Here is a 258985-nt window from a genome sequence, read left to right as displayed (position 1 = left end):
ATGTGTTTATTTCTGTGCAAAAATTTTTGCAATCCATGCGTAGTTTTTTTCATAATATGCACTTTCCATGAACTTCTTGAAGACCCCTCACACTGTATCATGTATTTCAAAATAATTAGAAGAGAGGATTTTGAAGGTTCTCATCACAAGGAAATGATAAATGTTTGAGGTGACGGATATGCTTAATACCATGATTTTATCATTACAGAATGCATACATGTATTAAAACATGACACTGTACTTCATAAATAGGTACAATTATTGTGTGTCAATTAAAAATAAAATATAACAACAACAAAATGAACTACTAGATTCTAGGTTGGTCCTCATTCATTATTCCTCATAATCTTAATCTTTTCAGATTTTCTCTTAATCTTAATTCCTTTTAATCGTTTTCAGATTTTCTTTTTCTTTTTTTTTTTTTTTTTTTTTTTTTTTGAGATGGAGTCTCGCTGTGATGCCCAGGCTGAAGCGCAGTGGCGCAATCTCAGCTCACTGCAAACTTCCACCTCCCAGGTTCACACCATTCTCCTGCCTCAGTCTCCCAAGTAGCTGGGACTACAGGTGCTTGCCACCAGGCCCAGCTAATTTTTTTGTATTTTTTTAGTAGAGACAGGGTTTCACCATGTAAGCCAGGATGGTCTCAATCTCCTGAACTCGTGATCCGCCCTCCTCAGCCTCCCAAAGTGCTGGGATTACAGGCATGAGCCACTGCACCCGGCTTCTTTTTTTTTTTTTTCAACTTTTATTTTAGTTTCAGAGGTATATGTGCAGGTTGATTCTAGGGATAAATTGCATGTTGTGGGGATTTGGCGTACATATTACTTCATCACCCAGGTAATAGGCATAGTACCTGATAGGTAGTTTTTTTGGTCCTCACCCTTCTCTCATTCCTCACCCTCCAATCGGCCCCCAGTGTCTATTGTTCACTTCTTTGTGTCCATGTATACTCAATGTTTAGCTTCCACTTACAAGTGAGAATACATGATGTTTGGTGTTTTGTTCCTGCATTAATGTGCCTAGGATAATTGCCTCCAGCTCCATCCATGTTCCTGCAAAGAACAGATCTTGTTCTTTTTAATGGCTGTGTAGTATTCCATGGTGTATACGTACCACATTTTCTTTATTCAGTCTACAATTGATGGGCATTTAGGTTGATTTCTTGTCTTTGCTATTGTGAATAGTGCTGCAATGAACACATGTTTGCATGTGTCTTTATAGTAGAGTGATTTATATTCCTTTGAGTATAAACCCAATAATGGGATGGCTGGGTCAAATGGTAGTTCTGTTTTAAGTTCTTTGAGAAATCACCGAACTGCTTTTCTACTACAGTGGTTGAACTAATTTGCATTCTCATTAGCAGTGTATAAGTTTTCTCTTTTCTCTACAGCCTTGCCAGCATCTGTTATTTTTTGATTTTTTAGTAATAGCCATTCTGACTGGTTTGAGATGGTCATTTCATTGTGGTTTTGATTAGCATGTCTCTAATGATTAGTGATGTTGAATATTTTTTTGTATGCTTGTTGATTACATATATGTCTTCTTTTGAAAAGCGTCTGTTCATGTCCTTTGCCAACTTTTTAATCGGGTTGCTTGTTTTTTGCTTGTTAGTTCTTTTAAGTTCCTTATAGTGTCTGGATATTAGACCTTTGTCAGATGCATAGTTTGTAAATATTTTCTCCCATTCTGTGGGTTGTCTATTTACTCGGTTTTACAGTTTCTTTTGCTGTGCAGAAGCTCTTTAGTTGAATTAGGTCCTATTTGTCCATTTCAATTTTTGTTGCAATTGCTTTTGGCATTTTTGTCATAAAATCTTTGTCAGGGCCTATCTCTACAGTGGTATTTCCTAGGTTTTCTTCAAGGCTTTTTATAGTTTTAGGTTTTACATTTACATTTTTAATTTTGAGTTGATTTTTGTATATGGTGTAAAAAAGGGGTCCAGTTTCAATCTTCTGCATATGGATAACCACTTATCCCAGCACCATTTGTGGAACAAAGAGTCCTTTCCCCATTGCTTTTTTGTTGTTGCTGATTTTGTCCAAGATCAGATGGCTGTAGCTCTAAGGCTTTATTTCTGGGCTCTCTATTGTGTTCCATCAGTCTATGTGTCTATTTTGTACATGCTGTGGTGGTTACTGTAGACTTGTAGTATAGTTTGAAGTAGGGTAATGTGATGTTTCCAGCTTTGTTCTTTTTGCTTAGGATTGTGTTGTCTATTTGGGCTCTTTCTTTCGTTCCATATAAGTTTTAGAATAGTTTTGACTAAGTCTGTGAAGAATGTCATTGGTAGTTTGATAGGAATAGCATTAAATCTGTAAATTATTTTGGGCAATATTGCCATTTTAACAATATTGATTCTTCCTATCCATGGACATGGAATGTTTTTTCATTTGTTTGTGTCATCTTTGATTTCTTTCAGTAGGTTTTGTAATTCTGGTTGTAGAGATCTTTCACCTACCTGGTTAGCTGTATTCCTAGGTATTTCATTCCTTTTGTGGCTATTGTGAATGGGATTGTGTTCTTGATTTGGCACTCAACTTGGATGATATTGATGTACAGAAATGCTGCCAATTTTTGTACATTGGTTTTGTATCTGGAAACTTGGCTAAAGTTGTTTATCAGGTCTAGGAGCTTTTGGGCAGAGGCTGGGGTTTTCTAGGTATAAAATCATATTGTCTGCCAACAGAAAGTTTGACTTCCTCCATGGATGCTTTTTATTTCTTTCTCTTTCCTGACTGCTCTGGCTAGGACTTCTTGTACTATGTTGAAAAGGAGTGGTAAGAGTGGGCATCTTTGCCTTGTTCTGGTTCTCAAAGGGAATGCTTCCAGCTTTTGCCCATTCAGTATGATGTTGGCTGTGGGTTTGTCGAAAATGGCTCTTATTATTTTGAAACATGTTCCTTCAATGCCTACTTTGTTGAGGGTGTTTAACAGGAAGGGATGCTGAATTTTATTAAAAGCCTTTTCTGCATTTATTGAGATTACCGTGTGGTTTTTGCCTTTAGTTCAGTTTATGTGATGAATACATCTATTGATTTGTGTGTGTTGACCCAACTTTGTATGCCAGGGAAAGCCTACTTGATTGTTATGGATTGGCTTTTTGATGGGCTTTGGATTTGGTTTGCTAGTATTTTGTTGATGATTTTTGCATCTATGTTCAAGGATATTGTCCTGAAGTCTTTTTTTTGTTGTTGTTGGGTCTTTGCCAGGTTTGGTACTGGAATGATGCTGGCCTCACAGAATGAGTTAGGAAGGAGTCCCTCTTCCTCAATTTTTTGGAATAGTTTCAGTAGGAATGGTACCAGCTCTTCTTTGTATGTCTGGTAGAATTAGGCTGTGAATCCATCTAGTCCTGGGCTTTTCTGGTTGGCAGGATATTTATTACTCATTCAATTTCAGAACTCATTGTTGGTCTGTTCGAAGTTTGAATTTCTTCCTGGTTCAGTCTTGGGAAGTTGCATGTTTTCAGGAATTTATTCATTTCTTCTAGGTTTTCTAGTTTGTGTGCATAGGGATGTTCATAATAGTCTCTGATGTTTTTTAATATCTCTGTGAGGTCAGTGATAATGTCCACTTTGTCATTTCTAATTGTGTTGATTTGGATCTTCTCTCTTTTTTTCATGAGTTTAGCTAGTAGCCTGTCTATCTTACGTATTTTTTCAAAGAACAAACTTATGGCTTGTTGATCTTTTGTATGGTTTTTCATGTTTCAATTTCACTCAGTTAGCTCTTTTTCAGATTTTATACCTCTTCATATCTGCATTGTATTCTGTGAAATTCTCTTACATTTATCTCCCAGTTCACCAAATCTTCCTACTTGTCTAAACCATCAATTCTGCTATTTAAACTATTAAGTTTTTAAATGACTTTTGGGGTTCATTTTCAGTCTGAGAACTACAATTTGGCTCATGTTCAGGTCAGGCTGTTATTATTTTTTAAATAGAAGCTTATTTTTTCAACATGATTTTTATCCCTTCTTTATGTGTTTAATCATTTAAAATGTATTTGGTATATAATTTGATTTGGGCTATTCTGTCATCACAAGTGTCTGGGGGATCTAATTATGCTGTTGATTGTATCTGCTGACTTCCCTTATTGTGAATTGTTTCTTTGTGTAGTTTGTGATTTTAAAAAAATCATTGGAAGTTTTCTTCAGCTGGTGTTGCCATTGTTTTCCCCTGTGGGAGTCTCATGTGGCCTGGCATTGAAGATGTCTTTAGAAAAGGAGTTCTCTTTGCTTTAGTTTTGGAGCCAAGGGATCACTCTTCTGAAATTCATTATATATATATAAATATATTGTATATAATATAATTATATTTTATAAATATATCATATATATGTAATTATATTTTATAAAAATATCTATATAATTGATTATATTTTATTTATAATTATATTTTATATATATTTGGTTTGGGATTTCCTTACTTTGTGGGAAGTATAAATTAAAACTTTACATCTGATTGGGATGGAATGAGTTTGGAGTTTCCATTTCCAGTGGGATATTTTTCCCCTTTGCTTTTTCTGTGCAGTCAAGCTTGGTTCTGGAGATTTTGCTTGAGTTTTTCTAGTTCCTCTTATAAGAAGGGGGCAGTCTTCCAGGGTCTCAACTCTACTCAGAGTTCTTAGTTCACCTCTGCCTCATGCAGGTCAAAGTCATATTCCGTTTCTCCTAATCAGCATCAAAACCCAGCTGTGAGCCCTTAGGACATGTGTTCACATTTGATGTTTCCCTGGGCTCCTGGTGTGTTGGCTCATGGATTACCCGCTGGCTGTAGTTTCTATTTTATTTCTGTTCAAGAAGTGTCTTTTTTCCTTCCTTCAAGTTTTCCTATGAATTAAAAGGACATTGACATATATTTGGAGGCAGAGATTGCTAGCATAGCAGAAAAGGAGATTTCCTAATTAACTTTTTGTTATTAATTTCTAGATTAATTTCACAGTGGTCAGAGGGTTAATTTCACAGTTGTCAAGAGTGATTCAAATCCCTTGAAATCTGTTGAGAATTGTTTTATGACCCAGCATATGACTGATTTTATTAAATGTTATGTGTGCACTTAAAAAGAATGCATATTCTGTCATTGTAGGATACAGTGTTAATTAGGTCAGGCTAATTGTGCTATTACTGATTTTCTGTTTGCATTTCTATCATATATTGAGAGGAGTGTGTTTGTGCCTCTGAATATTATTGTGAATTTGTCTCTTTTTCTTTTTTAGTTCTGTCTGTTTTTGCTTTATGAGTGGATTGATCCTTTTATCATTGCAAAGCAACTGCTTTATGTCTAGCAATGCTTCTTACCTTCCAGTCTACTTTTCTGATATTAGAATAATGATACCAGCTTTCTTTTGTTTAGTGTTTATCTGGCATAGCTTTTTTCAACTTTGACTTTCATCCTTTTTTGCTTTTGAGGTGGGTCTCCTGTAACCAGTATATACTTGAGTTAATAAAATCAGATCTGACTATTTTGGTCTTACTTGAAGTATTTAGTCAATTTATATTTGACATAATTATTAATATATTAGAATTTATAGTTACCATTTTACTTTTTGTGTTGTACCCATTTTATGTTGCTTTTCCATGTCTTGGGTTTTTTTTTTACTTTCTTTTGGATGAATAGTTTTATTATTCTATTTTCCCTATATAAACTTGGTACTTAAGTATTTTAGTAACTACTGTAAATGTTGCAACATGTATCCTTGATTTAATATTGTCTAATATAATTTAGGACTTTTATTTCTTTTACACAATGTTGAGACCTTAGAATACTTTATTGCTCCCATTCTTTTCCTTTACTCTTGTCAATATATATTTTAAATCCCACTAGACATCATTTTTGATGTTTCGTATGGTTAATATTTATTTATATTTACATATATACTCTTTCTGTAGCTTTCAATTTCTTCATGCATTTCAGTTTTTAAATCTGGGTTCTTTTCCTTTGTCTGAAGAATTTCTATTGGCATTTATTTTACACTGGGTTTTTCTGTTTTGGTGTCTTTAAATAATATTTTCCCTTCATTTTTGAAAGATGTTTTGGAAATTGCCTTTGCAAAAATTAGAACAGTGAGAAAATTATGATAGTGAAAGATCTAATCAACTCCATCTTGCTTTTAACCTCCAAACTGCCCTTGGCCATTCCTGAGCATGGGCCAGACTAACTTTGGGAGACTAAAACATAATAGCTCTTCCCAAAACTAAGCCACCTTTGCAAAACTAATGAAAGGCAACCAGGTTAGGAAGATTAGAGGGACCTGAATTCTGCTAAGATGCAGGCATAGTTAAATGATTACCAGCCATTATTCTGGAAGTCACAAGATTTGCAACTTCTTCAATGACTCCTGTAAAGAGCATCACTATTGTAGACCCTCAGATTGCCCTTTTAAGATGTCTTTTCAGACTTTTGCATTTCTGATGACTAGATGACTCCAACTGGATCAGCAACTCCTCTCTGGCTCCCACCCAGAAGTGAACTCAGCACATGAGGACCACTTACCACACCACTATGATTGCATCACTAACTCATCAGCAGCACTCATTCCCTATCCCCCTGCTCACCAAACTATCTTTACAAAACCCTAGCCTCCAATTTTTGGAGAGGCTAATTTGAATAGTAGTAAAACTACAGTCCGTGTTTAGCTGGCTCTACATATATTGAACTCTTTCTCTATTGCAATTCCCCATCTTGATACATTGGCTGTATCTGTGTGGGCAGTGGGCAAGATTAACCTATTGAGCTGTTACACTTTCATTGAATATAGAATTTCAGGTTAGTTTTACTACCTTCCAGCTCTTTAAACATATCATTTCTGAAAAGCCAATCTTCAGTCTTACTGTTGCTCCATTGAAGGTAATCTGTCGTTCCTCTCCTGCTGTGTTCACAATTTCCTTTTTTATCTTTGTTTTTCAGCTATACTAAAGTAAAATTTATTTTATATATACTTTGCTTAGAGTATGTAAAGATTTTTAATTTGTGGACTAATGTCTTTCCTCAGTTTTGGAAAATTGTCAGGTATTAGTTCTTCAAATATTTCCTTATCCCATTATCTCTTTCCTCTCTATCTGAGGCTGCAATTACACTAATGTTAGACCTTTACACTGCTGTCTATGTCCTTTATGTTCTCTTTTGTATTTTCTATCTTCTTTTCTTCTGTGTTTCAATCTTAATTTTTTAGATTGCTGTATTTCCTAATTCACTAATCTTTTTTGCTGTTTCTAATCTATTCATAATAGATTATTAATAATAACAGATTACATTAATAATAAATCCACCTACTGAATTCTTTAGTTTTTGCAATTTTTAGTTCTTAAAATTTTCATTTAGTTCCTTTCATAGTTTTCAATTGTCTGATGAAATTCTATTTTCATCCATCTATCTTTTTCTATATTGTCTTTACCATATTAATAACAGTTCACTTAAGCCCTTATCAGCTAAGTCCAATATCTGAATCACCTGTGGGTTGATTTCCCATATCTAAATATTCCCCCTGATATTTGACCATTTAGTCTTGTCTCTTGGTATGCCTACATTTTTTATTGAATGCTGGACATTGTTCATCCTTTCCTCTGATAGGTAGATATACTGTATTAGCCTGTTCTTGCGCTGCTAATAAAGACATACCCAAGACTGGGTAATTTATAAAGGAAAGAGGTTTAATTGACTCACAATTCCACATGGCTGGGGAGGCCTCACGATCGTGGCAGAAGGCAAATGAGGAGAAAAGTCACATCTTACATGGAGGCAGTCAAAAAAAGAGCTTGTGCAGGAGTCCCATTTATAAAACCATCAGATCTCATGAGACTTATTCACTATCACAAGAACAGCATGGGAAAGACCCATCCCCATGATTCAGTTACCTCCCATCAGGTCCCTCCCACGATATGTGGGAATTGTGGGAGCTACAATTCAAGAGGAGATTTGAGTGGAGACACAGCCAAACCATATCATATACTATGGGTTAGTCAGCTTAATTCAACCAGGGACTGAGTTAACTCAGGGCTCAGTAGCAGTATTGAATCTCTACCTACTCCTGGATCATGTTTATTCTTAGAGCATGGTTTTAGGGTTTTCCATTGAGTGGCTGGGGTGTTTATCATGGCCCTTGCCCCATAAGTTCTAAATTCTAGTCCTAGTGTCCTCAGCACAGTAAGACTATTGAAAACTTCACTTAGCTTTTCAGAGGCTCTGTATTTGCCTACCTAGTTTCCATTTTGTGTAGCTCCAGAAATTTCCCAATATCTTCTGTTAAAAACTGACTGAGAGTTTGGCTCAGTTATTTGCTCCATCTTGTGGGATTCTGGATCCCCCACCCCTAAGAATTTAATTTTCCCTTTCCAGACCTGTAAGCTTCCCACATCTTTGCTAGTTTTCTTGCCCTTTCTAGTAGCCCAGGCCTGGCCTTCTGCCCAGCATTCCCAAGTTCATGAGGGAAGAGCAGCTTCAGAATATGGCTCATCTTTCCATGGGTTTTCCCTTTCAGGAATCTTGGCCCCTTAGGCCTGGTTGCCTCCACAGCTCTCCAATGCCTTCAGACAAATGTTTTTTGGTATGCCATCAGCGTTCTTGTTCTCTTTAAGAAGATTGGTCCTCTGCAAGCTCTCTAAGAAACAGAAGCCCCTTTCTATTGTGTTTGAATCATTATATATTTTGGGGTCTCTTTGTTACCGCAAGCCACCCTACCCTAAATAATACATATTCTATCAGCATTTTAATATATTTTTAGGAGAAAGTGGCCTGCAATAACTATGCTTCTAGGATGTTGAACCAAAGGTCTTACATTGATTAAAATAAAAAATATGAATGAAGTAACTCTAAAGCCAGATATTGTCATTAACCACAAGATTTAGGAACACAGTCAAATACTGTGTGAAGAAGATTTTTTTAAAAATGTTGAGTCTAATTATAAAGATAATATAAAATAATATCTATTATAATAGTCATAATTATCTTTATATAAACATAAAGATAAAAAATAAAGATAATTATAAAAATTTTTGAGTTAATATAAAAATAAAAAAAATTCAAAGTTCAGTACTCAGAGGCAACTGCTATTTACATATTGTCATATTTTTCCAGTCTTATTTCTATATATTTTGCTTTAGTTGAGATCATATTATATGGAAAATCTACATGCTGCTCAAAGAAAAACACACATAAAACAAAACTTAATGTAGGATATGCTGCGTGCCCTTGGCCCCTTCAATTAGTCTCACTGTACCTCAGCTTTCTCATCTGTAAAACAGATATTTATTACAGGGCTGTGGTGAAAGTCTAATCAGCTATACATGAAATTGTTAACATGATTTCAGACACATAATTGCCCAACGAATTGTGCCTATTAGAATTATTAAATGTCTTAGTCCATTTGTGTTGCTACAAAGGAATACCTGAAGCTGGATAATTTTTTGTTTTTTAAAAGGAGCCTTATTTGGTGCAGTTCTGCAGGCTGTACAAGAAGCATGGCACCAGCACCTGCTTCTGGTGAGGGCTTTAGGCTGCTTCCACTCATGGCAGAAGAGGAAGGGACACTGGCGTGTGCAGAGATCGCATAGAAGGAGAGGAAGAGAGCAAGAAAGAGGGGAGGGAAGTGTCAATTTCTTTTTAACAGCCAGCTCTTGTGGGAACTGATAGACGGAGATCTCACTCATTACCATAAGAACTGCACCAAGCACTTCATGAGGGATTGGCACCCATGACCCAGACACCTCTTGCTAGGCCACATCTTCAACATCAGGGATCATATTTCAACATGAGAGTTGGAGGGGTCAAATATCCAAACCATAGCATTAGGACTACTGATATCAGTAGTATCTCCATTTTAGAATGAGACAACTGAATACGAGAGGAGTTAACTAACTTGCCCAGAGTCACCCTCCTTGTAAGTGGCAGACTGCAGGTCCACACTCTGGTCTGCCTGACACCAGGCTCCTTCCACTGTCACCTTCTGCTTTGAACTGCACATAGAACCATGCTAGGTCCTGAGACATCATAGAAACTGAGCGCTCCTTCTGGCACCTGTGTGGAGCTAGAGTGAATCCACCATTAACTGCCACAATAATGCTGTGTATCAACCATACAACCTCAATAACACCCTATTATTCATGTCACACTATAAATACTGACACACAACTCTGTGGATCAGTGACTTAGGCAGGGCTCTGCTAGGCAGTTCTTCTGGTCTTGGCTGGGCTCACCCACGTGTCTGCTGGTCAGCTGCAGCTTGGCTGTTCTAGGATGAGCACACCAGGGACAACTGGGAAACTTGGCTCTGCTCCACATGACTCACCACTTGGACTGTCTTGGCAAAGGAGAAGGAGCAAGAGTGAGGGAAAAGTGCAAGTGTCCCCCACCCAACCCCTCGCTGAGTCATGTTTGCTAACAGCCCATTGGCCAAAGCAAGTCACGTGGGGTCAAGGGGCAGAATGCCACGCCCACAGTGGGAGGACACTGAAAGTCTCATGGTACAGAAAAGGTGAAGAAAAAAGCATCGATCCGTTAGGCCCATTAGAGGGAGGAGAAGACACATAAACCATCTAGTTAGCTGCAAGACAGGCAGGTCAGAGTTCACCCTGTGCCATCCCAGCAGGATGGCATGTAAAAAAATTAATTGATGGGCTCCTTCCAGCTCCGCAAAACCCTATAAATGGGTCGCTAGTTAGGTGACCACATTCCCTGGGGCTAAGTCACAAATAAAAACGTAAATGTAAATAAAACAAAATGTAAAAGTGGGGTGGGGGATGAGGTGGCAGCTCCTGGATCTTAACTTCAAGAACCCTGGTCTAGGAATAAGAAAAGATTCAGAAAAATATGCCTTGTTTCTTCTTCCTTCATCAACAGTAACTTATCTTCCTGATTAAGGCAGACCCAGATGGCAAGGGGCAGCCCTCCTCCCAGGAGTGGAGGGAGGATACTCAGTAGCAGAGCTCCAGCGGGAAACGTGGGCTCGTGAACTCAGCAGGTCAGCTTCACCCAGCGCCCAAACCAAAAGGAAACCAACAAAATCTGTGAAAGAGGACAGGGCGCGGTGCACTCAAAAGAGGCACTGTTCAGAGCCTACCACAAAGCCAGAAAGAAGGGACCAGGACCTCACTGTCCTGCACTCTCTGCAGCGACCTTGCACCTGAAGGAGCTGGATGGGGCTGGTACCCACAGCTACATTGGAGCTGCTCCCAAATCAGGAATTCATAAGCAATTCTGGGCTTACAAGAATCAAAAGCGGATTGATTGTACTGTATGCTGAATCCAGATACAGCCACACACACAGTAAAGAATACAAAATCTCTGGAGTCTCCAGGAAAGGGAAGAAACTGAAGGTGATTATTCCCCCAGGAGTCTATGCCCTGTGGGGGTTAATACAGCAGGGGTGACTGCCTTAACCACAGAAGCTGGGTTGGCCTTTGGGTGACCAACTTGCCCTGGTCTGCCCAGAACTTTTGCGATTTCAGCTTTGAAAGTTTTGCATTCCAGAAAGCCCACTCAGTCCCACTCACCCTGGCCGGCCTGGTGGGTGAGGACACAGGCTGAGCAGGAACTAGGGGAGCCCATGGCCTCCCGCCTGCGGAGTCTGCACGCGCGCAGGCCTCCCCGCAGACACCCATGGCTGGGTTCGCCCGCAAAGTCTGCTGCATAAGCCCGAGCCCTGCAAATCTCAGGGAGACAGCGCTCCCGTCGGGCTGTCCGCCAGCTATTTCCCATCCCCACACCTGGAGGAAAATCTGCTTGGCCCTGAGTGTATTCAAGGGAACAAGAACTTCAGGGAAGGCGTCCACCAGGTGCAGAGCAGCCACCCGCGGGGCGCAACGAAGAGCGGAGAGTCCCCATCACCCGCCCCGGCCTGGCGGCCGAGGGTCCCTATGATCATTGCTATGGCTTTGGTGCGTCCAGACGTGGGATCGGAGCGAACGACACCCCATCCGCTCCCCGGAGCTACTGCCCCTTCCAGGACTGGGAATCAGAGGGCGCTCATTATAGCACTTAAAAGTAGCGCACAAAGACCTGCCCACCCATTCCAGCAGAGACAGCGAGGAACAGCCCGCAACGTGCCCGCCCGGGAGAGAAGCGGCCTCGGCTCTGGCAGCGGACGCCCACCCGCCCGGGAGCCTCCTCCAGGGGCGCTCCCAGCACGGCGAGCAGCACGGCCAGGCGGGGCGTTCAGAGCGGCGGGAAATCGTTCCGCCCTCTCCGTCCCTCCGTCCCTCCATCCCCGCCCTGCCGCTCACCTTCATCCCCTCTTCGCTCCTCCACCTCTCTCCTCTCCCTGCTCCTCCCTTCTCCCCATCGCTGCCGCATCCCTCCCTCCCACCTCCTCCCCTCCCCTGCATCCTCTCCCCTCCCACCCCGTCCCTCCATCCCCTCCCCTCTCCACCCCTCCATCCCTGCCCCTCCCTTTCACCTCCTCCCCTCCCCTACATCCTCTCCCCTCCCATCCCACCCCTCCATCCCCACCCCTCTCCACCCCTCCATCCCCGCCCCTCCCTTCCATCTCCTCCCCGCCCCTCCCCACCTCTCCGTCCCGTCCCCTCCCCCGCTCGTTCTCCGTCCCGCCCCGCCCCTCCATCCCCTCCCTTCTCCACCCCTCCATCCCCGCCTCTCCCATCTCTTCCCCTCCCTACTCCTCCCCTCCCTTTCCCTCCCCTCCCCTCCTCTCCCCTCCCCTCCTCGTTCTCTGCCCCGCCCCGCCGCCACATTTCTGTGGGTTTCCACAGCTCCCCTTCTGCATCACCGTTGACAACTTGAGTTAAGTGGGATCGACTCAGGAGTCAGGATACAAGTACGTTCGCTCGTATCCCTTTTGAATGGCTCCACTGCTGAAAAAAGAAGTTTCAAAGTCATTTCTCATTCATAAATCAAATGCATAATCAATAATTAATATACTGTATTCAATTTTAAAAAATATGTACTTTTGAGGCGAGCTGGTTTTTCAGGCTTTTCCTGTCTTTTCAAATAAAACTCTCAGACCAGGAATGGGGAAGGGGGAGGAGGGGAAGAAAAGAAGTTAAACCTTGTGAGTGTGAGAATGTATATTGGGTGTGTTCGTGTGTGGGTATTTGTGATTGTGTTTGTATGTGGGTGTGTTGGGGGTGTTTGTGTGTGTGATTGTGTTTGGGTGTTTGTGGGGTGTTTGTATGTGTGGGTGTGTGTGGAGTGTTTTTTGTGTGTGTGTGTTTATGTGTTGTGTGCGTTTATGTGGTTGTGGGGTGTATGTTTTTGATTGTGTGTGGGGGAGTGTTTGTGTGTGTGTGCGTGTGTGGTGTTTGTGATTGCATGTGAGTGTGAAGTGTGTATATGTTTGCGATTGTGTTTGTGTGTCAGTGTGGAAGTGTTTGTGTGTGTTCTTGTAATTGTGTGTTTGTGTGTGGGGGGTGTGCATGTGTATGGGGAATATTTGTGTGTGTGGGCATGTGTTGGTGTTTGTGTGTGTTGGGGGTGGGTGTTTATGTGTGATTGTGTGAAATTGTTTTTGTGTGTGGAGGGTGTGTGTGTGTCTGTGTGTGGGGGGTTGTGTGTGTGTAGGGTGTTTGTGTGTGTGACTGTGTGTGGGGGTCATGTTTGTGAGTGACTGTGTGTGAGGTATTTGTGATTGTGTTTGTGTGTGAGTGTGGGATGTGTATGTTTGCAATTGTGTGTGTGACTGTGGGGGTGTTTGTGTGTGTGTGATTGTGTGTGAAGGTGTTTGTGATTGTGTGTTTGTGTGGCGTTTGTATGTATGTCAGTGTGTGGGGGGGATGTTTGTGTGTATGTGTTTGTGTGTGGGTGTGGGGTGTGTGTATGTGATTGTGTGTGTGAATGTGTGGATGTTTATGTGTGGGGTGTGTGTGTGACTGTGTGTGGGTGTGGGGTGTTTTTGTGTGTGATTGCGTGTGTGTGTTTGTGTGTGGGAGTGTGTATGTTTGTACGTGTTTGTGTATGGGCGTGGTGGTATCTTATAGGCTGAGAACCCAGGGCTGGGTCCACTGGTGCGGGAGAGATGCTCCTCTTCATCAGCGACCATCTGGGTTCCTGGGCCTCCCAGAAAAGCAGCAGGTGGCTGCAGGGGGCGGGGCAACGTAGGGCAGGGGGCAGGGCAAGGTAGGGCAGGGGGCGGGCAAGGTGGGGCAGGGAGCGGAGCAAGGTGGGGGCAGTGCAGACGCTGAGTCTTCTGGGGCTAGGCCTGTCTAGCGCTGGGAATACAGCCCAAGCAAGGAGCTGGAGTGTCTGTCCTCCACAAGTGTCCTCACACAACTGTCCTCAAGTATCCTTGGGCTCACAGTTTAAGCCGGGTGAGTAGCGATCATTCAGGGCTGCGGAGTGCGGTGGGAAGCAGAGGGCGGAACCGCGCAGTGGAGCTGGCCAGGGGACTGCTAGGATAGAGGCTAGGGCACTGAAATGAGCTGAGATGTCGTGGGTGCAAAGGGAGGTGCAAGTGGCCAGACGGAGAGAGTGGAGAGAGGAAAGGAGAGAGCAGCGGGCCAGCTTCATAGCACTTAGCTCCCGCCTCTAAAGCAACCTCTCTCCAGCACTGTGGACTCAGACCCAGCCCTTTTGCCTCTCTGCTTGGGCGTCTAGTGAACTCCTCCCGCTCCCCTTTATCGCTCCTCTTGGGTGTCCAGTGAATGCCTCCTGCTCTCCGTTTGCCCCTCTGTTTTAGTGTCCAGTGAACGCCTCCCACTCGTGTCTTCACCAGCATTGCACACCTGTCCGTCCCATCTCTCAGGAGCCAAGGAACCCAGAGCCATCCTGGGCTGCTACCCCCACTCACATCCCACCCACCTGGGATCCTCTGAACATCTCTGAACTCCTCACCACTGCCACCCAAATCCACTTCACCCTCCTCCTCCCTGCAGGTGACTCGGGGCTCTCTGCGCCCCCCTCTTAACACCCATCGTATGCCGGCAGCTGGAAGGAGCCTTTTGAATATGAGCTGGGAACTGTTGCTCAGCTCAAACCCTGCCATAACTCCCCATTGGCTCAGATGAAAGCCCACGTCCTTCCCATGACCCCAAGGACCTACCCTTTCCCTCATTTCCTCCTTCCCAGCCCCTTGGATCCCCTGGGTTTCTCAAATACCCAGGCCTGCCCACACCTTGGAGCCTCCCCGCTGGCTGATCCCCCACCTGGAAGGCTCACCTGTCACCTTGTCAACGAGGCCATCTGGTCACCCTCCCCTGGCATTCCAGGTGCCTTCAATCTGCTCTTTTTTAAATATATATATATATAGCAATTTCATCTTCTAGAAAACCATCATTTACTTACCGTTTGTTTATCGCTCCCCCCGCCCCCCTACCCCTAGACAGCTCCATGGAGGCGAGGAGTTTTGACTCTTTGCTGTTTGGCATCTTCCATCACAATTGCCTGGCACATAGTTTATGTCCAATAGATATTTGCTGATGGTTGGCTGAATGTGAAGATGTGGCGCCTGGCTGGCCACGGAAGGAACTGGCGTTTTGTTCTGTTAACCGGGATAGGCAATAAGAGAGTTTAAGCACAGGTGCGATGTCAGCTGAGTCGTGCTCAGGAAGAAGGCCCTGCTTGCCCTGGGGAAGATGGGCTGGGCCTGGGGGAGGAGACACACATGCAGGCAGGGGTCATCGTCCCTTTTGTCCCTGAGAGATCCTGGAGCAGGGCTGTCCTGCAATGGAAGTGTCCTGCATTGGCACTGCACCTGCAGCGGCCACGGGCCTACGTGTGGCCCTTGAGCACTTGGAATCTGGCTAGGTGTGGCTGAGAAGTTCGGCTTTAAAATTCACTTTATTTTAATTAAATTAGTGCAATTTACATAGCGACATGTGGCTAGTGGCTCCGTGTGGACCATGAAGTTCTGGAATCATCCGGATTAAAGACGGTGGTGCATGGACAAGGCTGGCAGCAACAGCAAAGGTGAAAGAGGTCACCTTTGGGCTTTATTTGGGAGGTAGACCCCACAGGTTGTACTGAAGGTTGGATTAGGTGTGAGGGAAAGAGGACTCAAAAAGATGCCCTGGTTTGGACCTGAGTCATGGAGACAGGGAAGGCTCAGAGGGAAGCGGTGTGGATGGAAATGGCATTTCTCTTTTAGCTGGGTGAGTCTGGAGCACAGGAGGGATCTGGTCTGTGGGGAGAAACAGGAGGCAACTGCAGGTGGATGGCACTTTAATCCTTAGGAGTGGATGATACCAAGGAAGGGGAAAGTGTACCTGGAGCTGCAAAGAGACTAAGGCATCACCAAGCCATTCCCAGAAGTGATTAGATGACATTTGTTGTTATTTGGTGAATGGGGGCTGGACTCTCATATTAAGTCCTGTTATAGAAAAATAATACCTGTTTTGTCACCTGCTTTGTTCTGCAAAATTTGTTCTTACTACAGATGCTAGCACATGGTGGGTGTGAGCCCAGGGTCCTGGCCAGGTGAAAGCAAAATTAAACTTTCTACTGCAAATACTCAAATAACAGCAACGAACTGGAAGCCAGTCTGGCTGGAGGCTGGGATTTTATGGGTGATTAAGTTTGGGTCATTAAAAGATGCAAATCAGCTGGATTTATGATCCTCTATCACTGTCCTATGGGATCAGAGAGTCTGTTTTATGATAACTGCCAAAAGGCTTTGAAAAATACTAGACTGATTTAATGAAATTAGCAGAAGGGAAATAGACTGTTTTCTTAGCAGGATTGAAACTCCCCGTTCCGATTGTTGAGTGTTTCATTGAAGCCCTGAGTCAACCATTTGAGTATACTGGGGTAGAGGTGACCTGGATTCCAGCACTTTAACCTCCAGCCCCTAAACACTCTCCTCTCTGCCCCACTTCTGACAAAAATATGCTGCACACAAATTTTACACAATTTATGCCATGGTTTCCTTGACAGGCAGAACATACATGCAATCTTCTCGGTTTAAATACGTGGTTAGAATGAATGATGACTGTATCAGCAGCACTCTATAACTGATTTTGTGACGTGTCATTCCCAGTTTATTAGCGTGGGCTTCACGGGGGTATCTGAGAACTCAGAAGTCCACCTTTGCACGATGAGGCTGACGCCTGTGTTTGGTTCCCCGACACAGCCAGCAGGGGGCAGGCTGGACCTGGGAATGCACCGGAGCGGCTCCCCGGAGACCTGCAGTTTGCCGAGATGATCCCAAGGACGCCTGAGTCCTGAGTTCCTTCAAAGCCCCGTTCCCCACTGGCCCCTACCGGGACCCAGTTTTCTTCCCATCAGTGAGAAAAGTCTCTGGAATTCTCGGCCGGGTGGTCCAGTTCTCCCTTCCCCGCCAAAAGGGCCCTGGCCTGTTCCAGTAGCTTGTCCTGGCCAAGTTGTCCCTTGAGGGCTGGGGCTCTGGCTGGGGGGTCTGGCTTCTTCCCTCACGCTGCCCTTCAGGGCCAGCTCACTTGGTCACCGCAGCGCCTGTGTTTCAAACCAGCTCCAGGCCCGCTGAGCCCACCTGGCAGCCCTGGGCCCACCCTCCACTCTGGGTCCTGGTCCTACCTAGATAGCCTGGCCTCAACTCTTGGCTCTGCCATTTAGTAGCAACGTGACCTTGGTTCTCCACTTGGTAGTTTTGTCATCTGTAAAATGGGACTGAATGAGTTAATAATTAAGAAGTGCTTAGACGAAGGCCTAGTACGTAATCTGTGCGAGATGGATATAGATATATAAAATTTTCTTTAACTGTGGAATACTCTTATTCTACTTGAAATTTGCAGTGGCCCTCAGAATACTCTTTTATTCTGCTTGAAATTTGCAGTGGCCCTCAATCGGCAGAGGTGAGGAGGAGCCGCTGGAGCTGGGGTTGACCCACTTACCAATACTGAAACCAGGTTGTCAGCCCAGAGACAGAGCCGGCAACGCCGGCCCCTCCTAGATCCACTGGCTTCTCCTCCCAGCATATTTGGGCCGCGTTTTCTTTAAAGGAGATTTTCAGCTGTGAAGCTCTCACCCTAAATGTGCTGTGGAAGGAAAGAGGATTGAGTTTTCCTGTTGTTTCTTTCAAATGCTTAGAGGATGAGTTTCAGTCTCAGACTGGAAAAGCAAGGAAACCCTGAAACTGTATACAGATCCAGACCATTCCAGAAGCCCCTGGAGATATGCAAGGCGGCTGAGAGCTCCAGGGAGCCACAGAGCCCCCCTCACTGCTATTCCTGATGGCCCCGATGCAAGCAGTGGGCGCTCAGTGGGGGGATGGGGTGGGGGGACATGGGGCGGGTAGGCAGACACGCGATCCTCCACTTGGTTCTCAGCACAAGAAACTGGACTCTGAGCCCTACACCACACAAGGCTCTTTTGTCAGACTTCATGTCTGAGGCCAGGGTTTGCTCCCCCAGGTTCTGTGCAGGCCCCCACCTCCCCACCCCACCCCACTCCCCCTCCATCCTAGGCAGTCCATTCTTTCCAACCAAGACCACTGGAAGCAGCTCAAAGCAGCATGGGTTGGCCTATGCTGCATCTGACCGTATTTTAAGAGGCTTTTAATTCTGGAATAGTTCTAGGGTGAGTTCATTGTGTAAATTCCAATGCAAACACTTTTTGTTTTCATCATCCTCATTGTTTGGTTTCCTCTAACTCATGTAATCAGTTGAAATATTAATTACAAAAAGATGGCGGGGCATATAGAGCTGGAAGCGATTTGCTTTATCCGACAACAGAGGAGGAGACGAGCCTGGAGGGGAGAGACTTGCCCTAGATTGCCAGCCCCTGGTAGGGCTCCCTGGGCCCTACCCTTGGTTCCTGGGCTTCTGTCCTATTTGCTGACTTGCATTTCCAGTGCTGATTTCCCTGGAAGTGGCAAAGCACTGGAATGACCCGTGAACTTAGGAAGTGTCTGAATAGTGTGGAAGCCACGGTGGGAGCTTGGACCCTCTTGGAAAGGAAGCTGGAGTGGTGAGAAGCCACTGTTTGGCTGTGGGTGTGGGGCATGGAGAGGGGGCAGATTTCTCTTTCCTGCTAAGGTCATTCATCAAGGGGGGACTCCAGGGCCCCTGACCTGCTGGGGTGATGGGTGACGCTGGGACTCTCTCACCGCAGGGCTGCCTTCAGATTAGAAAGGGAAAGGGTGCTGGTAACGGCAGCTCCTCTGCTTAGCTGGAGTGACAGGCAGCCATGCAGGAGGGCTGCAGCTGGGGTCAGCCCATGCAGTGATTCCCTGGTGGTCCTTGGGCAAATCAAACCTCCTTCCCCATCTACAGACAGAAGGGGGATAGGCTCAGACTTGTTTTACAGGCTTGTTGTAGTGATAAAATAAAGTCTGTGAGAGCAACATCTGACATATGCCAGCGGAGGGTGCCCAGGGGGCATGTGGCTCACCCTGAGCAGTGGCCGTGGCACAGGCTGGGGTGTCTGCCGCTGGGGAGGCGAGAGAGCAGAGCGGTGCTGCAGTGGCTGTCCCAGCTGGGGGAGTAGGAACCTCTGCTGGAGGTGGAGCTGTGTGTCCCCGTGAACTCACTGGGTGACTTTTGGTTCTTCGCCCAGAGCTCCAGCATCACCAATGAGTGGGCCTGCCCTTTCTTCCCAAACTCTGAGACTTGGGCGAACACTTGATCTTCTGGGACTCTGCTTCATCCTTTGATGGAGTTCGTGCCCATTGGGTTGGTTAGAGTGAGGAATAAAAGGATCCTGTCACTAAGTGCTTTGCACAGTGAGCCATCATCTGCCAGTCCAATGTGGGGAGAATATGCCAGGGGGAGATGAGGGCAGGAGCCTCACGTAGGGTGTGAGCCAGGCAGTGGCTCAGAGCAAACTGAGAAGGTCCTTCCAGCCCTGGATTCATGTCTCCATGGAAACCTGCTCTTGCCAGAGAGTCCGCCCAGCCCAGGCCCCCCTCCTCCAGGGCTGGTGGGTTCTTCAGCTGGAGCTCCAGCATCACCGATGAGTGGGCCTGCCCTTTCTTCCCAAACTCAGAGAACTGGAATGGGTTTCCTTACCTGGGACCTGCAGTTGACTGGGGAATGGAATCCAGGATTCTGAGTGCAGAAGTTTCCAGATTCAGGGTAAGCTGGGTGCCTGGCCGCTTCTATGTGCAGGGAGAACAGACCCTTCCCTGTCCCCCCATGGTGCTGAGGTTGTGTTTAGTGAGAATGTGACGAATTGGGCACTAGGTGTGAGCAGAAGCTTGTAAATAACCAGGGCCTTTCCAGAAGGTCTATATTGATCTCAGAGATGCAGTGTTTGGAGGTCCCGGCATGGACTCCTCAAATGCCCCCATTCCCTGCATTTTTTTCATACTAAGCTGTGAAGGTCAGACTAAGCCATGAAGGTCAGAATCTGTGATTAGTGGGTGAATGGCCTCCCTTAAATAGCCATGGCCCAGCTAGGTATGATTCTGTCTGGGTGGCAGAAAGAGCCTTGAGTCAGGAGGCCAGGGATGAGTCTGGCTTCAAAACCTCTGACCCCAGCCTCGTACCCTCACTCTGCCTGTCTGTTTCTCGGCTGTAAGCTGGTGATAGCATGGCCAAGGCTCTGAACCCAGCTTCTGCCCTACTTCTGTCTGCCTGATTCTCCCTTTTCCTTTTCCTCTCCTTGTCCCTCTCTCCATCTTCCCTGCCAGAAGCAGGGCTGGCTGCCCTCTCAGTCAGGGTGTGCAAGGCCCCCAGGGAGGCGACTGTGGGTGCATGCATGCATGCGTGTGGGGGTTTTATGTGGCAGTGTCTCTAAGATTGGGTTTGGGGTTCATGAGATTATTTTCCAAAATTAGAAAGCAAATGTATGTGGGGAGGAAGGAGGTGCTGCCAGAGGGCATGTCTAGCTGTCTCTTTTGGAAATTAAGGAAGAGGAGGTCTAGTTTGGCCCCTAAAGTCATACTTCCCCTTGGGGCTGCAGTTTTTAATCTGATATCATTAACCAAAGTCACTGCAAAGCTCCTCCCAGGGCTTTGATTTGAGGTGAGTGGGAGCCCCCTGTCTTCTTGGGGGTTGGGTGATTGTTGGATGACATCAGAGAAGCCCAGTGTTCCAGGTCAGAGCCTTACTCTCCCTGCAGGCTCCCCACCTCTGTCCACCAGAGGATTTCCTGTCGCGTCTGTTTGCTTATTGCTTCTCAGATAAGTTTTCATTTGAAACAGTGGTCTGAGGCTCTAAATCATTTGAAAGTCTTCTCTCCCAGTGTTCAGACAATTCCCCTGGTTCTAACATTTGGTGATTCTGCAAGAAGCCTTCATGCTAGGGCAAACAACTCTCCCACTTTGCCCAGCGCCGTGGGGTTTCTGGACATGGGACTTCTAGTGCTGAAAGTCCCAGGAAAACCAGGCCAATTGTTCATCCTCTCACATTCTCACTTGAGTAGCTTATATTTTGAGCCATGCTTGTTTAGAGAAGGGAAAGACACCATTTAGAAAGCCCCTTCAATGCCTAAGTGTCAAGAAAAATGGGATCCATCACCTAGTCGAATAGTAACACTGGATGAGAAGGGAGGGAAGCTGGTGCCCATATGTTTTGAAAAAGCAGCATTTACTTTAACTTTGAAATCTCAGAGCAGTCCCCAGGCAGGATGGGAAGCCAATGGGGCCAGGGCTGGTGCAGCTGATGGGATCTGAAGGGAAAGAAGAGCTTTTAAAAAGGAGAATTTCACACTGAATCTCTTAATCTGTTTTACAGACTCATAAAATCTTAATATAGCCCCGAGACTGTCATGTTTACAGACAGTGCAGCAAAGGCAGTGGCTTGGAGTGTGACCAGAGAGTTTGCAGAACAAACGCACCAGGGAGGGGCTTGGATGGAAATAACCAAGCGCTCTCCCCGCAGGGTAAGGCAGGACAGCCGGGCAGCCCCCGTCTGGTTCCCCCAACTGTGAGCAGAACGCTGGGCTACAATCTAGGCTGAAGCTTCAGTGTACTGGCTTTTAGCAAAAAGCCCCCATACTGCTCCTGGGGCAGAGGATGGTAAGATGCCAACTCCTGACACATCCATGACAGTGTGTGATGCAGGTGGAGCTCCAGTCCAGTGGACACACCTGTGATAGATTTGAGAACGCCTGGAGGTTGGAGGTTGCTGAGAACCCAGTGTTGCTAAGAGGGTCACAGGCACTCAGAAGACAGGGAGGTTCCGGTGGGCTTCCTGGAGAGGGGCCCTGGGCTGGGCTCCACAGCATCTGGGAAGGCAGAGGGCATTTCTGGGGGAGAGGGCATGAGCAAGTACGGGGAGGCTGGATGGGCACAGCACAGGTGAGGGCAGCAGAGGCAGCACCTGGAGAGAGGGCTTTTGTTGGGGGAACGGTGAGAGATAAGCTCACCCTAGTCCTGGCTTTGGAGATGAGAAGAAGAAACAAAAATGAAGCAAAATACTTGTCACTGTAGAGGAGCTTACAGTCCAGACGACCTGGGAGAAATGAATTTGAAAACAAAGGAAGATTTAGGAGCTGCGCCTGTCAATGTCAAGGTCCAGCCTGAGCCATGGAAAAAGAATAGAATTGGAGTAAGCCCTGCTGGAGGGCAGACGTCTTCTTCTCTCTGTACTCCCTGCCCATCCCAGGAATCTGGACACTGGCGTACTTCCGTGTTAACATAACGGCTTTAAAATTTTTCCCGTTATGAGCTTTAAAGAAGTAATTTCCAAATATTGGTCTTTGTGGAAAAAATGAGAAAAGAATCAAGTTTCCCTGGTCTAAGACTAAATGTGAAAAGTAAAGAAAATATAGTGAGTTTTTTTTTTTTATAAAGCCAAGCTTATTTAATTTGGAGTATCCTTTACACAGAGATGATGCTGTTCCTATATTTTTGTGTTCAGCTGGCTTTCTTTAATGGAATCATGGCCTGTGAATTAAAATTAAAAGTATTGGTTTCTGAAACCCTAAAGGCTGGGAACTACTGTTTTAATGGCTGATTGTCTCCATTTCTAAAATATATATCAATATATTTTGACATATGGACACTAGGCGTCAGGAAGACAGAAGAAGCTGGACAGAAAGAGATCAAGATTTAACTGGTTATGCTGTAGACCATGGCAGATCGTAACAGAAGACAAAGCCCTTAAAAGGTAAACCTCCTTGGCTCTGTTCCCTGGAAGAGGTGGGTTATTATGTTGATGGGAGGTGGGTACAAATTGGGAGGGATTTGGATGATGCTATAAGATTGGAAGCTACGAAATTTTTGTGAATGTTTATTTCTTTGAGCTAGGCTTGGGATGGGGAAGACTCTTCTCTCCTTTGTTCCAGACATGAGTGAGATCAGAAAGTCTCCTAGACAACAAGAGCTGGCCCCCTCTGACACTTCTGTGTCACACTCCGTCTGAGCTTTCTCTGGTCTTGCCCTTTTCCTAGGGTTAGAGTCCAAAAGCCAAGTTGACATGCCAACTTGGAGCTCATGCCTGTGTAGGGGAGGAAAATAATTTCTCTCTACTTTTCATAGTTTTTAGTTGGGACAGACCCCTGTAACAAAAGACAGATTAACAAGAGAAAAACAGAAGTTTAATAACAAGTATACCCTCATGCATAGATGGGAGGTACTCAGAAAAATGAATGAATCTCAAAGAGGTGGCTTGGAATTCAGGCTTAAAAACTATTGTCTATGGAAACTAAGAAACAAGGGCATGGGGAAGGCTGGTTATGGGAAGAAAAAGCACAGTAAACAAAGAGTAATGTTTGTATTTGCAGATCTGAGTCAGCGCCTTCTCCATTGATAAGAGTCTTTAGTGATTTGAGTCCTGGTACAGAGAGGGAGACACTCTTACAGATGGAGATTTCACCTTTTATAGATATAAATTTCCCTTACACAAAGGTAGCTGCCACTTTGTTTTCAGAGCATCTTTTGTGTCTGTAGCTTCTCAAAATAATAAGCTCAAAATAAGTCTTAAGCCAAAGAGGCATACTTTGGAGTAGCATTTTCTGGTCTCCTACACCTCTGCCTTCTAGACAATGCTCCAATTCCTGGAACATTGGAAAGCCCCATCCAAATGACCCTGTGTTAGTCTGAGTTCTCCAGAGAAACAGAACCAATAGGTTACACACCCACATATTTAAATGTATATATATTATATAAGAAGCATTTATTATAAACACTTTATTATAAGGAAGTGGCTCACGTAGTTATAGAGGTTGAGATATCCTAAGATCTTCAGTTGGCAAAGTGGAGACCCAGGAGATCCAATGGTATAGTTCCAGTTTGAGTCTGAAGGTCTGAAAATGAGGAGATCCAGTGGTGTACATTCCATCCAAGTCCAAGTCTAAATCCATAGGTGGGAGAAGACCAACTTCCCAGCTAGAAGGCAGTCAGACAGAGGAGAGAGAATTCTCCCTTACTTGGCCATTTGTTCTGTTCAGGCCTTCAATGGATTGAATGCAGCCCACTCACACTGGGGAGGGCAGTCTACTTAGTTTACTGATTCAAATGTTTATCTCATCCAGAAACACCCTGATAGACCCACCCAGAATAATGTTTAACCAAATATCTGAGCAGCCTGTGGCCAGCCAAAGTGATACATTAAAATTAACCATTACAAGCTCCAAGGCACTTCCAGGGCCTGTGCTGGCTTTCTTCCTGGGTTCCTCTTCCTCAGGTGGGCCACACAATTGGATGAGTACGTCTAGGCCCAAAGTTGGGCCAAGGGGGGATATTTGTGGGGATGGGGAGAAGAGCTTTCATATAAGGGCCTAGAGAGTGAATATAGGTGTTCACAACTGGTCCAGGGTGGGCCAGTATGAAAAAAAGGGACAGGCTAGGGGCCAACTGTTGCTGCACTGCCTGTTTCAGTGCAAAACTCCAAGCAGTCCGATAATTCTAAATTTGAACTTAAGTTTCCAGGTTGTTATGAAAGTATAATTATCATTGTAGGAGGAGGGAATGTATTTAACAGCTTGTTTGCTTGATTTATAACTTTTGAATATTTAGACATATGGTATGTGGGTGTCCATTTGTACACTTGCCCAGGCCCTCTAAGGGTCCTGTCTGTGTGGATGGGGTCCTGATATTGTAAAATTATACATTAGAGGGTATTGGGGGTTGTTCAGAGGGGCTTGTTCAGATAGGGTTGATATTTCCTTTGGGCCTTGAATACAGCAGGATTTTGAAGTTCAGTGAGGGTAGGACTAGTGTGGTAGACTCTGATTAAAGTGTACACCTTGAAAACCAGATAGAAGTGACATTCAGTTAAATATGGCAGACTGAACACGTGAATTTCCTTCTACCCCCACCCCAAATCCCACCAAAAAGACAGTAAAGGAATTAAAGGGAGCACAAACTCTTAAGGACAAATAGAAAGTGAGTGGAATAACAACAGGATGTTTTGGGAACTGGACAGTGGATGAATGAGTGTCTTAGTCTGTTCAGCTGCCATAACAACATACATTAGACTGAGTAATTTATAAACAATACAAATTTATTGTTCATAGTTCTGGAGGCTGGGAAGTCCAAGATAAAGGCACCAGCAGATTCAGTGGCTGAGGAGGGCCTGTTCCACATAGATGGCACACTCTGTGTCCTAACATGGTGAAATGGGCAAGCAGGCTTGCTCAGATCTCTTTCATGGGGCACTCAGATCTCTTTCATGAGGGCACTAATTCTTTTCAGGAGAGTGGAGCCTTTGTGACCTAATCACCTCCTAAAGGCCCCAACTCTTAGTACTATCACACTGGGTATTAGGTTCCAACATATGAATTTGCAGGAACACATACATTCAGACCATAGCAAGAGAGTAAATGATTAACTGACAAGAGAAAGTCGGCAGGATCCCTAGTGTGGTGACCAGTGGTGGTGAAAGCAGGAGGACTGTGGAATTTGGAATACAAAGTCTGTGGAGGAAATAGACCTCAAGATTCCCTGCTTCCCTTTGAGGAATGGGCACCTGACTCTTCTGCTATCCTGCAGAAGACTGGAGGTCTGCTTTCCAGAGAGACTGAGGAGAGGGACCTTGGTCTCAGGGAGCAGGCAAGAGAGGAGAGGCACACTGAAATACAGGATTAGGTGCAGGTTTTCCTAAAATGAGATGTCAGCCCCTTTTCTGCTCTGTCTTCAAATGTGTGACTCTCCTAGGCAGGAGTGTGGAGGTTACCCCATGAAGAGAGTTATCAACTCAAGAGAAAGACCCCCACCAAGTTGTCAACTGCTTCAAGTTCCCTTTAGGAAATGGTCTTAAATCCCTGCATGAATGGTAATCTTTTAGTGTATCCCTCTTGACTGTAAACCACAGTCAAAGCCCATTCGACATTTGAAGAGAATGAAAGACAGAGACCAACCATGGCCCCATAATTGTTACAGTGAAATTATTCAATACAGTAGAGGATCAGTTGATGAGTCAGACTCCTGAACAATTGCTCTGGACAAATGTCCTTGGAAGGTACACTCTATGTGTCCTAATGTGGTGAAATGGGCAAGCTGGTAAAGACAGATTTTGATTCTTAAGGTATGAGTATACTCTGTGAAGCTGGGTTAGAGTTCCAGGCTTCTTTTCAAGGGTACTTCCTTAGCTGGGACGTCTTTTTCCTGGCTCCTTGCTCTGAGTTGGAATTATTCCCTGACTCCCTGGGCTGGAAGTCTTTCTTCCTGACTCTCTGTGAGGCCTCCCCGTTCTGTTTATTCTTTCTGTTCTCTCTACTGGATCCTGCTTCTCTCACTGGAATGATTCTGTCACCAGAAGCTCCTTTCTTTGAACCCCTGCTGACTAGATGCTCTGCCAACTCTGGTTACCTTTGCCAGATCCTTTCCCTTCCCACTCCTGCCCCTGAGTCAATTGAATTTTAGCCTCTCTACCCTCCAGGGGCTCATAAGGGACACAGGGCCCCTCAAAAGCAAGCACCTGAGGCTGAAAAGAGAAAAAGAAAGGACTATTTGGAAATTGGGCAAATGAAAAAATCTTAAAATCTTCTCCACAAATATTGGTAAAAAGCCTTAACCCTTGTTGAGTAGGTAAATTCAACTTGTCTTATTTTCATCAGAAACACAATCTGGATAAAAATATAAAGTGAAGATAAACCAGTGAGTTTGTATGACTCTGTTTTACTACCTCATTACTAAAATTTTTTAAAAATGGAAAGCCATAAGATCTAGTTGCATCTCTTTGTATGTTTCTGGATGTGTACATGTATGATCTATGTTTATATGTTATATATATGTGATCTTTTTCTACCTCCAATGGCATTACCCAACCAATATGCTAAAATTGGCTTAGGGATAAATGAATGCTCAAACAAATTAAGTTTTCATAGAATTCTCAGAAAATTAGAAACTGACTCAATTTTTTTTTTAAGTTCATGTGCTCTGGAATAATCCTTGTTAAACAAAAGCTAGTTTAAAAATTACTGATCAAATAAAGATAGGACTGTCTTCAGAATTGTCAGCACTGAATATCATACAGACATAAATTTTTGCCTGGTTCTCTGGTCAGAGAGGTCTGTGTTGTCTCTGCTGGATGTTTAAGGACATAAAACTATAAATACAACCTTAGAGTAGAATGCACAGTAAAAATGAATTGCTTAATTGCTTAATGAGTATCAGTAATAGAAGTAAAAAAAAGGTTATAAAAGCATTGTGAAAATTTTATCTTGTATGGTCAAAGTTAACTAAGATTGAATAGATTCATTTATAAGGTTTATTAAAATAAGTTTCAGCACTACATTGACACAAAAGTAGATTTTGGTCTTCTCTGTTAAAATGACAGGATTTTCTCAGAGTAATGGTTTGAGAATATGAAGGGTTTTTCCTTATCTTTTAAGTAAACAAATATTTTATGTTTTATTAAGATATTTTCTTGTGTTTCATTATTGTCTTTTATTAAGTATTTGATTACTTAAGATAAGTGCATTTTCTCAATATTAAGAGTTAAGGTTTTATTGATAACTATGTAAACTTCTGTATTTACCTCTTGAAGTCTTTTAATTATTACTCTGTTTAAATGAGTGACTCTTACTTCAAAGTGACCTGTGATCCTATTTTGATGAAGCATTTTAAACTTTTTGACATTGAAAAAAATTTCCCATTATCAAATTCTAAATTAAGTCTTTTTGGCCTTGAATTAACATTGGGATTTTTTAAATTGGGCTCCTGGAAAAGCTCAAAAGATGTGTCTCTGATTTTGTAAAAGAGAGAGGCTAAACTAACTAGACTTATTTGATGTTAAGTTATATGGGAAGCATTGTCAGATAAGTGATTCGAAACTTTCTTTAAGTAATTTTTAAGAGACATAGTCTTGCTCTGTTGTCACCTGGGCTGGAGTGCAGGGATGTGATCATTGCTCACTGTAACCTCAGATGCCTGGGCTCAAGGGATCCTCCCTTGTCAGCCTTCTGAGTAGCTAGGACTGCAGGTGTGCACCACCATGACTGGCTATTTTTTTTTTTTTTTTTTTGTAGACACAGGGTCTCACTATGTTGCCCAGGCTGGTCTTGAGCTCTTGGCCTCAAGTGATCCTCCTGCCTCAGCCTCCAAAAGGTCTGGGATTATAGGCATGAGCCACTGTGCCTGGCCTATGGGTATGTTATCAATATGAATGTTTTAAAAATTGTGTGAGATGTCTAGAAATCTCATATTCTATCAGTCATAATTTTGGCTATGTTAAATTGTTGTATTCCACTGAAAGAACCAAATTTCTTTGTGAGTTGCATCATTATAATAATAATAATAATGAACTCTCATGCTATTTTTAACCATGGCCATTCTAAGTCTTTGTCATCCACAGTTGTTTTTTTTTGTTGTTTTTTTTGAGGTGGAGTTTTGCTCTTCTTGCCCAGGCTGGAGTGCAATGGCACAATCTCGGCTTACCACAACCTCCCCCTACCATGTTCAAGTGATTCTCCTGCCTCAGCCTCCCAAGTAGCTGGGATTACAGGCATGCACCACCATGCCTGGCTAATTATCTATTTTTAGTAGAGACACGGTTTTTCCATGTTGGTCAGGCTGATCTTGAACTCCCAATCTCAGGTGATCCGCCCGCCTCGGCCACCCAAAGTGCTGGGATTACAGGCATGAGCCACCGCGCCTGGCCTCACAGTTATTGTTTTTATTCTTCTCTGAAATTATTTGCAATCAGCTACAGTCCAAAATTTCTTTTTCAAGGAGTTTCATGGAAAAGACTCTGACAAGTACTCTAGAACACAGGTTTCTCAAAACTTTAAGATCATACCATTGGTCTGAGTAAGAATTTCCAGAACTCTGGTGAAGAAACTCATGGGTTCATGAAACAACCATTTCAATATCAAGCAGAACACAAAGTAATTACATGGGACTGAATAAACTGATGAGGATACTTTTTAATGACTTTTTATTTAAAACATTGCTTGCTTTAATTGTTTTGTTGTCCAGATTTAAGCAAACTTTTTAAAAAAAGCTATCTGTAGATTGCAACGATTTGATAAAGTATACTTTTGTGAACAAAAATGGGGTTTCTCCCTCCTTGATCCATCCAGAATTCAGAAACTATTTGTAAGTATTCTTATGTTTATGGAAATATAGTTATTTGCATAAGTTAAATAAGAATCTGTCCTCCTTATAACAGGACACAATTGGAAGCACTGGATATATTACAAGGCTTTGACTGGAATGCCATATTTTCAGATATGACCAGACAGCTTTAAGGAACTAAGGTTGACTTTATGGAGCCAATAAGCCATGCCCATCTTAATAAAACTGGCTTGAGGGTTCCAGCCTTACAGGCAAATAAGGAATATCCCTTCTTGGCAGGCACAGAAACCTCAGGATATTCAGGGACCTCAAGAAGAGAGGAATTCACTCAAATCTAAATGTAACAGATGAAGCATGATGGTAGGTCATTGGTTTGGCTTCATATCCTAAAGAGGCTTTCAGAAGTCTAATCTGAGGTTCCTTACCAAAAGTTCTAGCAAAGCAGACTGAACAAGAGCCTAAGTGGTCAGTCACTATTCTTGCTGCATTTGTGTAAATAATAGACTTAAACTTATTGTTTTGCAAATGAATTAGTCTTTCTTTGATTATCTTTGGTAAAAATGGGGGTGACTATAGGGAGAAAAATTGTTTCAGAAGAAAACTATAGTGTACCTAATATTTGATTCTAGCCCTGTTCATTTTTTTGAGGTTTTATTATCCACATGTAGTTTGGACTGGATCCTGAGTTCTCCCAGTTTCGCCCAATATCTGACTATGACTTTCCAAACTAATGTTTCCAATTTTCTCTCATCTTTCTGGCTTGGGATCACTGCTGTTTTCCTAATGCCCTGTAAGCTAAAGCTGAGCAACTTTCTATTAAACTTTGGAGGAACCACCAACCACAACAGCTTACGTATGGACAACCTTCATGACATCCAAACTGCAAACCTGGAAAATCCGTTAGATTGCTACTGCCCTCCCAGTGCCTTGCTACAGCTGAAGATACTTCAGGGCCAGCATCTAGAAATCTTTACTGGCTGCCCTATGGACTCAGAAAGCGAGTTTATGGTTTGTTCTTACTATTAACATTTATTTTTCTTTTATTTTTATAGAAATGAAACTATCCTCATTAAAGGCCTGATGGCTCACACCATCCAGGAGATCTCCTCTGCTACCAACTCCCAGCAGCTGATTCAGCGGTCCTTCATGAACAATAGGCAACTGAACAAGAAAATGAGTTTATATTGTTCAAAAGAAAGAAGAATGCCTCTTTTTTCCCTTGAACAAGGGAGGTGGAGACTAACAAAAGATTCTTTGCTTGACCAAACTTTAGTCAGGCTTCTAAATCTTCCCCTCGGCCCGTCTGTGCACTTCCTTGTGAAATCCAGTTTTAGCAAAGAACATTTGTAAGTCAGTTTAGCAAGAACCCACCTCCCCACCCCCATCCTCAATATCTGATCAGGTTGCTCAGTTGCCATCATCCCCCAGGTGATGTCTGATTACCCTAGCCTGTCTTCAGCAAGAATTCTGTTAGGTCAGTTCAGCCAGAATCTCCCTTAACTCTTATGTTTCCTCTCAGTAATTTTTTTATTTTTATTTTATTATTATTTTTTTGAGACAGAGCCTCCCTCTGTCACCCAGGCTGGAGTGCAGTGGCACGATCTTGGCTCACTGCAACTTCTGCCTCCTGAGTTCAAGTGATTCTTGTGCCTCAGCCTCCTAAGTGGCTGGGACCATAGGTGTGTGTTGCCATACCCAGCTAATTTTTTTTTTCCTCAAGACGGAGTCTTGCTCTGTCGCCAAGGCTGGAGTGCAATGGCGCAATCTCAGCTCACTGCAACTTCTGCCTCTTGGGTTCAAGCAATTCTCCTGCCTCAGCCTGCCGAGTAGCTGGGATTACAGGTGCTCGCCACCACGCCCATCTAATTTTTTGTATTTTTAGTAGAGACTAAAAATAGTCTCTAGACCATGTTGGCCAGGCTGGTCTTGAACTCCTGACTTTGTGATCTGCCCACCTCGGCCTCCCAAAGTGCTAGGATTACAGGCATGAGCCACTGTGCCCACCCGGTGCCCAGCTGATTTTTTATATTTTTAGTAGAGACTGGGTTTTGCCATGTTGCCCAGGCTGGTCTTGAACTCCTGAGCTCAGGGCAATCTGCCTGCCTCGGCCTCTCAGAGTGCTAGGATTACAGGTATGAGCCACCGTGCCCGGCCTTCTTCTTAGTAATTTTCTATCCACTGACCCCCACACTCTTCATGGCTATAAATTCCTATATAATTGCATAAATTCTACGCAATCTCTCTCCCCAACTCTGAGACCCCATTGCAGTGGTACCCTATAACTATGTCAATGGCCCTGAATAAAGTCTTCCTTACCATGCTTTAACAAGTATTATTGAACACATTTTCTTTAACAACAGCAAGAAAAAAGCAAAGCAGGAAAGGGATGTAAGAAAGAGTGAGATGAATAACACACTTCCAAGAGGGAGGGCTCAAAGAAGGAAAAGGAAAGATCAAATGAGTTCCTTATATCCCAAAAGAAACTGCAGACGCAACGGACCAACAAACTGAGCTCAACTGAACTCTGTAAGTTTCAAGCAGAGATTCTGTGACAACAGAGAGATGAAAGGCAAGTTGAGGAAACAAATGGAAGAAAAAGATAAAACATTACAGTGACGGGAACCACGTTCAAAGCCACACAACCCTGAAAGCACAAGTTTGACAAAATTGTGCAAAACAAACTGGCACAAAAAACATGCAAGATTGATCGTAAAGAAGATGTAAATGGCAGGCAAAGGGCAACTGGTTTTTCCAAGAAGAGAACAGAATGGATGAAACTGAAAAGGCATTCAAGGAACCATGGGAAGCTGACTTTTCAGAAGGAGGACATGGACTTCCAATTCAACTGAGCACGTTGTATCCCAGAAAGAGAAACATAGACAGAGTGACCCATGCTGAAGCATAACTATGGTTAGCTTCTGAACACAGTGACAAAGGCAGAATCCTATCAACCAAAAAGCCAAAGGAAACCAAAGCACAAATTCCCCCACAGCATTCAGCACCCGAGGATGGTGGCCACAATCTACAGTTTGGGGGAAAGGAAATGTGGATCAGCAGACCCTGGCACGTATAAAGACCACACACAGATGGCTTTACACGTGTGGGCACTCAGGGCGGACAGTTCCTAAAAGCCGTTTTTGACAGAACACTGAGGAATCAAACTGTAGATCTTAGGAACAAGGAACTGTGCTGAAAACGAATGACAGTGAACACAGAATCCATTCTATTTTGGAATTAAGACCCCAGTAACTAGTGAAATTGTGTTATAAAACAGAGAGTAACTCTTATAAACATGGCCGGTGTAAATCATGATGTCATCACCAAATCGGAAAAGGAGGTGAGGGAACGCTGGCACTTCCCTCATCTTTCAGAGCAGGAAGTAAAACTTGAAACATGCAGTCATATCAAAATCCAATAACCTTGAATAATCACTCTTTGTCTACCCTTTTCTCCCCTTGACTTTGAAGGGATCATTTGGTCCTTTTTATATTGCTTGAATTTGTTTTTTTCATTGATGCATAATATTCATACATATTTGTGAGGTACATATAATGATATGGTTTGGATCTGTGTCCTCGCCCAAATCTATTGTAATCCCCGGTGTTGGAGGTGGGTCTTGGTGGAAGTGATTTGATTATTGGGGTGGATTTCCCCCGTGTACTGCCCTCATTATAGTGAGTGAGTTCTCATGAGAGCTGGTTGTTCAAAAGTATGTGGCACTTCCCCCTTGCTCTTGGTCCTGCTCCTGTCACATAAGACGCCGGCTCTCATTCACCTTCTGCCATGACTAGAAGCTCCCTGAGGCCTCCCCAGAAGCAGATGCTGCCATGCTTCCTGTACAGCCTGCAGAACTGTGAGCCAATTAAAGCTCTTTTCCTTAAAAATTACCCCATCTCAGGTATTTCCTTATAGCAATGTGAGAACGGCTTAATACATGTAATATTTTGTTAGGTGCATGGAATGTGGAGTGACCAAGTCAGGGTATTTGGGGTATCCATCACCTCAAGTATTTATTTCTGTATTCTGGGGATATTTCAAGACCTTTCTTGTAGCTATTTTGAAATACACCCTACATTGTTGCTAACTAGTCACCCTCCTCTGCTATTGAACCTTATTCTTTCTGTCTTACTGTGTGTTTGTATCCATTAACCAACCTCTCTGTCCTTCTCCCCACTGACACACCCTTCCTAGTCTCTGGTATTTATCATTGAATTTGTTTCTAATGAGCATGATTTTTTTTAAACAATAACAAGAAAAGGTCATTATTCTTAAAACATTTCTTTTTGAGTTTTCTCCTGTCTATCTGGTTTGCTTCATTAAAAAGAGAGAGAGAAGAAAAAAAAAATTTCGTGCCTTTGAAAGCATCTCTCCTAATCCATCTTCCCCAGGGCAAAGAACCAGCTGGGAAGGGTGGGCGGGGCCTCCCTGCTTCCTGCTGAGGGGGGCTCTGTGGGCACCCAGCCCTTGGAGAAAGGCTTGACGGCAGATGGGGCCCTTTGCTTGGAGCCTTGACTTGGTTCGTGGGGTTGGCTTTGGCTGTCAGGGGTCTTAGCCCATGCAGCAGAGGAGTCTTGGTGCCCCTACTTAGGCCTGCACTGGAGGAAGGGGTGTCTGGGCTCCCCTCAGAGCCCAGGTGGCTCACACAGAATCCTGGGGGGCAACCAGAGGAGGTGATCACCCAAAGCCCCTCTGTGGGGAGATTGTTGGACCTTCTTCCCTTCCTTCCCCCCAGTTTCCACTTCAGTGGGCCCTCTCCTTGTCCAGGGCCAGGTGTGGGTTTGGGGCTCAGACTGTCCCCAAGCCACAGCCCTTAGAGCTGCCCTCCTTTTCTCCAACCTCAACCCCTCAAGCTGAGGCTTGAGCGGAGAGAAATTGGGGGTGGGCATGTGGGTAGGGAGAGACTGGAGGGCCGCCATCCAGTCATCCGTTCATTTGTGCACTGAGCAGCCCTTGTGAGCAGGCTTGTGTCTCTGGGGACACAGGCTGTGTGGGGGACCTAGGTGGAGGCAGAATGCCAAATGTAGGTGCTCAGTAAGAATTAGCTGCCACCTCCCTGCTGTCTGGCTCTAGTGAGCCATCCTGCCCCTCCCAAGATCAGTTTCTTCTGTAAATAGACTATCCCAAGATCCCTTCCAGCCTGAGGAACTGAGTCCTCTGGGATAAGTGATCATTTAGTAGACAGAATTCATAAAACATCATAATGTAAGCTTATTCAGACACTCTTCAAATTCCTGTGCAGGCCTTATTTCACTTAATTCTCACATTCTTTCTTCCATTTTATTTCATTTTGAGACGGAGTCTTGCTCTGTCGCCCAGGCTGGAGTGCAGTAGCACCATCTCGGCTCACTGCAACCTCCGCCTCCTGGGTTCAAGCGATTCTCCTGCCTTAGCCTCCTGAGTAGCTGGGATTACAGGCTCACCCGACTAATGTTTTTTTTTTTTTTTTTTTGAGACGGAGTCTTGCCTTGTCGCCCAGGCTTGAGTGCAGTGGCTTGATCTCGGCTCACTGCAAGCTCTGCCTCCCGGGTTCACACCATTCTCCTGCCTCAGCCTCCCAAGTAGCTGGGACTACAGGCGCCCTCCACCACGCCTGGCTAATTTTTTTGTATTTTTAGTAGAGATTGGGTTTCACCATGTTGGCCAGGCTGGTCTTGAAATTCAGACCTCAGGTGATCTGCTCGCCTTGGTCTCCCAAAGTGCTGGGATTACAGGCGTGAGCCACTGTGCCCAGCCGTTTCCTCCATTTTATAGATGACAAAATTGAGGCTAGAAGATGAAGTCACCTGCCCAGTAGTAAGTGGCAGAGACTCTTAGACCTGGGTATTTCTAATTCCACAACCCTTGCAGCAGTATATTTGCCTGGTTTTTTGTGACATACTTAAATATCAAATCTTTTTTTCCTCCAATTGGTGAGTAATTAAATACCAAGAGGGAAGAAGCAGTCAACTCCTACAGAAGGAGTGGGGCAGGGAGGAAAGGACCCTGTTGTAAAACCATGTTGGAGAAAAGATCGGACAGATCCATTCCCCTTTAATTGAGAAAGGGCTTCGAAAATACTCCCCTTTCTGCGTAATACAAGACGATAGAAACTGACTTCATTTAAGTAACTGAGCGAATGCACAAGCATCTGAGCACAGACGCATAAGCCTGTGTTATGTCTGCCTTTTATTTGTTTTCTCTGGAAATGTCTGCATTTAACATACATAACAAAATGCCTTCATCATGATCTGTTTGTCATTTAAAGAAAAAAGAAGCCCAAGATTTAGAAACTCAGTATAGAACAAAAAGCTTTTAACATAGCAGTTTTATTTAAAAACAAAACCAAACAAGAGCCTGGCTTCCTTGATGTGAGGTCATGTCACTGCCCTGGCCTGTTCTTCCTGTGTCCATCCCCGGACCCGCACCCCTGCGTGCTCCGAAGTTGTCATTGCCCACCCCACAGGGCCTCCCGGGCCTGAACTCTCAAATAGGTATTTGCTCTGTGGATGCAGAAGGAAAGAGCTCTCCCTTTAGAGAGAATCCAATTATCTGACCTCTTACAGCAAAGACCCATCTGGAGAATTTTAATCATTCCAGCAGAATGGAAGATTCAGTCACTCTTGGTTGATCTCTGTGACTATGCGTATTCATTTCCGTGATTATGCGGTTTTATTATCTCTTGTAGGTAAACAAGGATTCTGAGAGGTTCATTGCCAGTGCCCATGGGTCAAGCTCCCGATGGTCTAGGAGAGAATATTGTGTCTCCAGCCAAGCTGGGGATCTGCATCTTACCTCAAGGGGATTAAAGGGCACCCTTCACCTTAGTTCTTTGAGCCCCATTAACATCGTATATTATAATGATGAGCTGGATCAAACCCTAGGCCTGCACCATTCCCACAGGCCAGTGGTGCCATTTGCATTGAGCCTGCCCATCTTAACCCTTTGCCACCCAGGCCCTTCCCAGGGCATTTGTGCCAGGCTGAGTTAGCACGTGTCTTGTTGGCCCTGGGGTGAGTAGGAGTTGGTGGCTGTGGCCCAGAAAAGGCCTGGCTGGAGATGAGCAGTGTGGTGGGGGGAAGGGACGGAGACGGGTTGGGGAAGGGGTCAGTGAATATTTTCAGCAACTACCTGCCATCTTTGCTTCAGTTTTCCCATGGTGACCCTGGTTGATAGGTTTATCAGCCTCAGAGCCCTGATCCTGGCCTCAGTTTCCCTCTGGCTTCCTGCAGCTTTTCCCTCATGGCCTTCCTCTGGCTGAGGGGTAGCCATCTGTGCCTCTGCTTCTGGGCCCACCTGCTCTATGAGGGACAGTCCAAATCTCACCTCCCATCTCCCGAGACGTAGTCATCCTCCGGGAACTCATGGTGTAGGCAGAGCACAGAGTGACCTGTGCTTTGATGTGGGTATTAGAGAAACCACAGCCACCTGGTGGGTGTAGGAGGAGCAGAGAGAATTGGCAAGGGGATGGGGCAGCCTCCTGGAGGACGTGATGCTGAACTGAGCTGTGAAGGATGAATGGGAAACACCTGGAGGAAGAAGGGTGAATGGGAAACACCTGGAGGAAGAAGGGAGTGGGGAGGAGTTCCAAGCAGAAGGGACCGAGCCGCATGGACTGGGAATTCTAAGTGGCTGGATAGAAAGCGTCTGTCAAAGACGGTGACACGTTAGGCCAGAGAGATTTGGGGACCTGAAGGCCTCGAAGGTCTCTCTCTGTGTTACTTTCATGGGCGTGGAGTACAGATGTGTCTCAGAGCACCCCTACACTTGTGCAGTGCACAACTCAAATAACTGAGCAGGGTGACCCTGCCCCACTAAGGGAGATGAGCTTTATCTTGAGGGGAATGGGCAGCCTTCAGAGGGTTTGAAGCAGAAGATTGACATGGCTATAAATGTGAGTTTAAAAGATCACAGTGGCTGTGGAGCATGTGTTAGAGGAAGAAAAGGCGGAGGCAGGAAAGCAGTTGGGAGGAAGCCTTGTGAATGCAGGTGAGGCTTGTCAGGGCTGCTTTCAGGCAGTGCTGGGGAGAATGGAGGGGCGCATGCTGTGTGGGGCCCGCAGTGGCTTCTGTAGGAGCTTGAGAGTGACAGCACAAGGAATGAAGAAAATGTCCAATCCACTGTAAACATCTTCGGTGAGTAACAACGGGACTTGTAAAATCAGCTGCCATTGTTGATGCTTATGCCATAGAAACTTGCCAGGAGTTTTCTCCCCGACAGTTTCAATGATGCCTGCTGAATTATGTTGCTTGTCACTGAGAATATGAATACTTTAAGGCATTTCTTTGTTTCAGTAACTCTCCCCTGCTAATACTCAATACCTTTTCTCTGTTACGACTCAAAGAGATGTTCTTGACTCTGACCACCCACGTGCCAATTCAGTTCTGGAGAAGCAGAAAAACCTGAGTGCTGGAGATGGCGAAAGGTCTGTGTCCCTGGCGTGCCCAGGTCCACGTCTGCCTGCCCTCCTCCCTTCCCCAGTTGTTGCAGGGGGCTAAATGGTCTCAGCACTGCCCAAGCACCCACAGCAGAATCTGCTAGAGCCTGGTCCCGTAAGCTTCCCACCTAAGCTTAGTCTCCCAGTTCTAAGCTCAGCCCCCACCCTCAACCCCTCACAAAGGCAAATACCTCCCCTCTTCCCTCTCTCCCAAGACTACTCTGAAAACAAGCCCTTATACTTGGTCATCTATTGACAGCTATGCTTTGCATAAGAGAGAAGGATCTGGAATCCCTGGGCACAATTCAAGAGGCAGGGATGTGGCAGAGGGAGAAAGAGTGGAGAGGAAGAGAAGACCCAGTGAGAGGTGGGGAAGATGAAAAAGCTGGTAGCCAAGAAAGACAATTCCAAGGCTGGTGTGGCCAAAGAACCACAATGCCATTCACACTGAAATATGTGTGGTTGCCAGGGAGCCACCTGGGAGGTGGAAGCTAGCTGCTTTAACAACAAAATTCAGGCCGGGCGCGGTGGCTCACGCCTGTAATCCCAGCACTTTGGGAGGCCGAGGCGGGTGGATCATGAGGTCAGGAGATCGAGACCATCCTGGCTAACAAGGTGAAACCCCGTCTCTACTAAAAATACAAAAAATTAGCCGGGCGCAGTGGCGGGCGCCTGTAGTCCCAGCTACTCGGGAGGCTGAGGCAGGAGAATGGCGTGAACCCGGGAAGCGGAGCTTGCAGTCAGCCGAGATTGCGCCACTGCAGTCCGCAGTCCGGCCTGGGCGACATAGCGAGACTCCGTCTCAAAAAAAAAAAAAAAAAAAAAAAAAAAAAACCAAATTCAAACGAGTACTGGCTCAACACGAGGCCGCGCACCTCGTGCTTGCAGGACAGGCCTGGGGTTGACTCACCTCCATGTAGTCCCTTGGGACCCAGGGTCCCTCCTCCTGGTCTCCATCATGGTCTGGTTAACATGAAGGAAAGGGCCTAGAGAACATGCCAAAGGTTTCTCCAGATTGGGGCTGGGAATAGCTCTCTCACTCCTTTTTTTAAAACAACTTTATTGAGGTACATTTTACGTATCATGAAGTTTATCCATTTCAGATATCAGTTCACTGATTTCGGTAACTTTACCAAGTGTTGTAACCATCACCATAAAACAGTTTTAGAGCACTTTCATCCCCAGTAAGATCCCTCATGCCCATTTCCTGTCATCTCTGTTCCTATCCCCAGGGAACTGCTACTTTACCTTCTGTCTCTGTGGATTTTCCTCTTCTGGACATTTCATTGAAAGTGAGTCATACAATCTGTGGTCTCGTGTGTCTTGTTTCTTTCACTCAGCCTCATGTTTTTAAGGTTCACTCAGAGAGAGAGACAGTAGTTTGTTTCTATTTATTGTTGAAGTGTATTCCATTATATGAACAGACCATGACACTTCACTTCTGCCCTGCTTCCATTAGCTAGAATGCAAGTCACGTGGCCAAACCTAATTGCAAGGGAAGCTGGGAAATGTAGTCTCTGTACCCAAAGGAAGTAAGGCTTTTGTGAACAGACAGTGGTATATCCTGACAATTCCTCCCTGTCTCCAATTACTCCATAAAAAGCTATAAATACACAAATGACACGCATGAGTGGTGTGTGTGTGTGTGTGTGTGTGTGTGTTTGCAGAAACTGCATAGTCCAGGTCTGACTTGGCTGGATGGGCAGCAGGGCGTGTGTGTGTGAGAAGGTAGGCGGGAGAATAAACGCTAAATTGAAGGTCAGAGGTAGCCTTGAGGACATGAATGTAACCGTGGGCTTGTTGAGACCACAGAAGAAGGGTCAATGTAGAGCTTAGCCAGGTCCTTGGAGGCAGGGAGACCCTGCTGGTGCGTGGGTTACAATTGCTGGCATGATTTAAAATGCACCTGGAACAGCCCTTGAGAGGGACCCTCTGGGGCTGGCTAAAGACATCTCCTTTGTGCTTGTGATTTCCACGGCAGCAGCATATTATTGACTCTTCATGAGCATCGTCACAGCTCAAAGTCTGGAAGTATAATTTTTAGGAAGAAAATATTCCTTCTTTTTGCATTCTTGGAATAGTTGTCAAAGGGGGAAATGACCCCCAGAAAAAGTATGGTCTTTGTAGGGGAAAAAAAAACTGCACTCCTGGGCCCTTTGAGAAGTTGATGCTGCTACCAGAAGTTCAGGACAAAGAGTGATTAGACTTGCGGCCTGAGGAGTTATTTAAGGACACGCTGTGCCCCGGCTCCCTTTGAGTCTCAGCAATGTTTTTCACTTAGCATTTTAATCATTTGGTGGAAAGGAGGAGATGAGCTTTCAAGGCCAGAGAATTCCATCATTTGGAATAACAGGCCAAGCAGCCCACGTTGACCTGAGGCTGACTTCTCTGGACAGCTGAGGCCCAGCACCCGCCCTGTGGAGCCCACACTCCGGCTTTAGGATGCCTGAGAAGAGCCAGCCATCTTTATGAAGGGAAGAGGTGCTGTTGCTTCTCCTGTTTGGAAGCAGAATGCTGGCAGTGTGGTTGGGATGCTGTCTGTTGTCCAGAGGGCAGTGGAGGTTATAGAAAATTCCACACAGAACTCTGAGGAGCCACCCTCAGATTTGCTTTGCACCGTCCAGAAATTCTCATCTCAATGGTAACGCATCTGTCTAGGGAGAGTCAAGAGGGAAAGAGAGTGGGACCAGCGTTCTGCTGGAACTTTGCAGGCATTTCTTAGAAAAGCAAGTCAGTTTTCCCAGGTTCTGAAAATGGCAAGATTGAATGCTAGAATTTCATACCAGGTTCAGAACCCTTTGTTTTAAAGACCCACAGAGAAGAAGTGAATTTGTGTTGAGCCGGAAGTAGAACTTTTGACTTGTAGAGATTGGCCAAATCTTATCTGGTGCTTTGTAGAGCCTACAGAAGACCTGTTTCCTGCTCTACAAGAAGGAATGGGGGTACTGATATTTAGGATGAATCTGCTCTATATCAGATGCTTTTTCCACGTTTCCTATATTCTCAGGTAATCCCACAGCTCATCAGGTGAGTTAAACACCCCTTGTGAGGTCACACAGCAGGCAAAAGGGAGAGTTGGGACTCAAACCCAGCTCAGCCTCACACCCCAGCCCGGGGCCTTTGCAAACATCATGGACACTTTAACCTTGTAGGACATCCTATCCCAAGCTGTGGAGCTTTGCAGGATGATCCTGGCTGGAAGCAGAAGCAGGTGACCACGATGACGATGGTCTCTTTAATTAGGATGCCACAAAGGACCTGTTTAGCCTCAGCTCTGGAGATACAAATACCTTCTCAGAGCTACCCACTACACAGATCCCCCTTCTATTCCATGGGGCAGCAGGGGTTGTCTGCTCCATCTGGGAAGAGGACCAGGACAGTGGTGTCCCTCTAGGCCCAAGACGGACTGTGTTTGTCTTTGCAGGTGGCTTCATTGCGCCAGACAGCCCCACCGTAGCCTGGGCCCTGAGCTTCTGCCTACCAGGCTGTCAGCAACATCTCAGCAACAGGCTCCAGCCAGTTGGCACATACCTGGCTCAGCTCTACAGGTAGCAGTGATGCTTTTAGGACCTCGTTTGTTATTTTTCAGACCTAACCTCATTGCTCTGCACTTCAGGGGCTGAAATGCAACTCCCTGTGGGGCCCAAGGGGACTTTTGGCCTCTCTGCAGCCTGCTGGTCCCTGGAGGATCTACCTCGTGCTGCTCACCCAAACCCTGCACGGCTGGCAAATCCCTTCTGGGTTTTGTTTGAGGCACCAGAGGCTCCCCTGAGGCATTGAATTCTGATTTTATTGTTGCTGTTGCTGTTGATGTTTGTGTCCATACATTTTGCAACTTCCCACAAACTTGTACATCCAAATGCTTTGCCCTGTTGTCCTTGTTAAAAGGATAATTTTTAAAAGGCACAGTCATGATTGTCATAAAATATACAATGAACACATCAAGTTTACTTAACTTACTATTTAGTGAGGAAAGCAATAGTATGGTACGACCAGTTCAAAGGAACATTCAAAGAACACACATGAATTTAGAAATACAGTCATACGTTGCTTAACTATGGGATATGTTTTGAGAAATGCATTGTTAGGCAATTTTGTCATAGTGTGAACATCAGAGTTCGCTTACTAAAACCTGGATGGTATAGTCTACTGGTATGGCCATATGGTAGAGTCGATTGCTCCTAGGTTACACAGCTGTACAACATGTGACTGTACTGAACAGTGCAGGCAATTGTGACACAATAGTAAGTATTTGTGTAACTAAACATATCTAAATATAGAAAGGGTAAGGTAAAAATATGGTATTATAATCTTATGGGACCATCATCATATATGTGGTCCGTCAGGGGTTCCCATCCAGACCCCAAGAGAGGGTTCTTGGATCTCACACAAGAAAATTTGGGACTAGTCCGTAGGGTAAAGTGAAAGCAACTTTATAGAGAAGTAAGGAAACAAAAAGATGGCTACTCCATAGTGAGAGCCCTCCTGAGGGCTGCTGGCTGGCTATTTTTACAATTATTTCTTGATCATATGTTAAACAAGGGGTGGATTATTCACAAGTTTTCTTGGAAAGCGGTGGGGATTTTCTGGAACTGAGGGTTCCTCCCACTTTTAGGTAATCTAGGGTAACTTCCAGATGTGGCAATGGCATTTGTAAACTGTCGTGGTGCTGGTGGGAGTGTCTTTTAGCATGCGAATGCATTATAATTAGCATATAATGAGCAGTGAGGATGACCAGAGGTCATTTCTGTTGCTATCTTGATTTTCGTTGGCTTCTTTACCACATCCTGTTTTCATTAGCGGGGTCTTTGTGACCTGTATCTTGTGCTGACCTCCTATCTCATCCTGTGACATCGTAGGTTAAGAATGCCTAACCTCCTGGGAATGCAGCCCAGCAGGTCATTTTACCCTCGGTTTACCCAGTCCCTGTTCAAGATGGAGTCACTGTGGTTCAGATGCCTCTGACACATCCTTGACTGAAATGTTTTTATGCCGTGCATGACTATAGATCCAAAGCTGGTCGAAACCCACAGAGCAATAGCAGTTGCATTCTACCAGACAAAATCCATCTGCACTTCTGTGGACTAGAGCCATTTGCATTACTCTAAGTTTTCTGCAACTTACAAAATTGTCCAATTCCTCAAAGACAATGAAAGGTGCAGGCCCTTAGAGATTCAGATAACCCTGGAGGGGTGCATAGATAGGACACCCAGCAATCTTTTTAACCTATTTTAAGCTCTTTCACAATTTCTCCTGGCATGCCCATAGGGATCTAAGCACACTTGCATGTGCAAGCCATTGTGCCTACAGATTCTGGGTTTGCCTGTTTCCACTGCTTCATCCGCATCTCAGATGCGGTTCAGAGAAGGTAGGTGGCCTGCTCAAGGTGAACGAGAGAACCAGTTCTTCTGGCCTCATACTCTAGCTTTTGAGCTCTTCTTCAAAGCACCCCCAAAGGCAGAGGAGGGGGAAAGTCCTCTGGGGTCCACAGGGCAGCCGTCCGCTGCAGGTGGGAGGGTCTTACGTTCTACCTCGTGAATATCCACACTGGTTAAACATAAAAACAATGTTTTAACATTATTCACTGTTATGGGTCAGATTGTGTCCTCCAAAAATGTATGTTGCGATCCTAACCTCTAGGACCTCTGAATGTGACCTTTTATGAAATAAGGTTACAACAGATGTAATTAGTTAAATTTAGACAAAGTCATACAGGAGTGGTGGTGGGGGGCTTTTAATCCAATATGATGGTGTCCTTATAATAAGAGAAGATACAGAGACAGACACAGGAGGCGGAGGCCACGTGACAACAGAGGCAGAGATTGACCTGCTGCAGCTGTAAGCCGAGAAACACCAGGGAAGCTGGCAACCAGCAGAGGCTAGGAAGAAGCAAAGAAGGATGCTTCCCTAGGGCCTTCAAAGGGAACACGGCCCTAGCCACACCTTGATCTTAGATTCCTAGGCCCCAGAACTATGAGACAATACATTTCCATTTTATTTTATTTTTAATTTATTTATTTTTTTGTTTTGAGATGAAGTCTCGCTCTGTCACCCAGGCTGGAGTGCAGTGGCGCGATCTCGGCTCACTGCAAGCTCCGCCTCCCAGGTTCATGCCATTCTCCTGCCTCAGCCTCCCGAGTAGCTGGGACTACAGGCACCCACCAGCACGCCCTGCTAATCTTTTGTATTTTTAGTAGAGACGGGCTTTCACTGTGTTAGCCAGGATGGTCTCGATCTCCTGACCTCGTGATCCGCCCACCTCAGCCTCCCAAAGTGCTGGGATTACAGGCGTGAGCCACCGTGTCCGGCCCATTTCCATTGTTTTAAGCCACCTGTTTGTGGCACTTTTGGACGGCAGCACTAGGCAATGAGTACCCTCACCATGGAGACACAGATGCTCCAGGAAGAAGCACCAGGCTTGTCCTGTGGCTTTGAGGGCCCCACCGGTGTGGGAATCTTGAGCTAATCCATGGTCCCAGAAAGGCAAGTGCTGTTTTCCACCCACTCCAACAACTCAGCGTTGGTTTAAAATGCTGGAAGTCGAAAGAGAAAGGCTGTTGCCATCTATGGATGCTTGTTAGGTGGGTGTTGAGGCGTCCCCCAAGAACTTGGAAATGAGGGAAATAAGCCTGCTCACTGAGAGCCGGAGCCAAGGCCCACACACAGAGTGTAGATCAGAGATGGGCAAAGTTGTTGGGTAGTGATGAGTGATTCCCAGGCTTGGGCGCTCCCTTGCCAGGTGGGTTCTGGGGTGGATCTGGGACAAGGGCACAGATGTCCCGTGCACATCATCACAAGGACACAGAGTCCTGTGCCCATCATCACAATGACAGAGATGTCCTGTGCAAATGACAAGGACACAGATGTCCCATGTACATCATCACAATGACACAGATGTCCTGTGTACATCACAGCAAGGGCTCATCACCCATGGGTAGGTAAAGAAGAGGCATGGAGGTGAATGCAGGCAGCAGCTTTCAGGGAAGAAGAAGCATCAGGCTGCAGACCTTGCCTCCTCCCTGCCCTGATGGCAGGACTGAGGCCTCCCAGGGTGAGCTGGGTGCAGGCAGCAGGGGAGGGGTTGTGGTCCTGCTGCTTCGAGCTCAGGGAGCTTTACAGCCAGGATGTGTCGATGACTGTGGTTCTGGGACTGAGGGATGTCGATGGTGGGGTGGGGCCGTTAGGTATTCTCTTCTTCTAAGTCTCCTTGCTCTAATTCCATGACTTCAAGTCCTGCAGATGCCCCTACCCAGCTCTGCCTGTGTGGACAGGAAGTACGTGCTAGCTCTTCAGCAATGTGGTCTCGTGGGCCTTCTCCTGGAGAGCCAGCCATGGGGTTCCTGCACTTGGGCCTGGCTGTCAGAGAGCCCTGATCAGGCACATCTGGGGTGCGCCCAGGCTCTGGGACAGGGATTCTCATGGCAGACTGATGCCTTGGGCCTCTGTGCTCCCACTTAGCATGCGTCTACCTGTCTGGCCTGATAAAGTCACATCCAGACAGCCTCTCCTTAGGCCCGGCCTCCCCATGCCATCCCCAGGGCTGGTGCTCTACTGACTTCTGCACCAGACACCCCGCTGAGCCCTTTAGACGCAGAGTCTCATGACATTACAATCATCCCAATGACCCTGTATATTAGGGCGTGTGCCTTTCTCTCCTCCTATTTTAAGGATGAAGAAACTGAGGCTGAGGCAGTTCAACAACTTGCCCAAGGCCACGCAGCAGGTCAGTAACAGAGACAGGATGGGAATCCAGCCCCATCTAACTCCAGAGCTGGCCTCTTTCCACATCCCCTCGCTTAGAGCCACCAGCATGACCGAGAAGCCAAAACCCACCAGGATGGCAAGAGGGGACTTCCTGAACCTGCCTGCCTTCCACCTGCTGGGCCCCGCTTGGTGCCGCTTTTCTAGTTTACTTTAAATATGTGAGTCCTATTTCCAGCCTTACCCGAAGCAGGCCCAGGTAGAAAACATTGCCATGGTAACCCTGCTACCAAGGGGCAGTACTGCTTCTGGAAAAGATGATACCTTGGTTCCCAATACTACGGCTCTGTGGGTCTGAGGGACAAGTTTAATTGGCACTGCTCACAGTTGGCTCTGCAGATACACTTCTCGTGGCTTTATGTCCCTGACATGGTATCCAGGATACCAGGAACATAATGTGTCTGCTCCTCCAGAGGAGGGAGAGGGGTGAGTCTGGCTGTGTCATTTGTATCGGCTCTAGTTTGTCTGATCAGAGGGCTTGGCAGGGTGGGAGCTCTGGGTGGGCTATGGAAGTACCTGGGCTGTGATCCACCTGTGTCCCTGGGTCACCTATGTCCCCCAGTGAAAGTCACCTGGGCTGGGTCCCACCTGCATTTCCAGATAAGTGTTGCCTCCCACTGCCATCACCGACTCTACATTGAAAGCCTGGCATGACCCCTCTCTCTTTCTACTGGCTCACCATAGACCAGAGCGTATACGGGTGGCCCTGAGTATCTGCAAGATGGCTGCGGTAGACGCTGGCCAGCCGGGCAGCCAGCGGGCATTCACCATTCTTGCTTGCTAACGGCATCTGTCACAGTGACCCTGTTCCCCTTGGCCAGGTGCACAGTGTCCCAGGCTCCCTTGCAGCTCCAGGAGGTCACATGACAGAGTGCAGGCCAATGAGCTATGAAGACATCTCCTGGGAGACTATTGGGAAAATTGTTCCCTTCCTAGTAAAAAGAAAGAGACAAGGGGAAAGAGCTACTCTCCTCCTCTCTTAGGGAACAGACATGCTCTTTGAAGCCATCTCATGATCAGGAGATTTGCAGGCACTGGCCAAACCCCTTGACATGGTTGAGCTGCAGACCGCACTGCACCTATCTACCTCCAGACCACTGGCTTCATGATATAAGGAACTGTCTTTCATTGTCTGAGTGCTTGCTACTCAGTGTGATCCCAGATTGCAGCTTCAGTATCATCCAGGAGCTTGTCAGAATTGTCAGGATCTCAGGCCCCTCCTCAGGCCTGCTGAATCAGAACATACGTTTTAAAAAGACCTCCTAGTGATTGTGTGCACACAAAAGTGTTAGAAACATTGACCACTGAGAGAAAGGGAGGGAGAGTGGGAGATACATAAAGAGAGAGTCAGAAAGAGGGAGAGAAATCTCTTGTAAGAACTGGCTTTTTCTAGAAACTCATTTTCTTGGTGGTGTACCTGTATTTATGCCTCTGAGTTAGGAACAAAGGAATCTTAATTCTATTCAGAAGGAAGACAGAGCTGCTTCCACGCTTCCCACAAGGCTCTAGCACCAGAAATAGACACTGGGGTTTCTTGCACTTCCACAGTTGGTCACTGTGGGTGCAGGGGACATTGGCATTTCACTCCTGCCTTGGGTTGGGGTTGAACCTTCCCTCATCTTCTCTAAAGGCTTTGATTTTAGAAAGATCAAAACCTCCATGTTCAAAACAGGGCCCTGAAAGAAAAATAAAAGTTGCCTGGGGCTTTTTTCTTTCAAAAATCTTGTTTCCCTTCTCAGACAAGCAGTCAGGATGCTCAGAAGAGAAAGCTCATTGTGAATTTGAGCTTCAAGGAACTGTCAAGAGACTTTGTTGAAAAAAGGCATTCTTGCTTAAGAAAGGGTCTTTGGTCCCTGGAAGTGAACAAAGAGATAAAATTCCAGTGGAAACAGCTTCTCTCCATAACTCCAGAATTCTAGTGTGTGTGTGTGTGTGTGTGTGTGTGTGTGTGTGTGTGTGTGTGTGTGTTGTTTTGTTGTCTTGTTTTTCTAACAGACTGAAAGCTGGGGATGCCTGTTGGCTGATGGACATTTGGGGTGGGGGGTCCTGAGGTTGCAGAGTGTCAGGCAGATTTTTCAGCATCGCTGAGGGAAGCCCCCTGAGCTGCCGGGTCAATGCTGTCTTCTTCAGCTCTCCTGATCCTGAAGGGAACTCGAAGCTTCAAGGGGAATTGTAACTTTCCTGAGACCCCACAACTGGGGAGGGGTGGAGTCAGGGCTGGAACCCAAGTCCAGCTCCTTTCTCCACATTAGCACCTCCCCTAACCAAGCCTGAGTTACATCAGAGGAAAATTAGGGTCACCTGGACTCCCCTTTACTTGGTCAGGAAGGCTGATCCCTGGGAAGGGGAATTGCTGTGTGTTTAGAATTTGTAAAAGTCCCAACTTTGCCACCTTCTAGCTGTCGTTGGCCTCTCTGAGCCTCAGTTTCCTCATTTGATTGAGATGGGGGATGTAAGAACCCCCTACCCCGGCCTTCCAGGGAGGAGCCTTTGTTGCAGGACTTGAATGCTGGGTTCCCCCTTTGGTGAGAGAGAGGAAGCATCCTGAATGATGGAGAAAAAAGTCAAGAGGAGGGAACTCATTGCTACCCACAGAGGAAGAGGAAGATGAGGAAGGCAGGAGGGTGCAGGCCAGAGCCTGGAAGGGGCAGTGGGGCCCGAGGACTGGAGGTGGGAGTATGGGGAGAGAGAAAGTGAGAGACAAAGGGAGAGTGGAGAGGAAAGTGCCGCAGGGTGTGAGACTTGAGGAAAGAGAGAATATTGTGAAGGAATCTTGAGAGTTGTATGATGTCATTGCCCCTTGAGAAAAGACATTCGGTCAAGACCTTCATTCCTTTGCAAGGCTTCTGGGAGTTGCATTTTCCTTTGGTTTGGATGCATCATGGTGCTGAGATGGGCCTCAAAGTAGCCTCGCTTTACTTGGAAGGCATGCAAAATGTGAGTAATATCTCTTCTGTGTGGCTGTTGTCTAGAGACAGGAGCTTTGCACCAGCCAATCCACCCATGCCGTAGGAAACTGACATATAGCCGATAAGAGCTGCAGACACTTCTGGAATCTTCTGGAATCATTCAGCTCCTGACTTATCTGCCTCTATTATTACTGATTGATTTTGGGGAGACAATAAGGCATAATGGTTTACAGGATGGTCTGGAGTTCTGGACCACTCTTACTCCCTGGTGGCTTTGGAAGGTTTACAGTCTCTGAGCCTTAGTTTCCTAATCTGTAAAATGGGGATGATAGTGCTGATCTTACAGGGCTACTTTGGGGATTAAATGAAATAATAGCTGTAAAGCACAGTGCTTAAACCCCAGTAAAAGTTTAATATCAATAGATGATGATGGTGATGGTGGTGGTGATGGTAAAGATAGTGGTGATGATGGTGATGGTGATGATGGTGAAGATGCTGGTGTTGGTGGTGGTGATGATGGTAAGGATGCTGGTGATGGTGGTGGTAGTGATGATGGTGATGATGGTAAAGATGCTGGTGATGATGGTGATGATGATGGTAAATGTGGTGATGATGGTGAAGATGCTGGTGTTGGTGGTGGTGATGATGGTAAGGATGGTGGTGATGGTGGTGGTGGTGATGATGGTCAAGACGCTGGTGATGATGGCGATGAAGATGCTGCTGGTGGTGGTGGTGATGATGATGGTAAAGATGCTGGTTATGATGGTGATGGTGATGATGATGGTGATGATGCTTGTATTTCTGGCTGGATCTTTACTCAGAGTCCCTCCCTGACTGCATCCTTGTCTGGGCTATTTTTCTTCCCATCTTTCATGTCTGGGCTCCTACCCACTACACCAGCTTTTAAGTGTCAGGCACCACACTGGGGCACTTACCAACCACTATGGGAGGAGCAGGTAGAACATAAGGTGAGGTGTTAGAACTGTTGAGCCCTCTCCCTGTGAGGTCTGTCCCCAGTTTCTGGGCCATTCTGGCAAGGGCAAAGTTTGTTTTAGCAGTTTCACATCATCCAAGGTATGGTTTCATGAGACAGATGCTAAGCTGGAATGGTTGGGTGTTGTGTGGTCTCTGTGGCCCCACCCAGGGTGGGTTCCCCAATTGCCTTTTCCCAGCCACTAAGTGGGCACCTCTGCTTGACCCCCGCCGCAATTGAAAATGCTACCAGCTTAAGGTTTTATTCATTGAAAGTGCAGCTCTCCCTGAGAGAGGAGGGTTTAAGCCAGGCCTTGTCACCCTTTTTGTGAGTTGTGGCTGCTTTTTTACTCCTCTCTACAATAGCATTAACAGCTCATGGTTAACAGGATTGAGTGGGCTCCATGCAGCAGGCTCTGACAGGCCTTTGCCCTGATTGTCTCTTACAATGCACACACCTTCCCTCTGCAGAGGAGACCAAGACAGGAAGTTAAGTCACTTGCTAATCAACGCTGGAGCTGGGAGGAGGCAGAAGAATGTGGCCGAGAAGAACAACTAAGAACTTCCTGGCTAGGTCGTACCCAAAGACAGCCTTGGGTGCTTCATGTAATTTTAGATGATGAGGAGTTCACCTCACTGTGGCCTGACAGAATGAGAAGGCTGGGCATCAGTATCAAGGGGAACTTGAAACGAACTTCATCCAACACAGCTAGTGGGAGGCACAGGTCTCAGTGGCAGGCGATGGATGGCAAAAGCAGAAAGATGGCTGGAGGAAATGGGTGGGGAGAAAGGGCCCTGCACACCCTCTACGTGGGTGGGGCGGATGTGGATGAAGGGCCTCCCATGGGTGAACACAGAGCTTCCCCATCAGGCTTGTTCCTGGTGCGTGGTTCGCAGAGTGCCTTCCTTCTCTTGGGGTTTACAGTGGGTTGAAGAGGGTCCCCACCAAATTCATGTCCACTTGAGCCTCTGAATGTGATTTTATTTAGATGTAGGGTCTTTTCTGGTGGAATCAAGATGAGGTCAAACTGCATTAATTTACCACTAAATCCAGTATGATGGGTGTTCCTATAAAGAGGGAAATTTGGACACCGAGACACAGACACACAGGGAGAGGGCTGGTGAAAACAGAGGCAGGGATTGGCGAGATGCACCCACAAGCCAAGGAAAGGCAAGGGATACCAGGAGCCAGCGGAGCCTGGGAGGGGCAGGGACAGATCCCCACCTATGGTCTCCAGAGGCATGTGGTTCTGCTGACACCGCCATTTCAGACTCCTGGCTTCCAGAACTGTGAGAGAAGACCTTTCTGTTATTGTAAGTCACCAGTTTGTGGTGCTGGGCTATGGCAGCCCCGTGAAGTGCATGCAGGGCTCGGTGTCATTGGGTACAGCAGACCCTCTTGGGCATCTGCCAGCATTTCCCCTTCCCCCTTTCCTAACAGCACCTTAAACCTGTTCAGCTGTTACCTCTTCCTTGACCCCAACATTACAAAAGTGAAGAGGACTTACCCCGGCTCCAGGAGCAGCCCTAATTCCCAGGTAATCAGGTTTGGTCATGCCATCCCATGACACCTGCCTGGGACTCATTTCTGAGCAGACACAACCCAATCTGACCAACAAGAGATGAGGGGAGTTGGGTAAGGAGAGGTATTTGGGAAGACATATTTCCTCTCTCTTAAGAGGGAGATTCAGAAAAGAAGATGAGCTCCCTTCCTCCTGTGCTCCTTACATCTTATGAAGGGTATGATGGCCTCCTGTGGCCTGCCCGGGGTGGGGAAGCCTGGGTTTAGGTGTACTTCCTTTTTTTTTTTAGTTTTGTTTTGTTTTTGTTGTTGTTTTCAGAGACATGGTCTCGCTCTGTTGCCCAGGCTGGAGTGCAGTGGCGTGATCTCAGCTCACTGCAACCTCTGCCTCCCGGGTTCAAGCGAATCTCCTGCCTCAGCCTCCCAAGTAGCTGGGATTACAGGCATATGCCACCACCCCTGGCTAATTTTTGTATTTTTAGTAGAGATGGGGTTTCACCATGTTGGCAAGGCTGGTCTCAAACTCCTGACCTCAAGTGACCCGCCCACCTTGGCCTCCCAAGTGCTGAGATTATAGGCGTGAGCAACTGCACCCAGCCTGTTTTTGATTCTTAAAGTTCAAATATGGTGACATCATTTTTTTGGTTTTCTTCTTGATTCCTCTAATAGCTCATCCATCTTGAGCATCCCCACTGCCGTCAAAGGATCAGAACAGCTGGGTCTTATTTAATCAAAATGCCACTAGTCCTAGATCAATGCTAGGAAGACAGGGCTGGGAAGTTTGGTGGTCAGTGCAGGAATGATGCTGGCTCTTGCTGCAACATGGCATTGTGGTTGGAGACCAGTCCTACTTGCCCTTCCTTGCGATGGCCTCACTGTCCATTCCCTACCCAGGCCATGGTGGAGCCCCATGCTTGGTTTCCAAAATCGCATTCAAGGTAGCTTTACTTGACACCTCCTTGGTCAGTTATTGTCCCTAATGCACAATCACTGTACCAGGGTGGATTGGTCCTGAGATCTTCCTGTCTCTGCTACAGGGCCCAACTCTAGTGGACAGCAGGCACATTACCTTTTGAAGTTGTGCTCCAGGAGACCCAGTTGTTATGGCTTACAATGCTTTACAGAACCAGCTCTCCCCCATGTGAGTCCTGTGCCCTTGCACTGAGACTGGCCTACAAGCCCTGCTTCCCCTTTCTCTCCTTTGCATTCCCTGTTGGAGCCCTTGCTGTATTTTGCTATCTGCCACGCCGAGAAACTCCCACACTTCCTGCACTTGGAGCTCAGGGTGCAGGCATTGGAGTCTGAACCCTCCTTCCGCAGTAGGCTCTTGCGTTCCTTATGTAAATTGATTCACCTTGTACACAGAGCCCTGCATTCCATGGGGAGAAATGACTTTAAGTAGATGCTGTTGAGTGAGTTTGAGAATGAGATTGCAAGGAGCAGAGTGGGACAGGGAGAGCCTGTCCGTACAGAAGGATGGAGAGTCATTCAGAGATGCACTATTGAGTTGGCCACTGCAAAAGGCAGTTGACTGCCTGACTTTGCAGACTTTCTGGGAAATCTATGGAATGTGTCTTAGAACTGTCCACCCAAGGAACAAAGTGGGAAATATCATCTGCTGGCTCCAGGTCCCACTGGTCAAGAGTGTCCTATGGGGTGTTAATTTGCAAGTCTGGAGTGAGGTGCTCTTCAGTTAGCTCAAAGCCTGCACAGAGCTAGTTGCTGCAGTAAAGGCTGGCATGAGAGGTGAGGCTGAGAGGATTCTAGAGACAGGCACCAGAGCAGCCCAATACCACCCTATACACACAGAAGATGGTGCCTGGCAAGGATGCCTACTGACCCTGCATTACATAACCAACCACCAAGTCTGCACTTCACAAAGAAGATTGGCTTCAAAGTGGCCACCAGTCTTTGCTTGAAGATGTAGCTGACACCTTCCTCTTGTACAGTTTCACCTGTACCTTCGTAGACTCACATATTCCCTAACTTAATCAACACTGTCACCCTGTTTAAAAAAAACCACTCAGACTTATACTCTGTATACTGACTTAAGACCTGACTTTCTTCTTTTACTTTGCTTTTTACTTCATAGTAAAGCATCCATAGTTCTCATGTGTGTCAAACTCTTGTGAATTTCATCATCAGTCACTGCCTGACATTCCTCGCATGGCACATAGTTTGAGAAAGGCAGTGCTATTCTGAACAATATTATGATAAACACCTTTTTACATATAGTGGTTTACTCTCCCATTTTATTGGTGGACTGAGAGTCTGATATGAATATACTAATCTAAAAATGTAATAATTACTGCATCTATTCATTTAAAATGAGTGTAGTGGGAAGATTTGATAACCACAACCATCCCTTTTTGATGAAGTTCAACTTATCCATTGTTTTCAAATATTGCCCTGTATGAGTTTGGTGCTACTTTTTTTCCCAGGAGGAGGGGCAGGAAAGAAGCCAAATGTCTCTCACAATAAGAAAAGCCCATCATCTGCAAGATCATCCTCAGGTTGGACAGTTCCCTAGAAGGATTCACAGAACAAGTTATGGGCTGTTACACTCACAGTTATAGTTTATTACAGTGAAAGGATGGAGATTAGAATCAGCCAAGGGATGGGGCACATGGGGCAGAGTCCAGAAGAGTTCCAAACATGAAGCTTGCTAATGTCCTCCTCCACAAACTCATGGACAGACTAACTTTTCCTAGTAGCAATGTTCAATAATACTCATGAAATACTGTCAATCAGAGAAGGTTACCTGAGCCTCAGTGTCCAGGGTTTTTTTTACTGGGGTTCGGCCTCATAGATCTGATGTTCTCACCTCCCTTCCTCTTTTGTTAATTGCCAGACAGCTGAGGCTCACTTGGTCCCCACCCCTTCCCACCGGAAGTCTCTTTGCCAGATGATGGTAGTGGTCAGTCCCTTCCCTGAGTTTTCTAGACCCCCCTTGACTAAGGAGCCTGATTAGTTCTTACTCTCTGTTGTGGTTACACGTGGTCAAGTTGTCCCCATGAATATGGGTGTACACTCAGAAGCCTGGGGCCTAAACCAGGATATTATGGCAAACCCAGTGTGGGTAAGTTTCCCCGGCCTGCCCTCAGATCAGCTGCTGTGGGAACGAAAGATTTATTTCTCCTTGCCAAGCTCTGGAGACCTCCCGGGCTACTCATTTTCTGTAAATGTGACAGGGTTGTAATCATCTAACATTAAACTATTCAATTAAAATGAATGTCAGGAAACGCCATCATGACCTGGCTTTGGAGCATTCTTTCAGCAATTCATTGGATCGACTCACTGGATATCTTTTCCTGCTTTAACCGTAACAGGGAAATTAAAAGCACATGGCAGCTCTCAGGAGTGTTATGCAATTTCAAATCCTGATTCACTTACTGGAGGTCTGCCTAGCTCATCAACCTGCTTCTGGGCTTACTATCTTTTGGTTGTATGCACTTGGAGGTCCTGATGGAAGGGGAAGACAGGGCTGCTTTGAAGCAGGGTCCAGGAATCTGGCTGGAGTGTGCTACAGGAACCCACAAAGGTACCAGCACTCACGTGGCCTCTCCTGCAGTCCTGGTCCCTGGCACAGGGAGAACTGCGTTCCTTTGGAATGTTTCACGCCCAAGATAAACTAAGCTGGAGTCATGGGGCTGCTGGAAGCAGCACACCCCAGTATGTTTTTCTCCTGAGGACAGCACCTCTGCCTCCAGTTCAGATGGTGCTGCGGGGAGCAAACAGAAAGTCTCAAAGAGTAACTTTGAAGCAGGGCTGTGGGATGGAGGTTTGAGCAAAAGCCCAGGAGAGGGGTCTGGGATTGCCTTACAGGGCCCACGTGTACTCAGGCATGAATTTTCCCAGGAGAGCTGAGAACTCAAGCTATCAAAGTGTGTCACTGTGAGGTGGCCTTTTCAGTGTGCTTCGTGTATCAGGTGTGAGAAAAGGACCAGGCTGGTGGCTGCGTGGAAGACAGGGGTGGAGGGGAGCCAGGTTCTTCAGGGGACAGAGATGGCCCAGGACGGGCTGGGCAGCCACGCCCACAGCAGATGCCTGGGAGGGGAGGTGGTGGGAACCTCTGTCACCTCTGCTTCAGCAGCAGCTCTGGGCACACCAGGGACGCCCTACCCAAGGAAGGAAGCATGACCCGGTGGTTGGAGCTGTGACCCCAGGCTTCTTGTCCCTTTCTGATTACAGATGGGGTCTTTGGCAGGGATCCAGAGCTGGCAGGGGCGGGCTGTGTATCTGTGTGGGTGCACACCCCGCTCTAAGACAGGACCTGCTTGCCTTTCTGGGCTACCACCAAAGGGGCAGCAGGTTCCTTGCAGGTAGCCATTTTAAAATAAGGCTTGCAGAAGGCAAAGGGACCCTTCCCAGCAGGAATAGTGGGGGTGAGGGTGGGTGGGGAGAAGCAGAAATGAGGACTCTGGCCAGAGCACCCACTCTACACTGGGATCCAAAAGGAAGTGAAACAGCGAGGGCAGGGAGAAAATGAGGTTTCTTCCATGGTGGCCTCCTGGCTTTCCTCCTCCTAGCCTTGTTTGTAGCTCCTCAGTTTATCTGGTCTCTTCTCAGATTCAGTTGCTGTTCTGCAATTTCACTTTTGTCAAAGACTGGAGGGACTCTGGCCCATAAAGCCATCAGTGGTGCTGACCAGGAAGCCCCCAGCTCCTAGAAGCTGAGTCAGCCTCATTCACTCCAGGGGAAGGATTGCCAAGGCACCAGTGCCCTCCCATGGGCCCGGGGTCTGGCCTCATGAATCCTCCGAAATTCATCCTCCCTGCACTCTGCCAGTGCCCCAGCCCATTGGCTCCTCAGGTCCCTAACTGTGGCCACCCAAAAGCAGTCCAGTTTGCATGCTGAGCCATCATCTGTCCTGGCACTGCCTGCCCCATCCTGTCACCTCTGACAGATCCTTTCTCTGATCTCCCAACAAGGTCTCAGATGTCTCCTGGCTTCAAACCTGCTGGCTTCTCCAGGATTCCCTGTCCTGGACTCCTGCCTAGGAGAGGTACCAGCTATAGGCCCCCTGTAGGAGTGCCCCCCTGCTCCACTCAGGACCACAGTCTTCCCAGGATCTTCTGGGGAAGCCCCATCTCCCAGTTACCACTGTTGTATAATAAACCACCTCAAACTTAGTGGCATAAACCAAGTATATTTTTCAACGGCCATGGATTTTGTGAACCAGTAATTTGGACAGAAGCCAGTGGGAATGGCTTATTCCTATCTCTGATGTCTGGGAAGCCTCAAAGGCTAGGGGACTAAATGGCTGTGGGATGGAGTCATCTGAAGGCTCATTCACTCATGTTGAACATTTGATGCTGGCTATTACCTGAGATCTCAGCCAGGGCTGTTAGCGGGAACACCCAGAGATAGCATCTCCGTGTGGCTGCTTGGGCTTCCTCACAGCATGGTGGCTAGCTTCCAAGCATGAATGTCCTAACAGAACAAAGCAGAATTTTCTGACCTTGTCTCAGAAGTCACATAGAGATAGGGATGTTTCTACCATCATCTGTTGGTCAACATAGGATCAAGGGGAGGGGAGAGAGATGCCACAATTTGATAGAGCAGTGTCAAGGCCATATTATAAGAAGAGCATGCTGTGGCCACATGTGTTGGTGTATTCTGCTTTGTTGAGACATAATTCACATAGAATAAAATTCACCAATTTTAAATTGCAGTCATTTAAAATCTGCATCTCAAAATACAGAAACAGTCCACCACTCCCAGGGGTCATCAGACCATCCACTCTGGCTGTCTTTGAAGAGTTTTTGGAGAGGTTTGGAACCAGCTATTGAGGTTGGCCAGGCCAGGTGTCCACGGACAATCTTTGTGGTGAATCAAAGCTCTCTGGTGGCCTCCCTTGTTCAGCACTCAAGAAACCAGTTTCCAAGCATGAATCTGTGGTCTATGAAGGTCTCGCAGAAGGCAGGCTGATAGGAGTACATGGTGGTGGAGGGGAGTGGGTGCCCCAGCCAGGAGGTTTGGCAGACAAGCTCTGTGCTGTGTGTTAATGTGGGCATTGACACTCATGAATAGGCCAGGAGGTGGGGGCACAGTTGAGTGTGTTAGTCCTCAGGGGTGTGCAGATCCTGGGTGGGCAAAGAGAATGGAAGTGCCTGGTACCTACCCCCAACACTGGGGGGTTCCTGGAGAAAATTCCCGAAAGGGAGATCCAGGGAAACGAGATTGGATATCTTGCTAACAAGTAGGTGGGAACTAAAACCACACAAATGTTGGAAGAAATTATGAACGTGACCCATTTGTACTCATCTGGGGGTAACAAAGCCTGGTGCAGTGATTGCACAAGCAGTTACTTCCAGAGTGGCAGGTGTCTGGCCAATGAGAATAGTTGTTAACAGCTACTGGGAGCTAATGAACCAGGTGCAGTTGGGAGCCCTAAGGCCGCATGAGCAACAGGTAAGCACCTGGACTCCAGAGCTCACTTGCTTGGTATAAATCCTGGCTCTGCCATTCATTTGCTGTGTGACCTTGGGCAAGGTGCGTTAGTCTCCTCATCTGTAAAGTGAGGTTGACATTAGCACTTGTAGGTCATGGGGAGGATTAAATGAGTTAAAGGCATGTGAGGTGCTTAGGATAGTGCCTGGCATGAGATAAGCCTATGTACGTTTTTACTCTCTGATTGTAAGAATTGGCTATTCTGATTCTCACATCAACTCAACAACAATGAGGCAGGTACTATTATCATGCCCACTTTATGGATGAGAACACTGAGGCACAGGGGCATTTTGCTTGTCTAGCATCACTGAAGGGTGGGACACAGGAGGCTGCCAGAGCAGAAGCCTCAAGGGAGGTAGAGAAAGAGGAGAGACTGTCCTTCCTGTAAAGGGAGCAACCTTTGAAAAGGCCCAGTGGTGAGCTGGAGCTTGGCATGCATGAGGGGACCCCTGTGGAGTGTGGCTGGGGTCTGGAAATTGAGAGTGGGTAGTGGTGAGACTGCGGTGAGAAGGTTGGCAGAGCTTCAGTAAGGTCACGTGCCCATCCACAGATGAACACTTACTGGGTTCCTATGTCCCAGGACCTGTCCCAGGTCTGAGATGCAAGAATGGGTAAGTCTGTCTCTTCTCTGAGAGGCTCTGTCAGTTAGGGGGCATTTGGCTGGAACTCTCGGGAAACTTAACAGAAGTGACTAATGAAGTGAAAGGGTTTTCTTCACATAACATAAAATCTGGAGCCATGCAGTACAGGGCAGACACAGCAGCTCAGAAGCCCTGGGGATTCCCCTGTCTTGTCTTCCTGTCTTTCTGCTGTGTCATCTTTAACTCATGGCTTTAGTCCTCATGATTGCAATATGGCTGCTGCACTCTGGACATACGTTTATGTTCCAGGCAGGAGAAAGGGGAGGAGCAAAGGACAAAAACAAAAGGCAGACAGATTTTCTGGATGTATCTCTGTTAAGAAAGCTTTGCAGAAAGCTAAACCGTTTTGCGTGGTCAGCTTAATTGAAAGAATATCTAGGAAAGTGAATAGTTTTAAAAGGACCACTGCCCTGGACAGAATTGATGTTCTCTAGCTCTAAAGAAGGGGAGAAAACATGTTCAGGAAGCAATTAGAAGCATTTGTCAGGCGAGTTCAGTTCAAGGGAGAGAGACACACAGATGATTCCAATAAACTGTGCTAGGTGCCATGGTAGAGGTATGCCCAGGGCACTGGGGGAACCCAGGAGGAGCATCCAAGCCACAGAGGAGTCCTCAGAGGAGGCAATATCCAAATTAAACCTTAAGGACAGTAGAGCTAGCAGAGGAAGAAGAGCAGAAGGTGGAGGAAACCATTTCCATGGTAAGACCCGGTATCGGAAGATTAGGTTATTGTTCCCACTTCTTCACTGCCTTGGTTTGGAATGGCTGGAGACTTACTTTGGCCAATGGCATGTTACAGACATGGCACAGATGCTTTGGTGCTGGCCCTCTGGCCCGCTTGGAATCTGCCATGAGAAGAGCATGTCATGGGTAACTCCTGTGGAAGAGGGCAGGCTTGGGACATGTGTCTCTGGAAGTCCTTCTAGCCCTGAGATCCTGCTATACTTTAAAAGCATGATATGCTTACATATGTTACTGAGATTTCACTGGAAATCAGTGAAAATAGGGCACTTTTGCCTAATGCATAGATCTTGGACCCTAATTTTTGACATGTTAAATTATTACAATTTTGTATGGTTGTATCTGGAAGCTCCATGAATTTGCTCATTGCTCTGTTGTTTCTAGAACAGAGCCTTGACACTTAGTAGGTTGTCACTAAATATTTGTGGAATGAATGAATGAATAACTCTTATAGTCTAGAGGAAAAAGTATACAGGTAAACAAGACAGAAACATGGTGTGGTAAGTGTGGTAGGGTGGGGGGATCCATAGTGTTGCAGGAATAACAAGCTTTACCTCATAATACACACAAGAGAGGCAAGAGATGCCAATTTTGTTGGATGTATGCAACTTACAAATATTTTGGCACAGACATAAGATTTCCAAGAGGATGTTTACAAATTAAGGTGTTTTAAAATTTATGCATTTTAATTAAATTCACTCTATTATGTGAAATTATTGTGGAAGCCACTATCTCTCCCGGTACACTAATTAGCAATCAAGACGGCAATGTGTTTTGCAGATTTAGCAAAGGCTGACAAAGGTGATCTTGGATTCACTGGAAAACAAAATTAATAAGTGTGTGAGATTCTTTCTAATAATCTCCACTACTTAATGAGGTCTGGAAACTTGCTGAAGAACTGAGCAAGCTTTCAAGCCTGAATTCTCTGTCTTTTAATTGAAAAAAATAACCAGTGGATAATTTCCTGAACTTCTCCCTGCTAGAAACATGTAAAACAGTGGAAAATCTAGCAGATTTAGGGCATAAATTGGGTCCAGGGACCACGTCTCTCTCCCTCCCTTCCCACCCCTCTGTGAATATATATAAATAAATCATTTGAAAATAATTTATGACTTATCATGACACTTTACCCCTAAATCATAATCCCTTAGCACTTACTTCCTAACAATATTTTCTTATTGTGATACAATAAAAATATATGTATTTGGTCTCTGTTCCTGGTTTCTGGCACAGAGCCCCTAAAACCTTTGGAATTTTCTCGTCAATAAGGTGTTCTAGGAGTGTCTTTTGTTCTAATAGGGGTATTTTGTTCTAATCAGGGTCTTTGACCCTGATTCCTGACACAGAGCTCCTAAATCCTATGGAATTTCCTGAGGTGATAGGGGCATGCTTTGTTCTAATGAGATGACTCTTGTTGGGCCCCCGAATAGCTTCAGGATGGAGTCTGGTTACCAGAAAGACCAAGCCAGGACTAGAGGCTTGGAACTTTCAGCTCACCCACCGCCACTCTGCATCCTCTGGGGAGGAGAAAAGGGCAGGAGATTGAGTTTATAATCAATCATACAAAAGTGATGAAACTTCCATAAAAATCAGAGAGCTTCTGGGTTGGTGAACACGTCCCTGTGCCAGGAGGGTGGTGCACCCCACCTCCGTGAGAACAGAAACTCCTCCACTTAGGACTCTTTCAATCCTCATCCTGTGTGCCTCTTCTTCTGGCTATTCATCTGTGTCCTTTACCATAGACTTTATAATAAAGCAGCATCAGAAACCAGGAAACCAGTAGGCATCTCCCTGAGTTCTGCAAGCCGTTAGAACCAACTATGGAACCTAAGGAGAGGGTCATGGGAACCCCTACACGGGGTCATTGTGGCTACGTCAGACAGAACTGTGGGTAACCTGGGGACCCGCTATTTGTAACTGATGTCTGCAGTGGGGGCAGTCTTGTGGGACTGAGCCCTTCATCTGTGGAGCCTGCACCAACTCTAGGTAGTTAGTGTCCTAACTGCATAGTAGAACACACAGTTGGAGTCTGGAGATTTGGTGAGCTGCTTGGTATGGAAAATCTGCACATTTGGTGTCAGAAGTGAAGTGTGTGTGTGAGAGTGTAGAAAGAAAAAGAGTGTTTTTCCCTTTTTACTTATATAACCACAATACTATTACTACACTTGAAAAAATAACAATCATTTTGACCTATATAATAGCTAGTGTATTAGTCTGTTTTCACACTGCTGATAAAGACATACCTGAGACTGTGATTTACAAAAGAAAGAGGTTTAATGGACTCACAGTTCCACGTGGCTGGGGAGGCCTCACAATCATGGCAGAAGGTGAAAGGCATGTCTCACATGGAGGCAGACAAGAGGAGAGAGCGTGTGCAGGGAAATGCCCCTTTATAAAACCATCAGATCTTGTGAGACTAATTCACTACGAGAATAGTATGAAGGAAACCACCCCTATGATTCAATTATCTCCCACTGGGTCCTTCCCACAGCATGAGGGAATAATGGGAGCTACAATTCAAGATGAGATTTGGGTGGGGATACAGCCAAACCTTATCATCCAATTTATGTTCAAATTTCCTCACGTGTCCTAAGAATGTTTATTTCTTTTTTTTTTTTTTGAGACGGAGTCTCGCTCTGTCGCCCAGGCTGGAGTGCAGTGGCGCGATCTCGGCTCACTGCAAGCTCCGCCTCCCGGGTTCACGCCATTCTCCTGCCTCAGCCTCCCGAGTAGCTGGGACTACAGGCGCCCGCCACCACGCCCGGCTAATTTTTTTGTATTTTTAGTAGAGACGGGGTTTCACTGTGTTAGCCAGGATGGTCTCGATCTCCTGACCTCGTGATCCGCCCGCCTCGGCCTCCCAAAGTGCTGGGATTACAGGCGTGAGCCACCGCGCCCGGCAAGAATGTTTATTTCTTAAGAGCCAGGATCCAATGCACACACATTACAGTTGCTTGTTATATCTCTAAATCTTTTTACATTTAGCATGGTCGCTCCACTTTTTCTTTTTCTTTTCCACGACATCAACTTTTTGAAGAACGCAGGCCAATTGTCTTTTAGAATGTCCCAGGTTCTTGATCTGTCTTCTTGTGTCCTTGTGGCAATTTTGCATGTTTTTCTATCCCTCCTTTTCCCCCTGAACCAGGAGTTAGCTATAGAGGCTTGAATAGATCTCCCTGGTGAAATACTTCCTAGGCGAGGGTGGAGACTGCATGGGACGGCCTCAAGCTGCTCCACAGTGAGTAATCTGTTCACTCGTTTAAGGTGTTGACAGCGACTTTTCCCTTTGTGATTATTCAGTTATCTGTGGGTGATACGTTGGCCTCGTGTGAATATCCTGTTTCCCAATAGTTTTTCAACCAATGATCATTCTGACCTGAATCAATTATTCTACTCAGGCTGCAACATGAAGTTCTTCCATTCCTCTTGGATTCTGCAGCTGGAGATGTTGCATAAAGAAGAACTTCCCTCCCCATCCCAAATTTCTGCCCACTTGGCCAAGTTCTCTCACCTCGCCGAGCCTCCTATGCTTTGGGGAATTTAATCTCAGCGCTCAGAAATGTTGTAGACTCAGTGAGACAAAATACAGTAAAGTTCTGTATTTGCTTATGCAAACTCAGGGGACTTGCCACAGGTGCAAGCTGGCTGGGTTGGCTGCTGCTGAGTGAGGATCACAAAAAATCCAGCACTTAGTCAGTGTTGCTTGAATGAATGAGTGAATACCTAAAGCACAGATATCCAAGAGGGACAGCATATATTTTTTTAGAAGGGCAAAATTGCATTACATCCAGAAACATTTTTACCCTTTTTGAATTAAAAAAATTGAACTTTATATGTTTGCCCTTATTCCCTTAGGCTCTGCTGGGCTCAGTGCCATACCTGTGGTTAAGATGCCAGAACTCACCTTTTGCTTCTTCAGAAATCACTATACCATGAAATTTCCAAAATGGGTAGGATGATGGTTCTCAACTGGGGTGATTTTGCACCTCGGGACATTTGGCAATGTCTGGAGACATATTTGATTGTCACAAGTGTGGGGCATGGGTGCTCCTGGTATCTACGGGGTAGAGGTCAGGGATGCTGCTCAACATCCTACAATGCACAGGACAGCCCCCACAACAAAGAAACACCTGCCCCCAAATGTCAATTGTGCTCAGGTTGAGTCCTGGAGTAGAACAAGATACATTCTTCTTTAAAGGGAACAGATTCAAAGGGTTGTGCAGGGAAACATGGGGAGGGATGGAGAAGAGCTAAGCAAAAGAAAGGCATCAGGCATCACACATTACAACTTTCATACCTCAGCTATCCCTTCTCTTAGCTCCTGAAAGAGTTGTAAACCAGGGATCTTTCCTCCTCAAAGTTGGATGTTGCCAGGGAATTGCAAACCTTTATTCTAAAACTCTAGGTATCCTGGGATTCTTTTTACCTCCCTAAATGTCTATAATTCCCTTCTTCACTCAGGCTAACAATGGCACATGTGGCTGTCTCTATTACCCTGTAGGTCCACTGAATTATTCAGCACACAGGTGTTTGAATCTGAGCCTCTGCTACCATGTCTATCATCTGGATCCTGAGCTCATGCTCCTTTGTTAGTGGTCTTTATTCCTTGCCTCTCATAGCTTGGATATTATACAGGGATAGGTGGGCTGCCAGCTCTTATCTTATTCACAGAACATCCCTTAGGCATTAAAATCTGCTGCTGCCATTTGAGGCTAGCTGTATTTTTTGTTTCTTTCTTCCTTTCAGTCAATGATTTTATCAATTGTGAAGCAGTGGTTACCACTAGCATATCAGAAGATTCTTTCCCATAAAGGCCTTTTTCTCTTTGTAAACAGAATTAAGAACTTTAAGAACTGTCAGGCAGGCCAAATCTATAATGTCTAATAATTTTGAACTTTAGATGCTTTTTTTAAAAAAAAATTGTCTTATGAACTTAGATAATTGGAACCTCATGAACATGGGTGAAAGCTGAAATAACTGACCATCTTCTTCATCTGGTGGGCACTCTCTTACACCTCCTCTCTTTAGAAAGAAATCTTCAAGAATATGCTCTTTTTCTTGGACTAAAATTGAGAGATTTATTCCACCCTTTTCCCTAACAACCTGGTGCATTCAGAAGTAACTTTTTTTTAATGTTATAAAAATGTTTGATCATTGTCTTCATCTGTTTTTTGTTGCTATAACAGAATACCACAAACTGGGTAACTTACAAGGAAAAAAATTATTTCTGAGAGTTCTGGAGGCTGGGAAGTCCAAGAATAGGGCACCAGCATCTTGTGAAGGCCTTCTTACTGCATGATCCCATGGTGGAAGGTGGAAGGGCAAAGTCGTGCATGTGAGAGAGAAAAAGAGAAGAGGGAGTCAAACTCATCCTTTTATAAGGAACCCACTCCCACAATAACTAACCCACTCCTGAGATAACAGCATTAATCCATTCATGAGGGCAGAGCCCTCATGACCTAATCACCTCTTAAAGGTCTCAACTCTCAACACTATCATATTGGGGATTAAGTTTCCAACACGTGAACTATGGAGAAACATTTAAACCCTAACAATTATCCACTGTCATTTTGGAAAATATTAAAAAATAAAATAAAAGGACAATTTACCAATAGATCTTTTTGCCAAAAGAAGTCACTAAAAACACTTTATTTTACTTCTACCTAGCTTTTTCTCTATGCATAGTATTTTTGGACATAATTGCAAGAACACTGTTTTTTAAATTTTGTATCATGATTTTTTAAACATTAGATCATAGGAATTTTTCAAAGTAATAACAAGCCCTTTGTAAAATAATTTTGCATTGTTCTTATTTTTGAAATCTGTTTTTAAATTTATAACTACTGGTGATAAATTATCTTAGTTTTCCTTCATCTGAATATATCTTTATTTCATTTGCTTTCATTCCTGAAGGATATTTTTGCTAGATATAGGAATTATGTCTTTGAGAACTTTAAAAATAATTTTCAATAATCTTTTGGTTTCCCTGGTCTTTAATAAGAAATGACACTGAGGCTCTGTTGATTTATTTTTAATCTTTTATCTCTTTATCACTGGGTAATTTCTATTGATCTGTGCCATGGTTTGGATATAGTTTGTTTGACCCCATTAAATCTCATGTTGAAATTTATCCCCTGCTGTTGGAAAAGGGGCATGGTGTGAGGTGTTTGGGTCATGGCAGTGGATCCCTCATGAAAGGCTTGGTGCTGTCCTTGTGGTAATGAGTGAGTTCTCACTCTGTTAGTTCCCATGAGATCTGATTGTTAAAAAGAGCCTGGAACCTCCTCCTCTCTCTCATGCTTCCTCCACTTCCTGAAATGTGATCTCCCCACCCTGCCTCCTTTTCACCTTCTGTCATGAGTGGAAGTTTCCTGAAGCCCTCACCAGAAGGAGATACCACTGACATCCTTCTTGTACAGTCTATAGAATTGTGAGCCAAATAAACCTCTTTTCTTTATAAATTACCCAGTCCCAGGTATTTCCTTTATTGCAATACAAATGGACAAAGCAACTTGTCTTCAAATTAACTGACTCTCTTTTGTCATTTTCATTCTGTTATTGTGCCTCTCTAGGGACTTTCAAAAAAATTCTATTTGTATGTTTCAGTTTTTAAAACTTTCCACTTGGTTCTTTCCTACTGGTTCTATTTCTTTACTGAGAGCTTGTAACTTTCTATTTGTTTCAAGAGTGTTCATTCTTACTTTATGGAGTATGGTTGTCATACCTGCTTTAAATTCTTTGTCTGATAATGCCAAAATCTGGGTTATCTTGTGGTTGCTGGGATGTATCTGGTTCTTAGTATGTTGAGTAAATTTAGATTGTATCCTGGATATTTTTGAATATTATGTTATCATGCTATGGGCACTGTTAAAATCTTCTGATAAATGTTGATTATTTCATTTTAGCAGGTAATCAAGCTGGTTAGGAATGGACCACAAGTCCCTGTGCATCTTTTGTGGGCCGGAGTTTCAATGTCAGTTTGATTTTCAAAGGCTCTGTGGTGCTATTTGGATATGTCCTGTGTGGGGACCACCCAGGGTCCAGTCTGGGTCCTGAGCAGTGGATGTACAGCAGTTAAATTCTCAAAGCCTTGTCTATGCTACTTTATGTCAGTTCCATACGTGCACAGCTCAGAGAGGAGCTGTGGGCTTCAAACAGATTTAGGGGCTCTCTTTCTTCAGCTGCCTCCTCTTCCAAATTTCTTCCACAATCTCCAGCTCCCAGTGGCCCCCTTTCCTGGTGCTCCAGCTGGGGTTTTTACCTTCCCTGTGTTTTCATGCACTCTCTGTGACTGGGTCCACTTTAGGACAAAATAGCTAGGAAAAAAAGAAAGAGGAGATAACAGACGTCCTTCCCACCTCACTCTTTGGACCACAGGGACCCCTTTTCCAGCTTCCTCTAGTCAGAGGAAATAATTTTCTCAGAATTTTACATGCTTGTATGGCTTCCATGACCACTGCTGCTGAAGGGGATCACAGCATCATGACTGGGGATTGCCTTGGGACAGGGCTGGAAGACTAAAAGAAGGGAAAAGGAAAACAAAATGCGGATTTAGCCCCAAGCTGTGCACTGCAAGAGCTGCCCTTCTGATTTTCTGGCCAGAAAGGGAGGATTTCTCTTGGAACTTATTCTGTGCACATAACATCTGCCACACAGTTCAGGATTTAGCTGTTCTAGTGTCTAAGCCAGGAAATATGAGGTGGGAGCACTCCAGGACACTCTGCTGGATCTGTATTTCTTCGAGTTTTTATTTCTTTCCCTACTCTGTTATTATTTTTCACAGTACTCTGATAGTTATTTTATATAGTCTGTCCTGAGTTTTTAGTTGTAACCAGTAGAAGAGATAGAGAGTAAGGTATACCTCCTAGCCAGAATCGAAACCTGCCAAGTTATTTTTCATGGCTGCATAATATTTCAGCAAGCACAAGGGTCATAATTTCTTGAAATTTCTCCCTATTCGATTTTAGGTCATTTCTATTTGTTTTCATTATTATAAATAACCAGTGAATATTTGTTTCCATATTAATAATTATTGTCTTACAACAGATATTCAGGTGAAATGGCTGAGGAAATAATAAATACCAACATATTTAGATCCCTGGGCTTCCTTCTGATTGGAATGCGCTGCCCATATTTTCTTGTGAATGGGTCCTTCTTGTCATTAACTCCTCAGGAGGCATGGACTCTCTCTCACACCTGCCCTACAGTCTTGAACACATCACCCTGTTTTAATTTCTTTATGTGTTCCTATTATAACATCATCCCTGACAATAGAGAGATCTGTCTCCTGTACCACTGTATCCCCAGCAGCCAGGACAATGTCTGGCACAGAGTAGCTGTTCAATAAAGATTTGTTGAATAAGTTATATAGCACAGTGTTGAGGCATGTGGGTTTTTAGTCAGGTGGTCCAGGTTTGAATCCTTTCTCAGTCCTGAAAAGCTGGCTGAGAGGTATAAATGAGACTGTACGAAAGCTCAGTGCCTAGAGTATGGCAGGCATTCAGGGAATATTAGTGCTTATGCACTATGAATCATCAACTTGCTACTTCTGTAAAATGGGGCTAGTAATACTTCTCTCCTCTTCAACATACAAAAAGTGAATGTTTGTGAGAGCACATGTGGTTGTTAGGTAGAAAGGTGCCATTAAAATCTGAGGCTTTACATCTATTATTATGTGTACAAAATAGCAAGAAAAACGTCAAATGAATTCTGAAGCCCATTATAATCTTCTATCAAGAGCAGCAGTTGGAAGGAAGGTTCTGTCCGCAGGCTCTCTCCAACTCCCTGATGTCTTTGCAATGTTTCATTTTGAAAGAAAGTGTTGAAAAAAGTCAGGCTGGGTGTTAAGAAATGACTATGTAATTTAATTATTTTTAATGACATTAAAGATGTTAGTCATTGTAACTTTCCTTCCTGTGCCTGAGCACATCAAAGCGGATCCTGAATTAGAAATGGAATAAAGGATCTTTTCTATGGGCGCCTCTAGAGAGATGTTAAGGGAGATTTGGGAACGTTATGAATATTTTGGCATCTGCTGATTGTATAGATCTATTTTCATCTCCTACTCTCTCCCTTTTTGCCTCAAGCTGAATGTCTATGCCTCCATCCAATCTCACTCAATTTCAGAAACACTAGGTCCGGCCTTCCCTCCCCTCCCTTCCTGTCCTGGCTTCCCCTCTGCCCCCCATCTCCCTATCTGTCATTCTCACTCCCTACTCACCCCCTCCAGCAAACAACTGGAATCAAGATGAGGATCAGAGCTGGGCGTGGTGGCATGTGCCTGTAGTCTTAGCTACTCTGGTTATCAAGGCAGGAGGATCGCTTGAACTCAGGAGTTCCAAGCTGTGGTGAGCTATGATTGCACCACTGCACTCCACCCTGGACAACAGAGCAAGACTCTGTTTCAAAAGAAAAAAAAAAAAGAGAGAGAGAGAGAATCAAATGGCAGAAGGTGGCTTGAGCTAGAGGAATGAAAGGATTCTTCAGATCATTTAGCCAGATCAAACCAACAAACATTAATTTGATGCCTGATGTTTGCCAGGTTCTGAGCTGAGGAAGAGAGAGGAACACAGTGTCCCTGCCCTGGAGGAGCCTGAGTTAGGGAGGCCAGATGCACGCATGGAAAGCTGAGCAGTTAGGGACTTCAGTCACCACTCAAAGGAGTGGGCTTAATGCAGTCAGAGACGACTGGTCAATGGCAGTGAATAGGAACTCCCATGGGGCTCCATGGAAAGGAGCACAGAGTGAATGGGGGTGGGGTGGGAGTGCTTAGCTAAGTGACTTGATGGCTCTGGTTTTCTCAGTCTTGCAGACCTGGACACAGAAGCCCAGAACAATCCAGAGCCTTATCTAGTGTATCATTCATCAGCGCAGAGTGGCTTCTCTATCCCAGGGCTCCTGGCCCCTACTCCATGGATCCTACCACCTACTCTCGCTTCATCCAGCTGCCTCTGATCCCACATATAATAGCATTTTGCCCCTAATCCCCTGGGATGCAATACAAGCTCACCAATGACCAACATAATGCTCCTAGGGCTGGGAATATTTGGTGGCTGAGATGCTTTCCACTCCTGTAGTAATTTGGGTTTGCACAGGTATTTTTTTTTTCTCCCAAAGCATAAAGTACAGCACCAAACTTCAAGCCTGAGAAAGAGCAGCCTTATGCCAAGTGCCCTGGAATCCACAAGCTTTCAAAGCTGGTGACTGTTTTCCCAGAGGGCACAGAGAGTCATGGCCAGGTGCTAGGTGCTGGTTTCAGGAGCAGAAAATTGCTCAAGGGCAGCAGAGGGCTTTGCTGGCCAACGTCAGGAGTATTCGGCGGAACTCCAGGGCTGGAGTGGGCAACAGCTTCCTGAGCAACCAGGACCAGGGACTGGAAAGTTCATAGAGCACTTTCTCGGTTCCCTGTCATTGTTTTCTCTCTGCTTAGCTTTCAAAATAATACATGAATGCGCACTATTGACCAACTCTGAGGATGTAGTGTGGATCAATCACAGACCTGTCCATAAGGAGCCATTGACCAGGAAGAAAGTTGACATCATACAAGGCAACAAACTAAGAAGAAATGATGAGTTGTCTGAAGGGCTCAGCAGATAGCTGAGATGGAGAATAATATGTGGGGCTTTTATTTTTATTTTTATTTTTTTTGACAATCTCGCTCTGTTGCCCAGGCTGTACTGCAGTGGCCCGACCTCCACTCACTGCAACCTCCACCTCCCAGGTTCAAGTGATTCTCCTGCCTTAGCCTCCCAAATAGCTGGGACTACAGGCGCCTGCCATCACGCCTGGTTAATTTTCATATTTTTAGTAGCGATAGGGTTTCGCCATGTTGGCCAGTCTGGTCTCGAACTCCTGGCCTCAAGTGATCTCCCCGCCTCAGCCTCCCAAAGGGCTGGGATTACAGCTATGAGCCACCGCACCCGGCCTACGTGGGGCTTATTTTGGATGGAGAGATAGGAGGAGATCTCCCTGCCATGCAGGGATGATGTGCAGAGTCAGATGTGTGAGGCAGGAGCAAGTGTGTGAAGGGCAGGGCGAGGACCTTCAGGCAGAGGAACAGTGAGTGCAAGGCCCTGAGGCAGGAAATATTTGAGAAACTGAAAGGATCTAGGCGGGGGAGAAGTGAGGAAGGCATCAGAGGAGCCGCGGGAGGGGAGGGGACCAGAGCAGGTCCAATCTCAAACCTCTTGGTAAGGACTTTGCATTTTATTCTTTGGGTGGGAAGAATCAATGAAAGGGTTTGAAGCAGATCCATTTGTTGTTATGAGCTGGCCCCTCTGGCTGCTGCGTGGAGAACAAATTGTCAGGAGGCAAGAGGGAATATGGGGACTAGTTAGGAGGCCGTTAATCAAATCCAGGTTGTCAGGGAGAAAGAGAGAGCATGGAGACTAGTCAGGAGGCTGATAAGCAAATCCGTGTTGAAGATAGTGCTGGCCTGAATGAGGGCAGTGAAATCTTGGGGAATCAGGGAAGAAAACAGATACATGGTATACGTTGGAAGCTGAATCTACGAGATGGGCTGATGGATGCTATGCTGGGGTTGAGCATTTAGGGCCCGGGTGCCAGGCTTCTGGCTTAAGTAACCATCCAGGTATAAAATGGTGTTGTTGGCAGAGACCAGGAAAACGAATCTGGGAAGGAAAATGGGGAGTTCACCTTTCGAGTGAAGTTTGGGACCTGGAGGCAGCATCTGAGTGGAGATGTCAAGGAGGCTGTCAGTCACACAGACCTGGAACACGGGACTTCTCTGCAAGAATTTAAAGCCACAGCAATGGGTAGAATGAACAGGCTTCCCTAGAGAGAGAAGGGGGAAAGCTGGAAGTGAAAAGGGGCCCAGACCCAGCGCTAAAGAACATGTACATCTTGAGTCTCAGAGAAGGAAGACGAGGCAGAGAAGGCCTGGTCAGGGCATTCCGGTATCCCAGATGGGAGAATGTCCGGGAAGGAAGCCATGGTTAATGTGCTCGATGTGGCTTAGAGATTAAGAAGTAGACTCATGGTTAGCTTCACAGAGTTCCCGGATGACCTTGGCAAGAGCTGTTTTGACCTTCAACTTGGCCATGCTCATTTCCTCTGCTTCTCAGGCACAGGGCAGGCTGGATCTCCTCCCAAATTGCATGCTCCATGCCAAAGAGGTCAAGCCACCAAATGACACTGACTTCCTGCCTTTAAGGTTGGATTCTGAAACCCCAGGGGAGGGAATGCGGTTGGCAATGGCCTGACTCTGGTGCTCACTCTGGTCCATCAGGCATGGTTCAGGGTCTGGGAATTATGTATTGCATAGGCTGTGGGCAGCTTCCAGCTTCCAGAGCCTGGGAGGGGGGTGCCTCCTGAGGAGGGATGGTGCTTGGAAGTATGCCACAGATCCGGTTAAACAGCCAGTCCACACCATCTTTCTTTCAGAGCTTTATCTCTGCGGACCTGGAGCTGCTGGTCACCATGGAAACAGAAGCTTTTGTTCACCACTTCCTCTTCTCTTTTTCTCGCTCCCCACCCCTCGTCTTTCCTTCCTCTCCTCACACCCACTTGCCCTCCTCTCTACTTTCTTTCCTCTATTTTTATTCCTAATTTTCTATCTCACTTGCCCTGATTTCCTCATCTATTTATTTAAAACTTATTTAAATTTTATTACGTAGCTTCCTTAGCCATCTTTAATTCCCTTTGTGGGAACAAGGTGCGGAATACATGCGTATATTCATTCAGATGTATGCACATACACACCTACGCACATAAACACACTTATGCAATAATTCCAGTGCTCTTTTGCCAAGCCAATGCCCCCTAAACAATCATTAGGGAAAGAATACAGAGTGGTGAGACATATATTCTAGCCTTGTTATTCACCAAATGCTACTTGGAGAATACATATTCTCTTTTGAGTTTATCCTGAGACTCCGCACTTGGATAAGGCTGCACTTCTTCGGCATATCTGTGTATAACTTCAAACAGCCAGGCTTTGACTGCTCCTATCTTAATAAACATAGCTATCAGTCATGTTTAGCTCAAAATACCCACAGCACATCTTTTATTTTATGTATATACACACAACCAATCCAGAATCTTCCAAGAATGCCTCTGCCAAACTCCACACTCATTAATCAAATCAAGGCAGAGAGCCCAGCAGCCTCCTAGAGTAAGAGCTACTATGCAGATTTAGAGCCCTTCATCTCTGCAGAGTAGAGCCCGGGGATCCATTTCCATCGCTAAGCACTCTTTCAGCAGAGAACTACCCGTGTGGATGAGCTTTGGAGGAGTCTGGAGTATGACTACAAAGAGAGGTAAATCCACAAGGTCTGGCAGTTCCTTCATGACCCTCTATACCTAGTTGGCAAATGAAAACAACAACAAAGTAGTTGAACCTGTTGTGTGGCTTCAGAGACAAAAATAACTGGATGGTTGCCTGGACTGAGGTTGTTTGATAAAATAAATTAACAGGTTGTGAGAATCACAAAGATGGAAGTGGGTGATTGATCAGAGCCCGGGATGAAAAAAGCTAAGTGCCTTTCAGAGCCTTCCTCCAGCCGGAGTGGAGAGGGCTGGGCGTGTTTCAGTTCACACTTCCATGCTCCCAATCCCTGGCAGTGCCTCCTAAATTAGCAGGCTTTGGGGTGAATACCCAGGAGGGCATCACAGATGGAAACAAGCCCTGGCCACCAGCCCCTCCCCTTCTTTTCCACACCGGTGCAATGTCTGGGAGGGCACCAGTCTGCAGATGCAGGGGTGGCCCAGGATGTGGAGCTGAGTCCCAGAGGGCAGCCTCTGCTGCCTCTCTCATGTGACCTGGGGAGAGAAATGCCAGTGCAACAGGCCTCACTTTTCTCACCTGTTCAGTGGGTTACAGTGGGTAGCTACTTAGGTATGAGCAGGGCAGGAATGCCTGCCCCCCCCCCCCCGCCCACCATCTGCACACTCACACACACACACGCACTAGGAGTGTTGGGTGACCATCATGTGATGGTCAGGCAGCTGTCAACTGTTTCTCTAAAATAATAATTGGTCACAGGCGCTGCCAGGGAAAGGCAGGCTCCTAAGAGAAAACACCTGAAACCGATCCGCAGCTTCCTAATAAGATCTCAGGAGTGGGGAGAGGGAATGCAAGATCCTGGAAGTATGCCAATGCAGAAAACCCCAGTCGAGAGGTCTAGCTGTGCACGTGGTTCCGCAAGTCACCCGCTTGGTCCTCTTCCAAGTTTGCCCCTCCTTCCCCCCTCCTTTCTGTTCTAAAGCTTTTCAAATAAACTTTCACTCCTGCTCTGAAGCTTGCCTCAGTCTCTCCTTCTGCCTTATGCCCCTCAGTCGAATTCTTTCTTCGGAGGAGGCAAGAATTGAGGTTGCTGCAGATTCACCACTGGTAACATGTAGAGCACCCCACCCCTGCAGGGTGGCAGGAATGATTACAGGAGACGGTGCTCACAGTGTGTGTTCAATGGGTGGCACCTGTAATCAGAGCCCACAGAGGCTCTGTGGGTGCCTTGGCATCACAGTGACATGTGAGCACCCATGTGACTTTCTGGAGTTTCATCTCTTGCCATGCCTCTGTTTCTACCTTGCTGAATCATCCAAGGTTTCCTGAAGTCTCTCAGCTTCTCTCATCTCTGAGTTTCTTGGAGCTGTTTCCGTTCATGGCCTCTTCACCTGGCTATTAGGTTGGTGCGAAAGTAATGGTGGGTTTTGCCTTTAAAACTAATGGCAAAACCCACAATTACTTTTGCACCAACCTAATCGTATTCAGCCTAGTTCTCATCTCCATCACTCTTTCCTCTGAGAAACTTCATCGATGCCCTAAGGCTGGGATAGGAGCCCCCTTGGGGCTGCCCTGCTCTGAGTGTCCTCAGACTGCACTTCCTAGCAGCTGCCGGGGGACCTGTCCCCTGGACCATCAGTTCTTGAGGGCAGGAGTCCCTCATACCCAGCATAGTGCATGGAATGTAACAGGTGCTCAATAAATACTTGCTGAACAAATTCCCAAATGAGAGAGTCACAAAACTAGATAGATCAAGAGAAACATAAGGTCTGTATGGGTTGAATTTTGTCCCCCACAGAAAGATATGTTGAAGTCCTAACTCCCAGTATCTATGAATGTGACCTTATATGGAAATAGGGTCTTTGCAGGTTTAATCAAGATAAGATGAGGTCCTTGGGATGGGCTTTAATCCAGGATGACTGCTGTCCTTATAAGAAGAGGGAAATTTGGACACAGACACAGACACACGAGGGGAGTGCCATGTGGACACACAGAGATCCAGACATAGCAGCACGATGGCCCCATGGAGGCAGAGGTGGAGATTGCAGTGATGCTGCCACAAGCCAAGGAACACCTGGGGCCACCAGACCTGGAAGAGGCAAGAGTGGATCCTCCCCGAGAGCTGGTGGAGGGAGTGTGGCTCTGTGGACACCTGGATCTCAGAATTCTGGCCTTCAGGACCGTGAGAGAATAAATTTGTGTTGTCACCCAGTTCTGTGGTGCATTGTTACTGCAGCCCCAGAAAACGGATACAGTCAATAATGAGGCAGAGACTTAGGTGCAGTTGGGTGAGCACCTGCATTCATACCTGTATTTCACACCAGTTATGCCTAACTCACTTATGCAAATGTCTAGTAACTGATGATTCTGCACCAGCCTGGGGCTTGTATCTGGGAGGGCACAATGAGGAGGTGCTGAGGTAGCCCTTGCTGACGGGAAGTGAAGAAAGCTGGGATGCAGTGGATCAGGAGAACTCCCCCTGGGAACTGCAACAGGGGCCGGGGGTGCAGTTCCGAGAATCTCTGCAGTGGGGGAGTGATACTAGGTTTGATGAATGCTGACAGGACATGAAAGGGTTCTGTCCGGGTGGAGGTCATGATCTTGGCCATTGATTTGACAAAGAATCCTACCTCCAGGGCCGCAAATGCACAGAACTGATTCCCAGACTCCAGAGGGAGAAGGAGTAAAAAAAACCTGGCCAGGTGTCCAGGCATTCAAAGCAAGGCACCTGTCTGGCATGGGTGAGCAACCAAAGGCTGAGTCGGGAGATGAGGCAGGTGTGCAGGGGCGCGAATGTGCAGGTGGGCCAGCTCGGTGGGGCTGGGTTCAGTGAGGGACATTCCAGCCTCTGTCTGCCATTATGGTCTGTGGTGGCCCCACCTGTCTATGGTGGCTGCACCTGCTCCCTACACTGTCTCTGTGGGTTCGGGCGCTGCCTGGCTGCACCCACCAGTACAGGTAGGTGGCTGTGACCCTGGCAGTCCTGGGATATGGAAGCTGGGCCACCTCTCTCGAGGGCATCTTTGTTTCCACGTGCATCAGCATGGAGGGACTAAATGTTGGCATGAGATTGTGTTGAGGGCACTGCTCCATGGCCCTCATGGGTGAACACATGACTGATACTGTTCCTGGACACTGAGGAAGCCCCAAATCACCTCCATTGTCTCTGCTTTGAGAGAACATGACAGGAAGAGGAGAGTGGTTATAGTTATCCTGCCTTCATTTTATGAAAGCATTATGACTTGTTGAAAGATGTTCCTTTGGGAGCTTTTACTAGCTTTCCATTTGAGTCATTGAGGGCTGACTGTCAACTTCTGCATTTGGAGAAGTGTTGACAAAGATTTAGTACCGTACAATGGAAAGAGAAATATTCTGGAGGCTTTGAACGGCCCAGCAAACATGAGCAGCCTGGGTGAACACAATTAGAACCCAATGCAGGGCTGAAGGAAAGCAGCGCCTGGCCGGGCTTCCGCTTGTCAGGTGGAGCCTTGTGGAATATAAATTATACAGCTGCTTTCCCTTGCTGGGCATGGCACTAGTTAATTACTCAACACAGATTTTGGCAAAGAGTGTTCTTTAAAGAAAAAAAATTAAGCCTTGTGTGGACTGCAATCGGGATTTATAGAAACATAGGATTCAGGAGGTGGACTTGCTGAGGGCGAGTCCCCCCTGCAGGCCCTGAAGACCTGTTACAGGTGGGATGTGGGCTGGTAGTGTACTTTCTGGAGATCTTTCCTGGACGCTGAACCTCAGGGTGGAGGGAAGCCCGTGTCCCGAGCTACACGAATCCTGCTCTTATACTGTCTTGTGTGGGATCCGCTATGCCTGAGGTTGATGGCAGAGTGTGCCTGTGCCCAGCCAAAAGCTTGAACCTACAGCTTCAAAAGGGCAGAATTGCCTCTTAAAAGGTCAAGTCAATGCATTAGGTTATTACAAAGTATTCACTTAAATTTAGTGAGAGTTAACAATGAGCCTCCTGGCTTGTGTTTACAGCTTTAAATCTTTTTTTTTAATTGAAGATATAAGGTACTGTTAGCAAAATTTACATAGAGTGAATTAGATGTAAAGTGTACAGTTTGTTGATTGTACACTGCTGATTTATAGATTGTACATTTAACAAATGTATAATGTGTACCTGAACCATGATATGGAATATTTTCTTCACTGCAGAAGGTCTCCAGTGCCCTTCTGCCATTAAAAACCTCATGGCTGTTTAAAGCTGCAGTGAACTTGAACACATGGATAGATCCTGCCCACCTCCAGCTGTTCTGGAGAACTCTGCTCAGTTGTCTGGTCCCTGTGCAGCCATTCCTGGTACCCCAAGCAGATGGACCAGGTGGCCCCTCTCCCCACACCTGTCTCCTTGCCCCGAGCCCTCCATGGTAGCCTTGACCTCCTGGGAGGGTGGTCCTCATCTGCATGTCTGTCTCCCTACTAGGCTGCAGATTGAGTCCTTGTGGCCGACTTCCCAGAACCTGCCCGGGGTCTGGCTCTGGCATGAGCTCAGCCAGTATTTTCTGATTGAGTGATCGAATGAAGAAACTTGCAGGTGATCTGGCTTATCTGCAAACAGGATGGTTTCTGCATTTGGCCTTAGCAGAGAGTCTCTTGTCAATAGCTGCTGCTCAAGCTGTAGCCTTTGGAATCTAAGTGTTCTCACTTCCTAGTCTTTCTCCAGCAGAAGTCCCCTGCACAAGCCCCCACCCCATCCTTTCCTCCTCTCTCCTTCCCACCTGCGGCCACTCCAGGACGTCCTACTGGTGCTACCCCTAACAGTGGACTTGAATCTGTCCCCTTCTTCCCTTCTCCACAGTCCCTGTCCCATCCCAAGTCACCACTATCCCTCCCCTGCACAAGCCCCAGACTGGTCTACCAGCATCCCCACTTTCTACCCAATCCTGAATATGGTCCTTGTCACATCTCTCCCCTGTTTAAAGTCTCCTATTGAGTCCTTGCTTCCTCCCTTCCTTTCTCACTTCTTTCATTTCCTTCTTCCCCTTTTCCTTTCCTCCCCCTCCCTTCCTTCCTCCTGCTTCCCCTCTCTTCCTTTTTTCTTTTTAAAATGTTTATCAAAAGCTCTGTATGTTTTGCTGATGTATTGCCTGGTTTAGCACAATCCCCCTAGTCCCCACACTAGAAAATAAGCTCCATGAAGGCAGGGATGGTGCCTTCAGTGTACATCTGGGTGGGCGCCTTGCGGGGTCCAGTCCCTTTCTTGGCACCAAGGAGATGCTATTTGATGGGCACATGAATGAACTTGTGGGAGGGGGGGCATCTATGTTTCTGTAATGGGAATGATAGAAGACACATTTTAAACTATCCCCCAGAAATGTCAGAGCTTTTGGGGAACCTGTAGCCAGTTTCTAAGAGAAAAATGCACAGGATGGTGCCGTGTCACCTAAGTGATCCCCAGTAGGGTCAGGGTGGGACTTGGGGTGGGGGTGGGGGATTGTGCTGGTGACCACATCCTCCCTGTGCTGCGGGAGGGTGGGTAAGGACGCTGCGAGGGCCCCGCCCAGCGATGCCGCTTCTCTGTGTGTTGTCCTCCCCAAGTAAATGCAGTTTTAGGATAACATTGCATAAAGCACAGAAATGTGAGAAAAAGTAAAATCTGACTTGAATAATAGTCTCTCTTCTAATTACAGAAAGCTGTGTGGTTTGAAAGGAACAGAGTTTTCCATTAAGAGGTCTCTAAAAATAGTCTTTGTGAGTTGAACTGCCTTCTCCAGTTTCAGCCTGAATGTTAATTACACTAGCAAATCGTGTTGGCAGCAGGAGCAGGTATGTCTACCACACCGCTGTGGCAGTCTCTCGTAAACACTCGGTGCTGATGGAAGCCCTCCTGGAAACTCTACTATTTAGAACACACATGCACACACCGTGCTTCGTGTTTCCTAAGGTGCCTCTCAGCATGAACTTTGCATCAAACTTGTAGGGCAGAAACTCGTAAATCCTTTAGGTGAACTTCAGATGGGTAGCAGGCATCCACCAGGCAGCTTCTGGGCAGTTGGAAATTTCACCTGAAGAAGACAAGAGCTGGTTATTGCAAGGGAGGCAGCCAGACATCCACCTGGAAAGCAGCAAAGACATCCTCCCTAATCTCTTGATCCGGCACAATTTGGGGGTTGCTTTCCATCCTGGTCCTTGGTTTGGGACTCTGCTTTCTCTCCTAAAAGTGCATGGGGATGGCTTGAATCCTGAGGCCATGTGAGAAGTTTCTTGCATAGATTTCCTGTCTTTGGAAGGCCCCAGATCTTTTGGAGCCAAGTTTGGGGGTCTTCAGGGCACATGAGGCGAAATGAAGTATTTATTTCTGATTACTTTTTCAGTTTGGCATTCCACAGTGAGGAATTTGCAGTTTAAGTTTTATGAAGTGTTGCAGCTTCTGGATTTAATTTAAATTTTATTCCAATATCATGCACACATGCTCAGAACCTCAGAGGCAGCTGAGTGAAGCTGACATGATTTATAGCAAGGGTGTTTGGGGAACAGTGATTTGGCAGATCCATTAAGATCCCGTAGCTGTCTGGAAGAAAGGTGCTGTATCTATGAGAGTGAGGAGGCTACTGTGGGTGAGGAGGAGGAGTGAGCTGGCCTTGACTCAGCATTGGGCCTGACATTTACGTAGCGTTTCATTTTGTGAAGCACCTTGGTTCCATCTCTCTTCTAGGTAGACATTAGTGTCTCATTTTATAGATCAGGACACAGAGGCTCAGTAAGGTTAAAGAACGAGGTTAGCCTGTAGTGTGCCCATGTTGCCCTTCGGTCACATTTCTGAGGACTTCTGGGATGAAATGCATGGACTTGGGGATCCGGAGTGGGAGATGGGTGCAGGAGCAGACAGGGGGAGGCTTTCTGGAGCTGGCAAGGCTATGCCTGGCAGTGGGATGTGAGAGCAAAGGTGCGGGCCATGTGGATGACCTGCCCCCACTTCAGTACCTGGGCGTCACTGGCCGAAGGAAGAGTGGACAGACCGTCGGGAGGTGGGGCTTGGCCTGTTCACATAGAACCCGAGAGCCAGAGCTCGGGCTCTGGACATCAGCCTCAAGGTGGCCTGGAAAAACCACAGGGCTTGAGCGTGTCTCCTGAGGGGGAGATGGCAAAGGCAGCGTTTCTGGGTGAGGAGTCAGAACGCAGGAGATGGAGGATGACTGGGTGAGGGTGGGGTGGGAGGCAGGAAGGCGAGAAACAGAAGAAACTACAGGCAAGAGGGCTGGGAGGGGACCCCCAGGATGGTCTGACCCTGGCATCACAGAGACGGCTTCGTGAATAGGGAGAAGCTGCGTGGGAAGGAGCAGTGGGAATGTACGGTCACATTAGGTGGGAGGCAGCCTAGACCCAGGGGCCAGAGGAGGTCTGGAATCTCTTGTGCTGGGTTGGGCCATCCCTCGGTCATTGGCATCCTCTGCCCTGGACTGAAAGCTTCAGAGCTGTGGTCAAGCTTTATCAGAAAAGTCAGGGGCTCAAACGGCAGGGTCATCTGTCCAATGCCCGGATTGGCAGATGGGACAGCTGAGGCCTTGAAAGCCTCAGGCAAAGAGAGTGGCATCCCGAGAGCCAAAGTGGCTCCTTGTCCAGTGCTCTGTCCCTGTGCTGCACTATCTGAGACCATGGCTTTATCAGAAGGTCACACCATCCCAGCACAGAATCCAAGCAGGGCAGTCAAGCTGCTCGCGGAAGGCCTTTCATTCTGGAAGCACTGCCTGCAAATGGCCCGGCTCCCAGGCTGTGTGGCGGGGTTCATTCTTTTCTCTTCATTTCCTCTTTTTCCTTGCTGAAAGGCCCACATTAGAAATAGCCTCACTTGGGGGTATAGCTCAGCGGTAGAGCATTTGACTGCAGAAATAGCCTCACTCAGGGAAGCTCCACTTGGAATGCAAGCGCCTGGTAACAGGTGGAAAGTCCTGCTCTGTCCTTGTCTTCACGCATTTTCCAGCACACCTGCTACCTGCCACCTGCCTGACCCAGCTCCTGTCACAGGGTGAACCTCACGGACTTGTGCTTCACAGAGCACAGGAGGCTGATCCCTCACTAGGATGCAGGTGTGATGCAGAGCTCGGGCCCTCCAGGTGGGTGGGTGGGATGGGGAGGTCACAGAGGTTGGGGAAATGAGGGAGGGGCTGACATAACTAGAAGGAAGTGGTAGATGGGTGCTGGCAGAGGGGAATGCCTGATGAGAAGGTAGGAGTGCTGGATGTGTGAATGCACAAGAGTGTGATACTGAACTTGGCCAGAAAAGGAGATTCATGAATAGCAGAAGTGACAGGGAGTTTGGAGACACACGTTCAGACCAGGGTTTGGGAGAGCTCTATGGCAACCTTTACTGAACCCTCGCCCCATGCCAAGCATTGTGCTAGACACGGTCATAGCTCAGTAATAAAACACTTAGGAAGCTGACAGTGATGATGGGAATAATATAATTTGGCCCCCTGACGTCGAGGCCCTGATCCAAACACTCTGCATGTGTTAACCTGTTTACTCCCCACAACTGGTCGGTGAGGTGGGAACGATTGTTATACCCACTTTCCAGATGAAGACCCCAAGGCACAGAGAGGTGAGGTGACTGCTCCAGGACATAGCTGTGGGCAGCTGAGCCAGAACCTGCAGGGCCCACCCTCTTACCCACTGCGCCTGCGTGTCCCTTACTCAAACATCAGCACAATCGGAAAGAAGTGGCCCAGTGGAGTGTCTGCCCCGAAGGGAAAGAACAGGCTGCAGAGCCAGGAAAGAGGCAGGAAGAGTTAGTCCTGATTGAGACAGAATTTTCCAGAAAGGGGTCTCCGAGGAAGTAACATTTAAGCTGATATAGAAAAGATAAAAGATATTTTATTTATGTAATAAATAACTGGGAAGGTTTTGTTTGAACAAAAAATGGTATACTGGTTTTAATTGTTAGGCTCTTTTCATTTCACTTTCTAAGGCTCATCTATGTTTTTCTCCAAAGAGGGAGCTGAGCGTTGCATTGGAGGAGATGGGGTGAACTCACACAGCTGGGGCCGTGTGGGGGCTGGCAGGAGGGGCTCATGTCTTGGCCAGGCAAACCCACGCCAGAGTCTGAGAGCTTCCCCCAGCACATCTCCTATTTCTGTCAGGTTACAGCTACGCCTGGCAAACCTTGCTTCATTTGAATCTCTCAGCTGTTTAAAAAGTTAATTGGTTTGGCTCCACTTTTTCCTCCTTTGAGAACGAGATCTGTTGTAAAATTTCAAGTGACTGTGCCAACTGGGGAATGCTCTCTGCACATTACAAAGTCCCTTGGCCTCCCAGCCTCAGGACTCCACCAGTGTGAGATGAGGAAGAACCATGCCCTGGTCTCATGGGAATGAGAGTCCTCTTCCCCTATCCCTGAGAGGACTTCACCCATATTAAGGCAGGGACCTAAGGACTGGCTGGAGATGGCAAAGGTGGCGGGACAGGACAGGTGGGTACCCCAGATCTCAGCTGAGCCAGGAGGCCAGGAGAGGACACTCAAGAGGAAATGCAGTCCAGGCCATGTGCATTTTGAAAGTCAATTTCAGTGCATGATTGTTTATTGAGCACCTACTGTGTGCCAAGCACTGGGATAGGCTCTGAGGATGCAGAGAGGAATCAGACTTTGCATCCTGCTCTTAAGGTCTTTGCATCCAGCCATCCAACTCCAACCAGCATTTACTGAGCACCTTCTGCATGCAAGAGGGATGCCAACAGCCCTGGAGGAGGTAATTGGGTAGCAGGGATCCCTCTGTGGCCTAGGCCCAGGACAAGGTACTCTGTGTCCTATGGCCAGGACAAGGTCCTCTGTGCCCTATGCCTAGGACAAGGTCATGAGGGCTGGGAAAGCCACATTAGGGGAGCTGTGGGAGCCTGGGAACAGGGACACAGGACCTCACCCGCTGCAATCATGGAGGGCTCCCCCAGGAGGAGGCGTTAGAGTTGGGCTTCGATGTGCAAGTAGGTGTTTGCTGTGAAGGGAAGTGCCAGAGGGTACTCCAGGTGGTGGCAACTATGTCTGCAAAGGCAAGGCACTGACAAGGGAAGAATGAAAGGGCACGGTGGGGAGGTGGCCTTTGTTCTCCAGGCAGTAATGAGCATGTGCTTTACACTGACAGGCTAAGACAATCATCATGAAGAATGACAACAGCCGCGAGCCTTTCCTGAGTGTTCACTCTGTGTCGCGGTCTGAATGTTTGTGTTTCCCCTGTCAAATTCATATGTTGAAATCCCCAACCCCAAGGCAATGATATTAGATGGAGCTTTGGGGGAGGTGATTAAGTCATGAGGGAGGAGCCCGCATGAATGGGATCAGTGCCCTTATAAAGAGGCCCAAGGGTGCTTGTGTGCCCCTTCCAGCATATGAGGATGCAGCGAGGAGCTGCCATCTGTGAAATGGGCCCTCACCAGACTCCGAATCTGCCAGTATCTTGCTCTTGGGACTTCCAGCCTCCGGAACTGTGAGAAATGAATTACTGTTGTTTATAGGCCCCCGTCTATAGTATTCTGTTATAGCAGCCCTAATGGACTAAGACACTATATGCCAAGATTTACTCTAAGCTGTTACATGCATTATTTTATTAAATTCTCACCATAATTCTCTATCAGGTTAGGACAGGATTCCCCCACTCTGCAGATGTGTAAACTAAGGCTAAGTTGGTGAGGTCAGCCTGCTCTAGGCTTTCCAGCTAGCGTGGGAAGAGTCAGAATGGGAGGCGCTCAGGCCCATGTCAGATTACTCCCCTGGGTAACCTGCCTGTGAGCTGCATGACCTCGCCTGGCCCACTCCAAGTTCAGAAAACCCCATTTAGAAGCTCTTTATATACTGAAATATAAAATTTAAACACTTCCATATTTGACACCCTTCACCCCCAATAAGAGCAAAAATGCTATTTTATCCACTATAGTTTGTAAGCTTAGGTTTGAAAAACATTTAAACATTTTATCCAGGTTGCGACAGTGGTTACTTCAGTGGGATACTCTGCACAAAAGTTCTCTGGAAAACAGTTCGGAGGAAAGAGACTTCATTCCAGTGAACAGTTTGCAATTCAGGCAAATGAAAAATTCAGCCCCGCTTACCTCCGAGTGATGACACAGCTGAGTTCTGATTGGTCAATATAACTGAGCCCTGATTGGTCAATACAGCTGAGCCTTGATTGGTTGATACAGCTGGTCTCTGATTGGCACAAGCAGGTGAACTCTGATTGGTTGGTTCAGGTGCTCTGTGAAAGTCCCGAAGTTAAACAGAGGTATTGTTTTTCAGGAACTCAGAGTTATGTGTGTGACCTCTCTACTCAGCAAATGGCCACTTGACTGTATTTTAAATTTTGGCTCAGTTAGCCAGTGGTGATCCATCTTGAAAGATTGGCTCTTTCAGGTTCACATTTGTTCACAATACCCAAAGCATCAGATATTTGAACTTGAAAGTTAACCTTCTCAGAAACAGAAATGGTTTCTTAGCTACCAAGCTTATAATGCAATGTGAAAACTTGCCTTCATTTGCATAGGGGAAAACACACACACACACACACACACACACACACACACACACACACACAAACTTGCTTGGATGGAAGGAAAACAAGGTGTTTGCTGCTCCCAGGAGCTCCTTCTCTGTTATGCCTCAGCCCTGGAAAAACACTGGGTCTCAGCATGTGATTTACAACTGGAGCTAGTCAGTGAAGCCCAGGTGTGAAGGAACGATGCCAAAGCTCTCTCTTTTTAAAATTGTATTTCCTGATTGTGCCCCTAAGGGTAGATGTAATTCAATTGGATTTAAACTACTATGCCTCTGCTTTGATGTATGTTCAGTATTATGATCTCAGGTAATTGCAGCTTGAGAATTAGTGATCTATTTTTCTTACTGTGTAAGGGTATTTATATTACAAAGTCCCTGGAGGGCAAAAGGACATATTAGAAATGCTTTTAATACATTGCATTTGTTTGCTTATTCTTTATGTCTCTTCCTAAAAGCAATCAGAAAATTATAAAAGAATAAAATGTTAATCCTCTTTACCAGATAATTAGTGTGGGCTGACTCTAGAATGAAATGCCATAAAAAAGGATCGATTCATTCAATTCAGTAGAAAAGAAAAAAAAATCTGTTAGGTTGGTTTTGCCAAGTCTTACTTTTTCAAACGGTAACATGTAGAAATTGTTTCAGTGACTTGTGTCCTGAGTTAATGTAATATTCTCTATTGGCACAAGCATTTTAATAAAAAATGCTTTTCAGCTAAACTTATTTTAAATTTATTTTCATTGGACTCATAATCTTTTATGTCTTTTATATAAACCTTTAATTATGACAGACACATGTTTGGGAATGTCAGGAGCATGCGTCTGCTCTCCCAGTGGGTGGTACCCATCTGAATCCTCACCAGCAGTGCTGGGGTGCCCCAAAACTCCACACCGTCATCAACACTTGACACCATCCAGCTCTCTGATTTTTGCCCAGCTAATAGTTGTCAGATGACACCTCTTCATTTAAATTTGCATTTCTCTGGTTACTAATGGCTTTGAGCATTTCTTTATATGTAGTTAGCCTTTTGAGTTTTCACTTCTGTAAATAGCCTGTTCATAGCTTTTGCCCATTTTCCTATCAGGAGTCCGCCCTTTCTTCCTTATGTATCATGGATATTAATTTTTTGGCCAGGCGTGGTGGCTCATGCCTGTAATCCCAGCACTTTGGGAGGCCAAAGCAGGCAGATCACTTGAGCCCAGAAGATTAAGACCAGCCTGGCCAACATGGTGAAACCCCTTCCCTACTAAAAATACAAAAATTTTCTGGGCATGGTGGCAGGTTCCTGTAATCCCAACTACTAGGGAAGCTGAGGCAGGAGAATTGCTTGAACCTGGGAGGCAGAGTTTGCAGAGAGCCAAGATCACGTCACTACACTTCAGCCTGGGTGACAGGGCGAGACTCCGTCTCCAAAAAAAATTTTTTTTGTTAGACATTGCAGGTATTGTCTCCCAATATGTTATCTGCCTGTTCATTTTGTTCAGTGTGTCCTTTGTAGAACATTAATCTTTTATCTTGATATAAGTAACCTCATTAATTCCTCCTCTTCTTATTTTTGCCTTATGGTTTGTGCTTCTGAGGTTTTTATTTAACAAGTTTTTCCTCATCTCTAGGTTACAAAGATATGTTTATACACTTTCTATTATTGTTATGGTTTCACTTTTCACATTTAGTTTTTTAATCCATTTGGAGTCCACTTTCGTGTGTGGTAAGGATCCAGTTTTAGTTTTTTCCATATGAGAGCCAAGTTTCCCAAGGTCACATGGTAAAGAATCCACCTTGATGTGTAACATTCTCAGTCTTCCCTTCCTTCCCCTTCCTCCCAGGGTCTCACTGCGTTGTCCAGGCTGGTCTCAAATTTCTGGGCTTAAGTGATCCTCTCACCTCGGCCTCGCAAAGTGCTGGGGTTAGAGGCATGAGCCACCATGCCCAGCAAGAATTGAATCTTTGATCCCAAGTTGCCCATGCAAGAGCATAGGTATCTTTCCATTGTTCAGGACATCTTTAAACAGATGCTGTATATTATGAACTGCTTTTCTAATTCAGATAATTCATTGATTTAGATAATCATACAACCTTTTCCTTTTGATCTGTTGACACGATAAATTACATAGGTCGATTTTTCTACCATTGAACCATTTCTGTATTCCTGAAATAAAGCCTACTTAATTATACTTTATGGATTTTATGTATAATTTATGGATTTTATGTATACTTTATGTATTTTAAAAAATAAGCTATTGGATTCAGTTAGCTAATATTTGACTTAAGATTTTTAGTGTCTATATAACGAAATGAGCCTTTTATATTCTTTTCTAATAATTTCATTCTCTGGTTTTAGAATTAAGATTACATTAGCATAATAAAATTATCTAAGTAGATTTCCCTCTTTTTCTATTTTCTGTAAAAGGAAACTTTCAGGCCGGGTGCGGTGGCGGGTGCCTGTAATCCCAGCACTTTGGGAGGCTGAGGCAGGCAGATCACCTGAGGTCAGGAGTTCGAGACCAGCCTGGGCAACGTGGTGAACCCCCATCTGCGCTATGAAAAAATACAAAAACTTAGCTGGGCATGGTGGTGCATGCCTATAATCCCAGCTACTTGGGAGGCTGAGGCAGGAGAATTGTTTGAACCTGAGAGGTTGATGTTGCAGTGAGGCAAGATCGTGCCATTGCACTCCAGCCTGGGCGACAAGAGCGAAACTCCATCTTAAAAAAGAAAAAGAAAGAAAGAAAACTTTCTATAAGGTGGGAATTTCAGCTTTTAAAAAAGTTTAGTAAATTCAACTGGAAAATTGAAAAATGATCTGGAACTTTTGTTTGTTTGTTTGTTTTTGGAGACAGAGTCTCACTCTGTTGCCCAGGCTGGATTGCAGTGGTGTATTATAGCTCACTATAACCTCAAGCTCCTGGGCTCAAGTGATCCTCCTGTCTCAGCCTCCCAAGTAGCTAAGACTACAGGTGCACATCATCACTCCTGGCTAATTAAAAAGATATATATATTTTTTTGAGATAAGGTCTCACTGTGCTGCTCAGGCTGGAGTTCAGTGGCTATTCACAGATGTGATTATAGAGTACTACAGCCTTGAACTCCTGGGCTTAAGCGATCTTCTTGCCTCAGCCTCTCAAGTAGTTGGGACTACAGGTGTGTGCCATTGCGCCTGGCTTAGAATTTTTTTTAATAAAGATTGTTTGACGCCCATTTTAATTGATTTAATATTATTGGTCTGTTCAGGTTCTCTATTTTTGTGTCAGCTGTAGCATTTTATATTTTTCTAGGAATTTATTAGATTTTCAAAGTCATTAGGTTCATTAGTTTATTATATTTTTAGTCTCTATCCTACCAAGTTCAGTGTCTCTTGTGTGGTGGGGAGAGGCAGAGATGTTCTCTTGCAGAAACATCAGTGAGACCCCTGGCGTGGAGTCTGATTGCCCGACAGCAGACTACAGGTGTGGGAGGTCTCTCCCAGCCCTGGGGCCTCATAGAGTGTGTGGACCAACTGCATTTGGCACTGCTGTTTCAGAGAGCCCCGTACCTTGACTGGGAGGATAGAAAGAGGGATGCCTGAACTCAGACCTTCCAAACCCTTGCTTCTGATTCTGGGCCAGAGCATGGCAGCCCTGCCCATGTGGCAGTGATGAGCCGGGGGCCGGGGCAGCATCTTCCTCTGCTTTGCTTCTTGGCTTCTCACGCTGAGTTCCTCTTCATGCAAATCTCAACTCCATGAAGATGATTTTGCTTCTTGTCTTTCGGGCTTCATGCATTAAGTGACCACAGAAGCAGCTCCAGAACTTCTAAATTTAAAGAACTTAGATCTTGAGCACTCCTGATGGATGGAGAGGCTTGAGATTTACTGGAAGCTAAAGCCACCCCCACCCATGACCACCCCAGTGTGCCCATGCTGCACCCTGACACACTATGCCACTCCGCCCAAGCTCATCTCGGGTTGCCTGATGGGCCACAGTTCCCTTTGGCTTGAGACTGTAACATGAGTGATGGAGGCAGAAATTTTGGAGTGAAACAGTTGGGGGTTCAACTGACTCGATCATTTGTTAATTACATGACCTTCAGCAAGAGACTTAGCCACTTCTAGATTCCTCAGCTGTAAGATAGGGGGAGCTATTCTCCCCTCACAAAGCTTTGGGAGGATGATATCAGTCAGAGACCCAGCAGGAAACAGAGGCACACACAGATGACAGGTGAATTAAATGAAGTGCAGAGGTGTGGTCAGGGATGTGGAGACAAACAGTGATATTGAGGCTCCCGAGACTAATGAGTGGAGGCTCAGTCTGTGAGGAAGTCATGTCCCTCCATAGGACTGCAGGGCTAGAGTTGAGGAAGTGGGTTTCAGGGAAGCCCAAGGATCCAGCCACCACTAGGACCCCTGGGCCAAAGTGGGTGGGGGGCATGGAAGGGTGGGGGTGGGGGAAGGGGATGAAATACCCAGAGCCCTTTCTCCTCACCTTCCTATCTCTATTGGGCAATCCCAATCAGAAACCAGAGGACAAGGGGACAAATTTACAAGGGGCAGCCTCCCAGCCTCCCAGATACAGAGGCAAGCCCAGAGGGCTGGAGACCAGAGGCAGTGCAAACAGAGAACCCAGCTTACAAAGGTCAAATGTGATCACTTCTGTAAATGATCCTGCACATAGTAGGTGGCCAAGAAACACAGTGCCTCCAAGGCCGCTCAGCAGGCTCCGGTGTATCCTGCGTTCAGTGTCTCCCTGGGTGCCTGTTCATGTGGTTTCTTAGGAGCTTTTGCAACAGCATCTTACTGTTTACAAATGGAATATCTCATGCCAAAGCAAGTGTCCCAAAGGTCAAATTGAAAATGAAACCACAGAGTGGAGGCAATAGTGAGGAGAGGAATTAAGTTGCAAGAGGGACCCATGAACTAAGAATAAGGCTTATCAAAAGATGCCAAATGTACAGGGTATGGGAGTAAGAACAAACATGCTGAAAATTAAATATGAAATGGGTAATTATGTAGTAATGAGATTGAGGACATCACAAAGGACACTGCCATTTAAACTATCACATCTCAACACAGTAATGAACGAGAAAAACCCTCCAGCTTTGTAATTATAATGATAGTTGCCATAACAACTTAGTATCTCTCTCCCTGTGCATCCATCTCAAGACTATATTTTTAGTAATGGCTGTGCCTGAGTATGTATTTTTCTTTATATAGCAGCTAATTTTTCAAATTAATGATCTTTCAAAAAATTCCATTTTCATTCTCTCTGAAAGTGTAAGAGTCTCAGGGATAATTAGGGAAATGAGCAGGTGTGAAAAGTCCGTAATGAAAAATGCTATAAAAATATTGATGTCTTGACAATATTTGTTTCAACAGAATGTTCTCTAGACCTGCACACTCTATTGTTCCTTGCCAAGCAGCTTAACATAAATCTCCTTTGTGGGGCTCATAAATATTTGAAAAATTATTAGCCGTGTAAGGTGTTTGAGGATTATCAGACAAGTATGGATTTATGTTGTATAACAGAAACTGGCTTAGCAGAATCCTGTCTAAGGGATGAATGAATGGACAAACATGGGCTTATTTTGCTTAGCAGAAGTGCACTTAGCAGATTCTCAATTGAGGCAAACAATGGTTGACTTTAAAGAACACCATTTGAAGAACTCAGAAACTGGGGGGGATTCTGAACTGCCACTTTGGTTTCCCAGTTTGCCCCCATTACTACCCCCGACTGGTGTGTCTGGTTTATAGCACGGCTGACATCCAGGGAGAATCAGTGCTTTCTGGAGTTCTACTTACACTACGCGGAGAGACTCACAGCCCCTCCTGAGGGTTCCAGTCCTGAGTTAAACAGACAAATTATTAGATTGAGAACAAAAAAGTCCTAGAGAGAAACATTCTTTGGCTGATGCCGTGAAAGACTCTAGGCAAGATTAGTTATGCAGAAGGAGTTATTGAAATTTTCTGTGTTTCTTATATTCTGTTGGTTTCTGTGGAAGATGCAAAGTTAGCATATTATAATAATCACAGAGCTTATCAGTGCTGTGCAGGAGGCCATTAAGAGTCTGTCTTGGCCGGGCATGGTGGCTCACGCCTGTAATCCCAGCACTTTGGGAGGCCAAGGCGGGTGGATCACCTGAGGTCAGAAGTTCGAGACCAGCCTGACCAACATGGTGAAACCCTGTCTGTATGAAAAATATAAAAATTAGCTGGGTGTGGTGGTAGGCACCTGTAATCCCAGCTACTTGGGAGGCTGTGGCAGGAGAACTGCTTGAAGCCAGGAGACAGAGGTTGCCGTGAGCCGACATGGTGCCACTGCACTCAAGCCAGGGTGACAAAGTGAGACTCTGTCAAAAAAAAAAAAAAAAAAAAAAGAAAAAAAAGAAAAAAAAAAGAATCTGTCTTATGGTTGTTGCCCAGTGGCAAGTGGAAAGAGCCAAGTTTGAGTGAGCTGGTGAGCCTTGAACCTTACCTAGAGGGGTTAGGTTTACTTGGGATTGGTTAGCCCTGCAGATTCTTCGGTCGGGGAGCAAGGTTGTTAACGGGTGTTTAGGGAGAATGAATGGCTTGTTGCCTTGAAGGAAGAGTGGACGGCAGATCAGAGAGGCCCAAACAGCGAGACCTGCTGAGCACGGATTCCCATCATCTGCCATGGGTCTCTGAACCATGGGCTGAGTGATGGGCAGTGGGAACAGAGGAAGAGGCAGATTAAAGAATGTGTGCCATGAGAGCAGCAGGACTTACTGCTATGTATTAGAAGGTGAAGGAGAGATGGGGCCAAGATGACCAGGGAGGTCTTCATCTGAGAAGCTGAAGAACGCAGGACCCTCCCAGGCAGATAGGTGAGAGTTGGGAGAAAGAATAAGGCTTGCAAACCAAGAGAATGAGGTCAGCTTTGCCGCCCTATCTTCCTAAACTTCATGAGCTCTGACTGTGCCTTGCACCTTTCCAGGACGGGCAGCACCAGAGAGAGGGAGCCAGAGGTAGACAAAGGAGGCTCCAGGAACAGTGCCGTGGGCTTCTGTGTTGGGAGAACTGGCATCAGTGCAATCGATTCTTGTTCTATTTGTCCTACTTGCTTTAATTATGTGTCTCTCCAGGGAAAACAAACAAGCAAGCATTGATAGGGAGAGCAGTAATAAGTGGGACTCATTTCTTTATTCCAGGGACATGTTGAGAGGCATGTTTGGGTAGGGCCTTCTCTGGACACTTACCAGACACTGCAGAGCGGGTATATGTTATGTTACTCACCTAAGAGGTGCTGAAAAGCGGTAAAGTGTCTTCAGGACTCATGGGCTTGGGGCCATTGGGATGTATATGGCCTGACTTTAAATATTGGTTAAAGGCAGCAGAGCAGGGTTAGTCCTGGCCATCACTAGCTTGCTGTGTGTCCTCAGGTAAATCTGGGCCTCAGGATCCTGTGTAAAATGAGAGGGAGAAGATTCATCTTAAATTTGGATGCTATCAGAATTACCTGAGGAACTTCTTAGATATGCTAGTACTTGAACCCACTCTTTAGGAGATTCTGAAGGTCTGGGGTGCCGCCTGGGTGTCGGTCTGCTGTTGAGCAAGCTCTGGGGGTTCTGATGGAGGTGGTGCAGGGCACCGTCCTGGCCTGGGCTGCCTCTGCAGTCCCTCTGGCCAGGATGCCAGGCCAGCCTCTTGTTAGCGCTTCACACAGCTCGCTGGAACGCTGGGTGTGTTGCTTGCTGCTGGAGCCGCTTTCTGTTTCACCACTAAAGACTGTGTTGTCGTCTGGAGTGCCTGGCTTCAGATAAAACAGTCCCCAGGAGTGAGCCCTGGGGATAGGCCATGGAGGAGGGTGGGTGGGGATCCAGGAAGGGTTGGGGAGCAAAGAGTGGTGGGTGGGGAAGGGGACCCTCCTGCCCTCTCACCCTGAGGACTTCTGCTGGCTCTGGATTCCAGAGCGTCCTGGGGGTTTGACAGGCAGGACCAAGGCCTCCTGGTCCCTGCAGACAGGCCCTGCCTCAACCAGCAGCCTCCTCCTCTCCCTCTGGTCATTCTGCTTTGGCCTTCAAACTGGAAGCCTGGAAGACTGGCCCTAAAAGATGGCCTGGTGGAGTGGCCTGCGCAGAAAGAGAATGACAACCTTCCTGGTCCAAGCCCTGCCCACTGTGGGGTCTCAGGAGCCCCCACTCTAGGGAAGTCCTCACTCCAGGGCAATGGTGAGGCCTTGCCCTGGTGCCCTGACTCAGCTCAGTGGCATCGTAGGATCACATCACAGACCCAGAGGAACTGGGAAGGTGACAGGCCAATGCAGGCTTGAGGGTCAGTCTGTCCCTGTAGCGCACTCCATGGGTTCCCAAAGACATCTACACCTGAATACCTAGAACAAGAGATAGTTACGGAACCTGGCAAAAAGTTAGGGAACATGGCAAAATGGACTTTGCCGATGTGGTTAAGGTCACCACTCAAGATAGGATGACTATACTGAATTTTTTGGGTGGGCCCATCTATTCACACTCTCTTAAAAGCACAGAATTTTCTCTAGCTGGAAGGCGGAAAGATGTGGCAGGAAGGGAAGCGATTTGAAGCTGTGCCAGCTCTGGCTCTGAGATGCCGGGCCCACGTGCGAGGACCAGGGAGAGGCCTGGAGGAGCCTGCAGAAGACATGAGGAGGAACACAGGCAGCCAGCAGGAGGAAAGGCGCCTCAGCCCACAGCCAGCGAGTGAACTGCACGTCAGTCCTACTACCGCAAGGAGCTGAATTCAGCCAATACCTGAGTGAGCCCGGAAGTGGACTTTTCGCCAGAGGCTCCCCTAAGAAACCAGTCCTGCTGACCCCTTGATTTTGGCCTGGTGACACTCGCATCAGCCTTCTCACCTGCAGAGCTGTGAGATAGGTGTTGTTTGAAGCCACTAAGTTTGTCATCGTTTGTTACAGCAGCAAGGGAAACGATGCAGTCCCTGGTTCCCCACATCCCCGCCTGGAGAGCAGAAGCCGCAGGGCCATGGGCCTGGGCTCCGCATAAAGAACCCATGCAGAGTTGTCCAAAGCAGGAGGCCCTTTCTCAAAGGACCCTCTGGGCAAGAGCCTGCTCTTGGATGAACCACAAACCCTCTTGTGACCCCTGGATGGCCACCTTGGGGTAACGTCACTGTCTTTCCCAAGACCCAACAGAATCACAGTCTCAGATGGGAGAGGGCTCCTCCAGGGTCCCTAGGCCCTGCTCCCAGGGAACTTTACTCCCAGAAACCCCGGGAACCTCAGGAATTCCTCATTCCCAGTTCCTGAAACAGTAGCATGGCTAGTGGGAAGTCCACGTCTGCGGAATGGTCAGCACACGGGGCACGGTTTGAGAGCTGGAGGCTGCTTGGGCTCTGATTTACTTTAGGACCCTGGGCCAATCTTTTCTTCTCTCAGGTCACGTTTCTCCACCTGTAAAACAGGAATGGAACAGCGGGCCTCAGTGTTTTCTTCTAAGATTGAAACTCATTAGCGTCTCTGGGGAAGCAGGCCCCACGCTGGCTGGCCTGCGGGGGAGGGGAAGGGGGCTTTCTTGGGCTTGGCTGCTTGGAACACCTGCCTCCAAGGACCGGCCTCGGAGGGGTCGCCGGGAAAGGGAGGGAAGAAGGAAGGGCGGGGCCGGCCCCCCTGCGCCCGCCCCGCGCCTCTGCGCGCCCCTGTCCGCCCCGGCCCAGCCCAGCCCAGCCCCGCGGGCCGGTCACACGCGCAGCCAGCCGGCCGCCTCCCGCGCCCAAGCGCGCCGCTCTGCTGTGCCCTGCGCCCTTGCCCCGCGCCAGCTTCTGCGCCCGCAGCCCGCCCGGCGCCCCCGGTGACCGTGACCCTGCCCTGGGCGCGGGGCGGAGCAGGCATGTCCCGCCCGGGGACCGCTACCCCAGCGCTGGCCCTGGTGCTCCTGGCAGTGACCCTGGCCGGGGTCGGAGCCCAGGGCGCAGCCCTCGAGGACCCTGATTATTACGGGCAGGAGATCTGGAGCCGGGAGCCCTACTACGCGCGCCCGGAGCCCGAGCTCGAGACCTTCTCTCCGCCGCTGCCTGCGGGGCCCGGGGAGGAGTGGGAGCGGCGCCCGCAGGAGCCCAGGCCGCCCAAGAGGGCCACCAAGCCCAAGAAAGCTCCCAAGAGGGAGAAGTCGGCTCCGGAGCCGCCTCCACCAGGTAAGGAACTTTCTGCGCTGGGCAGCCCGAGGGGGCGCCGGTGGTTGCGCGCCTCCAGGGGACAACTGGCTTCTCCCATTGTGTGTGTCTGGGATGGGCCAGTCCCGGGAATCTCCCTGTTGCCGCCTCTGCCTCCCTAGGGACTGTATCTGCGCTTCCTGCCGGCCCGCCCAGCTTCCCAGAACTTGTCCTTGACCCTGACATGCATTTCAGCTCTGGCTTATGCCCTTAGGTAAAGAGGGAGCTGTGCAATTGGGAGGCTGCCTATGAGAGTCAAAGTTCTTGTTTCAAGCTTGAAATCCCCTGAGCTAAGGGTCTTTCTGCTGGATGCCTCTTACTTCTCTGCCTACTTCTTCAATCCTCAAATGCGGCTGAATTTCCGCTTTGGGGATGTGGATGGCTGGCTGTTTTGGCAGATGGCCTTCTAGGGAAAGCTCTGCCAGTAGGCCTTTACCCAGTCGTGTCCCTTCTCAGCTCCCTCCTTCCCACTCTCAGCGGGTCTCTTGGGTCCTCTGCCCGGCTGGGGCAGGATGGCACAGCCTCCACTGGGGAGTCTGTGCCTGGAGTCTGCTGCAGCCTGGACTCCGGCTTGGGGGCTCCCTGGCTGCCTGCAGTGCTCCGTCTTTCATCCAAGTCTCATACCCTTCTCAAATCCATCTTCAGTTTCTGCCAACCTCATTTTCTTAGGAAAATGACTTCCACTAAATGACGTAGTTTATTAACCACCTTGTGAAGTGGGGCTTTCTCTAGTTCCAAATGTTCTTTGCTTAAATTGCAGGGGCTGCAGGCCTGGTATTTCAAGAGTGGGGCATGAGCAGGAATGTGGCCAAATTCTCTGGCCTCGCAATGGCCTTTCCTGAAAGGAGATACGTGCGGGTGCCACCGTTACAGGGCTCCGGGTATGGAAGGCATCGTCTTTGTTTGGTTAAACTGCTCACGAAAGTCAGCAGCCAGGGCAGTGGGAAAGTGGAGGAGGGGTGAGGACACAGAACTCCTGAAAGGGTGGACCTATATGAGCACCCCCCTTTGCAGAGGCCCTGGCATGCTTCCATTTGTGGACAACTTTGAATGGGCGGAGATTTCTGAGTTGTGTGACAACCCTGAACACATCCAGAATTTCCAGTGTTTCAGGGAGAGTTATGGGAATTCAGATGTTTAAGAGCTACAGTGGCTTAATAACAGGATTAGGAGTGGGAAGAGACTTATATTTGTAGAATGTCGACTGTGACTCCATTAGAAACTTTATGTGCCAGTTTCATTTCATCCTTTCAGTGGCTCCGAAGGGTGGGTGAGGCTCAGACAGTTTAAGTAACTTGCTCAGCGTCACTTGCTGGCTTGGGATATTTGAAAGCCTTTCTTCTGTCCTTTTTAACTCAAGGCCTTTTTGGTTTGGTAGTTTGAATCAAATCCACATGCATTCTAGTTTTTTTTTAAGTGCCTGCAATGTGCTTAGCTCCGTCCTGGGCATGGTAGGGTGGTGTAGGCAGGAGACATGTATGTTGGGTTCTGGCAGTCACTGGGGGTAGTGCTAAGGGGGAAAGTGGAAGAGAGCCCCAGACTGGGAGTCTGAAGACTGGGCCTAACACCCATGTTTAGGGCTCATCAACTTGGGGATCTGGAATCATGGCTCAGTTTCCTGAGCTTTAACTTCATCATCGTTTGCAAATAGGAAGACTGCACCTGCCACCTCACTTTACTTTGTCAATTGCTGTAAAAACCTTTTTAATGAAAGCTTCCAGTGTGCCTGCCCGCTTATGTGCTGGTCTTCCTGTGAACCTTTCATTCATTCCACAGGCCGTTACCAAGAACCTGCTAAGCACTGGTGCTGGGTGAGATCCTAGGAATGGGGAGAGCAAGACGTTCCTCTTCCCTGCCCCCCAGCCCCCGCCCCCCACCACATGGAACTAGCTGGGAACTCTGAGAAAGTAATCACAGTTGTGTTAAGGGTTGCACAAAAGTGTGGGGTGTTAAGGTAACAAACAAGCTGGGGGAGCTCACTGAATCTGTGGGGGCTTGCGTAATGCTTCCCCGAAGAGGTGATGTTTAAGACTTGACAAGTAAGTCAGCTTGATTGTCCTGGGGACTCGTACAAGTGACCGGACATCATTCCTAAGATAGGTTTCTTTCCCTACAAAACACATCTCAGAAAGTCACAGCCTGGCCTGAGCAGTGTCCACAGACTAATGTGTCTGCAGACTCAGGGGTTACATGGGGAAGTGACTCTCTTTAGTCCTTGGAGAAACAGCTCTTGCCACTCTTGGAATGGGGTCTCTGGAGGAGAAATCAGAGTGTAACCTGAATTTGCAAGAAAAAGCTCATTTGGTTTTGGAAGGCCATCTTGCAGGTAGAGACAGGCCATGGGGGAGCCTGTTGATTCGGTGCCTAGCCTCTGCTCCTGCAGGACACATTGCCCAGTTCACCGCAGCCCTGGCATCCACCGGGATCTCCAAGCCCCATACTGAAAACACGTCTTCGGAAGATCTAGAGACTCACATCAGAGGCCTGTTGGGACAGCTGCCTGCAGACCTGCTACCATGTCAGCTGTGTTTCTAATGAATTCTGTGGGGCTTTTTTAGAGCTCTCCCCAACCATGACAAGACAAGTGTGACATTTATCTCATATTTTTAACTCCTGTCCTTTTTTATTTTGGTGTTTGCTCAGCAGAATCCTCTGCCCTGGACCAAAGTGGGAAGACTGGTTTAAGCGTGAACTTAGTTAGGGGAATCAGTGACAGTTTTGTGCAGTTAAACTACACTAGGAGAAAATTATTTTTTTTCTACTTTAAGTAGCGGCTTGATCTATATGCTGCTCGTGGTGTAATAGAAGCACTTATCTCTGCATTGGATTGTTTTGGAATATCTTAGGAAGGCACTTACATAGGAAGGAACATTGGACTGTGGCCTGGAGTGTTTAATGCAAACTTCTGTACTTTGCTTCACTGGGTGGATGATGCAATGCTATGTATGAGGCACTGAGGTGGGAGTGAGGGGTTCAATTTAGAGATGCATAACAGTATAAAAGCATATATAACTAATTAAAAGTCTATATGTACTTTATCTTTGCAGATGATAAAATATTTCCCAGATAGCTCTTGTTTTGCATAAAGGTGAGTGCAAGGAAAGATGTATTCAGCAGTGATTCCCCACACAGGCAGATTTTCTATGTGGTAGGCCCTAGGAGGGAGCCCTGTTTTAACCCTGTAGCGGGGTTTATGCAAGGAGCCAAGGGCATTGGGGATTTGATCTTGATGTGGGTTCTGGCTTTGACCATTGGCTGTTCTTTCGCACCACCACAGAAATGCCCAATGGGTGTGACATGCTGACATTCATGGAGATGCTTGGAGAACTGAACCCTTTGGCTAACTGAGAGTATTGCATTTTCCATGAGTGGCTAACAGGTTTCCAGAGAAGTAGAGCCCCAATATATTAAACAGAATGGAATCTTTAAAAACATTTATTTAAGCTTTTATTTTGAAATAATTATAAACTCACAGGAAATTGCAAAAATAGTACACTGAGGCCCCATGTACGCTTTGTCAGCTCCCCCCAGTGATAACCTCTTAGATGATTCTAGTACAAGATACTTCAATCTTGGCAGGATTGATGTTTTGGGCCAATTGTGTGTTTGTTTGTGTATGTGTGTGTGTGTGTTGTGTGTACGTGCCAACAGAGGAGGAAGGGGGTTGCCTTCCTGTGTATTGCAGGATGTTTAGCAGTGTCCCTGGACTCCAAATTGGATGCCAGTAGCACCCTCCCCCCTGTTGTCACAACCAAAAATGTCTCCAGACATTGCCAAATATCCCCAGGGGGATGGGAGTCACTGTTGTATACAGTATCAAAATGAGGAGGTTGACAGTGATACTGTTAACTAGATTACATGCCTTACTCAGATTTGACCAGTTCTTACATGCATTTGTAGGCATGTTCTCTGTAGTTTTTATCACATGTACAGGTTCATGGAACCACCACCACTGTCAGGATATGGAACCGTAGAATCTTTTTCTTAGGTTGCAGTAGGATTTTGGTACTGTACAGTTTCTGAGGTCCTCATTGTGAACACTCATCCATCCGAGAATTTTAGAACTCTAAGGACCTAAGTGGACACTGAGCACAGATTCTTGCTTATTGCGAGATTCTAACAGTGAGCTGCCCGGCCTCTGCTCACAGGCTTCCATGGATGGACTCTCACCATTCAGTGGATGAAGAGTACTTATTGCTAGAATGTTCTTCCTCATATGAACTTGACAACGTTCTGCTCTCTAATTCCATTTATTTAGCTGTTTCGAATTGAATTTGACAGTTTCTAGATCCCTGCAGTTGGAATGATTTAAGGCCACGGGAGTGAATCTCAGGTCCTCAGTTTTCATTCTCCCAGGGTTATGAATAAGGTAAGGGGCCACATTTTGCACGTGCAAGTGGATTTGGGGGTGTCTTACTTTCCATGCCATCTTCAAATTGATGACCCTGGTTTGCAGCCATATTCCTTTTGAAGAATAAAATAGAACAGAAAAATAAACCATAGTTATAGAACTTATCCTTTTCCTCCCACTTGGCAGTAACAATCAAATCAAATAATAAGCTGAACTATTGATTTGAATGAGGGATTTGAAGATTTTATTTATTTCTCTCTTCATTGCACATTGGGTTAGAAGTAGGCTTGGATATGTAGTCTTTAAATTTGAGTTTCTGCTTGGTCCTTTGTTCATAACTTTCTTCCTGTGCTGGTGAGAATGCACCGCTGTTTGAATGTGGACAAACCCACATCATCGCCATAGTCTTGAGCCCGTGGAATTTGCAGAGGGGGCAGCGAGCCACGTTTGTTTGTGTGTCTGTGCTCAGAATCATTGAGTTTGCATTTTGTACTGTGCTGGGCCCCAGTTGCAGGGGGAAATAACCAAAGAGTTGTTCTTTGAGCATATTTGGTTGTAAACAAAGCCTTTTCTGTTGTGTGTGCCGTAAGCCAGTTGGTGAAAAGGGCTTCACATTTAAGCTTTCCTTCTCTTTTCAGTGTGTTTTGCTGCATTTGGCTTTTGGATGGAAATGTCTTCTCCTGGGCAAAATGGGAGTGTGTAAGGATTAGGAAGCTGTGTTTGTAAATATTTCAATAAGTACTTTAAAAAGCAATCACAATGCTATTAGCATACCTAAACAATTAACAAGCAATCCTTCATGTCAAATTATATGCTTACTTTAAGAGTTAAATCCAAAGTGTTTTGTCCAGGTAAACTCCCTATAGAATTCCAAGGGAGAGGACGTCATTTCCTGTACATTAGCAAGCAGCTTTCTAAGACACCACCTCCATTTCCAAAATGCTTTCCAAAGTCAACTATTAATGCTGGCAAATTTCCTCTTGCCTGTGCCCAAGGTTCCAGAAACCAGGGCTCGCGCATGGATAATAAAGGAGGACACACCCACGTTTGCGAAAGCTGGACTGCATGCTGTGGTTCTTAAAAATAGCCACTGTGTTTTCTGTATGCCTCAAGTGTCCATGGCTGCTAGAGCTCATGGCACCTTTAGTGTGGGGACAATGGCAGCCTGGCCCTGGAGCCTTGACTTTTGAGGTGGAGGTTTTCTCTGGATGTCCCTGAGGGTCCAGGGAGCCTGAGCATTCAGGCTTGGCATCTCCAGCAATGGCTCTGCCCTCTGTGGCCCTCTCAGGCCCCAGCCACTGCAGCTACCACTCTGGGGTCACAAAACCCAGGAAATTAGGGTTTCTTTGGATGGCCACTGGAAGGGCTGGCATCCACATCTGGCTGGCAGCCAGCTGGCTACTCGTTGGGCATCATAGGATGGTTAGCATGGCACAAAACAGCTTCACATGTTAATTTAAGCCCCTGATGTCACAGATTTGTATGGAATGCCTGGTTCATGCTAGGCACAGGTAGGTGCTCCATGGTGAGTTTTTCCAGGATGAAGAGAGAGCTGAGGTCAAAGTCTGGTTCTGCCACTCATGGGCATTTGTGACTTCTCCAAGCATCAGTTCCTCACGATGGCATGGGAACAATTAATAACCCGAGCTTTTGGAGGAGGTGTACGATTGGAGGGGTCAATGCCCAGCCTTCCAGCCTCCCAGCCTCCCAGCCTTCTAGCCTCCCAGCCTCCGGAGTGGGGCAGCTCAGAGGCATCTCCCCTCCCAACCCCACCCTGAGTCCCCAGCCAGGTTGAGTCCCCGTTGAGTCCTGCCAGACAACACAGCCTGAGTTATTGGTGTTTCCCCTTCAACTTTTCACCTGTGCTACTTGAAATCTCCTCCCACATACAGCACTGTGCCCAAAGCCTTCTTGTCTCAGGCTGTTTCCAGGTGGAATCTAAGATGAGACTGGCAGGTACCAACAGCTCCCTGCACAGTGTCTGCACACACCCACCTGCTGCTGTTACCAGGGTGTCTCTTTAAAGGCAAAGGACTCTATTTGGTTGCAAGTCAGAAAGGTGGCTGCTGGCTGCACAGAGGGCAAGAGTGGGGGCCACAGGGCACTGCTGCCCCAGCCATGCCCACTCTTCCTTATGCCCAGATCTGAGGCCAGGTCTTCTGCATGAAAGGCTGGCCCAGAGGAGGGTGGGACTGACCAGGCAGGTATCCCAGAGAAGACACAATGGAGAGAGAGAGAAAGAGAGACAGAGAGAGAAAGAGAGAGAGAGAGATGGGCCATGGGATTTTGATGGATTGTTTGATTGATTGATTTTGGTCTAGTTTTGGTAAGAAGTTCTTAGACAATTTCATGAGTACCTCCATGTCCAGCCCACAGCCTCCCCCCGGGCTCCCGTCAAGGTCATTGAGATGGATAGAAGCCAGCGCATCAGTCCACTGCTCAACTCGCCCTTCAGGACCCACTGAATCCCTGGATTCTTATTTCCTCTGGGAGCTTCCAGTCCTCAGAATTGGATAAGGGTGCAGGTGATTCCTCCCTGTGTCATGGCCCTTTCCCTGCCAACATCGCACAGAGCAGGCGTTTCTCACTGCTTTTGTTTAGATTTTCATGTTCACCTGTGAAGTTCTCCCGGCTCTCCCTGTGTGAGGGTTCCCAGCAGATCCTCCCAGCAGATCTGGTGTGTTTGTGGTGATTTAGCCTTAATGCTGCAATTCTGGGGAGCCCCAGAGAACCTCTTTGGTCATTTTTTTCTCCTAATGTGGGTTCCTTAAGCAGAAGCAGACAAGGACCTCAGAGCCCTGGGCTGGGTCCTTTACTACAGGAATGCAGAGCCTGTTGGACTGGAATTTCCTGGGGAAGATGCAAAATTGCAGCAAAGCATTTTTTTTTTCTGGCTTCTGGGGGTTGCTACTGTAAGCCCTTTGTATAGTGAGGAGAAAAATAGTTCTCTATTAACCAAGAATTATATTTATCACTGTAGACCAGAATAGAACATGTGGCCCACATTGGCAATTCAGTTTGCTACTTTTAAGGGATTCGGTTTTGTCACGCGGCCCAGATGGAGATGCTGGCTTGATCCTGGCCCCTTCTCTGCACACTGTTTCCATTTTGCTTTCTTCTTTCATCTGCATGGACCATATGCTGCCTTTCTTGTTAGGAGAGAGGAAGGGGCTATGAAGGGGGGGCCTGTGTGCTGTCCATGAAGGGCTCGGATTTGGAATCATTCTCCAGCTCTGTCCCCTCCTTGCTCTGTCCGTGACCTTGGGCAGCTCTCTTCTCCCCTCTGAGCATCTGTGTCCCCATCTATAAAATGGTGTGCAGAGACCCTGTTAGAATCTATGTGAAAATGCCGTGTCAATTTTGAACCATGCTATGCACATTAGCTGTTATTCCTCCAGCAACTGGAATAGCTTTTTGTGATGGGTGAGAAGATAGAGGTCTTGCTCAGTGAGGCTGCAGGCCAGGGCCACCCTAAGCCCATCAGGCAGCATTTTTGTTTCCTGCTGGTAACTTCCACCGTGGCAGGTATTGTTGCCTTCTCCTTTCACTGATGAGGGAACTGAAGTGTAGAGAGGTGATGAGGTCATCCCAGGACATACCTGAGGGTACAGGGGCAGACATGGCAGCACCCCAGACTGGAACCAGGCCCTTAGGCCTGCACTTCCAACCACCAGCTGCCTCCTCCCCAGCGAAGGTGCTGGGCCCCTGCCTGCTGTCTCAGCCCCATCTGCCACTCCCTTTGGGGAGTCTGTTCCCCACATGTTGATCCTACCCTCCATCCCCCTGCCAGGGGAGTCACACTGTCAGTGTAGTAGGACCTTCGCCTGACATCCAGACTTTCACTGGAGTCCCAGAGCTGAGTCCCAGAGTTTCCTCACAGGCCTAAATCTGCCTGGGCCTGGGGGTGCCCGGGCCATGGTGTTGTGATGTGGGGGCTGGCAGGGCCGTGGTGTGGAGTCTGCCCAAGCCATGGTATTGCGGGCAGTCCAGGCTGTCGTGTGGGGGCTGCCCAGGCCATGGTATTATGGTTGCGGGGTTGGTGGGGGGTGCCTAAACCATGGTATTAGAAGCTGCGCAGGCCATGGTGTTGGGAGGTGCCCGGGCCATGGTGTTGTAGTGTGGGGCCTGGCTGGGCTATGGTGTGGGGGCTGCCCAGGCTGTGGAGTTGGGGGTTTTTCAGGCCATGGTGTTATGGTGGGGGGGGGTTGCCTAGGCCATGTCATTGGAAGCTGTCCAGGCCATAGTATTGGGAGCTGCCCAGGCCATAGTGCTGGGGGACCGCCTGGCTCCCTCTCTCACTGCCTGTTCCATGGAGGCCCCAGGGAGGCGGCCCTGGCTGAAGGAAGGTTGTCGTGAACACCATTTTCTGGGGAAGGCTGGAATGGGGCATTATTTTCCAGAACTTTGGCTTTTTTTCTCACATATTTTGTGAAATTTTTTTCTTTCCTTTTCTTAAAACATCTTATGTTTCTGAAAAATCCAACTCAGCCTTATCAAAAGTTATGCTCCTGATTTTGTGGAGCCACTAAGGCCTTTACAGAGCCCTGGTCAGGCTCTTAGGGAGGTGGCCTTCTTCCACGGTTTTCCCACCAGCCGGGATGTTCCCGCCCACAGAAGCAGGACACAGGCCAAAGCAGTGTCGGGCAGAGATGTGGGTTCAGGTCTCTGACTTGCCTTCCTCCTCTGGCCTTTACAGAAGTTTCAGTTAATTGGCTTCTAGACACTAAAGGGGGCACTTAATTTTTTTATTTTCTTTTCAGCTTACATGGAAATGAAAGATACTTCCAGCAGGTACCACCCAAGAATATAACAAAAAGGGGGGTTTCCTTTGGCTTGGCCCAATGTGCCCCTTGAATTTCTTGAAGATTTAAGGTTTTCTTAATAAGTGTCCTTTTAGCATGTGACTGTAACATAGTCGGAAATGATTTCATTATTGGCAGAATCCACCAGCTAATTTTGGTATTTCAACTGGCTTTTAAAGTTCAAGCTAAGTTTCTTTCTCCACAGACCTGCCCTGCCTCTTCTTTCTGTTTGTCACTCACCGACTGGTTCATTTGTTCATTCGTGCATTCATTCATTCATCACAGCCTCCTAAGTCCCAGACTCTGGAGACAGAGCAGTGAGCAAAGCCAGACATCATCCCTGTCTCATCAACAGACATGTCCCATTGCCACTGGGATGCTGCCACCCAAGATGGGTGCAGACCTGCGGTGTGGCTGCCAGTGCCCCACCCAGGTCTTCTTTCCCCACAGGGACACCCAGCCCCCAGATACCAGGAGTCTCCTCTTCAGGCAGCTCACACCTGCTTCCACCTCTGCAGAAGAACCCTTGGAAGGCTACATCTCCCACTCTCAGGCTGTAGCCAGAAGCCAACTGCAGTAGAAATGACAGCTCCTTGTCCCAAGTCAGGACAACCCTGTGTGCAGTTGCTGCTCCAGAGCTCCTGTGGGATGGGCTGAGCCTGACTCTGGCTGAGACCACAGCCTTGCTTAGCTCCTTTCCTCACCCCATCCTGCTTCCCTTCCTTCCCCTCTCCCTCAATACACCTTGTGCATCCAAAGCCCTGCATCAGGCTCTACCTAGAGGCAACCTGACCCAAAACAGGTGCTATCAACTTCCATCAAAGTGGATTTGATTTGGTGGGGAGGTCGGGAAAGTTTAAGGAGGCGATGCCAGAGCTGAGATGTTCAGGATCAGTAGGAGCTAATTAGCTTGAGCGTAAAGGGAAGGGAAGGGAAGGGAAGGGAAGGGAAGAGAAGGGTGCTCCAGGAGAAGGAACAACATAGTACACAGTTCTGGTGAGGAAGAAGCATGAACTGAAGGCTAAACGGAGGCCAGTGTTGCTGGAGCAGGGAGAGGGAGTGCAGTGTGAAAAGGAGCCAAGGGGCCAGCAGGAGCATGGCAGGCAGGTGTCTCAGGCTATGGCAAGGAGGCTCCCCAAATGGGGGCAGCATCCTTACCCACAGGTACCAAGCCAGGGCCTGGGAGAGAGTTAGGTTGGAGAAGCCCAGCAGGGTGGAAAATGCTAGCTCTGGGGTCACAAGTCTGAGGCTCCACTTCCAGTTCCAGAAACTACAAATGATGTCTCTGGGCCTCAGTGAGGGTCAAATGTACTACCCAAAGGTATTCTTCAGTCTTTTTTTTTTTTTTTTTTTTTTGAGACGGAATCTCGCTCTGTCACCCAGGCTGGAGTGCAGTGGCGCAATCTCGTCTCACTGCAAGCTCTGCCTCCCAGGTTCACGCCATTCTTCTGCCTCAGCCTCCCAAGTAGCTGGGACTACAGGTGCCCGCCACCATGCCTGGCTAATTTTTTGTATTTTTAGTAGAGACAGGGTTTCACCGTGTTAGCCAGGATGGTCTTGATCTCCTGACCTTGTGATCCACCCGCCTTAGCCTCCCAAAGTGCTGGGATTACAGGTGTGATCTTCAGTCTTATAATAGTAACAACGTGCAGGTGTACATTGTTTTTATTAGGAGTGTTTCTTCTCCTGGGTGTTGCTAATAACACATTTCCTTTCCTTTAACTAGAGACTCCTTAAAGTCCAAGACCCCATCTTTAGGGACAGGGGAGCAGAAGGGGAGATGGCTGCTGTGCAGGAGAGGACAGTTGAACTCTTAGCATCTTGAACCAGCTCTGATGTATGTGAAAGTAAAGGCATCTCTCTCTCCCCCTTTAGGTAAACACAGCAACAAAAAAGTTATGAGAACCAAGAGCTCTGAGAAGGCTGCCAACGATGATCACAGTGTCCGTGTGGCCCGTGAAGATGTCAGAGAGAGTAAGTGAGGCTCTCGGAGAGCCCCTACACCAGTCCTAGGCCCTGTTCAGGGAGGGTGGGTGGGTACAGGCCCCTGGTGCAGCAGCCTGACTACAGATTCCCGAGTGTGGGGCTGCCTGGGGCCTGCTGTCTATTCCGATCCATGGTGCGGGGGCGAGAACATTCACGGCAGCTTCTGCACCACACTCACACTTGTGCACTGCCTCACTACTCACAGCCAGATTTTCTGATTCAACTGCAGTCAGTTTTGAATTTCCTGGAGCTCTTGGTTGCTTTCCCCACCTCTCTCTCCTCAAAGACAACATCATTTCCTCTCTTGTGGGACCTCTTAGCTGCCCATGGCCTTCAGTGTGCATTTCTTATCTCCCAACCTGACCCAGGAGCCTCTGGGGTCAGAGATCAAATCTACTTGCAAAATATGCAGTGCTAGGCCGGCATCTCACAGTCATGAACATAGTGCACCTTTAATTACTCACCTTGGAATGTTCAAAGGTATTATTTTGAGACTCATGAACAATCTCTGGCCCATGAGCTACAGCTATTACTATTAACTACTACCATTATTATTATTGTATCATTATTATCTAAACTGTGGTAACCAGGATCACATTTCTGCTAAAATTAGTATTAGTAATAACAGCCATTTATTAAGCACTTATGTAGTAGCCAGGCACTTGGCTGAGTATTTGGCATCCCCTAGTGCCCCCCTGACTATGGGTATTATTATTATCATTATTATCCATACTTTACAGATGAGGAAAATGAGACATGGGAATGTGCATAGTTTACCAAGGGTTATGCAGCTTCTACGTGGTAAAACAGGGATTTGAACCCAAGATTTTCTGATTCTAGACTTTTTGGTTAGCTTAAAATAAATGATGCATTTCACAACTTTGCATTTACAGAGGCAGGACTTTAGCTGCCATGTGAGTCCATAAACAGTGTTCCAGAGTTGATTGTCACAGGTGGAAGTGCTGCTTCCTTAAGCACAATGTAATGATTTGGGGCAGTGTTTCTAACCAAGAACTCGCCATCAAAGAAATCATAGAGATGACTAATAGTGCATCCTCAAGTGAAAACAGATGTCAACAACAGTGACCTTCTGTGGTCACTTACCAAATGTAAAGTATATTCCTTCTTAAAGTGGGCAGGCGTGCACTCCACCCATTGCCCATTGAGAGGACTCATTGGACCGGGAGAGCGCATTCTGCACAGTGCACACTGTGGCTGTGTTTCTGCTGCTTGACCCTGACAGTGTGGTGCTTTGGGGTCGTCTCTAGATGGGGGGTAATAGGACTCCTCACCTTGAATGGACCTTGGACATTGGCATTTTGTGCCCAAGCAGGCTGATAAAACACCAGCTGTTTCTTCAGGATTACAAATGCCACAGGGCTGACGTGGCCTTGAGAGTTGGTCTTGCCTCCCTGGGTCTTACTGCCATCAGATTGGATCCTGGTACTTCTTCACTGCCTTGTGAAGAAATAAACGTATTTCTTCACTGCCTTGTTAATTTTTAAGTGCTTTTAAACATATTTTGCCCAGATTTTTTTGAGTAGCTTCAGCAGAAGGGTTGGTTTGAATTATCTTAGTTCTTTATTATCAGAATTGGAAGTTCTTAAACTTTTGAGGAGACCATTTTCGGAAAGATTTTTGAAGACTCAATTACACACACACACACACACACACACACACACACACACACACGTCTGAATTTGCCTCCTTTTCTGCCATGGGTACACCCCTCCCTACTGGCCCACCCAGGATTGCTCCCATGGCTTTGGCTTCAAAGCTATTAGGTTGGGATCACTGGTCTCATAGGCAGCCATCACGGCTCTGGTTCATTGAATGCCCTATACGTGATTTTAGCCTGTGAAACTTCTTTTACTAAAAAAAAAAAAAAAAAAAAAAAAAAAAGAGAGAAAAAAAGGGGGTCGAGGATAACCTTGGAGGGGAAAAGCAGCTGAGGAGATCCTGACAACCGACAGATGGTGGCCATGGAGGCAGGGCACATGTGGCAGGGTGGCGTGGCCGTTAGGAACGCAGGCCTAGAGTCAGGCACCTGAACAAGCAAGGTGTGGCCTCAAATGCAGAACCGGGCATTCTCAAACCCTGAGTCCATCCTCCTGTCAGGATCTACTCAGGTTGCACTGGGGGGCTTTGAAGGCAGCGTGGCAGAATGTTGGGCTGGTGTACGTGACAACTACATTATGTTCAAGGTGGCAGGCAGAGCAGATGTCAGCCACTTCATTTGCAAGGCGGGGGGCAGTACAGGCGATGTTAACTACATTGAGTTATGAGAGTGGATGGGGTTAAAAGGCTCATCTCAGATGTAGAAGTCATCCTTATGGAACTTTAGCTTTTGAGGAAGAGAACATGTACATGGCTGTCACTGTGATTAAGGAGTAGTGTCAGCTGTGGCAAGTATCAAACTACCTTTTAGGTGTTGTTTTGTAATAGTTTAAGAAGTTGGTTGAGTCATCATTCTAATTCTTCACCTCTTCTCATGTCCACACCCTTTGCTGTGTAACTCTTTAGTTCCCTTTGCCAAAGCTGGAAGTCCCTTGGCTTTGGGCTGGTCCATGAGCCTCGTTTAGGCCAATAGATGGTGAAGGGATCATGTGTCAGTTCTGAGCCCAAGCTTTGGTTGTTTCCATTTGTCTCTTGGGCCTCTTGCATCTCCACAAGAAGAGTGTGCATACCTAGACCACTGGTCCTAGGAGGCTGAGCAATAAGTGGAACAGATGTGGGCCCAACCAGCAACCCAGAGCTACCCAGCTGAGCTCAACTAATCTACAGACACCTGAAAGTAAATGCGAATTGTGTGCCATTAAGAGTTAGGGGTTGCTTGTTATACAGCAGTAGCTGACCAATACAATGAAGATAAAGCATGACCTTGTTTTTTCAAAGGTTACATGACATTCCATAATATAACCACCTAATAATAGACATTTATGTTGTTTCCAATTTTTTGCTACTGTAAACAGCTTTTGTTGCAATGAAATTACCTTATGCCATGTTATTTACCATGCATTAATTGCAGGATTATTCTCTACTTGGCAATTCCCACTATAATTTTACCCATTTTCTGGCCTCTGCTTCCCTTTGTTTGCAGCCAGATGAGGGCTTGTTTTTTACATGTGTCCCAAGCTTTAAGCCTCTGCTCACATGTTCTCTCTATAGGGAATTGGACAAGCATCAAAGTTGGTGATTGAGAGGACAGCTTTGGGATCAGACTAACACTTGAGACTTTGGATAAGTTACTAACTTCTGGCTGCCAGACTCTGGACAAGTTACTAACTTCTCTATGACTCAGTTTCCTTCTCTGTGAAGTGGGAATAATATTAACCTTATAGGCATATTGTGAAGATTAAATAATGTCTGCACAGTGTAGCACACAGCACACAGTAAGCTCTCAGCAAACATTAGCTGTGACTTTAATTTACCGTCTTGGGGTCTTTTGTGTGCCTTAGAACAGGGGCTGGCAAACTTCTTTAAAGGATCAGATTGTAAATATTTTATGCTTTAGTAGCTAAGAGCCAAAATCCAGGATATTATATAAGTGCTTATATAACCATTTAAAAGGTAACCCTTAAAATATTTAAAGTTTATTCTTATTTTACAGATCATACAAAAACAGGCGGTGGGCTGTATTTGACCTTTACATGGGCTATAGTTTGTCAGCCTCTGCCTTAGAAGTTCAGTGCTCTGCAAATCCCACTTCCAGGAAGCCTCCTCTGATCACCTCTCTTTAGTTTCCCATGCTTCTTTCTTATGGTGCTGGTTCCCTCCTTTCTCATATCACAGTGATTCCCGTGCACGGTTCTTTGGTTCTGAAAGCCTGTGAATGCTTAAGAGCAGGGGCCTTGTCTGATTCATCTCTGGATAGACCCAATGTTGGTAGCAGCACTTGACAATGGTGAACCTGTTTGTTGAGTACCCATATTGTGGTAGAGCCAGCATCATGGTGAACAGAACAGGTGCTCTACATATGCTCAGGTGGGTTCTCTATGACCCAGAACAGCAGCTGGCCCTTTCAAGGAAGTGGTCTTTGATTTCAGTTCTTAGAGCAAGATCTGTAGGAAAGAAACATGATCAGCCGGGTGCAGTAGCTCAAGCCTGTAATCCTAGCACTTTGGGAGGCCGAGGCAGGTGGATCACCTGAGGTAAGGAGTTTGAGACGAGCCTGGCCAACATGGTGAAACCTTGTCTCTACTAAAAATACAAAAATTAGCCGGGCGTGGCAGCATGCACTTGTAATCCCAGATGCTTGGGAGGCTGAGAGAGGAGAATTGCTTGAACCCAGGAGGCGGAGGTTGAAGTGAGCCAAGATCACGCCATTGCACTCCAGCCTGGGTGACAGAGCGAGACTCTGTCCCACCAAAAAAAAAAAAAAAAAAAAAAAAGAAAGAAAAGAAAGAAACATGATCTCCTACCAGGATGGAAGTAGGATGGTTTCCCTGAAACATGTTGGTGAATGCGAGCTTGCTTGACGCATCTCCCTCATGCCTTGACTGGAAGAAGTTTGAGGCCTCAATCAGGCACCATACTTGGGGATTGGCCAACTTAATGTATATTTGTGTGTGTTTTAAGCTTGAGGGTTTTTCATTGCATCACAGACAGTTTGGTTTTTCATTCAAGCCCTTGTTATGAGCCTCTTCTCTTCATTGCATAACCAGACAGTTCCCTGGGGCGAAGTTGGGTCTTCCTTCTTGGCATCTGGCACAGCTATTCCCAGACCCCTGATTCTGAAAGATTTTACCGACACAGTAGACATGATAAACTGCCATGCCTGTATTTCAGACTCCTATGGGAGTGACAGGGGAGGTGAGGGGCCAGAACTGGGACAGAGTCACACCCCTCTTGACAGACGGTGGTTAGGAAGCCCAAGAAATGTGGGCACTGGGAAACCAAAGGTGCCCCTACTCCTTGCTATTTTCCACTTTCTGCACCATCTCAAACATGCCTAAAAAGTTATTCTTTAGTCTCTAAAAAGAAACAAGTGCCTTTGAAGGATTTTATAGCATTCCTTTACAATGTGGAGAGTTTTATTTTGTTTTTCCAATAATGGATTTGTGGCAGGGCCTTCACTGGGTTTGATTAGGGGTCCTGGGCTGGCTGTAGCCTACAGTAGACATGTCTGTAAACTGAGTGTGTTTTTGAACACTACATGAGCAGTGTGGCCAGTCTGCAGCTATAGGCTTCAGAAACCCTGGTCTGAAACCATAGGCACAGTGGACTTGTCAGCCTAGAAATACTTCCCAGACAAGGGTTTAGGGGACAGAACTCTGATGTTCTGATGTGCTCGGTAGCACCCATAGGTGGCATGAAATTTCATTCATTTGTATCAGCCACTTAACCCCAAGTGTGGTTCTTATTGACCAAGTACATGCTGGTCCACTTACAGGGGAGACATTCTAGGGCTGTACCTCCCCAGAATCCCCATGACAAGGGTGAGCACACGTGCTTCTGTTGCTCTTGGGGAATTTGTTCTTGGCATACTGTGATCTATCCTGTTTCCATCTTCTCAAAGCTTCTGTGATAAAACCCTCTTTATTCTGTATTACTGACTCTTGGATGGATTTAACAGAAAACCAAATTTACCATGTTATGCCCTAAAACTTTACAAAAAAAAATTGGCACTTAAACCACTTGTGGTAGAAGTTGGTCTTGTGGTGAAAGTAGACTTCTTTCCTGGCTTATTAAACATTTGGCTATGAAAGCAGTAAACACATGCTATAAACTGATCATGTCCCCACAGAATGTGTTTGTTGAAATGCTAACCCACAAGGTGATGGTATTTGGGGGTAGGGCCTTTGTGTGTGTGTGTGTGGTTGGGGCGGGGGGTGGTGATTAGATCACGAGGGTGGAATTCTCATGAATGGGATTAGTGAACTTATAAAAGAGACCCCCAAGAGCTCCCTTGGCCTTTCCTCCATGTTAGGACGCAGGGAGAGGATAGCCACTGTATATGAACCAGGCCCTCATCAGACACTGAATCTGTTGGTGCCTTGATCTTGGACTTCTCGGCTTTTAGAAATGTGAGAAATAGGCTGGGCATGGTGGCTCACTCCTGTAATCCCAGCACTTTGGGAGGCTGAGGCAGCCAGATCACCTGAGCTCAGGAGTTTGAGACAACCACCCTGGGCAATGTGGTGAAACCCCATCTCTACTAAAATACAAAAAATTACCCTGGCGTGGTGATGCATGCCTGTAGTCCCAGCTACTCAGGAGGCTGAGGCACAAGAATCACTTGAGCCCTGGAGGTGGAGGCTGCAGTGAGCCAAGATCGTGCCACTGTACTCCAGCTTGGGCTACAGAGTGAGACTCTGTCTCAAAAAAAAAAAAAAAAAAAAAGAAATGTGAGAAATAAATTTCTGTTGTTTATAATCTGGTACAGCAATTTGAATAGACTAAGACAAGTACTAAGTACCAAATGAAAGGGCACTATTTTGCAGTGCCACCTGTCTGTTGGATGTCAAGTATCCATATATGCCTGGCTTTGTTTTCAGGCTCACTAATCTTTATTATTAATTCATTTTTCTACCCATGCTTGAAATATCTCACTTTCTTAATTACTGTAGGTTTATAACAAATCTTGACATCTGGTAGAGCAGGACCCATTCTTCTTTAAAAGTTGTGTTTATTCTTGACCCATTGTGTGTACTTGTAAACACACACGCACACATTTACATCATGTAGTCAAGTTCTACATGATGTCAAGTCAAGTTCTTGGAATTTTGATTTAGATTTGCATTGATTTTACGAATCAATTTGGGAGAATGAACACATTTACAACATTGACTTCTAATCCATGAACATGGTATATCTCTCCACTTATTAGACCTTCTTTAATATCGCTTGTAGAAATTTATCGCTAGAGGTCTTATATATCTTTTAATAGATTTATTCTTTGATACTTGCTATTCTGTGATACTTTTAATTTCAATTTTCTACTCTTTATTGGTAGACTACAGGTGTATAGTTAATTTTTGAATGTTGATTTTTATATTCAGCAATCTTGCTAAACTCTTGTTAATCACATATTATTTGATATTTAAGTATAAATCGTAATGTATATGAAATAATGACAATTTTGTTTTCTCCTTTTCAATTCTTATACCTTTATTTATTTTCCTTTACTGTGTTGGCAAAGACCCCCATTCATAAAGAATAGATCTTCCTTGTGAGTTTTAATTCTGCTTTTATATTTTTAGTTTTCTTGCTATTTGGCCTTATTTAAAATATTTTTCTGCTTATCCTTTTCTTCAGCATGTTTTTTTTTTCTTTTTTTATGGCAAGTTGAAGCCATGACTCTTGGATTATACAAAGGATGAACAGTGTCTGGGTAAAATATTTTCCTAGCTAGCATATCAAGTTACTTTCAAGGTCACATTTCTCTGAGTGTTTTGGATGGTATACCTCCTTTAACGTTCTTTTGGTGGAATTTTTTGTTCTGCACAGACTGTACATTAGTGTTCATTCTTTATTTTTCAATGAGGCAAGATTCAGCCAGATTTTCTCCAGGAGGGACAGTCTAAGCCCTTTCTCAGATCTGTAAATGTTGACTAGCTCAAAATGCAGAACCTCCAATACAGTAGAGTTTCCAGTTTCTAGCAGCCTTTTGTCTTTTAAATATTTTCGTTCTGAGGTCTCAACTTCAGGCCTCCTTCCTACTTCCAGCCAGTAACCATTACTCCTGCTTCTCCTCAAAGATAACCACCATCAGATACAACTTTTGCCTGTTTTGAACTTAATATTCATCAGATCATACATTGTATGCTTTTTTGTGTCTGACTTCTTTTGCTCAATATGATGTTATGAGATTTGTCTATGTTGTTGTATATAGCATGGTTCATTTATTTTTATTGATTTATAGTATTCTAGTGCATGACTATACTGCAGGTTATTTATTCATTCTCTTGATGGGCATTTGGATTGTTTTCAGTTTTTTGCTATTATAAATGGTGCTGTTAAGACTATTCTTGAATAAGTCTTTTGGTGTATATATGAATTTTTTTTGCATGTATACCTATAAGAATTGCTGGATCACAGTGTATCACTAAGTACTGGTGGAGATTTTTCCAAATTGATTGTATCAGTTAACACTTCTACCAGCAGTGAATGAAAGTTCTAGTTGCTTCACATCCTTACCAGCATTTGATATTGTCAGCCTTTATTTTCTTCCTATTGGTGGGTATATGCTGATATCTCATTGTGGTCTTAATTTGTATTTTCCTGATGACTAGTGACTAATGCTTACTTACCATTAGGATAACCTCATTTGTGAATATGTGCTCAGTTCTTTTGCTTGTTGTTTTTCTTATTGATTTATAGGAGGGTTTTTGTTTGTTTGTTTGTTTTTCTTGAAAATACGATGAATATGAGTCCTGTATCAGATACATGCATAGTGAATATCCCACTTCTTGGCTCACTTTTTAACTCTAGTAGAAGTGTCTTTTGAATAATAAATGCTCTTAAATTTAATATAGACCAATCATCAATATTTTCTGTTGAGGTCAGTACTTGTTGCTTTGGACTAAGAATGTTTTTTGCCCACCCCAAGGTCATGAAGATATTTTCACGTTATCTTCTAGTGATAAAGTTACCTTTTACATGAACATATTTTCACTAAAGTAATTTGATTTAAATAAAAACATTAAGGAAATAATAGTGCAGGTGGTACATAGATGTGGAAAAATTTCTGAAGCTGATAATAGGCAAGTGCTTGAGGGTTGAGAAATGTTCTTTTGAACCAATAATTCCTTTTTTTTGAGCCTTATAAGCAACGTATAAAGAATGGTGTTAGTTTTCCATGATGATGCAGACATAGAGATTATCAGTTATACTGGATCATAATGCAGATTCATTCATTTGGGAACATTGGTTGGGCATTGGAAATTCGAGGATGAAAACTTGTCATTGCTGCTCTTGAGGCTCACAGCCTGTTCAGGGAGACAGACTAAACTACCATGGTAACAGTGTGGACTTTTCCTAGGAGGTTAGGCTAAAGGTAGGAGTGGGTAGGCTGGGAGGGTTGAGTGCAGGGGAGGAAGTCTTGGGAGGCTTTTCAGACAGAACAGCCCCTGAGCTGGACATTTAAGAAGGAGGTAGGTGGTCAGAACCTTTGAGGCTGAGGCTCCGGGCTGACTCCAGATATCAGCCACTGTAGCCAGCATGGGCTGGAACCCGATTCTTTGAGAGTGTCCTCTGTTGGATCCACTGGGGTCTGGGAAAGAAAATCTCTGAGCTTGTGTAGCCTCACAGGTAAAAGACCCCAGCCAGGTTTGCAGGGACTCTCTTCTGAGACTGGTTGTCTCAGAAGAATCACCTGGGAACTTCCGACCAGTGGTGGGTTCCTTTGCTAGCCTATTGATCAGTTTCTGGGAGAGGGGTTAGGGCACCTTTCCTTTAAGTTTCCTGGGAGATTGTGATGCTCAGTTGGGGTGAGAGCTGCTCTCTGGAGGAGCTCAGTGATGAGGGTCTGAAGGATCATCTCTCCTGTGGTGGGTGTTAAAGAGCTTTCCAAGGACGACTAGGTAAGGCTGAGATTGGCTCAGAGATTTCCCAAGACCCAGAGAGAGGCCCTGTCCCTCTGGGAAGCCAGTGGTATCTGAGAAAGGCAGAGAGCTACTGCAGACAGATTTTCAGTGTGCTGGGAAGCTGCCTTCACACTTCACTGATCAAAGGGAATGTCAAGTTCAGAAAGGCGAAGGCAAGAATTCCATTAAGTCGAAGCTACTCCATTTATAGGCGACAATGAAAGCAAAAGTTCAGGAGGGCTGTGAGTTTGTTCTTGGCAGCGCCCACCACGTCTTGAGGCGATCACAGTAGGCTACAGGGCCTCGGACTCTGAGCTCTGCTCTGCCAGCGGGGGATGCCTGTCTTGGCTCCAGCTCTTTTCCTGGTGTGACCCCAAACACCATCAAGCAACTTCATTTGTGTTATGCTCTCGAGTTTTCAAGTCAGACGGAGGTGGTGTAAAGATTATGCTTGAGATTTTATAACTCAAGACACCTAACGACTATTGAACTGTGTTCGGCATCCCTGAGTCTCAGCGATGATGAGCGACGATGCCCATCTGTTGGGGTCATTGTACAGATACAATGACAGGAGTCTCTAGCCAGTCTGGCTCGCAGTAGTTACCTGCAGGTTTTCCCTGTTGCTCCCCAAATCACTACACTTTTAAAATAATTTTCATGACACGACTCATAACGGCCCCCCACCCCCTGGACAGATTTGGGATACTGAAGGTGGGGTGTTGGGGTCAGTGCTAGATTCAGAATTCTTATTTATATGCTGTATTCTGACTGTGTCCTGGAATTTCTGGGCCACAAAGGCCTCCATGATCTTAAATGCAGTGGACATTTGCAGTTTGTTCAAGAGCTGCTGTGCATAAATGGTAATATATGGTGGTGATGATGATGATGATGATGAGGACTAATGAATCTGTGCCAGAGGGCAAATGCCTCTTTTTAAAGCATATGTAATGCAGAGACTGCTAGCAAGAGACAGAGCTAAGGCAGTACGTGCGTGGGGTGGGGTAGAATGAGGCAGAGGACGCCATGCTCGCCTCCCGAGGAATAGAGCATGGGGCTGGGAGATGGCGCCCTGCTCAGCGTGGTGTGTTCTCAGAGAGCTGCACTCTCTTTAAGAGAAAAGCAGATTCATCGTGGATGATTGTCACTCTCCTTTCCTCTAGATTGTGACACATCTCTGATTTCTAATTAATATTTTCCTGAAGTGTTTTCACACTTTTTTCTGTGTTCTCCTCACCCACATGCTTCTCAGGATTAGATCCTTTTTTCTTCCTAGAAGCAACAGAAACTTGATTTAATGAAAAAGGATGAATTTGTTTGTTTTAGGGGAGAAATGGGGAGCTCGTCTTGAGGCTGTTGGAACAAATTGGCTCAAGAGTCACTGAGCGATTAATTGTCGGAGCCCGCTTTCCTGCAGCCTGGCTGGGAACCCCCGCAGAACACTGCTGAGGGATGAAGAGCTGCCAATGAGTTTCCTACTTATTTCAAGCACTCTTTAAACCTAGTCATTATGTCATCAATTGACATTGTAATACAAATATGTTACAGTTCCAACAAAGATTTTTTTAAAATCTCTGATTACAGATATTTAAATTAAGCTTTGAAACCTTGCTTCTCCTCCGTTTTTCTTAGTCACCTATGCAACACTCCCGTCTTTCTTGGTAATGTTTTCTGAAGGATGGGGAAAAGTCCTAGTCCTTGGAAGTGGTATTGTGATTGACAGGTCCTTGGACCAGAACCAGATATTTCTTTGAGAATTTAAAGTCGATGGAGTTCTAACCTCTCATTCTAACTTTGCCATGCTTTTGGAGTTCTTTGGCTGGCAGAGTCCTCTGGGCTTATTTGCGGGAAGTGCCATGCAGTCCTCAGTGTCTGCTGCACCTGCCGGTCACGTGTCTGCTTGCCTTTGTGTCTATGTTTCTGGGCACGTGATTCTAGCTGTTCTTTCAGTAAAGGCCTATGGTTATGTTGGGAGTAGGGTACATTTTCCAAATACTCTTGTGTCTTAAAAAGCCCTTAGTTACCGTGACAATTACCGTGATTATTGACTATAACTTAGCTGGTAGTGGCTTCCAGATCCCAATTTCTTTTCCTTCAGCCCTTAGAATGCACAGGTTGCTGCTGCAAAATCTTGTGTACTCTGATGATCACTCTTGGTCATCTCCTGGCAGGTCCTAGACAAGCCCGGGACTGTGGCTGCGAGACAGTACTTGTCTCCTTTCTGCCGTCTCTGCCTTTCTTTTGAGATTTCTGGTTTTGAAGACATGGAGGTTTCCTGGACGCCGGTTCATTCATGCTGTGGATCTTGTCTGGCTGCTGATTGCCTCAGAGAAGCTGCCTAGGGGTTACGGTGTTAGCAGCAGTTCCCCATGGTGGCTGGGGTCCAAAGACCAGGGTGCAGCCCAGAGACTGAAGTGCTGACAATGATGTCACTTCAGGGACCAAGAGCAGCCTTGGGCGCTGGCCTAAGGGAGTGGGAGCTGCTGGTTTCTGGTGACTTGTTTGCACTGTGCTCCCTTCGGTCTTTGCCAGCCCAGGGTGGGGCTGACAGAGGTCTCATCCACTTTTCAAGGCCTCTGAAGGCCTAGGAACTGCAGATGTTTTCAAATGTTTTACCCTAGCCCCTGTGGCTCTGAGGCCTCCAGACCATTCTGCAGGTTTAAGATTCCCCAGACCTCCTCTCTCTTACGTGGCTCGCATGCTTTGCAAGTGGTTTCCTCATCCTGCATAATTTTCTCCCCACTGTAGTATTGTTCCCCTTAGCAGGAGAACCCAAGGGGGAGGAGCAGGTCACTTTATTCATTTTGGACATTGAGTAGACCTGTCAAAAATCTCTAGGATGGGCCGGGCGCAGTGGCTCATGCCTGTAATCCCAGCACTTTGGGAGGCCAAGGCGGGCAGATCACCTGAGGTCAGGAGTTTGAGACCAGCTTGGCCAGCATCGTGAAACTCTGTCTCTACTAAAAATACAAAAATTAGCCGGGCATGGTTGCAGGCGCCTATAATCCCAGCTACTTGGGAGGCTGAAGCAGGAGAATTGCTTGAACCTGGGAGGTGGAGGTTGCGGTGAGCAAAATCGCACCATTGCACTGCAGCCTGGGTGACAAGAGTGAAACTCCTTCTCAAAAAAAAAAAAAAAAAAAAAAAGAAAGAAATCTCTAGGATGACGCTCTGAAGGTAGAAAGAAAAGAAGAAAAATGAATCAGGTTGAAATATTCTGAAATTCTTCAGAGTGAAATATTAAGCATGAGTATTTCAATATTATGTATTTCGAATTAATTTAGATCTTTAAAGCAAAAGATAATTTTCCTGTCTTTTATTTTCTAGCCCCTTACTTTCTCATTCTTTAGCATAGGAAAATCCTGCCTTTTTCTAAATGTGGAGATTCCTGTGTCAGATGTTCAATATGTCTTTAAGATGGGCTTGGGAACTTTTCCTGGGATGCTTGATTCTGACATGGGATTTTTGCCTTGTTGATCTTTGCATAAAGGGATGTGGGATAGTGGGCTTGTGCTTAGACTACTTTATGCTTAAACTTCTTTTTAACTTAAAAAATGTTTTAAAATGGGATTTGGGGAAGGTGGGTAACTCCCAGCTGGCTCAGTGTGTAGTTTTATCTGAGCCTGCAGGATGCCTACTGCGGGGCATGGCGCCGTGTGTTAGGCTGGGTTGCAGTAGCATTTGTGAATTGCCCTGATGCTCATGGAAAATAGGGTGAAGTCAGAGTGAGGCAGACGTGGGATGGAAGGAAGGAGAGGAGGCTATCAAAGGGAAAAATAAAGAATGGAAGATTGATTAAATAAGAACTTTCCAAGTGAAGCTGACTTTACTGCTGTGTGCCTGACTGATACTGCAGCCTCTGCCACACAAAAGTGAGGGGACAGAGTGCCGAGGAAGAAGTGGTGACAAGCTTGAGGAGATTCTTTTGCAGCAGACATTGGAAGATGATTGGGTATTTGCTTCAGCTGCAGATTGCAGGCGGATTACTCCAGCTGCAGCGTTCACACCTGCCTGATGGGGGCCTCCAGGGTTCTGAGGCCTGCCTGCCACGTCAACAGGCCAGTCTCCAGACAAGCAAGTCGTCTGAGTTTAAACTTTTTTTTTTTTTTTGAGACAGTGTCTCACTGTGTAGCCCAGGCTGGAGTGCAGTGGCACGATCTCGGCTCACTGCAACCTCCGCCTCCCAGGTTTAAGCGATTCTCCTGCCTCGCCGTCCCGAGTAGCTGGGATTACAGCGTGTACCACCACACCTGGCTGATTTTTTGTATTTTTTAGTAGAGATGGGGTTTCACCATATCGGCCAGGCTGGTCTCGAAATCCTGACCTCAATTGATCCACCTGCCTCGGCCTCCCAAAGTGCTGGGATTACAGGCGTGAGCCACCGCACCCGGTCCTGAATTTAAACTTTGTGCGTGTGATTGGACGCTGAGTGGCATAGACGGTGCCTGTGACACCTCATAGCTGAAGTGTGGGCTCAGAAGGTGGATTGTTAAAGGGAAGGGGAGGGGCTCTCTTAGGGAATCAGTCTGAGGGTGATGAGCCCGTGCTGCAGCCAGGAAAGACTGCCCTGGGGAAGGTGGAAAGAAAAGTCCAAACAAGGAAGGAAGGTCTGGACCGAGAGGGAAGAGAAAGAGCAGAACATTGTGTGATGGAAACCAGGGCTGTGTGTGGTGTGGGGGTGGAGGAGTGGCTGAGAGGGAGAAATTGTGGGGCCCAGTACAGAAAAACGGAGAAGAGGCTGAGGAGTCCCAAAGGGCCACAAAGTGACCAGGGCCACTGTGAATGAATGGAGTCAGGAGCAAAAATCCCAGGAAAGGAAGGGAGAGAAGAAGCAGAGATGGAGGTGTTGCCCCTCCTGGGGTTGGCCAGGAGGAGGCAGTTGGAAGAACCCATAACTCAGAAGCTGGGCGAGCCTGCCTGAGCTGTGTTCACCCTCAGCTCTGGGCAGTAGCTGCAGGTGCCCGTCCCGTGCCCCATGTCGGTTGTGAATTTGGCGTCCCCTTGTTTTGCTAACAGCACCCTGATCCCAGTGGGCAGCCAGGGGACCAGGTGAGTCAGGCCCTCTCTGGAGGCATGCGTGAGGTTGAGTGGAAACTCAGAGGTGTGATAGGAGGTGGACAGTGTCATTGGAATCCACTGTTCTGCTTCCTAGATGACGGGAGCTCTGTGCCTTTCCACCTGCACGTGTCCTGTGTCCCGCCTCTGTCCTTCTCACTTTCTGCCATCCCTCTCATTTCTCTAGGGATTTCCCTTCCTGTCTAAGTTGGCTGTGGTAGGTTTCTTAAAACCAAAGGGCCCTCACTAACCCAGGCGGATCAGTAACTCTGTCTTTGCCTTTCAAGGACATTGTGTTTTCTCTGTGTGGAATCTCTAGCTTCTTTGTAAGTGGCACGGGCAATGGAGAAGGCTTCCAAACCAAAATTAATGGCTCTAAAAATAGCATCTTCTAATAAGGACAAAAAATCCCAGTGTCAGAGCATTGGGTTCCTGTAAGACTACGTTTGCGAGCAGGCCAAGTTCGTGTGTGTTTATCTGGGCTCCCCCACCAAAGTCATCATCTGTGCTGTGGGTGGAGGGGGTGAAGTTTCTGGCTTTGCCGTGACACCATCACAGGAGTGGACAAGAATGGCTGTTAGATGTGGCAGCTGCCAGCACTGCTGGCGGCGGGAAACTCAGCCCGTGAGAGGGCAGGCATTGCACTTTTCAGTTGCTATTAGACGTGCACCCATGAAACACCTCACTTGGGGGCACTTTCTTTTCACCCCTTATGTATCTTGGCAAGAGGATGTGACAGAGCTTCTGTCTGTCGACAGAAAAGCAATTTTGATGGATATGTAATTTTAGTCAGGTACTTCCTTTTTTGAATTAAAATACTCACGTGCATAGGAGTCGTGCTCTTTTTCTGGAAGAAATGTTTTGAATAGCAATTATTGTTGCTTTATTGAGCTGGTACATGATCTATATATGTCTGCCTGTCCATCTGGTGGGCTATCTGTCCATCTGTCCGTCTCTCACTTAGAGTGTATAAATGATATAAATAAAGGTGGCTTTGCTGAAGGAAGTCCATGGAATTTACCTCCTGCTGTGTCTTCTGCTACCAAGGAAGAAGCTGGTGGTTGGAAGGCCTTCAACACGGCAGTGAAATAGGTTCATAAGATGGCAGCAGATCCTTTTGGTGTTTCTGATGCTTGGTTATGTGGGACTGTTGTGGGTATGTATTGAGTACCAGGACATGGAGGGACAGGACCTGTGCCTGGTTCCCCATCAGGGTCTGAAACCCCCCAGGTCCCTTGAACCCTGAAACCACAGCTGGCAGAGTGAAGATAAATAGAGGCTATTCCCAGGCCACCAGGAATCGCCTGACAGAACCTGCTGCCTAGCCAGCTTGGTGTCACAGTCAGTGGGTGGGGTCTCTCTCTCAGTGGGTGGGGTCTCTCGGTGGGCGGGATCTCTCAGGACAGACCGGTTATTCCTGAGAATGCTGACTGTGTCTAAGGCAGGATAGGCTGAGACCAGGTGATGGGGAGAAGAGCAAGGAGTGAGCAGGAGACGAGGATGAGAATGGGGCACAGCAGGGCAGCAACCCCAGCTTAGGGAGCCCAAGAGCTTCAGCCAGAGCCCAGGCTCCTGGGGCCAGGCTGCAGGATGTCCTGGAGTCAAGCCTCTCCAAAGGGACAGGCAGCCTAATGGGTCAGTGGCCTTGACTCTCAGAGCTTGCCCTGGATTCTGACAAGGCCCTCTGGTGGATACCAGTGACCGCTGGGGACTGTGAGCTCCAAGAGGCGAATGGCATCCGACAGCAGGGGCCCATTGTCCTGAGGTGAGAGTGAAGGGCACGGGCCCAGGCTCCCAGCTGTCTCAGAGAGTGACGGGGTGTGGGATTATAACCTGGGCTCAGGGGCCAAGCTGCGGAGGTGCCAGACCACGAGAGTGGCAGGGTGGGGCTTCTGGGACAGCATGAGAAGGTTCTATGAGGAGGCAGGGCTGTTGGAGGCCCAGCAGTGAGGATTTCTGAGTATGTCGTGTGAGGATTAACCCTGCTGGTCAGCCACTTGAGGTCCATTTCTGGTAGGCAGGATGGAGAGTGAACATGTGGGACCCAGGAACTGCCACCACATGGGTCAGATTCATGTCCTTCAGGCCTGGAAGGTGTGAGGGCAAACCCTGGGGAAGGAAGGGGGCATGGTAGCCAAGTTTTTCTCTGTGAGGTCAGCCTCGGGTGGTTGGCATGCCTGCTGCACAAACCCCCTCAATGCGGGGACCCCCGGTTCATCATGTGGCCCCCTCTCGCTGCATGGCCTTTCACACTCACTGTGTGCACCCCTCCGCCTTCACTAAATGCTCCACCACTCACTGTGGTGGGCGTGGGGGCAAACAGCAGCCCAGAGGTCAGGAGACCCCTTCTGGATGCTGCTTTAAGCATTGTCATTCTTACGGACAATGGGCTAGGCTGGGACGATCAAGCACTGGTGTTTTATTCCAGGGGCAAATGGTGTTTACTAGCTGTGCTCCATGTTATCCATTTTGCAGAGACTGGAAAACAATAGGTTTTTTTTCTGCTTATATTCCTCTGCTCATTAGCATGCACAATATAAAGGCCAGAGTTGCTGAAGCAAAATCCGCAAGTTCTGATTAATTTGCAGAGCTCCAATGATGCTTCCTGACTGAGTCATGTTGGGGAAGGATCCTTAATTGGGAACAGCCTCAGACAGTAGCATGGACAGCAAAAGAGAAGGAATATCAGAGCAAAAACACCCCTAAAGCAAATGCCAACAAGAAAGAACATTGGCTTAATGTTGACAGTTCAATCAACCGTGTCTGGAAAGACCAGGCATGCCTGTGGGTGGGAGTTCAGGGGAAAATGGAAAAGCACGCGGCCAGATTTAGAAAATAAGAAACTCATCCCTTTCAGCATCTGTCGTTGTTTTTAACAAGCATTTGTCCTTTCCAGGTTGCCCACCTCTTGGTCTGGAAACCTTAAAAATCACAGACTTCCAGCTCCATGCCTCCACGGTGAAGCGCTATGGCCTGGGGGCACATCGAGGGAGACTCAACATCCAGGTACCTGGCCCTGTGGTTGGAAGGATTTTGACTGCCTTGTTTATTGCTCTGGTTCCTTGAGCTTGGATCAGGCAATGCGCAGGATTTAAAATGCATTAGCCTGGATGCTCACAGTAAGAAAGGATATTGCTGAATGATCCTAATTTTACAGAGAGAGCTCTGAGACTCAGGGAGGCAATGTCTTCTCCAAAGACTGTCGTGAGTAAAAGTGAGACCACCAGTACCTGGACCCAGGTTGTTCCTCTTCCACCTTTTGAACACTTCTCTTCCATATGCTGTTGGTCCAGAAAGGACAGGAGGAGAAGGTGGAATGCCTGGGGCATGGCGGGGCAGAGCCGTGGCACACGAGGCAGTGGCATTTGTCTTCCCTTGCCTCCCTGCCAGTGCTTCTTGTCTCTGCCACACACACACCTTCCAGGCTTTCCTGTGGCTCCCTCCATTGTGTTCCCCCGGGTCAAGCCCTGCATGGCTCCTGGGACCATGCACATCCTGGCTGGTCTCCCTCCTGGAGGCTCAAGGGCCTTTCTGACCTTGGGCCTCAAGACTGTCAGGCCTCCCTCTCTGTCAGTCCCATCAGTCCGAGGTCTTGCTCCAGGAAGGTGAGCTCCTGCCTGCACACTCTACACGCCGTGCAATTCTTGACTCCAGGCCCTTTCTGTAGCAGGTTCCCCTGCCTGAAACTTCTACTGCCCAACCATGCTCCACTCACATGAATCCCATCTGATCCATGTATGAGTTTCCTATTGCTGCTGTGACAAACGTAGCCTCTTCCCACAAATGTATTCTCTTACAGTTCTGGAGGACAGACGTCTCCTTGGGCTAAATCAAGGTATGCAGGGCGATGCTCTTTCTGGAGACTGTAGGGAGAATCAATTTTCTTCCCCTTTTCAGTCTTGAGAAGCTGCCCCATTCCTTGCTAGTGGCTCTTTCCTTCTTCAGAGCCAGCAAAGGCAGATGGAGTCTTCATGTGACTGCCTGTCTGGTTCTCTGTTCTGATTTCTTGTTCCCCTTTTGAGGATCCTTGAGATTACACCGGGCCCACCTGGATAGCCTGGGATCATCTCCCTTCCTCAAGCAACCTTCATTCCATCTGTGACCCTCATTCCTCTCTGCTGTGTAATCTAATATATGCACAGGTTCTGCGGATTAGAGCGTGGACATCTTTGGGTAGGAGTTATTCTGCCGCCCCATCCCCAGGGCATTTTGTTCCTGCCCCACCTCCTGCTGATCTGTTCTTTCTCAACTTAGCACTTGATCTCTACCGTCCTGTGTGGCTCTCTAATGGCACCATATTCTAGTTTTCTTTCTATAGCTCTTCTGTATTGGGAGTAGTTTCCAAGCCCCTTTGCACGTGCACCATCTCTGGCCTAGGGAGGGAGGAGGTTCCTTGCCCCTGGCCCTGAGAGCCATCAAGGGTGCACTCAAAGCTAATGGCTTCCAAGTGGCAGAGTGGACCCCTGACTCCCCCAGCGGTCTGTGTAAATGTGCTAGGGGCAGCTGCTGTGCTGGGAACTGTGTACAAACAGATAAGGTTCCTTCCCAGGGAGCTCATGGGATTGGGGGCATCTGAGCCAAGCTCTGACTCCAAGCTTTGCTCTTTCTCCACCCCACCCCTCAGACTGCACCGCATCAAACAGACTTTCGAACTGCTTAACCTCCGCCACTTTTCAGTTCAGACGAATTCAGGTAGAACATTTGTAGAACTAACTTTAAGGAGATCCGAAGGTTGGTTTATAAATACTCGTATAAAAAAAGAATAATAACTAATAAGAAATATTTGGATGTGCACAACTGTCAACTGCAAACAATCTCTTATGTTTTATGAGGGATGAACACATGAGCCCGCAAAGCTTGAGCTGGAGCTATGTTCGTGTCCCCACAGTGCCTCCAGTACCCTAGACGGGGCTCCAGGCCTCTGAGGAAATGACAGTCAGATCCAAGCAGGGCGTGTGCAGCCTGTTTTGTGCATTAATTAGGGGAGCTGTCGTCTGATGCTTTGCATGATTTCTCTATAATTGAAATTATCCTTTGAAAAAGAGAAAGTGTTCACATTTATTTGTGCTTTCGGTCAAAAATTAAAAGGTCCTGTTAATCCTAAATGTGTTGGGGTTGAATGGGAAGGTCGGGGGAGCGTGGTGTTTTTGTCCCTCCAGTTGGGAATTCCACCGGCAGAGTGCCACGCAGGGTGTGCCAATGAGATGTTGTAGACAGGCATGCTGAGTGCAGACCTTGGCCTTGATGTTTCTAGATTGGGGGACTTTGGAACAAATGATCTCATGTCTCTGAGGCTCAGTTGCCTCATCAGAAAGATGAGAGTCCTAATCACTCACAGAGTTCCTTGAGTGGTGACCTTAGGTGACTTCTGATTTTAAAACATTCCCTGGATCATCTCCTTCCTCTGTTGAAAGGCTCTGGTGGCTTCTAGTTACTGTATGAGGAAAGTCCCAGGTTGGTCTTGGGTGACTGGGTCTCTCTCTGAACCTTCATTTACTTATTTCCTTGGGTTGTATCTGCCCCTTCCTTGTGAGTAAGCCCCATGTTAGATGTGGCCTTGTTTCTCCTGCTTGCCCAGCCCCTGGTGTGCAGAATAGCACCTGCAACATGGGAGGTGCACTGAGGATATGGACGGAGACCTGGCTGAGGTGCAGATGGTGTTTATTCACTGACCTACCTTTCCTGGGCTGCACAGGAGCCTCACCGTAGATGGGGCGTCCAGCAGGGAGCAGCCGGCGAGGCTGTCCTCACTTCGTCTTCCTGGCTTCAGGTAGTCTTTCACCCGTGAGAGGCCCACCCCAGGCAGAATGCCAAGCTCCCCTCAGTGAATGCATTGGCTGAGCGCACTCTCCTGCCTGTGGTCAGGGTGAAAAGGAGGCCGTGCATGGGGATCACATCAGTGCTATTTGTCTTCGTGGGTTTTTCTTTCTTCAGGGGCATCTTATTTACCCTGATGCTTTCTCACAGGAAAGTCTCCGTACCTGCTCTTAGACTGTGAAGTTGCTGCTTTAATAGCCAAATCTGGGCCCGCCATCCCCAGCCTCTGGCTCTGACCCTACTCGGGTACCTGGTGTCAACCCCAGACAGGACAGTGTCGTTTGCAATGTGTGTCTGTGGGCTTCGACATACAGCCCCAGTCCCCCACGGGGAGCACACTAGGCTAAATCGAGGTGTCAGCAGGGCTGTGCTCCTGTGCCACAGGGAAATGGGGACGAGGTCAGCCCACTTTTGTGGTTTGTGTCTTCCAGAGCCAGTGCCACATGCAGTGTGATTCCACTGTCACAGGTGCATAATTAAAGTCAGTGTGTGCCAAAAATACATCTCCCCACACAGAACGGTTTGAAATGCAGTTTAAAAATAACCACATCTTGTCTCACATACGAGTATTTTGTAGGCGTGTTGAGCTAATGGGATTTTGTGATCGAGAAACCCCAAGATGTCAGAATTAGAAACTGTGTTTAATACCCTAGTGCAGGCTGTGAGCTGGTTTAGCCTAGCGCTGTGCCGGCCTAGGACTCTATAGGCGCAGATGTGGCTGTGGTCCAGGCTGGAAGGTATGGGGCTCACAGGCTGGGATGCTGGTGCTGGTCGCTCTGCTGACCAGCCATGTGGCCTCGGGTGAGATGCCCTCATTCTCCAAGGCTCAGTGTCGTCATCAGGAAGGTGCAGGTCCCACCGCTGGCTCTTCCTCCGTCATGGAATTGTGAGTGTCAAAAGGAGTAAAGAAAAAGAATTGCCTTTGGCAGTTCTCAAATGCATATTCTTACCTATTAGCATTCATTCTTGCAGCAGACCATTGTGAGGTGCCTGCTATGTGACAGGCATGGAAAGGGCCATGACAAAAAGCCCTAGGGATTCTCTGCCTTCAAGATGCTTCAGTCTTTAGCAGAGGGAGAGTGGGAATCAGCTCCAAGCATTATTGGCACAGTGCTAAGTGCCTTATGCACGTGATTTCATTTATTCCTCCAACATGGAAGACAGTACTGTTATTATTACCTCTGCCTTATAGAAAAACAGACACAGGGAGCATGGGATGACTCAGCTCACATTTCCCAGGAGGGGCAGATTAAGAATCCAGGCAGCTTTAAACCTTGAGTTGTTGCTCCTAATGATGCCATAAAATTGCCTCCCAAGTCAACAGATAGAAGTGGTATAGGTCCAACAGCTGGACTAGTGATCAAACCGTGTACATCTCTCTTTTCTGACAGTTATCTCACATTGATTTATTCATCTGCACCCTCGCCAAATGCTGAGCCGCTTGCAGAAAATGTGTCTCTTGCATTTCTGGGTATTCCCCACCCTGTGTGAGCGCGGTGTCTGCACATATGGATGCGCTGAATCAACAAAGCTTCTGTGTAGTGGCTGCAGTGCTTAAGGGAGCTTAAGCAGGAGAAGCCTAGGAGGCGGCCGGGCAGGCTGGTCTGCTGTCACATGTGTTTTTCTAGTGCATATTTGCCCTGTGTGGTTGGCAGATACAGGGATGATGTCATTATGACACAGAAGCAGCATTGGTTCATGTGTGACTTTTGCTAGTCTGTGAATGGTCTGTGGGGCCGAGCACCAGCACCTGGCCACAGAGTGCACTGTCACGGGTGAATATGGAGTCTATCAGTGGTCTGTGGGACCAAGTATCAGCACCTGGCCACAGAGTGCACTGTCACGGGTGAGTGTAAAGTCTATGAATGGGCTGTGGGACCAAGTATCAGCACCTGACCACAGAGTGCGCTGTCACGGGTGAGTGTGGAGTCTATGAATAGTCTGTGGGACCCAGCACCAGCACCTGACCACAGAGTGCACTGTCAGGGGCGAGCGTGGAAGCTGCGGAGTCCCGTGCGTGGTGCCCTGTGCCTCCTGTTCCTCGGCGTCAGTGGGGCCTGTGCTGGTGCATTGCTCAGGTTCTTCTCCGTTTTGCCCTAGCCTTCAACTCAGCAGCTCCACGCCGCCTTCCATCTCCACGCCGCCTTCCATCTCCACGCCGCCTTCCATCTCCACGCCGCCTTCCATCTCCACGCCGCCTTCCATCTCCACGCCGCCTTCCATCTCCACGCCGCCTTCCATCTCCACGCCGCCTTCCATCGCTGGCATCACCTGCCTCCCTGCTTGTTTCCTTTTCAGATCAAATCCTATAATTACAGCTGTATTTAAACACTGTTTTGAGCAACTCAACGTGTCTCCTTAATTGTGCTAATGTGTTTTTAAAATTAATTTTTTTCAGTCTTCTGCTTCTAGACCTGTATAGATTTTGAATGGGCTGGCTGGTGAGCTGGGTTTTAGACTGGGAACTTTTACTGGAATACATTTGCCGTGTTACTACAGAAATACCTGTCTCCTTTTCCATCATTTTAAGCAGAAGACTTTGAAAGAGTCCTTATAACTCAATACTTCCTTTTTTTCAAGTAGAATTTTACTTTTGTTAACTTAATAATATAAGGTTAGAGAAAAAAACCAACATTTACATTTTATCACTACATTGGGACAAAATAGACTTTTCAGGAATTCAAGGAAGACATCCAGTTCAGCAGGAGAGCAAAAGTTCGGCCCCTCACCTATGATTATTCTTCCTGTGCGCCCAGGACCCCTTTATACTAACTCACTTGTGAGGCTGTGATCTCATTTAGAAACAGTCACTGGTTTCTTCCATTCTGGGAGCAACTACGGACAGATTGGAAATTAACATTCTGAGTCTCCAAGAGAACATATTGACAATGACCTCTAAAATCATGCTTAGGGCTAGGTGCGGTGGCTCATGCCTGTAACCCCAGCACTTTGGGAGGCCGAGGCGGGTGGATCACCTGAGGTCAGGAATTCAAGACCAGCCTGGCCAATGTGGCAAAATCCCGTCTCTACTAAACATACAAAAATTAGCCGGGCGTGGTGGCACACGCCTGTAATCCCAGCTACTTGGGAGGTTGAGGCAGGAGAATCACTTGAACCTGGGAGGCTGAGGTTGCAGTGAGCCATGATCATGCCACTGCACTCCAGCCTGGGCGAGAGGATGAGACTCTGTCTCAAAAAAAAACAAAAAAAAGCCAAACCAAACCAAAACAAAACATGCTTGGATCCTTTGCCTGTAGGTAGTCTTAGGAAGTGACCCTATGTTCAGGTGGGTCATCTAATGGCAGCTCATCACCTGCCCCACCCCAAAGAATCCTCCTTTGAGGACCCTAAGATATTTTCCCTGGGTCATAAACTAAGGAAGGGGGTTCGGGGACAGCAGCCCTGCTGAAGTGATTTATTGCACCACTGTTATTATTTTGGATATTTTCCTAGCTGGCAAGCCTCAAACAGATTGCAGTAGTAAGCACTGCCGTGTCAGAGGGCTGGCTTTCAACCTCATTCTCAAGAATTTAAATTACAGTAAGTCAGTCAGGGTCTGACGTGTGATCAGAAGAAATGAAACACCAAGTGTGTGGTTGGGACTCAGGATGTCACCACAATTCCTGCCTATAACTGGGGACCGACTTACATCCCTTATAAATGGGGATGTAGAAAAGTTGGTGCTTAGATCAGAGCTTGGAAGAAACAGCTGATGTTTTGAGGTCACAAGGAAAAACGTAGCACACTCCCTGCACAGCTCTGGGTGTCCTTGTGATAGCCTGGTCACGGTCGTTTGGCACTCTGTGGACCAGGTCTTGTCTCACCCATGTTAGAAATGACTGAGAGTTTGGTCCCCTAGAGAGAGAGGCTCACCTCTTGCAGCTCTTCCAGGAGGAAACGTCTGGCCATAATAATAGTGTCTGTCAGAGCCATTTCCCCAGCACTGCTGGAAGGAATCATGAGTCCTCTCCTCAGTCATTTCCTTAAAAAAATTATATGGAGCACCTCGATGCCAGTACTAGAATCTAGTTCCAGTGTTCTCATCCACTTTTTACCTAAAATGAGGTGGGATATTTGGAGGCGGCTGCTGCCTGTGGCTTCATTTGTACCCCCGCATGAAGACATGAATGCAGTTTTAGAACATTGAACCAACTGAGTTTTATCCTGTGTCACAGCTCATGTTCCAGGGCACGTCCTGTACGTGTCTCCCTGTACCTTTTGGCCCCAGTGCTCTTGGGGCCCCACTTTGACCAAAGGTGGAGGCCACCCACATTTCTCCTGGCAGGAAGTCTATGGAGAACCTTTGGCAGTACCATTTTCCCAGGTCTCACCTGTGCCCGACCCACACCTGCCTGTGGCTGGGCCCTGCACCCGTGTCTTTGACCCTAAGCCTATCTCTTCCTTCATGCCTTCCCGATTTTCTGTTTTGTTTGTTTTTGTTTTTCCTGGCTATGCAAAACCTTACTGTGTCTCACAAGTTCTTCTTGGGGGCCATATATGTGCTAAGTGCTGCAGAGGCAAAAATAATCACAGTAGACATAGTTTCCGAGTCAAGGAATGTCGTGTTTGTTCTGATAAAGGGATTTTGTTCTACATCTGGCTTCAAGCAAACAGTCTGGGAGACAGTGTTTGGATGCCAAAACACTGGAATTTTGGGTATTTGGATTTTTATGGGAATAACAGGACTGAATATTTTAAATTGTGACTCCCTTGGAGAAATCAAAATGAATATCTAGTATGATGGTAATATGCTGTTCTTATTTCTCAAGAAGCTTACAGTGTAGACATACAAGCCGGTAGAAGGACAATGTAACCAAAGTAAAAAGGGTCCAAAACCACCAAAGCCTCCTTGACCCATGAACCACAGATTATTAAGGAACCACAGGATTATCTGGTTCAGATATAGATTCTGTTCTGTTTGCTGTGTGCATTTTTCTTTAATATGTTATTAAATTTCATATGTTGTGTCCTTGAAGCACTAACACAGAATGACCTACACACCTGATTGCTGGGAGACGTGCACATCCAGAAGACGGTCATCCTACCTGTGTACAGTGAGGCAGGTGCCCTGGGGAACCATCCCCATGAGGTATCGCTGGAGAAGGCACAGTGCAGTTATGACTGCGGAGTAGACACACAGGCTCCGGGGGTTGTCTGTTGAACAAGCCGAGCCATCACTTGGGTGCTGGAGCTGGCAGGGAAGGAGCCCTGGGTTATCTACAGCCGGAAAACTGAGATTAGGGTCTCAGGTCTGTACTTAGTAGCTGTGGGGTTAGGGCAGGTCACTTAGCCCCTGACTTCAGTTTCCTTATCTCTAAAACAAATATATATAAAATATATATTATATATATTATATATAAAAGTATATTATATATATATTATATATTTTATATATAATATATATATAATATATATATTATATATATATTATATATATATATTTTTATATATATATATATATTTGTTCACTAGCTCTTGGGCCACCCCTGCCTCTCAGCTTGTGCTGCCTTATCTCCCTGACCACTGGCTTGAGTTTCCCCTAGGCTCTCCCACGCCCACATCCAGGAAGGGCCCAGAAAAGTCTGATCTGAGAGGCATCAGTAGTCACCCCCGGAGCCTGTGTGTGCGTTCAGCAGTCAGAGCTGCTTCTCCAGTGATGCCTCATGGGGATGGTTCCCCAGGGCACCTGCCCTGCTACACACAGGTCAGATGACCGTCTCCTGGAGGTGCATGGTTGGGAATCAGGTGTGTAGGTCATTCTGTGTTAGTGCTTCAAGGACACAATAAATGCTATATAAGCAGAAAAAGCCAGGGTGGGGAGAGGGAGGGGAGAAAAAAGGAGAGGAGGAGGGAAAGAAAGAATAACAGCAGATTCTTTCTTTCTTTCTTTCTTTTTTTGAGACTGAGCCTCGCTCTGTCGCCCAGGCTGGAGTGCAGTGGCACGATCTCTGCTCACTGCAACCTCCACCTCCCGGGTTCAAGTGATTCTTGCACCTCAGCCTCCTGAGTAGCTGGGATTACAGGCACGTGCCACCATGCCCAGCTAATTTTTGTATGTTTAGTAGAGACAGGGTTTCACCATGTTGGCCGGGCTGGTCTCGAACTCCTGACCTCAAGTGGTCTGCCCGCCTTGGCCTCCCAAAGTGTTGGGATTACAGGCATGAGCCGCCACACCTGGCCAGATTCTTTCTTTTATTTATTCATTTTATTATAACAACAACACAAAAACACAACACACCTCTGGAAACCTTTCATGTACTCAGCACTGTCATAAGAACTGAGGAAACAATGCTGAGCAAAAACAGAAGAGCCCTGAGCACTTAGCAAATATTTACTGGGGGCCTATGATGTGCTGGGTCGTGTTCTAGGTGCTGAGGATGCCTAAATGACCAAAACAAGGATTCTTGCCACCTTGAAGCTTGTGTTCTAGTGCGGGAGGCAAATCAAGGCAGATGTATTAGTCCATTCTCTCACTGCTATAAAGAAACGGCTGAGACTGGATAATTCATTAAGAAAAGAGGTTTCATTGGCTCACGGTTCTGTAGGCTGTACAGGAAACATTGTGGCTTCTGCTTCTGGGAGGCCTCAGGAAACTTACAGTCATGGCGGAAAGTGAAGGGGAGGCAGGCACTGCTTACATGCCCCTAGCAGGAGCAAAAGACTGGGGAGGTGCCACACACATTTAAACAACTAGATCTCATGAGAACTCACTCATTATCAAACACAGTTCTAAGGGGGAGATCCACCCCCATGATCTAATCACCTCCCACCAGGCCCCATCTCCAACACTGGGAATTACAATTTGACGTGAGATTTGGGCAGGGACACAGATCCAAACTACATCAGCAGGAAATGTAACAAATCATAGTGTTTACTATTATAGTATGTTAGAAGGTGGCACGTACTATGGAGAGAAGGGAAACAAAACCAGCGGACAGCTGGCAGTGGTAGTCATGGGGGCAGACTCTGGGAAGGTGGCAGCTGCTTTTCAAGAAGGGGATCAATGGGGAGCCAAGGGGGTATGAGAAGAGCATTCTGGGCAGAGGGGATGGCTTGAGCAAAGGTCAGGTATAGCATGCTCGGTATAGCCAAGGGGCAGCAGGAGGTTGGAGTGAGCATCAGGGGAGAAGACATGAGCCAGAGGTAATAGGAGGCCTGCAGGCCCCCTGGAAGGACTTCAGCTTTTAGCCGTGAGCCAATTAGGGGAGCCCTGGAAAGTTCTGGACACAGGAATGACATGCTGTGGCTTACATGTGAAACGGATCAACCTAGTCACTGTGTTGACTTTTGGGGAGCAAGCATTGAAGCAGAGGCCTGTCAAGGGCGGTGACTTCAGGCCCTAGACAGGAGATGGTACTGGCTTGAGCCAAGATAGGCGTGATGGAGGGGGGTTGGAAGTGGTTGGATTTAGGTTATTTTGAAAGTAGGATTTTCTGATGCAGGGCAGATGAGGTTTGGATGAAGGATGCAAGAGAATAGAAGGGAGTCGGGCATGCTTTTTAACCTGCAACTCTGATAATCTAGTAATCTAATGGGGAGATGAAATTACTGAAAAAAATCCCACCTGGGAATGCATAATTACAATGAGTCCTGGGAAGGAGAGGAGCAGGTGCATTCATTCCCTGGGACTGCCATGACAAAGTTGGGAGCCCAGATAGGGAAACTGAAGACAACAAACACTGATTCTCTCACAATTCTGGAGGCTTGAAATCTGAAATCAAGGTGTTAGCAGGGCATCGCTCCTTCCGAAGTCTCTAAGAAAGGGTCCCTCCTTGCCCTTTCCAGCGTCTGGTGGCCTCAGGCATTCTGTGGCATCCCTGGGCTGGTAGATGCATCACCCCAGTCTCTGCCTCCCTGGTACCTCAGGCTTCTTCCAGTGAGCCTCTACATCATCTGTCCTCTGCCTGTGTGTCTCTGTGTTCAGATATCCCCTTGTTTAAAGACACAGTCATGCTGGATATGCCCATCCTGCTCTAAGCTGACTGCATCTTAACTAAGTGCATCTGTCCCAGCCCCCTTTTTTTTTTTTTTTTTGAGATGATGTCTCGTTCTGTCACCCAGGCTGGAGTGTAGTGGCGTGATCTTGGCTCACTGCAACCTCCATCTCCCGGGTTCAAGCGATTCCCCTGCCTCAGCCTCCCGAGGAGCTGGGATTACAGGTGCGTGCCACCATGCCCGGCTAATTTTTTGTATTTTTAGTAGAGCTGGGGTTTCACTGTGTTAGCCAGAATGGTCTGGATCTCCTGATCTTGTGATCCGCCCGCCTTGGCCTCCCAAAGTGCTGGGATTACAGGCATGAGCCACCGTGCCTGGTCACCAGCCCTATTTCTAAATAAGGTCACATTCTGAGATTCCAAGAGTTAGGGCATGAGCCTATTTTGGAGAGGGGGAACACAATTCAATACTGTGGTTCTGTATGCCCAATATATCTGCCTCAGGCTGGAGCTTGGAGGACTTTCCTGAGGATGGAGTGAGTACTTGGGCTAATAAATGAAGAAGGATTATAAGTTGAGAGTTTATTGGACAAAGGGTAGGCAGAGGGAGAGAAGAGCATTCCAGGTCAAAGAGAAGAGTATGTGCAAAGGCCCTGTGGTGGTGGGGAACATGGTCTATTGGAAGGACTTAGGCAAAGCCAGTGTGACTGGAGCTACACTGTGGTTATGGAGCAATGTCATGGCCAATGGCCATGAGAAAAAGAGCTTTCCACCATTAGTCGTCAAGTAAATACAAATGAAAGCCGCAATGAGACAGGATGCACAGACACCAGAATGGCTTTGAAAAAAGGATAATATCAAGTGTGGACAAAGATGTAGGGCAATGGAAGCGTTCATAAAATGCTGGGAATGTAAAGTAGCACAGCCACTTGGAAACCTGTTTGGCAGTATAATAGTCTGTCTTTATCTGGGGGATATATTCGAAGACCCCGATGAATGCATGAAAGTGTGGATAGTACCAAATGCTCTTAGATGCTAAGCGTGGATTTCTTTTTCTTTCACCACAATTTCACAGGTAGAAAATTCATTCTTACCGTAGATCTTAGCAGCGTCAGCATACGATTTTCTTTCTTTTTAAAATTAAGTTGAGACCTTTCATCTTTTCACTTAAAGGAAGCATTTTACTTGTCTCCTGGGCATATCTGAATTACCAATATCAATACCCTTGCATTGTGGGGCCATTATTAAGTAAAAGATTACTTCAACACAAGCACCGCAATACCAGCTCTTTGATAACCAAGATGGCTGCTAAGTGACTACTGGGCGGCTAAAGTAGACAGTGTGGATCGCCAGACAAAGGGAGGATTCACATCAACGTTGGATGGTGAGAAACGGTGTGAGATTTTTGTCACCCTACCCAGAATGGCATGCAGTTTATAAATTGGTTATTTCTGGAATTTCCCATTTAATATTTTCAGACTGTGGTTGACTTCAGATAACTGAAACCATGGAAAGAGAAACCACAGATAACGGGGGACTATTGTATTTATTAAAGTTGAACATTCTCATGCACATTGACCTAACAGATTCACTCTCATTCCTAAATGGAAATGTGCTCACATGTGCACAAGAAGACATACATAGGTATGTTCATAGCAGCATTATTTATAACCCCCAAATGGAAATAGTCCAGATATATCATGTCATTTTTTATGTACTACAGTGAAATACTATATGACAGTTAAAAGGACTAAATTACTACTGCATGCAATTGTCTGGGTGAATCTCCCAGATATAATAAATATTGAGCAGAAGAAGCCAGACAAAAAGAGTAGTTACAGTAGGTTTCATTTATATAAAGTTTGAAAATAAGAAAACCAACCTGAGGAGATAGAAGTCAGAGTGGTGGTTATGTCTGCGGGAAGTTAATGTCTGGGAAGGGGCACAGGGAGCTTCTGACATGGTGCTCATGGTCTACATCTTGGTCTGGATGTGGTTATGTGGGTACATGCAGTTTGTCAAAATTGGTTGAGCTGCACACTTAGGATTTGCACACTTTTCTGTATCTATTATAAAATTAATGAAAACTTTACAAAGAAGCTGCTCAACTAAAGAAGAGAGGTATATTTGATTTAGCCTTTTAAAAGTGAATGTAAGGCCGGGCACGGTGGCTCACACCTGTAATCCCAGCACTTTGGGAGGTTGAAGCAGGCGGATCACCTGAGGTCAGGAGATCGAGACCAGCCTGACCAACATGGTAAACCTTGTCTGTACTAAAAATACAAAAATTAGCCAGATGTGGTGGCAGGTGCCTGTAATCCCAGCTAATGAATCCAGGAGGCAGAGGTTGCAGTGAGCTGAGATTGTGCCATTGCACTCCAGCCTGGGCAACAAGAGCGAAACTCCATCTCAAAAAAAAAAAAAAAAAAAAGAGTGAACGTTAAGAATATAATAAATGAAATTAGGTGATAAAGGGGATAAAGGGGAAGGAGGAGAGGCAGCAGGAAGTAGAAATAATGATTTCATCACTGCCTATAGTAGGGAGTTAATGGGTACTTTCTAAGAAAATACAGAATTAAGTATGTTACGTAAGACTTAGTTACTAAATCAACCACTAAAACAAAGGTACAGCTCATTAGCATTTTCAGAGGTATGCACTTAAAGCAAAAAACACAAAAAACACAAAACCGATCAATAGATAAAAATAAAACAAAGCCACAGGAAGCAATAAAAATAGAATATCTAAGAAACACGGATGATTCATTCAGACAAAGAACATCTGTCAATGGGCTAAATGGACCTAACTTACTATTAATAGAACAAAACTGAAATTGTACCATAAAGCAAATTTAATCACAGGTCACAGCAGGCACATACTAAACATAAAGGGAATCATACTTGTACCCCCAGTGGCTTCCATGTATTGACTGTCTTTTCTGTGCCAGGCACCATACAAAATACTTGTAACTGTGACAATGGTATTATCACATATTTTATTTCTATCCTCATTTTATAGATCAACTGACCTAACTGGGGGTATTTAAATAATGAGCTGTAGAATGAGGACTTGCACTTGACCTGCATGCATTTCTGAAGGCGATTCTGAGCTGTGCTGCCTTCTTGGAGTGCATAGGAGGATACACACAATCTTTATTGGGTCACTCATAAATGAATTAATAATTGCTTAAGAATTAAACTTGTTCCATAGATATACAATGTTAATGGCTAAAGCATTTCCCAGATTGGAGTTAAATTGAATTAGAATGTTGATGTGAAAACATTTGCCTGTTTCTTTTTCAGTTAGTATATTTCTTCATCTTTTCTTCTTTTAAATAGTTAATAAATGGTTTATGGTGTGTTGAATAGAATTTATTTTTAAATATTTTTAATTTTAAACCGTGGATGTTTACTAGTTTCCTTGGCCAATGCAAGGAAATAGTTAAGAAATTGGTTTTGGTTTTAAAAGTTGCTTCAAAAACAATGAATACAGTGTTTTTGTACAGCCTACTTTACCGATGATTAAGGTTGGAATTGGGACAAGGTGCATTGCCAATTTGCAGAAGGATCAGCAGATTGCACCTGGAAAGTTTTATGGGTTTATAGCAGTGGTTTATTACAGAGGTTTATTGAAGGCAGACATTCAGACCACATGATGGCCATTTTATGGCAGATTACTTACTTTACTAATCAAATGTCACAGCTAACGTTTTTTAGATAACCTCCCCCTGAAAAGGCATTAACTTGCTGATAATCTATAGTTTCAGCTATTGCTTCTAAATTTTTTTCTCAAAAATATTTTAAAATAACTATCACTTTATCCTGTTTCTCTCCAAATAGCCCTGGGATACGTCTGCAGAGAGGCAGCTGTAAGTCAATTATCCTGGAGTCACTAAATAGTTACATTCACTTGGATATGACTTTTTATTTGCTTCCAGATGTTTCTGTGTAGAGGCAGCCCATGATTATGAAATATGTACAGTGCAGATCAGTGACTCACTGCCGCAGAATGATTTTGATATTCACTGTTGTCTCTATCTCTCAGAAATCAAAGCCCTTTGCATAATACCTAGCACGTAGTCAATGCTCTGTAGATACCTGAAAAATGAAAGAATCAACAGTAGACATTGTATCAGTCACCCTCTATATCTATGTATCCCTTTCCTTTTACTTTTTAAAATTGCTTTTTAAAACTTGTTTTAATCAATTTTATAACAAACAAACACACTTCACATTCCACCCGGCCCCTGACTACCATCAAGCACTGTGGATGGCACAGCTACTGGAAACTCTTTTTAATTGTCTCTTTGGGAATTGAAATCTTCAATTCTTTTTCTTTTTTTTTTGAGACAGAGTCTCGCCCTGTTGCCCAGGCTAGAGTGCAGTGGTGCCATCTCGGCTCACTGCAACCTCCGCCTCTCAGGTTCAAGCAATTCTCCTGCCTCAGCCTCCTGAGTGGCTGAGATTACAGGCCTGTACCACCACACTCGGCAAATGTTCTATATTTTTGGTAGAGACAAGGTTTCACCGTGTTGGCCAGGCTAGTCTAGAACTCCTGACTTCAAGTGATCCACCCACCTTGGCCTCCCAAAGTGCTGGGATTACAGGCGTGAGCCACCGCACCTGGCCTGAAATCTTCACTTCTAAATAATATGCACATATTGATCTGTATCAATTTATAGATGTAGACTTGATGTTTTAGATCCCTATTCTGGAAGATGAGGCTATCACCCATTTTTATCACCCCTTTCCTCTCTTCCATCTTTCCAATAAAATTGTAGCTCAATTTTTGGGTAAATCTGTATCTAAGGTTTTCATTATTATGACTGAAAATTTTGCTTCCTACTTACTGAGCCAAGAAATACTTTAATTTTGAGTCAGGAAATATTTACTTCATATCATTTCTTAACAACCTTTTGTTTTCCTGGGCCTGCTTGTATTTTTAAGAACATATTCTCCCCACACCCTGCAATAGGTCTGGATCTGAAAAAACAAACAAACAAAAAAAACCTTCAATATCATTTTTTATGCAGCCACATCTGTTCAGTGGTTTTTAGTCCTGCTTTGTGTTTTACGTTTCTGTTAGATACTCTTTCAGAAGCCATTTCACCTGCTGCATTCTGAATGGGCTACTCTCTGGGTCTCCTACATGTCTACTGTCTTGGGTCTTCTTCACCATCATTCTGATAATTCTCTGCTATGTTGGAACCCTTGATTTCTGGGTCTGATATATTCCTCTCTGTAGTGTTCTGCCTCATTTTTTTGGAGTGCATCCTCTAGTACAGGGTCCCCAAGTCCCCCGTCCACAGACCAGTACCAATCTATGGCCGGTTAGGAACGGGGCTTTCACAGCAAGAAGTGAGTGGCAGGCCAGAGAGCAAAGCTTCACCTGTTTTTACAGCCACTCCCCATTGCTCAAATTACGGCCTGAACTCCACCTCCTGTAAGATCAGCAGTGGTATTAGATGCTCAAAGGAGCGCAAACCCTACTGTGAACTGTGCATATAGGGGATCTGGGTTGTGCGCTCCTTATGAGAATCTAATGCCTGATGATCTGTCACTGTCTCCCATCACCTCCAGATGAAAATGTCTAGTTGCAGGAAAACGAGCTCAGGCTACCATTGATTCTACGTTATGGTAAGTTGTGTAATTTTATTTCATTATATATTACAATTTAATAATAATAGAAATAAAGTGCACAATACATATAATATGCTTAAATTATCCCAAAACCATCCCCCACCCCCAGATGGTGGAAAAACCAGTCCCTGGTGCCAGAAAGTTTGGGGACTGCTGCTTCAGTAGCTTCATGGAAATGGTGTATGAAAAATAGATTTTTTGAGAGTCTGTGAATCTGAAAATGTCTTTATTTTGCCATCATGATTGATAGTTTGGCTGAGTGTAAAAATTCTAGGATGAAAAATCTTTCCCTTTTGAACTTTGAAAGCACCATCCCTCCATTCTTCTAGCTTCAGATGCTGCTATTGAGAATTCTGATGTCATTCTTATTCCTCTTTCTTTCTTTGTGTGTGTTCCTTTTACTGCTTGTTTCCTCTTTGGAAACTTTTAGAATCTTTTCTTTATTTCTGATGTTTTGAAGTTTCAAAATGATATTCCATGGTGTGTATATTAGTTTATTATGTGTACTAGATTCTTACATGTTTTGAAGACTTAACTGGGAAAGTACAGTTTTTATTTGGTCGTTTTTTTCCCCCTAAAATTCTTCTGGATTTCTTCCTCTGCTTTTCTTATTTTTCTCCTGTTGTCTATTTTTGTGTACTGTTTTCCTTTTGTGAGATTTCTTCAACTTTATCTTTTTAGCCTTTTTGTTTTAAAAATAGAAAGCCTTTCTATTTTAAAAGTTGCTGACATTTTAAAAATTTCAACTTTCACATTTTAATTTCCAAGAGCTCTTTATTGTTCAGTGCTTTTTCCTTTTTTAGAGTATTCTGTTCTTGTTTCATGAAATCAAGACCTTTCTAGAAATATTAATTATAGATTTTTAAAGCCTTTTTTCTGTTCTCTATTATAGTTTGCATTTTTTTTTTCTGTTTGTTATAAACCTGACTGCATGGTGTTCTATAGCTGGTTGGGGGAAGGAGCTGGAACATGTCACTCTTTAGTGTGCTGATGCCCCCAGAGGTTACTGTTTTCATCCATCACGGCACCCCTGCCTCCTCTGTGCCTAGTATCCCCAATCCAGGGTCTCTACAGTTTGCTTTCTTTTCAGAGAAAAATTTCAGGTCCTCTGTGGAGTGGGGGTGGAGATATGGGGGAATTAATTGTATTTTTTTTTTTTTTTTTTGAGACTGAGTCTTGCTCTGTCACCCAGGCTAGAGTGCAGTGGTGCAATCTTGGCTCACTGCAGCCTCTGCCCCCCGGTTCAAGTGATTCTCCTGCCTCAGCCTCCTGAGTAGCTAGGGTTACAGACGTGAGCCACTGTGCCCAGTCTAGTTGTTTTTTTAATACACATTTTGAAGCAATTGCCTGTTGAGTCCTGCCTTACCCTCACCTCCCAAAGGTATCTTGAAACCCAGGTTCTCAGCTTTTCTAAGGTTCTGTGTGGCTTGCTTCTTATTGTGCTGTTTTGACGTTTGCACTTCCTTCTCTTGCTGAGTCATTCAGGATTCCTCCATCTGATTCTGTCTTCATATATTGTAATTTAGGGCTTTCATATGTCTTTTGGTTTTATCAGAGATCAAAGTTGTATTTCTGTGTCTTGCTTTCTTTGCTTGGGGTTGACTTTTGAGAGAAGAACACAGAAAAACTAATGTGTTTATCCCATCATCTTGAAACAGAAAAATCCTCTTAGATTGACCTTAGACAGTATCAGGTTTTCTCTTTGTGTTGGATTTGATAATTCCCACATTTATCTTAAGCAAAATTGAGTCTGTTAGGGGCATTGGTGTGCTTTCTTTAAGGTAAAAAAAAATGCATATAATTTAATTTCCTTTATAAAATTACATTAATTCTCAGTTTTTTTTTGGTATTGTAGTAGATTCATTCTACGTTAGTGACGTTTTCAAGACTAGTGTACCCTTTAAAGAATCAAACCTTTTGGTTCACCAACTTTTAGTTGAAATTTCTCCAAAATTTATCAGCGATTTCCCTACATTATTAAAGAGAAAGAGATGAATGCATTCTTCTCGTGGTTTCTCGGAGGCATCATCTGAATATCATTTATTGCACGATGGTATAATTTTGTAACATCTCTGGGGCTGGTACCTCCTCTTTCACTGAATTCTCCCAGGCACTTGCTTTTTAAATTCATAATCGATTTTGCAGAGGTGGCTGTCACTTCCCAATGAGTCATCTTTGGGAAGAGCTCTCCATTCCCCTGACACTGTGCTACATTTAATTGACTGTCCAGTGTGCTCAGAAAGAACTGAGATTGGCAGCAGAAACAAAATATTCAGGCTGGCAAAACCAGGAGCCTTAAATTTAATTTCAAATCCTGTTCAGTAGTCTTTGATGGACAGTTCCTTCCAGTTTCCATGATTCTATAGGGTACATGTCTCAGGCTATGTGGCAGTTCTATTCTTCTCTGCTAAGCCTCAGATGTCTAACACTGTACTGTGGTTTTGTCCTGATAGAACGCTTATGTTAGCTGGTACAGTGATGGATAGAGTTTTGCTCAGCAGAACCTTTGGCCAAGTTGTTCACGCCTATAGCTGGACTCTTAGTTTCACATTTCCATTGCCAATTAAAAGTAAGGCTGTCCCCAGAATTTGAGTTGAAATGCTCAGAGATAGGGAAGATGGGCTGGCTGATCATTTTTATCATTCAGACTTTTTTTTTTTAATCTGATCATAAGAAATAGCTTTGCAGGAGAATGGTGTGAACCCGGGAGGCGGAGCTTGCAGTGAGCTGAGATGGCGCCACTGCACTCCAGCCTGGGCAACAGAGCGAGACTCCGTCTCAAAAAAAAAAAAAAAAAAATAGCTCTGTGAAATAGCCATGGAAAAATAGGGTTAATAAACGAGGATGCTTCACTTGGTTCAAATGTCCTTTTTGGGAGGCGAGGAGTCAGGGAATTATCTCTTCACATGGTGATAATATAGAGAAAATTCCAGAGCAAAAACTTTACCTATCTTGGAAATTCAGATCAAAAGAATTTTGGAGCAGGGCATGGTGGTGTGTGCTTGTAGTCCCAGCTATTCAGAGGGCCGAGGAGGGAGGGTCATTTAAACCCAGGAGTCTGAGGCCAGCCTGGGCAACATACCAAGACTCCATCTCTGAAAAAAAAAAAAAGAATTTTTGGTAGTAATAGCAGCTGATACTGAACACATCAAATGACTTAAACACTAACAAACAAATGTTCACTGGATAAACTTACCCTTCAACACCTACTTCAAGTATCCCCTGGTCTTGGGGCTTTCTGTCTATGATCAGCCCCACACTAAGTTAGTGATTCTGTCCTTAAATGCTCCCGCAGCGGTTTGCTCATATTCCTGAAATAGCACCGGCCCCACTGTGTTCTAATTCATCTATTTTCACATCTTTCTTCCTGCCTAGATGGCGAGGTTCTGGGAGGGAACGATTCACCTTTGCGTCCCCAGCACCTGGTGTGCGTGGGCTGCTGTGTGGGAGATGGTTTATGTGTGCTAGATGAATGAGTAGTAGGAGTACTCATTAAATTTCATCTTTCACACTGGGCAAAAAGAGGACATGGTATATTGAAATATTTTCAACTTGTGGATACTAAGCAACTCCCTTTTATGATTTAGGATGAGGAGTTCAGGGCACAATTATTTTTTTCTTTAACACCTTCCTCATTTTCTTCTCCTATCCTCCCTCCCTTCCTCTCAGCCTCAGGAAAAGATATGTCTTAATTTTCTTCAATTAAGAGTCTTTTTGAAGAACACCGCTTTCTTTCTTTCTAGGCGGGCATTAATGAAAATGATTTTTATGACGGAGCGTGGTGCGCGGGAAGAAATGACCTCCAGCAGTGGATTGAAGTGGATGCTCGGCGCCTGACCAGATTCACTGGTGTCATCACTCAAGGGAGGAACTCCCTCTGGCTGTGAGTGTACCTGGACATATGCTTTCTGGACCCTGTTTTGGGTCTAGCTTTTGAGGGTCTGGACAGACACAGGTCTGGAAGTTGCAGAGAGGTGTTTGGTGATGGGCAGTAGAAGAGGAGAAAATTGGAATATGAACAGGAGGCTGGGCTCGTTGTCGACACATTCTCCTGGGGGGGATGGTGCGTTTCAGAACGACACCCTCCCCCTGTACAGGAGTGGAGAGAAAGATCTGCCTGTCAGGTAGAGCAGAGTAGACACAGACTCAGTGAAATCCAGGCGGTTTAGGCAGCTCTGGGACGAGATATTAGTGTCTTGACTGGTGGCCAGGGCACAGCCCAAGGCAGGACCTCTGGACAAACAGTGAGTACACAGTTCTGGGGTAGAGGGCATGGATTGTCCAGATCCTGGAAAGAAGGACTGGAAATCTAGGTTCCTAAATGGAGGATCACGAGAGAAGTAGTGAAAGTCAAGGATGACAGAGCTTGAGGCCTGAGAATGAGAAGGGGTCTCATTTCTCAGAATTTCACTCAGGGCCAAGGCTGGGACAGTGACAAGTGTGATCTGATGGTAATCACAGGAGAGATGGGCTGCAGCCCCTGAAAACCCTCCGTCTTATGACATATGCATACAGTGAAACATATTATTCAGCCTTAAAGAGGAAGGCATGCTGCCACATGCTACACATGGGTACAGCTTGGGGACATTCTGCTGAGTGCAATACACCAGTCACAAAAGACAAACACTGCATGATTCCACTTCCATGATGACCTAGAGCAGTCAGATGTACAGAGGCAGAAATTAGAATGGTGTTGCCAGGGCTAGGAGGAAGGGGGAATTGGGAGTTAATGTTGAAGAGGTACAGAGGTTCAGTATAGCTTGATGAAAAGTTCTGGAGATAGATGGTTGCAAATCAATGTGAATGAACTTAATACCACAAAACTGTACAGTTCAAGATGGTTACAATGATAAATTTTATGTTATGTTTATTTTACAACAAGCAAGCAAAAATACATGAACAAAATCACCCTGTCGACCGCGGCGGCTCAGGGCTGGTTGTGGAGACGGAGGTAGAGCTGCATCCCTGAGGGATGTTGTGTGGCTCCAGCCATGTGGACGGTGGTCACGCAGAGCTTGGGGGCTTTGTGGAGGGGCGCAGTAGGGTCAGCAGGACCTCAGGTGCTTTCTGAACTTATACAAGAAATCTTCAAATTCTTCTAACATCTGCCGACATTGAGAAGCCAAGATCACAAATGCCCCACGCGTGAACATTAGGAAACTGTGATCTTTGTGAGCTCAGATCCCTCCCGTCTGCAGTCCTCCCCAACCCTCCCATCTATACTGCACTCTCAAAGCTCATGTCTTGGCATCTTTCAATATTTACTGATTACTTGTTGGCAATCAAATAAAATCAGAGTTTAATTTGCTGACTAGATTAATTTTAATTTCTGGAAGGTCGACATTAATAAATAAAGTGGGATAAGTGAGATGGACCTGGCATCTGTGCTTACATTTAACCACCTGTCATTGTCCCTGCAAAGGGGACTTTCTTATACAGTGACAATTGTCAGGCAGTGACTCATCATCTATTTTACTCTGAATTTTTTTTTTACTGTAAAGACAATATTATAACATCCAGCAAAATTTTAAAACATTATGCATGATTCCGTGGTCCTTATGCGAACAGATTTTTCCCCCCATATTGCAATAATGTTACATATCCGGTTATTTTATTTTTAACTTAAAGACATACCAGTAACATTTTTCATGCTGTTACTCAGGCTTTGTAATGATTATTTTTAATGGCCTGTAATTTACTCAGCCACACCTCCACCACTGTCCCAATTTTCTATTATCATATATCATATTGTGAGAAAACATTTTCATACTTTTTCTTCATTTGAATTCTTTTCTTTGAATACATTTTCAGAGCTCAAATAATTTGTGCATTTTGACAACAGTTGATTATGCATTTATGCCATTTTGTGTATCACATTTTATTTGCCTTGCTTTTCAGTCACTTTTGTGTATGTACATGCTGATTTTTGCTCTGTGGTATGCATTTTGCTTTTAGCAGTAGCTTATTACCACGACAATTGTTTTCCCTGTTGATATTCTGAAAGGCAAGAATTTAAGGGGGCAGTTGGGTTGCTCAAGAAAAAATGGAAACTTAAAACAAAAGACTGGTTTGAGATTATCCATGGGGATTTTTGCCTTAATGCTTGCATGTTAAGCTGTCTGGCCACTGTCCTTAGAGACCCAGTAGTCGGGTTATTATTGTATTAGAAAATAAGTGAAAGGTAGGTATAAAGCTCACATTCCATTTCAGCTAGAAACACAAGAAGGGTTGGGGTAAGCAAGGAATTGCAGTGGAACAGTATCTTTCCTCAGCTCAGACAGTATGGGAACATCTCAGAGGGAAGGCAAGGGATAGAATTACTTTAAGAGTTACTTTTAAAAAATGTATTTCAAGCCAAATTATTCTCCAGGAACAATGAAAAGAAACCTGATGAGTTTTGGTTTGTCTTATCTCTGGGAATAGTACTGTCTCCAACGAGGACTGAAGAGGAAATGGGATGAGGATACATCTTGGTATCTGAGCCTTTTTCTATCTCAGTATGTCCAGAAAACGTCAAAAATGAGTATCATTAAATACTAACAGTAAAGAAGGCAGTAGTCATCTCCCTTTCTCTCTTGCCATGACCTGTCCCCACACTGCTCCCAGTACAGATGGCTATGGTATCATTTTTTTATATTTCTGTTGTTTGGTTTTCATATTTCTTCCCACTAGTCTGTGATTCCCTTGATGGCAGATCCATGTCTTGGCACTCATTATTCCCGGGACCTTACCCAGGACCAGGCACCTATTAGATGCACGAGAAATAACTCTTTAATGAACGGGTATCAATATGAAGTAAAGAGTTGACAAAGACTCATTCACATGGAATGATAATGAGTTAATTGATCTATAATGATACATGAATGAGCATTTATTTATATTATACATGTAAGGGGGGAATGTGGAGGGGTTTGGGAAGAGAAGATTGAGAAGCCACAGGTGTCTGGAGCTGGATGGCTCAGGGCTTTAGGCCCTTGCTGGTTCTGAGATTTCTCTTCTGTGACCCTCAGTTTCCTGTTCTCTAAAAATGGGATAACTACTCTCGATCTCATAAAGACGTGGTGAGGGTAAAATGAAATTATGAGGTTTTAAATGACCCAGCACATAATAAGTGCAGAGTAAGTGGTGGCTCTTCCTGCCACACGTCTTTGGGTTTATCTGTAACTGTGGTTTTCAAGCTTTATTTTTAGGTATAGATTCTTCTCTCAAATAAAATCTTTCTTGGAAATATTTAGAAAATATAGACAGAGAAAGCTGCTTTGCATGAGTCTGAGGATTTGGGGACAGTCGCCTGCCTGGTCCTCCCCTCTTCTCCCTCACAGGAACACCCCTGGAGGACAAATTGGTAGAAGTATCTGTGTGTAAGAGCCCAGTAAACAGCTTGAGGGTGGTCTGCGCAGGTTACTATCCTGCACGCTTCCCTGGTGCCTGTTGCCGCTTCCCAGGTTCTGCAGGGTCGCAGGCAGAAGTGGAATTCACACCAAGACAAGCCATGGCAGAGTTGGAATTAGAGTTTGAGTTTTCTAGTTAAGCGTGCAGAGCGTACCCTAGTCTCACAGCGTGTTGCATTTTGGTTAGTGATGTTTTAGAAACGGAAAGGGAGGAACTTGCCAGCCCGGTAGATTTTTCCAAATGGATGTTGCTGTTCAGAGTGGTTTCTAGCTGGCTATCGAAATACAGAAACACTTGATTAGCAGTTGGAGTTATAATAAACACTTAAGAAATGTACTTTTCCTTTATAGGACATTTATAGTTGGATTTTATTTTATTTTACTTTTTAGATGGAGTCTCGCTCTGTCACCCAGGCTGGAGTGCAGAGGAGTGATATCGACTCACTGCAACCTCCACCTCCCAGGTTCAAGTGATACTCAGCTTCTTGAGTAGCTGGGATTACAGGCACCTATCACTGTGCCCAGCTAATTTTTGTATTTTTAGTCGACACAGGGTTTCACCATGTTGGCCAGGTGGTCTTGAACTCCTAACCTCAGGTAATCCTCCCGCCTCGGCCTCCCAAAGTGCTGGGATTGCAGGCATGAGCCATCGTGCCTTGCCCTGTAGTTGGAATTTTAAAATGAACATGCATAATCTTATTTGTTTCTGATGCTCTCTGGATGTCTACTAATTCATTCCTATGATGTTATCAAGCACTCTACAATAAGCACTAGGGATATAAAAGTGAGCAAGAAATGGCCCTGCCTGCAGGGAGCTTTCAGTCTAGTGGAAGAGTCCAATACCTTCATGGGTCTACTAGACTCAGCAAGGCGCATGCCATGGTAAATGGGCACAGGGGAGCTGCTGTGAGACCTGGGAGACAAATGGGAGAGATGAAGCAGCGAAATCACGAGGCTCAGCCACCGCAGTCCTGACACAAGCTCATAACCAAGTTGATGATAAGTTCTACAACCGCAGTTTTATTAGTTTTCCAAATAATTCATGCTATTTGAAAGTAATACGATAACTTATACAAATATAAATTATCCAATATCATTAAAAATATAAATTATTTAATATCATTAAAACAACCAGATTGTTTTAATGATATTGAATAATTTATACTTCTCACAATTATGAAATATCCTTCCCTACTGCATTATAATTTTGTGCAATGTTAGTATACTAATGAAAAGCAGTCTTTTATTTCCCTAATGACAGAAAGTATATTAGATATATGAGTGCTAACCATTATAACCAATGTGATGATTGAAAAGTTAATTATTCTGCTTGAGGTGAATAGATGCTTCTAATGATTTGGACTAAATACAGGCAGTTTGAAGTAACCAAATCTTTTCAATTTTAACTCTTTAATCGACAAAATGATTCTCTGTATATCTTGAAGTCAGTGCATTTGTCTTTTAAGTGGGGCAGCGATTTGATGAATGAGTTTGTGAGGTGAGGGCTGAGGAAGGTTAGCTGGTTGGCTGACTTTATAAGAAGGAGGTAGGCTAATGAGAGGAAGATGGATGGAACTTCTGCTGTGAGCCAGGCTCTGTGCCTGAGAGCACAAGGACGGGGAGGCTCAGCCCTGAGCCCTGAGACGCTCGCTTTCTGGTTGGCAATGGAAAGTCTTAGCAGGAGTTCCACGTTCAGCTTTTCTTTGGAGAATTCTGATGGTGAAGGAAAGGAGTGGGTAAGATGCCAACGTCAGAAGGAAGACCAGGACAAGAAAGGTGAATTTCTCTCTTTGCTTCTTGGGAATCTGGCTGTTTCTCCGCTGGGCGGAAGATCCAGGTGGAGGGAAAGTTAGTGGGGGGTGGCTGATGGGGCAGGTCCCTGAGGGGCTGACTCTGGGACAGGGGCTCACCTGGAAAGGAGGAGGGTCTCCTTTACCCTGAGACCTCACCTGGGGGGAAGATCCAGGTGAAGGGAAAATTGGTGGGGGGTGGCTAATGGGGCAGGTCCCTGAGGGGCTGAAACTGGGGCAGGGGCTCACCTGAAAAGGAGGAAGTTCTCCTATACCCTGATATAGTTAAGGTGGGGAGCAGTGCTCAGGGCTGTTCCAAGCCTTCACCCCAGAGGGTTTCACATTCTTGGTGAAGTAGGAGGTGGAGTCCTCTGCAGACAGGGGATGTGACAGGATTCGGGTCTGGAAACTCAGAGAGTGTAAGATCTGCATTGAGATAAGGGACAGAGAGCATCTTTCTCCAGTTGCAGAGAGGGCTCTGTGGGTGTTGGAGATGTGGAATTGTCACTGTTCTTTTGGGCACGCTTGGTGGTATGTTCACCAGGGGCAGTGGAGTTGGTGGCAGTTGCAGCTGGAGGAGATCAGGAACAAGGGCGTTGTGGCACTGGTGGCACAAACTGTGTCAGGAGTGAGGGACTGTGAGACTCAAGGCTGGTGGGGCAGGAATTCAAGCTAGAGGGCTGATTACCTGGAGGTGCAGGGCAGGTTCAGGAGCCGCTGTGGGAGATGAGGCTTCAGAAGTGATGGAGGATTGGCAGGGGAAGACAGTGGCCCTATTTGAGGACCCCACAGGGCAGTGGAGTTGATGACTGGGGTCAGGGTTCAAGGGGCTGAGATGGAGCCAAGGGGAGGTTCCAAAGGAGCAGATTTCTGGGAATCTTGAGGCTTGAGGACTGGCTACTCAGCACCATCCCCGTTGCGGGGATCTCCAGGGTACACTGGACCCTGCAAGGGTCGGGAGAGGAGATGAGGAGGCAGCTGAAGTGACAGTGGGGTCTAGCAGAAGCGGAAAGGAAGGTGAGAAGGGCAGAGGCAAATACAGAAGCAGCTGGAGGACCTTGGTCCAGGGCGTCGGGGAGCCCGAGCCTCCCCAAACACCTCCTTTGGCTGAGTTTCCCATTTTCACAGTAGGAAGCATTCAGCAAGTCCACCCTTTCTCTTCCACTGGATCCAGCTTTTTGCTCCCCTGAGGCATCGTCCCGGCCTCTGTGTCCCCTTGTTCCTCCCAAGGGACCTGGGCCCACATGGCAGCAGCCTGCCATAGTGCAGAGAGAAGGCGTGGGGCCAGGCCAGGAGCTCAGAAGCAGAATGCAAAGTGAGGCCAGCACTTTATAAATCATTCACCCATCTTCTCAGGAGAGAGGGTGTGTGTGTTTTCAGAATGTGTCATGCTGTGTCTCCTCGCTTAAGGGTGAAATGAAATGTTTGGCACCTATGTGGGGCTGGGGAGAGAGAAGTTTCCAAACTCCTTTCTAACCTCTTTGAAAACTGTCAGTTTCTGAACCATAGTGTTTAGCATGAAATAGAAGCGTTTTAATGAAAACATCTCTAAGTTCAAGTAGAATGCCAGGCATGCAGTCATTTCTGCATTTTATGTTAAGTTTCAGCAATGCAGGGATAGTTATTTGAAATTAAATAAAGCTTTCACAAGGGGCTCGTTCTTGGCTTTCTGGGTGTTGATGATGAAGGCATGAGCTCTCAGACGGGGAAATCTCTGAAATGGAAACAATTTTAGAGTTTTTTCTAGGTTGGAAGCTTCCACCCCGCTTTATTTGAGGGTCCTTGTTCCCCAGGTGTGACTCCCCAGGAAACCCCCCAGATGGTTGCTGGGCACACTCTGCCTTTGCTTCCCGCCTGTTTTTTCATGGGGAGGCCCCCTTGCTGTGGGCCTCCTTCCCTGATTAGCTCACTAACTCCCCCACCCCTTGACCCATGTCTTAGTCCATTGGTGTTGCTATAGAGGAATATCTGAGGCTGGATAATTTATAAAGAAAAGAGGTTTATTTGGTGCATGATTCAGCAGTTGTGCAAGAAGCATGGTGCCTGCATCTGCATCTGGTGAAAGCCTCAGGCTGCTCCCACTCAAGTCGGAAGGTGAAGGGGAGCTTGTGTGTGCAGAGATCACATGGGGAGAGGGGAGGCAAGAGAGAGGGGAAAGGTGCCAGGCTTCTTTTAACAACCAGCTGTCATGGAAGCTTGGGGAAACTAATAGAGCAAGAAGTCACTCAGCACCCCCTGCACCCCCACCAAGGAGGGCATTACTCTATTCACGAAGGATCTGTCCCTATGACCCAGACACCTCCCATTAAGCTGCACCTCCAACACGGGATCAGATTTCCACATGACATTAGGAGAGGTCAAACAGCCAGACTATAGCAACCCACAAGGGCCTATGGAGACTGGCTCCTACTGCCCATCTGATGTCATTCCCTTCGCTCATGGCACTCCAGCCCAGGAGCATCCTTTTTGTTCCACAAACACACCAGGCCTGCTGCTGCCCTGGAGCCTTTGCACTTTGCCATTTCCTCTGCCTGCAGGCACAACCCTCCTTGTGCTCAGAGGCCTTCTTTGCCCACCTTTTAAAACCCAGCCTCAGTTGCTTCATGTCCTCTCTTGGCTTTATTTGACCACCTATCTATTTGTTTGTACTTACCCTGACGTTGCTCCTGGGGAGCAGGCAGGGTTGTCTGCCCTTGAATCTCCAGTGCTAGATTAGAGCCCTGCACAGGGCAGGTCTCTGTGACCAGCCCCTCCTGACACTGTCTCCTCTGGAGACAAGCCAGAGTCCACCTAGCATAGCGGGGGCTCTTTAGTGCAGAAAGCACTGGGAGGAAACCTGCTCCTGGACGTCCTGTGGGGATGCAGCTCCGCTCCTTTGCTCTCTGTCCCCGATTACCAGGTCCTCACCGGTGTCAGAGTGAATAAGAGCTCAGATTCTGGAGTGAGACTGGGATTCCAGACCTACCGAGCTGCACATCCTTGAACCTATTTCTGAGCCTTTCGGGCCTCAGTTTCTTCATCTGTAAGATGGAGATGTAATAGCAGCTACCACATAGGGTTGTTGTGGGGATTAAATGAGTTAATTCACATCAAGCAGTTAAGATTGTCCTTGGCATGTAGCAAGTGCCCTGTAAGGGGTCTGCTGTTGCTGCTGTTTCCTTAGGTCTCCTTCCCTTTCGTAGAGGGTCCTATTCTCGTGCCAGCACTGCCCCTACCCCATTCCTCTATCTTATCTCCAGCTAAGCCGAAATGTGCTCGGACCACATCCTCGGTTCTCTGATGGCTCTCACTTGCTCTGTGTGGTCCTAGTGGCGTTAACTGGGAGGCAGTTGCCACCGGCCTTGAGTAGGTGGGTGGGCCAGTGGCCATCTTGCCCTTCCAAGCCTCAGTTTCCTGGACTGTGCGAAGAGGAGATGCCTCATTCTTTCAGCTTGCTGAGTGTTGCTGAGATGCCTGTGGAAAGCCATGAGTGCGGTCTGGACACATGGCAGAGACACAATAAGCTGAAGCTTCTCTCATTTACCGGGTGGCCTCATCTTACCTCTGAGCACCTCCAAGCCCTATTTATCCCTAGCTGGGACCTCCAGCACCCCCAGTGCCTCCAGAGGGCACCCAGGAAAGGCCTGGCAACTGAATTATGTTGCAGCTAAGAAGTAGCATCTGACATTTTATGAAAACATTCCTGTGACACATCTGTATTTTGTTGGCATAAATTTGGCCGGCAGGAACTTTTTAAAAATAAAAGCACATGGGTTCCCTACACCAGGGCGGCTGGGCACTTTGCCTGTGTTACCTCCTATGCTGTTCATTGTAACCCTGCCCACATGGGTTCCTTTCTTCTCTCATTGTATGCATAAGAAAACAGGTTTAGAAAGCCCAAGTAACGTGGCTTAACCTTCTGTCTTAGTCTGTTCATGATGCTATAACAAAAATACCTTAGACTGGGAAACTTATACGTAATTGAAGTTTGTTTCTCACCGTTTAGGAAGTCCAAGATCGAAGTGCTGGCAGGTTCCATGTCTTTTGAGGGCTCCTCTTTGTTTCCCAGATGGCGCCTTGTTGCTGCATCCTCCAGAGGGGATGAACTCTGTGTCCTCCTCCCATGGCGGAAAGGATGGAAAAGCAAAAGACGCTCAGGTGCTCGCTTCACCCTCTTTTGTAAGAGCGCTAATCCATTCATGAGGGCTCTGCTCTACCCCCAAAGACCCACTTCTTTTTTTTTTTAGACAGAGTTTTGCTCTTGTTGCCCAGGCTAGAGTGCAATGGCACGATCTCGGCTCACTGCAACCTCTGCCTCCTGGGTTCAAGCAATTCTCCTGTCTCAGCTTCCTGACTAGCTGGTATTATAGGCGTGTACCACCATGCTCAGCTAATTTTTTTATTTTTAGTAGGGACGGGGTTTCGCCATGTTGGTCAGACTGGTCTTGAACTCCTGACCTCAGGTGATCCACCCACCTCGGCCTCCCAAAGTGCTAGGGTTACAGGTGTGAGCCACTGTGCCCAGCCTACCCCCACCTCTTAATACCATCTCATTAGAGATTTGGTTCCAACATATGAATTTTGGAGGGACACACACTCAACCACAGCACCTACTTTGCCTCATAGTAAAATCCTGTCCTTTCTGCCCCCTCCTCCCTGTCCAGTGCACATCCCTCCCCACAACACTATTGCTCAAGGCTTTCTCCTGTGTTGTGAGGCCTGTGCAAGTGTAGACACCTCCACAGGCCTGGTCTTGTATGTGCTTCATCTGAGTGCTTCTGAGTTGGGGCTGGGGCCATTGCATGGCTCCCCCAGGGCTGACTTACCGTTCAGATGCAGGAGATGCAGTTCCTGGGGCCTCATGACCTTTAGGGGCCCATGAAAGCATTTAATTTCTTTTAAAATCAAAAGAAAACCCCCAAACTTGTAGGTTGAAGAAAACATTCTAATATGTAATGTTAATATATTCATCTTTATACCACCATAGTCATAAAATATATTTAAAACTTTTCTTTTTGGAGGAAGGGGCCCATGGTTGGCAAAATAATCACACCACTGCCCTGCACCAGTCTGTTCCCCACCCCACCCCCGCCCCCACAACCCCCACCCCCTGGCACGCCCCCCACCCCCGGCCTCCACCCACAGGATGTCATTATCTTAATGCTTGGAACCTGTGAATATGGTTGGTTACATGGCAAAGAATTAAGTTTGCAGATGAAATTAAGGCTGCTAATTGCTTGACTTTAGGGTAGAAAAGATTTTTCTGGATGATCTGGGTAGGCCCAATGTAATCACTAGGGTTCTTAAATATGGAAGAAGAGACAGGAGGAAATAACAGAGATATGGCAACTTGAGAAGGGCTTGGCTATGGTTGGCTTTGAAGATGGAGGAGGAGACCTACAACAAGGCAGGGGTGGCCTGCAGACATTGGAAAAGGCAAGAACAGGGACTCTCTTCAGGGCCCACAGGAGGAATGCAGCCCTGATTTTAGGACTTCTGACCGCCAGAACCATAAGAGAATAAATGTCTGTGGTTTAAACCACTAAGTTTGTGTCAGCAATAGTAAATTAATGGTGCCCACAAAAGGCAAAGTGCCGAGGGCACATGAAAGTCCTCAAATGACTTGACCAGCCTCCTCTATGCCTGGCTGTCCGATACTGGGTCATGGGTCCTGGAGCTCCCAGCTGTAGGCAGTGCCTGCTCAACACTGGACAGAGGCAGGGCTGACCCACTTCTCTCTCTTCTTTAGGATTCTTATGAGTTCTTTCCTGGGTTTCTCTCTTCCCAGTCCCTCAAGCAACTATTCCAGATTTTGGGGGCTTTCAGTACCTTGGTACTTTTAGTTCTCTGCACTGGGGCTGTTTAGGAACTGCTTCACCCTGTACCCAAATTTATTGTGACTTGGCCCCCAAAGTGGCATTTCGCCAGCTTTCTGCCTGATAGATATTTTTGCTGGAGGTAATGGAGAATAGATAATATTTCTAAGTTTACAGCATTTCCTCCTGTGGTCTGAATTCTCAAAAAGCCATGGTAACCAGTCCACAGTGAAAAATCCAATAAATCAACAGTTCACACAGTGTCCCACATTTGGCTGTACTGAGAACATGGCAGAGCCATTTAACTACATGATTAGAGTTCCAGCAAAGAAAGAGAGAGAGAAAGACACACACACACACACACACACACACACACACACACAGAGAGAGAGAGAGAGAGAGATGAGTGCATACTCATGTTTCAAGTGTTGTGTGCACCCATGCTTATTGTAGACATAAGATAACATTTTCATTTTTTTTTTGCATATTATTCCCAGCAGCTGCAAAAGGCAAGCCCAGCCCTCCTGGAATCAGCAGTCCTGCCCAAAGTTATAATTTGGCCATGGGTAAGATTCAAGCCCGCTAACCTGTTGGAATGCAGCTGTCAGGAGGTGATGGACAGGAAGAGGAGGCGGCCAGCTTCCTCATGGTTCCAGCAGAGAACTGGCCTAAAAAACGAGGAAAGCTTCTGGGACTCTTTGCTCTGAGTAGAAAGGGATTTAATAGTGCTTTCCCTACTTGTGTGTAGAGGTGGGCAACAGCCAGTGCCTTGCACAAATGAAGGTTGGGGACTACTAGCGCTCCTTTTATGTGACTGACTCTGCCCACTTGCCACATCTGGTGGTGTTTGCTGTAGCTGATGATGGCTGCTTGCACGGATTTGGGGAGTTGGAGGGAGAAGGTCTAACCAGCAAGGTGATTGCTGTGAAACTCCAGCATGGTAGACCTGCATGATTGAGGTAGCTCCTCAATCTTACCTTGCATCCCTCCAAATTATTCTTTGACTGTGATTTGAGCTACTCGTATTTCCCCAATTATTCCCTTTCTTGTCACTTTGCTTATGGCACCTTTTGCTGTGCAAAAATTTTGAATTTCTATATGGTTAATATCATCAGTTTCTTAAGATATGTCATACTTTAGAAGGAGTAAGAAAGCCCTTACCCCTTCTAAACACATAAATAATTTTCCTTATATTTTCTTCTAGTACATTTATTATTTCAATTTTTACATTGACATCTTTGAACCATCTGGAATTTATTTTGGTGTAGGGTATATGTAACATATCAAGCTTTTTTTTTTTTTTTCTCAAATGGCTTCCAGGAAATCCCAACATTATTATGTGATCCATATTTTTTCCAACCGAAATGCCACCCCCAGGATAGCCTACATTCCTGTCTATTGTGGGGTTTACTTTTGGGTTTTTTATTCTGTCACATTGTTCTGTTTTTATTTGCCAGAACTACATGGCTGTGGTTATTATAGTGTGCATTGTTTTGCTATCCCATGGACTTAGTTCTTTCTCCTTATTAATCTTTTCAGACTTTTTCTGGCTATTCTTGCTATATTCTCTTTCATACAAAGTTTTCAATAAGGTCCAAATTATCTCCATGAAAAATTTCTGTTGATCTTTTAGGGGATTGCCTTAACTTGAGGGACTGAGGGAGAATTGGCATATCTGAGATCAGTGTCTTCCTCTCTAAAGACATGATGTTGACTTTTCCATTTGTTCAGATATTTCTTTTTACTCCTGGTACTGTTTGTGTTTAATTTTGTTGTTGTTGTTGTTTGTTTGGGTTGGGTGCAGTGGCTCATGCCTATAAACCCAGCACTTTGGGAGGCCGAGGCAATAGAGGGAGACTCTGTCTCAAAAAAAAAAAAAATTTTTTTTCCACGTTGGTTATACACATTTGTCTGTTCATTGCGTATTCAGTTTTGTAAGACACTGCCAAACTGTTTCCTTGAGTGACTGTTCACTTTATCTTTCCACCAGCAATGTCTGAGTGATCCAGTTTCTGGGCATCCTCACCAGCATTTAATCTTATCACTATTTTTTATTTTAGCCATTCTGACAGGTGCGTAATGATATCTCGTCACCATCTTAATTTGCATTTCTTTAATAGCTAGCGATGTTGAATGTGTTTTTATGTGCTTATTTGCCATCTAGATATCCTTTTTAGTGAAATGTTTCTTCCTGTCTTTTGTCCATGTTCTAGTTGCATTGTTTACGTTTTCACTCTTGAGAGTTCTTCATCTAGCAGATTTTTGATATATGTCTTTTGTTGGACATGTGGTTTGTAAATATTTTCTCCCAGTCAATATTTTGTCTTTCTGTCTTCTTAGGTTGGCTTCACATCAACTTTGCAGAGCAAAAGTTTTAAATTTCAACCAAGTTCAATTTCCTGCTTTTATGAATTGTGCTTTTGGTGTCATGTTTAAGAATTTCTTTTATCAAGCCCTAGATCTCAAACATCTTTCTTTTATCTTCTACAAGTTTTATTGTTTTATGTTTTACATTTAATGCTATTATCCATTTTGAGTTAATTTTTATATAAAAGGTGAGATTTAGGTCAAGGTTTGTGTATTAGTTTGTTTTCATGCTGCTGATAAAGACATACCAGAGAAACCAGGAAAGAGGTTTAATTGACTCACAGTTCCACATGGCTGGGGAGGCCTCACAATCATGGTGGAAGAGCAAGGAACATCTTACATGGTGGCAGGCAAGAGAGAGCTTGTGCAGGCAAACTCCTATTTATAAAACCATCAGATCTCATGAGGCTTATTCACTATCATGAGAACAGCATGGAAAAGACCTGCCCCTATGATTCAATTACGTCCCACCAGGTCCCTCTCATGACACATGGGAATTGTGGGAGCTACACTTCAAGATGAGATTTGGGTGGGGACACAGCCAAACCATATCAGTTGGTTTATTTTGCTTATAAATACTTAATTGCTTCAGTACCAATTGTTGAAAAGATCTATCCTTCCACCATCAGATTGATTTTGCACTTGTAAACAATCGGTTGGACATATTTGTATGGTTTTATTTCTCTTTCTTTAACTTTTTTTCTTTTTTCTTTTTTTTGAGGTGAGGTCTTGCTCTGTTACCTAGGCTATAGTGCAGTGGCACAATCATGACTCACTGTAGCCTCAACCTCCCAGGCTGAAGCAATCTTCCTGACTCAGCCTCCCGAGAAGCAAGGACTAGAGGCATGCACCACAACATCTGGCTAATTTTTGTTTTTAAAATTTTTTGTAGAGACAGGGTCTCACTATATTACCCTGGCTAGTCTCAAATTCCTGGGCTTAGGTAATCCACCTGCCTTGGCCTCTCCAAGTGTTGGGATTACAGGTGTGAGCCACCTTGCCCACCCTGATTTATTTTTCTGTTCTGTTCCACAGAACCCTTACTATCATACAGTCCTGATGACTGTAGCTATATAATATCTTGAAACTGGGGAGGCTGGTTTTCCCACTTCATTCTTTTAAGAAATTGTTTTAGCTATTCTTGCTCCTTTGCTTTTCTATATTAATTTTAAAATAATCTTGTTTATAGCTACAAAAACATCTTACTAGGAACTTGGTAGGAATTGCAGTAAAGCTGTGTGTACATTTGTAGATAGCATCTTTACCATGTTGAATCTTCCAAACCATGAACATGGGATATTTTTCCATTTATTTAAATCTTCTTTGTTTTCTTTCATCAGAATTTTACAGTTTTCAGCATGCGAGTCCCGTTTTCTGTGCTTTTTTGTAAACCTTTTGTTAGGTTTACGTCTAAGTATTTTGTCTTTTTGAGCAATTGTAAATGATATTGTTTGCTACTATTTTATTTATGATTTTTGCATCACTATTCACACATGACAGTATGGTAAAGGTTTACTTTTGGTGGGCAATCTTTGTTGGTTTTTGGTATGAAATCTTCCTTCATTTTCTGTGTTCTGAATACATTTAGGCATGGTTTCAGGAGGCTTCTTCTGATTTTTCTATTTAGTCCAAGATTGTCTAAGAGACTGATTTACATTTCCCCTGGGGGAGGTTTTTGGATTTTTAATTTTTATTAATACATTTCTCATTGCATCAGATAATGTTGTCTCTACTTTCTAATTTCTTGATGTTTTGGAAGTTTCTTCTGAGGCCTAAAATAGGGAGAGTTTCTGTGAATGCTCCACGAATGCTTGAAAAGAAAGATGATTTTTGTTTTTAGACTACAGAACTTCAAGTCTATTAATTAGATTTACCTTATTAATTATGATATTTAGTTTCCTTCATACTAATGACCCATTACAGTCTAGAGAGTTTGTCTTTATCCCTCCCTGTATTTTTCTATAATTTTTTTCATTAATGTCGATGCTATGTTTTAGTGCATAGATATTCATAACTGTTTAATGCCTTATTGTGAGCTGTGTCTTTTGGAATAATGTAATACCATTATTTGTCTGACTTGATGCTTTTGGCCCTGAATTCCACCTTCAGGTTTTACAAATGCATTCTTGGCATGCTTTCTGTGTGTCCGTAAGTCGATTTCAACTTTTCTGAATCGCTTTGTGTGTTTCTTGTGTATCAGCATAGGACTGTGTTTCCTCTGATAGTTAAGAAGGCCTCTCTCTAATTTTATAGTCATAAAATTATGACTATAATTTTATATAATGCTCAATACAGTATTTCTTCAGATACTATTAACATCCTATTATGAACAATGGTTAAATTTGTGTAATCCTTCATACCCTGTCCCCTTCCTCTACTCCTCCTTCCAATTTTAGCTGATTCATTACCATTCTTAGTGTTTACCTTTGCATTGTTAAATGTTCCTGTACCTCCACTACTTATTTATTAGCTTTGATATCTTTCAACTTCCCTTCCCTTTCTTCTGCTGTTAGTAGCACAGTATAGTGACCAGGATGCCTGGGTTTGGAGCCTCATTCTACCTGTGAGTGAACTGGGAAGTGCTCTTAACCTTCCGTGCTCAGAAGCATAATCTTGCAGGGGAGATGAAAATCCTGCCAGGTGGTGTCTTCCTGTCATTGAAGGGGGAGTAAGCTTAGCAGTGAAGAAGTTTGCCACTTTCTGTGTGACTGAGAGCAAGTTACTTGATTTCATGTGCTTCAGTTTCCTTATCTGTAAAGCAGGAATAATAATGATACCTCATAGTGTTGATTAAATGAAATAAAACAAGTATAGTAGTTTAGAATTGTGTCTGGCCCATCGTCACCATCCAGTAGATGTTTGTACTGATTGCTGGAACTACATGATGCTGTGCAATGGAAAGTGATTATGACAGGAGATGTTCACATCAGAGCCAGCTGAGGGGTGTGAGGAAAACCATGGAGCTCTTCTCACCCAGAAGAGCTGTTTCTGTGGTAATATACCAGTCTTTAAAACCTCACATTCTGCAAAATTTGTGCACTGAAAGTAAGGGAGCTTCTTTGGGAAGACCTCAAAAAACCCAAGCAACTGGGAACCAGATCACTACTAAAAGTGACAATAATCTTAATAAAAATATTAAGGTAGTTAAAGATGTGTTATACTCTATATTCAAATTTATAGAGAACTCTTTTTTTAACAAAAGGTGAAGGTAGCTTGGAAGGGTTGAGACTGCTGTGTGATGCTTATGGAGACAAGGACAGATGGGCATCATCAGTGGAAGGCAAGGTGAGGTTTAGCAGCTGTGAACGCTAGTTCAAGTGCTGTGATGCCAGAGATGAAGGTTCATTGGTTCATTGTCTTGTGTTTGTTTCTCTTGCACAAAGGCGGTAACTAACTGTACAGTAAATATTTCCAAGGGAGAACACATGGCAAAGTGAGGAGAGAGAAGAAGATGGGGAGAACAGGCATCAGGTCTGTGCCGTATTCCTCCACGGCCTGCTGCATTCAGCTGAGTTAGCATGTCTTCTTCCATTTGCTGTCTGATACTTGTTAGTGCAAACATTAACGTGCTGGGAAACTCATCATGCATGACCCAAGATGACTTTGGCCTTATATACGGGCATTTCACCCTGCCCCCTTCCTCTCTGTCTCTTCTCTAATGAGTACATACACACATACACACTGTATGTGTGGATAGAGCACATGGTGTGAGGCCTACATGTAATCTAGCCACTAGATTGTCCACAGTATGAGGCTCATTCAGAATTGTGGCCAGTTTAGATCCAGAAGGTAAATGTTTTCCCCTCAGAATCCTCCAGAAGTTTCTGGTCTTTTCGGAATTTCCGGTAAGTGTCCAATTTCTAAGCCATGTTGGGTAATTTTGATTTGAGAGAAAGGTAGACTTTCAAACAGGAAAAGACATGATTCCTCCAGGTGCATGTTTCTGTACATTGGCCTTGCCTTCCCACTGGAAGTGGCAAAATGGCAGTCAGTTGAATGCCTGAGTCCCTGTGTGTCATTCAGGGCGGGGAGATGTCATATTTCATTACAAAATGGTCATGATGACAATAACTACCATGTGTTGAGCTACTGTAATAGTAAGTATTGTTAACTGTGTTCCCTACCACATCCCTTGAAGTTAGGATTTATCAACTTATTGCTACAGAGAACCACAACCACTGGAGGTGGCATAGTTAGGATGTGGCAGAGCAAGTCTTTGAGCCCAGTTCTGCCTGGCTTGAAAGTCCCTGATCTTTCCAGGATGCCATCCAGCACTACAGGTTGACTGCAGCAAATCTCCCTGCTTGCTCTCAGCACGCCAGCTGGTCTTGAGAATATACAACTCTCATGGTGTGGATTTTGCTCACTCAGTACCATCTTTCATGCCTGCTAGGAAGCTTCTTTATTTTCAATGAAGATCTCTCTCTGTGGGAATATCTTTTATGCTGTGTTAGCTTCAATCCAGGTTGAAGGAATGGTTGAGCCTATGATTTTTGTAAGCATTTTTGACAGATGAAATATTTGCTAACTTTCACAGAAGTCAATATTTTTCTTCTTTTCTAATAACATTCTGATCTCCAGTTTTTCTTTAAAGTCCATCTGAAAAATAACATTAGCACAGCCAGCAGAGTGGTCAATTGGCAATACATTTAGAACACAAGCCAGGCAATGGAAAGTAAAAAGCAAAATGCTTTCCAATTTTATTCACATAAACTTCCACTGACTTTCTCTCCAGAGAAACATAGTAAAATATGAACTCTTAAGAAGAAAAAGAAATTTTGCTTTTTAGTCCTGCTCTGAATGTGTAACAGAGGTATAAATTGGCCACAATCCTTGCATGCATTGGAAGAAAATGACCCTAAAATGAGTGGAAAAGCTGAAAACGTGCCAAGGGAGTGAAGTGGATTGATTTTTTAATTAAAAATTATTTTGTAGTTTAAAAGGCCAAATAATGCTACTTTTAATAAAACATGGTGGCCCATGTCTCATACTTTTCTCAGTTTCAATTCTGGTCTCCCAAGACAACAATTGCAAACCCATTAGCTGTTTCTTCTGTTTTCTTTTTCTTAATCTCAATATTTTGGAATAAAATGCTTTTAGTACTCTTTCCCCAGATTCTTTTAAATTAGTTATCATCTTCTGACATTCCACTATGAAAAGAGAGAATTTGTCTCTTATTGACCAACCTCTAACACACACACTTTTTTTCTCTTTCTCATTTTGTCTCTTTCTCTCTATCTCTGTCTCTCTTTATTTTCTTATCCTTCCAAAACAGTTATATTGCCAAGTTTTGTTAAATCAGTGTTGATTTTTTACACAATAGTTATTATTGAATTGTTGTTTACAAGCCAGGTCAAATAGTGTACTCTAGTTAAATTTCCTTCCCTGTGCAACCTTTTTTCTTTTACTGGAGGTAATAATCACTTATTTTTAATGGTTTTCTAGGTACCTCTTACTAGTTAATTCCAAAGCTTTCTGACAGACGCAAAAATCTCCTCTTAATATATCCATACATATTAGCAATCCACTTTTTCATTTTCTTCCTGAGATATCCCTCCTGGAGCCATCTGGTGTCTGCTGGCCTCTGAACTGATTTGGTTCCCAGGCCTCTACATGGCTCTTGTCCATTCACCATTCATCTTAGAATTCTTTTCACCTCTCTCCTGAGTTAAATCTGTTTCTTAGCTCCTACAGCTCTCTGTTTTTCCTTTATTTCGATGGTACATATCTTCTGGAAATGGAGCTTGGGAGGTAAAATTTTAGATTTCTTGAACGTCTGAAAATGCATTTTTGTTGATATCACTCTTGGTTGTATTTTGGAAATAATTTTCCCCAAGAATTTTTAACAGCTTTATTGAGATATAATTCCCCTACCATATAGCTCAGCCATTTAATGTGTACAACTCAGCAGTTTTTAATATATTCCTAAGGTTGTGCAATCATCAATGCAATCAATTTTAGAACATTTTTATTATACCAAAAAGAAACCCCATATCTGTCATCTCTGGAAATTGTGAGGCATTTTTCAATACTTTCCATTGTCTTCAGTGCTACAGAGTAGAGGTCTGAGGGTAGGCAAGCTTCTAAAGCTTTGAGTTATTCCTTCTCGATAAAGTTTTTCAATTCTGGAAAATTCTATTATTATTATTATTATTATTATTATTTTCAGGTCCATTTTCTGCTGCCTACTTTTTTGAAATTATTATTTGCATATTCTCTTGTATAAATTTTTTTCTGGCTTAAAATGAAATGCCACCCAATCCTCACCTAGTTAGTTCATCTTGACTCTTTAGCTCAAATATCACCTCCCGAGAAGTGCCTCCCCCAACTCGCCCTAGATTAAGCTAGCCCTCACCCCCGATTTACAAGCACTCTGTATTTTCTCCTTTGAACAATATCACAATTGCAGTTCATTCATTAATTTTATAGTTAGTATGCAATCTCTATGTTCTCCACTAGACTGTAGGCTCCCTGCAGCTAGCCTCTAGGTTTGCTTTGGGATTCACTGTACCCCAGTGCCTGGCACACTCCCTCTACCTGGTATTGACAAGTATTTGGTGCAAGGGTGAAGAGAAAGAGTGGCTTATATGCTAGTATGAGAAAGATTTGAGCTGAAGTTTGCACTGTCTATAAAGAAAAGTTTTGTTAAGTAAAGGAACAGGTTAACTTTGTCCAGGACACTTGAGGATAAATTGTGTTCAGATACTTTGGAGAAACCAATTTCTGTTTATTCAACAGCTATTTGTGGCATGTGTCTTTCAGGTAGCTGAGCTCCATTGTGGAAAACTGTTTAAGCTGTTACCTTTTTCATTGGTCACACATCTGGTTCTGAATCCTTCCTGCTCTTTTAGGCAAATCAACAGGAATGTGTTGAAGAAACCTGTCTTATCTAATAATTATTCTGGTGTTTAAAATGTTATAAGTCCCTGGGAAGTCTGTACTCTAGTTTCCTCACTCATAAATTGCCAATGACATTTACCCTTTCCTCAACAGTTTTGAGCAAATCAAATGGAGAATTAACATCTTGTTATTTGAATTGTTTAGAATGGGTTTCCCAAACTTAGCACAATTGGCACAATGGGACAGATAATTCTTTGCTATGAGAGTCTGTCTAATGCATTTTAGGAGGTTTTTAGCAGCATCCTTGGCCTCCACCCACTAGATGTCCCCAGTTGTAGCACCTTACCCATTGTCTCCAGACATTGTCAAATGTCCCCTGGAGGACAACATTACCCCCATTTGACAGCCATTGTTGGACATGCAGACATAGTGTCCCTTCCTAGTCAAATACAATTGGTATACCTGCCTTCCTGACATGTGAGGAAATTGACATTCCACGGTGCTGTGGGAACACACTTACGTGGTTGGCAGAATGCTCAGAAGAGCATATTGAGCCTTGGGCTGGAATCAGAAGAGTTTTCAGAAGTCTCCAGTGGCCGATCCTATGACCTGTCAGTTCTTGCCAGTCAGGCTTACTAGGGTAAAACATAGTATGTGCCTCTTCCAGGAATGCAACTTCTAACATTGTGTAGAAGGAGCTGAATGTTTTGAGAAGTACCAGGAAACCCTAATTATGGTAAGTGGACCATGAAGTCAAACATTGATTTGTCAAGTGGGAGGAATTTTCTTAAGGAAATTTGAACTCTATGTCCACTTTGGGAGACAGACTGGTGTTTGTGAGTGTATACAGAGACTTAATTTTTGTGGCTGTGGCTTTCTTACTGTGCCCTAAGCTTTCTATTTGTTGAATGGAATTAGGGAACCATTGTTTTGTCCTGTTGGGACCCAGGTGGCAGGACAAGACTGGATCGTCAAGCCTGGGTCAGAATAGAAAGGGATCTGGAATGAGTCTTGGAGTAGAGCCAGAATCAGAGTGGGGTTCTTGTTGTAGGCAGAAATCCTCTCATAGGACATTCACATACTAATCTTCAGAACCTGTGAATATGTCACCTTACATGGCAAAAGCGACTTTTTAGATGTGATTCAGTTAAAGATCTTGATGGAGAGAAGAGCCTGAATTATCCACGTGAGTCCAATCTCATCACATGGGTTAAAAGGGGCACTGCTATGGTCAGAGGAAGCCACAGCTAGTGAAGAATGGTTAGAGACATGCACTGTTGCTGGCTTTGAAGATGGATAAAGGTGGCCACCAGCCAGGGAATGTGGGTGGCCTCTGGAAGCTGGAAAAGGCAGGGAAACAGATTATCCTCTGGAGCCTCCAGAAAGGAACCAGCCATGCTCACAACTTGACTATAGCCCAGGGAGAGCTATGTTAGATTCTAGCCTGCAGCACTGATACAGAAGGTATTTATGTTGTTTTAAGCCATTGTATTTTTGATAATTTGTTACAGCAGTCATAGGGAATTCATACAGCTCTCAGAGGCCTTCATAGGCCAAAACAAGAGTCCAGCAAGCATAAAGCCCAAAGTGGGACACTAGTGAGCAGACATGTGTGTCAGTGAGTTTAGGGGCAGGAATGGAGATGAGCTCAAGCTCTTCCTCTGGAACCTGGGGTCTGAGCTCTGATGGGACTCTCTCAGAGGGTCTCTTCTATGAGCTTCTCTGTGCTGCTCTCTCACTCTTCTGTCTCTGTAGAGTGGCCTCTGCTTCTCCAGACACATGATGTGGGATGAGTGTCATCAGCACCTGTATTAGTCAGGGTTCTCTAGAGGGGCAGAACTAAGAAAATACAGATATATAAAAAAAGGGCTTTATTAAGTATTAACTCACATGATCACAAGGTCCCACAATGGGCTGTCTACAAGCTGAGGAGCAAGGAAAGCCAGTCCGAGTCCCAAAACTGAAGAACTTGGAGTCTGATGTTCGAGGGCAGGGAGCATCCAGCACAGGAGAAAGATGTAGGCTGGGAGGCTAGGCCAGTCTGGTCTTTTCATGTTTTTCTGCCTGCTTTATATTCTAGCCATGCTGGCAGCTCATTAGATGGTGCCCACCCAGATTAAGGGTGGGTCTGCCTTTTCCAGCCCACTGACTCAGATGTTAATCTCCTTTGGCAACATCCTCACAGACATGCCCAGGATCAATACTTTGCATCCTTCAAGCCAATCAAGTTGACACTCAATATTAGCTATCACAAGCCCATCTCTTGTCAATTTGAACCCATACACATCTCCTGATATCATATATAATCTTCAAATAAAGACAATAATGAGGTCATAATTACAGCTAACATAATACCACTATCCTTTGTACAACCGGAAATGCACCAATCCCCAGCCCAAATACTATTACATAAAGTTAACAATACTTAAATGCTGATATGAAGTCAATAAATCTCATGTCATATCATAAAGGAAAAAGGAAATAAAATGAAGGTATTTTCTTAGTACAAGTGTAAACATGCACAAGCATGTTTTTAACAAAAGAAGGAGGAAATACTCATGATAATTACAATCTTGTTTCTGCAGCTGGTCACATGGTCGTAGATGGTATTAATGACTACCTTCTTCTATTACCCATTCTGTATTCCCTTTGCCTTCAGCAAGCACCCCAGCAGGTCATGTTTTTTTCCTGGTGGAGTGACCCAAACCTTCATTCCTGAAGGGTCTGGCCCACTTGTAGTCCTGCCTGGATTGGGCTGTTGTAGCTTCCCATTGACCCTAATCACAGGGCACAGTAATACACAGTTAAGAGGCAACCTAATGGATCTCCCGTAGTCCATGCATACTCTCCCTTATTTCCTTTGTGGAATGGTAGACTGATTTCATCTTGATAGTCTGGGTCAATCACCCCAGCCAACACTGTAACTCCCTTCTTAGCCTGTTGACTTAAAGGTAGGAGGAGCCCAAAGCATCTAGGTGGCAATTTTAACTTCCAGTTTAATGGAATTGTTGTGTCTCCTGGTGGCAGCATTCCTCCCTCTGGAGCTAAGACCTCTAGGCCAGCAGAACGTAATGTCGTGGGAACAGGAAGCGAAAATTTTGCTAGTGGATCACTAGGGGTGATGGTGAGTGGTGCCACTTCCACTTCCACCCCTTGATTCCTGGACCTGTGAATCCTGGCTATGGGAGAAACAGTACCATATATTGGAGGCTGATTCAGAGCATACATGGCCTTCTGGAGAACTTTGCCCCAGCCCTGCAAAGTATTGTCACTGAGTTGGCGTTGTAACTGTGACTTCAAAAGGCCATTCCACCATTCTATCAATCCAACTGCTTCAGGATGATGGGGAACATGGTAAGACCAGTGAATTCCATGAGCAGGAGCCCACTGCCACACTTCTTTAGCTGTAAAGTGAGTGCCTTGGTCAGAGGCAATGCTGTGCAGAATACCGTGACAGTGGATAAGGCATTCCGTGAGTCCACAGATGGTAGTCTTGGCAGAAGCATTGCGTGCAGGATAGGCAAACCCATATCCACAATAAGCATGTACTCCAGTGAGGACGAACCTCTGCCCTTTCCATGATGAAAGAGGTCCAATATAATCAACCTGCTGCCTGGTAGCTGGCTGATCACCCTGAGGAATGGTGCCATATTGAGGGCTTAGTGTTGGTCTCTGCTGCTGGCAAATTGGGTACTCAGCAGTGGCCATAGCCAGGTCAGCCTTGGTGAGTGGGAGTACATGTTGCTGAGCCCATGCGTAACCTCCATCCCTGCCCCCATGGCTACTTTGTTCACGGGCCCATTGGGCGATTACAGGGGTGGCTGGGGAAAGATGCTGAGTGATGTCCACAGAATGGGTCATCCTATCCACTTGATTATTAAAATCCTCCTCTGCTGAGGTCACCTGTTGGTGAACACTCACATAGGATACAAATATCTTCACAGTTTTTGACTACTCAGAGAGGTCCATCCACATACCTCCTCCCGAAATTTCTTCCTCTCTTCACCAACTTTCTAATCATGCTTCTTTCAAGTCCCTGACCATCCAGCCAAACCATTGGCTACAGCCCATGTATCAGTATGTAATTGCACACCTGGCCATTTCTCCTTACAGGCAAAGTGCACAACCAGGTACACTGCTCAAAGTTCTGCCCACTGGGAAGATTTCCCTTCAGTGCTGTCCTTCAGGGATGTCCTAGAAAGGTGCTGTCGTGCTGTAGCTGTCTACTTTCGGGTGGTGCCTGCATATCATCCAAAACCATCTGGGAACCAGGCCCAAGTCTTCTCTTCCTCTGTTAACTGATGATAGGGAACTCCCCATGAGGCTATCGATGCAGTCTGGGGGAGAGAAGGCAGGGTGGCAGGAGTGGAGACCACGGGCATTTGAGCCACTTCCTCATGTAACTTACTTGTGTCTTTAGGAGCTGCCCAAGCCCAATTACGTATATACCACTTCTATTTGATGATGAATGCTGCTATGGATGACCCACTTTATGACTAGATGGGTCAGAAAGCACCTAGTTCATGATAGACAGTTGAGGTCGCATGGTGACTTGATGACCCATAGACAAATGTTCAGTTTACACCAAAGCCCAGTAACAGGCCAAGTGCTGTCTCTCAAAAGGAGAGTCATTATTTGCAGAAGATGGCAGGGCCTTGCTCCAAAATCCTAGAGGCCTCTGCTGTGATTTACTTATGAGGGCCTGCCAAAGGCTCCAGACAGCATGCCTATCTTCTGCTGACGCCTCAAGCACCATTGGATCTGCTGGGTCATATGGCCCAAGTGGCACAGCAGCTTTCCCAGCAGCCTAGACCTGTTGCAGAGCCTTCTCCTGTTCTGGATCCCACTAAAAAATGGCAGCCTTTTGGGTCATTCAATACATGGGCTGGAGTAACACACCCAAATGAGGAATGTGTTGCTTCCAAAATTCAGATAGGCCCACTAGGCATTGTGCCTCTTTCTTGGTTGTAGGAGGGGCCAAATGCAGCAACTTATCCTTTACCTTAGAAGGAATACCTTGACAGGTCCCACACCACTGGACCCCTAGAAATTTTTCTGAGGTAGAAGTTCCCTGAATTTTAGTCGAATTTATTCCCTATCCTCTGGCAAGCAAATGTCTCACCAATAAGTCCAGTGTGTTTGCTACGTCTTGCTCACTGGATCCAATCAGTGTCATGTCATCAATGTAATGGATCAATGTGATATCTTGTGGAAGTGAAAAGCGATCAAGATCTCTCCAAATAAGATTATGATACAAAGCCGGAGAGTTAATATACCCCTGATGTAGGACAGTAAAGGTATATTGCTGGCCTTGCCAGCTGAAGACAAATTGCTTCTGGTGGGCCTTATGGACAGGAATGGAGAAAAAGGCATTTGCCAAGTCAATGGCTGCATACCAGTTGCCAGGAGATGTGTTAATTTGCTCAAGGAATGAAACCACATCTGGTACAGCAGCTGCAATTGGAGTCACCACTTGGTTAAGCTTATGATAATCCACTGTCATTCCCCAAGATCCATCTGTCTTCTGCACAGGCCAAATGGGAGAGTTGAATGGGGATGTGGTGGAAATCACTACCTTTCAAGCCCTTGATGGCGGCGCTAATCTCTGCAATCCCTCCAGGAATGCGATACTGTTTTTGATTTATTATTTTTCTAGGTAGAGGCAGCTCTAAAGGCTTCCATTTGGCCTTTCTCACCATAATAGCCCTCACCCTACCAGCCAGGGAGCCAATGTGGGGGTTCTGCCAGCTTCTAAGTATGTCTATGCCAATTATGCATTCTGGCACTGGGGAAGTGACCACAGGATGAATCCAGGGAGCTTCAAAGATGCAGTTGCTGCCCTCACAAATCTATTTTGCATGGCATTAGTAAAGGGTATATCTTCTGGACCCTCCTAGCTGGGATGAGTAGGTCTAAAGTGACTAATCCACTCCACCATCCCAATCTCCCTAAGCCTTTGGATCCCTTCCTCTACACTAGACCAAGGGAGATCAGACATTTCCACCTCTCTCACAGTGGGCCATCTTCTAATCCATATTTCAGCTAACCAAGCAAATAAACTGTTAGAACTTTTTTAACTCCCTGAGCTGCAGCATTAAACACAGAGTCCCCACTTAGTGGCCCAAATCAATAAATTCAGTCTGATCCAACTCTACATTCCTTCCACCATTATCCCACACCCTTACTATGCATTCCCATGCCTGTTCTTCAGATTTCTGTGTATATAAATTAGAAAACTCAAGCAGTATTTTCGAGTCTGGTGTACCTCCTCATGGGTCACACTCTTAACCTTACCTCTAGGGGCCTGCCAGGACTTTAATTATCTGTCTAGAAGGAAACAGGGGTGTTGGGGGTGGCTCCTGAGGAGAATCAACATCACCTTGCCTGGCAATTGCCTCAGGGGAAGCCATCACTGTTGCCTCAGGCAGCGCAGGGTTTATCTCCTCAGACAAAGGTTGAAAGGCTGATGGCAGCATGGGCTGGGGAGGGGATGTTGCCACTACTGGGTATGGGGAAGCTGTTCCTTCTGGCAAAAAAGGTTCATCAGAGTTTACAAACTCAGTGTCCCCAGCTTCATCAGGGTCCTCCAAAACGTCCCATTCCAAGTTGCAGGATCCCATTCTTTTCCAATGAATGCCCTCACTTTAACACTAAACATCTGATGAGGCTGTGTATGCACCTTTCATTGCAGGTCAGCCACTCACATGATGAGAGCTTGTGTCTGTTTTTCCACAATTTCAGCTCTTTCTCTACCAGGGATAAGGCTGTCACTCAGGGCAAACTTAGCAGATTTGAGGCTCAGTATCAGCTTGTGAAGCTGGGAGATAGAATCCCTGAGTTCATCATTTTCTTTCATCACTTTGCCCACTGAACTTAGGAGCAACCAAGCAGATTCATTATGTCCCTTGGTTCTCCACATATGGTCAAAGGTATTATGTATAGAGTCACTAAACTCCTTGCCTGTCATGAGTGATGAATTAGGAGTGTCAAATGTATTTATTTTACATAAATCTTTTTTCTTTTTTAGACGAGGTCCCACTCTGTAGCCCAGGCTGGAGTGCAGTGGTGCAATCTTGGATCACTGCAACCTCCACCCTCCAGGTTCAAGTGATCCTCCCAGCTCAACCTGCCGAGTAGCTGGGACTACAGGTGTACACCACCACACCCAGCTAATTTTTGTATTTTTTAGTAGAGATGGGGTTTTGCTATGTTGGCCAAGTTGGTCTTGAACTCCTGACCTCAGGTGATCTGTCCACCTCAGCCTCCCAAATTGCTGGGATTACAGGCATGAACCACTGCACCTGGAAATTTTGCATAATTCTCTAAACAGTTCACAACAAGGACTATCAGTGTTGTCCATACTATTAGAAGTAGAGTCCTTAGCATTTTTGGGTCTAATCATATTAAGCAGCCAACTCCAGAAACCCCCAAACCAATGAAAGAACTCCATCGTTAATATTCTGCTCCTCTAGAACCACTCCTAGTACCAAAATCTGTATTAGTCAGGGTTCTCTAGAGGGACAGAACTAATAGGATAGAGAGATATATAAAGGGGAGTTTATTAAGTATTAACTCACATGATCACAGTGTCCCACAATAGGCCGTCTGCAAGCTGAGGATCAAGGAAAGCCAGTCTGAGTCCCAAAACTGAAGAACTTGGAGTCTGATATTCGAGGGCAGGAAGCATCCAGCACAGTAGAAAGATGTAGGCTGGGAGGCTAGGCCAGTCTGGTCTTTTCACATTTTTCTGCCTGCTTTATATTCTAGCTGCATTGGCCCCTGATTAGATGGTGCCCATCCAGATTAAGGGTGGGTCTGTCTTTCCAAGCCTACTGACTCAGATGTTAATCTCCTTTGGCAATACCCTCACAGACATGCCCAGGTTCAATACTTTGCATCCTTCAAGCCGATCAAGTTGACACTCAGTATTAACCATCATAGCACCCAATGGTCAAGACTGATAACTGCAGCTACCACTTAGTCTCAAATCCAAAATCCCAGAAAAGAATGTATTGGATCAGGTGTCTAGTGTAGGCCAATCAACTGTGATCACATTATCAAGGTACTGTGATTGGCCTAGTTTCTGTCAGGTGCACCTTTAGGTATTCCACTGTGGCCAAGGTACACAGTCATGCTGCACAACACATCTGCTCCAAAGGTGATCAGGTACAAGGGTCTAAGTGGAAAAATAACTCCCACAATAGAGCTAAGCACACAAAACAATGTTTCCAGGTAGACATAATTAACGCAGATTATGATATCTGTTGGGCACCACCATGTATGGCACATCTTCCAAAAGTCTCATCTCTAATTATTGAAGACAACTGACATTACAGTCATTAGAAAAATTCACTAAGATCTAGATTTCATGTTTAGTTTATGCTTTCAATGTTCAATTTCTTAAATTCTGATTGATTATGTGGCCTCTGTGTTTTGAGAAAGGGAGATTATATGCAAGTGATGGAGAAGTGCTAATTTTAGGTTTAAGATGTAAGAATTTTTAACCAAGAACAATTACTACGCATCATGTGCAGCTCCAGATAACTTGCTTAAGGACCCCTAAAGGTTGGCAATTGATCTGAGAACACTGAAATCCTATACCTAGGACCTAGGGAAAAGAGAAGCATGATGAAGACCAAAGAATAGGGGAACAGAGCATCCAGGTATGGAGAAATAGGAAACAAGTGATCTGATCCTTTCTTTCTACCAACCTAGTGAATTACCACATCCTTGATGATGAACTTGGCTTCTTCTTAGACAAAGTAAGATCATGTGTATGGAAGCATTTTGCAAACTGAAGTGCCAGATGAATTGTTATTAGAAAATGTTAATACAGTTGCTCTTTCAAGGAAAGAAGAAATTATACCTAAAGAAATCAAGAGCAAAGATCTTATTTTTTTTACTTATAAAACATCTTTAAGAGATGAATGTGGCATCTTTACACACGTCTGTTTCACAAAAGGTAGTTGTGGCGTTTTCCTGTATGTAGGCCTATTGTACAACATTCAAATAAATATATTTTAGCTTTATCATTATGTAATATTTGATGGATACAAAAGAATGGATATAATATATGTGTAAGGTATTAAGCGTTACAATAAAACCAATGCTCATGAACCTGCCATGCAACTAAAGGGCTAGAACAGCAGTCCCCAACCTTTTTGGCACCAGGGACCGGTTTCATGGAAGAGTTTTTATACAGATGGTGGGGATGGGGGATGGGGAAGGGGTGGTTTTAGGATGAAACTGTTCCACTTCAGATCATCACGCATTAGATTCTCATAAGGAGCATGCAACCTAGATCCCTCATGGGCACAGTTCACAATAGGGTTCATGCTCCTGTGAGAATCTAATGCCCTAATGCCACCGCTGATCTGACAGTAGGTCGAGCTCAGTTGGTAATGCTCACTCACCTTCTGCTGTGTGGCCCAGTTCCTAACAGGCAACAGACCAGTACTGGTTCATGGTCCAGGGGTTGGGGACCCCGGGGCTAGAATATTGTCCTGTTAGTGTAGTCTCTGATTGATGGAAATAATCTCTGTGCCTTTTCCAGATTCCCCTGCTTCTTCCCAGAAGTGGAATCATTCTCCTTATCGGGGACCAATTAATCTCCTACCTTTAAAAACTACTCTTGTCACATATGTATTACATATGAAAAAAATATTTTTCTTGGTTCAGGCTTTATAAAAATGATTTTATACTGAATGTAGCTTTTGGAATTGTCTTTTTCCACTCAACATTATGCTTCACAGGATCATCCATGTTGTTACCTGTGGGTTTAGTTCATATATTTGTAATGCTATTTAACCTTGCAGGTATACTGCAATTTATCTATTCTTTGATGAAGATTAGATTGTCCTCTTTTTGATTTTTTATTGTTGCTGTTGTCATTATTGCAATTTTCTCTTAAGAATAATGCTGCTATTAGCATTCTTGTATATGTCTCCTGGATCATGTGTACAAAGCAGTCCCCATGATATATACATAGGAATATAATGCTGGGTTGGAAGGTATGCAAATGGTAGTTTAACAGGACAATGACATTTGCTGTCTAAGTTGATTGTCATAGTCTTCTTTAAGGTTTTTATTGTGAAACATTTTTACCAACATTTGGCATTGCTATTCTTACTTTTCAATGTAAAAGGTGTAAAGCATTATCTTTCACTGATGTCCTTAGAGAAACTTGCATTTCCGTAACCACTAACAGGGTTGAACTTCCTTTCCTATGTTTATTTGCCGTTTGGTTACCTTTGCTATGAAATATTTGTCATGTTTCTCCATTTACATTGTGTGCTTTTTCTTTGTCTCATTGATTTACAGAATTTTAAAAATATATTCTCAATATTAATCTATTGTCAGCTAAATATGCTCAAAATAGATTCTCTCAGCTTAGAATTTCTTTTACTGCTTTCTTGATGATGTTTTTTAATAAGCAAAAGTTTTAAATTTTAATGTACTTCAGTTTATTTGTCTTTTATGATTTGGCTGGTTGTGTTTTATATATAAATTTCTTCCATACTCCATGGTTATGAACTTATTCTTCTATTTGTTATTCAGGTTTTTTAAGTTTTAAGTTTCGCTTGTCACATTTAAGTAGCTAATCCAGTCAGCATCATTCTCTGCAAACTATTGCAAGGACAAAAAACCAAACACCACATGTTCTCACTCATAGGTGGGAATTGAACAATGAGAACACTTGGACACAGGAAGCAGAACATCACACACCAGGGCCTGTCGTGGGGTGAGGGGAGGCGGGAGGGATAGCATTAGGAGATATACCTAATGTAAATGACGAGTTAATGGGTGCAGCACACCAACATGGCACATGTATACATATATAACAAACCTGCATGTTGTGCACATGTACCCTAGAACTTAAATTATAATAAAAAAAAAAAGAAAAAAGAAAAAAAAAAATGATTTTGTGAAAAATGTTAGGTATAGGGTCCAGTTTTAGTTTTTTTCTATATTAATATTCAGTTACCTTGAGATCATTTATTTAATAGTTCATTTATTTAAAATCGATATGCTAGAGATCTCTTTCAGGTTTTATATATGCATGGGTCTGTTTCTGGGCTCTCAATTCTCTTACATTTATAAATTTGTCTATTCATACACCATTATCACAGTGTCTTAAAGCTTTATAATAATAAGCTTCAATATCTTGATAGGACAATACTCTACTGTTTCTTTTTCTCATAAAGTATCTTGGCTATTTTGGGCTTTATTCTTTCCTATACATTTTAGAATCAGTTTGTGAAGTTTCTTGAAAATGCAATTGAGATTTTTGGAAAGAATTGACACATTTCCAGTTTCTTCCTATCAATGAACATGGTATAGATCCCCACTTATGTATGTCTTTTAAAATGTTATTCAATAAAAATTTAAAGTTTCCTCCATAAATATCTTGCACATCTTTATTTTATTTGTAAGTGTAAGTACCTTATTTTTGGCAGCTGGTGTATAGAAATGTAATTAATTTTTTGTGTATTGGCTTATGTCCAGCCATCTTGCTGAACTCTCTTATTAATTCTATTTTAGAAATGTTTTTACCTTTATGGATAATTACATAGTTTGATAAATGTTGTATGTATGCTTAAGAAATGAATATTCTCTAACTTTTGTGTTCTGAGTTCTATGTATATTCATTACATAAAGGTTTTTATTTTATTAAAATCTTGTATATTTTTGCTATTTTTGTTGCCTTTTTAAAATAATAATTGAGAGAGGAATATTAGTACTCTTCTATGCTGATGGATTTGTCAGTTTTTACTTATACTGATTTTTATTTTATTTTACTTTTTGCTTATATTTTTGGAGCTCCTGTATTAGGTACATACAATCTAAAATTGTTATTTTATTCCTGGCAAACTGAATCTTTTATGATAATGTAATGACTGTCTTTATCTCTAATAATGCTTTTAGTCTTAAAATATATTTTGTCTGTTATTATTATAGCTACCTTAGTTTTCTTTTAGTATTTGCTTTTATGGATAGTTCTTCCATTAATTTCAACTTTCTTACATTTTGGGTCTGTTTCCTATGAACAGTATATTTGTAATTTTTAATCCAACTTAATGATCTATTAACTAATCTATTTATATTTGTGGTGATAGCTTTTATAATTTGATTTATTTCTGCTTTCTCTCTGTTATTCTTTTTAGTTTTCTTTTATATAATCTGAGTTTTCCCACCTTGCTTGGTTTTTCCATTATGCTGATTTTGCATAAAACACTCTGTTATTTCAGTTTTTACTCCTGGAATTTTACCAAGTATACTAAGCAAAATTGAAAGAAATATCTTATTAATTTTTAATAAGTTAATACTTCCTTAACAATAATAGGATACCTATGTGTCTCAGGTTCTTCATCTGTAAAATGGAGATAATAATACCTACCTCATAGCATTGTAGTGATACTTAAGTCAATTTATGTATATGTATGTGTGTGTGTATGTTATCTATATCTATATATGTATATATGTGAGTGTATCTATATCTATTTACATGAGTGTATTTATATCTATTTATATATCTTAGAGTGGGACCTGGCACATAACAAACACAAATTACTGCCTTTTCTATCTTCACTAAGTACTTATCATGCACTATGACTAACTTTTGCAGTTTGAGGTGCAACAGCAAAACCAGCATCAATTTCTTTTTTGTTCTTCACAATTTCACTGACAGCAGATTGGTTCTTACTATAGATCTTAGCAATCTTAGCATACCCTATTTTTTCTTCTTTCATTATTAAGTTGAGAATCACCGTTTCATTTAAAGGAAACACTTTATGGCTTCTCTTTCATATGTCTGAATTGCCAGCATCCCTACTTCTTGCACTTTGGGGCCGTTCTTAAATAAAATAAAGGTTATAAGCACTGCCATATCATGTCAGTCGATCTGATAACTGAGAAGGCCACTAAGTGACTAATGGGCAGGAAGCCTCTACAGCATGGATGTGCTAGACAAAGGGGTGATTCACGTCCTGAGCAGGATGATGTAGGATGCCGTGCTATTTCACCATGCTACTCAAAATGGTGCAATTTAAAACTTGTGAATTGTTCGTTTCTGGAATTTTCCATTTAATATTTTCAGACTTAAAGTTACTACAGTCTGTAGAAAAGGAAACCATGGATAAGGGGGGATTACAGTATTTGTGAAGTGCTTCCAAAGGCATCTGATGTGCTAGGTACTATATAAATCTTTGCTAAAGGAAAACTTAAAAATGTGATAATTACAAAATCAGAAGTTCTTTGGGACCTAGGTTTGTTGCTTTTTGTTTATGCTGCCTTTTTCTCATGGAGAATATTTTCTTATGGGTTTAATGATTTTTTAAAAATTGTATAAATAATTGTTCTTGACTCAGTAATTACTTAATTGTACCTGCTGAAACCTCCAAGAGCCTATGTTGAAGATTCTTTTCTTTTGAGGGGATTCATGTGTGCTTCTGTTAGGAACCAGTGGATACCACTGTGCTGAGATCTTTTAGCCACTTTTGAGAGTCCTGGAAAAGTCTCAAGTTCAGCTTCCCTAGCTTTCGATGGTCCTCAGGCTTAGTACTCTGATCCTGGCACTGTTAGATGCATTTTCCCTGGGGCGACCCTGGCTTTTGTGTTTGTGCATTACTCACTATTCTTTTTTTCAGCTAACAGCTGGTTGTTGTTGTTGTTGTTGTTGTTGTTGTTGTTTTTGTTTGCCCAATTGGAGAGTTTCTTTACTTGCTCACAAACCCACTGATGGTTTTAAGCATTTGTTTTGATGTCACCAGAAACTAGTTGTACACTAGTAGAAGGCTCTATAAGCAATTAATCTTTCCTTTTGTTAATGATAGGTATTCTTTGTTTTTAATTAAACCATATTAGCATCATATAGTAAAATGTCTAAATATATGCCAGCTTTTTCTATTATGGCCTGCCTCCTCTGTTTTTTCTGATTTGAAGGAAGGCTGGATTGGAGGGCAATGTGGTAATATCATACAAAGGTATTTTGTTTTGTTTTAAAATTTTTTAAGTGAGGGAGATGGCTGCAGCCCATAGAAGCCTCTCCTCATTCCGCAGTCAAGAAATCTTTGACACAAACCTTTCTTTATTTGGACTACATTGCTTGGAGTTCGTAACCTCCAGTTGCAGAGAATTAAATGTCAAAGTGGTTTTGTGATGTGGAATAATCTATTTGAGGAAAGTGGAAAAAAGCCACAACAGTGCCATGGTTTTTAAACTTTCCCTGAAGATTAGAAGACCAGGAAACAGTGACATTATAGCTTCAGTCTTCTGAGCCTCTTTAATAACAATGGATTTGCCTGTCACAAAAGAATAACATAATCAGCTTTTATGTTAGATCAGGACTATGTTCATTCACGAACCTGCCCCTCCTCCTTTTCCATCTAAGCCACGCAGACTTCCTCTGCCCTCCCACGACTTGCTGTACTTGTCTCATCACAGCACTTGATCACACTCTCTTGAAATTTCCAGATTACTTCCTTGTCTTCATCATCAACCTGTAAAAACCTTGAGTAAAGGAATGTTGTATAAGTTACCTTTGTATTCCCAGAAGCTAGTAGCTGCAGGGAGAGGAGCAGGACTTAACCACACATCTCATAATGCTTTAACCTTTTCATGTAGGTAGAGCTTTAAGACACAATTCAGTCCTCCCACAACATCATACAGATGGGCAAGTATCTCTTCTATCACCCTGGATTATCAGCCTGCATTATTTTAATGAAGATTTAATTAATTATTAATTTCCTTATGGCAATGACAGAACATTTCCATTACTAGGGCACAAAGGGGTAAATGTGAAGATCCACACCCTGGAAGTGTTTGGAGGGAGCATCTGAATTATGTCCCAGTTCAACTTTAATAGTAATCCTGTATGTTGGTATGGCATCTGACAGTGTATAATTTCTGTGTTCTTATTAACAGCTCATATTTATGGAACAGTTACTACGTGCCAGGCACTGTGCTCAGACTACTTGCATTACCCCATTCAATCCCTACTCACTATACAAGGAGGTAGAGTTGTTACCTTATCTTACAGCTGGGGCTCAGTAGACACGCTGCTATCACATGGGTTGCAGCTAGTAAGTGGAAGAACTAGAATTTCAGTTTGGTCTTTGATATGGTTTGGCTCTGTGTCCCTGCCCAAATCTCATCTTGAATTGTAATCCCTACGTGTAGGGGAGGGACGTGGTGGGAGGTGACCGGATCATGGGGGCAGTTTCCCCCATGCTGTTCTCATGATAGTGAGTTGTCATGAAATCTGATGGTTTCATAAGTGGCAGTTTCTCCTGTACTCTCTCTCTGTCTCCTGCCGCCACGTAAGATGTGCCTTGTTCCCCTTTGCTTTCCACCATGATTGTAAGTTTCTTGATGCCTCCCCAGCCATGCAGAACTGTGAGCCAACTAAACATCTTTCCTTTAAAAATTACCTAGTCTCGGGTAGGATCTTTATAGCAATGTGAGAATGGACTAATACAGCCTTCTTAATGTCAAAGCCTGAGGTATTAACCAGTATACTATAACATCTCTCAATTCATACATTAATATATAATCTCCATGTAGATAACTTTATTATTTTCAAAGACTAGGTAGCTTGCCAAGCTTATGTAGTTAGTAAACAACAAAGCTGGATTCAAGCTAAAATGGCTGACACTCATTTTTCTACTCATACTCTTATTGCACGTTTACTCAATGCCACAACAGTAGTTTCAACATGTGTGTGTTTATACAGAAAAGCAATGCCTCACAAGCCAATAAAATCAAAATTTTTAAGTGCTGAAAGAAAATAAACATCAATCTAGAATTCCCAACAAAAATATCATTCAAAAATGATGAAATGAAGAAGCCATATTCAGACAACAAAAACTGAAAAAGCGTACTATCAGCATACTTGGTTTAAAAGAAATAGCAAAGGCGCTCTTCAAGCAGAAAGAAAATGATCTCAGATGGAAACGTGGAAATGCAAAATTAATGAAGCATACCAGAAAGGATAAATGAGTAGGTTTATAATCATTAACTACACACAACAGTAGTAGGAATATTTTATAAAATTTAAAATACATATGGAATTGGAAATGAATTCCAAAATAATGCAAAAGCTGGAGGGGTAAATGGACTTGAAGTGTTGTGAAGTTCTGGCATTACCATGGAAGTAGTAGAAATTATCATTTGAATTAGATTGTAGTAATCAAGGATGCATATTGTAATCTTAAGAGAATTATGAAAAGAATATTGTGAGTGTATAACTAATAAGTCAATAAAGAGAAACTAGTAATCAAAATCTGATTATTTTGTGATTTTTTTTCCAATCTTAATATTGGCAGTGATCAATTTTGAGTGATCAAAATTATTTGTATGGAACATTGCATCCAACAATTACAGAGCCGATATTGTTTTCAAGTGCACATAGAATATTTGCCAAAGTTGACCATATACTGAGCCACAAATGAAACCTCAAGAGAAACCAAAGGGCTGACATGATTTAAAGTATGTTCTCTGTCCACAACGGAATTAAACTAGGAATCGGTAATAAAAAAGTAACTGGAAAATATCTAGTACCTAGACATTAAACAACACACTTCTAAATAGTTCATAATCAAAGAATAAATCACAATAAGAATTAATATTTTGAACTAAATGGCAAAGAATATATGACCTATCGAAATTTATGGCATGAAACTAAAGAGTGCTCAGAGGGAACATTATAACCTGAAATGCTATATTAGAAAAGAAGAAAAACTGACAATCAGTGACCTCAAGAAGCTATATAAAAAGAATCGTAAATCAAACTTAAAGAATGCACCAGGAAGGACATAAGTCATTTTAAAAATTTATAATTTATAATATTTATAATTGATTTAATATTTTTGAATGTTGACATGATACAGAGCTGAAACAACTCTGTTACAACCTAAAGACAATATATATGAAAATGAAAACATCTTGATGTTTTCTTAGAACTCTGAGACAATATGAAGAATGAAAGCAGATGGATGTCCTCTTAGAACTCTGAGATGACAAGTATGTAAAATGAATGTGTAATAAGTCCTCTTGCCACATCCACGTAGAACTTGGAGATAATGAGTATGAAAACTGAGTTCTTACACAGTCGACTAGCTGAATAAGTGCCAGCAGCATCAAACATCCAGACTCTGTTGTTATGTGAAAAAGAATGAACTCATACTTGATTAAAATAAAAACAAACAAAAAAAGAAAAAAAGTAGAAAAAGTCCTACAGGAAGCATCTTACTCAGTGGTGAAATATAGAAACCTTCCCTTGGATCTCACGAATGAGGCTGGGATGTCAGTTATTCACTTCTTTCAGCATTGGACTGAACATCTTAGCCAGTATAATAAGACAAGAAGAAGAAATAGAGGACCTAATGACTGGAAATAAAGAATCAGAACTGTCATTGGGATATCATCATATCCATAAAAACATCCAAAGGAGCCCACAAACTATTGGACCTAATTAAAAAATTAACAAGGTAGCTGGGTACAAAGTCAACATATAAAAAGCATCTATGTGTCTACATACCAGCAACAAATAAGGAGGAAGTAAAATTTAAAATGATACCATGTAAAATCATTTAAAAAATCAGCTACCCAGGAATAAAGCTAGCAAAAGATAAATAAAAGAAGACCTAAATAAAGAGGATCATATACCATGTTTATAGATTGGAAGATTTAATACTGTAAAGAGGTCAGTTCCCCCAAAATTGGTGTATATATTCAATATTAACCCAATTAAAATCCAGAGGCTTTGTTTTAGAAATTGACAAGCTGAATTTAAAATTTATATAGGACTGCAAAGATCTAAGAATAGTGAAGGCAACTTTGAAAAGCAAAAACAAAGTGAGAAAACATATACTATCAGATATAAGGATGTATTATAAAACAATAGACATTAAGACAGATTTAGGATAGGATAAGAAGTAGACCAACAGAACAGAATAGAGCATCCAGAAACATACCTACATATATACAGTCACATGATTTATAGCAAATTTCCACTCTGGTGCAATAGGAAAATAACCATATAAATGGTTCTAGGTCAGCTGGAAGCCCATATAGAAAACCATGTATCTTGGGCTGGGTGCAGTGATTCATGCCTGTAAATCCCAGCACTTTGGGAGGCTGAGGCAGGCAGATCATGAGGTCAGGACATCGAGACCATCTTGGCAAACATGATGAAACCCCTCTCTACTAAAAATACAAAAAATTAGCTGGGCGTGGTGGCACGTGCCTGTAGTCCCAGATACTTAGGAAGCTGAGGCAGGAGAATCGCTTGAACCCAGGAGGCAGAGGTTGCAGTGAGCCGAGATCGCATCACTGCACCCCAGCCTGAGTGACAGAGAGAGACTCTGTCTCAAAAAAACAAAAACAAAAACAAAAAACAGAAGAAAACCATGTATCTTGACCCGTCACACTATATGGTAATCAACTCCAAATGGATTGCAGATCTTAAATGTGAAAGGTAAAGCAATAACGTTTTTTAGAAGAAACATCAGTTAATATCTTTATCATCTTGGAGTAGGCAAAAATTTATTGAAAAGAACAAAAATACTGAAAGCCATAAAGAAAAAAATGGCTAAGATTGGATTATATTAAGAATTTTTTGTCATCAAAAGATACCACAGGCTGGGCATGGTGGCACACACCTATAATCCCAGCACTCTGAGAGGCCAAGGTGGGTAGATCACTTGAGCCCAGGAGTTTGAGACAAGCCTGGGCAACATGGCAAAACCCCATCTCTACAAAAACAAACAAACAAAATACAAAGATTAGCTGGGTATGGTGGTGCATGCCTGTAGTCCCAGCCACTTGGGAGGCTCTGAGGTGGGTGAATTGCTTGAGCCTGGGAGGCTGCAGTCTGGGTGACAGAGCAAAACGCTGTCTCAAAAAAAAAAAAAAAAAAAAAAAAAAAAAAAAGGGTACTACAAAGAGGATGAAAAGGAAGACAAATTGGAGGAGATGTTTGCAATATATATATATATTCAACTCATATCTAGAATGTATAAAGAGCTCTATAAATCAATGTGAGAAAGACAGACAACTTAATTGAAAAAGGGGGAAAACTTGAGTAGGCACTTCTCAAAAGATGGTGTTCAAATACCCAATGAACATACAAAATATCGAACTTCATTAGTCACCAAGTAACTTAAAATAAATCAACAATGAGATAAAAGGATACATCCATCAAGAATGGCTAAAATAAAAAAGGAAGATAATAACAAGTGTCAATAAGAGCATGGAATAACCAGACTCTTGTTTATTGCTGGTCTGAGTACAAATAGGTATAATTAATTTGGAAAATAATGCGGCTGAACGTAGGTATATGAGCATGTCTACCCTCTGACCCTATGACCTAGCAATTCCACTCCTAATTATACACCAAACAGAATTTTGTATAAATTCACTAAAATATACATGCAGGAATGTTCACAGAAGCACTCTTCCTAATAATCCAAACTGGAAACTACTCAAATCCCCATTAGCAATAAAATGGATAAATAAATTGTGGTGTCTGTTCTCAGAGTAGAGTAGTAGAACGCAGTGAGAATGAATAAAGCATAATTATAAGCAACGATAAGAATTATCAAAGACGAAACTAGGTCTGAAACAAAATGAACAAAGCCTTTATAAACCTAGGACAAGAGGACCCATCTGTGATCACGCTTATTTCGGCAGTGGTTCAAAGGCGGTAGAAAGGGGAGTTAGTTTTCTAAACAGGGAAAAAACAAAGACAGCCTCTGATTGGCAAGCATTCTATTATGGTGGAACTTTTGGAAGTAGAGGATACTTTCTAATTGGTCTTCAGGTACTTTGACCACCCTTGGCGAACTTCAAGAGGGGTAGCTCCCTACTGCCTGGCAGAGGAAGTTCCACTCCTATCAAATGGCCTAAAAGCCTACCATGCCCTGGCCTCTGCTCCCCTGTCCCTTCCTCTGCTCTCCTGGGGCACCAGCATCCTTTCTGTCCTCCAAGTGCCATGTGCCCTCCTTCCTCCATCTGTGAGATGCTTATACGTCAGTGGGAGAGAACGACAGTATCAAGTAATTCCAGAAAGGAGTATGAAATTACAAACTGAATTAAACTATGAAAGAAAGCATATAAGAAAGAAATTGGCTAGATTGAAGGGTTAAGACTAGCTTTTTTACTTGGTATGAGGTCTGAATAATTTAAAGGCAGACAGAGGAGGAGAGAAGAGGAGGAGTTCAAACAGCTGCAGCAGTATGTGCAAAGGCCCTGGGGCAAGAGAGAGTATAAACAGTATTAGGAATTGAAAGAAAGAACACGGAGAACGCAAGGCAAGCAAGGGTCTCGTAGAACGTGATGGGGATTTTGTTAATACTAAGATAGCACAATATTTAATATAAGAATACTTAAAATAAGAGCTATTTTAAGCAGGGATGACATGATCATATTTCATTAGAAAAGTAAGCTCTTGCCTGCAAGATAGATGGGGGAGCAATTTAGATGCCAGGGGGCCTGAGAGAGTGAACTGGGGTGGTGGCAGGGGAGGTGGAGAGAGTTGGATACATTCTTGAAAATGCGGGAGTTAAAATTGACAGAACTTGGTGATGGATTCAATATAGGGGAATGTGTTATTCTGTTTTCATACTGCTATGGAGAAATACCCGAGACTAGGTAACTTATAAAGAAAAGGAGATTTAATGGACTCACAGTTCCACATGGCTGGGGAGGCCTCACAATCACGGTGGAAAGCGAAAGAGGAGCAGTCATGTCTCACCTGGCGGCAGGCAAGAGAGCGTGTGCAGGGAAACTGCCCTTTACAAAACCGTCAGGTCTTGTGAGACTTATTCACTATCATGAGAATGAGATGGGAAGAACCTGCCCCCATGATTTAATTACCTCCCACTGGGTCCCCCCAACAACATGTGGGGATTATGGGAGCTACAATTCAAAATGAAATTTGGGTGAGGACACAGCCAAACCGTATCAGGGAGGAAGGGAAGGTGGGACACCCAGGCTAACACTGGGATTTTGGTCTCCCTGGGTGAATGGCAGTACCTTTCTTGGGGCAGGGCCTCTGGTGGACTGTCACGTCAGAGTGTAGAGCGGAAGGCGTGAATCAGTTCGTTTAAAGCAAGTTAAATTTGAGATGTCGCAGAGACTTTAAGTGGAGGGGTCAACTAGGCAGGAGGATATGATGTAGCTTTGCAGTTCAGAAGATAGTTCTGAGCCATAGAAACAATTACGATTCAAACATAAGTAGGGGATTGGTATTCTTATTTTTTTTTTGAGTTTGAGAAATTATGACTTGGCTTTCATTTCCTTTTTTTCCCTGCCCTCTCCTTTTTCTTTGGAGAACTTCTTTTTATTTTTCTCTTTACTCCCCTCTTATTGTCTTGTGCTTCTCTTGACCGAGGGGTTTCCTACATTCATCACCTCTCTCTCGGCAGGATACAGCTCCCGCCTCTGTTGTCTGTCTTGCTGTATCACCCTCGGGCCTTATCAGCTGAAAAACAGGCAGCAAAGGAACGGCAGCTACAAGTCATTCGGAAATTATTTGTGTGTGGGAAACAGGTTGCTATTTTGGGTGTGGATAATTTTCCAGGGCAAAGGAAGGAGCTGTTGCCGAGGTGCTTTTCTTGTTAAGGCAATGCTAATGCATCTCCCTCCCCAGCCCTGGGCTCAAACTGGTGACTCTCAGAGGAGGAATGTGGTGTGTGATCGATTCTGGCTTCTAACGGGTATTCAGACAGAGCTGGTGGGGAGGAGAGAGGAGAAGAAGAGAAGGTGTGAGATGAGGGTTTGTTTCCAAGCATGTATAAAATCACCTAAGAATCATTTTCATGACAAGTCAGTCGGATGAACCAGAATGCATAGAACCAGCTGTTCTTTTGAAATAAACTCTACTGGGCAGTATAAATTCAGACAGGAAACTCAAAACTTTATTTGGATAGATCTGAATCCTGAGGGCAAGCAGGCAAGTAGGAAAAGGATTCCAAATACTTCAATGGGCAGAATTTTCTAAAAAAAAAAAAAAAAAAAAAACCAAAAAACTAGTAAATTGCTTCTTAGTTCCAATATTTAAAAAATTAAAAGAGGGGGTGTACTCAGGAAGACTTTCCTATATTGTTCAACAACTAATATTATAAAAAACTGAGGCAGAGAGAAAAAAAGATGTAGGTCGCTTTTCTTGCCAAGGCTATCAGGTTAACCTCCACTCTGGAAAGTCAAATTATGGCTAATTTACCCCCAGAAATTTCTGTGCAGTAGGGTGTGATGATGGGGGTATTTATTTGGGTCCAGCCATCACTGGATTCTTCCTGGGGTGGGGATTGTCTGTGTGGCTGTGACAGCCAAGGAGAAACTCAGTATCTCTTAGAGACTCAACATTTTATTTTTGTGATTGGTAAAATCTCATTTGTTACATTCCCAAATCAGCTTCCTAACCAAAATGTTTAAACCGGTTTGCAACCTTTACCCAGATTATTTTTCCACTGAGCTTCTTGGGTGTGATGTAGGTGTTCAGTGCAAACAGTTACGTACACATTTGTATATCTTTACATCTGTGATCAACGGTTAGTGATTACTAGGGGCTAGGCCTTGTTCTAAGTGATTAAAGGGCATTAAACGGAGGCTTACATTAATTCTTTAAGGTTGATGCTTTTATGATTCCCATATTATGGATGAATATATAGTGGCATAGATGGGTCAGTTAGTTACCTGACTGAGGTCACAGAGCTGTAAATGTCCTGGAGCCAGGGTTTGACCCAGTGCCATCTGCCTCTGGCACCTGCTCTCCTCACTTCTAAACCTCTTCATGGAAGAACAAACATTTTAAAGTGTGTAGTCCTAATGATGTTTTATTTTCTCATAGGAGTGACTGGGTGACATCCTATAAGGTCATGGTGAGCAATGACAGCCACACGTGGGTCACTGTTAAGAATGGATCTGGAGACATGGTGAGTCTCATCCTCCATTTAACCATGCCTTTCTTCCTGGCTGGGTGGGGTTTTGCAAAGAGAGGCAATGTATGATCAACTCTTTGGAGATTTGTGGATTCTCTGTCAACTCAAACCTACCACTACAGTCTGATGGACAGAGACCCTTTCCCTGCCCTGAAGCCCAGCAGCAAGTGACACACATTTAGAGCTAATGTAAAATTCAGCCTTTATTTACTCCCATCAGGCAACTGCAGGAATGCAGCCTTTTATGTAATTTGCAAGTTAGCCCTGGAAGTTGCATGCATGGGGCATGCTAGGGCCCCTTGCAGCTGTTCTTAATAGTTTCCTAACTTCATTTGGTGACCTTGGCCTTTTAGTTCCATGATTAGCTCCAGCTTAGTCCTGATCCTGTCACTCTCTTCCTCAGATTCTCAAGTGCATATTCCTAGCATGGTATCCAATGTCTTACATAGTCTGACTAGTCTTGACTGTGGCCTCCTTTTTCAACCTTCTTTCTCATTCTTACCCCCTACACACAGTCCTGTGTCCTTGTACAAGTGAAACAGCTGCTCTTCTGCCTATGAATCCAATATTTAGGCTTCTGCACTCATTGTTCATTTTCTCTGGATACCCTCTCATCCCTACGGATCTAAATAGCTTTCCTTCAATGCCAGTTCAAACAGCCCCTCTTCCCCAAAACTTTGCCTGGTCCTCTCCATCTTCTGAAATCCCAAAGCTCTCTAGTTGTCCTTTTGCCGTGACACCGATAGATTTTTTCTACAGTATATAATTACCAGCCCCACTCCCTGCATACCAACTAGATGGAGGCTTCCTGAGGGCAGGATCCAGGCCTGATTCATTTCTTTTTTTTTTTTTTTTCTTTTCAATGCACAGCACACATTAGGTTTTCCTCAATAAAGTCTTGTTGAATGAGTGAATTCTGACTTTTTATCCCTTGGTAATTAAGCACTAAAAGATTTTCCTTTTCTCCCATGAGCATAAATAGATATTTGAGGGAAACAGTGAGAAGGAGATCCCTGTTCTCAATGAGCTACCCGTCCCCATGGTGGCCCGCTACATCCGCATAAACCCTCAGTCCTGGTTTGATAATGGGAGCATCTGCATGAGAATGGAGATCCTGGGCTGCCCACTGCCAGGTGAGTTCACCCTCCTGTGCTTCCTGCAGGGTGGGAGCACTGATGGAAAACAGATGCCCAGCCAAGACAAATAAAAATAAACTAAGCAGACCAGGCACAGTAGCTCATGCCTGTAATCCCAGCATTTTGGGAGGCTGAGGAGGCAGAATCAATCACTTGAGTCTGGAAATCCAAGACCAGCCTGGGCCACAAAGGGAGACATTGTCTCCACAAAAATAAAAATAAATAAATAATAAATAAAATATAAAAATTACCCAGGCATGGTGGAGTGAGCCTGTAGTCCCAGCTACTTGGGAGGCTGAGGCAGGAGGATCACTTGAGCCCAGAGGTCAAGGCTGCAGTGAGCCGAAATAGCACCACTACACTCCACCCTGTCTCAAAAAAATAAAAAGGTAAAAAGTAATAATAAACCAAGCAGTTGTTTTCTTATGTAAAAAAATACATGTCTATGGTAGAATATTTAGAAAACATAAGTGAACCAAAAAGAAAATGAGTAAACATTTCCCATAAGCCCACTGGGAAGCACAGTGAACAATCGGGCTACTAAAGTCCCTTGCCAAGTGTAGTTTTGCCTATAGTGATTTTAAGATGATGCCTACCACTCAGAAGTGAGAAAAAAGAAAATTATGTTGAAATTTGGGAGAACACGTTTATCTGTCATTGGCAGATACCATTACACTGGGTAGTGGCGGTGGGGTAGGAGGGAGTAGAAGTTCATTCTAAACCATTGACAGTCTTTTTCTGATGAAGTAGCTGCTCTTGGAAGCCTGTGTCTTTGGGTAAATGCTTACTCAGGTAGTATTCCACTTGCCTTATTTTCACATGAGATATTTGGGGGTAACCTCGGGGTGGCTTGAAGAAAGGGGGTTTGAATTCACATGTGCCACCTGCATCTTTGGTAATGTCTTCTCTGCACAGGCTGCTCTGTCTCAGCCTTTCAGGCATTCCAAGCTTGTGCCTGGATGGAGCCTGCAGGCTGCAGCCTCTTCATCCTGACCACACATCTCCAAAGAAGGTGGCTGGCCTGAGATCACCCCCTACAGGGCCTCATCACTTCATGGGGCCTATAGGAAACTTCACATTCCTGTTCACCCGCAGTCCACCCACGCAGTCAGGCTGTGGGGACATGGGGCACAGTCGTCACTCATCCCCCAAACTCTCCAGTGAGGCCTTCCCACTCCTGCCTAGTGTGAGGTGCAGGGCTGGCTACCTATGGGACTCGTAGTCCCTTCCAGCACTGCCTGGGGCAGGGTACCAGCTCTGATGCTATTTCTGTAGTAACCCCCTCTTCATGAACTTACATTTCCTGTATTTTTGAAGCATACTGAAGGTCATTTAATTGTTTTTCTCTCAATCCCGTAGTATTCATGATCTTGCTAGCCAACCTCAGATTTTTTAGAATACAAACCTCATGTTGGTGAGAAAGACAGATCTATCTACCTAACTGCTTACCCTCACACTGGTCATATTTTTTGTGTGTTTTATATTTATGTGTACTTATTCGATTGTGCAAGTTTTTTTATGTCATCAAAACCATTAGAGACCATCTGTCTTTGGGATGCTTCTCCCCTAGCCCGTGGAAAAAATGCCATGTTTTCAATCTGCCTCAGACGGTTGGAAGTTCAGTTGTTTCTAATCACTGGATTCTGTAAACAACCCCACAGAGAACATTCTTATTGCTCTGTCCTTCTTTTGTGTGTGTCCACAATTATTTCCTGAAATTAGATTATGATAAATAGGATTGCTGGTACAAAGAATGTGCCCAGTTTCAAGGCCGATGCAGAGAGAATGTGGAAGGCCTGATCGTGGATGTGGGCCTCCTTCTGTGGCGGGCTGGTGCAGGAACTGCCTCAGGACTGGTCCCGGCATCCTGGACCCGCTGGGCTCTCCAGCACAGGGCGACTGTGGGCACAGGTATCTTCAGGAGGCATTTATGGGCTCTGGCCCTCTTGATGCCAGCCCAGGAGTCTTGCTCTCCTATTCTGCTCAGCACAGCCTTGGTCTGCTTGCTTGAAAAAGTAGGGCCGCAGCTTTTCTCTGCGGGTAGGAACTCATCTGTTGTTGGCAAAGGGCAAAAAGGCAGCCTATGAGAGTCTCATGAAATAAATACTTCCCTGTGAAGTTATTCTTGGTGTGTGCGTGTTTGAAGATGGGCCCTGGAGGGCCTTTAAACCCTCACAAAGTCAGGGTTACACTGTGAAATCTGAATTCATGTATGGACTCAGAATGGTTCTATTTTCCACCCCCCAAATATTGAGGACCATTTTTTTTTTCTAGAAGTTACTTAGCAGTTTGCTCAGAGGGGAGCGGCTGTTCACGCATGCTGCCTGATGGGGTCATCATGTCCAAGGATGGGGCAGCTCAGGGGCCCAAAATGAGTCTTGCTTATCACCCCGGTGCTAGGGAGATTCCTTTGTAAAAGTTATTGAGGCCAGAGCCAGGGATGACCCAAGGTGACCTCGTGGTTTAAACGTAGCCTCTCCGAGTCTGCACTTTCCAGGCCTCTTTCTCACGAAACATTCATTTACCTTTGCTTCTGCGTCTCTTTGTTCTGTCCCCTTCTTCCCTCACTATCTTCCTGTGAACTCTCCGGTGGGGGCGGATGAGGGTGCTGGTGCTTTTTAAGACTCTATGCATAATGTTTCCAGAAATTTTTGAGCTGAAAAGTGAATTACCATATACCATGGTCTATTAATAGAATTTTTAAAGCTCAAAAGTCAAAGAAAATGGAGAGTTGTTGTTGAGTGGGTACAGACTGTCAGTTTTGCAAGATGAAAACATTCTGGAGATGGCTGGTGGTTTCACAGCAAGGTGTATGTACTCATCACTACTGCACTATACACTGGAAAAATGGTCAAGTGGTAACCTTTATGTTATGTGTAGTTTTCCACAATTAAAAATAATTTGGCAGGGCATGGTGGCTCCCACCTGTAATCCCAGCACTTTGCAAGGCTGAAGCAGGTGGATCACTTGAGGTCAGGAGTTCGAGACCAGCCTGGCCAACATGCTGAAACCCCGTCTCTACTAAAAATACAAAAATTATCCAGGCATGGTGGCGGGTGCCTGTAATCCCAGCTACTTGGGAGGGTGAGGCACAAGAATCACCTGAGCCCAGGAGGTGAGGTCGCAGTGAGCCGAGATCGCACCACTGCACTCCAGTCTGGGTGACAGAGTGAGACCCTGTCTCAAATACACACACACATGCGCACACACACACACACACACACACACACACACACACGGTCTTAAATAAATAAATAAAAATGATTTGATTGCTATTAATAAAAAACAATAAAAGAAAGTCCTCTTTTCTAAGGTCAAATGGACTAGTCCATTTTGCACTGAATATCTATGCTTATCAGAACCTGGGGAGATTTCTGAAGATAAAATTTTAACAATAAAAAAAAGCGAGTTAAGAACTGTGCCAGCTGACTGGCCAGATGGTCATGGCCTTGGTGGTTTTCAGAGATTTTGCTGTTGCAAACAGCACTGCATTACATGCTGCCTGGTTCTTAAAAGGACCAGGTGAGCTTTGCACATGATTACCCCACTAGGCTACAGCGTTGGCACCCAGCATCCTAGCAAATGACCTTCAAGATACTGGGGTGGCAGTGCTTGAGCCCCTGGAACTGCCCAGTAGCTTATATGATGAATGTGTGGGGCTTTGATGTCTTTGGGGGAAGTTGTCACTCTTTCCACCTCGTCTTCCTGGCCAGGTCTGAGCGACTGTCCTCCCTTTGTACAGCACTGAGATGTCCAGGGTTCTTGGGTGTGACTTACAGAACCTAGTGATGGGCACAGAGATCTGTGGACAGGAGCCACTCCCTCAAGCACAGAGGAGCCGCCAAAAGGCAGTGCCTGGGAGTCAGTCCTCCAAGTCGGCCAAGAGCAGGTGACACACTGTATCCTTCCTCCTGATACGCACATCCTCCCAGCCCATGTTCACTGGTTCATAATTATTGAAAAGCTATTTTAATTGTAAGGCCACCGCCTGTCTTGCTAAACTGTGATGTTTCAGCCAGCCACCCCACCCATCATGGAGATGAACAAATTGGAGAAAGGATGGTCTGTTGCTCTGTTGGGTCACCATGGGTGCAAGACTTTGTACATAAATTGATTTGCTTTGCTCCCTTCCATTTTTGCTTGCAAAGTCGGGCCTGTAGTCTGAATACCCTCTTGTGGCAATGGGTTGATCGTTCATTTGGTCCCCAGGCCTGGACTCTTAAAAAGATAGGAGTTAGGTAGAGGGCATCAAGCAGCCATTGGCTTCCTCATTCTGGGCCTCCTTTTGCTGAGGGTGATGTCATCAGCGAGCTTCTTTTTGATGGGCATAGACAAGCTTATTGGAGTTGCTGAGTACCAGCTGAGCCCTTCTGGTTGCCAGGGACTTAAAAAGCAGATGAGTTCACACCCCTTTCAGGAGAAGCCTGGTGGACAGAAGGGACATGAGCTTTGGCTCAGCTCAGACCTGGGTGCAAATTCCACTTTTTTTTTTTTTTTTTTTTTTTTTTTTGAGACGGAGTCTCGCTCTGTCGCCCAGGCTGGAGTGCAGTGGCGTGGTCTGGGCTCACTGCAACCTCCGCCTCCCAGGTTCACGCTATTCTCCTGCCTTAGCCTCCGGGTAGCTGGGACTACAGGCCCCCGCCACCACACCCGGCTAATTTTTTGTATTTTTAGTAGAGATGGGGTTTCACCGTGTCAGCCAGGATGGTCTTGATCTCCTGACCTCGTCATCCACCCGCCTCGGCCTCCCAAAGTGCTGGGATTACAGGCCTGAGCCACTGCGCCCAGCCTCAAATTCCACTTTTGCTCCTCAGCAACTGTGGTCTCAGGTAGCCCGTGCAGATGTTCTATGGTTTACTTTCCTATGGAGTAGAGGGAATACCTTCGCTGTAGGGGTGTGACTAAGTCCTTCAACTTCTGTGGTCATGCTTTCATAAAACATTCAAATAAAATAACACAAATGTTCCTCACAGTCCTAAGGGAAATCCCAAATCTCCTCCTTCCCTAGGGTTTCTGGGGGCTCTGGGGTGGCTGCCCACCTGTCTTCTACCACCTGTGGGTCCCAGCTCTGCTCTGGGTTGCCTTAGGTCTTTCCTGCCGGTGGCTCTGGGTGCTAGAACAGCAGTCTCCACTGATGCCGATTTGTGTGCATGAGTATTGCAGAAGGTGTGGGGATAACAGACCTTCTGATGCCGATTTGTATGCGTAAGTATTGCAGAAGGTCTGGGGATAACAAAGGGGCAGCCTGGGCAATCAGCGTTTCTCTTCCTGAGTTTTCTTGTCATCCCAGCAAGGGGAACCAACCTGTTGCTCACTGCCTTCCTCCTCAGTCTAGCCTGCTGCCCTGCCACACTGGTGTTAGAACTGTGCTCTCCCTGGGGAGATCTTTCCTATCTGTCTCTGCTTCTCATTTCCGGTCTCTGTCTCTGCTGTCCCCTGGCTTCCTGTCTCTGGGGCTTCTGGGTTAGGGTGGTGGGCGGAATGTCTGGGTTTTTTCTGATAGAGACCTTCTTCCATCCTGGCTAGCTGGCGCCTTGCGTTTCAAAACCATGAGTTCCGTGAGAAGAACTCTGCTACTCCCCTAGGAAGCAGAAGAGGCTGCTCTTGTTTTGATTGTAAGTTTCCAGCAGCCCCTCCATTCCTGATCGGGGACTCTGTGAAGACTAAATGAGCACCAGTGCATGGTTAGTGCTCAATACACTTGATTTTTCCCAATTTCCCCTTCTTCCTCCTTGCCCTGCCTGAGGTTTGGCTATTTTGTTCTGTGGCTGCCTCATTTCTAAGGTCACCAGATCCCATAGGTGGTGAGTGGATGTGAGAAGATACTTCCTCCCCATTAACCCTGTCCTGGTTTTGTTTTCTGTCCTCTCTGTGACTCGCTAATGGTGCTAAATCGCTACTTTTCCAACAACAAGAATGCCAAAGCCTCTCCCTGTGCAAAGTACTCTGGGATTTGAGGTTGAGATGGCAGGTCACACGGGGAACCACAGATTTCTCTCCTGGCCTGTCTCAAACTCTGGGCCTGGGTTCAGCTGCGCAGCAAGAAGCCCACTGCTCACTGTACAGAAGCAGCTCAGTTCGGAAGGATGGCCTCTCGCAGTGGGCATTTGTTCAGGGCTCGCCACGACTGACTGCACCAGGCTGAATAGTGTCCCCAGAATTCATGTCCCCCTCAGAACCTCCAATGTGATCTTATTTAGAAACAGGGTCCTTGTAGATATAATCAATCAAGAGGAGGTCCCCCTACAACCTTGGATGTGATCTTATTTAGAAACAGGGTCTTTACAAATGTTATCAATCAAGAGGAGGTCATACTGGATGAGGGTGGGCCCTTAATCCAATGACTGGTGTCCTTAAGAAGAGAAAACAGACACACAGAGGCACACAGGGAGAATGCCATGTGACGTCGCAGGTGGAGATCGGAGTGATGTGGCTACAAGCCAAGGGTTGCAGGCAGCCAATGGACATCGGAAGAAGCAGGGAAGGATCCTCCCCTAGAGCTTTTAGAGAGACCACGGCCCTGCTGATGCCTTGAAGCTCTATCCTTCAGAACCATGAGAGAGTCCATTTCTGCTGTTCCCAGGCTGGAGTGCAGTGGAGCGATCTTGGCTCACTGCAGCCCCCGCCTCCCGGATTCAAGCGATTCTCCTGCCTCAGCCTTCCTGAGTAGCTGGGATTACAGGCATGTGCCACCACACCCAGCTAATTTTGTAGTTTTTGTAGTAGAGATGGGGTTTCTCCATGTTGGTCAGGCTGGTCTCGAACCCCCGACCTCAGATGATCTGCCCGCCTCAGCCTCCCAAAGTGCTGGGATTACAGGTGTGAGCCACCGTGCCATTTCTGCTGTTTTAAGCCACCTGGAGTGTGGTGTGCTTTGTTATGGCAGTCCCAGGAAACCGATACTCAGACTCAAAGATGGCACACACTCGTGACTGTCCTCACCCCTGATGATGTGGCTTTAACTTACTGTCTCCCACCGTACCTTCCATTCTCTCTTCTGTCATGGTAATAGGGTAATAATGATAGCATCGCAGCTTCAGGTGGGCCCCAGTTAGAGACCTCATGTGCCCTAGAAAGTGCATCTTCTTCATAACTGGCCTTTCCCAAATAACTTGATTAGAATGTCCACCCATCCATTCATTCATTTACTCATTCACTCATTCATATATCAAATACGTATGGGGTGCCTGTTCTGAGGCAGACTCTTGGGAATCTGAGATAAGATAGACACACTTGCTGCCCCCGTCTCTCTTGGCACGATGGGGGAGACCTGCCTGTACCTGTGAGACGCCTTTATTCCTGGTGAATCCTTCTCAGCTGAGGTGGGATTGGCCCTGGTTGGCTGCAGCCTGTCCTCCTAGCAGCAGAAGGCAGCTTCCCCTTACTGTTAAATATAGTGAACTCCAAATTTCTCTTCAAAGAATCAGTATGTCAGTATGTTCAGCTCTCTTATTCCTTGTTCTCCATTTTAAAGTTTAACTTCCTGGTTCTCTTTGCTCCCTCGCCCCTAGTTTCGGTAAACAACCTTTTCCACGAGTTCTAATCCGTAGTTCACATCTGTTCCCCTGGTCACCTGCTCCGTCTTCAGTCACTCCTAGTCACCTGCTCCATCCTGAGTCACCCCTGGTCACCTGCTCTGTCTTCAGTCACTCCTAGTCACCTGCTCCATCCTGAGTCACCCCTGGTCACCTGCTCCGTCTTCAGTCACTCCTAGTCACCTGCTCCATCCTGAGTCACCCCTGGTCACCTGCTCTGACCTGAATTATCCTGAGTCACCTGTTCTGTAACCACCTTTCCCGCCACTCCGGCTCGCACCCCTGCTCTCTATTTATTTTTTATTTATTAATTTTTTTTAAGATGGAGTCTTGCTCTGTCCACCCAGGTTGGAGTGCAGTGGTGCGATCTTGGCTCACTGCAAGCTCCGCCTCCTGGGTTCACACCATTCTCCTGTCTCAGCCTCCTGAGTAGCTGGGGCTACAGGTGCTCACCACAGCACCTGGCTAATTTTTTGTAATTTTAGTAGAGACGGGGTTTCACCGTGTTAGCCAGGATGGTCTCGATCTCCTGACCTCGTGATCCGCCTGCCTCGGCCTCCCAAAGTGCTGGGATTACAGGTGTGAGCCACCGCACCCGGCCACCCCTGCTCTCTTTAAAATAGCCAATCGGAATTAGCTTAGACTGTGTGGTCCAACCCTAGCCAATAGGGGAACGACGCAGCAGTAGGGGCTACTGCATCAGGAATAAGAACCCCTTCCCCTCCCTTGTTCAGGTGTGCTCTCACCGTTGCTCCATCTGCACATTGCACCCTTCTATAGAAGGAAAATTGCCTTGCTGGGAAAATTCTTTGAGTGCTGGTTCTTCTTTTAAGCACCAAGGAACAAGCATTTGTTTCTAACATTACCAAGTTTAAATAAATGTGAGATTTCTCTTCGTGGTCCAGCTGCCCAATGTTGATGATCTTGGGAAACTGTTAAAACAGCCACACTCTTGAAAGCTGTCTTTCCTGACAGCTTCCCTGCCAGTCAAGCTGCAAATTGGCCCTGGGCTGTTGGCACAGCAGCATCTGCCAAGGAACCAGAGGGTTTCCTGGACTTCTGCTCCCACAGTGGAGAAGTCGTGAGATGGGGACATAGGAAATGGGATGGAAGTGAGTGAATAAGCACAGAGGTTGTGCTGCCCCCTCTGAGGGGCCCTGTGGGGCGGCAGGTTTGATGTTCTTGCTGACAGTGATGACCCAGGATCAGGTGAGGCTGTGCCTGGGGGTCCGCAGCTCCTGGGTCTCTCGTGGCCTTGCTCTATAGGAATTACCTTGTCATCAGAGCAGTCAATGGGGTCTGGACAAAGGTGACTGCCTCAGACAGCCAGCTCTTTGTGGGAGGGGTTTCGTGCTCAGCTCACACCATCTTTGTTCAGGGGTCTGCTGAGCATGTTGGGGTTTGGGGAGGTCACAAGGCCACAATGGCAGCTGCTCCTTGGGTGGGAGGCTGGCATTGTGCCAGGTAAAGAAAAATCTCTTGTGACCAAGCACCTCTGGTGTCCTCAGTCCTCGGAGAGCACTTTGGGGCCAGGGATCCTTTCTTTTTTTTTTTTTTTTCAATCAAGGTGAAATTCATATAATATACACTAAGCCTTTTAAAGTGTACGCTTTGGCGATAGTTAGTGCATTCATAATGCTGTGCAAGCCCCAGCTCTCTCTAGTTTCAAAACTTTGTCATCACCCCTAAAACCTCCCTGAACCTGACAGTGAAGAGCAGGTTCCCTGCTCTCACCGCATGCAGAGTCCAATTAACAAGAGTGAGGTCTGGTATAAAGAAAGTGGTTTATTCTGAAGCCAGCTTAGGGGAAGAGGCGTCTTGTCTTTAAATGTGCTGCTTCGCTTTTGGAGCAGAAAGCGGGCACTTTTAAAAGGCAAGGGCGGGAACAAGCAAGGGTGAAGGGTTCATGCTAGCTCTGATGCCTTCCCTACTGGTTGATTGGGCTGGTGACTGCTGGCACCTTCGTGGGCAGGCAACCTCCTGGAGGGGGGAAGTTTCGTATCGGGCTTGCTTTGGTTTGTAAATCCACTTGTAACTCTCCAGACCTGTTTTGGAGCAGATAGTTAAAAGAACTTGCCCTGTAGGGAGAGGCTGGTGAAGGGGGAGGTAAAAGGCTGTATTTGCATTCCTTTTTCTTTTCTTTTTTTTTTTTTTTTTTGAGATGGGGTCTTGCTCTGTCGCCCAGGCTGGAGTGCAGTGGCATGATCTCGGCTCACTGCAACTTCTGCCTCTGGGGTTCAAGTGATTCTCCTGCCTCAGCCTCTGAGTAGCTAGGATTACAGGTATGTGCCATCACTCCCAGCTAATTTTTGTATTTTTAGTAGAGACCGGGATTTCACCATGTTGGCCAGGCTGGTCTTGAACTCCTTACCTCAGGTGATCCACCCGCCTCAGCCTCCCAGAGTGCTAGGATTACAGGCATGAGCCACCGCTCTCAGCCTGTATTTGCATTTCTAAAGGGCTAAGTAGGAAGTGGGGAACTGGGGGGATAAGAAAAGAAGAGAGAGAAAAAATAATTAAACCATCTCTTAGAAAAATGGGGGCTACAAACCCGGAGTAATCACTCCCCAGCCCCTCCGCCATCCCCGGGTAACTTGGAATCTGCTGTCCCTATGGGTCTGCCGGTCTGGATAGAGCATTCACAGGCATCCTGAGCCCGGGCTTCTGGGTTGCAGGTGAGCCACCTTCCCAAAAAAGGAACCTCTTTTCCCCAGCCAAGCACCTACTCATTTCAGTCAAGGTCCCAACCAGAAGGCAGCAAACAGCAAGCAGAGCAGCCCAAAATCTTGGTCCCTTTGAAGTCCCAGTAATGGGACTTGATCTGGGATTCTTACTGTTCTTTTAAGAATAGTCCCATGTACAAATCACCTGAGGTCAGGAGTTTGAGACCAGCCTGGCCAACATGGCGAAACCCCGTCTCTACTAAAAATACAAAAATTAGCCGGGCGTGGTGGTGGGTGCCTGTAATCCCAGTTACTCAGGAGGTTGCAGTGAGCTACACTCCAGGCTGGGTGACAAGAGCAAAACTTCATCTCAAAGAAAAAAAAAAGTCTCATGTAGTGAGCAGGCACTTGGTTTGGGGCTCAGGAGTCCTGAGCTGTGGCTGGTGTGGGTGCTGGTACCAGCAAGAGTGAGGGTGAGATGGGTTCTGATGCTGCCAAGCCCACCTGGGGCTTCCTTCCACCTTTCCTAGATCTTCTCTTCCAATTGTGTCCCTTTTCCATCTCTGTCTGCACTGTCATCTTGTCCCCAGCATAGCTCACAGCCCAGCTGCATGGGGAACTGGCTGTAGCCACCTGGGAGCCACCTTGGAGCCTCCTACCACTGACACTCCAGCCTTAGCCAACCTCCTCTGAGGGATTGTGGCCTGAGTCCCAAATCACCACGGTTTTTGGGCCAGCTGGAGGGTGTGCCTGGGAGAAACACAAGTCACAGAAGCATCTGTGGCTGTTTTTTTCAAAGAGGTTCTCAGGAGGTTTAGTATTTATACATTTTCCTTACAAGAAGGGGGGCAGGTTGGCACTGAGGCAAATGATGACATCCTTGGGAGACTTTAGTGCCCAGTGAATCTACATTTGACATAAGATAGGTGAACATTTGAAGAAAAAGGGAATAGAGGAGGCGACGTCTCAGGGAGAGGTGAAGGATCTTGTCTTTTTTTGGTGCTTGGGAAGATAAGCTGTGCCTGGAAGGATCTTGTCTTTTGAAAGGGCTGGTTTCTGTTTAGCCCATAGGGTAGAAAGCCAAATGACTGGCAGTAAGGAATGGGGTATAATGAGATGTGTCCCGTCTCCATCCGTTGTGGTGGTGGACTCAGCTTCCAAATTTCTCTGGGATTCTCTTGGCCAAGAGGTGTTCCATTCCATCAGTTGGGGGCTTAGAATTTTATTTTTATTTCTCACTTCTAAACAACCTGTGGATGTGCATAGGGTCCTGGGAATGTCCAATTGTTTGCCGTCAGGTATGGGGTCAGTGTCTGCTTGAACTGCCTGATGCCACAGAGCTTAGGCCTCGTGTTTCAGGGAAGGCAGCTGGAAGCAGGGCCTCTGTCTCTCATTCTCTCTCTCACATATGCTTCCCAAAACAGAGGATGAAGAGGAACGCAGCCTTTGCCACCCGTCCGTCTCTGTCTACAGAAGCGTGTGCTCCTTCCACGAGCCTTGAGTGAGCCTCTCATGGTTGGGGTCATTGTATCTTTCATGCTTATTTCCCCAGCATCTCACACAGTGCTGGGCATGTAGCAGTGTTCAGTGAACAATAGGATGAAGTCAGTAAAAGCTTTTTGCTTCAAGATTAAAGCTACATCTGCATAAATCAGTGGGCATTGGCCAAATGTAGGTCATATCTAGCCCAAGATGGGATCATGAGATTGCTTTCTCATATACTGTGGTCATTACGACAGCAAAACAACAAGCTGATCAATTAATAATTAAATTTTTAACTAGAAGACATCTGCAGGCATGCATCTGCCTAGTCAGAGCTGTGATCCTTAAGAAGCTAAAGTGGGCTGGGCGCGGTGGCTTACACCTGTAATCCCAGCACTTTGGGAGGCTGAGGCGGGCAGATCACAAGGTCAGGAGATCGAGAACATCCTGGCTAACACTGTGAAACCCTGTCTCTACTAAAAATACAAAAAATTTAGCCAGGCGTGGTGGCGAGTGCCTGTAGTCCCAGCTACTCGGGAGGCTGAGACAGGAGAATGGCGTGAACCCGGGAGGCGGAGCTTGCAGTGAGCCGAGATCGCGCCTCTGTACTCCAGCCTGGGCAATGAGCAAGACTGCGTCTCAAAAAAAAAAAAAAAAAGAAGCTAAAGTGATTTAAGCCACATGATTAAGTTGTCACAGGAAAGGAGATACCAAGCCAAAGTTGCTTGAGCTAGTTGGAGAGGGTGACCAACCATCCCAGGCTGCCAGGGACTGAGGGGTTCCAACGACACGACACTTTCTGTTTAAAACCAGGACAGTCCTGGGAAAATCTGGGACAAGTTGGTTGCTTTGTTGTTAGGCCACATGTCAGAGTCCCAAGTGATACAGGTTGGGGAAGCAACAGATAAAATAGAGTGTGTTCAGAGGAGGAAACCGGGGCAGTGAGAGCCATGGAAATCATCATAAGGGCGGTGCAGGGAATAGGGATATTTAGGCAGGAACAGAGACAACTCAGGGGAAAATAGGCTACATTTCTTCCAAACCTGTAGGATCGTTATGTTACTGATGGAGGGTGTCCAGGTTCTTGGCATCTTCAATAAAGAATTGGACAAAATGCACAAACAAAGCAAGGAAAGAATGAAGCAACAAAAGCAGAGATGTATTGAAAATCAAAATGAAAGTATGCACCGCAGGGTGGGGGTGGGCCTGAGCATAGGGGCTCAAGAGCCTCATTACAGAATTTTCTAGAGGTTTCCACTGGTCACTTCGTGTACGCCCTATGTAAATGAAGAGGATGAAGTAAAATTACAAAGTCCTTTACTTGGTATATGCCCTCTGTGAATGGAAAGGATATTTCCTGTCATAGCTGAAGTGTTTCCATTTGATTTAGTTCTAGGAAGTCAGTATGAATCGGCCTTATGTTTCCTTCTTCCAGACCCTATTCTTCTGCCTCAATCGTACGTGAACGGGAGAAGGCTTAGTCATCATAGCTGAAGAGGAAAGAATTAAGATCAGCAGGTAGACTTCAGCTTGATAAAGGAGGACCTTCCTAGCAATCAGGGCTGAAAATAGCACCAGAGGCTGCTTCGTGAGGGAGTGAGCTCTTAAGTCTCCAGAGGGCTCCCAAGAATTTACATCAGGGATACCTGGGAATAGATTATTGAAAGGAGATGAAGGGTAGTCCAGGTGATTGAAGGATTTATTTTTATGACCATGTCTGAGGAGTAAGAAATGACTGAGATGAGGGTGACCAGAAGGCCCTATGGGGCAGCGGCCATCTGTTCTGGTCTCTGAGGAGTCAAAAGAAAACCACAGGAGGACTCAGGGGTGAGGAGGCAGAGATGTTTAGGGCAGGTGGTAGCTTCCTAGGGCTGGTATAACCAGGTGCCCCAAACTGGTGGCTTAGAGTAACTTATCCTGCCACAGTTCTGGAGGCCAGAAGCCGAGAGCAAGGTGTCAACAGGGCTGGTTTCTTCTGGGGCTGTCAGGGAGAATTTGTTCCAGGTCTCTCTCAGAGCTGCCAGTGGTACGATGTCAGCCTTTGACATCCCTTGGCTTGTAAATGCATCACCCTAGCCTCTGCCTTCACTCACCTGGTGTTCCCCCTGTGTGTGTCCATATTCAAATCTCCCTATCAGATGAGGACTCACTTAATGACTTCACTTGAACTCAAAAGCCTTCATAAGAACTCCATCTCCAAGCAAGGTCACACTCTCAAGCACTGGGGGTGAGGACTCCAACATAGCTTTTCTTTGGTGGGAGAGCACAATTCAGACCATAACAGGGCAGGATTAGTAGACCAATTTGGACAGAGCAGAATGCTTGAGTAGTTTAATAAGGAAGTAAGGTTGGAAAGAGCATTTCAGGCGCTACTTCTGGAGTTTGTCGATCCACATAACTAAGGTGTTGCAGAGGAATCAGCTAGTTTTCCATATACAGGAGGTATAGAAGTAACCACAGGAAGGGATCAAAGCTCCCTCTGTAAGGATAAAGCCCCCATAGACTGGATCAGCCTGAATTCCTGTTTCAAAGGTCAGAAGTCCTACTCAAATTAGGTTAAGAAAAATGTAAAGAAATTAGGGCTCACATAAGCGAAAATTCCAGGGGCAGGTCTGACTTTGGCTTTAGGCAAGAATAGATCTGACATTTCAGGGCCTTTGTGTGGAGGTCAGGGCTCCCTCTGTCACTAACTTGCAGACTGGCAGGTTGGCCACACACACCTCCCACTCACATCCTACCCTCCAAGGGCTCCAGCAGAAGAGACTGTGCTCCTGCAAGCTCTGTGAGAAAAGTCATCTGATCGGCCTGGCTTGGATCCTGGGAGATCATCTCTGAGCCAGTGCCTAGCTGAAGGAAGGAAGTGTGTTCCTGAGTCACATGCTTACACTTGCATATCTGAAGCACCTGGAATAGATTCCCCACATGAGTGTTACCGGAAAGGGGTCCCAATCCAGACCCCAGGAGAGGGTTCCTGGACCTCGTGCAAGAAAGAATTCAAGATGAATCCATAGAGTAAATTGAAAGCAAGTTTATTAAGAAAGTAAAGGAAGAAAGAATGGCTACTTCACAGGCAGAACAGCGGCATGGGCCACTCAGCTGCTTCTATTTCTTGTTACTTCTTGATTACATGCTAAATAAGGAGTGGGTTATTAATGAGTTTTCTGGGAAAGAGGTGGGCAATTCCCGGAACTGAGGGTCCCTCCATTTTTAGACCATATAAGGTAACTTCCTGATCTTGCCATAGCATCTGTAAACTGTCTTGGAGCTGGTGGGAGTGTCTTTAGCATGCTAATGCATTATAATTAGTGTATAATGAGCACTGAGGACTACCAGAGGTCACTCTTGTCACCATCTTGGTTTTGATGGGTTTTCCCGACTTCTTTACTGCAACCGGTTTTATATAAGCAAGGTCTTTATGACCTGTACCTTGTGCCAGACTCCTATCTCATCCTGTGACTTAGAATGCCTAACTTACTGGGAATGCAGCCCAGCAGGTCTCAGCCTCATTTTCCGCAGCTCCTATTCAAGATGGAGTCACTCTGGTTCAAACAACTCTGACAGGAGGAAGGGCTTCTCTTGTCCACAGAAGGAAGCAGGGGATAGCAGGCTTAGATGACTAACCGGCTCTGTCTGTGGACTCTGGGCTCGGTCCTCACTCATTTCTTACCTAAGTGCTGGGCTCCTAATAGGGAGGGTCTCAATAAAACTTTGTCTAATCAGAATAAATGGACAAGTAAGGGAGTATTTGTTCAAAATGTGGGTGACTGAAAGTTGTGAAGTTCTGAGACAGTTCTGGAAAAGGTACCCATACCTTTCAGAAGCCCTATTAGCCTTGAGGAAGGAAGAATGTTGCCAAACATAGAGCTCTTTTGTACTTAGGGCTCTCAGTTTTTCTTCAATCCTTTTTGAGAACCTTGAAGGCATAATTTGTGTTCCAAAACAAAAGGGGCTTTAAAGTCCTTTGAAAAGACGCCCCCGAGGTTTAGGGCGTGTTGAATAGCTCTTAGAAAATAGCCTGCGAGTAAGTTAGGTGTAAATGAATGCAAAATACATGTTTTGCCTTTGCTTTGAAACTGGCAGGTTTGGAAATCAAAGGGAAGGCAGCTTGCCTGAGGTGTGGTCAGCCTCCACTCCTAAAAGGAAAGGGCTTGAGAAATCACTGAGGCATCTGGCTAAGCCGGAATGACTTTGCTTTCTTGTGTGGACAAAATGCCAGTTGCACTCCTACATTATTTCCCTTCGCATAACAGTTATTTGTTTGTAATTGCATGACTGGAAAGCCGTTTGTGAATATTAAAAGCTGTGTTTTCAGTGCTTGGGTCGATATGTGATTATTAACTTGTTGCAAGTGGGCTGTTCTCAAGGGTGAAGCCAGTCTTTAAGTGAACCTCGATCAGTTCGGGTATGGCACTTGTGACCTGTGGCTGTGGGGATGCAGGCACAGGGCTGGCTCAGTTGATGGCAGATGTGTGTAACATGTGTGAGTGTTCTCAAACTGTGAATGTCTGCAGAGCCAGCTGGGATCCTGTTGCAATGTGGTTTCTAATTCAGTAGATCGGGGCTGGGTATAGCGAACAGGCAATGCTACTGGTCTGTGGACCACAGTTGGTGGCACAGATCTGGCCTCGCTGCTCCACATAACACAGAGTGTTCGGCCCCCTACTGCCCCCACTGCCTCTAGAGTGGCCCTAGGAGCCACTGGGTTAAACAGACAGCTGCATGGTTCTCACATTGCTCACATGGTTCCTAGGGCTGCGGGTTCTCTGCATTGGAGGGAGCGCTGAACACTGAGCAGAAAATGCACCACATTTCCAGTGGCGTCTTCCTGACAGAGATGCCACCAGGCTGGCTGGGGGACCTCGAGGCAGATGGAGTGGTCTCTTCCCAGTTGCCCTCCTTCTTGTTCTTGCTCCTCCCTGTCCTCTCCTCTCTGCCCTGTGTTCTTGGGTTTTGTAACTATATAAACCATACAGGCTTATAGGAATGCAGAGAGGGAGTCAATTTATATGGAAGGGAATCAAGTGAAGAGCAGACATTGCCTCCCTGACCCCCCGAATCCCAGTCCCCAAAGGTCAGCTCTGTTAACACATTCTGATTATACCCGCCAGGGTGCTTCAGCTCCCACAGCAGAAACCCCAGCTCCCACTGGCTTAGCTGCAAAGGGGGTTCTTTATCTTGTCCAAGATTGGGCTCTGGGGTTGGTTGATTCAGTTGTTCTTAGTGTTACTGGAGTTCTCTGACTTCTGCTCTGGGTCATCCACATCACGGAAGTCATCCTGAGGCTAGTTCTTCTTGAGGTCAGATGGCCACAGTAGCAAGTGGGCAACATGCTTCTGTATTCTTACTGCTGGGGAGAGATTGTTACTCAATCCTCCTCTGTGTCAGTCAAGTCTTTCCCTTCAATCTGGATCAATTACAGTGGCCAGTAGATGCTGTGTTCTGATTGTCCAGTCATGTTGGAGCCCTGGAGCTGGGGACTTGAGATCTTCCTAGAAGTGGAAAAAGGGATTCCCAAACATAGGACTTTTTTAGGAAGGAAGGAAGGAAGGAAGGAAGGGGAATGAATGCTGGGTAAAAGGCTTATAGGGTCCACATCCTTCCAGAAGTCTCCAAGTATGTGTGTGTAGTCACGATATTCACTCATTTATTTATGCAGTGTTGACAGCTTGCCAGGTGCATAGATTTGTCCCATTTATGCTAAAAATAAACCATTGAGGGAGGTACCATTCTTTTTCTTGTTTATGGGTAAAAAACCAAGTCAAACACTGTGCAAGTGACTTGCCCACTTACATACTCATACAGCATGTAAGTAGAAGAGCGGAGATTTGAACCCAGGCATTCTGGCTCCCCACTCTTAACCACTGGGTAATTTGGACTCCTAAGTTGCTTCCTGCAGGTTGGTTTTCTCATCTCTGAGCCAACGTTAGAAGCTAGAGATTGGGCTGCACTGTCCGTGCAGTCCCCATGTGTCTCTAACAGAGGTGCCATGGGAGATAGAATGATGGGAGTAAATGCAAAATCATGTTTCTGTCCCTAGATCCTAATAATTATTATCACCGCCGGAACGAGATGACCACCACTGATGACCTGGATTTTAAGCACCACAATTATAAGGAAATGCGCCAGGTAAGACCCAGATCACAAAGCCTCATGCCAGGAATTTGTCAAAAAAGCAACATATTATGTGTCCATAAGCACTTAAATTTTTTTTTCCAGAAATTGATGATTAGGGATCTGAATGATCATTTGGTTTGCTGAAGACACACTAAATGCTTGTCATTTCAAGATTCTGGGTTCAGGTGACCAGAGGAAGGCTTCCTGGCTGGCAGATTGTTGAAACACAATTTGAATCCAGGTTCTTCTCAGTTAATATTCTAGGTCTTGAGAATTATTGTGTTTTTGAGTGCTATCACTGATTTAAGGATGTTGGTCATATGCAGAGTTGAAGAAGAAAAAGGATCTAGGATGACATAGATAATAATAGTGGGAAATATTCACATAGGATCAACTTACATACATGATCACGTTCAGTCCTCCTAATAACTCTAGAAGGGTAGGGACTGTTGTTATTGTTATCTACAGATGGGAAAACAGCACTGAGAGACTATAGCACTACCCCTTATTATTCAGTTTCTCAGAGTTTCAATCTTGGTTGCATATTGGAATCACCTGGGAAAATTTGTGAAGCTACTGATAATTGAGCCCCGTCTCAGGCCAATTAAAGTAGAATCCTTAGGAGACAGGGGCCTGGGGATCCAGATTTTTAAATCCTCTTTTTGTTATTCTGCTGTCCAGCCAGGTTTCAGAACTACTGGTTAATAGCTTCATAGCTCTTAGTATTTTTAGAAAGAAAAGACAATCCCAGATGAGATTTTTCCCCAGATTTAATTATAGAAACCCAATAGTTCTGAGCTTTTGACAGCATTTGCATACCGAGTGCAGAAGGGGGAAGGGACGGTGTGTTTATTAGGACAAGCTAAAAAGGCAGTACCTACGCTAAGTGCGGTGCCTATGAAATCCTGTTCTGTGCCCACCCCCAGCATGTGCTAGAAAGCATGGGGAGGAGCTGGCAAATGAGAAATCCTTAGAGAGCTAAGAATCTGAAGAGACAGAACATGCAGAAATGTCCTTCTGAATACATTTACAGAACAAGGATTCAGCAAGGGCAAATTAACATGGCTCAAAGGGAGGGCTTGTAGGTGCTAAGGGAGGGGAGCAGCCATCCACTACAAATGTGGAAGATGTTTCTGAGGTCAGAGTAATTAAGCGGAGCTCCAATCCCATGGAATGAACAAGCCGGGTTTGTCTTGATGTGATCTAACTTGAGATACTCACACACAGCTTCCAGACACCTGTCAGCACAGACTTAGAGGTGGGATGTGCTAAGAAATCTTCTTGCTGTCTTGCTCTTCAGAAATCAAGAGAATGTGTTTGGACTTGAGGGCTGTGAATCATCCCTGCTGCTCTACATTTTGAGGGTATTTATATGGCTCTGCTTGCCATTCCATTTTATGGAGCACTGGTGTGTTAACTCCGCTTTGCTCACTGGACATCTCAGGACAGCTTCTTGAGCTCAGAAATGAGACAAATATCAACTCAGTGCAATTAATGTCAAAAGCAATAAATCCCAATGCATTTAAAATGAGTGAATTGCACAGAGACTCTAGGTAGCTGTTATCTGTAAATAGTTGTCATGCATGGAGACTTGGGGCTCTTTTCTTACAAGGAAAGCAAGCGGAGTATGCTTCATTACTCTAGGCGACTGATCACTACTGGAGCCAAGAGGGACCTTTGGATAATCAGTGCAGCCCCCTTGGGTGACACTGGGAGACCCCTGTGCGATCCCACAGCTCAGCAGTTATCAACTAGAGACTGTCCAGGAGAGCGCCCATCAATCCTGAAGAGTGTTCAAGCCAGAAATGATTTGCCATTTGGATTCCTGGCTCCTGGGAATGGGAAAGAAGTCAATATTTTGAGCAACTTCCCCATATGGAGTCTGCTAGGTTACTGTAGAAATCTTTCTCCCTCAGGAAAAACTTGTTCATTTTTCCTACTATTGAAAGAGACATTTACAACAAACAAAAAACAAATGAGAAACAGAAGCAGGAAGCAAGAAGTGAAAATAGAAAACCTTATTGCCTTGTACGAGGAAGATAATGAGGGGACTTTTTTTGCAGAGAGCACTGACTTGCAAGGCACAGTTCCAGGCAGTGGGAAGCTGCAGGTGGTTGGGGTGGAGAAGGGAGGAGGAGAGGAAGGAGAAAGTCCTGACATTGACACTATAAGGCGGAGAAAGGGAATTATTCCAAGAAAATACTGAGGACCTTCATAGCGTGTGTTGCAATTTATACTTGCTTAATTGCTGGTTTATATGTACATTGCCTGTCTCCCTCACTTGGGACAATGAGGGAAGAGACCCTGTCATTTTATCATCCATAAGTGTACACTTGATCAATCTGTGTATTTGAGGTCCTTACAGTCATGGGGGATGGGAGAGAGAAGGGAGCCATCTGCTTGGCCATGGTTTGGAAGGTTTTGGTTGCAGAGGGGGTCAGCTGTCATCCAACGTGCGTGGCTGGCACTGGCAGGCAGGGGTGGTGGGAGGGTGCTCTGAGCAGAGAGGACAGCAAGAGTGAAGGCATGGGGTCAGAGCCGACAGGTGTGTTCTGTGACAATTTGCAGGCAGCTAGGAGGAGGCTGGTCCTGAGTGCCAGGAGAGGCTGTTGTCCTGATGCAGGGGTCTGGGAGGTTCTTTAGGTGTGCAGAGCTGTCTTTCTGGAAGTTGTATGGAGGGCGGGCCTCTGTGCCTGAAGAAGGATGAGAGGAGAGGCATTCCTGAGGCAGGCTGCCCAGTGGAGGTCACCCGTTGGAGTGAGTTGGGGAGAGAGAGAGGCCTGGTGTGCTTCTGTGGAGAAAAGGAAGAAGTGATTTTGAGGACAAGGTTAATGACCTACTTTGGTTTGGGCACAGTGTTGTCAGGTCCCAAATGCCCAGGAAGTACTGGCTGATGGCCCATATGTAGACAGTGTGATATGGGTGGAAAAAAGTAACATAGGCAGACACAGGCTGGAAGGCAGCCATCTAATGACATTGATTTCCAGGGCAACTAAGGATGGCCGGGGACATCAGGCTGTGGGGACCATGGCTGACCCACCCACTTGCACCACACTCAGCCTGACCCTGTGGGGACAGGAAGCCAGGGCGGAGCAGCAAGCCTTTAGATCCAGACACACTCAACTCCATTCCTTCCCTCTTCCCTTCTTCTGGAATTTCTTTTCCATTGGGCCAGGTGCGGTGCCTGTTTCTCAGACAAATGAGGAACGATGGCAGAAGAGAACTTTCCTCTTCTCCACTCTCCTCTTTAAAAGACAAACAAACAAAACAAAACAAAAACTTGCATTCACTGGATAAACAATATTGTGTCAGCATCAAATGCAAACCAAAAGCCTAAAGACAAATCCTCCACGAACCCACTACTCTAAAAAAAAGGCAGTTTTCATTTTCTCCCCATTTCCATCCGGTGTTTGAACTTCTGTATTCACAGAATTCCTACGGTTTTGATGAGAGGATAGTTACATCTTGGCCCTGTGTTTCTCAGCGAATATTGGATCATTAGCCATTTTCCATGCTGTCTTCATAATTGTGATTGTGAGGTTGCAGAATGTTCTGGTGAGTGGATGCATCATACTTTTCTCAGCTTCTTTCCTGCTCTGGAGCATTTGGATTATCTCCCAATTCATAACTTTTAATGAATACTGACAAAGTATGAAACATGCCACAACAAGTGTCACTGCGCATAACATTTTACCATCTTTATGAAAAATTTCCTTCTGATATTTTGCCAGAAATTGAGGCTCTAGATTCTATATCCTTCAGTAGAGAGTGAAGCAGCAGAGCCTGGGATTCAGTAGACACTAGGATGCAAAGTTTATTTCCATCTCAGAGTTGGGAAAACAGAGTCTTGAAGAGACCAAGAGTCTTGCAAACCCTGGTGCTTTCTAAGATGGTATTTCTCAACATTCTTTTTCATTACTACCCACCTAGGGAGACTTTTCAGACTTCTTTTCTTTTCTTACTCATCCTCCTCCATTATATTAAATATTAAGAAATAGGATTTTGCCAGATAGGGTTGAGCTTTGGGGGACCACAAAGCATTGTAATACCTAAGACTTTTTTAGCCACAGTTTTCAGTCCCTTGGGGTGATGTCATCCCTTTTGAATGCATGTTCTAAGGCCATGGTGAAAATTCTATTCCTTACTCTGACTGAAGTCATCAAGACCCAAACATTTACCACAAAGACGCAAACTCCAAAAAAAAATCTTTGACCCCTTTCAAGAAGAAATGTATTCCTTTACAAGAATTAATTGCGTTTAAATGGGAAACTTCATTCCTGGGGATGTTCATGGTTGCCTTGCTCAGAAGAGCAGAGTGGCCACCACCCGTGTCTTTGATGGTGCTGGTAGCCACTGGAGAGATGCTTCCTGGCATTGCAGAGGGCCACCGTGCAGAGGGAATTGTAAAGAAACTTCACTGAGAAGAAGATTCTTCAAAGGCCCATGGTCTCATGTGGGAAAGATGCTTATGACACCATGGCACAGTGGCATGCACTTTGTTAACCAATACTTTGCCATCGGTGGGAAAGTGTGGCTGATATGAAAGTACAGTGACAGTGGGTAGAACATCAGGAGGTCATTCTGATGGCTCGTGGCCCAGCCATCTTCCCATGCCATGGCTAAGTGTGCATCTCAAGGGAAGGTGATGTTTTTCTTCTTCCAGTGTCAAGGCCGTGATCTCTAGTACTGACAGCACATTTCTCCCACAGCTAATTGGAAGGGGTTAGGGTAACAGTGAAGGAAGCCAGCCTGGGCTGAATGCTTGCATTCATTGCCTAGTTCGTGATGAGCCACCAGGCTTTATGTCCGTAGAGATAGTTACTGATCCCAATGTAAGACAGTGAATTGCCTGCCAGTTAGGATTTGCTAAGGTCGATGCTGTTGGCTGAGAATGACTGCATCAGCAGGGACGAGTATATGGGGTCTCAAAGGAGATGGCAAGTATGCTGTGGCCATCAGAATGGTCACAGTGTGCAGCAAATAAAACAAGCAGCAGAGATGCACTGGTTCTCATTTCTCTACTACACCTTCATGGACAGATAGGGGTAAGGGAAGAGCCCTGAAAGGCCAAAGTCCTGGCTTCTCCTGCTCCCAGCTGGGTGACGCAGGGTAAATTATTCGATGGCTTTCTGGGCCTTAGTCTCCAAGTCTGTAGAATGGGAAAAATCTCCTCTGCCTTCTCTACTTTACCTGCCAGTCATGATGATGAGACTTAGTAGAGAAATGGAACGTATTGTTCCTGTTCTTGTTAACACAATTGGTGACGTTATTACTGTGTCTTTTATTAAAACATGGTGCTATTCATATGTGGCCCCCTGCTGTCCTGGCAGTGTCTGTCTTCATGGTGATGGCTGTAGAAGCTACATGTCCTTTGCATGTTGCTTCTCCGTTTATGATGGGTTTCTGTTGTAGCATTCTTGGGAATAAGAGTCCTTGTAGCCAGCTTTCTCTCACCTAAATATTGTGACACAAAGTGAGTTATCATAAGGGGAAGCCTGTTTTAACCCCTGGAGCAGTAAGAGAGTTAGGCCCTGAATTCCCAGTCAAGGCTGCACCTGTCACCTCTCATAGGCATGTCATAAAAGCCAGGCTATAGTAAATCTTCCCACTCCTTTAGAAACGCTCCTTGATGCTCATTAAACCACTCTTCCCAGTCATTACAGAATGTTGTGTTATGAAAGGCATATGAAGCACACAGCCATATAACTCCAACGTATCATAAATTTTACATAATACCAATTTTCCAGTTCTAATAGATTTCAACCCACCATAAAATTTGCAACAGATTTGTTTATCTACACTTTACAAGGACATTTTATGGATAATTCGGTTGATCCGATTTTTTGGCAGCTTGCTAGAACGCACTCAGTTCCACGCCACCCCGCTGTGGGCCATGCCCTTCCTCTGTTCTGCATCAATTCAGTTCCAGCTCAGCTTTCAGAAGGCCACGGGCCTCCCTAACGGGCACCTGCCCACCGGCCACCCTGACCAGGATGGCCTTCCTGTGTGTTTCTGCAGCACCTGGGCGTCCTTCCTGGTCTTTAACACACTGTCATGAAATTGTCCCTGGAACCCTCTGGCCCTTACTGCATGGTCAGGTGCCTGGCTCAAAAAAGAGATGCCCTTTGAATCAGATCTTCTTTCACTTGGGTATTGATAAACAAATTTAGCCTAGCAAATCACAGATTTGCAGTGAACTCACAGATACTCATTCAGTGACGCGAGGCAAGGCAGCCTCTAGGGAGAGGGTGTCTCTGGCCTTTGACCTTTAGGGTAGCCTTTTCTCCTGTGACTTGCAGAGCCCTTGGTACCTCCTTTGGCCCCTGGTCTCATTTTCCCAGACCTCAGCTATCAGTGTGATGAGCTGACTAAAAAGGCAAAATTCAGAAAACAGCATGCATTTATTTCACTTCCTTGCTGAAGCCTGCTTTTCCTACCATTTAACCCCATGATTCCTGTTGTCATGGTGACCCAATGCTCTGCTGACTTAGTGGCAATGAACTGGGTCATTGCATGCCTCTTATTGGCTGTGTGCTGCAAGCTCCAGGAGGGAAGGAGCGGTGTGTATTTGCTCAACCCAACAATGTAGATGCTCATTAAATTATGAGAAAAAGTTGATATTAAGATACATGTATTTGGTCAGGCATAAAAGATAAAAGGCTGAGTCTGTCTCCTCAATGATCTGCAGTGTAGTGAGTGGGCAATAAAGAAGCAGGAAATCACAGTGAGAAAAGTAATCACCACCACAGAGGGAGGTGAGAACCACAACGAGGGAAGTGAGATCCACAACAAAGGAAGTGATAACCACAACCAGGGGAATGATGACCACAATGAGGGAGGTGATGACCACAACCAGGGAGGTGATAACCACGACCAGGGAAGTGATAACCACAATGAGGGAGGTGATGACCACAACCAGGGAGGTGATAACCACAACCAGGGAAGTGATAACCACAATGAGGGAGCTGATGACCACAATGAGAGAGATAAAAACCACAACCAGGGAGGCAATAACCACAACCAGGGAGCTGATAACCACAATGAGGGAGGGGGTGACCACAATAACAGCGATAAGAACCACAACCAGAGAGGTGATAACCACAATCAGGGAAGTGATAACCACAACCAGGGGAATGATGACCACAAAGAGGGAGGTGATGCTCACAATCAGAGAGGTGAGAACCACAACAAGGGAGGTGGTGACCACAAACAAGAGAGGTAAGAACCACAACCAGGGAGGTGAGAACCACAACCAGGGGAATGAGGACCACACCCAGGGGAGTGATAACCACAATGAAGGAGGGATGACCACAACCAGAGAGGTGATAACCACAACCAGGGAGGTGATAACCACAACCAGGGAAGTGATAGCCACAACCAGGAAGGTGATAACCACAACCAGGGAGCTGATAACCACAATGAGGGAGGTGGTGACACAATAAGAGTGATAAGAACCACAACCAGAGAGGTGTTAACCACAATCAGGAAAGTGATAACCATGACCAGGGGAGTGATGACCACAAAGAGGGAGGTGATGATCACAGTAAGGGAAGTGATAACCATGACCAGGGGAGTGATGACCACAATGGAGGAGGTAATGACCACAGTAAGGGAAGTGATAACCATGACCAGGGAGGTGATGACCACAACCAGGGAGGTGATAACTACACCCAGGGGAGTGATAACTGCAACCAGGGGAGTGATAACCATGACCAGGGAGGTGACAACTACACCCAGGGAGGTGATAACTACACCCAGGGCAGTGATAACCAGAACAAGGCAGGTGATGATCACAACCAGGGAGGTGATAACCACACCCAGGGAGGTGATAACTGCAAACGGGGGAGTGATAACCATGACCAGGGAGGTGGTGACTACAACCAGGGAGGTGAGAACCACAACAGTGAAGGTGAGAACCACAACCAGGGTAGCGATAGCTATAGCAATGGAGGTGATAACCACAACCAGGGAGGTGATAACCACAACCAGGGAGGTGGTAACCACAACGAAGGAGGTGATGATCACAACCAAAGAGGTAATAACCACAACCAGGGAGGTGATAGCCACAGTCAGGGAAGATGTCACCATAACCAGGGAGTTGATAATCACAACCAAGTATGTGATAGCCACAACCAGAGAGGTGATAGTCACAACTAAGGAAGGTGTATTCCTTCATTCTCATGCTGCTATGAAGAAATACATGAGACTGGGTAATTTATAAAGAAAAGAGTTTTAATTGACTCAGAATTCTGCATGGCTGATAAGGCCTCAGGAAACTTATAATAATGGCGGAAGGCACCTCTTCACAGGGCATCAGGAGACAGAATGAGTGCTGAGTGAAGGGGGAAGCCCCTTAATAAAACCATCAGATGTTGTGAGAACTCACTATCAGAAGAACAGCATGAGGGAAACCACCCCCATGATTCAATTACCTCCCACCCGGTCCCTTTCATGACATGTGGGGATTATGGGAACTATAATTCAAGATGAGTTTTGGGTGGGAACACAGCCAAACCCTATCAGCAAGTATCTCAGTCCATTCATGCTAAAATATTGTAACCTGAGTAGCTTATAAATAACAGAAATCTATTCAGAGTTCTAGAGGTGGGAATGTCCAAGATCAAGTTACTGGCAGATCTAGGGTCTGGTGAGGGCTCACTCTCTGGTTCACAGGGCCGTCATCGTGCTGCATCCTCCCATGGCAGATGGGCAAACAGGCTCCTTTGGGCCTCTTTCGTAAGGACACTAATCACCTCCTAGAGGGCCTAGCAATTCATGCATTGGGCATTAGGTTTCAGCCTATGGATTTTGAGAGACATAACATTTGGAGGATAACAGGAAGTGATAGCCACAACCAAGGGGTGTGGAAAGTACAGGACCGGGTGGGGGCAATGGCCAGGAGTTTCCTCCTAGGGGGACGATGATAGAGCGGGTGCTGGAAGGAAAGTGGGCATTATCCAGGGCAGAGGGATGTAAGGAGAGTGTTCTGGGCAGAGGCGATAGCAGCTGGGGTGTGCAGAATGTGGGGGCGCTTGGGAGGCTGTGGAGGAAAGCAAGAGGTGTCCGTTTTCTTGGGAGCTCTGTCCTTTTAGTGCATCGTCATCAATGCTTAGAGTTTTTGATTCACCTTGTTTTTCAGTTGATGAAAGTTGTGAATGAAATGTGTCCCAATATCACCAGAATTTACAACATTGGAAAAAGCCACCAGGGCCTGAAGCTGTATGCTGTGGAGATCTCAGATCACCCTGGGGAGCATGAAGTCGGTGAGAAGGGCCCCTCTGGGATGCTTGGCCCCTTCATCTTTGGTACTCATGTAAACAGTTAGGAGACTGTTCACCCTATGAGAAGATTCATGCCACAGGGCATCAGCTGTCCACACCACTGCTGTCTCACGTAGACAGATTTTGCCCATGTTGGCTCTGTGAACCACTCATCTTATGATATGGACTATAGAATTATTTACACTGGAAATACCCATCTTTTCTCCAAATGGAGCATATTTCATTCTCTGTCGTCCACCTCTGAGACCAATCACAATAGCCAAAGAAGAAAGTGGCTGAGGTGGGCAGGACAGAATTTCCTCCTCCTTCAGGATTCCCTGATCATTAATGGCTCATATTAGAGGAGCTTCTCCCCATTCTTAAAAAAATTCAATTATATTTTTAGATATTTCCTGTTTTCAGACATTTCCCATTCAGTCACTCCCCAGCCTGCACCTGTATAGGTCAGATGGGCTTCTCTGTTTTTCTTTTTGGTAAATCTGGGAGCTGTTTAGAAATCTGCTGATATTTAGGTGCAAAGATTTGGCTGATTTACTTTAACATTCATCAGGGTCTCAGGAGTTCCTCTCCGGAAGTGGTTTTTTTTGTTTGTTTTGTTTTGTTTGTTTGTTTGTTTGTTTTTTGAGATGGAGTTTTGCTCTTGTTGCCCAGGCTGGAGTGCAATGGCACAATCTCGGCTCATGGAAACCTCTGCCTTCTGGGTTCAAGCAATTCTCCTGCCTCAGCCTCCTGAGTAGCTGGGATTACAGGCATGTGCCACCATACCCAGCTAATTTTTGTATTTTTAGTAGAGACATGGTTTCTCCATGTTGGTCAGGCTGGTCTCGAACTCCCGACCTCAGGTGATCCACCTGCCTTGGCCTCCCAAAGTGCTGGGATTACAGGAGTGAGGCACCACGCCCAGCAGGAGTTTATTTTAAATGGTAAAAACTTTATCTGCTGGTAAAATCACATTTCCTCAAAAGCAGCAGCTTTGCCAATGAGGGAAGGAGATGTGTTGTCAGCTCGAGCCCAGCACTGATAAATGCCAGGCCCTTGTCCTTTCTGACTGCTGTAACAAAATATCAGAGGTTGGGAAATTTCTAAACAACAGAACTTTATTGCTCACAGTTCGGGAAGCTGGGAAGTCCAAGGTTAAGGCACGGGCAGATTCAGTGCCTGGTGAGGGCTGTTCCTCTTAAGACCCCTTCTTGTCTTACATGGCAGGAGCAGAAGGTCAAAAGTGCCTGGCTAGTTCTCTGGAGCCCTTTTATAAGAGGAGTTATCTTTTCATCACCTCTTGAAGGCACCACCTCTTTTATTTTTTTTCTCTTTTTGAGACAGGGTCTCATTCCGTCTCCCAGGCTGGAGTACAGTGGCACAGTCTTGGCTCATTACAACCTCCACCTTTTGGGCTCAAGCAATCCTCCCACCTCAGCCTCCTGAGAAGCTGGGATTACAGGTGTGCATCACCATGCCCAGCTAATTTTTTTTATTTTTGATTTTTGTAGAGTTAGGGTTTTGCCATGTTGCCCAGGCTGGTCTTGAACTCCTGCACTGGTGCCATCTCCCAAAGTGCTGGCATTATAGGTGTGAACCGCTGCGCCCGGCCGGCCCCTCCTCTTAATACTCACATTTGATCTTAAGTTCCAGGATATGAATTTTGGGGGGACACATACATTAAACCATAGCACCCTGAGATTTTAAAAGCTGAGCTTTGAAAGAGAAAATACCTAAAGAAAGCCCACTTTACACTGTGTCACTGCTGATTTGCCCTGATGGACTATTCTCTGCTTATATTCATTTGTCTTTGTTAAACTTAATAGGAAGTTATTTTAAGAAAAATAATTGCCTCCCAAAAGAGAGGCACTGATTGCTACGGCTTGTGCTCAACTTGTGAATGTTAAGCCCTCAGCACTATGTTATTTGATCTGTTCTTGGTACGTAAAAATGGACATTATTCCCCTGTGACAGGTGTCATGTCAGATTTTTCTACACATTTTCTTACATACCTGACTGTCTGGGAATAAGACAGTTGTCCTGATGTCATTTTAGAGGTTTGTTTGAAAGAACAAATAGGTCTAAAACGGTAAGCTTATATTATTCAAGACTTTCCCCCCAACACAATGTGACAAGCACCGTTTGGCCCTAAGTGTTTCAACGTGAACCTGTGCTTCTCTCTGTCTTTGAGTAAAGGTGAGCCCGAGTTCCACTACATCGCGGGGGCCCACGGCAATGAGGTGCTGGGCCGGGAGCTGCTGCTGCTGCTGGTGCAGTTCGTGTGTCAGGAGTACTTGGCCCGGAATGCGCGCATCGTCCACCTGGTGGAGGAGACGCGGATTCACGTCCTCCCCTCCCTCAACCCCGATGGCTACGAGAAGGCCTACGAAGGGGTAATGGCCCTGGCCCATCTCACCCAATAGGACATGGGCAGCGAGGCCCCAGCTCCAGAGTATGTCTGGCCCTAGGGCTATGCAAAATTCCACCTTCCGAGCTTTATTTATTTATTTATTTATTTATTTATTTATTTATTTATTTATTTTTTGAGTCGGAGTCTCCCTCTGTTGCCCAGGCTGGAGTACAGTGGCGTGATCTCCGCTCACTGCAACCTCTGCCTCCTGGATTCAAGCGATTTGCCTCAGCCTCCTAAGTAGCTGGGATTACGGCCGCCAGCCACCATGCCCAGCTAATTTTTGTATTTTTAGTAGAGAGGAGGTTGGCCAGGCTGGTCTCAAACTCGTGACCTAAGGTAATCCGCCAGCCTTGGCCTCCCAAAGTGCTGGGATTACAGGTGTAAGCCACCGTGCCTGGCCACACGAGTTTTATTTTTGAGTGTCTCTGCTGAGGCAGGGAAGCCTACAAGGTTTATGAAAAGTGCAAAGCAGGCATTGAGAATGATGGTGGCCTTGAGAGGTGGACATGCCGACCAACTGGAGGACGTGAAGATGAACATCAATATTGCTATATACACAATGATAATGGAATCCAATAGTAACACTTTATGTTGGCTGAGGACTTAATCATGGCATGTGTTAGCCTTGATTATTACCTTTAATCTTCTCATCAGTCTTCTGAGGATAGTTGTTTTATTATTCTGATACGTTCTTTACATTTTGTGTTCCAGTTATGATATAGAATGTATATAGGTTATAGGTGTGCATAGAATATGCATATGTACAGAATTATGTATAAATAGAACATATAGTTAGTATTATGTTGTGTTGTGTATTGACAGTGATATATCTCAATACCTGGGAATAAAATGGAAAATTATATTAAAACAAGGGTACCTATCAAATGCAAGCTTTACAGTATAGAAATGTGGTCACATTTATTGGTGCAGATATAGTCAGTTAGGAATTTGCATTGCTAAATAGTGAGCCAGAATCATGGGCAGGCAGGGAGAATGCATTACTGTGGTGGCCATTGATGAGTTCATTGCTACTCAGAGGTTCACCTGGCCAGTATAGAAGAGAGGAAGGTAGGGGTGGAAGAAGGAACCTAATGCTTTTTAAGCACTTCCATGTGGCAGGGGTGGTTCTCTGCATTCCCTCTTTGGAGTAATTTGGCTGAACTATCTATCACCCACCAAATATTAATAGGAAGTTTTTCAATATTCTCCTTTAGATGCCATCTTTGGGTCAAAGGGCATCTAGAGGCTTAGAGACATTCCCCAAGGGGAAGTGGAGACAGATGCATCTTGTATGGTAGAGGGTCCGCGTTGTCCTGCAGCCTGTGCATTCTTCACACTCTCACTTGTCTCCAGGGCTCGGAGCTGGGAGGCTGGTCCCTGGGACGCTGGACCCACGATGGAATTGACATCAACAACAACTTTCCTGATTTAAACACGCTGCTCTGGGAGGCAGAGGATCGACAGAATGTCCCCAGGAAAGTTCCCAATCACTATATTGCAATCCCTGAGTGGTTTCTGTCGGAAAATGCCACGGTGAGTCAAAATACCCGTCATCTGTAAAGCAGCCAAAGGCAAGGCTTAACCTCCATTGGTATTTGCAGAGGATAGCACATTTAAGAAAGAGACAAAACTGTTTTTTTCTTTCATGTTTTCTCCAAAAGCAGAGAAGTATGCTAGATAATAACTACCTTTTAGGTGGATATTTGGGGAGATTCTTCATAGAGGAGAAATCATCTAATTGTATTTCTTAACAAGCACATGGAGCTTCAAAACCCAAACAATCTCCCCTGAATTGCACATGTTTGTTACTACCTTTATTATCTTTCTCACTGTCGGTTATATTACTAAGAAGTTATCCTTAGCCCTCACTGATTGCTTAATGTATCTTATTTTTTATTTTAGTACATCCCCTTGGGTTTACTACATGTGGTGTTTCTTTGGAAAGAAAAATGAAATTAGATGAGAAATATTTCCCCAGATTTCTTAGGTCTTGTTTTACAAAGAGTATGTTGTAGAAGAAATAATTCTCCCATACCTCTTATTATCTTTCCTGGTCATCATAGTTGAGCTCCTTACTCTGATTCTTTGATCTTAAACACCCTTCAAGAGTTCTACCTTTGTTGATATATAAGTTAGTGTTAGGTTCAGCTGCAGCAACAGAAAAATCAAAATAGTGCCTTAACAAGGTAAAAGTTTCTTTCTTTCTTCACATAAAAGTACCCTGGAAGCCAGCCAAGGGCGTGCCAAGTAGAAACCTGGTAATCATCAGGAACCCAGGATTCATCTCTCTCTCTCTGTCTCTGCCATGTCAGCATGTGACACTCATCTTCAAGGTCATAATCCAGGGTGGCAGCTGGTGCTCCAGCTGTCACGTCTCTGAAGGAACAGGAGAGAAAGGGCTTGGGGAAAAGAAAAAGTTTTCTCTCAGGTAATTCAATTTCCTATAAGCGGTTCTACATACTACTTCTGCTTAACTCTCACCTGCCAGAATTCAGTTGCATGTGGTATCAACCACTGCAAGGAAGGCTGGGAAATGCTATATTTTAGACAAGCATATTGCAAGCTCAAAACAAACAAACAACAACAACAAAAGATCGGACTTCTACTGGGGATTCAAGGGAGCTGGAGACAGGACAGCTGCTCTCCCTTGGCGTTCCAGCCCCCAGCACAGCACATGTGGGTGCCACGTACTGGAGGAGGAGCAGCAGGGTGGGCTCCTTTAGTAACTCACAGTACGGGGTCATCCAGGCCCTCCAGAAGTGAGCAGTAGGGTGATGAAGACAGACGGCGGCAATGCCACTTGGTTCAGTTAGGATGCCCAAGGGTGCTGATGTGGGCAGTAGACTAGGGAGGCCCCTGAGTCTTCCATCTTCTAAATCTGCTCTCATGTTTCCCACAGAACCTGTTTTAGTTGTTTTTTGTTCATTTGTTTGTTTTTCCACCTAACATCCTAATGACACCTGGCAAAGTTGAGAATTCGAGCTATGTTATACTTTGGGAACACTTAGACCAAAATTGGAATTTGGTTGCCAGCTTTCTTAGCCACTAGGCTATAAGATCTAAGTAATCCTTTTAGCACAACTGTACAGAGTCTCTGGATGTTCAGTCTTTGCTTTTAGACTAGAATTTAGTTATTTGAGCTTGTTGTCTAGAACTACAAGGAGAATTACACAATTCTATCATCACCAAAACTTTTCTCAATTGTGGATAGATTAGATAGATAAGAAATCAGCAAAGATAAAGATTTGAATAACAAGGCTAACAGGTTTGACATAAGGGACGTATAAGAATTCTATAACCAATGATTAGAGAATATTCTTCTCAATAATCCTGTAACATTTTAAAAAATTGATGATAAACTGGGCTTATAAGGGAAATCTCAACAAATTTCAGAGAATAGGTGTCAGACAGACCTTGTCTCACCACCATACAATTAAACTGGAAGGTTGTAATAAGATTAATGAAAACCTCATCATGTATTTAGAAAATAAAAAACTTCTAAAGAATAAGTCAAAGAAAAAAATACTGGCAACTAAAAAATAATTAGAACTGAATAATAATGAAAATATTGCATATGAAAATTTGTGGATTACAGCAAAGAATAGTGCTTTAGGGAAATTTATAACTTTAAGTTCTTACATTGCAAAAGAAGGCTGAGAGTTAACTAACTTAAGAAGTTAGCAAATAAATAAATAAATTAATTAATTAATAACAGAAGAAACCCAAAGAAAGGGAGATTAATTTAAAAACAAGGGTATTGGGAGGCTTAGACAGGCAGATCACTTGAGGTCAGGAGTTCAAGACTAGCATGGCCAACATGGTGAAACCCTGTCTCTACTAAAAATACAAAAATTAGCCAGGCATGGTGGTGCACAACTGTGGTCCCAACTACTTGGGAGGCTGAGGTAGGAGGATCGCTTTAACCTGGGAGGTGGAGGTTGCAGTGAGCTGAGATTTTGCCACTGCACTCCACCCTGGGCAACAGAGTGAGACCCTGTCTCAAAAAAAAATTATAATACATAAAATAAATAAAAAGCAAGGGCAAAAATCAATGAAATGATAGGAAACAAAGAAATAATATGAAGTGATTTGTCTATAGAAAGGTGTGTTTGACAAAATTTAACAATTATTCACAATACTATCTCGCCAAATTTTGAATATAGCTTTTAGTGTAAGGGAGGCTATTTTAGGTAAGATACAAATGGCATTAATCATAAAAGATTAGTAAATTCGACTACATGGAGATAAGAAAGCCTGTTCATCAAAAGATTTGAAAAACTGTGACAAGCTACAAATTGGGAGGAGTTATTTATAAATTATATAACTGAGAAAGTTGAAAATTTAAAAGCTGAAGAATAACAAATAATAAAAATATGAACAATTCAGTAGAAAAATGGACAAAAGGTAAGAGAGGAGGAAACAGAGTTAATAAACATGACAAGATGTTCTACCTCACTAGTACTAAGGAAACGCAGATGAGAGAACATTATATGTCCATTGTTTGGCAAAAGTAAAAAGCCCCCAGTGTGGGAGGGAATATGGGACAGTAGATTTCTTATACATTGCGGGTGAGTATACACTGGCATAATGATTTTGGAAAGTAACTTGATTATCTTGTAAAGTAGAATATTTCTATATCGTATGCCTCTGCAATTTCACTTCTGGTGATATGTGCAAGATAAATTCCAACACATATGTACCAGAAGACAGTAAAAGAAAGTTCAAAGCAACACTGTTCGTTATAGCAAAAGATTGAAAATTACCAATGCCCGTCATCTAAGAATAGGTATTAACACATTAAATGAGATCGCCATATTGAAGTGAAAAAAGCCTGGAAATAGCTTTATTCAACAATAGGATGAATCTGGGAACCACAAAACTAAGTGGGAGGAAAAAAGAAATTGCAGAAGGCAACCAGCAGTATAGTTGCGCCCCTCTGCCCCCGCCTTTTTTTTTTTAGATCAAAAGCAAGTAAACCCAAACGATATATTTTGAGGTATACACATATGGGATAAAACAAAAGAGACAGAATGAGAATCACATCACTTAGGATACAGTGGGTGCCTCCGAGTGGGAGGCAGGAGGGTGGATAGGTAGGATGGTGTAGGCACACACAACAGAAATTGTTAGTGAGGTCTGTGGTTGGATGGTGGGTTCACAGGTGTTTTCCATATTGAAATAAATAACAGAAGGGAATCCCAGCACTTTGGGAGGCTGAGGCGGGCAGATCACGAGGTCAGGAGATCGAGACCATCCTGGCCAACATGGTGAAAACCCATCTCTACTGCAACACGAAATATTAGCCAGGCGTGGTGGTGTGCACCTGGAGTCCCAGCTAGTCAGGAGGCTGAGGTAGGGGAATCGCCTGAACCCGGGAGGCGGAGGTTGCAGTGAGCCAAGATCGCGCCACTGCACTCCAGCCTGGCCACAGAGCAAGACTCCGTGTGAAATAAATAAATAAAACCAGAGGGGGACCAAGCACAGACCAACAGTGATGCTGTGCAATGAATTAAGCTCTCTCATTGGTCCAATCCAGGGCCCCTGATGTGTTTAAACAGAAACAGCAACACTTAATGAATCCCAAGTCCATTTCATCCCTTACTCAGTTTTCTGTACTGCATGGTGAAATGATTTCCAATATCTGTTCTTTGTCATTGTCGATTTGATCTTACTGAGATTATCTTCACAGGGATTAGCAATTTATGATAAATACTTGCTTCACTGATCAATGTTTGACCATATCAAACTTTCAAATTTTAGCTTTTAACATCGTTTTCTTTTTTTCTTGAATTTCATTCTTAAACGATGTCAAACATACAGAATTAGGGAGGAAGCTGCCCAGGATCGCCATGGACCCATCTCAGCTCTGACACTTAACCAGTTCCTGTTTCATCCACATCTTTCCTCTCTTTCTCCTCCTCCCCCAGATTACTGAAGCTAAACCCAGGCATCATAGCATTTCCTTTGTAAAGATTTCAGTAGGTATCTCTAAAAAATAAAGGCACTCTTTTACAAACATAAGGCATTACCATTATTATATCAAAATAAAATATTCCTTAATATTGTCAAGTATCTGGTCAGTGCTCACATTTCCCCTGTTATTCCCCCCTCCCCAAGGTTGTTTAAATCAAGATCCAAACAAAGCCTGTTCGTTTTGATTGGTTTATGAGTCTTTCTAAGTCTCCTTCACATTTTCCCAGAATTGGTTTTGAAATTCTGAACTTTACTAAGATTATTCCACAAAAGCACTGCTTTTTCGACTATGTCCCTGTTTGACAGCTGGGGAGATAAAATGACTTCCTGCTTATTTTACTCGTCCATTTGGGATGTTCACAGGTGGCTGCCGAGACCAGAGCAGTCATAGCCTGGATGGAAAAAATCCCTTTTGTGCTGGGCGGCAACCTGCAGGGCGGCGAGCTGGTGGTGGCGTACCCCTACGACCTGGTGCGGTCCCCCTGGAAGACGCAGGAACACACCCCCACCCCCGACGACCACGTGTTCCGCTGGCTGGCCTACTCCTATGCCTCCACACACCGCCTCATGACAGACGCCCGGAGGAGGGTGTGCCACACGGAGGACTTCCAGAAGGAGGAGGGCACTGTCAATGGGGCCTCCTGGCACACCGTCGCTGGAAGTAAGCCTCCCTCTGGGGGAGAGTGGGCTGCGGGCGCAGGAGGACGCTGCAGGGGTCTCCTCCTGGCCCTCCTGGTGTCACTACTGTCCTGTTGTCACTAAGTGGTGGCTGCCACGGTGGAGCACTTAGGACCTGCCAGCACTTTCCTAAGCACAACACTCAGGCTCTCCTTCCATCCTTGCCCCAGTCTCACTTTCCAGTGCTCAAAGGAGGTAACTGGGGCTGGAGACCCAAAGGGATCTGCTCCAGCAAGAAAGGCACAGGGCTGGGGTCTCTGACTCCGTGGCCTGTGCTTAGCCTCCAAGCTATTCAGATTTGATAGGGTTAGAGATGGGTAAAATTGGAGTTAATGGCGATATTGGACAACAACAAAAAGAAACCCCAACCCAGTGAAGGGGTGGAGAGCATGCTGGTGCTGGCGCTGGAGCCCAGGTTTTTCTTATCTTAGCTGTAAGAGCTATTCTGTTCTTGGGTGATGTCCTGTGTGTAAACCCACAGAGGGGGCCAGGCATCCATCCCAAGCTCAGCTGTGAAGGGACTCTGAGCTGCAGACTGAACCTGTGGTGAGGACGGTTCCATTCATACCTGCTGTCCTCCAGCGGCCAGCGGGACGGCCCGTCACACTCATACCCACAGCCTGCGGTCAACGCCGACTGTGTGCTGCATGGGGAATTCAAAGTTTTGCTCCTGGCATCCACTCAGGACTGTAGAGGCTCCCAGGAGAGACTTCAGAAATTCCCTTACAGCAGCCAGAGGGCCCCGCGGTCCACATGTCAGGACAAGCACTTTGTTTCCTGTCTCAGGGCTGTTCCCTAAGCCAGGAGGGATGAGGACGTCCCATTTCCGAAGTCCCTCTGCATTGACTGCAGGACCCCAGGCATAATGCTTCTTGCTTGTTTCCTTCCTTTTGTGAGGGTTGGTCAAGACGATGAATTTGCAAAATATTTTCATGTCAGACTGGGGGTTCAAATCCCACTCTATCACTGGCCCTGCTGTGTGATCCAGGGCCAGTTACTTAACCTCTCTGAACCCTTGCACTTTTTCATTTGTAAAAACGGGCATGATGATGAAGAGGAGGAGGAGGATGGTGGTGGTAGTACCAGCTCCCTCTAGGAAGCTGTGAGGATTACGCAGGTGGAAGATGTGGATGTGCTTGACGTGTGGCTCACAGAAACAGTCGTGATAAGTTCCCATCCCCTGCGGACTCCCCTCTGCAGTAACACGGCTGCTGTGAAACCTCAAATGAGCACATCCTTATTGTCGGTTTCACTGTACTGATAAGCATCAATATTATTTGACTTTGTTAGAAACTCAGCCTTCACATACTTTTGAAGTATGTTCCCACCCTTGGGAAAAGAAAAACAAAGTAGAAATACTTGTTTCCCTGGCCATTTTAAAACATGTACAGAAAGCTTGAAGTTTTTCCCTTTTACAGACCAAGCGGAGGCATTTTATCTAAATCCATCATGGTTTTATCTTGTATGAAATAAAAAAAAATGCAAATCTCTATCTATCAAGAAGAATTCCTAATGGCAAAAAACATTCTTGCTTTTCAAGTTTTTAGCCCTAAAAACCCACCTACCAAAAGCTTTAAGTAAAATACCTGTTTATTTTTTATGGCTGCTGTGACTAAATTGGGCACGGGCACACCTGGATTCCGCAGTGTTGGTCACTCATAACATTTTGCGAAGTTGGCTGCCGCACAAGCACATAGGTAGCGTTTGATTTTTTTTCTATCCATTATATTTGCCATTATTTCTGGGACTTCACGGCAGAGCCATGCGGTAGCTTGAGCCTTTTTAATCATTCATCTTCCTGACAGTGTGATGAAGTCTGCAGATTCATTGCATTGTAGATTAATGAAATGTGACTTGTAATTTCCTTTCCTCCCCCTCCCTCTCCTCTCCACCTTTTTGTTCCATTTTTTTTCTCACTCATTAGCTGTGCCCTGCCAGGCACTAGTTAATGGGGAGTGGCCCAGTTGAGAGCAAGGGTCAATGCATTTTGAAATGCACATTGTTTGGAGTGTGTGTGCTTTCACTCCAGACTCCTGTGACCCTCTCTGTTCCTGCAACCCTGCACCTTCTCCTCCACGGTGAAGGCAGGTGTCGTGGTAGCATCAGATGCACAGAGCTGTAAGGAATGCGGCTGTGCCTTCCCTGCTGAAGCTGGTGACAAGAGAAAGATGCCAGTCAGGGAGAGAACACAAAGGAATGTCTCACCACCCCAGCTAGGGCCGAAGGCTTGTGAAGAACTGTCTGGGGCACGTCATGGCCCCTTGTTCACACACTTCAGACAGGAAGTCGCATTTTGCTTTTGAAGCCCTTCTCTGGCCACGTATTCTCAGCAAGGCGATACACTCTGGAAGGCTGGCAGGCAGCAGCAAGACAGCATGGCCCAAGCTTCTCCACCTCCCTCTGGTTTCTCATTTTGCCAGTTCTTCTAAAGCTTCCTATGCTCTGAAGACACATATTGCAAAATGGCAGGCTCACTCCAGAATGTTTAAATATCGCATTTATTTCAGTGCTAATGAGGACGAAAAGGGTGGAAGTGACAATCATTTTCTCTGTAGACAGGTGTTCAGCTCTCCCGGAAAGCTGAAACCTGTGCTCCCTGGTGGTTTGTTGCCCCCTGGCCTTCTTGCACTGTCTGTAATTCCATACTGCAGGTTTGACCGAAGGAATTTTGACCAATCTCCTTCAATGAGACCGGGGCCCATGTGAGGGATTTTCCATTGACTTGGCTCTGTCCCACCCTTTTTATTCCACTGCTCTCACTGCAAACACGCTCACTGTGTTTCATCACAGGCTTGATCAGAGGCCCGTTGCTGATGACGTGTGAAAGGTTCGAATCTGGAATTGGGTAGAGAGTGGCTGTATACTTAATGCCATTTTGCCTCTGCCTTCAGTGACCAGGCAGCAGATTGATAGAGTTGCTCTTGACACCCCAAAGCCATGGTTTTGATACTGAGCATCGCAGGAGAGGGTTCCTTCTGGTGCACTAAGTGAGAATGAAGGAAAGTTGTCCAAGGCACAGAACACTCCTGCTTTCTGTGACCCTGACCCTAGAGCCCAGGGAGGGTGGTCAGAGGGGCCTTCTACTGGGTGAGTCGCGCAGAGTGCAGCTTGCTAATCATCATCCTGTTCAAAAACAGAAATGCTGGGAAGGAAGCCACTGGTACTTCATGCCATCAAACACTCATTTATTTATTTCACAAATGTTGAATAGTATAGTGGGCGGGTTGGTGGCCTCCCCAGAAGATAATGTCTGCTTTCTAGAACCCCACACCTGGGAATGTTAGCTTATTTGGAAAATGAGTTTTGGCAGGTATCATTATATTCAAGGTCTCCAGATGGGGTCACCCTGTGTTACCTGGATGGGCCTTAAGATCAGTGGGAAGTGTCCTTGTAAGGGACAGAAGCAAGACAGAAGAAGAGAAGCCCGTATGAAGACAGAGGCAGAGAGCTGAGTGATGTGGCCTCAAGACAAAGAATGCCAGGGGGCCCCCAGAAGCTGCAAGAGTCAAGGAAGGCTCCTCCCCTAGAGGAGGCCCCCACTTCTAGAGGTTTTGGAGGGACCACAGACACCTTGATTTCAGACTTCTGGCCTCTGAGACTTTGAGAGAATAAATTTCTGTTGCTTTAAGTCAACCATTTGGTGGTAATTTGTATTATAACAGCGGCCCTAGGAAATGAGTCCAGACACCGACTACACATTAGGCTGGGGCTTCCTGTCCTGCTGTCGTCATGCCAGGAGGCAGAAGGCTTGTCTGCTTTCAGGCATACTGGGAGAGTGGGTTTGCCTACGAGTCCCCAAGCAGCGATGGTCTATTCGGAGCTGTGGGCAAGGGCATGCAGACCTGGGCCCAAACCCTGACTCTGGCCCTTTCCAGACACATACAAGGTCCTGGGTACTATTCTTCCCCTTCTCAACCTCAATTTTCCTATTTGTAAAATTGTGCTGTGTTGCCTACCTCTGCTGGGTTTGGGGTGAAAATTAAGTAACCTAATGGCTGCAGAGTGCTTAGGACAGATCCTGGCTTATAGGAGGCACTTGGCAAACAGTGGTTAAGGATCGCAGTTTTTGGAATCAAAATAGAAGACTGTCATAGAGCTATAGCTGAGACAGCACAACTGTAGAGATAAACTTAATCAAACACTTAAAACCTATAGTGTTCATGAATGATAGCTTTACTCCAAAAAGGAGCATTAAACTTTTTTACTTTAATAAAGTATTTTATCTAAATAGCACTTATTTCAATTCTTCTTTTGTCAAAGACACACTTCCATGTGTCTGTCCTCACCACAAACCATTCCGGCTGCATCTTCTCTCCAAACTCTTTCTAACTCACACACATTTGCTCTAATGCAAATTTTTGTCTATAGTAGATACTTCATATCTCCCTGTTTAAACAAGGCCTTCCGAATGTTCTTAAACATCCTTGCTGCCCGCTGTGCCGCATTCCCCAGTGCCATTTTGAGTATTGTTCAGTTAAAGTGTTGTCCGGTTGGCTTGGCAGGTCTGAACGATTTCAGCTACCTTCATACAAACTGCTTCGAACTGTCCATCTACGTGGGCTGTGATAAATACCCACATGAGAGCCAGCTGCCCGAGGAGTGGGAGAATAACCGGGAATCTCTGATCGTGTTCATGGAGCAGGTATATTGCGGGTGTGTGGCTGGGATGAGGGGGACTAGCTGGGGGATGAGGCTGCCGAGGTGGCTGAAAGTATGGGATGGAATTAGAGCTTCAGACCTTGGCCGTCATCCTGGGCCAGCACAGTGCTGCGAGGAGCCACTGTGTGTTGACACTTGAGCAGGCCTCAGGGAAGAGAGCTCTAAACCAATGGTCATTGTCCCCACTGGCCTGGAGCAATTGGGACTGGTTCCTGAGCTCTCTGATGCTGCTCCGCAGGGAACAGGTGCTATGTGTTTGAGCCAATGTGCCCAGGCCCCTCGTCTCAGTCTACGCTGGCTGCCATCACAAAACACCAGGTGGCTTACAAGGCAGACTTGCAGCTCTGGAGGCCGGAAGTCCGAAACCAAGCCATCCACAGGGTCGGTGTCCTCGGAGGCTTGTCTCCTCGGCTGCCATCTTGCCACCTCTTCATGTGGTGGTTATCCCTCTGTGCATGCACCTCTGTGTATGAGTCCAAATTTCCTCTTCTTAGGAGGATGCCACCTTAACAGCCTCCTTTTCCCTTAATTACCTCTTCGAAGGCTCCGTCTGTACATAGTCACATTCTGAGATACTGGGGTTAGGGCTTCAACATATGAATATGGGGGTCGGGGTGGGGTGGGGACACAACTGAGTCCCTAACACCCTCCCAGGCCTTCAGAGTCACTGTTGCAGGTGGCAGAGGTGAATGACCTGGGAGCAGCTTTAACAAGTACCGCTGGGCTCTGCTGCCCAGCTGGGGAGGGGCTGCTGCTGCCTCCGCTGAGAACCTTGGACACCTCCCTGCCGTAGGCTGTCAAGGACACATCCATCTTGCAGCATTAGTGAATTCACCAGTTCTAGTTCTGCAACTAACCAAACAGTATCCGGGCCCCACTAAGGAACAGACTACCTGGAAAGTAATGGATTAAACAGAAACAAGTGTCAAGCCTCAGGGCTCCTGTTTTTTTCTAAGTGTTAATTCTGACTCCACCTTAACCTCCATCCATTAGGAAGTAAGACTCTGAGGCTGGACACAAGGTTCCCCTTCCATGGGTTGTGCTCAGGAGTCAGAAGGCACATTCAGCCCATGGCTTTGGCTGGCACTTTTGGCTGCACTTCTGCACAGGGGGCAGAGGTTGGCACCAGGATTTAGCATCTGACTCTGTCCCATGATGGTCTTGGGATACCCAGCCCCCGGTGAGCTGCTCTGGCACAGAAGGGTGTGAGTCTGTTTTTCCTTCTTTGGGGAACCTCTCACTCAAGGAATTCCTGTTCCCACCCTGGAATTTTGTAAGAGAAGGCCCTTTTTCTTTTGCATCCCTGTAAAGAGAAAGACTTGACTGTAACAACCTGATCAGTCTTAAGTAATGATGCCATAGCCAAAGGGCCTCCTATGGATAAAATGCCCAGTCCTCGAAATATGCGTAAAGTCATTGGTAATGATGGAATGTCACCTTGGATTGGCACATCATTCTACAGGTGGGGAAACTGAGGCATAAGGTTTGAGTGCATCGCATGACACAAGTCATTGGAAGGGTCTATGCATGGAGTTGTCATCTATAGGAAGGTTTCTTTGAATTGTTTCTTTTCCCTCTGACTTTTAAGTCAGCAAGTCCCACAAAGTCAAAATAAATGTGCCTATAAAAATTAAATTTCAGTTTTTAGTAAATGTGTTTCTGTGAACCGTCTCAGATCCTAATATTTTTTAAGCCTCTGGACATTCTAATGGAAGACTTTCTGGTGCAAGAACCCAAAAGAAATGCAGAAGTTTACATTCCAAATCCACACAGAGCCAGGCAATCCTATAACTGGAGGACTCCTATTTTTCTAAGAGATAATTTAACTGGCTTTTTTCTCTTCTTTCCTCCTTTCTCCTTTCCCCTGCTTCCCACTTAGCCCTTTTTGAAATGCAAAATAACCTGTCACTTCCCCCTCAGCAGACATTCCCTGCAGGACAAGCTCATCTGTGCTCCAAGGCAGACCACCCACCTCCAGGGGCTGGCCTCAGAGGGCATGCCGAAAGCATGCCCATTGGCTACTTCTACAACTTATTTCTGCCCAGGAAGGTGCCAGCTCAACTATCTGGTAGATAAGACACCAGGCTAGCAGGGGGACCGCTGCCCTTGCTCACTAGCCCCCTCCCCTTATAAAAGTATCAGCTTTTTGCTCCAAAGGATAAGTGGCACATTTTAAAGCAGGATGCTTCCCTAATGCTAGCTTCAGAAATAAGTTCACTTTTCTTACATTAAGACCTCGCCCTTGTTAATTGAACCCAACAATGCAGTGAGCAATGAACTGCTTTTCGGTTCCAAGCCTTCTGAGCAAGACGTGGTGCTGTGTGAGTTCTTGGTGGGAACCGGCCAATGGTGGGTTGACAGCCCACTCTGTTGTGCCGGTTGTGTCCAGAGCTGGTCGGTGACCTCACCCTGTGTCTCATGTTTGCTGAGCAGGTTCATCGTGGCATTAAAGGCTTGGTGAGAGATTCACATGGAAAAGGAATCCCAAACGCCATTATCTCCGTAGAAGGCATTAACCATGACATCCGAACAGGTAACTGCAAATGTGTGCAGACTGTCTCTTGGTAAGAAATACCCATTTTTTTAGGCATTTTACTTGGGTTACAATCATGAAATGACTGCCAGAAATGTCTTACTCAGAGCCAAATTACAGTCTCCTTCCTCTAAATTTCCCACTTTTCAAGAGACCCTTGGAAGGGAGGTTTTCAGCCTGTGCTTGCTGGTTGCTCGCTGTCCCTTTCACAGGATGGCTGTGCAGCCACCAGCTGGCCTCCAGGCACAGTGGAAGTTTCTAAGGAGTTGAGGAAGCAGCTCTGTCTCCATGGAGTTGTTGCATCTGCAGGCAGCTTAGCTCTCAGACCAGGTGGAATGTGGCCTGTGTCCATGAGTGCAGAGGGGCCAGGGAGCGAGGGAGCCAGGCTGCTCCGGAGAGGGAGAAGCTGTAGACTGGGTGACTTGTGGAGGAGTGGAGAGTTTGAAGGGACCAGCAGCAAGAGGACAGCTGGAGGGGTGGGTTGGGACTGGCCAGAGAGGATGCACTTTTTCCATTAAAGCACAGGAAATCACTGAGCGTGATGTCTTAGGAAGACTCAGGTGTCTGTAATGTGAAGGGTAGGATAAGAATAACAGTAACAATAAACGTGGGCATCTCCTATATGCCACTCTCTTAATAGCTTTCTTGTATTAGCTCTGTCATTTAACTCCATCATTCCTCACATAAATTGTATTTTCTTGATGCTGTCATTAGATGAAATGCTTCAGGGAGACTCAGCTCCCACTCACTGGAAGGGATGAGTGTCTCATGGTGTTAACTAGTCAGGGTTAGTACGCGTGATTCCCTTTTGAATGGAGGGTACAAAATTCTAGGAACTTGGATAATCTGAGGGTCAGAGGATGATCTCTAAAAGGCAGTGCTGACATCTTATTCCAACTCTCTTTGCTGTGGAAGAAAAGAAATTGTAAGACCCAGGGTTTTATAAACCAAATATGAAGTGGCCGTACCACGTCAGGACAGCAGAAGGCTGCCCCTGGATCACTCAGCAACAGCAGGAACAAGGAGCTGTTCCCCACACGATCTGTTCTCAAAGAACGCTCATACATGCTTTCTCTCAGTTGTTTTCACTTTATCCCTTTGAGGGAGACAGGCCATTCTTTCCCACTTATTCAGGTGAAAAACAGAAGCTCAAGGAGGGCAGTGACCCACTGATGGTTAAGGGGTTAGTGGGGTTTGGCTTCAGGTTTCTGACCCCCAGGTGGGCTGGAAGATGCCCTGCAGGTGCCCCTCAGGGTCCCAGAGGACTCTGCCCTGTTCTTTGCTGGTTAGAAAGTGATATGAAAATAAAGGTGCTTGACAAGTCCAGGTTTTTCTTTTGTGCCACAGGGCTGTCATGACCTGGGATTCCCCACTTAAAACTGAAAATGCTGTGTCCCACTCCCCACCTCTGTCCTAGGCAAACAGGGCTGACTGTCCCATGATCTGACTTCCCACTGATCCCCGTGGACTGACACTACACGGGGGTCATCACTGCGGCGCCTCTGTCCACCTGAACCTTCTTCCCCGGGGGGTCTCTGGGTTCCTGCCTCCTCCCTTTCAGGTCTTTGCTCAGACGTCACCCTCTCAGTGCAACCAACCCTGACCCCTATGAGCATGGCACACCTCCCCGCTGCACTGTTGGTCCCTCTTACCTGCCCCAACTTTGTCCCTTCCCCGTGGCATGTCTCCCTTCTAACACACCACGTAAGAGGCTCATGTGTACTCTGCTCATGATTTGTTTCTGTCTCTTCGCCCCCATGAGGTCAGGAGCCCTTGACTGTTTTGTTGGTTTGTTCCTCAATGTATTACGAGCACCCTGCCTGGCCACTTCTGAGCAGTGGATGCTCGATAAATACTTGTTGGTGAATGGGCGGATGAACAGTCCGTGATGTTCCAGGATTACCCAGTGAGTGGCAGAGCTATGATTTGAGCCAAGCACTGGAGACTTCAAATCTGGTGCTCCTTCCTTTATTTCCATGCCATTTTTCTTGAACAGGGAGGAGAGGCTCCTTCTCTGCAAACTGTTCCCATGATCCTGTCGTGCCAACAAAAGATCCCATTCCACCTGCCAGGAAGCAGACTTTGGGACATTAGGATGAGGCGAGGCTGGGGTTCAGACCTGGCCCATGTATCCTTCATTGCCAGGCTCCCTAGCAGTGGGCCTGGCATAAAAGACCAAATATGTAAATGGGGGAAATGTGTCTAAAATGCCACAAAATAGTAGATTGCTGTGTAATGCCATAAATTGCATTTTTCCCATCTAGTTACTGATTTCTTTGCTCAATAATATTTTCTGAACATTCCTACCATTTGTCACTGATCTTATAGCCATGAACCATGAGGCTTCACACTGAATACCATGGAATTTTGTACGTAGTAGCCCCTCATAGGTGTTCATTTTTTTCATATATTTATTCACTATTCCTTAATTAATTCAGCAAATGTAGATTGCATAGCTGGAATGTGCCAGAGACCACGCAGAGTGTTGGCGATCATTATGCATGAAAGGCTGTGTGATGTGGTTCTGCATAGGATTTGTATTTTAAACATTACAAATGAAGCTCCTTTGAAATGACAATTCTAAAAGAGCCTAGAACATTCCTTGACTATTTAGTGCTTTGTATGCAATGTGAGAAAATGTGGGAGTTTTGAACTGAGTGGGAGATAAAAAGACCCTGGGGCCTCATAAGCCAAGATAGAATACTTTGCCTAATGGGTGCTGAGTTTCAAGCCCCTGCAATCAATGAGACAGTTTTGATGAGCTAATGGGAAATGCATCTCCCTCCCTTGATTTTCCCCTCTATAAATAATTTCCCAGTGTATTCTCATGACAGATAAACTCCATACTTTACACACGGCTCTTTGTTCTGTTTCAGAATCTTTCGGTTCTCAAGAAAAGCTCTGAATTTGCCTTGATTTCTATCTGAGGTTTATGTGATCTGACAAGTTTTATTTCGGGATGGATTTTGCATAAAATAAACAGGGGTATTAAATGGAATTCCACAGGGAGGGAAGCTGGTAGGAATGCTTTGAGTTAGATGCATATCAGTATGTTGGACAGACACCCGGCTCACCGTTCCACATGCCTGTCCTTTGCTTGGTGGGTACTGAACTGACCTGCTCCTGTGTGGACATTCTTTGGGCCTGAGTTGCCCCTTCTGCCCACGTATAGGAGATGTGTCAGGGTGGCGGGAGAAATTATAAGGAAAGACGCAAACCTTCTTAGAAGGTCAGGACGTTTTGCAAAACTTCGGAAGGGCAAAGGGTAGATAACAAGGGAATGTAAAGGAATTTATTTGGATGAATTTGTTTACTTATGTCTCCAGATATCAACCTTTGATCATTTGCACACAGGACTGCTCTCTACTCGGGGGGTCGACAATGTTAATTACCCACAAATTGTGTTTGCTCCAAGCCTTTGTCATTAAATCTGTACTAAATAAATACAAACATCTCTGGCTTATGGGTGCTGCACTCTCGTCAGTGGCGCTAAGCCGTGCAGTTCCCTAGCCACACGCTCAGGCAAAATACCTGTGTCTGCATACTTCTTTCATCCATCTCTTGGCCAGAGTCTGCGGGACAGGCTTGGCACGCATGAATGCCCGGGATGCCCATTATGTGTTGACTTCCACTGCAGCTCCCTAGAAGGTTCACCCTGAACACAGACCTGAGCACTCATGGGGACAACAGCCCAACACTGCATCTCCTGCTTTTCATAATGTGAGTGATTCCAGACTTTTCCAGTGGTTAGAGACAGAAGCAGAGAAAGTGAGAGCCTCAAGGAAGACATGGGGAAAACAGCCAAGAACTGAGGACAGCGTGCCCTGCCAGGCCAATGAGGGCATCAGGCAGATCCATGTCTCTGCAGTAGAAGCTTTGAGATGACATGGCCAACACCCCTCATTCTGACTGTGTGAACCCACACACAGTCCTGATCGTTGTATTCATTCTTTTGACCTTTCTTATTGAGCTCCTACTGTGTACCAGACTAGAAATACTGCGGTGAGCAAAACAAATATGACCTCTAAAAGTACACATTCTAGTGAAGGAGACCTAGAGATAATTCCAAAGGAAGATTTAAAAGTTTACTACACACTATGATCAGTGCCATGAAAAAAATAAATTAAGTGATATTTACAAATAGGTGGGAAAGCCAAGGAAGGGTCCCTCCCTAAGGGGACATACACAGGCTGGCCTTTAGAAGAGCAAAGAATAGCATTCCAGTTGGAGGGAACAGTAATTGCAAAGGCTCAGAGTCAAGAATCAAGGAACAAAAGGAAGACTTGTGTGGCTGGAGAGAGGCCGGCTGGGAGCAGTGGAGTGCAATGATGTGGAAGGGGCCCCCAGGACCTGCGTTGGGTTTTGCTCTAAGCACTGAGCCCTTATCTGAATGGGGTGAACCCTCAGGCTCTCAGGAACACTGTCTCCACCTGCTTGTCTATTTCTCCTCAAAAATTAGAGGGCTTATCTGACAGGGCCACAAGGACAGAACAAATTTCTTGAAAATTAGTAAGAATAGCTTTCATTATTAAAAATAAACTCTAGAACTGGCATGGTGGCTCATGCCTGTAATCCTCGGCACTTTGGGAGGCCAAGGCAGGCAGATCATGAGGTCAGGAGTTCAAGACCAGCCTGGCCAATATGGTGAAACCCCATCTCTACTAAAAAAAAAAAAAAAAAAAAACAAAAATTAGCCGAGCATGATGGTGCACACCTGTAATCCCAGCTACTTGGGAGGCTAAGGCAGGAGAATTGCTTGAACCTGGGAAGCAGAGATTGCAGTGAGCTGAGATCAAGCCACTGTACTCCAGCCTGGGCGATAGAGTGAGACTCCGTCTCAAAAAACAAAACAAAACAAGAAACGAACTCTAGGCATTTAAATGGAATCTTGCAAGGCCTGACTTTACAAAGGGTGAAAGGAAGTGGACCTGGCACAGGAGTTGGGAACAGCAGTGGGAACAGTATATGCAAAGCCCAGAGATGTGAGATGTGTGTGTCCTGAGACACCACTGCAAGGCACTCAGAATGGCTGGAACAAAGGGGTGTGAGATACAATAGGGGAGGGCAGGAACTGGGACCCCAGAGGCTCGGGCCACCCAAGGACTTTGGATTTCATCGCCATGTGGCCCTGCGATAACAGCAGGTTTAGGGAGTAAGCACCATGATGTGTATGAGAAGGCCAGCGACAGCACAGAGGGTGGACTAGGGAGGGGGCAGGGAGGGCTTCTTCTGGCTTTTGCAGGGATAAGGGGAATCACAAAGGCTTCTTATTAGAAATATGAACTTGAGCCAGTTATGCTGATAACCATTAATTGTGGGTTTCTTTCACTGCTCAGCTTACTGAACACCTCCCTTGGTGAGAACCTGGGCTGCCCCCTCCCTGAGGTATTTAAACCAACTTCCAAGTGCCATTGAGTCAGGTGCTCCCACTGAGAGGTTTGCTTCCAGGGGCCTCCAACGTCCAGCGCCCCACAATAGCTGTTGGTGGGGGCAGGCTCTCGGCCTTAACTAATCCCCTCTGAGCACCCTTGGTAGCTGAGACCTAATATGCTCTGCTTCTCAGGCCAGTAAGCCACATGCTGTCCTGGTTGCTCACTTCTCTCCAGCCCATTCAGATAAACCAATGTTCAGACCTGTTCGGCGTTCAGTCCAGGAGGATAAATGGCACGCATGTTGAGCACAGAAGAGGAAAACACGGGCTCTTCAGGCGCCTACAGCTTTAACACCGGGCCGAGGCAGGAAGCGGAGGCCATTTCCACTCTCAAGGACATACTGCCTGGTAGCATGGAGAGGGGAGAGGACAGGGAGGGCACGTGGAGGAGGTGGCTCGCTCGGGCTTGTCAGGGACTGTGGGGACCCTGAGGGAGATCTCCAAAGACAAACTTTGCTGCGAGGCTCGAGTCACCTGATGGCATAATTCAGCCTGTCGACGTGCTCCTGAAAAGGTCTAATGTGGCATTTTATTTAGTTGAAGAACTTGCCATTTCATTAAAAAAAGACCCAGCACACAGCGCCAAGAAGTGCCAGGGAGCCGCCCACCTGAGCGTGTACCTGGGCCTCTCAGATGGAGTCCTGTTTTCCATTCAGCTCCTTAGTGATGTACATGTGGCAAACGACTGCCTCCACATTTCATTTCCCATCATGTCCTGTGCTCCTGTGAGCTCAGTGTATTGCACGGGGTGTCTTGGATGAATTGAGATTAGAATGTGCATGATTTCAACATGATGCTTCGAAGTGTTATAGATCTGTGTATGTGGGAGACGTATATTTACAAACACACACATAGTTTTCTTCCATCCGTTAGAAGACTTCAGGACTTGCTAAGATAAGCAAACCTTGACCAGGGCCTACTTAGTACTTGATCAAACCCAACCTTTTCTCTACCTGGCTCCAAAACTTTAGACTGGGCAGGACATTCAGATTGTCACAAGCGAAAGACTGCTGATTACTAGCCGTGTGACCTGGTGCAGGATACTACACCTCTCTGGGCATCAAATTACTCACGTAGAAAAGGGAATAAGCATGCAGCCTGCATCACAGAGTCACTTGGAGTGTTCAGTGAGCCAGTGCCAGCCTCGTCTTTTTGCGTGTGGGTGGTGTTCCCCAAGATGGCCTCTGGTGTCTCCTTTTCTGTTTCATGGTCTCTGATATGCTGTGGATCTAAATGTTCTCACCAGGTTGTAGGCTCTCTGGGAGGAGAGACCTCAGCCTAGAACCTGTCTTTTTTTTTTTTTTTTTTTTGAGACAGAGTCTCACTCTGTCGCCCAGGCTGGAGTGCAGTGGCGTGATCCCAGCTCACTGCAACCTCCGCCTCCTGGGTTCAAGTGATTCTCCTGTCTCATCCTCCAGAGTAGCTGGGATTACAGGCACCCACCACCACACCCAGCCTCCCAAAGTGCTGAGATTACAGGCATGAACCACCGTGCCCACCACAGGGATCTAGCCTAGAGCTGAGGATGGACCCAGGTCACATTAGGTGCCTGGGAGGTAATCGGCTGGTAGTTACCTGGGAGGCATGGGCACCACCTCAGCTCCAGCATGGGTCTCATGTGGTCTCAAGGCTCCTCTGCCCCACAGCGTCCATGTATAGATGGCCCTGCAACTCCCAAGTCTCTCCAGGCCCCAGCCAGGGAATGGGGTACAGGTGCCAGGGCCTCTCTGGGGCCATCTGACCTCAGTCCATGTAGTCCTTTCCTTCTCTTTCCAGAAGTGAAAAGCCCACACCTTTGAAAAATGGTTGTTGTGTACTTGCAGCCATGCTAAGGAAGCCAGGAGGCCCTGCACTGATGGCTTTTCAAGATGGCATTTTGTGGCGAGGGCATACTGTTTGGAAGTTCAAGTTCATCATGAATGGCTCATATTGTCACAGAGCATTAGTGATCGGCTCTCCAGCTTTGCTCCTGTGTATTGACACTGCGGGGAGCCTATACCTCCCCTCCCTGTTAAAACCATTAAGGCAGCTTTCAGAGAGGAAAACATCTGGGCTTCCAAAATGCATTAAGAATTTGCATCTGCAGGAGCTCGGATTCCACGTTGCCAGCCTGAGAGTCTCTCTCTGGCCCAGGGAGCTGGTCTTGGAGGAGGGCTGGCGGGATCTGCATTAGCAAGAGCTGCTCTGAGTCTCCCCTGGTTTTCTTTTTCACAGCCAACGATGGGGATTACTGGCGCCTCCTGAACCCTGGAGAGTATGTGGTCACAGCAAAGGCCGAAGGTTTCACTGCATCCACCAAGAACTGTATGGTTGGCTATGACATGGGGGCCACAAGGTGTGACTTCACACTTAGCAAAACCAACATGGCCAGGATCCGAGAGATCATGGAGAAGTTTGGGAAGCAGCCCGTCAGCCTGCCAGCCAGGCGGCTGAAGCTGCGGGGGCAGAAGAGACGACAGCGTGGGTGACCCTCCTGGGCCCTTGAGACTCGTCTGGGACCCATGCAAATTAAACCAACCTGGTAGTAGCTCCATAGTGGACTCACTCACTGTTGTTTCCTCTGTAATTCAAGAAGTGCCTGGAAGAGAGGGTGCATTGTGAGGCAGGTCCCAAAAGGGAAGGCTGGAGGCTGAGGCTGTTTTCTTTTCTTTGTTCCCATTTATCCAAATAACTTGGACAGAGCAGCAGAGAAAAGCTGATGGGAGTGAGAGAACTCAGCAAGCCAACCTGGGAATCAGAGAGAGAAGGAGAAGGAGGGGAGCCTGTCCGTTCAGAGCCTCTGGCTGCATAGAAAAGGATTCTGGTGCTTCCCCTGTTTGCGTGGCAGCAAGGGTTCCACGTGCATTTGCAATTTGCACAGCTAAAATTGCAGCATTTCCCCAGCTGGGCTGTCCCAAATGTTACCATTTGAGATGCTCCCAGGCGTCCTAAGAGAATCCACCCTCTCTGGCCCTGGGACATTGCAAGCTGCTACAAATAAATTCTGTGTTCTTTTGACAATAGCGTCATTGCCAAGTGCACATCAGTGAGCCTCTTGAATCTGTTTAGTCTCCTTTTTCAACAAAGGAGTGTGTTCAGAAAAGGAGAGAGAGGCTGAGATCATTCAGGAGTTTGTTGGGCAGCAAGCATGGAGCTTCTTGCACAAATTCTGGGTCCATAAACAACCCCCAAAGTCCCTGCTGATCCAGTAGCCCTGGAGGTTCCCCAGGTAGGGAGAGCCAGAGGTGCCAGCCTTCCTGAAGGGCCAGAAAATTTAGCCTGGATCTCCTCTTTTACCTGCTAGGACTGGAAAGAGCCAGAAGTGGGGTGGCCTGAAGCCCTCTCTCTGCTTGAGGTATTGCCCCTGTGTGGAATTGAGTGCTCATGGGTTGGCCTCATATCAGCCTGGGAGTTATTTTTGATATGTAGAATGCCAGATCTTCCAGATTAGGCTAAATGTAATGAAAACCTCTTAGGATTATCTGTGGAGCATCAGTTTGGGAAGAATTATTGAATTATCTTGCAAGAAAAAAGTATGTCTCACTTTTTGTTAATGTTGCTGCCTCATTGACCTGGGAAAAATGAAAAAAAAAAATAAAGCAAATGGTAAGACCCTTCTGGTGTGTGTGACTTTTCTGGGTAGGCTTGCAGCCACCCCACTACCTCTTTCTGAGGTTGGTCAGCCTAGACAAGGTGCCTGCTTAGGGGTGGCCATCCTGCACCCCCACTAAGCTCAGCACTGATGCTGACAGCACTATGTTCTCTGCCTCTTTCCCAGGAGAGACACTTGTTTGGGACCCACTATTGGCTCTTGGAGATGCCAGTAAGCATCTTTAGAGAAAAGATTCTCATACAGCTTTTGCACAATCTATACTCAGGGTCAGCTAACTTTTCTTTAAAAGGGTCAGTAAATAGCTTAGGCTTTGCAAGCCATACAGTCTCTGTCATAACCACTCAGCTCTGCTATTGTAGCACAAAAGCAGACATACACAGTACAGAAATGAATGGGCCAGCACTTTGGGAGGCCGAGGTAGGCAGATTGCCTGAGGTCAGGAGTTTGAGACCAGCCTGGATAACATGATGAAACCCTGTCTCTACTAAATATACAAAAATTAGTTGGGCATGGTGGTACATGCCTGTAGTCCCAGCTACTCAGGTGGCTGAGGCAGGAGAATCGTTTCAACCCGGGAGGCATAGGTTGCAGTGAGCCAAGATTGCACCATTGCACCCCAGCCTGGATGACAGAGCAAGACTCTGTCAAAAAAAAAAAAAAAAAAAAAAAAGAAAAGAAAAGAAATGAATGGCCATGGCTGCATTCCAGTACATCTTTATTTACAAAAACAGGTGGCAGCTGGATTTGGCCTGCAAGCTAAGACATAGTCAGCTCCTGCTATAAGCCAGTGTTGGCCAATAGAACTTTCCGTGATGATGGAAATGTCCTATTGTGTGCTATCGAATGCCACAGTGCTGGCCACGTGTGGCTATTGAGTACTTTAAAGGTGGTCAGTGAAACTTAAAAACTGGGTTTCTTCTATTATAGAATGTTCATTTTAATTAAACTTTTAATAGACACTTGTGGCTAAAGGCTACATATTGGACCACACAGCTCTCAACTAAGCCCATGGTAGGAAAATCTGAGCCTCACAGCAGTAGATATGGAGGCAGTGCTATAAAGCATTTAAAACTATAAACCACCTTTGCAGTTCAGAAGGGGGAGTTGCAGGGGTGAAAGAGACGATGGTGCAAGTGACCCTTCTGGGCCCTTGAGACATGTCCTGGACCCACAATTTAAACCCGAGCAATCCCACATTTGCTTGGAAGATTGTGGATTTGTCCAGTCCCTGCCATGCTGACCCAGAAGCCAGGTCCTGGCCCTTGGTGCCGAGATGGCCCGGTCTTATTTCCAGTAGTCAGCTCTGGAACTTGCAGGGCTACTGCACACAGCCTACTGCATCCATGCCATTCTCAACCCTCCCTGCAGCCTTGTCACCAAACTGAGCCCGTTTGCAGGCACCTTGGGCTCGCAGGCAGGGGCTCTGCATTCAGGACTGGCCAGGGCTGTTTGGTGTGTGATCTCAGGTCAGGCATCCTCTCTAATCTCTCATCTACTCCTGCAAAGTAAAGCCCTCAGGCTTCATAGACTGTAAAGGTCAGGCTGGCTGTGGCGTCCGAAGATTTCTGGCAGAGAGCCGACATCCTGGATTCCTAAAGCTCTGTTCTGTTGGAGTCACTTCTCTCCTCAGCCCTTCCGTGACACAGCGACTCCTCACTGGACCTTCAAGCCCACATAACCTTCCTTAACCCGGAGCCCGGAACCTCCCTCCTACTTGCCTTCTCTCCTGCTTTTCAGCCGGAATTACCCTCCTAGATCTTTCCCTAGGTTCAGCTTGGGCCTCTGCATATATTATCTCTCCTCACAGCTGAAAACCCTCCTGCTTCTCTCCAGTCCTGTCTCAAATGCCACCTCCTCCAGGAAGCCTTCCCCCTCTCAGGACCATGGTGATTTCTCACTCCTTTGAACAAATCTGCAGAGCCCTCAGGGCCTCTCAGAGGAGTTGTGTTACTTCAGGTTCTCTCTGCTGTTGGTCTGGAAGCTCCCAAGGGCAGGACCTGCATCCTCCTCGGTTCCCACTCCTCCTGCGGGGCTGCTCCCCACTGCAGCAGTTGCACCATGAACACGTGTGAAGCCGAGCCAGCCTCTGCCATGTGCTGCCCTGTTTGTAGGATTCCCTTAACACGTTCAGAAAATGTGACTTGAGAAATTGAAAATCTATACTTTGAATGTATTTGGTGTCTTTTTACCTCTTGAAGAGTCTTCATTTTTATAAGTGAAACCTGGTACTTGACTGAGTTAGAAACATGTCCAGAGATTGACAGGCTGTTTGAGATGTTTTTCTGCAGGATAAAATCAACCAACGTGGTGCGTCTGCTTCTGGCGGAGTCTAGTGCCTGTTTACTGTCTTCATCCTCCCACGTGGGTCCCAGGAGGGCCGCAGCGGCTTCACCCTCTTTCATGTCTGTTTTATGTTGAGGGGCATTTAAGGAGCTGTGCAGAGAAGAAGCTCAAATCAGCATTTGTCAGCAATCACAGCCCACTTTCTATGAGTTTTGGAGCCCAGTCTTTACCAGGAACCCCTAGGCATTATTCAGTGTACACAAGGGCATTACAACACCTTGAAACTGTCATGTGATGTTAGCACACAATCATGCCAGGGAAGAGTCCCAGGTTTGCAGGTTCAGAATCAGCTCTGGAGGCTGCCACCCTGCCTGAAGAAGCCCACATGTCCATACCACTTTGTGCTGTGTCCCCGATCCCAGTGGGTGGTCACAGTGTGGAGGGAGCTGCTGCTTACGGAGCCACAGCCCAGCAGGACTGGCCAGAAGGAGGCAGAGCCTGGCTCACAGCAGCCCAAGTCTGCCTCTACTACTGAGCTCTGTGTACTAGGGCGACCTCTCCTGAGACCATGGGTGCTCTTCCTCCTGTCTGTCGATCCCCCTGACACATAGACATCCCCAACTTGCCAGCCAATTCACAGGAAATCAAGGGAAAATCAGAAAAAAAAAGTTCATGGCCTGCCGTGGTGGCTCACACCTGTAATCCCAGCACTTTGGGAGGCTGAAGCAGGTTGATCACGAGGTCAGGAGATCGAGACCAGCCTGGCCAACATGGTGAAACCCCATCTGTACTAAAAATACAAAAATTAGCTGGGTGTTGTGGTACATGCCTATAATCCCAGCTACTCAGGAGGCTGAGGCAGGACAATCATTTGAACCCGGGAGGCAGAGTATGCAGTGAGCCGAGATCACGCCATTGCACTCCAGCCTGGGCAACAGAGTGAGACTCCATCTCAAAAAAAAAAAAAAAAAGTTCAGAGAGCTGAAACACATGGGGCAGAGCCTTCCAGTACCTTCTGGTGTATACAGAGGACAATGGCAGGTCTTTAGAGCTGAGGGGCAGCCATGAGGTCAAGGAGCCTGGGATGGCACCTAGGCTTCCTCTTATAGGCCCACTCTGGTTTATTGGTAGTCCTTGCTTGGAGCTCTGTGTTAAGAAGAATTCTGAGGCAGAGAGCTGGCTTAATGAAGAGATGCTCCAGCTGATTACCTATGTCTGCTCTGGTTATGGCAAAGGTGAGGGCAAGGATGCCTGCTGTTTCCATCCCTGAGCTAGTCTAGTCCGCCTGGGGGTAGAGACAGGAAAAATGAGGCACAGGGAGGGGCATGAAGTGTCCAAAGTCCCATTTCAGTTCATGGCAGAGGCTGAACTCTCAGGACAGTGCTCTTTCCACTGCTTGACTGGGAACCTGTAATTAGGTCTCGGCGCAGGCCTGGGGGCTGAGCCTCTTGAACTGCAGGGCCAGCTTTCCCAGGAGCAGCTCACGCCCTGGGCAGTGACAGAACATTGGGAACTATGGGTGCATTTTAGCAACCAGAGGATAAAGGATGGAGCCCTTGTGTGATGAACATGGCTGGGGAATCTGCTAAGAGGGAGCTGATTGAATATGTAGCAGAGCCGGGGGAAGCTCACTGGGCCTGATTCTGGATGTCTTTTGCCATTATAGCTCCCTGTCAGCTTGAGATGACCTAAGAGCCAATGATGTCCTGACTTCCCAAAAGCTGACGGTTTTGATTTGCAGTTGGTAATGCCCAATTTGATTTACGGTTGGTAACGCCCAATTTGATTTGCGGTTGTTAAGGCCCATCCTATATGCAGCCTCCACATCCTTTGTAGCCTGGTTGGTGTGCTGGGCACTGGGGGGATCAGCACCACCCTGGCATTTCTTGTTATCTGATCTGTCTCGAGAGCCAGCCTGACAGAGGAAGGGGACAGTGGCTCTACCCGGTGCTCACAGGTGCTGCGGGTAGTGGACTCTGTCCCTGCCTCACACATGTGTCAACATCTGCAGGGAAGGCCACTTTCTGGAGCCCTCTCCCAGCCTCTCTGAGCAAGGCTGAGTGGTGAGTATCCACTGAAATGTCAGTCCGTCATTGTGAGTCAGCACCCACTGGCCTCTCTTACCTCCAAGGCCTTCAGGATAGCGGTCAGTAAAGCAAAGTGTCGGACAGCAATACGTTCATTGCTGTTCTCTTCAAATTATCTCTAAACAAGCATTTAAAAAATTCTCTGTTTTGAAATGCAAATCAAAACCACAATGAGATACCACCCTACACCAGTCAGAATGCCTGTTGTTCAAAAGTCAAAAAATAACAAAAATAACAAAAAATAACTAGGAGATGTGCCACTCTCACCATAGCCCACTTTTGTTTCAGATCATTTTGATGCTGAAGGTCTAAGCATTTCAAATATATTACATTGCATTGAATCCCCGTGACAATCTTAAGAGGCAGAGATTCCTATACGCGTTTTAGAGATGTGGAAACAAGTCCCGGGGAGATGAGGTGACTTGCTTAAAGTCGCTCATTTGGCAAGAGGTGGCACTGGGACCACACTAAAGCACATCCACCCCAAAGCTCCATCTTTTCCTTCTGTATCCCATCCCCAGGGAAGTATAGTGACACGGGTTAGGTCCCTGCACAACCTAGGGTAAATTATGTACCTTATGAATCTCAGTTTACTCATCTATAAAATGGGCATAGTAGGCCAGGCACGGTGGCTCATGCCTGTAATCCCAGCACTTTGGGAGGCCGAGGTGGGGGGATCATGAGGTCCAGGAGATCAAGACCATCCTGGCTAACACAGTGAAACCCTGTCTCTACTAAAAATACAAAAAATCAGCTGGGCGTGGTGGCACGCGCCTGTAATTCCAGCTACTCAGGAGGCTGAGGCAGGAGAATCGCTTGAACCTGGGAGGCGGAGGTTGCAGTGAACCGAGATCACACCACTGCACTCCAGCCTGGGTAGCAGAGCGAGATTCTGTCTCAAAAGAAAAAAAAATGGGCATAGTAAATAGGGCCTACCTTGCATGTCATGGGGTTCCAGTGAAAAGCATTTAGACAGGCACCCGGCACATGGCAAGCACTGAGAGGCAGAGCAGCTGCTGATTATTGTTTTCAGGTACTATGTTCCCAGCAGTGTGCTATTCAATATCCCTTGTCATCTTCACAACTACATTTAGGGGTAAATATTATTATTCCCATTTTTCAAATGAGGAAGCTGAGGCTGAGGGTGTGCATAGATGTATGTAGTCAGATGTTCTAGTATAGTTTTTCCAAGTTCATCACCAGGATGGAAGCAGCTGTTTTGATGCACTCCTTACTTTGCTCTTGAAAGCTGCATTAGCTGAGCGGTGAGGGAAGTGGGAGCTGAGCCCAGGAGGGAAGCAATCGGTTACAGAAGCAGGTTTCCTGGCCATGGAAACCCTTACTGCATGGGGTCGGTGTTCAGTGCATTTTCATTGAAAATAATGGCCTCCTGTCTGACTCTGCCATGCTCTTCATCCTCCCTAAGCATGAGCACAGCTGTCAGGCTCCCTGTCGGGACTAGGGGGAGATGGCAAAGGCCATGATCCCATCCTTTGGGCACCGCTCTTTTCCAGCTCCCGGAAGCCCAGTGACTCCACAGCATCAGGTTCCATCTCTGGGCCTTCTGCCAACCTGCAGGGAACAAACGGCACCAGGGCTGGGGCAAGAGCAAGAGAGGGGGCCTTGAGGTCCGTGGAGAAAGGCAGCCCCAGGCCACTGGAGAAAGAAAAAAGCCCTCCTCACTGCACTTACCTGGGGATGGGATCAAGAAGGAAAAGATGGAGCTTTGGGGTGGATGAGCTTTGGTTTGGTCCCAGTGCCACCTCTTACCATCTGGGTGACATTGAGCAAGTCACCTCATCTCCCTGGGACTTGTTTCTACATCTCTAAGATGTAGAAACATCTTAAGAGGCTCTGCCTCTTAGAATTGTCACGGGGATTCAATTTGATGTAATATATTTGAAATGCTTAGACGTTTAGCATGGAAATGATCTGAAACAAAAGTGGGCTATTGTTAGAGCAGAGTGCAGCCTACTTTACAGAACAGACCAACAGTTTCTAAAAATGTTAACTATGGAGTTCCCATATGATCCAGCGATCCTAGTCCTAGGTATATACCCAACAGACATGAAAACATATGTCAACACAAAATGTGTGCACAAATGTTTACAGCAGCGTTATTTATGACAGCCAACATGTAGAAACAACCCAAATGCCAAGGGGTGAACAGATAAACAAAAAGTGCATATTCAGACTGTGGCATATTATCTGGTAATGAAAAGGAATGAAATACTGATACATGCTACAACATGGATGAACCTTGAACACATTATGCTAAGTGAAAGAAGTTAGTCACAAATGGCCACATATTGTGTGGTTCCATTTATATGAACTGTCCGGAACAGGCAAATCCGTAGAGACAGAAAGCAGATTAGTGATTGCCTGGGGCTGGGGTGATAGGAGATTCAGGAGGTGTTGGGGTGGGTGAAGGCTAAGGGGTGCAGGCTTCCTTTTGTGGTTAAGTGTTTCAAAACTGATTGTGGTGATGGCTGCATAACTCTGAAAAGCCATTGTATATTTTAGACAGGTGAACTGTGTGGTATAGATTATTTCACTTCAAGGCTGTTTTTTAAAAAAACATAACCATACCTCATTAAATAGGCATCATTTTCAAATATGACATTCCAGGCAAGACTTTGGTAGCTGTAATAGTCCATTCTCCCATTGCTATAAAGAAATGCCTGGCCTGTGAGGGGGCTCATGTTGGTAATCCCAACACTTTGGGAGGCTGAGGCAGGAGGATCCCTTGAGGCCAGGAGTTCAAGACCAGTCCGGGCAATATGGCAATATCCCATCTCTACTAAAAATACAAAAAAATTAGCTGGGCATGGGGGCGTGTGCTTCCAGTACAAGGTACTCAGGAGGCTGAGGTGAGAGGATCACCTGAGCCCAAGAGGTCAAGGCTTCAGTGAGCTATGATCATGCCACTGTACTCCAGCCTGAGCAACAGAGTGAGACCCTGTCTCAAAAAATCAAAACAAAACAAAACAAAACAAAAAAAACCCCTGAGACTGGGTAATTTATAAAGAAAAGAGGTTTAATTGGCTCACAGTTCTACAGGCTATGCAGGAGCATGGTGACATCTGCTCAGCTTCTGGGGAGGCCTCAGGAAACTTACAATCATTGCAGAAGGTGAAGGAGGTGCCAGCACTTCACATGGCTGGAGCAGGAGAAAGAGAGGGCAGGGGGAGGTACCACACTTTTAAATGACCAGATCTCATGAGAACTCTACCATGAAAACAGCACTAAGAGGATGGTGCTACACCATTAGAAACCACCCCTATGGTTCAATCACCTCCCATCCGACCCCACCTCCAGCATTGGGAATTACATTTCAACATGAGATTTGAGTGGGGACACAGATTCAAACCATATCAGTTGCATAACCAACTTTTTGGGTTATATCCTAGTGAAAAAGGAGGACAGATTCCTACTATGCAAATAACCATATCAAGCCATACAAAGTAGGGAGCCTCAGGGAGAGTTTCTCAGTTCAGGAATTAAAAACCAAGGCAAATAAAATTCACTTTCCAAGTTGGTTCTCTGTAAGCTCATTCATATTCTGGAATAAATTGACACTTTACCTGAAGATAGGTATCAGGAGTCTGTGAGGTCAGGACTAATTGAATAATAATACTAAGATGTTATTAACATGCAGTACATTCACTGCTGTTCTCTTCAAATTATCTCTAAACAAGCGTTTAAAAAATTCTCTGTTTCGAAATGCAAATCAAAACCACAATGAGATACCACCTCACACCAGTCAGAGTGGCTATTAATAAAAAGTCAAAAAATAACAGATGCTGGTGAGGTTGTGGAGAAAAAGGAACACTTATACACTGTTGGTGGGAGTGTGAATTAGTTCAGCCATTGTGGAAGATAGTGTGGCAATTCCTCAAAGACCTAAAGACAAGAAATACCATTCGACCCAGCAATCCCATTAGGGAACATAGCCAAAGGAATAGAAATAATTATATTATAAAGACACATTCACACAAATGTTCATTACAGCACTATTCGCAATAGCAAAGACATGGAATCAACCTAAATGCCCATCAATGGTAGACTGGATAAAGAAAATGTGGTATATATACACCGTGGAATACTATGCAGCCATGAAAAAGAATGAGATCATGTCCTTTGCAGGGACATGGATGAGGCTGCAGGCCATTATCCTTAGAAAACTAATGCAGGAACAGAAAACCAAATCCTGCACGCTCTCACTTAGAAGTGGGAGCTAAATGGTGAGAACACATAGACACATGGAGGGGAACAATGCCCACTGCGGAAGGTGGGAGGAGTGAGAGGATCAGGAAAAATAGCTAATACTTGGGTGATGAAGTAATCTGTACAACAAACCCCCATGACACGAGTTTACCTTTGAAACAAACCTACACATGTACCCCTGAACTTGAAATAAAAGTTAAAAAAAATAAAATTCTCTGTTTCAATTGCCAACACAGAAAACAGTGATAGTTATAACCCTAAAAATCAAAATTTTTATAAGGTCTTCCATAAGTTTTATGAGTGTAAGTTATCTAGAGACCAAAAACATCTGAGAAATGTTGCTTTAAGACCAAACTACTGTTTTCCTTGAAAGACAAGCACACACTGTTGTATTTCTCTATTAGTGTTGTTTTTAGCATAGTCTCAACAACTTATATCAACTACAATTTTAAGTAAAGTAAATAATGTCTCTTTCATAGAGCAAACTGTGAAACATTAGTTGAGAACTGCTATCACGTACCAGCATTTTAGCAAATTAACAGCTCCTTAATGCAACAATTTCTATAGCCATATACCTACCTCTCCTAAAGAACCTCTACAAACAGCAAAAATGTACATGTTCACTAATATGGCCCAAAGCATTTAAAAATTAAGCAGCAAACACCTATAAATTCAAAATTATGCTGAATAATCAGTGTTTCAGTATTCATCTTAGGAATGATCTAGGCATCCCATGATTATCCATTACTTAATGCAATTTAATATCATCCAAATGTTTGAATTACTTAAAGATCTTGGAAAGTATCTTCAGGCTGACACACTACAAAGCAAGTGAAACAAACTTTTGGTTTTCCCAGTGCATTTATGGTGTAAACAAGTTATGTTTACACCATACTGACTTATTAAGTATACAATAGCATTATGCCTAAGAAAATGATGTAAATACCTTCATTAAAAATACTTTATTGTTGGCCGGGCATGGTGGCCCACGTCTGTAATCCCAGCACTTTGGGAGGCCGAGGCAGTGGCTCACTAGAGGTCAGGAGTCCAAGCCCAGCCTGGCCAACAAGGTGAAACCCTGTCTTTACTAAAAATACAAAAATTAGCCAGGCTTAGTGGCATGTACCTGTAGTCTGAGCTATTTGGGAGGCTGAGGCAGGAGAATAGCTTGAACCCAGGAGGCGGAGGTTGCAGTGAGTCGAGATCACGCCACTACACTCCAGCCTGGGTGACAGAGCAAGACTCCATCTCAAAAAAAAAAAAAAATCCTTATTTTTAAAAGGACTAATGATCGTCTGAATCTTCAAGGAGTCCTGATTTTTTTGCTAGTGGAAGGTCTTACCTCAATGTTGATGGCTGCTAACTGATCAGGGTGGTGGTTGCTGAAGGTTGGGGTTGCTGTGGCAATATGTTCACAGCATATCCACAAATAGATTCCATCTTAAGAAAATTTTTTTTTGCTTATCCTTAAAAAGCAGCTCTTCATCAGTTAAAGTTGTATCATGAGATGGCAGCAATTCAGTCACATTTTCAGGCTCCACTTCTAATTCTAGTTCTTTTGCTGTTTCTACCATATCTGCTACAGTTACTTCCTCCACTGAAGTCTTGGGCCCTAAGTCATCCATGAGAACTGGAAACAACATCTTTCAAACTGCTGTTAATGTTAATATTTTTACCTCCTCACATAAGTCACAAATGTTCGTAATGGCATCTATAATGGTGAATTATTCCCAGAAAGTTTTCAATTTACTTTGCCCAGATTCATCAGAGGAGTCACTATCTATGGCAGCTATAGCCTTAATAAATGTATTTTTGAAATAAGAAGACTTGTACAACAAAATTACTTCTTGATCCATGGGCTGCAGAATGGATGTGGTGTTAGTAGGCATGAAAACAACATTCATTTCCTTGTACTTCTCTGCTAGAGCTTGTAGGTGACCAGGTACATTGTCAATAACAGTAGTATTATAAATAATCTTTTTTTCTGAGCAGTAGGTCTCAACAGTGTGCTTAAAATATTCAATAAACCGTGCTATAAACAGATGTACTGTGATCCAGGCTTTGTTATTCCATTTATAGAGCACAGGAAGAGTAGATGTAGCATAATTCTTAAGGGCCCTAAGATTTTCAGAATGGCAAATGTACATTGGCTTCAACTTAAAGTCACCATTAGCCCCTAACAAGAGAGTCAGCCTGTTCTTTGAAGCTTTGAGGTCAGGCGTTGACTTCTCTCTAGCTATGAAAGTCCTAGATGACATCTACTTCTCATGTAAGGCTGTTTTGTCTACATTGAAAATACATTGATTAGTGTGGCCACCTTCATCAGTGGTCTTAGCTAGATCTTCTGGATAATTTGCTGCAGCTTCTCCATTAGCACTTGCTGCTTCACCCTCTACTTTTATGTTATGGAGACGGCTTCTTTCCTTAAGCCTCATGCAGCAACCTCTGCTAGTTTCATGCTTTTCTTCTACATCGTCCTCAACTCCCTCAGACTTCATAGACTTGAAGAGAGTTGGGGCCTTGCTCTGGATTAGACTTTGGCTTAATGGAAGGTTTTGGCTGGTTTGATCTTCTATCCAGACCACTCAAACTTTCTCCATATTGGCAATAAGGCTGTTTTGCTTTGTTATCACTTGTGTGTTCACTAGAGTAGCACTTTTAATTTCCTTCAAGAACTTTCCCTTTAAATTCACAGCTTGGCTGTTTGCCACAAGTTACCTGGCTTTTGGTCTACCTTAACTTTCAACATGCCTTCCTCACTAAGCTTAATCATTTCTAGCTTTTGGTTTAAAGTGAGAGATGTGTGACTTTTCCTTTCACTTGAACACTTAGAGGCCACTGTAGGATTATTAACTGGACTAATTTCAATATCGTTTTATCACAGGGAACAGGAAGGCCTGAGAAAAGGGAAAGAGATGGAGGAAGGGCTGGTTAGGGGAGCAGTCGGAACACACACAACATTCATTGATTAAGTTTGCCATATTACATGGGTGCAGTTCATAGTGCCTCAAAACAATTACAATAATAACATCAAAACTCACTAGTCACAGATCACCATAACAGATAAAATCAAAATGAAAAAGCTTGAAATATTGTGAGAATTACCAAAATGTGATGCAGAGACACAAAGTGAACATATGCTGTTGGAAACATGGCACCAACGGATCATTGTAGGGTTGCTACAAGCCTTCAATTTATAAAAAAAATGAGGTATGTGTAAAGCACAATAAGGCAAAGCACAATAAAATGAGGCATGTCTGTATACAGTCTGTCAGAATAATGATACCATTTAGTTGAACACAAATTTACATTTTTTGTAGTGTTAAACATTAACTAGGAATAATGCTAGCTTATTTGAGCAGTAAACCTGAATAAGGTTAGGAAACAGTGTGTATAGTAGAATAAAATCTACCTCGTGTTATACATAGCATTAATTAGAAAGACATAGCTGCCTTGTTATTAATCAAAATTATTAAACTAGTCTCATTTGCCAAAGATTTACCTTAATTATATGGATTCCTAAAATGCTTTTAAGTTAGCTTTGGCTGACACACTTCAAGTATTAAAAGTTTAATGTCCTTATTTTCTCGTAATTTGGGAAAATTTCATTTCTAGAAGTGTTTGTATCCAACCAAAATATAGCTCTTTTATTTTTTTATTTTTTGAGACAGAATCTTGCTGTGTTTCCCAGTCTGGAGTGCAGTGGCGTGATCTTGGCTCACTGCAACCTCCGCCTCCTGGGTTCAAGCAATTCGCCTGCCTCAGCCTCCTGAGTAGCTGGGATTACAGGCATGCACCACCACATCCGGCTAATTTTTGTATTTTGAGTAGAGACAGGGTTTCACCATGTTGGCCTGGCTGGTCTTGAACTCCTGACCTCTGAAGATTCCACCAGCCTCGGCCTCCCTAAGTGCTAGAATTGCAAGGGTGAGCCACTGCGCCCAACCTAGCTCCTTTAATTTAAGAGACTTTTAAAATTCAATTTATTAATACGCTCTGGATATACAAAAACATCAAATACACAATGAAAGGTAGTTTTCTGAATTATAGACACCTAGACTTATGATCCCGTAGATAGTTTATAGCTTCAATTCTACCATTTTAGCTGCTACTCATAAAAACTCACAGTTCCAAGTATCAAAGAGCTCTTGTCTTTCCTAGTAGGCACAAAATTATTATCTCATTTACATAGACAAATGGACAAACAAAAGACTGCTGAGAGGTGAGCTCTTACTCCGAAGAGAGGGCACTGGCCCCTCCAGGCATAGGGCTGCCCTCAGCCTTCAGAGCTCACTTGCCTGTGCTTGGAGAGCCATAGTGCCTGGGAACGCTGTTCTCTGGAGCACTCCCCCACCAATGAGTGATGGGTGTGAGTCTATAAATACCCCAGCTCTCTCGCTCCTAGATCAGGATATTTCTGAGTTGGATTCTACACGGTCCCCAGAACTTCCCATGGGACTGAGCCAAGGTTTTCCTTGACATCACATCTTTGCTTGGTGCCTTCCTTTCCTGATCGAAGGTCTCCACGCCCCTATCAGGTTTTCTTGGACTCACTTTCCAATAAATTTCTTTCACACACATCCTTATCCCAGAAGCTGTTTCCGGGGAACTCAGCCTGAGGTTCTAAATATCCCCTGCATCTGTCAGAACAGGACCCTGAGTATTTTTGGGGGAGCAATATTGTGATAGTGTGATTTACAATCAGAAATATATATTTAGTCTCTGTCCCCGGGTTCTTGTAATTCCTGAGCCATAGAGGTGCTAGGTGTATCTTTTGTTTGAATGTTTGGTCTTTGACCTCAGTTCCTGATACAGAGCACCTAATCCCTTGAAATTTTCTGGGTGATAGGAGCACCTTTTGTTCCAATGAGGCTACTCTTAGTGGGCTCCTGGATGGAGCTAATCACCAGAAATACCAAGCCATGATTAAAAGCTTGGAACTTCCAGCCCCACATCCCATCCTCCAGGAGAGGGACAGGGGATAGAGACTGGGCTAATAATTTACCATGTCTATATGATGAAGCCTCCATGAAAATTCCTAAAAGATGAGGTTCAAAGAGCTTCTGGGTTGACTCCAATTCAGGTCTCTCTGATGGTGCAAAAGTCAACATCTCCAACTCATAAGCAACACAGAACTCAGGAACAATTTTGCTTACATTTTCATAATTTAATCTGCCTGAGAACTTTAGATACCAGAAGCCAAAACACTACACAGTGACTAAAATGAATAACACTGTTACTGGGCTGTTTTCAGCTGTTTTCAGATGTTCCTTTATGCACTGAGGCCCTTTCCCAGCATCCTCCCCAAATCGCCTACAATTTCTAACATTGCCCGAGCTGTCATTGGGCCTCACCTCATAACTTGGCAGCCATTGTTAAGAATTAGAAGACGAGGGTCGGGCGTGATGGCTCACGCCTGTAATCCCAACACTTTGGGAGGCCGAGGCAGGCGGATCACAAGGTCAGGAAATTCAGACCATCCTGGCCAATATGGTGAAATCCCGTCTCTACTAAAAAATACAAAAAATTAGCCGGGCATGGTGGCACGTGCCTTGCTTGAACCCAGAAGGTGGAGGTTGCAGTGAGTCGAGATTGCACCACTGCACTCCAGCCTCGGTGACCAGAGGGAGACTCCATCTCAAACAAACAAACAAACAAAAACAAACAAACCAACAACAACAACAACAACAAAAAGGAATTAGAGGATGAGAATAAAAATGTTTGTGTACACTAACCTTGTTGGAGCTGTGAATGCTGCTGTGTTCACACATTTGGGTGGAAACTTTCAGCCTGGTAAACACCTATCAGTGATCCTGGACAATTCTGAATTTACAGAGTATGAAAACATGCTATTTCCAAACATTGCTTCCTCTCTTCTAGTTGATCAATAAAGAACTTTATGAGATCCTTCTTCTGGATAACGGAAAAGGTCATGAGCTTCCTAGGGTGCTTGCTTGCTTAGTTATTTCATTAAGGATAAAATTATCTATGTTCCTAAAACCCTGATAAAGAAAGACATCCTGTTTGTGAAAGCAGTGGGTTTTGAGTCAGGTGATACAGGAAAGTGAGAGACTGACTATATAGTGCAAGGAAGGCTTGACCATCTATAGCAATTGAATTCTGACCCACAACCTGCAGCAACCAGTCCAGAAAACTAGCCTGGGAAACCAGCCTACTATTTATAAGTCAGACTTGCAGGAAGCCAGGCCACTATATCTAGCGCAATTCAGGAAGCCACACAGTAACCTCTGTAACAGTCTGTCCAAAATGACCAAGGCTCCAATAATAAAGAACCGCTTCCCTAGTTTTTGTCCCTGCTTCCAACTTAGGACCAACCAGAGAAGGTTAGATTTTTATTTTTCCCCTAACCAATGACATAGAATGTTCTGCTTCTACTTAGTCCATCTACAGCTTCCTGTGCCCGCAGCCTCCAGTCAGGGACCACCGGAAGCTTCCTTTTCTTCTGCTATGAAGCTCTCCCACTCCTCTGCCTGCTTTTTTTTTTTTTTTTAGAGAGGGTCTCTTACTCTGTCTCCCAGGCTGGAATGCAATGGCAAAAACATGGCTTACTGCAGCTTTGATCTCCTGGGCTCAAGTGATCCTCCCATCTTAGCCTCCTGAGTAGCTGGGACTACAGGGATATACCACCGTACACAGTGAATTATTTTTTAAATTTTTTGTAGAGATGGGCATCTCACTATGCTGCCCAGGCTGGTCTCAAACTCCTGGTCTCAAGTGATCCTTCTGCCTTGGCCTCCCAAAGTGTTGGGATTACAGGTGTGAGCCACTGTGGCTGGCCTCTCCCTGCCTTTCCTCTTGTGAGTTTCTATGAAAACACAAGTGATGATGGCTGCCTCCCTTGCTGAAGCAAGCTCGGAATAAACAGCTCATTCCCATTTGGTTGGTCTTTATTTCCACAAGAAAGAGGAAGTGATTTGAGTTCAGACTCTGTCACTCACTGCCTGTGTGATTCCAAGCAAGTGACTTCATTCTGCTCTGGCTTAGGGTCCTCATCTGCAGAGGAAAGGTGGTGGAACTAAGCACCTGCAAGGTGCCCACAGAGAACAGCAGACAGCCGAGAAGGATCCTGTGCTGCTTTTAAAAATTCATGTTTTGGAGTCAACTCTATTGCCCTCATTTTTTTTCTTTTTTTAGGAATATAGGGTAAATATTTTTTTCATTTACATGGCACTTTGCAATTTATAGAGGATTTGCACATCCATCGTTTTATTTGTTCTTCTCAGCAACCCCTAGGGGAGGCAGGAAATTCCCCTCAGCTCCATTATGCAAATGAGGAGGTGAGGCTGCCTCACAGAGGGCTCCACAGGTGGAGCCATACTAAGCGCTTACCCTACCCTGACCCCTTTTAGTACAGAGGAGGCAAACCAAACCCGTGCACTTGGCTCACAGGAGTATTTGTTCATGATCCACTGCCTCTGGATAGTGATATACGGACTTTTCTTCAGAGCAGAGTTTCTCTCCATAGTGCTGCTAACTGGCGATGTCCTTCGCCTGCAGCCCTAGCTTTGGTTGTGAGAATCTCTTTCCAGCTCAGGCTCTGTCTGTTGTGCCAACACCCACAGTACTATTGGAGCAGCGGGGATCACACAGCATCAGGACGGGATGTTGGTGCTCTTGAGGGTTGTAAGGTCAGAGGTGTGGAAATGCCCAAGTTCTCCCTGCAAATCACCTCTACTTGCTCCCTAGAGGCTCAAAGAGGCACAGAATCCCTAAAAATGCAGGTTTGTTCTAAGATGAGCTTTGTGAAAAGCCTTTCTTGAGTGTCTGCTGTGGTCCCATCGAATAGGCATTGGGAACTCTTAAGGTGGAAAGACTCCAGCCTTGTGGTTCTAACATAGGTGACAGCAAAGGCATGTATGTGCACCTCGAGGGCAGGTTTTAGAGGCTGCTCATCTCTGATGACTGCAGTGGGAGGGTGGGGGTTGACTGGCAAGGAAGGTGACCTTTCACCCGGATGCAGAAGATGAACCAGAGTTCAGCTGGCTGACTGGGTGGGGTAGGGGAGGGGGAGGATAAGAGCGGGGTCTCTTTAGGGAGAGGGGACAGTCTGTGCAGTGGCTCTGAGGGACACGAGTACATTGTATTTGAGGAGCTATAAGAGGACCCCAAATTAGAAAGGGAAAAAAAACCAGGGTGGGGAAAGGCAGGTGATGCTACTGCTGGGTTCAGCTGTGAGCCTTTCCGTGTGGCTGCTCCAGGCCCACAGAGCACTCACAAAGGCCGCACTTGCAATCCCAAGAAGCACAAAGAACAGGGAGCACAGCTTCTCACTGAGAAGTGATGGGGTCATTTCAGAGTACTGTTGCTTTTGTCTAAAAGCGTGCAAGTTAAAGAGCTTTATTTTAATAAATGAAGTGGAAAAATTGTTTAGTCTTTAAGAAAGGAGGATAAATTGGCCTTTAAAAAAAGTCAAGCAACTGTGGGACAGGCCTTTGGATTTAATTGCAAGCGTATATTTGGCAAATCTGGTACCTTTGCAATCACCTCCCACACATTTGCCTGCCCAGTGAGCCAGGCAGGGAGACTGGGGAGACAGGTGTGCTTGTTTCCTTCTTCCTGATGGGAAAATGAGGCCTGGGGATGGCCAGGAACTTGCCTGAGGTTTTTTCCAATTATCAAGCAGCAGAAATTTTGAGAGACTGGCATTTAGTAAAGGACAGACGATTGAAAAGATTGCAAGATGGGAGTTTGGAGCAACAATATCCACAATGGGATATTTTGTCTAACTGTGTGCCTTGGTTTGGGGGTTCCCAACAGTCAAGTCTGAGATGAGAACTTGAGTGCAGGGAGTCATTTGGGGGGTGGTTCCAGGAAGCAGGAGGGAGGGAACAGAGAAAGGGACATGGTAGGGGAGAAGCTAGGATGAAGTTCACTGTGAATGGCAGCGGGAGCCTATGGAATGCCTCTTGCTATGGTCTTGCTATGGCCATGTGCAGGATGGGAGGTTTTGTCCCCTGCTCCCCTCCCATTGGCCAAGGCTTATCCCCAGGGTGCTCACTCCCTGCACTTTCAAGCTACACTTGTGTGAAGGCTGGTGGGCTCCTGGGTGCCCACAGAGGGCCCAGTGAGAAAAGCCAGCAATGCAGAGCCCTTGGACAGAACTGAGGAGACTGGCGCTGGTCACCATTGGCATCTGTAACACCAAGTGAGGTATCTTTGCAAGGTGAGCCGGGGCAAATGACCCATGCATGGGACAACTGAGTAGAAAGATGTTCTGAATTCACCATTTCAAGACCTGGACCAGTGAAGGCCCAGGAATCTCTCTGCCTGCATCTCTCTGATGCACTGTTGGTTATAAGGAATCCTAAGCCACTGGTAACAGGAGGGCAGGAAAAGGACTAAAGGCTGGGGTGAACACCGATTCATTGATTTACTTATTTATCAAGTATTTACAAACACCCACTGTTTACCAGGCACTGTGCAAGGCTCAGGGGATAAAGCAGAGATGGAAACAGGAAATGTCTCTGTCCTCACCAAAATGGCATTTGCTAGGTCTTCGGGTTTCTCTAGTTGTTTCGGTCCCAGTGGGTTTGCTGTGGATGTACAGAAGATGATACCATGGGGTCACAGGTGGAGGGAGTCAGGTGAGGTAATCCCTTGTCCAATGTGTGATGTACTCAGCCACCTTGCAAGTAGAAGTCATTCAAGAAGGGCGTGGAGAAAGAGCTGCAGGATGTAAGCATCTTTGTCCAAGAAAGTGGCTTTCTGGAGGGAGAGATGAGGCTGGGGTAAACCTCGAGCCTTCCTGATGGGCCAGAGGATGGTGGGATTAGGAGACAGAGGACCTGTCACTGCAGAAGAATGAAATGTCCTGGGGGAGAAAATATACCTTATCTCTATAAGGTCTGCCTGGGTGGGGATCCATGGTTCATGTGTTCATGCATAACACCTAAATTCACATCTACATGCACACATATGTGGTTCAGCAATCCTGAGAGATGCTATAGAGCCAAGGATGACTGGCCTTTCTCCAATTCATCTGTTCTATGTTTTAGTGAGGAAGCTTTGGCAGCAGCAGGAAGGATGGAGTTAGCAGGGGGGAAGACTGGGGAGAGGAGCAGCCATTTGGCTGGAAGCTCCTGCATCAGTCCACGGGAGAGAAAGGAAGGGTCTGGAACACAGCAGCAGCTGTAGGGGATAGTGATAGACCATTTCAGGCACTCTAGGGCTTGCTCGAAGGGATTCCACGCTACAGGTTCTAGTGGCAATGTCGAGTCTGAAGTCCAACGTTTCCAACTCTCCCAGTTACTGCTGATAAAACGTTAATCCTAGACGTGGCCACCAGTGCTTCCAACATGGTCCTTTCCCCCCTCACCAGACAGGATGGTGGCCCAGGCCATGACTCCTGGCCTTGAAATCAGCCAGGCTGCCATCCATCTTCCCTGTCCATCTCTCCCATATTTGGGACATTTCTTTGCGCTGAGCTGATGAAGCCCATTGGCTTTTAGCCAAACAAAACCAGGGCACTATTTCTGCATTCTAAAAGCTCATTTTTAGGTAGGATTCTCTTCCACTCTTAGAGTCTTAGCAATCAAACACTCTACCTCTTCTTTGTACTGATGGGAAAGGAACATAAGTCATCATTTGCTCAGAAGGGGAGCATATGCTTCCATATTATCAGTTGGTTATAATCCTTGGAGATAAGCACAGTATTTTTCTGTAAATTAAAAATGGATTCGAAGGTGTACCAAGTTTTCTAAATGATGTCTGTCAGTACAGTGGGTTTGCCCTGTGTGGGCTGACCAACCAGATAATATAGTTAGTTAACCTCTGTAGTCCTGGCCTATGTCTTGTATGTCATATGTCATGCAATTTTTTTTTTTTTGAAACCGAGTCTCACTCTGTCACCCAGGCTGGAGTGCAGTGGCATGATTTCGGCTCACTGCAACCTCTGCCTCCTGGGTTCAAGTGATTCTCGTGCCTCAGCCTCCTGAGTAGCTGGGATTACAGGCGTGTACCATCATGCCCGGCTAATTTTTGTATTTTTAGTAGAGATGGGGTTTCACCACGTTGCCCAGGCTGGTCTCGAACTCCTGACCTCAAGTGATCTGCCCCCCCTCGGCCCCCCAAAATGCTGGGATTACAGGCGCGAGCCACTGCGCCGGGCCTCATGCAAAGTTTTCTACACA

The 258985-nt window shown here is 45.4% G+C and overlaps 1 protein-coding gene and 3 long non-coding RNA genes across 18 annotated transcripts, besides 17 other annotated features; 2 read left to right on the top strand and 2 right to left on the bottom strand.

The window, feature by feature from the left end:
- The first annotated feature begins 18132 nt into the window (after window positions 1–18132).
- LOC107984128 (uncharacterized) lies at window positions 18133–33152 on the top strand. 9 transcript variants are annotated; one of them, XR_001747624.2, is made up of 4 exons: window positions 18133–19933; window positions 21536–21683; window positions 22812–22912; window positions 30318–33152. It is a non-coding gene; the product is annotated as an uncharacterized LOC107984128 (long non-coding RNA). The 9 variants fall into 9 exon arrangements; XR_001747630.2 differs by lacking the exon at window positions 18133–19933 and having other exon boundaries at window positions 19941–21683; window positions 30318–30611; window positions 31626–33152; XR_007062327.1 differs by lacking the exon at window positions 18133–19933 and adding an exon at window positions 29545–29625 and having other exon boundaries at window positions 19941–21683.
- Window positions 18260–18429: an enhancer, noted in NCBI's record as "experimental_10770 CRE fragment used in MPRA reporter constructs". NCBI's record gives its function as "activates a minimal promoter by MPRAs in K562 erythroleukemia cells, with activity observed for the non-introgressed 10:125726050 variant allele {active_cell/tissue: K562}" and the evidence as "EXISTENCE:reporter gene assay evidence [ECO:0000049][PMID:34662402]".
- Window positions 18260–18595: a biological region, named in NCBI's record as "Neanderthal introgressed variant-containing enhancers experimental_10761 and experimental_10770".
- Window positions 18426–18595: an enhancer, noted in NCBI's record as "experimental_10761 CRE fragment used in MPRA reporter constructs". NCBI's record gives its function as "activates a minimal promoter by MPRAs in K562 erythroleukemia cells, with activity observed for the introgressed 10:125725884 variant allele {active_cell/tissue: K562}" and the evidence as "EXISTENCE:reporter gene assay evidence [ECO:0000049][PMID:34662402]".
- Window positions 20821–20990: an enhancer, noted in NCBI's record as "experimental_10754 CRE fragment used in MPRA reporter constructs". NCBI's record gives its function as "activates a minimal promoter by MPRAs in K562 erythroleukemia cells, with activity observed for both the introgressed and non-introgressed 10:125723489 variant alleles {active_cell/tissue: K562}" and the evidence as "EXISTENCE:reporter gene assay evidence [ECO:0000049][PMID:34662402]".
- Window positions 33828–34328: an enhancer, noted in NCBI's record as "H3K4me1 hESC enhancer chr10:125710066-125710566 (GRCh37/hg19 assembly coordinates)". NCBI's record gives its function as "activates a minimal SCP1, AML or CMV promoter by ChIP-STARR-seq in naive H9 embryonic stem cells {active_cell/tissue: H9 hESC(naive)}" and the evidence as "EXISTENCE:reporter gene assay evidence [ECO:0000049][PMID:30033119]".
- Window positions 35769–36449: an enhancer, noted in NCBI's record as "H3K4me1 hESC enhancer chr10:125707945-125708625 (GRCh37/hg19 assembly coordinates)". NCBI's record gives its function as "activates a minimal SCP1, AML or CMV promoter by ChIP-STARR-seq in naive H9 embryonic stem cells {active_cell/tissue: H9 hESC(naive)}" and the evidence as "EXISTENCE:reporter gene assay evidence [ECO:0000049][PMID:30033119]".
- CPXM2 (carboxypeptidase X, M14 family member 2) lies at window positions 40774–239239 on the top strand. 7 transcript variants are annotated; one of them, XM_017015673.2, is made up of 15 exons: window positions 40774–40889; window positions 41103–41226; window positions 104569–104667; window positions 122155–122264; window positions 142390–142529; window positions 185679–185763; window positions 186752–186902; window positions 204623–204711; window positions 213839–213962; window positions 216156–216352; window positions 217726–217905; window positions 222709–223006; window positions 227526–227665; window positions 230116–230215; window positions 237861–239239. In XM_017015673.2, the coding sequence occupies exons 3-15, from the start codon at window positions 104592–104594 to the stop codon at window positions 238112–238114; spliced, it is 1944 nt and encodes a 647-aa protein (XP_016871162.1). In that variant the 5' UTR covers window positions 40774–40889; window positions 41103–41226; window positions 104569–104591; the 3' UTR covers window positions 238115–239239. The 7 variants fall into 7 exon arrangements, with proteins under 7 accessions (XP_016871162.1, NP_937791.2, XP_011537585.1 ...); NM_198148.3 differs by lacking the exons at window positions 40774–40889; window positions 41103–41226 and adding an exon at window positions 93071–93522; XM_011539283.3 differs by lacking the exons at window positions 40774–40889; window positions 41103–41226; window positions 237861–239239 and adding exons at window positions 93071–93522; window positions 235822–236925.
- Window positions 45834–46003: an enhancer, noted in NCBI's record as "experimental_10738 CRE fragment used in MPRA reporter constructs". NCBI's record gives its function as "activates a minimal promoter by MPRAs in K562 erythroleukemia cells, with activity observed for the non-introgressed 10:125698476 variant allele {active_cell/tissue: K562}" and the evidence as "EXISTENCE:reporter gene assay evidence [ECO:0000049][PMID:34662402]".
- Window positions 57467–58666: an enhancer, noted in NCBI's record as "MED14-independent group 3 enhancer chr10:125685728-125686927 (GRCh37/hg19 assembly coordinates)". NCBI's record gives its function as "activates an origin of replication core promoter dependent on BRD2, BRD4, P300/CBP and CDK7 cofactors, and independent of MED14, by STARR-seq in HCT116 cells {active_cell/tissue: HCT116}" and the evidence as "EXISTENCE:reporter gene assay evidence [ECO:0000049][PMID:35650434]".
- LOC105378534 (uncharacterized) lies at window positions 75911–91174 on the bottom strand. Its single transcript, XR_001747622.2, has 3 exons — window positions 90895–91174; window positions 90634–90800; window positions 75911–77940 (listed from the first exon to the last, which is right to left on the bottom strand). It is a non-coding gene; the product is annotated as an uncharacterized LOC105378534 (long non-coding RNA).
- Window positions 100391–100685: a silencer, noted in NCBI's record as "tiled region #15643; K562 Repressive non-DNase unmatched - State 24:Quies". NCBI's record gives its function as "represses a minimal TATA promoter and a strong SV40 promoter by Sharpr-MPRA in K562 cells {active_cell/tissue: K562}" and the evidence as "EXISTENCE:reporter gene assay evidence [ECO:0000049][PMID:27701403]".
- Window positions 118105–118912: an enhancer, noted in NCBI's record as "H3K27ac-H3K4me1 hESC enhancer chr10:125625482-125626289 (GRCh37/hg19 assembly coordinates)". NCBI's record gives its function as "activates a minimal SCP1, AML or CMV promoter by ChIP-STARR-seq in naive H9 embryonic stem cells {active_cell/tissue: H9 hESC(naive)}" and the evidence as "EXISTENCE:reporter gene assay evidence [ECO:0000049][PMID:30033119]".
- Window positions 120459–121200: an enhancer, noted in NCBI's record as "H3K27ac-H3K4me1 hESC enhancer chr10:125623194-125623935 (GRCh37/hg19 assembly coordinates)". NCBI's record gives its function as "activates a minimal SCP1, AML or CMV promoter by ChIP-STARR-seq in primed H9 embryonic stem cells {active_cell/tissue: H9 hESC(primed)}" and the evidence as "EXISTENCE:reporter gene assay evidence [ECO:0000049][PMID:30033119]".
- Window positions 124701–125201: an enhancer, noted in NCBI's record as "H3K4me1 hESC enhancer chr10:125619193-125619693 (GRCh37/hg19 assembly coordinates)". NCBI's record gives its function as "activates a minimal SCP1, AML or CMV promoter by ChIP-STARR-seq in primed H9 embryonic stem cells {active_cell/tissue: H9 hESC(primed)}" and the evidence as "EXISTENCE:reporter gene assay evidence [ECO:0000049][PMID:30033119]".
- Window positions 202202–202949: an enhancer, noted in NCBI's record as "NANOG-H3K27ac-H3K4me1 hESC enhancer chr10:125541445-125542192 (GRCh37/hg19 assembly coordinates)". NCBI's record gives its function as "activates a minimal SCP1, AML or CMV promoter by ChIP-STARR-seq in naive H9 embryonic stem cells {active_cell/tissue: H9 hESC(naive)}" and the evidence as "EXISTENCE:reporter gene assay evidence [ECO:0000049][PMID:30033119]".
- On the bottom strand, window positions 207028–208120 carry CPXM2-AS1 (CPXM2 antisense RNA 1). The gene is made up of 2 exons (XR_946423.3): window positions 207765–208120; window positions 207028–207490 (listed from the first exon to the last, which is right to left on the bottom strand). It is a non-coding gene; the product is annotated as a CPXM2 antisense RNA 1 (long non-coding RNA).
- Window positions 222365–223267: an enhancer, noted in NCBI's record as "H3K4me1 hESC enhancer chr10:125521127-125522029 (GRCh37/hg19 assembly coordinates)". NCBI's record gives its function as "activates a minimal SCP1, AML or CMV promoter by ChIP-STARR-seq in primed H9 embryonic stem cells {active_cell/tissue: H9 hESC(primed)}" and the evidence as "EXISTENCE:reporter gene assay evidence [ECO:0000049][PMID:30033119]".
- Window positions 223268–224170: an enhancer, noted in NCBI's record as "H3K4me1 hESC enhancer chr10:125520224-125521126 (GRCh37/hg19 assembly coordinates)". NCBI's record gives its function as "activates a minimal SCP1, AML or CMV promoter by ChIP-STARR-seq in naive and primed H9 embryonic stem cells {active_cell/tissue: H9 hESC(naive and primed)}" and the evidence as "EXISTENCE:reporter gene assay evidence [ECO:0000049][PMID:30033119]".
- Window positions 236764–237745: an enhancer, noted in NCBI's record as "OCT4-NANOG-H3K27ac-H3K4me1 hESC enhancer chr10:125506649-125507630 (GRCh37/hg19 assembly coordinates)". NCBI's record gives its function as "activates a minimal SCP1, AML or CMV promoter by ChIP-STARR-seq in naive H9 embryonic stem cells {active_cell/tissue: H9 hESC(naive)}" and the evidence as "EXISTENCE:reporter gene assay evidence [ECO:0000049][PMID:30033119]".
- Window positions 255012–255511: an enhancer, noted in NCBI's record as "H3K4me1 hESC enhancer chr10:125488883-125489382 (GRCh37/hg19 assembly coordinates)". NCBI's record gives its function as "activates a minimal SCP1, AML or CMV promoter by ChIP-STARR-seq in naive H9 embryonic stem cells {active_cell/tissue: H9 hESC(naive)}" and the evidence as "EXISTENCE:reporter gene assay evidence [ECO:0000049][PMID:30033119]".

This window comes from Homo sapiens, chromosome 10, assembly GCF_000001405.40.
Source record: "Homo sapiens chromosome 10, GRCh38.p14 Primary Assembly".
Taxonomy (NCBI): domain Eukaryota; kingdom Metazoa; phylum Chordata; class Mammalia; order Primates; family Hominidae; genus Homo; species Homo sapiens.
Note: the sequence above shows the minus strand (reverse complement) of the source record. Positions and strands in the feature narration are given on the sequence as shown.

Excerpts from the sequence above, each read along its gene's own strand:
- CPXM2 (NM_198148.3), top strand. The coding sequence starts at position 93,219 with ATGTCCCGCCCGGGGACCGCTACCCCAGCGCTGGCCCTGGTGCTCCTG. Across the intron at positions 217,906-222,708 it reads TTCTGTCGGAAAATGCCACG|GTGGCTGCCGAGACCAGAGC; the intron begins GTGAGTCAAAAT and ends GGATGTTCACAG. Across the intron at positions 227,666-230,115 it reads TGATCGTGTTCATGGAGCAG|GTTCATCGTGGCATTAAAGG; the intron begins GTATATTGCGGG and ends TTTGCTGAGCAG.